Source organism: Panthera onca, chromosome B3 (genome assembly GCF_046562875.1).
Source record: "Panthera onca isolate mPanOnc1 chromosome B3, mPanOnc1 haplotype 2, whole genome shotgun sequence".
NCBI lineage: Eukaryota > Metazoa > Chordata > Mammalia > Carnivora > Felidae > Panthera > Panthera onca.
The window spans coordinates 35,904,460-36,116,099 of NC_138344.1; the positions used below are offsets into that span (position 1 = coordinate 35,904,460).

General features: G+C 48.2%; 3 protein-coding genes and 2 long non-coding RNA genes across 18 annotated transcripts; 2 read left to right on the forward strand and 3 right to left on the reverse strand.

Annotated features, from left to right (window-relative positions):
- Positions 1–50,513: 50,513 nt before the first annotated feature.
- On the reverse strand, positions 50,514–53,209 carry RPLP1 (ribosomal protein lateral stalk subunit P1). Its single transcript, XM_078448819.2, has 4 exons — positions 53,009–53,209; positions 52,262–52,336; positions 51,110–51,227; positions 50,514–50,632 (listed from the first exon to the last, which is right to left on the reverse strand). Exons 1-4 carry the CDS (start codon positions 53,078–53,080, stop codon positions 50,553–50,555), a joined length of 345 nt encoding a protein of 114 aa, XP_078304945.1. The 5' UTR covers positions 53,081–53,209; the 3' UTR covers positions 50,514–50,552.
- Positions 53,210–53,229: 20 nt separating this feature from the next.
- On the forward strand, positions 53,230–112,455 carry LOC132677369 (uncharacterized). Its single transcript, XR_014137795.1, has 4 exons — positions 53,230–53,734; positions 79,213–79,381; positions 105,299–105,389; positions 111,956–112,455. It is a non-coding gene; the product is annotated as an uncharacterized LOC132677369 (long non-coding RNA).
- Positions 78,907–106,128, reverse strand: KIF23 (kinesin family member 23). Of its 6 annotated transcripts, none has more exons than XM_078448808.2 (24): positions 106,021–106,128; positions 104,206–104,275; positions 103,057–103,185; positions 98,758–98,863; positions 98,371–98,507; positions 98,055–98,164; positions 97,450–97,620; positions 96,137–96,178; positions 95,325–95,437; positions 95,061–95,182; positions 93,695–93,797; positions 89,715–89,794; positions 89,510–89,629; positions 89,158–89,284; positions 88,662–88,820; positions 87,195–87,352; positions 86,365–86,538; positions 85,953–86,132; positions 85,349–85,660; positions 82,064–82,294; positions 81,099–81,181; positions 80,841–80,919; positions 80,143–80,213; positions 78,907–79,402 (listed from the first exon to the last, which is right to left on the reverse strand). In XM_078448808.2, exons 1-24 carry the CDS (start codon positions 106,029–106,031, stop codon positions 79,387–79,389), a joined length of 2,904 nt encoding a protein of 967 aa, XP_078304934.1. In that variant the 5' UTR covers positions 106,032–106,128; the 3' UTR covers positions 78,907–79,386. The 6 variants fall into 6 exon arrangements, with proteins under 6 accessions (XP_078304934.1, XP_078304933.1, XP_078304936.1 ...); XM_078448807.2 differs by having other exon boundaries at positions 80,835–80,919; XM_078448810.2 differs by lacking the exon at positions 96,137–96,178.
- A 2,439-nt stretch (positions 112,456–114,894) lies between the features above and the next one.
- On the reverse strand, positions 114,895–188,698 carry PAQR5 (progestin and adipoQ receptor family member 5). 9 transcript variants are annotated; one of them, XM_078448815.2, is made up of 9 exons: positions 185,619–185,761; positions 155,488–155,579; positions 151,757–151,901; positions 134,976–135,103; positions 132,613–132,818; positions 128,070–128,196; positions 120,894–120,990; positions 118,437–118,578; positions 114,895–115,148 (listed from the first exon to the last, which is right to left on the reverse strand). In XM_078448815.2, the coding sequence occupies exons 2-9, from the start codon at positions 155,541–155,543 to the stop codon at positions 114,907–114,909; spliced, it is 1,143 nt and encodes a 380-aa protein (XP_078304941.2). In that variant the 5' UTR covers positions 155,544–155,579; positions 185,619–185,761; the 3' UTR covers positions 114,895–114,906. The 9 variants fall into 9 exon arrangements, with proteins under 9 accessions (XP_078304941.2, XP_060474149.2, XP_078304939.2 ...); XM_060618166.3 differs by lacking the exons at positions 155,488–155,579; positions 185,619–185,761 and adding exons at positions 147,509–147,620; positions 175,763–175,844; XM_078448813.2 differs by lacking the exon at positions 185,619–185,761 and adding an exon at positions 173,033–173,164.
- LOC144616717 (uncharacterized) lies at positions 121,501–123,475 on the forward strand. The gene is made up of 2 exons (XR_013556353.2): positions 121,501–121,667; positions 122,276–123,475. It is a non-coding gene; the product is annotated as an uncharacterized LOC144616717 (long non-coding RNA).
- Positions 188,699–211,640: the final 22,942 nt, after the last annotated feature.

Here is a 211,640-nt window from a genome sequence, read left to right on the forward strand (position 1 = left end):
CCTGAGTTCGAGCCCCGCGTCAGGCTCTATGCTGACGGCTTGCCAACGCAGAGCCTGCTTCGGATCCTCTGTTCCCCTCTCTCTCTGCCCCTCCCCTGCCTGCGCTTTCTCAAAACTAAAATAATAAAATAAAATAGTAAGAATACTTAAACACAAAATTTATATACGATCCAACAAGTCAGCTCTTAGGTATACACCCAAGAGAAATGAAAACACAGTAACTTGTACACAAATGTTCATAGCAGCACTGTTCCTAACAGCTAGAAGGTGGAAACACCCCAAAGGTCCCTCAGCAGATGAATTTATAAACAAATTGCCGTGCAGCCATACGAAAGACTATGATTCCGCCACCAAAAGGAGTGAAGTATTGATGATTACACCTTGGATGAACCTCAGAAACGTCACAGCGAGTGAAAGAAGCCAGACGCGAAAAGGCACGTATTATATGATTCCTTTTACACGAAAGGCCCGGGACAGGCAAATCCATAGAGACAGAGAGCAGACTAGCGATCGCTGGGCCGGGGGAGGAAGCAACGGGGAGTGTGATTACTTACTGGGCAGAGGGTGTTCTGCGGGGGGTGGGAGGGGATAGACAAACGTCCAAGTACAGAGGTGGGAGGCGCACGACATTGTGAATGCACTAACTGCCACTGAGATGTACACGTTAAAACAGATAAGCGTGCGTGGAATTTCATCTCAATTTTTTAAATGGACCTAGAAATAGCTAGGCTAAGACAGAGACAGGGACCTGGAGAGAGGGATTGAGAGGGAAGAGCCGGAGCAGTCGGGGAAAAGCTGCAGGACATTACACGAAATTTATTAGTTCTGTTCGGTCAGTGGGTTATACCAGCTAAATTTAATATGGATCTCTATATAAAGAAAATGCCTTATTCTACATAATGAATATTTAATCATGCACGGGTCGGGCAATTTCACAGAAGTAATTAAAAGCAGTCTTTTGTTTATTGCCCAAAAATGATAGCGACCCGCTGACCGGAGCTACAGACACAGTGACATATTGAAAACGTTACCTACTGACATATGTTATTAAAGAGGAATTAAGGGTCGCTTTCTTCCTCTCCCCTTAGAAGCTAATCATTCCTAAGCCCTCCTGTCCGCTCGCATGCAGGGCGCCGCTCCAAGGGGAGGCCATCTCCCAGATGAGGCTGGAGGTCTAGGCCAGCACCCCCTTGATCTGCAACCTTCCCCCCGCAAATCCAGGAATTGAAACAGATGAGATGGATATTGAGACCCCGGAAAGGAAAAACGGCATGACGTGTGTTTTCTGTGGAAAGTTCTCCCCGCTGTCCTCCCACATCGGGCCAGCTGCAAATTCCTGACAACTCCACTCCTGTGACTCTAGTCGTGACGCTCTGTTTCCTCCTTTGTCACTATTACTTCCCCGTTCAGCTCCCCACTGCCCTGCAGTCCTGTTCCCCGGGTTCCAATCTACCGATGACTGACTCCTCCCGGATCTATGGATCAAGGCCCTGCTTCGCTCGTACGCCTTCCGCGGCTCCCACCGTCTATACTCCTTCTCCCCGTGGCATTCGAGGCATCCATTGCCTGCCACCAGCTGAGCATTCTGCACCAGCGTTCTTGCTTGCCCAGGGAAGACAACCATGGCTGGCTTAAGCCAGAAAGAACCTAATAGGAGGACATTGGGGATCTCACAGAATCGATGGGAGGCATAGGGAGGTTGGTCAACAAAGAACAGAGGTAGAGTCACGGATGCCAGGGGCGATCCAGCCGGGACGCCACTGCTGGCACTGCCCCAACGGGCCACTTGCCACCATCCAACGGCCCTACATCCTCTCAATGTCCCCACCTTCTCCCATCAGCCTCCAGACACCCAGTCCTAGGCCAGAGTGTCCAACAGACAGAGCCTGGTCTTCTTCTGTGGCCGTGTCACCACCATCCAGGAAGAAGGGAGTCTGGCCCACTCTGCTTCCACAGGGAGAGGCCAGGCCCTCGGTTTCCAGACACACTGCCTGCCTCACAGCTAAACCAACATTGCCTCCATGCCCTATGCCCTCCCGGTGCTCTCCCATCCCTCCAGCTCTGCTCTTACCTTCTCCCCCTTCACAATGTCTCCCCCTCACCTCTTCATAGCCAGTGGATCATCCTTCAAATTACCCAGTCAAATGCCACCTCCTCTGGGAAGCCTTCCTTGATTGCCCCTAACACCCCCCAATCTGGATATGATGCCGTCTGAGCCTCTCTCTGCCATGTATTAGAGCTTGTCATGCTCCTGGGTGGCCCTCCCCTATGAGACCATGTGTTTCTAGAAGGCAGGACTCATGACTTCTCTTATCCTCAGGGCCAAGCACAGAGCCAGCCTGGTGTGCACAAAGAAGGCTTAAATGGACAGAAACGGGTCTGTAGAAGGAAGGTCTGCCTTGGGCCATGCGCCTGCGTCTACCTTCTGGCCCCTCAGAGATCAACCCTAAATAGTAATGAAACTAGCTGGGTATCTTCCCTTTACACCCCTACCCAAGATTTTTGGCTTCCTTGGCCCATGAGCATCATTGGAGAGCCTCCTTACATTCAGATTCTTGCGCCCTGCCTTCAGAGATGCTGAGTCCCTCCCCTAGAACTTGGATGCAAATGGCCCACGAATCGCAGTTCAGAAACTCCACTGGATCGCCTTGACTCTGTCCACTTTCCAGGGCCCCTCCCCACCCGCATGCACCCCTGGCTGCATAGCTGCTCCCCAGTCTTCCACAAGGACGGACACAGAGCCAACTCCACAAACACGTAATCTGTGCTGTCACTTACAAGCTTGCACTTAAAATGACTCCGTGCTTGGTGAATGCTCACTGTCAGCGTCATGAAATCCTTTACAATTTTCAAACAGGGGTCCTGCTTGTTGCTTTCACGCTGGGCCCCGCAAATTAAGCAGCCGCTCTGAGGGGACAGTGTCAGATACACTCGCTTACACCTCCAAGAGGGGTGCTCTTGCCCCATCATGAAGAGAAAACAGGAAAAAGGCAATGTTGAAACTGAGTGCAAAGGAATTTGGGATGAGTCAGCTTCTGATCACCCTGAAATCACAGCCCATGGGTGACCACCCAAGACGAAGGCTGGGCCGGACAGCAGGGCTCTTCATGACACAGCAGTATAAATTGCCTCTATTCACTGGAATCAAATTCATAACACCATCAGTGTCTCTCCTGGCTCACCTAACAGCCTGTTCTAAATCAGCGAGTTATAGGGGTACCTGGGGGGCTCAGTTGGTTAAGCGTTTGACTCCTGATTTCGACTCAGGTCACGATCTCATGGTTTCTAAGTTCAAGCCCCACATCGGGCTCTGCACTGACCGCACAGAGCCCACTTGGGATCCTCTCTCTCCCTCTCTTTCAAAATAAATAAATAAACTTTAAAAATAAATGAATAAATAAATGAGTCACCTCACCCAAGATTTGTGCTACATCAGTGACAACAACACCACAACAGCCTCTGTGGGGGAATTTGTACTTGACCGTGAATTCTTTATATACATATTTTTTCTACTGATGTATAATTTACATGTAATAAAATGCACAGATTGTACATGTACAGTTTGAGGCATGTTGCCATCTGGATGAATTTTAACATATATTCACTTGTGTAACCACCACTCCAATCAAGATATAGAATATTCCGCTACTCTAGAAAGTTCTTTCCTGCCCTTCCTTCCTAGTCATCCCTCATCACCACCACTGGCCCCAGCGACCTTTGTTCTGATTCATGAACTATAGGTTCATCACGTTGGATCTGATATCGCGTAAAATGCTATCATTGAGTACATACTCTTTTCTGTTGGCTTCTTTCATTGAGCAAAATTTCGGTCAGACTCATGCTTGTTGTTGCTTGCATCGGTTCGTTCCTTTTTGTTCTAGATGGTATCCCATTGCATGGGTGTGTTCCAATTAGTCAGCCCTCCCTCCGGTCGATGGCAGTCGGGGTTGCTCCCAGTTGGGACCATTATGAATAAAGCTGCCATGAATATTTCTGTCCAAGCCTTTTGGTAAGCAAATGTTTTCTTTCCTCTTGGGTAAATACCTGGGAATGAAATTGCTGAGTCATGAGGTTTGTGTCTGTTTTACTTGATAAATAACGCCAACCTGTTTTCCAAAGTGGCGGCACGGTTTTATTCTCAGACCACAGCAAAGGATGTGAGTTTCAGTTCATCCGCGTGCCCTCCAACACTCGGGCTGCCGACCTTTTGATCATTCTTGCAATCATTTTTTCTATTTATTTATTTACTTACTTACTTACTGAGAGAGAGAGTGCACACGTGTGCATGTGAGCAGGGGAGGGGCAGAAAGAGAGGAAAAAAGAATCTCAGGCAGGCCCCATGCTCAGCGGAGAGCCAGAAGCAGGGCTCGATCCCAGGATCCTGGGATCATGACCTGAGCTGAAATTGGGTTGGGCACTCAACTGACTAAGCCACCAAGGCTCCCCTCTTTCAACCATTTTAATTGACATTTCTCTGGTTTGCAATGATGTTGCACACTTTTTCATGTGCTTAGTGGGCATTCATATATCTTCCTTTGTGAAATTTCTGTTCAGGTCCTTCACCCACTGGTTTTTAATAAGATTGTCTGTCATTTTATTATGGAGTTATAGGTGTTCTTTATATACTCTGGATATGGACTCCTTGTCAAATGTAGGCAAGTACGTAATTTGTCCCTGTCTGTCACTTGCCTTTTCATTTTCTTAATAATGTCTTTTGAAAAACGGAAGTGTTTAATTTTTATGGAGTCCAAAGTATCCATTTCTTTTCTGGTTAGTAATTTGGGGGGGCGGGGGGCTAAACTGTCTTTATCCCAAGGTTGTGAGTATCTTTTTCCCCACATTTTCCTCTAGAAGCACCATAGTTTTAGATGTTGCATTCAGGTCTATGATCCATCTTAAAATAAGTTTTGTAGGGGCGCCTGGGTGGCTCAGTCGATTAAGCAGCCGGCCGACTTCGGCTCAGGTCATGATCTCGCAGTTTGTGAGTTCGAGCCCCGCGTCGGGCTCTGTGCTGACAGCTCAGAGCCTGGAGCCTGTTTCAGATTCTGTGTCTCCCTCTCTCTGTGACCCTCCCCCGTTCATGCTCTGTCTCTCTCTGTCTCAAAAATAGATAAACGTTAAAAAAAAAAATTTTTTTGGGGGCGCCTGGGTGGCGCAGTCGGTTAAGCCTCCGACTTCAGCCAGGTCACGATCTCGCGGTCCGTGAGTTCGAGCCCCGCGTCAGGCTCTGGGCCGATGGCTCGGAGCCTGGAGCCTGTTTCCGATTCTGTGTCTCCCTCTCTCTCTGCCCCTCCCCCGTTCATGCTCTGTCTCTCTCTGTCCCAAAAAATAAATAAAAAACGTTGAAAAAAAAAAAATTTTTAAAAATAAAAAAAAAAAATAGATAAACGTTAAAAAAAAATTTTTTTTTTTAATTAAAAAAAAAAAATAAGTTTTGTATATGATATGAGCTAGGAGGTCAAGCTGTATTTTTCTCCCCTAAGATGTCCACTTACACCAGCATCATTTACGGAAAAGACTAATCCCTGACCTATTGAATTACCCTAGTGCCTCTAAAAATCAATGCATTATATATACACATGGGTCTATTTCTGGACTCTCTGTTCTGTTTGATGTATTTGGTCGGCCTCACACCAATGTTACACTGTTTCGATGCCTGTATGTTTATTTACTGTCAGCCTTTTGAGTCCCGCTCTCTCTGACACCTTTTCCCCTTCTCTTCCCACCAGTACACACTCCCCTGGCACATTCTGTTCAAGAGGCATTTTCCCCGGAAAGCCAAGGCGGTAAGAACTATTGGCTGTCCCCCAACACTCAATTCCTCCTGTTCCTAGAGAAGTAGAACCCCGTACCTGCAACTTCCAAAGTGTGTCCTTAACGGGAGACGGTGCAAATTTCTTCTTCTTTCTGCTGACTGGAATACAGAGATAATGACTGGAGCCGCCGGGTGGATTATAAAGCAATCGTAGAAATCAAGGCCAGGATAAAAAAAAAAAAAAAAAGGAAATCAAGGCCAGGAAAGCAAAACAACAAGATAGAAGGAGCTTGATTGAGCCTCTGGCACCAAGGAGTGCCAGCCCTGAACCACACGCTTGCATCTTTTCCGTGGGAGAAAAAATAAACTTCGTTCCTCTATAAGCCACTGATATTTTGAGTTTGGTCACTCACAGGAAAGCCTGCTTGTAATGGACACCGAAAGATACAATGTTTATCCAGAATGTGCGCATCAGGGGCGCCTGGGTGGCTCAGTTGGTTGGGCGCCTGATTCTTGATGTCAGCTCGGGGCATGACCTCACAATTCGTGGGACTGAACCCTGGGTTGGGCTCTGCGCTGACAGCGTGGAGCCTGCTTGGGAGTCTCTCCCCCTCTCCCTCTCTGCTCCTCCCCCGCTCACTCTCTCTCTCTCAAAATAAATAAACTTAAAAAAAAAGCACGTGTGTACTATGCTATGTCAGATTCACTATTTCATTTAAAGTCGTATTACAACCCCAGGAGGCAGAGATGATTATCCTCAAACAGATGGAGGAATTAAGGCTCAGAGAGGTTGAGTGACTTATCCATAGTCACACACCTAGTAAGAAATGGAGTTGGAATTCAAAACCAGAACTGACCAGATCGAACCCAGGCTCATTCCATGAGCCCCTCTTGTGTACTCAAGACCCCAGGCTACCTTTTCATCTGAACCAGCCAGAGTGCTCTCCCCCACCCTGCTTAGCCCATCACCTGCATTGTCAATTTCCCTATCCCATTTCCTCCAGGACCCAGAATATCAGCTCCCCGAGGCCAGGACCCATCTTAGGAGGCTTCCTTCCCCCAGCTGCAGCCACTAAGGATTTAATAAAGACTTGCTACATGATTGATGACTTAAAAACCTGTGAAGATGAAAGAAGGCTGGATCCAGGGCTGGCCGACCACACGAGCGCCCCTGGGGCACACTCACCTCGCTTGCACCTTGCCCACCCTCACGCTTTCTTTTTTGATGTGTCTCTTATTACATTGAGAGACCAAAAGAGAAACGCACAATTGCCTTACTCAACCAACATAAATGAGTACAGATTCCAAACTTCATTTCAAAGATCTTTATGGCGATATCACCTGCTGACCAATTAAATCTAACACGATACCTTGGAGCCAGAGTGGGTCAGGCAAGGGGGAAAAGCCAGGAGTCTGAGGACAGAATTGCTTTGAAGGTGAAAAGGAGGCTTACCCTGCCTGGGTGTCCCTGTTTTGGGTATAAATAGAAAGGCAGGAATGGTGCTCAGGCCCAAAATGGAAGGTGGAAATGAAATGTCTCCACCAGAGGCACTGTGATCAGTAGGGGGGTCTGTCTGACCTTCTGGAGATGGCTTCTAGGGCATGTGGGGCTTAGTCACCCAAGCTGCACAGGGAAAAACGGGATCTGTGACTGACACTGACATCCAAAGGTCAGGCTAGGATCAATAGCCTCCAGATCTCTCAATGCATTTGAGCTATGGTGGCTGGGATAGGACTTTGCTGGGCCTCAGTTTCCTCTTGTTCAAAGTTACCATTGAACATAAAAGATCAGATATAATTTTATCCCCAAAAAACCCATGTCTTTGGTGTTACGTATGGGCTCCACTGCAACACTAGACCCGGGAAAATCACTTTACAGCCCCGTGCCTTAGTTTCCTTCCCTGTAAAATGGGGGAATAACACCAGGTTGCAGGAGTATTTTAAGAATCAAAGGAAATCATGGGCAGAAAGCAGCTTCATTCCCTGGGCTTTCTGGTCTTAATCAGGTCCCATCTGTTTTTTCCCCCAAAGGAAGTTTCAAGGGCTTGTGTCCTGTATAACCAAAGAGGCTGAAGAGTATGGAACCGCGAAGCTCTGTGCAAACCCAGTAGTTTGTCCAGCCACGGCCAGATCTGCCATGTAACTGTGTAACAATTAGCACCCCCCAAGCTCCACGCCTGGAAGGCCACACCAGCCATGTCAGGAGCGAGTTGAGGGCCACGAGCTCTCTTCACGGGTTTGCTCCAATCCCAGAAGCTTGCGTCTTGGGCACTGGCGAGGCCCCATCTCTGCAGCTCCGGGCTCGGGGTGGGCCTGGGTCCCGTGCATCTTAGCGGAGGGTGGTACCCAGCTACCGGAGGCCTTCCTGAGTGAAACCCACCTTCGCACACCGGGGGGCGATGTTTTCTGTGTTCTTTCCATTTCCTTCCAGGTGACAGCACATCACAGGCCTTTGGGGCCAAGCAACACATTGGCAGTGTGTACATGCTTTACGATCAGCAAAGTACGTGGTCACTCACGACCTCCTCACGAACACCTGACCAACAGACCCACAGGGATAGCTAACCTGATTGTTCGCAGGTCGCAAGTGGGGCCCGGGGAAGGTGAGAAGCTTGTCCGAAGCTGAACAACTGGAAATAGCACAACTGTGGTTCTCTTTCACATACGCCCACATGCACACAGGCAGCTTTATTCCACTACCTCATCGTGTCCTCCAAGAAACGTCTCCAATGGGCCCAGGATCTTCTCCTGGATGGTAACACAAAGCTCAGCGCTCGTGATGTGCGAAGCATTCAGGAGATTTGGTCCCAGAATGGTCCGGGATAGTTTGTTTGTATGTCTGTGTGTGTGTGTGTGTGTGTGTGTGTGTGTGTGTGTGTGTGTTTTGAGGGGCAGGGGCGGCTGGGGACGCTGATATTTGTTAGACTGGCATTCAAATCTCAGCTCCTCAGTCAAGCTGTGGGGCCAAGAGAGCACAGGCTGCCATGAGGATTCATGCAAACAACGTGATAAGGGCGCACAGCAAGTGCCCAGTGGATGTCATTCCTTCCCCTACTCCCATTCCATCCTGAAGTGATCTGCCTCTCCTCAGTCCCTGGGACCCAGTTCAAGGCCTTGCAAGAGGCTTCCTTCTCAGACCACCCCCGTCTCCCTTGATCCCTTTCTCTCCAGAGTTGCGATTGCATGCCTGGTCTGCAGCGCATGGCCTGGGTGTTCCTTACTTCCCAAGTGTGTTTGGGAGATTCTGGGTCCTCCCTCTGGACCAGGTTCTGAGGGGACTCCAGGCCAAGTCCTAAGATCACTCCCCATGGCACCTGGGACTGCCTTTGTCCCCAAGGTGTTGACACATCCGAGCACCGGGGAGCACAGCAACCCAGGCACCTGGAGCCCAGGTAGAATCTACACTTTCATTTGTTCAGAGCCTTGGAGCCCAGGGGGCCTTCAGATGGGGAGCAGCGGGGCATCAAGGCGGCACTAGCTGGGGCACCGTGGACCATTCTGCCCACAACTCTCCTAGCAGCCGGGCCGAACAGATTGAGGTCTGTGAACAAAGAAAGATGCCAGCTACGTGAGACAGGAAGGGACTTGAATGTGTGACCAGAGTGCTCCGGGCAGAAGGGTTAGCACTCCCACACAGCAGGGCCTGCCCAAGCTCGGTTGTCCTCAGGGTGAATGTGAAAGGATCAACTCGGTTATCTCAAAGGCTCTTTCTGCACCAATCTGCTCTCATGACGGGTACCCCACACCCTGCCAGGGGCCAAGCACACTCGGGCTCCGTCCTGGTATGCCAGCCCTTCATCCCTGTGCCACAGACCCCCCCTATGCCCAAACCTGTCATTAACACCTGCCATGCCCCAGCCCCATCCACCTTCTGCCCCGCTGCAGAAATTCTGCAACAGCCCAAAATCCGGGAAACAAATCAGGTCACAAAAGAGGGGGACACCCTCCGTGTCACATTTTACAATTAATAAGGAGGCAGACTGCTTGAGAACAGGGGCTGTGGCTGTTGTCCTTTACCCCTGAATCCCTAGCATCAACCACAGGCCTGTCACATCACAGGTGCTCCATAAATATGTGTTGAATGAATGGGTCAATAGCAACCTTGGTCACTGAACCAAAACGCGCAAGGCTAGGCTGGGGAGGGGGAGAAGAACTTCTCAGGGCCCTTCCACTCAAACTTTTAACACCAAGTCTGCTCTGTCCCCAAACCTTTTTTTTTTTAATGCTTATTTATTTTTGAGACAGAGAGAGACAAAGCGCGAGTGGGAGAGGGACAGAAAGAGAGGGAGACACAGAATCTGAAGCAGGCTCCAGGCTCTGAGCTGTCAGCACAGACCTCGATGTGGGGCTCAAACCCACGAACTGCGAGATCGTGACCTGAGCCGAGGTTGGACGCTCAACTGACTGAGCCACCCAGGCGCCCCAACCCAAACCTCGAGATGAGTTTCAAACCTGTTGATGCCCCAGCCTGGCTCCCTCATACCCCCACAGGGGTCCGTGGCCTCAGACACAGAAGGATGCTGACCCAGTGCCCAAATTCAACCCCAAACAAGTGGTGAGACTCGGATGATTGCACGCACCGCATATTTTCTCAACTGTCTGGGGCTAAATATAAAACAATGAAGATGAAAGGAGGAGGGAAGGAGACTTACTGCAAAGAGAAATCAGAGGAACCAGCCATCCGCTTGTGTTTAGCAATAAGCAGGGTAATCACAAAGGAAATTAAAAGCGAGTTTCCATGAAGCAGAAGGAAGGGGAAAAAAAACCTATAATTGGTTCCCTCTGCTCTGAAGTCCCAGCCCCTGCCCTCCATCTGTACCCAGAGGTCAGGGGACTGATCTACCCAAACTCTTCCAGGCAGTCTTGAAATGCAAATGCATGCACACACACACACACACACACACACACACACACACACACAATCCGTCATGTGAGATTTAAAATGCACAAAGCTTGGGGCGCCTGGGTGGCTCAGTCGGTTAAGCATTCGACTTCGGCTGAGGTCATGATCTCACGGTTTGTGGGCTCGAGCCCCGCGTCATACTCAGTCTCTCAAAAATGAAAAAAACATTTAAAAAAAAATTTAAATGGGGCGCATGTGGACCCCAGAAGGCAGACAGAGCTTGAAGATGCCTCTCTGAGATGGGGTTCGGCCCATCAGCAACCAGCAACGTTTACTGAGTCTGAACCTGGTGGAATCAGATGGTCCGTATGTGAGGAGAAAGTGGGTCCGAGGGAGGGAAGGAGACAGGGAGGGAGGAGAAGAGGGAGAGAGGGGGCAACAGAGCTGCTGCTGGGGCTCCCGTGGGCTTCCGGCCTTTGTGAAGCCATCCTGTCTTTGTGCCCCCTCTGCTCCTCCGGTCAAGTCACTTTTTGCTTAAGCCGGTTTGACTAGACTTCTGTTCTTTGCAAGCAAAAGGGCCTCAGCCAATACCCATCCCTGGCTTACCAACTGCAGGGGAAGGAAGAGCGGGCTTGGGGGCCTCCTAGAGGCCACGTGGAGGTAGGGAGGCCACATGGAGCCCCCTGGGCTGTGCATCGGCTTTCCAGCTGTGTTCTTAGGAGCTGTATGGGGCCTGGAGAGGACCCCGGGGGCCAACCCAGTTTCTCTTCCAGCTTGGTTTGAACAAAGTGCCCATGGCTTGACTTCTTTTGAAACCTATCAGCACAGCCCGGCACAAAGCACCGGCCAGGAGGGGAGCCTAGATGCTTCCTCACGGTTCCACTCCCTCACTCATTCTACTTGAACGAACAGAGGGAAATCCCAGCCGCTTAGCCATGTTGCACATCTCCAGGATGGTGGGGCCAGAGCATGGACTGGGGAGGGCGTCCCTGTTAGGCCCTGGCTGATAGGCAGGGGGACAAAATTAGGAGACTTTGTACGTGGAAACCCAGGTGCGGCAGAAGCCTGCACATCACCCTCAGGACACAGAGGTGAAGGAAGATGAAAGTCCTTGCACGGAGACCCCTGCTGGATACCACAGGGGCCCTAACATCCCCGCAGAGGGGACACTGTGGGCACGCGAAGTCTGGCGATTCTCTGTCCAACAGGGAACTTTCAGAGACCTGCTAATTAAGTACCCCTTTCACAGGAGACTGGAAGTCCTAGGAAGAAAAGACTGGTCTACGGCCACCCAGCGAGCACCACGTCATCTGACTCCTGGGGATAATTTTCCCCTAAAGAATCAGCTGGGTCCTTCCCTGAGGCTAGGTCGCCAAGCCAAGTGTCCAGACTCAAGTCCCTTCCTGCAAAGGCTTGCAGGGCACTTTCAGCCCCTTTCCTCCAGTGTCGGGAATCCATGGTGCGATGCCCGAGCCTGGTCGAGGACTTGCCAGCCAGTCTGTCCCAGCGGGCATGGAACGGTAGAAAGAGCCCTAGAGGGGAGTGTCCGAAAGCTGTCTTGACTTGACTTCTCTATGTGGCCTCAGAGACGCCACTTAACTCCTGGTTCTCATCTGTCCTGCCAGCTTCTCCGTCCAGAAGGATCAAACATGATAGAGTCTGGGGCCAGGATGGCCACACAGCTGTCAGGGACAGGTGATGTTCCCGCTACCCCAGCAAAGCCTCCAGCATTGCCTGCCTGATGAGACATTCCTGACACCGCATGATATCTCTTAAGGAGAATATGTAAAGCAGGTACTTTGCACAGTACCTGGTTCAGAAGCTGTATATCAGCATTCACAGCACCCCGATCTCATTTTTATGGGGGGTGGGGGATCAGGAGCCCTCTTAAAGCTTCCCAAGGTGGGATCCCATGCTGCCATGGACCCATAACACATGGCTGTGGTACCTCCAGACTATTATCAAGACTTCAAAAAGTGTGATAGAAGATATTTCAGAGGTCAATTTGCTTTGCTTTGGACTAGAATGTTCTTTCAGCATACAAAGTAGTAACACCCATTTGCTCGTGGTAGCCAAAAGCTCTGTCTGGTAACAAGATGTTTCTGATTAATATAACAACGCATCCTAATTGTTATATGATAAAGGAGGTTCGCCTGACAGAAAGGCCTTTTTTCAAAAGTTACAAAGTACAAGCAATTTCACGTTTAGATGTTTCTGCTAAGAAATAATTATGAAGGAGCCAAGATGGAGGAACAGCGCGGGAGTTTTTTGTGCGTTTCGCATCCATGAAATACAGCCAGACCAACACTAAACCATCCTGCACGCCTAGAAAACTGATCTGAGGATTGACACAACAATCGGCACAACCTGAACCACAGAATTCAGCAGGCACACGGCGCGGAGAAGTGAACTGGGGGAGAGAGAAGCCGCGGAGGGCAGGGAGCCACTTTTGTGGGTGGAGAGAGGACAGAGACGGGGTGGGGGGGCGGGAGAATACGGGAAAAGCCCCCCCCCCCCAAAAGCAACTGGAGAGACAGTGGAAAAGTGGAAAGAGCCACAGGGATTGAACTAAAAAGGGAGAAAGGAGAGGGTTTAAATTCCATTAAGACTCTAAACAGGGGGAGCACAAAGTCTGCAACTCCACAGCTCCATACCTGGCGGTGCTCTGGTGGGAAGGGCGAATCCCCAGGGGCAGAGTGGGGTCCAGGAGGTTCTTGGGCCACACGGGGAGAATCGGTTCCACTGCTGGAAGGACATTTGGTAGAGACTGTTGAAGCCACCTGGTCCCAGCAGACCCCAGAGAACAGCCACATTCGCTGGTGCTGGAACAAGGTCGTTAAGGGTGAAGCCTGGTGCCAGATGTGTGTGGTGATTTCCCATAATCCCTGAAACGCTGCAGCTACACTATCTCGCGAACTTTTTCTGGGGCGGGCTGGCACCTGGCCGCAGTCTCAGGGCACCGGCAGCAGCAGGGTCCAGCAAGTGTTCCTGGGTGCAGCCAACATTCAGCCACTGCTCATTCCGCCATTGCTCAGTGAGACCCTCCCTCAGAGGGGCGGAACAGGTCAAAGCCGCAGTCCTTCGGAAGTAAGGGGCCGGGGAAAACAAGCACATCTGAGACAAAACTCAGGAGAGAGGTACTGCCTGGGGCCTGGTCACGGAGAGTGGAAAAGCGGGGAGTGGACGACAGCTGAAGACAGAGGATGGGTGCGCAATTGCTGACCGGGGAGAACAGACTGGGGGGCTGGGTGGTGCCATTTTCACCAGTCCCACGCATGCGCCTACGCACCGACGAGCGCCACAACACTCCACCCCCGTAGGCTTGCAGCGCCATCTAGTGGAGAGCGGAGCCATTACACTGAGCCCTGCCCAACTGGGCCAACCTCTCCAAGAATACAAGTCTCTCTGCCTGCTTAGTTTACAGACTACAAAGCACTTCATAGTTTGACTTCTAGGGGGAAACGAAGTAATTTCAGTCACACTTCAGTCTGTTTGCCAGTCCATCTATTCAATTTTCTTTCTTTTTTTTCTTTTTTCTCTTTTTCATTTCTTTTCTTTTTATTGAATACAGAAAGAAAAAAATCATTACTTTCAATTTTTATTAAAATATTTTGCTTTATTTTTTTTCTACTCTATTTTTTACTTTTGTGTAAATTGTTTCAAATTCTAATTTACTTCCATCATTTCATTTTAGTCTACTTCAGTGTATTCATCTTTTCAAATTTTAAAATGATTTCCCTTTTTTTCTTTTCTTTTCCCTTTTTTCTCTAATCTATCAACCCTTTTCAACACCCAGACCAAAACACACCTAGGATCTAGCATCACTTATTCAATTTGTGTGTGTGTGTGTGTTTAATTTTTTAATTTTAATATTTTTTATTTTAATTTTTTTATTTAAAATTTTTTACCTCATTAATTCCTTTTCGCCCTTCAAAATGACAAAACAAAGGAATTCACCCCAAAAGAAAGAGCAGGAAGAAATGGCAGCCAACAACTTAACCAACACAGATACAAGCAAGATGTCTGAACCAGAATTTAGAATCATGATAATAAGAATACTAGCTGGATTTGAAAATAGATTAGAATCCTTTTCTGCAGAGATAAAAGAAGTAAAATCTAGTCAGGATGAAATTAAAAATGCTATAACTGAGCTGCAATCTCAAATGGAGGCCATGGTGGCAAGGACGGATGAGGCAGAACAGAGAATCAGCAATATAGGAGACAAATTTATGCAGAATAATGAAGCAGAAAAAAAGAGGGAAATTAAGGCAAAAGAGCACGATTTAAGAGTTAGAGAAATCAGTGACTCATTAAAAAAGAACAACATCAGAATCATAGGGGTCCCAGAAGAGGAAGAGAGAGAAATAGGGGTAGAAGTGTCATGTGAGGAAATCATAGTGGAAAACTTCCTAACCTAGGGATAGACACAGACATCAAAATCCAGGAAGCACAGAGGACTCCCATTAGATTCAACAAAAACCAACCCTCAACAAGGCATATCATTGTCAAATTCACAAAATACTCTGGCAAGGAGAGAGTCATGAAAGCAGCAAGGGAAAAAAAGTCCTTAACCTACAAGGGAAGCCAGATCAGGTTTGCAGCAGACCTATCCACAGAAACTTGGCAAGCCAGAAAGAAGTGGCAGGATATATTCAATGTGCTGAATCAGAAACATATGCAGCCAAGAATTCTTTATCCAGCAAGGCTGTCATTCAAAACAGAAGGAGAGATAAAAAGTTTCCCAGAAAAACAAAAATTAAAGGAGTTTGTGACCACTAAACCAGCCCTGCAAGAAATTTTAAGGGGGGACTCTCTGAGGGGAGAAAAGATGAAAAAAACAAATAAATGAAGGGCAAAAGCAACAAAGACTAGAAAGGACCAGAGAACACCACCAGAAACTCCAACTCTACAAGCATCATAATGGCAGTAAGTTCATCTTTCAGTACTCACTCTAAACGTCAATGGACTCAATGCTCCAATCAAAAGACATAGGCTAACAGAATGGATAAGAAAACAAGACCCATCTATATGCTGTTTACAAGAGACCCACTTTAGACCTAAAGACACCTACAGATCGAAAATAAGGGGATGGAGAACCATCTATCATGCTAATGGTCAACAAAAGAAAGCTGGAGTAGCCATACTTATATCAGACAATCTAGACTTTAAAATAAAGACTGCATCAAGAGATGAAGAAAGGCATTATATCACAATTAAGGGGTCTATCCACCAGGAAGACCCAACAATTATAAACATTTATGCTCCAAATGTGGAGGCACCCAAATATATAGATACTCAACCTGTCTCCGGAGGCAAGGGAAATTAAAGCAAAAATGAACTATTGGGACCTCATCAAAATAAAAAGCTTCTGCACAGTGAAGGAAACAATCAGCAAAACTAAAAGGCAACCAACAAAATGGGAGAAGATATTTGCAAACGACATATCAGATAAAGGGTTAGTATCCAAAATCTATAAAGAACTTATCAAACTCAACACCCAAAAAACAAATAATCCAGTGAAGAAATGGGCAAAAGACATGAATAGACACTTCTCCAAAGAAGACATCCAGATGGCCAACCAACGCATGAAAAAAATGCTCAACATCACTCATCATCAGGGAAATACAAATCAATGAGATACCACCTCACACCTGTCAGAATGGCTAACATTAACAACTCAGGCAACAACAGATGTTGGCAAGGATGTGGAGAAAGAGGATCTCTTTTGTGCTGCTGGTGGGAATGCAAACTGGTGCAGCCACTCTGGAAAACAGTATGGAGGTTCCTCAAAAAATTAAAAATAGAACTACCCTACAACCCAGCAATTGCACTACTAGGTATTTATCCAAGGGATACAGGTATGTTGTTTCGAAGGGGCGCATGCACCCCAATGTTTATAGCAGCACTATCAACAATAACCAAAGTATGGAAAGAGCCCAAATGTCCGTCGATGGATGAATGGATAAAGATGTGGTATATACATACAATGGAGTATTACTCGGCAGTCAAAAAGAATGAAATCTTGCCATTTGCAACTACGTAGATGGAACTGGAGGCTATTATGCTAAGTGAAATTAGTCAGTCAAAAAGACAAATATGACTTCACTCATATGAGGACTTTAAGAGACAAAACAGATGAACATAAGGGAAGGGAAACAAAAATAAAAACAGGGAGGGGGACAAAACAGAAGAGACTCATAAATATGGAGAACAAACAGAGGGTTACTGGAGGGGTTGTGGGAGGGGGGATGGGCTAAGTGGGTAAGGGGCACTAAGGGATCTACTCCTGAAATCATTGTTGCACTATATGCTAACTAATTTGGATGTAAATTAAAAAAATAAAATTAAAATAAAAAGAAATAATTATGAATACATGCAATGATTTACAATGGATCTATTAATACATTGTGTACAAAAAATACATTTTTTAATTTTTTTCAATGTTTATTTATTTTGAGAGAGACAAACAGAGCATGAACAGAGGAGGGGCAGAGAAAAGGGGGACACAGAATCCGAAGCAGGCTCCAGGCTCTGAGCTGTCAGCACAGAGCCCGACGCAGGACTCAAACCCACACACCGTGAGATCATGACCTGAGTAAAGTCAGATGCTCAATCGACTGAGCCACCAGGCACCCCCCCAAAATCTTTTTAAGTCCAACAGTCAAAGTGGGGCTCCAGCTCACCTGATGTGGGACTCAAACTCACGAACTGTGAGATCATGACCCGAGCCAAAGTTAGACGCTTAATGACTGAGCTACTCATGTGCCCATAACAATGAGTCACTTTCGATGTCACTCTGGAGTAACTGTTTTCTAACATTGGTTAGTATAGCCTGTCTTCTTAATGTACAAAATTGGAATCATGGCACGTTATTGTTTTGTAAGCTTTTCCCTGGGGTCAACAATATGCAAATACTGTATCTCTCAATATTTCAAAATGTTCTTCTGCAAGGTGGATTCTTAGTGACTGCATATGACCCCATCGGATGAATGCACCATAATATTAGCCCCGCTTGGGGTGAGCTCTTCCCTCGCTTGCGGTGAGCTGGAGCCCCACTTTGGGTAAAACACGAGCCCCTCTTGAGCCCTGCTTCTCTCTCTCTCTCTCTCTCTCTCTCTGCCTCTCGCTCCCTTGCGAGAAAGAAAGAAAGAAAGAAAGAAAGAAAGAAAGAAAAGGAGGAGTTTGTTTTCTGCACTTTTCAAGTTTTCTACAAATAATATGTACAACTGGAGGGAAAGATAATAAATGCTATTTGGGGAATTTCTGCAAGAATAAAGCCTCTAAGAGGCTTTTATTGAAAGTTGAAAGTTCAAGAAGGAGACCCCAAGAACAGGCAGGAGTAGCAAGCACCCTCCCGGACTTGTAGCAACTGGCTTACAAAGCTCTCCTATCTCCCTCTGTCAAAATGTCAAGCTGACACGCCAAGTGTTGGTGAGGATGCGGATTCGTGGTCTCTCTTGGCCACTGCAGCGGGAATGTAAATTTGTACAACCACCGTGTAAAAACCTTTGACTTTGATCTCTGAGAGCTGAACGTCCACATGCCTGAAACTAACAGCCAACGCGTGTTCGTCAGTAGACATTGCAAAAGTAACAGTAACAGCCCCTTTCACAGTAGCAGAACCCGGGAAACACCCAGGGCTGTCCATCAATAGGATAACCTGTGGTGTATTCCCACAAGGCACAGTAGCCGTATCGATGTCATTGGCGTTTCAGTTCAAGAAGCTGGAGAAAGTTCTGGAGCTGGATACAAGTGATGATAATACGACGATATGGATGTACTTAATGCCACTGGAACGTGTGCTGAAAAGATGGTCAAAGTGCTACATTTTATGCTGTGTGTATTTTACCACAATAAAAAGCGAATTACAGTGAACTCAGTAGGCAGGGATGATAATATTAAGAAAGAAGTTTCCAAAGGTGACACACAACATGATGCCTCCTTTATAAAGTTAAAAACAACCAAAATTAAAAATACACTTTTTGAGAAGGGAAATAAATGCACTACAAGTGAATAATGAGAAAAACAAGAGACTATGAACACAGAATTCAGGATGATGGTCACGTGGACTGGGGAAGAGTCACCTCATGGCTTGATGTGTGCTATAATTCAGGTCCTGTGTTTTGTTGGGTGGCGGAGTCATAGGTGATTACATTACAAGAAAGAAAAAAAAGGACACCTAGGTGGCTCAGTCAGTTAAGCATCCAACTTCGGCTCAAGTCATGATCTCACGGTTCATGGGTTCGAGCCCCACGTCGCGCTCTGTGCTAACAGCTAGGAGCCTGGAACCTGTTTTGGCTTCTACGTCTCTCTCTCTCTCTCTCTCTCTCTCTCTCTCTCTCTCTCTCTGCCCCTCCCCTGCCCATGCTCTCTCTCCCTCTCTCTCAAAAATAAATAAACATTTAAAAAAATAAAATGGAAGGAAGGAGGGAAGGGAAGGAAGGAAGGGAAAGAAGGGAGGGAAGGGAAGGGAAGGGAAGGGAAGGGAAGGAAAGGCAAGGGAAGGGAAGGGAAGGCAAGGGAAGGGAAGGCAAGGGAAGGGAAGGCAAGGCAAGGCAAGGCGAGTTGGAGGAGAGAGGGATGGATGGAGGAGAAATAAAGGGGGAAAATAGGGGGTCGTGTATGTATCTATGGTGAAAGTATGTCATGAAGCAAGGATTTTAGTTAATCCAATTCTGGTCACCTGGGATCCTTTTAAAAGTGCTAAACTGGAAGCACCTGGGTGGCTCAGTTGGTTGAGTGTCTGACTTTGGCTCAGGTCAGGTCATGATCTCGTGATTTGTGCTGTTGAGCATCGGACTCTCTCTCTCTCTCTCTCTCTCTCTCACTTTCTCAAAAATTAAAAAAAAAAAAAAATTCTAAACTGAACAATAAAATTTTTTACCAATGGATAGACATGTCAAATACCATTTGTAAAAACCAAATGTATGATTAACACAACATTTAGGATAGTAGTCGCTCTGGGGTGCGGAGGGGGATATGCTTGAACTTCCCTCCCTGATCCTGGCACTTGACTTCTTCAACTCAGTCAAGAATACACGATTGTTCATTTTATTATTATTCCTAAAGCATACAGTTTATATACACTCTTTTGTATGTGTGATTTACTTCACAATTAAAAAGTAAAGAAGAAAGGGAGCATAAATTAATGAAATGGAAGACAAAGGAACAATAGAAAGAATGTCTAGTTCTCTAAAAACACTAATAAATAATCAAAGCTCTGGAAAGATTGATTTAAAAAATAGAGAAGGCACATGTACCCAGGATGCAAAAGAGGATATTCCTATAGATACAGTAGAGATTTTTAAACTCTTAAGAGAATACTCTGACCACGTCTATTCCAGTAAATTTTAAAATAGACAAAATAGGGTTGCCTGGGTGGCTCCGTCGGTTAGCGTCTCACTTGGGCTCAGGTCACGATCTCACGGTTCGTGGGTTCGAGCCCCGCGTCGGGCTCTGTGCTGACAGCTCAGAGCCTGGAGCCTGCTTCTCAGATTCTGGGTTTTCCTCTTTCTCTCTCTCTCTCTGCCCCTCCCCTGCTCACGCTCTGTCTCTTTCTCTCTCAAAAATAAATAACCATTAAAAACTTTAAAAAAAAAAAAAAAAGAAAAGACAAAATAAGGAAAGCTCTAGAAAAACGTGTAAATGTTGAAATGGGACTTTCTCCATCTCCTCTTCAGCTGAAGCTCCAGAAACTGAGAGCAAGACACAGTTGCCAAACACTTCCCGATTCCGAAACAAGATGCCAAACCACCTGGCCTGCACAGGGCAGGCTAAGGTTTTGTAAAACCAGTTCTGCCAGCACTGGCCTCCACCCAAGTCTGGCTGCTAAAAGAGTACAGATTGGAGAGGCCTAGAAGAAAGAAGGATGCCATCGGAGGGGACTGTGCAGGCAGGTGCTCCCTCTTCACCTCAAACCAAACGGGAGGGGCTTGAGGAGGACCACCCAGGGGGCTTGGGATGTTCACAGCCAGCTGCCTTGCAGCAGAGGGAGCATATGGGGGGGGGGGGGAAGGGGGGGCATGTCTTAGGGAATGGCACTCTACTGACAGTGGACAAGAAAGCACGCACTCACCAAAGGCAAGGGGGGAAGGGGATGAGGGAGAAAGGAGTCTAACATCTGGGGGACAGGACCAGACAGAGAGGGTCTGTCAGGGAGGACCAGATGGCCAGGAATCAAGACATCACCACACCACAGGCTTAACAAATGGAGGTCCCAGTGCAGTGGACGGGCCTCGGAGAAATCCACAACATTACAGGTAGAGAAAGAGCCAGCTGTAGGCTTCCACAACCCTAGAGAGCACCGACCCCCTCCTAGTGCATCTGTCTTTCAAGACCGTGCCCTGTCCCTTACAACCCCTGCCCCAGACAGTCCTGTGTATTGAATACGGTTACCTGTCTACCTGTCTATCTATCCATCCTGGCCACACGATGCTTATCCTGGAAATGCAAGGAAGATTTAATTTCAAAAAAGTGACCAATGTGATTCGTCACGTTAACAGGTAAAATGAAGAAAAACTGTATGAAAAAAAAGTTGATGACATTCAAACCTATGCCCATTTTTTTTTCCATTTTATTTATTTTAGCAAGAGAGAATGCAAGCCAGGGAGAGGGTCAGAGGGAGAGAGAGACAGAGAATCCCAAGCAGGCTCCATGCCTAGCATGGAGCCTGATGCAGGGCTCGATCTCACAACCCTGGGATCATGACTTGAGCCAAAATCAAGAGACACCCAACTGACTGAACCACCCGGTGCCCCTAAACCTATTTCTATTTTAATTCAAAGTTTCAACTTAAAAACAAACAAAAGCTCTAAGAGATTAGGGAGAGTAGGACCTTTCTTAATAAAGTGTATTCTTGAAAGATAAGCAGCAGACGTTCTCAGTGATAAAACATCAGATGTGTTTTCTTTAAAGAAAAAAATTTTTTAAATGTTGCAATATATTAAAATTTAAAACTTCTCTCTGACAACGGTTTTTAAAAATGGAATGGAAAAGACAAGTTACAGGTTGAAAAAAAGATACTTTAAACAACAAAGGATCAGTATCCATAATATATAAAGAACTTCAACAAATCAGTAAGAAAAAGACAACCCAATGGAATTGGGCAAAGCATATGAACAGACAATTCACAGAAGAAAACAGGGTGGTGAACAACCACATTAAAAAAGCTTAATCTCGGAGCACCTGGGTGGCTCAGTCGGTTAAGCGTCCGACTTCAGCTCAGGTCATGATCTCACAGTTCGTGGGTTCGAGCCCCACGTCGGGCTCTGTTCTGACAGCTCAGAGCCTGGAGCCCGTTTCAGATTCTGTGTCTCCTCTCTCTCTCTCTGCCCCTCCCATGTTCATGCTCTGTCTCTGTCTCAAAAATAAAAAATAAACAGTAAAAAAAAATTTTTTTAAAAAGCTTAATCTCACTAAATCTCAGGAAAACAAATGGAAACAACGAGGATTCCATTTCATGCTGATCAGATTGGCACAGTCTTGCAAGTCTGAAAATACTCATAAACAAAGGGAACTTCTTTGCTTTCTGAGAGGAGGGTGTGTGGTTGGTACAATCTCTTTGAGGAAGAATTCAAGTCTATCTAGTAGATTTGAAGATGGCCAAATCTCACAATAGGGCAAAACCAGTTCAGTTCGAAGGAACCCACTCTGAAAAGAGCGTCAGGTGCACAGGGAGACAGGTACAAAAATGTCCATTGCAGTCCTATTTGTGATAGGGAAAAAGTGGAAATAAAAAGAGTTGGGAGAACAGAGATCTAAAGCTGGGGTTTATTCAGCCAGCGAAATATCATACAGCAGTTCAAACGTACCAGATATATATATATGCTATCTCACATTTGTTTACTATGCTTTATATATCCCACCTCCTTGATGTATATAGTATTTATTCATTCCTTTCCATCTGCCTTGACAATTCCCTGCCATCGTGTTTGCCCAGATGAGGCAGTAGACACCTAAGTGGCCTTCCTTCTCCACACTGCCCCCCCCTCCCCCAGGAGCCATCCAGAAGCCAAAGGCATATTTCTGAGAGGCAGACCTGAAATTGTCACTTGACTGCTGACATGCTCGATTGACTGTGGCCTACAATCACTTCTGGGCCTTTTGGCTAAGATCGAGTGCAATGACTGTGGCCTATAAAACTCAAATGCCTTAGCTGAGCTCACCAAAGATTCAGATTTCATCCCGTCAATCCTTCCAATGCAGGCTCACCAGATTGTTCAGGGCTCATCAGACGTAGCAGTTTTTCAGCCGCCATGCCTTGGTCATAGGACTTGCTCCCTCTGTCTGGTGTGAGCTTTCTTTCACTCAGTCCCGTCTCACCCACATCGATCCACCTGGCAAAGTGGATCAGCGTGCCAGTGTCCATGCTCCAAGCCCTGCTCAAGAATCTCCGTGAAGAGTTTCCCAAGTGCCCCACACACCCACGATCCCCATTCCGCACTGCTTTGTCGTCTGTAAAAAAAATCCCTCTGGCCACCCCTCAGGCACAAGACCGGGTTCCCTCCTCTGTGGGAACCAAGACGAGTAATCTCCCACTCAGAGCCAAAGCCCACCCCTGAGCAACATCACTGATCTTCCTTCCAGCTTCCCATGTAGGCTGGTGCACATGGAAAGCCCTGGAAGGGTGTGAGGGGCCAGCCTCCGGCCTGGATGTCGGCCATGGCCGTTTCCCTATTTCCTTCCTCTGCATCCCTGCACCGAGTTCACATTCTGGGACCAGCACGGAAGCCTCGCCAGTTGAGCCCAAACATCCAGGGGCTCGCGGGGATCATCATGGGAGAACTTCATCAGGTGAGAACCCCACCTGACCCCACCCCAGGAGGATCCCGCCCCACCGATGCTCAAAGCCAAAGTCCCATGTCTTCCTCCACTTTACCATGCACGGGGCCCAGAGAACCAACCCAGAAGGAGGAGAAGGAGGCTGGGTTGCAGAGGAAGGAGGACAGCCGGGAGAGCAAGGTTGGATGCAGCCAGGGAGGAAGGAGGAGCGTCAAATACTACCGAATGTTCTCGTAGGCAGGTTTGTCTGAAAGACAGCGCAGGGCCCAGCCTCGGGGACAATGCGTGGGAAGTAGCATTGTCACCCCGCCCCTGCCCAAGTGGTGTCAGGGCTGTGGCCTTGTAAATCGTTCTACAAATCTTTACGATGACACCTTTTTATGGAAGGCTGAGCCTATGAAGTGGAAGTCTCTCTGCCCGGTTAGCACCCTGACGGGTTTGGGCGTGTGTATCTGCGGGGCCGGGGCAGCTGGGTGCCAGAACTGCGCTGCGAAACAGAAGGAAAGGCATTTGGGCATCCAGGGGACGGAGGGGGAGAGAAGCAGAAACGGAAAGGAGAGGGAGAAAGCGGTAAGCGTGGGAAGGTTGGGCGAGGAGGCAAGTCAGAGTTTAAAAATAGGAAAGACCGCCTGTCTTTCTGTGATTCTGAACCCGTGTGATTCTGAACCCCGGCCGGGTGACGCTCAGGGTGGCCCCTCCCTGGGTGGATGGGAGAGCCCACCACGTTCCCGGATCTTCTTGCGCGCGGCTCTCTCTCGGGAGCGGAAATGGAGCCATGGGGTCACGTGGGGTAAAAGAATGCGAGGGTCCCTGGATCTGCACCTTGAGAGCATGGGATCCCTCGGGGATCAGTGGCGTTCTTCGGAGAGGGGGAGGGGCTTCCAAAGAGGGATTTAAGGTGTTCTGATCTAGAACTTGAGCCCCTTCAGCTGACATCTGGATCACTCTTGTTAATTGCATGGCATCCAGTACACTTAAAACAAAACAAAACAAAACCTGCTCACCTTTTCAAAGTACACCCAAGCCCTCCAGCACAAATGGATTAAGCGTGCACGTCCCCCACAGTGCAGAGCGCGACTTGGGGCTCGATCTCCTAACCATGAGATCACGCCCCGAGCCAAAACCAAGAATCGGGCGCTCAACCTACTGAGCCACCGGGCGCCCCCTGCTTTTCTCACTTAAGTATTCTGGATATTTTTCAATAGCAACACGGTGTGGTATTTAACACCCCTTCATTACACCTGGCCACGGACCACAGTCAGTTACAGAGGCCACAGAGGTAACCCAGGAAAAAGTCCATTTACAGATGGGGCAGTGAAGGCCCAGAGAGGGAAAGCAACTTTCTCAAGACCACACAGCTAATGGGTGCAGAGCCAAGGTTTACTTTTTCCACCCTCAGGTTTCGGCTTTTTCCTCAGAGTATCGCAGCTGCTTGCGAGTTTAGGCTGGAGTCAATTTGGGTTTGAGGGTAATTCATTAAAACATGTCCTGGGAGTCAGAACAGGAGTCAAGGAGGCCTTGTTTTCTAGGTGACTCTCCCAGGGCTATGAGCTCCAAGCAAACACATGCCTGAATGTTTACCACCACATTTAAGACCCGAGTAGAAAAGTTATAAACGGGCTTTTTCTCTCTACAGATAAGAGAACCACAGGATGTCGGGTCTGCAAGAGACAGGCTAGTGAGATGTTTCTCTGCCCAGGCTTTCTACAGCCTAGGAATCTGAATTCTCTACCAGGTACCTTTGGAGCTCCATAGGCAGGGAAGACGTGTATCTTTATAACTTTTTCGATAACATGGTATGTATTTTTAAATTGTGCTTACTTCTTTCATCAGAGAAAAACAACAGTAGGCATTAAATGTTTTGCAAAATTCTAGTTTATGTTAACCCATCCAGAATCCACTTCTCGGGGCTCCTGGGTGGCTCAGTTGGTTAAACGTCCAACTCTTGACTTCCGCTCAGGTCATGATCTCATGGTTCATGGGCTCAAGCCTTACATCGGGCTCTGTGCTGACAGCTCAGAGCCTGGAGCCTGCTTCGGATTCTATGTCTCCCTCTCTCTCTGCCCCTCCCCTGCTTAAAAAAAAAAAAAGCCAAATTGCTATCAATAAGCTCCAGCCTATAGATCTGTGCTTGTATCAAAGCTCTCACGTTTTAAAAAAAAATTAATAAATAAACAAAAAGCTCATAGATACAGAGAACGGATTGGTGGTTACTAGAGGCAGGGCACAGGAGGCAGGGAGCAAAGTGGGTAAGGAGAGTCGAAGGTTCCAACTTCCTGCTAGAAAATAAATAAGTCCTGGGGATGTCACATGCAACATGGTGACCATAGTTAATAACACTGGATTGCATATTTGGAAGTTGCTAAGAGAGTAAATCTTAAAAGTTCTCATCATAAAAAAAAGAAATTCTATAATCATGTATGGTGACGGATGTTCACCAGACTTACTGTGATCATTTTGTAATATATACAAAGAGTAAATCACATTACACACCGGAAACTAATAGAATGTATGTCAGTTACACCTCAATTAAAAAAAAAAAAAGCTCTAATTTGAAAGACGAAATTAAAAGAGCTTCATTTAGGGGCACTGGGTGGCTCAGTCGGTTAAGCGTCCTCAGGATCTCATCGGTGGGTTCGAGCCCCACGTCAGGCTCTGTGGTGATGATGCAGAGCCTGCTTGGGATTCCCTCTCTCTCTTTTCCTCTCTCTCTGCCCCTCCCCCACATACACGCTCGCTCTCGCTCTCTCTCTCTCTCTCTCCAAAATAAATAAATAAACTTTCAAAAATAAAGTGCTTCATTTCGAGTGCAAACTGAGACTCAGTACAGTCAGGGGCACTGCATAACCCACACCATAAATTGAGGCAGCAACTGTATCTCATTACTCTTTGTCTCAATCATGTCGCAGTTGGGTGCACACACCCCCACACACCCACAAAACACTGGCAGTGTGTTGCTGGGTCCCGCGTGGATCACTCACCCCTGCCTCCCCAGCAGGAGCAGGTGCCCCCACAGCCCTGAATCCGTCCCACTAATCCGCACTGGCCACATTATCTTAGAATCCCTCCCTTCCCATCTGTCTCCTCAGCTATGCTCTGGGCTCCCTGAAGGCAAGGACGAGGCGGGCCCGTCTCTGGGTTCTGGGCTGGACCCCACCGCACACAGAGCAGGTGCTCTATAAATAAATATTTAGATGATTTTAAAGCCAAATCGCGTAGCATTGTGGCGTTGGAGTGAAGAGTGGAGAGAAAGACAGGAGAGAAGGGACCTGGGGAATGAAGCAAGACCCGTGCTCCTCTCCTCAGAGGCACTGTTTGTTATTTGTGGGGCATCTGTCTCTCCATCAGGGAATAAGAAACTTGACTTTGCAGGGTTGTGGGGAAGAAGAGCGACGATGAATGTGCACTGCCTGGCACATAGTAGGTGCTAAACAAAAGGCTGCCGTGGGGCGCCTGAGTGTCTCAGTGGCTTGAGCATCCAACTCTTGGATTTTGATTCAGGTCGTGATCTCCCCATCGTGAGGTCGAGCCCCACATCAGGCTCTGCTTGGGATTCCCTCTCTCTCTCTCTCTCTCTGCCCCTCTACCCCAACCCCGCTATGAGATGAAATGAAATGAAATGAAAAAACTTAAAAGTCTGCTTGTGACTAAAATGATGACCCCAGCACAAAGATGACATTTGACGTAGAGTTTGGGCCAAAGGCGAGTGTTCCGAGCAGGGCCAACAAAGGGTTACCAGACGGACATTAGCCAAAAGTTCAAGATCTTTTCCTAAAAGTCAGGGAGTGGAGAGACTTCACAGGCATTTAATGCTTTCATATGCCTTGACTGTAATCAATTGTCATGCCAACGTGGGCAGTGAGTGCTTTGTGCCCAGGTCTATAGGAGGGAAGGAGGAAACGTTGGTGTGGACAGCTCACCCAAGCTCTCAGGGGCGGGTACCGGGGGAATTGCTAGAACCTGGGGCAGGAAGTATTTCTGGGCTCCCAGTACTCTCCTTAGTCTCTTTAAAGCAAATCAAGTCCTGGAAGCAGCTCAGAACTCACCCTCTTTGGGGCCCAGTCCCCGTGCCTTTGTTTAACAGCAAACACGGCTCGTTCCATTCCAGGCTGGCCTCGTTCAAGCTGAGGAGGGCAGGGCGGTTGCTCGGCAAGCGGGCCTCCTCACCTCCCAAAGAACGTGACCCTGTCTCTCCTCCAGGCCTGGAACCTTGCTCACCCTGGGGTCACCTTGGAGTCCTTGACCCTTGGTGACCCCTCCCTCCCCGCGGCACATGGAATGAACAACTTTGAGGGGCTCCGATGTTGGAGAGAGGGACCTTGCCAAGAGCGACCCTGAAGCAGGAGAAAGGACATACCCGGGTGTGGACATCCCAGCTGCCTATTCACGGGCAGTGTGTGGCTGGGTCCAACGGCTTCACCCCACTGTGCCTCAGTTTCCTGCAAAATGGGGATAACGGCGTCCACCTCAATCCTCCCTGATTGCCACGAGAGTCTACAGGATGACAATGTGCAGAAAGTGCCTGGCCAATAGCGAGAGCTCAGTGAATGTCCGCGTCCTATTCTGTCCACCAGAGCAAGGGCCTTTGCCATTTCTGTGCGCCACCAGTATGAGCCTCGCCCTCTTCTGTGCGTTGGTCCGCTTTTCACACTCAACCTCACACAAGTAGAAAGCCGGCAGCGCGTGGAAAGCTTTTATTTCTTTGTTCAGTCAATAGTTCTTGAGCGTTCCCTGTGTACCAGGTACTGTTGTGAGTGCTGCCTTTACAGCAGTGAGCCAACCAGCCCTCACCCTCACGGAGAACATTCCAGTGGGGGAAACAGACCCCGAATAAGAGATAGAGTGTGATATCATTGCACATCGTCAAGAAAAAGAAGCCAAGGCATGGGGTAGACTAGAGACACGGGGTGCCTGTTGCATTTAGTGGGAACAGTAGAAGGGAACTCACCCCCAGAGTCACGAAGCTTAAGCTTCAAGGCTTTCTTCGTGGCCAAGTCCCTTCTTGTTCCCTTTTGAAATTCTTCCCTACTAGCTTTTGTATCCACACTCAGGGATTCTTTTTCCCTAAAGAGTACTCTCAAAAATTAAAGAAGCTCCAGGCCCCACAAAATCTGGTTCCGGGGGCGCCTGGGTGGCTCAGTCGGTTGGGCGGCCGACTTCAGCTCAGGTCATGATCTCACGGTCCGTGAGGGCTGTGAGTTCGAGCCCCACGTCGGGCTCTGTGCTGACCGCTCAGAGCCTGGAGCCTGTTTCAGATTCTGTGTCTCCCTCTCTCTGACCCTCCCCTGTTCATGCTCTGTCTCTCTCTGTCTCAAAAATAAATAAATGTTAAAAAAAAAAAAATTTTTTTTTTTTTAAAAATCTGGTTCCGGGCCTGGTGACCAGGAAGGGCCTCTCCAAGAAGGTGATATTTGAGCATAGACCTGAAGAAATAGAAAGTGACCGTTAAAATGAGCAAAACAAAATTCTTGGCCCCGCGGAAGCCCGCGATTCTAGAAGGCCCGGGTCTGTCTGCTTTGCGGAGTTGAAAGGCTGCATTTGAAATTCCATCTCAAGCCTGCTCTCCAACACAAGTGGAGCCTTGAGAGTTTCTGTCTCCCTGGACCCTCCCTCCCCGCAGACTGTTGGCCTAAGCCAGGCCTGAGTGTGAGTTAGAGACGGTGGGAGAGCCCAGGGCAAAAAGGAGGCCCGGGTCGGCCCTGGGCCCTGGGGAGCGGGAGGACCTGGAGGCTGGTAGGAGGAAGGAACCCTGACAGACAATGTCAAGTGCCGACGAGAAGCACCTGGAATCCTCGTGCACTTCTGGTGGGAATGCATCCGGGCGCAGCCACTCCAGAGAGAGAAGCAGTTTCTTACAAAGCTAAACACATACTTAACACAGGACTCAGCAATCGCCCTCCCTGGTATTTACTCTAAGGAAATGAAACCTTACGTTCAAACAAAAACCTGTACACGGATGTTCATAGGAGCTTTATTCATAATACCCCAAAACTGGAAAAAAGCCAACCGCAGCCCCCACGTCCGACAGCAGGGGAACGGGTGGACAGCGTGAGGTCTGTCCCTGCGGTGGATTACTCCTTGGCATTACAAAGACACAAAGGACGGATACACCCAACAGCGTGCATGAATCTCACAGGCATTACGCTAACTTCTGGAAGAAACCAGACACAACAGCGTTCATCTGTAGGATTCCGTGATGTGACATTCTTAAAAAAAATTTTTTTTAATGTTTTTTTAAATTTATGTTTGAGAGAGAGAGACCGAGTACGAGTGGGGGAAGGGCAGAGAGAGAGGGAGACACAGAATCGGAAGCAGGCTCCAGGCTCCGAGCTGTCAGCACAGAGCCCGACGCGGGGCTCGAACTCACAAACTTGAGATCATGACCTGAGCCGAAGTCGACCGCTTAACTGACTGAGCCACCCAGACGCCCCATATGACATTCTAGCTCTAGGAACTGAGGGCATATGACTACGAAGGGGCGGGAGAGAACTTTCTGGGGAGCCTGACATGAATCCTGATTGTGACGGATACACAGTCAAAACTCACTTAATTGCATATGAATTACTCATTACAATGGGCACATTTTATTATATATGTTACAGCCTCCTTAAGTTAGAGCCTAATAAAGTTGAAATGAAAGTTACATCACACCGTGTTGTCCAAGGGCAAGACCCTCCTTGAGCTCAGCCACCCCATCCCCCCCTTCATGTTACACATCAGGACACTGAGGCCCAGAATGCTTGGAAGGCTCACCCGAGGTCACCCAGCCAGCTTCACGATGACCAACCCCATCGACAGAGTGGGAGTGCAAACCCAGGTGCTTTGCTCTCAAAACCCAGTCCTCCCCTCCTCCCCACACACCCTGCTGGAGACCCTTCCAGAACCCCAGGGCCTGGAGCTGGAGGAAAGGACGGCGTGGGGCTCCTGGGACATTTCATCATGGGTGCAGCCACTGGGAGGCGCTTTCCTCCCTGGCAGGGTATACAGGTGGGGCAAGGGGGGCAGGTGGGGAGACAGCCCTGGCTTCACTCGGAAAGATCCGGTTTCCCCTGGATGCTTTTTCCAGCACGGCCTGCCAGGGGAGATTAAGATCACAGGGAGCAACATGATGCCGCTGAAGCGGGAGATTAGTGGGTTCCAGGGTATTTGTCTCCCTGAGAAAGGCGGTTTGTTTGGGATCTGACTCCAAGCCACGGGATGAAGCCATGCCAGGTCCTGCTGGAGCTGACAGGAGGAGAGAGATGGCCTCTCAGGCAGGGAGAGGGAGGGAGGCCAGACCTAACAAGACTGGGGCTTTCTGAATCCTGCAAGGACCATGGCGGGGCCTCTGGGGTCCCTCGTAAACCTCCATTTCAGCCGAGGCCGGGCTGCATTATAGACAGGGCCCTGGTTTGCTGAGAACCCCGCTGGCCTTCACCCCGCACAGCCAGCCGGGGATGGGAGGAACCCGGTTCGTTTGCTCCAGAGTGGACCCAGAGGGTAGGGGGCAGGAGGGGAGTGGCCAATAGCATGAAGGCTGGCAGAAGTTAAAACAAAGTAAAACGCACTGGTGTCTGGGTGGCTCAGTCGGTTAAGCGTCCGACTCTTAATCTTGGCTCAGGTCATGATCTCAGTTTGTGAGTTCGAGCCCCACGTCGGGCTCTGCGCTGACAGTGCAGAGGCTGCTTGGGATTCTCTCTCTCTCTCTCTCTCTCTCTCTCTGTCAAAAACGTACGACATGAAACCTTACTGAGGTCCTCACTGTCTGCAACCAAGACCCTTCAGTAAGGTTCCTGCTGCTGCCTGAGCCACTTTGGCCACGAAGACCAAAGGGAAAGACCTAGCCTGGGGTTTGGATGGGTTCCAGGGAAGAGATAAGGGAAACAGCTAAAAGGAAAAGTAGATGTCGCAGAGGCCAAAGTCTGGAGTCAAACTGGGTGGTGACGATTTGCAGGAATTTGCGTCTCAGAGGCTTTGGGTTCCCTGGGGACTGAAATGAGAATTTCCGGCTGTGTCATTCAGGTTTTCAGGGGGCTGGGGACTCTGGCTGCCATCTGAGTTACACATGTTCATGCCAGATACAGTTGGGGAGGGGGGGGGGAGGATGTGACATGTCTCCTGCCCTCAAAGGGCACTTGGTGTCATTCAGCAGGTAAGACCAGCTCCCAGCAAGCTCTGGGGGGTGCGGTCAGAGAGAGCACGATGGGGGCAGGGCGGGCCTAGAGCAAGAGCAAAGAAGAAGGAGGGACAGAGGGAGAGAGGGAGGTGGACTTTCCCCCCCCCCCAACCTGGAGACCCTAACGTGAGGAAGCCCTCTGAAGGAGACACATGCCCCGGGGATATGTGGAGAGGGCCCAGTAGGGAAACTGGCCTGAGCACAGAGGGGCGAAGGCACGGAGCACCAAGAGGATGGGGCAGTGGAAGCATGAAGGGGGACCCCTGGGGGAGCAGGTTGACCTAAGTGTCATCCCTCACCCTGCTGGCCATGGCAGGACCTTGGCTTGAGGCTTACAGTCTAGGAAAGGAAACACCTATTAAACAATCACACAAATAGATACAGCGTCTTAAATAATGATAGCGTTACAAAGATACCATGTAAATAACACTTTTTCCAAGCGATCTTTCCAAGCTAGCTTAGTCAGGGCAGGGACGTCTGGGATCAGAGCAGAACGCTGAGCCGAAGTATGTGGACGCGGGAGGCGGAGAGACGCGGAGCAGAAGGAACAGCCTGTGCGCACACCTCCTGGCAGGACAGAGGGGGGGGGGGCTCCTGGCGGGAATCGAATCGGAATCGAACGGAGTTCCTCCCTGCACCTCCCCCACTGCACTGCGCACTGGCAGGGGGCAGGCTCTGTGTGTGTGTGTGTGTGTGTGTGTGTGTGTGTGTGTGTTCCGGAAGTCACAGACTCCCCTGACTGCTAATTTGCTCCCCAGCTCATCCCTTTCGGCAACTTCTACTGCTCACCTCGGGGCACCATTTCAGATCACCTCAGTCGCATTTGTCAGCCCAGCTGGCCCCACGGTCCCCCTCCCCCGCTCCACACCAGCTGAGCTGTTTTGTGAAGGTGCATCCCTGCCTGCGTCCTCCTCCCTTTTTCCCTTCCACATCTTGTCCCAGCCCTTCCTGCCTAGGAGGCGAGATGCCCACAGGAACCCCCTTGGTACAACACTAATGCAGCACGACAGGAACACCCGGTGGGCAACCCTGGGCCAAAGGGGGAGAAGTTTCTTCGCCAGCACGCCGTTCTGAGACTCAGCTCATGGGACACGACGGAGGCAACGCCGCTTTGTATGCAACCACACGTGCACAGACTGGGCTTTGCAGACGGCTGGGTCTCAGACCCACCCCGGCCTCATCTCAGCCGCCACATCCCTGACTTGACCACGTTTTGAACACTCAGTCTGGTCGAATTCTATAAATAGCCGGTCAGCATGTTTACGGAGAGTGTGCTGACCTTTACTTTCCAATGGCAGGGACAATGTGATCCGTTGCTTACTCAGTGTTTGGACGTTGCTTGCTCAAAGGTTAAGGGAACGGTCCACCAAAGCCATCGAGCCACTCCAAGGCAGCTCGAGGGCCTGGTAGAGCCCAGAACCTCGACGCTTAGATGCTAAGAGCCTGGACTCCCAACCAAATCGTGCCACAGGGTACTACGTGACCCTACACAAGTCCCAGGCCTCTTTGTCTCTTCCCTGTGAACTAAGGAAGGATGGACATTCTCCAAGGTCCTTCGAGCTCAGGTCAGAGGATCATGTTCCCTCCAGGGCCCAGAGAAAATCAAGTTCAGGTTCTACACGACAGACCCCCAGCTCACATTCTCCCTGCAGATCACTTTTTATAGAACACACGTATCTTTTCCGGCCATGCTTTTTGACTGGGATTTACGGAGGGGTGGGGGGTGGGTCTCCAGAATGCGATGCAGCATGTTTCTTAACCAAACAGGCTATGGGAAAAGAATCAAGACACATTCCAAGTACAATTAGTAGAAGGTCCACATCAAAGTTGTGTTTTGAACGACCTGGAAGCAGCAGTGACGGAGGTGGATCCTCTCGTCTGTCAATGGCACTGAGAGAGACCAGATTCCTGATGCTGGGGCAACCGCTTGCTACTTACTGTCTGTATCAATTCTGGGGCGACCAGGAAGCAAAGCTTGAACATCTTGCACCCGCCATGATTGTTTCTGACCTATAGAAGCATTTTACTGTATTTTATAGTTAGATTCTAGGAAATTGGTTGGGATTGGGGATGACAGGTAAAAATAAAATCCCCCCCCCCACTTTAAAGAGATGGAAAGAACATAAACAAAAGGAAAGGAAAGGAGGAAAGATGTTCCCAGAAGCATTTGCACAGAACAGCTCATTTTGAGAGATAAATTACTGACATTGAGCAGGAGATATTGTGAGATCTTCCCAATTTGCATGGTAGTAGGTATTCCGGGGGAAACGCAGTGTATATTAAAGCCTTGCAAATATATTTGGTGTTTATTATGCAAATCGGAGGTTAGTGTTTAGCTCACATAATCATCTACATCAGTGTCTTGACAGACATTCTTTTTTTTTTTCCTTTTTTTTGTCTTGAGAGACCTTCTCAAGTCCTGCGGATTTGCAAAACCATTCTCCATTGTGAGCTGGCCCCGGGCATTGCAAAATGCCTATCAGCCCTGGGTCCTCACAGGCTCCTCAATGCCAGCAGCACCCCTGTCAACTGTGACTGCCAGAAATACACCCCCCCACCAACATTTTTTTTTAATTTTTATTTAACGTTTATTCATTTTTGAGAGACAGAGAGAGACAGAGCATGAACAGGGGAGGGGCAGAGACAGAGGGAGACACAGAATCTGAAACAGGCTCCAGGCTCCGAGCTGTCAGCACAGAGCCCAACGCGGGGCTTGAACTCACAAACTGCGAGATCCTGACCTGAGCCGAAGTCAGATGCTCAACCGACTGAGCCACCCAGGCGCCCCTTCCCCTCCCCCCCGCCCCCCGCAACATTTGAGTGTCCTCTGGGACTTTCCTACCTTCACGGTGAAATTATCTGAAAGGACACAGTCACCACATGCACTAGGGTGGGTGAGGAAAGGTGTTTGGGGATGGGCATCTATTATCCATCAAAGGTTTCAAGGACCCCACCATTCGCATACCATAACATTCACCCTTGTAAAGTATATAATATAATACAGTGGTTATTAGTATATTCGCGAAGTTGTGCAGACATCACCACTAATTCCAGAACGTCTTTGTCACTCCGAACAGAAGCCTTGTACCCATTAACAGTCACTCGCTCCCATTCGCCCCTCCCCCCAAGCCCTGGAAGGCACTAATCCCCCTTCCCCCTCTATGGAACTGCCTATTCTGGACATCCCATTTAAATGGAATCGTACCCCTTATGGCCTCTTGTGTCTGGCTTTTTCACTTAAAACAATGTTTTCAAGGTTCGCCTATATTGTAGCACGTGATTCCATTGAATGGCTGAATAATATCTCATTCTTTGGATATACCATGGATACTCACATACCATGGATCTCATACTATGGATATATCTACTGGTTGATTCATCAGTTGATGGGACAGTTGAATAATGGCTATTTCTGACTACTATGAATACTGCTGCTATGAATATTTGTGCATCATTTTTTGTGTGGACATATGTTTCCAATTTCCTTGGGTATATACCAAGTTGTGGCTGGGTCACATGATAACTCTATGCTTAAATTTTTCAGGAACTGTCTCAGTTTTTTGGTTTTTTTTAAGTGATTACACTCTTTTAAAATCCACCAGCAACATATGAGCGTTCCAGTTTCTCCACATCCTTCCCAACACCTATCATCAGTCTTTTTGATAATAGCTGCCCTAGTAAGTGGGAGGCTGTATCTCCTTGGGGGTTTTGTTTACATTTCCCCAGTGACGAATGATGTAAGACATCTTCCCATGTGCTTATTGGCGACTTGTATATGTTATTTGGGAAATGTCTGTTGAAGTCTTTGGCTCATTTGTAATTGGGTCACTTGCCTTTTTGTTGTTGAATTGTAAGAGCTCTTTACATATTCCAGACACAGGCCCCTTATCAGAAGTATGATTTGCAGATCTCTCTCCCAGTCTGTGGGTTGCCTTGGAGTTTTCTTGATGATGCCTTTTGAAGTGCCAGGGGTTTTAATTTTTGATGAAATCCAAAGTATCAGTTTTTCTTCAGTTGCTGTATGCCATAGGCCTTCGAACCAGCTACACCAGTAACCCCACCTGAGAGCAAGGCCCAAGAATGAAGGCTGCTATGATTTGAATGGGGGCAACGTCCTTCCCGCTTCAAAGCCTCTTGCCGAGATTCCATAAAGAGGGTTTAATTTCTCTAGATAAACTCTGTCCCTGCCCAAGTAAAATGTCCTCAGAAGGGGCAGCACCAACCCGAGCAGTCATTCACACCTTAGAGGAAACTACCCTACCGGCCCTTGGTCTAAGAGCAAACCTGGCTGGGGGTGTGGGGTGTGGGGACCCTGAACCCTGGGAGGGGCCACGTGGGTAAAGGGACACCAGAGGGCGAGCTGGACACTGAGGAAGGCCAAGGTCACCTCTTTGCAGAGGGAAGTCACCTCAAGCCGTGTCCTCCATGGGCCTTAGCTGGGAGCCTACCCATTTCCTACCTGAGGCCACACTTGGGTTCCACAGCAAAGGGCCCTGCTAAAATGTACACATGCCTGCAGGATGGGAACACATTCCCGGATGGCTGATGGCAGACTGAGAAAGACCCCACGCCTCTCTCCTACAGCCCCTCCAGTTGGAGAAATCGAGGCCCGCTGAGGGCCTCACCATCCCCCTGCTCCCCGCCGACCAACAGTGAGCACGTTGGCCTGAAGGAGATTCACAGGCCTCTGGCAACAAGCGGGGCCCGTGGGACACAAACAGTTTGCTCTGGCAGAAGAGGCACAGATAGGTCAATGTCCCAGAAGGTGAGCCCTTTGAAGGAGGGAAGCCAGAGCAGGGCAAGGACACCATGCCTGGGAGGGTAGGGGCCTCACCTCTTTGGGACTACCCCACCAATCAACAGGTCTTTTTTTTAGAAAGTTGTTTTTTTTTTTGTTTTTTTTTTTTAACGTTTATTTATTTCGAGAGAGAGAGAGAGAGAGAGCACGTGCAGGGAAGGGGCAGAGAGAGGGAGAGAGAGAGAATCCAATGCTGGCTCCACACTGTCAGCACCGAGCCCTGCGCAGGGCTCGACCTCACAAACCGTGAGATCATGACCTGAGCCGAAATCAAGAGTCCGATGCTTAACTGGCTGAGCCACCCAGGCGCCCCTACGTGTACATTTCTTAGCAGGGTACCTGGCACTCGAAGAAACACTCAAGGAAAGGCATCCGTTACTGTTATTAAGACCTATCGATTTGGGGTGCCTGGGTGGCTCAGTCGGTTAAGAGTCCGACTTCAGCTTAGGTAACGATCTCGCGGTCCGTGAGTTCGAGCCCCGCGTCGGGCTCTGGGCTGATGGCCCGGAGCCTGGAGCCTGCTTCCGATTCTGTGTCTCCCTCTCTCTCTGCCCCTCCCCCGTTCATGCTCTGGCTCTCTCTGTCTCAAAAATGGATAAACGTTAAAAAAAAAAATTAAAAAAAAAAAAACACCTATCGATTTGTGGCGCCGGGGTGGCTCGGTTAAGCAAGGCCGGCTCTTGATTTCAGCTCAGGTCAGGCTCTCCTGGTTCGTGGGATGGAGCCCCGCCTCAGGCTCCACACTGACAGCGAGTCATGAAGCTGTTGAATTTCTCTTCCATGAGGACACTGAGGTTGCAAGAGGTTAAGTGACTGGCCCGTGATCACGAGCTATGCAGGAGCTGAGCAGGCTTTCAAACCCAAGGGCACCAACTCCAAAGTCAGTGCTCCTAATGGCCATACTTCCTGGTTTCTGGAGGCCGCTGCGGTTCTCAGCTCTCTGGTGGATCCCGGCCTGAGGGGATGCGGGACTCCTGGCCTTAGCCCGCCTCATCAGGCTGAGTTTCTCTGTGGAGCCTTCAGAACCTGGATCTGTTTCCCAAGGGGAGCCGAGTTCTCCTCCGGTGTCACAGCGCCCCCTGCTGCTCGCCCACTCTCTTCCGCAAGATCATTTACTGCCAAAGGGCTGCCCGTGAACAGAGACTCTGGGGCTTCTCCAAATGGGAGCCCCACTCACTAACACCCTGTCCTCTTAAAGGTCCTCCTGGGGTCTGGAGCAAAAGCAGAGAGGAAAAAGTAAGCGTGTTTATTTCTGGGCGCTGAGGTCAGCCCAGGGGCCCCAAATCCCTGTATCTTGCCACTCTTCTGCAGGCAAGAGGAACTCTGGGACTTTATATCGCACACTGGAGGTCAACGACCCCACTCCAGCTCTTCACAGTCCTGGAGACGTGTGTAAACCGAGTCTCAGTTCCCTCACCTGCCAACAGGTGACAGAAGTGCCTACCTTCCTGTTGGGGTACGCCTAGGGTCCAGCGTTTGGCCAGTACCCCATACTGAGCTCCTTCCCTTCCTGGGCTTCTGTTTCCTCGTCTGCTGATGTTTCTTGGGCACCTGGCCTTCACCCTGCATTACCTCACTCACTCATCACAATAATACATGGGGTGGAATAAGGCAATCGAGGCTCAGAGGAGTCAAGCAAGTTGCCCAAAGTCACACAGCCTTCCAGTGCCAGATGCCCTATGTACTATGAAATGTGCAGAGTTTGCACAGGGCTGGGGAGATGTGGTAGAGAAAAGAATCAGAACAATCGGTAATTAGAAGAATAATGCCACAGTGGGAAGACTTCTGGGCTTGCATCCATCTTGGCCGACTTCCTGGAGGAGGTGGGGGCCGAGCCAAATCTCACAATATTACAGGGTCCAGCGGTCAGAATGACTGGTGGAAAAGGACCTGGCTGTCCTCCATCTGCCCATCTGGAAAGGAGGATTTCCCAACTTCACAGGAACTTTGAGAGAACAGGCATGAAGGGACTGTCACATTAATGAACACATTTACTGGGTGCCTATACTGGGTGTCTATACGGACCAGGCATAGTACTAAGTGCTTTATGTTTTTTTAACCCTCCAAGAGCCCTGGGGGGGGGGGGGGTAGGAACCATTAACATGGCCCCTTTACATTCAAAGAAATTGGGCTTTCAGAGACTGAGTGGCTTTCCCAAGGCCTCACAACAACTTAGAGGAGAAGGCAGGATTCGAACCCAGGCAGCCTGACTCAGAGCCCTGTGCCACACGCCTAAGCCACAGAGCTCCGCTTCCTGGGGAAGAAAGCCCTTAGCAGCCATCCTCATTTTCCTGCTGTCTCCGCATGGACTGTCTTCCTAGATATTCCTCCTGGTGACTTTGCTCTCTGCTGAGGCAAAACAAGAAGAAGAAAGCCTTCCCTTCTCCCCGTGTCCCGGCATCCAGAAGGTATCAGTTGGAGGACGCTCCCAGAATAAATGGCTCTTGCTTAGGGAAGGACAGATTATCTATGTCTCTGGCGCCCCCTCCTGCCCTAAAGGAGAACTTCACGGGACTGCAGCCATTGGGGAGCACGCCCCGTGCAGGCTGCAAAAGGGGGTCAGGAGCAGCGCTTCCCAAGCCATCTTTGAAGAAGGACCAGGTTTTATTTACTTATTTTTTTTTTACCTTCCAATCTGTCATGGACCGATACTTTTTGTAAACTGCAATAAAAAAATGAATCCGGGGGAAAAAATGAAATGCTGCTTAAACAACGCAGCGATGTCGAATTGCTCTAAAAAGTTTCCGAGTGTTGCTCTCAAATTCTCAGCAAGAATTTCCTGTGCCTGTCTTCAGGTAACAAGGGTCTGTGAGCCAGCATGGGTCCAGGGCTACAGTTCGAGTAGCACCCGTCCGCAGGGCCACTGACCCAAAGGCTGGCCCAAGATCAATGGCCAGAAAAGAGGAATCCATTCCCCGAGGCACTGCCTCAGCAGACAGCAAGGATTCCGGCGCCATTCTGAGACTCGGGGCCTGTGGCTCATTCGGGGGACAGCTCTGCACCTGCCGTTGGAAAAGAAGAAGAACTTAAGCCTGACGGAACCCCAGGGACAGTGCCCCAAAGACGGGTTCCAGAAGCCAGGCCCTGGGCTCTGCCGTCCCCATCTGTAAGACTAATGGGCAGGAAGGCGAGGACGCTTCCACGGAGGTCTCTGGAAACAACCCTATCCTCCAACAAGCTGGGAGGTTGGGGGACGTCTTAACCCGATGTGAGACCAGGGTGGCGGATGCCCTGGTTTCTAGTCCAAACTGGATGGCCATATCACCTCACCACTCTGAGCTTCCTCTTCCACAAATATTAAAAAAAAAAAGGGGGGGGGGATCGGATCGTCGCCGAGGTCCCTTCTAAATCTAACATGTTGTGTGTATCCTAGAAGATGTACTTATTGCCTGCACTCAGCGGGGGCGGGGGGAGGGGGCCGCAAAGTGAACGCACAGCCAGGAGGAGACCCCCAGACCCCGTGGAATGGAAACAGGCATTAGTTTTGCACTGCAGGCTGCTGCACCCACCCCCATCCCCCCCCCCTCCGTGTCACCCCCCGGGGCTTCTTGAGGACAAGGAGAATCCAGGGCCTGGGAGACCAGACAAGGCTTCTGGGCCAGGGCGCGCACAGGGGTACCTTAGAGGGCAGAGGTGTGACAGGTCAGCTGGGCAGAGGCATTTGCCGGAACTGAAGGAGCGCTTGGGGGAAGTGTAAACAGCTCTTTCCACGTTAGCGGCCACACACACGGCCGCACTCCTCTGGTCCCACCGTCTTGGGCGGGAGGGGGTGGGCAGGGGGGGCGGAGGGGGGGGTCTCCAGCCTCTAAGTAAAGCAACCCCGAGCCCTTGAATGAAAGCAAACAGCTGCGGAGCAAGGAGCGAGCTTCCCACCCATTCCCAGCCAAGGTGAACAGGCTGCGAGTTTGTTGACAGAGAAAAAAGTCATCAATTTTTCATTACCCAGTGAAGGCAACAGAATGTCTCAGGATGCCAACAGTTTCCAGGCAACAGAGACAAACCAAATACACAGTCCCCTCGTCTAAAAAGATGTTTCCTTCACAAGCAGTCGGCTCGGATGGGGCGCGGGAGACGGCGAGAGGCAAAGGCAGGTGAGATCGCTTGGCAGCCACAAGGACTGATCCAGACGCTGGTGGCTTGTGGCTGTCTACAGTGACCCTATTAGCAGATCTTGTCAGACTATGACTCAAGGCTGAGCCTGCCTTTTGGAAGAATTCAGGCACGAGGTGTCAGAGCAAGACCCAAGAGATCAGCTGGCGTAGTTGATTCATCCCTTTATGCGAAAGAAACATTTTTGAGCATTCTTAGGGCCTGTGCTCTGGCCGGGGGCCCGGTCTCGCTGCGGAGATGTGTATGTAGACCACTCGCTCTCACCTTACGGATGAGAAAACCGAGAGCCAGAGAGAGGCAATGGCTGCCCCGGGATCACACAACCAGCTAGAGGCCAAGCTGTACTTGAACCCCCAGCTGACGGTCTCTGCGGCTGTGCCGTGGTCCCCAGCGTGCCCAGGGCCGGGCACTCGGAAGGAGGCCCAAGGCGCTGGCACGGATACAGCCTCGTCCAGAACCAACACAGGAAGCTTTCTACACTTGATCTTAGCCAAAAGGCCGAGAAGCGATCAGGAAGCTTTCTAGAGACCTCTAGCAAAAGCCTTGAGGTATTGAATCTAAAAACTAAAAGGAGATCATCAGAACCTCTTATGGTGCGTGCATTACTGTTATTTTTAACTCTCAAGGTGATTCTAACCAAAACGGGAAGGATGGCCCTTTCTGGAGCACTTTGTCAGGCCTGTAGCTCCCAGGTGGCTCTCTGTGTTTGCGTTGACATTTCCCAGTGAATGTCAATGAAGACTCAAGAATAAGTCAACACGGGTCCTCACAATAAATGCCAAAGCTTGTTAGCAGAGTAAACCGTGTGCTTAGCCTGTCTTAAAAGAATCTTTGCTGAGTAAACAGAAGGAAGGCTTTCCTTGGGAGTAAACAGAGCAAGGAGCTGGGCGCGCCCGGAGGGCCGGGAGGTGAGTCCACAGGCCCAGGCTGTAGACACTTCTTCTCAGGGCGGGAGGTCATGGGGCTTGTCTATCGTCACACAGCCAGTTCAGGCAGAACAGGGCTCTCCACCCAACAGTCTCTGATCTCGCCAGGAGCCACATCTCTTGGTGGGGAGGCGGAAACCAAGACTCTGAAAGAAGAACCTAGGGATGGATCTCATTTCCTCTGAGGTGTCAGAGACCTAATGTCTTAACCTTCCCAGGACCGTTTTTATATTTCAACATGACCGAAGGAAATGAGGCTCTGACCGTTGGGACGTCAGACAGCCGTGCGAAAAAGGTTTGGGGTCCAAATAGGCTACCAACCTTCTGTCTCTAATTTAGTCAACACTGATTCGATATTACCCTTAGTGGCAGTGGACAAGGAAATGAACCTTAATAGCTTCTGATCTTTTGCCCACAACTTACCACTTCCTTGAGGGCCTTATTTACATGAGCTTCTCATTTTCCCAAGTAAAGGCTCATTACGGTCTGAAGTCTTTGACCCATAAACTTGTTCGTCTCAAAAACCCAAGTGCAGCCACTGACTTAAAACCATCTCTAAAATCTTTGGGCCATAAAAAAAAAAAAAAAAAAAAAAAAACCCTGAAATATTCCACTTTTCGTTTAATTTGTGGATTCTTGGTTCTTTCTTCAGAAGGATATGAGAGCACAGATCAAAGTACAAATATGCAGTGAATCATTAAAGGAGCCACGAAAAAAATTTTTTTTAATCAGTATCAAGAAAACATTACCCATCTGGGGGCAATTTCACTTGCTGAGATTAGACACCCAACTAACACCGTTTCTCAGCAGGGGAGGCAAGTGTAGTTAAGCCACGAGCTCTGGTTAGTGCAGAAGAGGCAGGGCTACCGATTCCTCAGAGGATACAAACTTTCTCTCGCCCCTAAATTTTAAAAGAATTTTCACACGAGACCTTATAACAACACAGCCTCCACAAGCCTTGTGGCAAAAACAGAAGTGGTTTTGATGCGGCTGTTTCTTCCAACAACCTTGGTGGGAAGCCAAGAGCACACCAGATAGCCCGGCCGCCTAGTAACGACCTTCTTGTTTTTAGACAAGAAGTGAACTTGAGCATGCTAAGAGGAAAAGTCAAATGTGCTAAGTAAATAACACAGGAGTCACCACCGTATTAAATAAAGTGCTCTTGTTTCTTCTCTTGGCTGAGTCACGGGCGGGCAGGCAAACATCCCTTTCCTTCCCAAGGTGTAGACCAACTCATTCAACCCCTGGGCCAACAGCTGGCCACCCCAGCCTGCCTGATTCACACACCCCCACCCAGCCCAGGTGAGCTCTGGTAAGCAAAGGCCAACTTACGTAAGGAGCCAATCCTACGATTGGCCACTGTGGGGCAGCACTGAGCCAGTATCCGGAAAACAACCTTCCATCAATTCCCTTTTGAAAGCGAAGGCGTCCAGCGTATCTGCAATAATTCTACCAATCTACTAAATCCGTTAATCCTGAAAATTCCATATTGGCTGTTTCCATAAATGTTTAAGGGTATAAAAACAGCCCCTCCAATAGTAGAAATGTTTTCTGTGATTCTCTTTTTAACTGTTTACGTGTCGATCCATCGCGTGGAACAGCAAAGAAATGCTAACATTTTTTGAACAGGAACTGTGCTGAGTGTTTTACTTGTACCGGATCATGTAATTCTACGAGAACTCTATGAGGTAGGTGTCATCATTTTCCCTCTCACGTAAATGCAGAAACTGAGGCAACCAGAGTTTAGACAATGAGCCTAAAGTCACACAGCCCTATTCGGTGGCAGAGTGGGATTTGAGTTAATCCAGGTAGGGTGACATAGAGCATTTAGCCCTACCCCCTTAAAGACCTGGGGTATTTAGCTACAAGAGGTATTTAAAGCACACTCCTCACGGAAGCAGACATTGTAATCCCCACCCCAGCCTCGGTCTAACGGCCAGCAAAGTTTTTCCTCATTTTCCTTATTTTGAGATAAAACTGTCTCACGATTGGTCAGACTTCTTCCCTCCAGACCTAGATAAGTTCGGTTTTTCTCTATCTTGAAGTCCCTTCATTGTGGCTCCCCAACCACCACCCTCCTTCTCAAAACAACAGCCCTGTGGCAGGAACAGGTCGTTACTCCTAAGTTACGAATGAATCCCATCCTTTTCCTGCTGGTTAACAGCAAGTGCTGGAATCTCTTGACACAAGTTTCACAAGAGAGGAGTTGCTTTAATGGACTAACTAACACCTACTAAAACTAATACATGGTTGTGGCTTTTAAAAATCCAAGCGACATGAGGGGCGCCTGGGCAGCTCAGTTGGTTGAGCATCCGACTTCAGCTCGGGTCATGATCTCATGGCTCGTGAGTTTGAGCCCCGCATCGGGCTGTGTGCTGACAGCTCAGAGCCTGGAGCCTGCTTCAGATTCTGTGCCCCCCCCCTCCTCTGCCCCTAACCCACTCACATTCTGTCTCTGCCTCTCTCAAAAATAAAATCAACGTTAAAAAAATAATAATAATCTAAGCGATATGGAATGGATAAACTGAAACGGAAAAATCTTACTCCTATCCTCTCCAACCCTTCTCCTCAGAGGTGATCATTTACCTTTTTACCTGTTTCTTTTTTTTTTTAAATTAATGTTTATTTCCTTTTGAGAGAAAGAAAACAGTTGCACAAAGGAGATGCAGAGAGAGAGAGAGAGAGAGAGAGAGAGAGAGACAGAGGATCCAAAGCAGGCTTTGCACTGACAGCACAGAGCCCGATTCGGGGCTTGAACTTACAAATCACAAGATCATGACTTGAACTGAAGTCAGACACTCAATGACTGAGCCTCAGGCACCCCCACCTTTTGCTTGTTTCTTTTGAACACTTCCAGAAATTTTCCTTACATATATAAACACATGCATGTGAATCTTTTAGGATCATGCTATGTATACTGGTCTTCAACTTTTTCTTTTTTTCAAGTTTATTTATTTGAGTGGGGCGGGGTGCAGAGAGAAAGTTAGAGAATCCCAAGCAGGCTCCGAGCTGTGAGTGTGGAGCCTGACGAGGCGCTTGATCCCATGACTGTGAGATCATGACCTGGGCAGAAATCAAGAATTTGATGCTTAACTGACTGAGCCACCCAGGCACGCCTTGCTTTTTTCACTTAACAAGCTATTCTGGGTATCTTTCAATAACAGCATTCCTGTTAATTGCCACATGAAAGCCTCCTCTCATGCAATTTTCTTCTCTTACAAAAATGCTTCATTGAAATTGCACATATATTTTTGGATGGATTTCTACAAGTGATATTCCTGGATAAAAGGCAAGAGCACTTTTAATTCTGAGACATAGAACCCAACCACAGTCCCTAAAAAGTCGTGATCATTTACACTCCAACCAACAGTCCATTTTCCACGTGTCGTCAACGTGGTTTATTATCCAACTGTTAAACCTTCCTTCAATATTTGAAAAGTTATTAATTCAGTCATTCTTTCACACAGTTTTTATTATGCACCTTGTACTTGTCAGGCACCGCGGGAGGAGCTGTGTTTGCCCTAAACCAGGCATTCCCAACGCTAATCAGACTCTTAAGGAGAGCTTGTGAAAATGCAGATTTCCACCCCCCCACCTCCCCCCCACCCCGCCTCCCCGGAGGTCTCGGTTCCCTGGCCTGCGGAAGGGCCCAGAAAGCTGGGTAAGTTGTTGCTCTCTGTTTCATTCGGATGTTGTGTTTTGTTCTGTTTTGTTTAACAGCTTCCCAGGTGACTCAGCGGGATGATAAGCAGCCAAGTGCAGAGCAAATCTTCTCACTTCTTTCTCTGGGCGAAAACGCTTTCTGGAAATGAAGATGCTGGGAACAGTCAGCACCCACTTCCCTAAAGTAGAACAGGGAAGTAACTGAGGTGATAATTAACTAGGGGTGTCCAAACGCAGAGACCTGTCGCGCCCCACGCCCCAAAAAGCCAGTCCTGGGGGTCATTACTCCCAGTTTACAAATATGCCCCATCCCATTCCTGCTGGTTAACGAAAGTGCTGCAATATCCCGACAGAGAGGTTTCACAACAGACTAGTTGCTTTAATTTACTAACGAGCGCCCCAGACAGCGACATCGCCACTAAACCAGGCTTAAAAGCTAGTGCCACCGGGACTAATATTAATGGGCATGCGCAAAAGGCTCGGAGGCTCCGCGCGTGCCCCCTGGCGGTCAATAGTCCTCGGTGCAATTGAAAAGTTCGGCTTCCCTCGGCCACACTCGGTCTTTAGCCCCGCCTCTCGTCCCGCCCTTGCTCCCAGCACCGACGTTGATTGGCGAGCGGCAGACTATAAAAGCTTGAAGGGAGGGCGGGGAGGAGTCTCAGGCACCTGCGCGGGTTGAGGATCTTGTGGGTGAAGCAGAGGGGAGCAGAGACGCCTTCATCCAGCCGCCTGCCCTCCTTTTCCAACCTCCTGCATCATTGCCTTCATCCTAGGCGACGTGGACGTGACAGGGAAGGTAACATGTCACTTTGTCCAGAAGGCATTTTGCGGGCTCTAGGGAACCACACCTTTGCGTCTGCTGCCCCACCGGCTGAGAATTCCCGGCTCAGCACTGGCTGGGGCCTCACCTGGGGGGACCTCCGGACGCCCCTGCCTTCTGTTGGCGGAGCCGGTCCCGTGGGTTTAGGATTAAGGAATGCATGAGGCCAGACCTGGTTGAGCGTCTCGGCCTTCAGAAGGTTCCCACCTTAGGGCCTGAATACCCTCACCTGTACCTGGTACCCTGGAAGGTGCGCCCAAGTGGGAATTGAATGAATGAATGAATGAATGAATGAATGAAACTTGCAATGGGGGGCAGGCCTGGTTTTGTGCCCTTGCACGGCCTGCTACACTGGAAAGAGCATTTGCTGGCCCAGAGCCTTGGATTCCAGCTCCGGCTGTCGCATTCGCTGCCGCTGAGCAAGTTCCTCCCACCCTCTGGGCCCCGACTTCCTCCCGTGTAAAAGGAAAGGGTGGGACAGTGTGATGAATGCATATTGAACACCAACGATGAGCCAGACGTTGTGATAAGTATGGGGGATACAGGTGAGCCACAGCCCTGCTCCCCAAGCTTACTGTATGGGGGAGGATGATACTGAACAACCTGTCATAAACACGTAATTACACATCTACTATTAAGAGACGGTAAGACAGAGAACTTTCAGAAGAGGATTTTATACAGCCTGGGTGGGCTTCCTAAGGCTTGACAGAATTAACTGGGGTAGGTAGTCACTGGCCCTGGCGAGAGCGGGGAATAGCAAATACAAAGATATAGAAGGTGAAACACACACTTTTTCCCCCTTTTAATTGGATGTGATAATAACCCTCAAAGTATACAAGCCAGAGGAGTGGAAGCTTTAGTGAGTTAAACTGAGTAGAAGTTGGGGGGTTCTTTGGAAGCCCATAACTATCTTGAGCAATCTTGTGAAAATAAGGGATGGCCCCTGACCCTGCGTCCTCATAGGAGTGTTCCGGAAGGTTGTTGAATCAGACCTGAACAGTCCAGGTTTCATGGTGCTGTGTAGAATCCGTGCTTTGACTTTGAGAGGCATCGGGCTGCTTCAGAAGAACGAAAACAACAACAACGCTCTCTTGAAAGCAGCCCACGTCTACCTCAAGCTGAATTATCCAGGCTGGTTTGCACGGATAAGAAGATGGAGAGGTGGCTTGTACAGCGACAGAAGAAAAAAAAAAAAATCAAGGGCTCATCACTGTACCTTATAAAAGCACATGTGTGGAGGGGACACTGTGTCGGAGTAGAAGAAATGCTGGAGACCACTGAGGTGGTGAGCCTGGCTTTGTCTTAACCTTAGCTGCGTGAACGTGGCAGGCACTCCTTATTCTCTGAGCCAACAGTCTGATAGATGAACAGGGCGAATGAAGTTCTCCTGCTGAGGTCAAGGTCAGAATGGGAAAACAGGTGAAAGTTATTTCTAAACTACAAAGCTCGACCCAGCCAAACCAGGAACCGCCTGGCTCGCGTTGCCCCCTCAGAATTTTACTGTAGATCCTCCCTCAAAGTATGGGGAGAAAGGATTTGGCAGCTTTTATTTGCATTTGTAGCGATATACCAAGTTGTTTTGTTGCAGACGTATTTTGAATTCTTTCATTTTAATTAGAGCGTTTCTCTTTTCCAAAAGGTGGTTTTAGAATTTCATGTGTGGTTCTCTCATCATTTTTAGAAGAAAGAAGAAAAAACAAAACAAAACAGGGTAAAACAGTTGACAGGAGGTTTGGATTTTTTTTTTATGCCATTGTGTAACACATCCAGTGACAATATGGATTTTTGTAAAAACTGTTGTTCTTAGATGGTTTGTCGGGAAGCAAGTCTGTTCCTAAAATTCTCTTACCCCTAATCCTGGCCCCCTTGCTAATCCCAGCCATGGACCTGGGTGTGCTTTCAGTGGTCACAGGAGAGATGTGAACAGAACCTGAGAAACAATGGAGCTTTTTTTTTTTTTTTTAACGGTTATTTATTTTTGAGACAGAGAGAGACAGAGCAAGAACGGAGAGAGGGAGACACAGAATCTGAAACAGGCTCCAGGCTCTTGAGCTGTCAGCACAGAGCCCGACGCGGGGCTCGAACTCACAGACCGCGAAATCACAAAGTCCGCCGCTTAACCGACTGAGTCACCCAGGCGCCCCAACAATGGAGCTTTTTAAACAAAGTAGCAAGTATGCTTGGTGAACAATCAGAAGTGGGAAACCAGTTATGAAAAACCAAAGCTGCTGCCTGATTACAAAGGACTGGCAGGAGGGGGTTTGAAGAGCGCAAGGCTTAGGCTTGCTGGACCTGGGGATTCTGAGACCCAGGGTTGCCAGCTGTGTTCTTTGTACCTTATGCAGAAGGGAAATAGTGTCAGCATATGGGCAAGCATTGATGGGCATGTTCCCTTTCTCTGTTCATTCCCCAATATAGACTAGAGACTGTTCCCATTTTGCCAAGAAGAAATTCAGGGTCAGGAGAACTAAAAGGGGAGTGGAATTGGGCCGACTTTTTAATTCAATATCAAGTGAATAAAAAGATAGCATTTCTACAGGCCTATGTGAGTCTCCTAGCTTGATCATCTTTGGGAAAGGTTTTAGCTCTATTTAGATTTTTACTACCTTAAAAGATTTCTTTTCGAAAGCTGGGTCCACCCATGAGGCCATGTTAACACTTGAGTCTTGGGGGTGCCTGGGTGGCTCAGTCGGTTAGGCATCCAGCTCTTGGTTTTGGCTCAGGCCGAGTCAGGCTCTGTGCTGACTGTGGAGCCCGCTTGGGATTCTCTGTCTCTCTCTCTCTCAAATAAATAAACGTTAAAAAAAAAAAAAAAAAAAAAAAAAAAAAACACTTGAATATTACTATAGTGAACATTTGTGATTGTACTGTTTGGTTCAGATAACTGAACTTGATGTTTATAATATCACGATTTACCACTTTTCTGTTCTAGGTGCTGTTTTCCTTTATCTTCTTAAGTGTTCTCTTTAACCCATTGAAAATATTTCCTTGGCTACACGAAGTGTCGGTATTCCCTCCTGACACCTGAGTGCTCACCAAAGGCAAGGAATTCCTATTCTCTCAGAACTCTCCAGAACCCAGTGAAGTAGACACTATCATTACAGATGAGGAAACTGATGCAGGAGGGGAGAAAGGAGTGACAGCCTGGGGAGCGATGCAAAGAGTAGGCTTTGCAGTCGGGGCCTGGTTTGAATCCTTCCACCCACTTACTAGCCTTTACCTCCCGCTAACCTCTGAGCGTCTTCCACTTGACCCATCTGTGACTCGGGGCTTTCCCTTGGGATTGTTGTGCAGAAAGCCATGACGTGATGACGTGCCTGAGATCAGTGCGGCCTTGGCTGTTGGCTGACAGATGAGGTTAGGGGGTAGAACTAGGCACCGAACGTAGACGTCGATCAGTTTTCATTTAAGCTCTATGCCCAAGGTGGGGTTTGAACTCATGACCCCCAAAACAAGAGTTGCACGCTCCACCTGAGCTGGCAGGAGCCCCACCATCATTTTTGTTTTACGACTTATTCCTCACTGGTCTGCAAATGACTCATTTCTAATACATGAAAACTCGCGAAAGTTGAATGACATCTATGTGCTACTGTTCTGAGGGTCCTAAAGTGAGCGTCCCTGCCTGATCTCTTGTAGATGTCCCAGCTTTTATTTTGGACCTTTAGGAAAAGGGTGGGGTGTTATACGCAGTTTGCTGGGATTTGTTTTCAACCCAACCTTATACCATTAAGGATTTCTCTATACCCATAGTTCATTTTCAAAGCTAACTTAGGATCATTTATTTTCTAGTTGATGGACCTTTTGAAGGAGTGTTGCCATTTTAAAGTACTGCTCTGATTCCCATTGCGTATTCTCTCTTAGGTGATACCTGGAAGCGGAGTTGTGGGTTGTAGGTGTTTTACAAGGCACACCAGCCATTTACCCAAGTGGTTGTAAGACTGACACACGTCGTCTCATACGATGGACTGAGGACAGTCAGGGATTTAAGTCCAGCTTTTCATCAACTCCTGATCTCATCAGGTGTTAAATGGAGACAAAAAAGGGCCATGATGTTCCATGTGCCTGGCACTTAATAGATGCTCTGAAGACAAAATCAGTTTCATAAACCCAAGTCTTCGGGTCCCCTGGTATTTTGAAGTGAACCAGTCTCCACACCAGTGTTCAGCCACCCTTGGAGGTCCCCCAAACCTGTTAGTCAAACACTGGTTTGAATTTTGGTTTTAGCCTCTTTGTGTAAATATGTGGGGACTCAAACCTGAATTCTTCCCACTCCTTCAGTACTACTGAACTAAACCCAAAGTTTTAATAATACTCTGGCTCAGCACAGCACAAATACTTGTAGCCAGGAATATATTTGGGATTTTCAAGAGGTCTTGATTACACCATCAGTGACTCTTCTTCCCATCAAGGGGACAAACCCTGTAATCATGAACTCACGCATGTGGCCCCGACAAGGCATCTGCTCTGATCTTGTCTTCTCCCACCTCCCCACACAGTTCTCGGTGCAACAATACTAGATGCATTTTTGGTACAGCATCCAGCTTGTGTGCTATTTCCCACCACGAGATGCTAGCCGGGGTAAACACCCAGCTGGTGTCATACCAGAAGGCTGATCATCCCGACAAAGCACATCCCCAAACGACTGGCAGAACCAACAGCAACAAAGAGTTCAGCTTTTTATTGAACAGATTGCAGAAGAGATTTAGTCAAAAAGACCAAAGCCCATGTCATCATCAGACTCCTCTGACTCTTCTTTCTTTGCTTCCACTTTCTTCTCCTCAGCTAAAAAACAAAAACAGTCGATCACACACCTCAATATTTTACACTCCAAAGACCCCCAGGCCCTTCAGCTTACATGGTCAAAAATACCCTAGACTTCCTCCCAACTATTCCCCTGGGTTTAGGATTTCTATACATCATCGATTCTTAGCAAACTAAAAAGTATCATAGGTGGGGCACCTGGGTGACTCAGTTGTGGTTGAGCCTCTGACTTCAGCTCAGGTCATGATCTCGTGGTCTGTGAGTTCGAGCCCCACATTGGGCTCTGTGCTGACACTCAGAGCCTGGAGCCTGCTTCAGATTCTGTGTCTCCCTCCCTCTGCGCCTCCCCTCCCACTCATGTTCTGTCTCTCTCTCTCTCTCTCTCAAAAATAAACATTAAAAAAAATTTTTTTTTTAAGTATTGTAGGCAAGATAGCTCTTCATCTCCACACTCCTCCCTCCCATACCACCCCCCCCCCCCCAAAAAAAGTTTTCTACCTGGGGCAGCAGTGGTGGAAGGAGCAGGACCGCCTGCTGGTGCAGCACCAGCTGCTGGAGCGGGTCCACCAGCTCCTACATTGCAGATGAGGCTCCCGATGTTGACGTTGGCCAGGGCCTGTAACACGGTACACATACAGGTGACACTCAGTTCTGTCCTTTTGTTATAGTACCTACCCCACAAAAGGTACCCCATTTCAACTTACAGCAATAATTTCCCAACACTATATTGCTCTTCCTTTCTCCTTTGCTGCAGTCTGACAGTGACATTTTGTCTGCCACTGAGATTCCCTAAGACTTACTTTAGATAGGGCCACGCATATTAAAAATTAGTCACAAAAAAATGACTCAAGCTTTGAATGTTACAGTTGCAATGCAGTACCTTAAGTAGCAAGATAGAATAACTGAATCCCTTCAATAGATGAGAAAACTGGTCCCAAAATGCTGGCTTAAGTTGTTGGCAAAAAACGCAAGCTTCCTTAAACACTCAAACCAGGCAGGATTCTTTCCATAGTTCCAGGTCTCCTCTCAACACTGATTTCAATTTTTCAGACTGCTAGTCCAGGGACTTTTTATTAAAGAGGAGTACCTTTCTTAAAAGCCTAATGCTTTCAATCCTTCAAAACTCTTTGGAGGACAGAACCTGAAGAGATAGAAGCTAACAGCCTCTTGCCAGAGATTAAGTAACATATACAATGGAAGGTAGCCAGTGCCAAGCTCCTGGGGATAGGAATCCTGTCTTCATCAGTCTTTTAATATCCTAACAAACAGTAAATGGTCAATGACAGGCCACCAAGCCCAATTTCCACGAAACCAGATCATGCTGGAAGGATTTGCTTGAAGCAGTGTGGGTGTAATTATCTCCTGAGTGACCCTTTTAAGCAATCATCTGGCTGGTATCTCGTGTAGTTTTTGGTCATGGTTTCAGAACAGAAGGAAAGAAAAACCAGACTGAGATCAAGAAAGAAAAGGCAAGACAAACTTTAGACACTAGATGTGGAACTATGAAGAAGTTGTCACTTCAAAAAGATCCAGTGGAATATGGCATCTTCCAGCATTTTTCATGTCCTATGAATACATGAGTTGTGGAAGGTAATCAGTTCACCTTCCACAAGTCTGCTTCTCGAAGTCACTTTGAGGCCATCACCTTACCTTTGCAAACAAGCCTGGCCAGAAAGGCTCAACATTTACACCCGCTGCTTTAATGAGGGCGTTGATCTTATCCTCCTAAAAAAAAAAGTAAAACAGAAAAATCCATCAGGAAGTGTAACTTTCCTAAATGTCTCCAAAATACTGCGATTGAAAGTAAATCACTCAAAACGTGTGTACAAAACCGTGCGTGACCACTTCAAATATTCCATCCGTATTTCATGTATGCTTCTCTAAACCCATCATGTCTAACACAAGTCTTACACTCTTAAGATTATCACGAGCAAAAGAAATGCATCCTGCTCCCGTGTGCCAGGCACCTGGCTGCCATTTCACAGGCCGGGACCTGCCTAAGTCACGCAGCTATTTTAAGTTTCGAGTCAGGCCGCGGGGTGGCCCAACAAGGCCTACTAAGAGGACCGCAGGAATTCAAGGCCATCCCACCAAACAGGGATAAAGTGCCCTCGGTGCGGGTGAGGATGCCCCCACGCCGAGAAAGCTTCGCTAAAGAAAGCTTCCCAAGGCCGGAGCGCGCAGCCCAAGTGAAATCCAGTCCCTCGGGGGCCAGCACGTGGCCAAGGTCCCCGGCGGCCGGGCACGCGGGCCCGCCCGCTACCGAGCGTCCGCCCCGCCGCCGGGGTGCTGAAGGCCGCGGCTCCGGCCGGAAGGGCTTGGCAGGGACGCCTGGCACGTAGAGGGGAAAAGGCTGCCCGCAAGCACACCCCGCCGCCGGCCCAGGCCCGCACTCACCGTGACCGTCACCTCGTCGTCGTGCAGGATGAGGGCCGAGTAGATGCAGGCGAGCTCCGAGACGGAGGCCATGATGCGGGCGAGTGCTGAGCGGACGCTGCCGAGCGCGGTGCTAGTCGCCGGGTGAAGTGAGAGGCTCACCCCAACGCGGCCTTAGCTTCCTCGGAAGAACCGAGCACCTTAGCGGCAGCTGAGGAAAGGGAGTCCCGCGCCTGCGCACGGTGTCTTATACTGGTCACGCGGACCAATCGGCGCCCGCGCCTGGCGGAAGAGGCGGAGCGAGAAGCTCCTGCGACGACCACCAGGGCGCCTGCGCACAAAGCGTGACTGGCTTGTTAGCGAGTTCAAAAAGTTGGTGGGTCCGCGCTTGTAGTGGCGTCTTCTCTTGGTTCAGCTGAAACGCAGGGCTCATGAACAGTAAAAATATTTTTAGGAAAAAGTTATCTAGGTAAATGGACGTCACTCCCACGTACTGTATCCCATGTAACAGTATTTAGGCATTTAATGACGTCGGCAGCCTCCCCCAGCTGGCTGTGACCACTTGGAGCGCAGGAGCTAAATTTCAGCCCGGAGGACTCGCTTGCTTAGCGCAGCGTCTCGGATAAAATAAGTGATTTAAGAGGAAGAGAGAAGCTTGTTAGGAGAGCAGTAGCATTTGAGCGCCTATGTCCCAGGGATTGAGCCACACTCTACAAGGATTCATTTAATCCCGACACAGCCTAAGAGGTAAGCAACTATTGTTTTAAGTACAGAAGATGTGTTAAGAATTTAGGGAAACTTTCCACTTCAATTTCTTTTTCTTTTTTTCTTTTCTTTTCTTTCTTTTTTTTTTTTTTTTTTTTTTATAACTCAGGCATCCTGTGTTAGGGTGGAAATTGTCTAAAACTTGCCCTTAAAATGTTCAAGACATCTTGATGCACCTGCTGCCTGTGTGGGTGCTGAATTGCCATCGTGTATCTTTTGAAGCTTAATAAAATTGGTATTGGATTCTATATTTAGTTTAAATTTTTTTTTGAGGTATAATTGACATAACATTTTTATTTCAGGTGTATACCATAATTGATGTTTGTATATGTTGCAAGATGGTAACAAGAAGTCTAGTTAATAGTTTAACATCCATCACCATACACAGTTACCACTCTTAAGGCCTACTCTTAGCAACTTTTAAGGAGGAAATAATATATTAATAACGATAGTCACCACGTTGTACATTACATCTAGTGACTTACAACTGAAGGTTTGTGACTTTTGACCCCTTTCACCCATTCCATCCCTCCCTCTGGCAACCATCAATCTGTTCTCTGGATATATGAGTTTGGTTTGTTTATTTTTGTTTGTTGTGGGATCCCACATATAAGTGAGATCATACAGTAGTCTTTCTCTGACTTATTTTACACAGTATAATGCCCTCAAGGCCCACCCATTTGTCTCAGATGGCAAGATGTTATACTTTTTTTTTACAGGTGAGTAATATTCCTCTGTGGGTGACATTTACTTTATCCGTTCACTTTGGTTGTTTCCATGTCTTGGCTATTGTAAATAATGCTGCTATGAACACGGGGATGAATATATCTTTTGGAATTAGTGTTTTTGTTATCTTCTGATAAGTACCCAAGAGTGGAATTGCTGGATCCTATGGTAGTAATACTTTTAATCTGGGGGTGGGGGGGGGCACCTCTATGCTGTTTTCCAAGGTGCTTGCACCAATTTATAGTCCCACCGATTGTGCACAGATGTTCCCTTTTCTTCACATCCTTATGACCACTTAGTATTCTTGTCTTCTTGATGATAGCCATTCTAACAGGTGTGAGGTGATATCTTACTGTGGTTTTTTTTTTTTGTTTTTTTTTTTAAATTTTTTTTTTCAACGTTTTTTTATTTATTTTTGGGACAGAGAGAGACAGAGCATGAACGGGGGAGGGGCAGAGAGAGAGGGAGACACAGAATCGGAAACAGGCTCCAGGCTCCGAGCCATCAGCCCAGAGCCTGACGCGGGGCTCGAACTCACGGACCGCGAGATTGTGACCTGGCTGAAGTCGGACGCTTAACCGACTGCGCCACCCAGGCGCCCCTATCTTACTGTGGTTTTAATTTGCATTTCCCCGATGATTGGTATTGTTGAGTATCTTTTCATGTGCTTTTTTGGCCATTGCATGCCTTTGAAAAATGTCTATTCAGATCTTTTGCCTATTGTTAATGGGATTTTTCTTTATACAGAGTTGTGTGAGTTCAATGTTTATTTGTTTTTGAGAAAGAGAGAACCAGAGTACGAGCGGGGCAGGGGCAGAGAGAGAGGGAGACACAGAATCCGAAGCAGGCTCCCGGCTCTGTGCTGTCAGCACAAAGCCCAACGCAGGGCTAGAACTCACCACGAGATCATGACTTGAGCTGAAGTTGGACGCTTAACCGACCGAGCCATCCAGGCATCACTATAAATTTTTCTCCTATTCAGTAGGTTGCCTTTTCAGTTTGTTGATGATTTCCTTTGCTATGCAGAAGTTTTTAGTTTGATGTAGTCCCACTTGTTTACTTTAGCTTTTTTGCCTTGGCTTTTGGAGTCAGATGCAAAAAAATCATTGCCAAGATCAGTGTCAGGTGGTTTACTGCCTATGTTTTCTTCTAGGAGTTTTATGTTGCAGGCAAGTCTTTAACCCATTTTGAATTAATTTTTGTGTAAAGTTTAAGCTAGTGGTCCATGTTCATTCTTTTGCATGTGGCTGTCCAGTTTTCCCAACACCATTCATTAAGGAGACTGTCCTTTCCTGAGTGTATATTCTTTTGTCATAAATTAATTGAGCATATATGAATGGCTTTATTTCTGTACCATTGACCTGTGTGCCTGTTTTAATGTCAACGTCTGTTTGGTAACTGTAGTTTTATGGTTTGAAATCAGGGAGCATGAAGTCTCCAGCTTTATTCTTTCTCAAGATTGCTTTGGCGATTCAGGGTCTGTTGTAGTTCCATACGAATTTGGGGATTGTTCTATCTCTGTGAAAAATGCCATTGGAATTTCAATGGAGATTGTTTTGAATCTGTAGATTGCTTTGAGTAGTATGCACGTTTTGATAATATGAATTTAACAGTTTAACAATTCTTCTGATTCATGACCACAAAATATCCTTCTTTTCTTTTTTTATTTTGAGAGAGAGAGAGAGAGAGAGAGAGAGACCGACCCAAGCAGGCTCCATGCTCAGCACGGAGCATGATGGGCTCGATCCATGACCCTGGGACCATGAACCAAGCTGAAATCAAGAACCAGGCACTCAATCTACTGAGCCACCCAAGTGCCCCCAAAATATCTATTTATTTGTGCCATCTTTCATTTCTTTTCATCAGGATCTTAACTTCTTTATTTTTGATGTTTTTTAAATTTTCGATACTTTGAATTGTCTAAAACGTGTACATATTGTTTTACTACATGATATGAAACCTAAATGTAATTCCTCCTATCAAAAATGATTATCTTTACATTTTCCATCAACTATTTCCCTCTCGGAATTCACGCAGTTTCCTAGAAAGGTGGTGTAGTCAATGTCATTATTTCATAATCATCCCTGACCAAACATCTCCATTGGAATCCCCCAGTTTAGGGGGCACCTGGGTGGCTCAGTTAAGCGTGCAACTTCGGCTCAGATCATGATTTCGCGGTTCCTGAATTCGAGCCCCATGTTGGGTTCAGTGCTGACAGCTCAGAGCCTGGAGCTTGCTTTGGATTCTGTGTCTCCCTCCCTCACTCTCAGCCCTTCCCTGCTTGTGATGCCTCTCTCTCTCAAAAATAAATATTAAAAAAAATTTTTTTTAAGGGAATCCCTCAGTTTAGGGACCCACTTGGATCACTCTTAGCCACAAATATGAACATATCTTAATATCCCAAACTTTTAAAAGAGCTTAAAAAATATCAAGCTTTCTGAAAATAAAAGTTATTATGAGTTTTCATCCAAATCTGAGAAGCACTTATAGTGGAATTGGGTGGAAAAGGAATACATTTTAAAGCTATTGAAAAATTCAAACAAAAAAGAAAAATTCAAACCTTTCCAAAGTCAGAATGGATCAGTCCAAAACACAGTCACACCCCACCCCTCCACCCTATCTCCAGTGTACTTCAAAAAAAAAAAAAAAACAAACAAAAAAAACAAAACACAACTGATCTGGTAAATATGATACATCAACACAAAGTAAAACAAATATCACTTTGTTGAACTATATTAATTAGAAACCTTTTAAATCAATATTTTGTATCCCCTAATTGTTTTATAATTGTAGCAGCAAAACCTGAATGTTAGAGTATATAAAAGGTAAATTATAAGTTCTTCTCACTTGTAAATGTAAACACAAAAATCCAAAATAAAATGTGAATGTCAATTATGTCAGTAAAGCTGGAAAAAAAATTAAGGATTAATGAACTGAGTGCAGTACTGTGTATGAAAATATGGTATATCATGACTAAACAGGATAGGTCAACATAAAATCTATTAAAAATAATTCATTAACGAGTTAAAAGAGGAAGATCTGTATGAAGTTCTTATAGATTCAAAAAAACCACTTGATAAAATTAAGTAACTATTCACCTTGACTCTTAGAAAATGGGAAGAGAAGGTAACTTCCTTAGTCTGATAAGGTATCTACTAAAAATCTATGGCAAACATCATACTTTTTTTTTGCTTTTTTTTTTTCCTTTGAGAGACTGAGAGAGAGAGCACAAGTGGGGGAGGAGCACAGAGAGGGAGACAGAGGTTCTGAAGCGGGCTCTGTGCTGACAGCAGAGAGCCTGACGCAGGGCTCAAACTCCTAAACTGTGAGATCATGACCTGAGCTGAAGTCGGATGCTCAACCAACTGAGCACCAAGATGCCCCACAAACATCATACCCAATGGTGAAACTTTAAAACCTACTCTTTAAAATCAGGCACAAATAAGGATATCTCCTTTCTCTACTTCTGCTTCAATTACTATTTTAGAGTTTAGCTATCTCCATAAGACAAGAAAGGAAAAGATTATTAAATTGGAGAGTTATAAACTCTCTTTATTCATAGGTAATATGATTATTTATCCATTTATTTATCCATAGGCAAAACAACGTAATAAGTAGTTCAGTAAGGTAGCTAGATTCAAGATTAATACACAAAAGATAGCAGCATTTCTGTGATCTGCCAAACTCAATTACAAAATGTAGTATTAAAAAAATACACCTTATGCAATAGCAACAAAAATCATTTTGTTTCTAGGAGTAAATCTAATAAGATATGCATGACCATTATTTAAAATTTTCTTAAGTTTATTTTGAGAGAGACGGAGTGAGAGCGGGGAAGGGGCAGATCGAGAGAGAGAGAGAGAGAGAGAGAGAGAGAGAGAGAATCCCAACTAGGCTCTGCACCCTCAGCACAGAGCCCAGTGCTGAGCTCAGTGTCACCAACCATGAGATCGTGACCTGAGCCAAAGTCAAGAGTCGGATGCCCACTGACTGAGCCACTCAGGCACCCCTTAAAAATTACAAAACTTTGGGGCGCCTGGGTGGCGCAGTCAGTTAAGCGTCCGACTTCAGCCAGGTCACGATCTCGCGGTCCGTGAGTTCGAGCCCCGCGTCAGGCTCTGGGCTGATGGCTCGGAGCCTGGAGCCTGTTTCCGATTCTGTGTCTCCCTCTCTCTCTGCCCCTCCCCCATTCATGCTCTGTCTCTCTCTGTCCCAAAAATAAATAAAAAACGTTGAAAAAAAAATTTAAAAAAAAAATTACAAAACTTTATGGAACATCAAAGGCAACCTAAATGGAGTGATATACCATATTCACAGATGGAAAGATTTTTAAATGGGTAATTCTCTCCAAATTGTATAATTTCAGTCAATATTCCATTAGGGGTTTTGGTGAAATTTGACAAGTTGACCTTAAATTTTCATGGAAGGATCAAGGACCAATAATAATGAAGACAGTTTTCTAAAATATAACAGATATTTATATTTTATATAAATATATATATTTATATATATTTATATAAAATATAAAATATGTTATGTGTTACTGACATAACAAATAGACAAATAGACCAATATAACAGAGAATCCAAAAATGCACTCTCATACGTATGGGACCCTGGTAAGTCAGAGGTACGGCTTTATAGATGGGGAGGGGGTGGACAGAGGGAAGAGTACCTTTTCAAAAAACATAGTACTGGGACAATTGGTTTTCTATCCACATGGAAATGGGGAAACAATTTTTTTAATTTTGTCCTTATCATACATAATATGAAAAGGAAAAGTCTAAAATTTTAGAGGAAAATGGGAGTTTATTATTATTAAGTGTATATGAAAGGTTTCTTAAGGCACAGAACATAAAGGAAAAGATTCATATATTTGATTGCATTAAAATTGAAAATAAGCCAAAGAAACCATAACCAAACGTCTGAAAAATTATCATACTTAAGAGCCTGAGGGAACATAATGACTAAATGTGATACGGTTTCCTAGATGGGATCCTGGAAAAGACAAAAGTCATTAGATAAAAACTAAAGAATTCTAAATAAAATATGGACTTTAGTTAATAACAGTATATCAGTATTGGTTTACTAATTGTAACAAATATATTGATATGTTAAAAGGAGAAACTGGCCTGAGGTATGTGGAACTCTCTATGCTCAAAATATTTTGATAAAACTAAAATAATTCTAAAAATTAACTTTATTTTTTATTTTTATTTTTTTAAATTTACATCCAAATTAGTTAGCATATAGTGCAACAGTGATTTCAGGAGTAGATTCCTTAATGCCCCTTGCCCATTTAGCCCATCCCCCCTCCCACAACCCTTCCAGTAACCCTCTGTTTGTTCTCCATAGTTAAGTCTCTTATGTTTTGTTCCCCTCCCTGCTTTTATATTTGCTTCCCTTCCCTTATGTTCATCTGTTTTGTCTCTTAAAGTCCTCATATGAGTGAAGTCATATATTTGTCTTTCTCTAATTTTGCTTAGCATGATACCCTCTAGTTCCATCCATGTAGTTGCAAATGGCAAGATTTCATTCTTTTTGATTGCCAAGTAATACTCCATCATATGTATGCACCACATCTTATTTATCTATTCATCCATTGATGGGCATTTGGGCTCTTTCCATACTTTGTCTATTGTCAATAGTGCTGCTATAAACACGGGGGTGCACATGTCCCTTCGAAACAGCACACCTGTATCCCTTGGATAAATGCCTAGTAGTGCAATTGCTGGGTCGTAGGGTAGTTCTATTTTTAGTTTTTTGAGGAACCTCCGTACTGTTTTCCAGAGTGGCTGCACCAGCTTGCATTCCCAAAAATTAACTTTATTTTTAAAAACACCTTGATGAGGCCCCAGTAGTTCATTTTTGCTTTTGTTTCCCTTGACTCTGGAGACATGACTGTTTAGAAGTTGCTGTGGCTGAGGTTAAAGAGGTTGCTGCCTGTTTTCTCCTCTAGGATTTTGATGGTTTCCTGTCTCACGTTAGGTCTCTTATCTATTTTGAATTTACTTTTGTGTATGGTGTAAGAGAGTTGTCCAGTTTCATCATATTGCATGTCACTGTCCAGTTTTCCTAACACCATTTGCTGAAGAGATTGTCTTTTTTCCATTAGATATTCTTCCCTGCTTTGTTGAAGATAAGTTGGCCACATATTTGTGGGTCCATTTCTGTGTTCTCTATTTTGTTCCATTGATCTATGTGTCTGTTTTTGTGACAGTACCACACTGTCTTGATGACTACAGCTTTGTAATACAGCTTGAAGTTCAGATTTATAATGCCTCCAGCTTTGGTTTTGTTTTGCAACATTACTTTGGCTAATCGGGGTCTTTTCTGGTTCCATACAAGTTTTAGAATTGTTTGTTCTAGCACTCTGAAAAATGCTGGTGTTATTTTGATATGGATTGCACTGAATGTGTAGATTGTTTTGGGTAGTATACACATTTTAACAATATTCTTCCAGTCCATGAACATGGAATGCTTTTTCATGTCTTTGTGTCCTCTTCAGTTTCTTTCATAAGCATTCTATAGTTTTCAGCGTACAGATTTTTTTTTTTACCTCTTTGGTTAGGTTTATTCCTGGGTATCTTAAGGTTTTTGTTACAGTTGTAAATGGGACTGATTCCTTGATTTCTCTTTCTGCTGCTTCATTATTGATGCATAGAAATGCAACAGATTTCTGTGTGTTGATTTTATATACTGTGACTTTGCTGAATTGATTTGAAGGGGCACATGCATCCCAATGTTTACGGTAGCACTATCAAGAATAGCCAGATTATGGAAAGAGCCTAAATGTCCATCAACTGATGAATGGATAAAGAAGATATGGTATATAGAAGACACACACACACACACACACACACACACACACACACACACACAGTGGACTATTACTTGGCGATCAAAAAGAATGAAATCTTGCCATATGCAACAACATGGATGGAACTAGAATGTATTATGCTAAATGAAATAAGTCAAACAGAGAAAGACAAATATTGTATGATTTCACTCATATGTGGAATTTAAGGAACAAAACAGAAGAACATAGGGTAAGGGAAGGAAAAGATAAGAATAGAGAGGGAGGCAAACCATAAGAGACTCTTAACTATAGAGAAAAAACTGAGGGTTGCTGGAAGGAAGGTGGGGGATGGATGGGCTAAATGGATGATGGGCATTAAGGAGGGCCCTTATGAGGAGCACTGGTTGTTGTACATAAGTGATGAATCACTAAATTATATTCCTGAAACCAATACTACACTATATGGTAACTAATTTGAATTCAAATAAAAATAAAATCACCATAACCAAAATGGAAAAAATGTCAGATTAGGAGAAGATATAAGGCCCAAAGTACCCAAAGGCTGTATTTAAAGTCATAGAAATCAGTAAGAAAGTACAAAACTTTCCTGTTTTGCAAAACATCAAAAATTATCAATTAAGGGGTACCTGGCTTAGTTGGTAGAGCATGCAACTCTTGATCTTGGGGTCCTGAGTTCAGACTCCACAGTGGGCATAGAACTTCAAACAAAATAAAATTTTCATCTAAAAGTATCTAGGGCTAAGGAATTTTTATTTAAACTTTAAAGATGAGACACAGTCATTAACAAACTGGTTAAGCGCTTTGATGCCAGGCTCAGGCTTGGGTTTAAATATGATCTCCACCATTTATGCTGTTGGGGTCCTTGAGCAAGTCATTAATCCTCTCGATCTGTTTCTTCACCTGTACAATATCGATAACACCTGGTCAGGATGTCAGCTACTGAGCACCCAGTTAACCAGTTAGTCTTCATAAAGGTTGAGAGCAAGACATCAGTTGCCCATACGTTCCCTTTATTATGAGTAGTTGTGGATTCAACATCATACTTTTACTTTAAACAAATTCTATCCCTCATCCCCCTATCATAGTACAAACATCCTGTTAAGATGTATTTTCAAAAGACTAAGCGGGGGGGGGCACCTGAGTGACTCAGTCGGTTAAGCGTCCACTCTTGGTTTCAGCTCAGGTCATGATTGCAGGGTTCATGAGTTGGAGCCCTGCCTCAGGCTCTGCGCTTGGCAGCATGGAGCCTGCTTGGGATTCTCTCTCTCCCTGTCTCTCAAAATAAATAAATAAACATAAAAGAAAAAAAAAAAAAAAAGGCTAAGCAGTATGCCAATTTAAAAAAATAAAAATAAGAAATGGAAAGGTTAAATCCAGTAACATCTACTGAAATACGATTAAACTTTAGTGCTCTGGAGCATTCTAGAAACACAGCTATGACATTGCACACCACTATTAGTGACAAATAAGTGGGTTTTGTGGGTTAATATTACACTTTCACTATTAATTTAAAAAAATAGATTAAACTAGCATTGTGGTAAAAAAAAACAAAAAAAATCAACCTCCAAAGAAATCCTAATTTAATCAGGGAAAAATGTATGTTTGCCTAGGTAAGAATGTCGATTTCACCATGTTTTTCAGTGTTACTTTTTCTAATTTATGTTGTCTCCAAGCCATGTTTTTTAGTTAAGTGTCTAGAAGAGCATATTTAATACGTGGATATTACAGTTGTCACACAAAAAAGACATTATCAATTTAATGTCAAATTACTTTATATTTGCTACTGCTGTTTCATTTTACAATTCCAAGAATTCTGTTCATTTTTTTCTATTGAAATGTATTTGACATGTAATATTATGTAAACTTAGAGCGTATAACACCATGTGTATAATTTGATGGATTTGTATATTGGAATATGATTACCATTTTGGCAATAATTAGCATCTCTGTCATATGACATAATTATCGTTTCTTTATAGTACTTAGAATAATTAAATTCTAGTGTCTTAGGGTGTCTGGTGTTTGTAATACAATATAATTGTCTGTAGTCAGTGTACTGTGTGTTAGATCCCTAGGACTTATTTACTACAGTGTTTTAAGTGTGTACCCTTCAGAGCGTCTGTCTTGTGTCCCCAGCCCCATCCGTTGATAGCCACCATTTTATTCTCTATTTTTACAAGTTTGGCTTTTTAAAATTCCACGTGTAAGTGATATCATACAGTATTTGCCTTTGGCTTGCCTCACTTAGTATAATGTGTTCAAGGTCCATCCATGTGGCAAATGGCAGGATGTCCTCCTTTCTCGTGGCTAATATTCCAGCGTGTGTCTGTATATACCACATTTTTTAATCCATTCCTCTACTGATGGGCACCTCAGCTGTGTCCTTATCTTGGCTGTTGTAAATAGTGCTGCAGCGAACATAGGGGTGCAGATGTCTTTTCAAGTTAGTGTTTGATTTTCTTCAGGTAAATACATAGAAGTCTGAATCCTATGGTAGTTCTAATTTTAATTTTTTGGGGAACCTCCATCTGTGTCCGTAGTGCCTGGACCACTTTCCATTCCTACCAACGGTGCACAAGGCTTCCCTTCTTTCCACATCCTTGCTAGCACTTATTATTCTTGTCTTCTTGACGATGGCTGTTCCAACAGCTGTGAGGCGATATCTCACTACTGTTTCTTTTGCATTTCCCTGATGATTAGTGATGTTGAGCATCTTTTCGTATACCTGGTGGCAATCTGTATGTCTTCTTTGGGAAAATGTCCATTTAGTTATTCTTCCCAGTTTTAAATCAGATTGTTTTTCTCTTTTTTTTTTTTTAATTTTTTTTTTTTTTTAACATTTATTTATTTTTGAGACAGAGACAGAACACGAACGGGGGAGGGGCAGAGAGAGAGGGAGACACAGAATCCGAAGCAGGCTCCAGGCTCTGAGCCATCAGCCCAGAGCCTGACGCGGGGCTCGAACTCACGGAGCGCGAGATCGTGACCTGAGCTGAAGTCGGACGCTCAACCGACTGAGCCACCCAGGCGCCCCTGTTTTTCTCTTATTGAGTTGTATGAATTCTCTATATATTTTGGATATTAACCCTTCATCTGATGTATGGTTTGCAAAAATTTTCTTCCATTTTTTGGGAAATGGTTGCCTTTTGTATTGTTATGTTGTTGTTGTTGTTCAAAAGTTTTTTTTACTTATTTTGAGAGAAAGATTGAGAGCAAGCAAAGGAGGGGCAGAGAGAAAGGGAGACAGAATCCCAAGCAGGCTCCACACTGTCAGTGCAGAGCCTGATGCAGGGCTCAAACTCATGAACCGTGAGATCATGACCTGAGCCAATATCAAGAGTTAGACGTTTAACTGACTCAGCCACCCAGACACCCACGTTATTCATGAAGTTTGATGTAATCCCTTCTGTTGATTTTTGCTTTTGTTGTTTGGTATCATATCCAAAAATCATTGCCAAAACCAGTCTCAGGGAGCTTCTTCCCTAGGAGGAGGTTTATAGTATCAGTTCTTAAGGTCAAGTCTGTAATCTATTTTGCATGAATTTTTGTGAGTGGTGTAAGATAGGTGTCCAGTTTCATTGTTCTGCATCTGTTTATCCAGTTTTCTCAACATTTGTTGAAGAGACTGTCTCTTCCCCATTTGGTGCTATTAGCCACCTTGTCAAATGTTAGTTTAAATGTATATTGTTAAATGTATAAGCAAAGGTTAATTTTGGGCTCTCCATTCTGTTTGTCAGTGTATCTGTTTTGTGCCAGTACCATACTGTTTTTAATACTATAGTTTGGTAGTATAGTTGAAATCAGGAAGTGCAATACCTCTAGTTTTGTTCATTAGCTATTTGGAGACTTTTGTGGTTCTGTACAAACTTTACAGTTGTTTTTTGTTTTGTTTTGTTTTGTTTTCTGTTTCTGTGAAGAATGCCATTAGTATTTGATGGGGATTCTGTGGAATCTGCAGATTGTTTTGAGTTGTAGAGACTTTTTAACAATATTAATTCTTCCAATACATGAACACGGGCTGTCTTTCCATTTGTTTGTGTCTTTTTAGATTTTTTTTTCAGAAGTCTTATAGTTTTTGTTGTACAAAACTTCTCACCTCCTAGGTTAAATTTATTCCTAAGTATTTTATTGTTTATGATGCTATTGTGAATAGGAAAGATTTCTTTTTTTGTGATCTTTATTATACTTTACTTTTTTTCTTTTTAAATTTTTTTTTAACGTTTATTTATTTTTGAGACAGAGAGAGACAGAGCGTGAACGGGGGAGGGTCAGAGAGAGGGAGACACAGAATCTGAAACAGGCTCCAGGCTCCGAGCTGTCAGCACAGAGCCCGACGCGGGGCTTGAACTCACGGACTGTGAGATCATGACCTGAGCCGAAGTCGGCTGCTCAACCGACTGAGCCACCCAGGCGCCCCTAAATTTTTATGTTTATTTTTGAGAGAGAGAGAAAGACACAGAGCACGAGCAGAGAAGGGTCAGAGAGAGGGGGGGCACACAGAATCCGAAGCAGGCTCCGGGCTCTGAGCTGTCAGCACAGAGCCTGACACGGGGCTTGAACTCACGAACCATGAGATCATGACCCGAGCCGAAGTCGCCCACTTAACCGACTGAGTCACCCAGGCGCCCTGATTATACTTTTCTTTTAAGACTTAATTGTTTTATTGAAACATAATTGACAATTAGTTTCAAGTGTACAACATATTGATTCCACAGTTCTGTGCATTACTCATTGTTCATCATGATTAAGTGTAATAACCACACATTATTACAGTATCATTGATGATATTCCCTTTGCTGCACTTTTCATTTCTATGGCTTACTTATCTTACAACTGGAAGTTTGTACTTCCAATCCTCTTTATTTTTCCATCCCTCTACTTGCCTCCCTTCTAACAATGACCAGTTTGTTCTCTGTACTTAAGAGTCTGTTTGTTTTGTTTTTTAGATTCCAAATAAAAGTGAAACCATGTGGTATTTGTCTTTCTCTGTCTGACTTATTTCACTTAGCATAATATCCTCTAGGTCCATCCAGGTTTTTGCAGATGGCACTATCTGATTCTTTTTTATGGCCAAGTAACATTCTGTGTGTGTGTGTGTGTGTGTGTGTGTGTGTGTGTGTGTGTGTGTGTATGCCACATCTTCTTTATTCATCCACTGATGGACACTTCAGTTGCTTCCATATCTTGGCTATTGTACGTAATGCGGTAAGGAACATAGAAGGGCATATATCTTTTGAATTAGTGTTTTCATTTTGGTGGGTAAATACCCAGTAGTGGAATTACTGGATCATTTGGTATTTCTGTTTTTAATTTCTTGAGGAACTGCCATATTGTTTTCCACAGTAGCTGCACCAATTTACGTTCTCACCAACAGTGCACAATGTTCTGTTTTCACCACAGAACCCTCACCAACGCTTGTTATTTCTTGTCTTTTGGGTACTGGACATTGTAACAGGTGTGAGGTGATGTATCATTGTGGTTTTGATTTGTATCTCCCTGATGATTAGTGATGTTGAATATCTTTTCATGTGTCTGTCGGTGATCTGTAGGTCTTCTTTAGAAAAATGTCTACTCAGGTGGTCTGCTCATTTTTAATTGGATTATTTGTATTTTTTTGGTGTTGAGCTGTATGAGTTCTTTACATATTAACCCCTTATTGGAGGTATCATTTGCAAATATCTTCTCCCATTCACTAGGGAGAAAACCTTGTTTTGTTGATGGGTTTCTTTCACTATGCAAAAGCTTTTTATTTTGATGTAGTCCCAAGAGTTTATTTTTCCTTTTGTTTCCCCTGCCTGAGAAAACAGATCCATATATATGGTGCTGAAGCCAAATTCCATGACATTACTCCTTATGTTTTCTTTTAGATTTTTATGGCTTCAGGTCTCACATTTAGGTCTTTAATCCATTCTGTTTATTTTTCTGTATGATGTAATAAAGTGGTCCAGTTTCATTCTTTTGCATATAGCTGTCCAGTTTTCCCAATACCATTTCTTGAAACAACCCTCTTTTCCTCATTTTATATTCTTGCCTCTTTTGTCATAGATAAAACGACTGTTTAAGTGTGGATTTATTTCTGGGCTCTCTGTCCTGTTCCACTGAACTATGTGTCTGTATTTATGTCAGTACTATATTGTTTTGATTACTACAGCTTTGTAGTATATCTTAAAATTTGGAATTGTGATACCTCCAGCTTTGTTCTTCTTTCTCAAGATTGCTTTGGCTATTTGAGGTCTTTTGTGATTCCATGCAAATTTTAGGATTATTTGTTTCGGTTCTGTGGAAAATGCTATTAGTGTTTTGATAGGGATAGCACTGAATCTGTAGATTGCTTTAGGTAGTATGGACATTTAACAACATTCATCCTTCTAATCCATGAACATGGTATATCTTTCCACTTGTGTCATCTTCAGTTTCTTCCATCAGTGTTTTATAGGTTTTGAAGGACAAGTTCTTCACCTCATTGATGAAGCTTTTTCCTAATAATTTATTGTTCAAGGTACTGTTTCCTCATTGATTTTCTGCCTGGATGATCTAGCCATTGATGTAAGTGGGGTGTCAAAGTCCCCTATTATTATTGTATTACTGTTAATTTCTCCCCTTGTGTCTATTAATTGTTCCTGTGTTGGGTGCATAGGATTGATCCTTTTATTATTATGTAGTGTTCTTTGTTGCTTGCTATAGTCATTGCTTTTCTTTTTTCTGTGAATATTTGAGATTTTTAAATTTTTTTATTAGAGAGCGTGAGCAGGGAGAAAGAGGTGGGGGGGAGGGAGGGAGGAAAGGAAGAGAGAGAGAGAGAGAGAATGAATGAGTGAATATCTCAAGCAGGCTCCACACTCAGCACAGAGCCCGACGTGGGGCTCAGTCCCACGACCCTGGGATCACAACCAACTGGGCGACCCAGGCGCCTCTATTATTTTTTCTTCTCAGATTTTTATTTAAATTGTACGTAGTTAACATAAAGTGCAATATTGGTTTCAGGAGTAGAATTAAGTGATTCATCACTTACATACAACACCCAGTGCTCATCATAACAAGTGCCCTCCTTAATACCTGTCACCCATCTAGTCCATACCCTGGCTATCTCCCTCCCTCAGTCCTCAGGTTGTTCTCTATCCTTAAGAGTCTCTGGTTTGTTTCATTCCCTCTTTTTCCCCCCTCCTGTATATTTATCTGTTTTGTTTCTTAAGTTCCACATATGGGTGAAATCATATGGTATTTGTCTTTCTCTGACTGACTTTGCTTAGCATAACACACTCTAGCTCCATCCAGGTTGTTGCAGATGGCAAGATTTCTTTCTTTTTGATGGCTGAGTTGTTCACACACTCTTCTGTGTGTGTGTGTGTGTGTGTGTGTGTGTGTGTGTGTGTGTATGCTACATCTTTATCCATTCATCAGTCGTTGGACATTAGGGCTGTCTCCATAGTTTGGCTATTGTTGATAATGCTGCTGTAAGCATTGAGGTGCATGAAACCCTTCAAATCTGTACCTTTGTATCCTTTGGATAAATACCTAGTAGTGTAATTGCTGGGTTGTAGGATGGTTCTATTTTTAACTTTTAGAGGAACCTCCATATTGTTTTCCAGAGTGGCTGCACCAGTTTGCATTCCCACCAGAGTGCAAGAGAGTTCCCCATTCTTAGCACCCTCACCAACACCTGTTGTTTCTTGTGTTGTTAATGTTAGCTATTCTGAGAGGCGTGAGGTGGTAACTCATTGTGGTTTTGATTTGTATTTCCCTGATGGTGAGTGATGTTGAGCATCTTTTCACGTGTCTGTTAGCCATCTGGATGTCTTCTTTGGAAAAGTGTGTATTCATGTCTTCTATCCACTTCTTAACTGGGTTATTTGTTTTTTGGGTGTTGAGTTTTATTAAGTTCTTTATAAGTTTTGGATACTAACCCTGTATCACATATGTCATTTGCAAATATCTTCTCCCATTCTGTAGGCTACCTTTTAGTTTTGTTGATTGTTTCCTTTGCTGTGCAGGTTTTCATCTTGATGAAGTCTCAGTAGTTCATTTTTGTTCTTGTTTCCCTTGCCTCTGGCGACATGTCTTGTAAAAAGTTGTCGCAGCCAAAGTCAGAGGAGTTACTGCCTGTGTTCTCTAAGAGATGGCTTGCTGTTTCACATTTAGGTCTTTCATCCATTTTGAATTTATTTTTGTGGATGGTGTAAGAAAGTGGTCCAGTTTCATTCTTCTGCATGTTGCTGTCCAGTTTCCCGAAGACCATTTGTTGAAGAGACCGTCTTTTTTTCCACTGGATATTTTTTCTGTTTTGTCAAAGATTAGTTGACCCTACAGGTGTGGGTCCATTTCTGGGTTTTGTGTTCTGTTCCATTGATCTACTTGTCTGTTTTTGTGCCAGTACCATACTGTTTTAATGAGTACAGCTTTATAAGAGCCTGAAATCTGGAATCATGATGCCTCCTGGTTTGTTTTTCTTTTTCAGGATTGCTTTGGCTATTTGGAGTCTTTTGTGTTTTCATACAAATTTTAGGATTATTTGTTCTAGCTCTGTGAAAAATGCTAGTGGTATTTTGATGGGGATTACATTAAATGTTTAGATTGCTTTGGGTAGTATAGACATTTTAATAATGTTTGTTCTTCTAATTCATGAGCATGGAATGCTTTTCCATTTATTGGTGTCCTCTTTAATTACTTTCATAAGTGTTATATAACTTTTAGGGTATAGATCTTTTACCTCTTTCATTAGATTTATTCCTGGGTATCCAATTGTTTTTGGTGCAATTACAAATGGGATCAATTCCTTGACTTCTTTTTCTGCTGTTTCATTATTGGTGTATAGAAATGCAACAGATTTCTGTACATTGATTTTATATCCTGCAACTGTGCTAAATTCCTGTATTAGTTCTAGCAATTTTTTGCTGGAGTCTTTCAGGCTTTCTACATAGAGTATCATGTCATCTGCAGATAGTGAAAGTTTGACTTCTTCCTTGCTGATTTGGATGCCTTTTAATTTCTTTTTGTTATGTGACTGCTGAGGCTAAGACTTCCAATACTATGTTAAATAGTAATGGTAAGAGTGGACATCCTTGTCTTGTTCTTGACCATGGGGGAAAGGCTCTCTGTTTTTCCTTATTGAGGATGATATTAACTGTGAGTCTTTCATATATGGCCTTTTAGGTGTTGGGGTATGTTCTATCTATCCCTGCTTTGTTAGCGTTTTTGTCAAGAATGGATACTGTATTTTGTCAGTTGCTTTTTCTGCATCTATTGCGAGGATCATATGGTTTTTAATCCTTTCACTTATTAATGTGGTGTATCACATTAATTGATTTTCAAATATGGAACCAACCCTGCAGCCCACGAATAAATCCTACTTGATTGTGGTGAATAATTCTTTTAATGTACTGTTGAATTCGATTTCATAGTATCTTAATGAGAATGTTTGTATCCGTGTTCATCGGGGATATTGGCCTGTAATTCTCCTTTTTAGTGGGGTCTTTGGTTTTGGAATCAAGGTGATGCTGACCTCATAGAATGAGTTTGGAAGTTTTCCTTCCATTTTTGTTTTGTGGGACAGTTTGAGAAGAATAGGTGTTAACTCTTATTTAAACGTCTGGTAGAATTCTCCTGGAAGCCATCTGGTCCTGGACTTTTGTTTGTTGGGAGATTTTTGATTACTGTTTGAATTTCTTTGTTGGTTATGGGTCTGTCCAAATTTTCTGTTTCTTCCTGTTTCAGTTTCATAGTTTGGAATTTATCCATTTCTTCAAGATTGCACAGTTTGTTGGCATATAATTTTTCATAATATTCTCTTATAATTGCCTGTATTTCTGTGGTGTTGGTTGTGATCTCTCTTCTTTCATTCATGATTTTATTTGGGTCCTTTCTCTTTTCCTTTGGATAGGTCTAGCTAGGGGCTTATCAATTTTATCCTTTCAAAGAACCAGCTCATAGTTTTGTTGATCTGTTCCACTGGGGTTTTTTTGTTTGTTTCTGTATCATTTATTTCTGCTCTAATCTCTGTTATTTCCCTTCTTCTGCTGGCTTTAGGCTTTATTTGCTGTTCCTTTTCTAGCTCCTTTAGGTGTAAGGTTGTATATTTGAGACCTTCCTTGCTTTTTGAGGTAGGCCTGTGTTGCAATATACTTCCCTCTTAGGACTGCCTTTGCTGTGTCCCAGAGGTTTTGGACTATTAAGTTTTCATTTTCATTTGCTTCCATGCACTTTTTTATTTCCTCATTAATTTCCTGGTTATTAGGATGTTCTTTAATCTCCAAGTATTTGTGGTCTTTCCAAATCTTCCCTTGGAGTTCACTTCAAGTTTCATAGCGTTGTGATCTGAAAATAAGCATGATATAATCTCAGTCTTTTTGTACTTGTTGAGGGCTGATTTGTGACCCAGTATGTGATCTGTTCTGGAGAATGCTCCATGTGCACTCAAAAAGAATGTGTATTCTGATGCTTTAGGATGCATTGTTCTGAATATATCTGTTAAGTCCCCATCTGGTCCAGTGTGTCATTCAAAGCCATTGTTTCCTTGTTGACTTTCTGCTTAGATGATCTGTCCATTTCTGTGAGTGTGTTGTTAACGTTCTGTGTTAGTACTGTATGAGTGTCTGTAATACTACGGTATTATTGTCAATGAGTTTCTTTATGTTTGTGATTGATTTATATATTTGGATGCTTTCAAGTTGGGGGCATAAATATTTACGATTGTTAGATCTTGATGGATAGACTCTTTAATTATGACGCAGTGCCCTTCTTTATCTCTTGTTTCAGTCTTTGGTTTAAAATCTAGTTTGTCTAACATAAGTATGGCTGCTCCAACTTTCTTTTGGCATCCATTAGCATGATAGATGGTTCTCCATCCCTTCACTTTCAATCTGCCTATGTCTTCAGGTCTAAAATGAGTCTCCTGTAGATAGCATATAGATGGGTCTTGTTTTGTTATCCATTCTGATACCCTATGTCTTGTCTTTTGATTGGAGCATTTAGTCCATTTACATTCAGGGTGATTATTGAAAGATACAAGGTTAGTGCCATTGTGTTACCTATAAAGTCGGTGTTTCTGGTAATGTTCTCTGTTCTAGTCTTTGTTCCTTTTGGGTTTTTTCCCCCACTCACAGAGTCCCCCTTAATATTTCTTGCAGGGCTGGTTTAGTAGTCATGAACTCCTTTAGTTTTTCTTTGTCTGAGAAACTCTTTATCTCTCTTATTCTGAATGACATCCTTGCTGGTAAAGTATTCTTGGCTGCGTATTGGGGTTCACCTTGTTAGGGACTCTCTTTTGCTTCCTGGACCTAGATGTTTGTTTCCTTCCCCAGAGCGGGGAAGTTTTCAGCTGTTGTTTCTTCAAATGAGTTTTCTGCCTTCACTCTCTCTCTTCTCCTTCTGGCAGTCTGTAATGTGAATGCTATTATACTTGACGATGTCACAGATGCCTTTTGTCAGGTCCAGTGAGCATCTTTATGACCATTATTTTGATTTTTTTATAAAGCATATTATGTGTATTTCATTTAGCTCTTCTTCTGTGGTTTGTCTTACTCTTCGGTATGTATTCCCCTGTCTCCTCATTTTGCCTAGCTGTTTTTTTTTTATGTATTGGTCAGTCAGCAATATCTCCTGGCTTGAAAATAGTGGCCTTGTGTAGAAGTGGTCCTGTGGTGCCCTGTAGTGCAGACACCCCTGGTCACCAGAACCAAAGAGGATACGTCTTTGTGGGCGTTGTGTGCCTTCTTGTTGGGGCTAAGCTGTGATCGCCCTCAGCCCCGCCAGTTGCACTTACCTGCTTTGCCTGCTGGGGGCATCCGGGGAGTTTACTCCCCCACTGTTGACAGGCGTCTGCAGCAGCAATGGGTTTCATTAGTGGACAGGGCCGGCAGTCGGTCCAGCTGTCTGGACTTAGCCTCTGCCACAGCTGTAGGGCTTGCTCCGTCCACAGTCAGCTAAGAGGCTCAGCTGCAGGAACTGTGGGCACGTTGGTGTGTGGGCTTATTTCCACCGTGCCTCAGGGCAGGAGTCACTCTGGAGTGACTCCTGTGAGGCAGGCAGTTGCATTTGGGCAGGTCTGCAGGAGAACGCCAGGGTGGGGCGTGCAATGCTGGCAAAGTAGGTTGGAGAGTTTAGCGCTGGCTCCTGCAAGTATCAGCTATCTAAGCTGAAGAAGAAGAGAAATGGTGGCCACCAGCACTTTTGTCCCTGGAGAACTCTCCTTCCTGCAGATCCCTGCCTCTTCAACACACCTTCTAAATTTAGTCAGTTTATCTCCTTCGTGTAAACCCCAGGGGCTTTTCAGACTGCTGGTTTTGTGCTGTGTCTCTAGCCGAGTTATTTAGTGTATTGGCACTTTAAGGGCTGTGACTGTTTCCTGTCACCTGTCTCCTGAATTTTAAAGCTCCTGGGAGGAAGGCCCATTGGTTTCCAAAATCAGAGGTCATAAGGACTCCTCTTCCCCATTCTGGGTCCCCAGTGCCAGGGGTGCCTGGTGTGGGATCCTCTTCTCCATGCTTGTGATGTCCCTCCTGTTTGTGTCTAGTTACACCAGGAGGCTGGTTCCCAGCCATGTCTCCACCCCCTGCACTTGTTTATGATTAGCTGTAGAAGGTCTGTTCTGTCAGTCTTCAGGTCATTTTCAGAATTGGTCATATAGATGTAGCTGTTGTTTCAGTGTGTCCGTGGGACAGGGTGAGCTCAGGATCCTCCCACTCTGCCACCTTCCCAAAATTCTCTCAGGAGGTTTATTTTTTTGTCCAGATGTTTCACACATAGTGTATAGAAATGAAACTGATTTTGGTATGTTAGTTTTGTATTCTGCAACGTTATTGAAATAATTGATTAGCTCCAACAGTTTTTTGGTTGAGTCTTGGGATTTTCAATATACAGAATCATATCATTTAAAAATAGTGACTGGGTGGCTCAGTCGGTTAAGGGTCCGACTTCGGCCCAGGTCATGATCTCGCCATCTTGAGTTTGAGCCCCACGTTGGGCTCTGTGCTGACAGCTCAGAGCCTGGAGCCTGTTTCAGGTTCTGTGTCTCCCCCTCCGCCCCTCCTCCACTCACGCTCTGTCTCTCTCCAAAATAAATAACAAAAAATAAAAAATAAATAAAAATAGTGACAGTTTTACTTCTTTCTTCTCAATTTGGATGGATTTTAGTTCTTTTTCTAGCCTAATTGCTAGGACTTCCAGTACTGCATTAGAAAACAGTGTTGAGAGTAGACATTCTAGGGGCGCCTGGGTGGCTCAGTTAAGTGTCTGACTTCGGCTCAGGTCATGATCTCACAGTTGGTGGGTTCGAGCCTTGCCTCCGGCTCTGTGCTGACCGCTCAGAGCCTGGAGCCCGCTTCAGATTCTGTGTTTCCCTCTCTCTCTGCCCCTCCCCTGCTTGTGCTCTGTCTCTGCCTCTCAAAAATAAGTAAAAATGTTTTTAAAAATTTTTAAAAATAAAAGAGTGTTGAGAGTAGAGATTCTAGTCTTGTTTCTGATCTGAGAGGAAAAGCTTTCATTATTTTTCTTTCTGTGTTGAGTGTGTTATCTATAGGTTTGATGTGTATAGCCCTTAGTATGTTCCTTCTATATCCCATGTACCAAGGGTTTTTATCATGAAAGCATGTTGTATTTTGTCAAATGGTTTTTCTGCATCTATTAAGATGATCACGTGATTTTTATCTTTCATTGTGTTAATGTGATAAACCACGCGTAGTGATTGGTGTGTATTGCATCAGAGATAAATCGCACTTCGTCGTGGTGTATAACTCTTTTTATGTGTTCTTGAATTCAGTTTGCTAATATTTTGTTGAGAATGTTTGCATTTATATTCATCAGGGATACCGATGTTCAGTTTTCTTGTGGTGTCCTTATCTCACTTCAGTATCTGGCCTTGTTGAATGAGTCTGGAAGTATCTCTGCCTCCTCAATTGTTTGCAAGAGTTTGAAAAAGATTGCTGTTAATTATTCTTTGAAGGTTTGGTAGAACTTGCCTGTGAAACCATCTGGTCCTGGAGTTTTCTATGTTGTGAAGTTTTGGTTACTGATTCAATCTCTTTGCCCATTATTCATCTTTTAAGATAGTCTATTTCTTTCTGACTCAGGGGTGGTGGGTTGTGTGTTTCTTGAAATTTATCCATTTCTTCTAGGGTAATTGACATAACAGTTGTTCATTGTAGTCTCTTCTGGTCCTATGTGTAGTACAGTTGTAATGTGTCCTTTTTCATTTCTTATTTGAATCTTTTTTTTTTTTTCTTATTCTGGCTAAAGGTCTGTCAGTTTTGTTTACCTTTTCAAAGAACCAGCTTTTAGTTTTGTTGATCCTTTCTGTTGTTTTTCTGGTCTCTGTTTTATTTATTTACACTCTGATATTTATGATTTCCTTCCTTCTGATAACTTTGAGTTCGTTTTTCCGAGTTCTTTGGGGGAAAAGTTTATTTGTGATTTTTCTGATTCCGTCACATATGTATTTATTGCTATAAACTTTCCTCTCAGATCTGCTTTTATTACATCCCATGAGATTTGATATGCTGTATTTCCATTTTCCCTTGTTCCAAGGTAATTTTTATTTCCCTTTTGATTTCTTCTTTGGCCAATTGGGTTGTTCAGAGCATGTTGTTAGTTTCACATATTTGTAAATCTTCCTTCCAGTCTCCTTTTGTCGATTGCTAGTTTCATACCATAGTGGTCAGAAAAGATAATTTAAGTGGTTTCAGTCTTCTTAAATTTGCTGAGACTTGTTTTGTGCCCCGTTATGTGGAAAACATTCCATGTGCACTCAAAAGGAATACGTGTTCTGCCCCTGTTGGATAGAATGTTCTGTATACATCTGTTATTTTTGTTTAAGAGTATAGTTGTTTTCTTTCCTTGTCAATTTTCTGTCTGGATGGTTTATTGCTGACAGTGGGGTACCAAAGTCCTCTAGTATGGTTGTCTATTTCTCCCTTTACATCTGTTAGTATTTGCTTAATAGATTGTGGTGACCCAGTGTTGGGTGTGTATATAGTTACTATTGTGAGATCTTCCTGATGTATTAACCCTTTTATCATCATAAAATGATCTTCTCTGTCTCTTTTTATTGTTTGTAGGCTACATATCTGTTTTGTCTGGTCTAAGTATAGCTAGCTATTCCTGCTTTCATTTGGTTTCCATTTGCATGGAATATCCTCTTCCATCCTTTCCCTCTGAGCCTCTGTGTATCTATAAAGTTGAAATGAGCAGGGCACCTGGGTGGCTCAGTCAGTTGAGCATCCAACTTCAGCTCAGGTCATGATCTCACAGTATGTGGGTTTGAGCCCTGCGTCAGGCTCTGTGTCTTCCTCCCCACTCATGCTGTCTCTTTCAAAATTAAATAAACATTTAAAAAAAATGTTTTTTAAGTTGAAATGAGCTTCCTATAGGCAGCATATGGTTCGGTCTTGTTTTTAATCAAGCTAGTGTGCCTTTGATTGATGGATTCAGTCCATTTCTACTGAGCGATTATTGATCTTAAGGACTTACTACTGCCATCTTCTATTTAGCCTTCTGGTTGTTTGGTATCTCCTGTTCCTTTTTCCCTTTCTTTTTACCTTCATAACATGGTGGCTTTCCATGGTGATTTGTTCAGTTTCCCTTTTTTTTTGTTTTGTTTTGTGACTCTATTCTAGATTTTTGCTTTGTGGTTACCTTGTGGCTTACATAAAACATCCAAGGAGTCCTTTTTATGCTGATAGCACCATATTTCCATATAAAGTTTCCACCTTTTTACTCCTCCCTTTATATTTTTGATGTCAGTTTACCTTTTTTGCTGTATATTCTTTGAGGAATTCTAGTGGTTGTAGTTTTTTTATTGCTTTTTTTGTTAAGCCTTTGTAATTAAGTGGTTAACCTATCATTCTAATACAGTTTTCCAATTCTGTTTTTTCACCTTTGACTAGAGTATAGTGCAATTTCATTTGCTTTTATGTCGCTAATTAGCGTCTTTCCATCTCAGCTTGGAGAATTCCTTCCAGCATTTCTTGAAAGACAGGTGTAATGGTGCTAAACTCTCTCAGTTTTTGTCAGGGAAAGCCTTTATTTCTCCTTCATATCTGAAGCATATCTGCCAGATAAAGTGTTCTGGGCGAGCAGCTTTTATTTTTCAGCATTTCGAATAGGTTATTCCATACCCTCCTGGTCTGTACGATGTGTGCTGTGAAATCTGATAGAGTAATGGAGGTTCCTTTGTAGGTTACCTTCATTTTTCCCTGGCTGCCTTTAAGACTTAACAGGTTCAATATAATGTCTAGGAGAGCATCTTATTGCATTGAGATAATAGAGTGTTCTGTTAGCTTTTTGGACTTGCCCAGTTCCTTCCCCAGGTTTGAGAAATTCTGTTACTATTTCTCTAAATATACTCTCTGCTCCCTTTTCCCTTTCTACTCCTCTTGGTGGACCAGTTATTCTTACATTTGTTTTTCTCATCATATATGATAGTTCTTGTAGGGTTTCTTCATTTTTAAAATCTTAGTTCTCCTGAGTCATTTCTAAATTTCTATCTTTCAGGTCAGTAATTCTTTCTTCCATCTGATCTGCCCTGTTCCCTAAGCTGTCTAATGCACTTCTTCATCTTACTCATTGAATTTGTCAGCTCCAGAAATTGTGTGGGACTTTCTAAAAATTTCAAACTCCTTTGTAAAAAAACATCTTCTGTTTAATAATTTTATTCCTAAATTGAAGCATATTCCCATTTTCTTGTAAGCTCATCAAATCTTTGTAACAACTATTTTGAATTATTTGTTAAATCATAACATTTTGCACCTTTGTGTTGCTGGAGAATTTTGTGTGTGTGCAGTACCATAGTATTGCATTTGAAATTGCACACACTTTTCTTTGTTGTTTATTTTGTTACAGTTGTAAGATTGGCAATTACAGACCTTTCTTTTGTTTCCCAGAAGGTGGTGCAATAGCTCAAGTTTTTGGTTTCTTCTTAACCTTAGCTGGTTCTGGGGCTGCACTCAGGAATGCATGTAAAAAAAAAGCCAATGTAGAAGCTTGTAGGAGGTGAGGGGAAGTATAGGCTTAGCACTGGATTTTGTGATTGCCTACAGACGGGTAGGGAGATCCTGGAATGAGGGTACTCCCAGAGGTCCATGTGCGAACCTCCTGCTGAAATCCCAAAGCAGACAGCAAGGAATGTTCCTTCGGTGTCCTTTGATATTTTTGTCTGTCTGTTCCCTTTTCCCTCTCCCCAGTCAGGGAGTTCCCTCTTCAAAGTTGTGTTGCTAGAGAGAAATGGGTCCTTGAGCAGGAGAAATTCCTCCCCCGCCCCGCCCCTTTGAAGCTGTTCCTTTGTGTGCTTTAAAACAGGTAGCACCAGGGTGCCTGGGTGACTCAGGCAGCTAACTGAGAGTCTGACTTGAGATTTTGGCTCAGGTCATGGTCTCATGGTTAGTAGGATTGAGCCCCGGGTCTGGCTGACAACTCAGAGCCTGTTTGGAATCCCCCCTCCCCACCTCTGTTCATGCAGTCTCTCTCAGAATGGATAAACATTAGAAACTTCTAGTGCTTGGGAGTATGTGGTAAATGTCCCACAACTTTGTTTCTGTTTCTCAGTTTTTTCAATTCTTTTGGCATATCTAAATGTCAGAAAGTGGATATATACATACAAAATTCAAAACAACTTCCTAAGATGGTTTTAGTATTGGCCAGTCACTGACATCTTTATTTTGAAAGTTTGAATTCCCAAATATGTCTAAAGTGCATTCTTGCAGCTAAGCTATAGCAGCATTTGTTTATAAACCCTTAAGAAGTATTCAGACAAGAGCTGGAAAAGTCACAATAAAAAAGTGTGATCTAAATATATTTTTCCTTAATCACCTAGGACAAAACACTTGTGTGAATTAGTTTATAAGTATACAAGAAATATACAAAATAATAGCATTATTAAAAAGTTCATATGGCAAGGCATATAATATAAAAAGTGTGCTGAATCCTAGATATCTTTGGAACCTTCGGGGGAATCTCTGATCTGCACCAGCGTCTGATGTATCTGAGGTCTGCGGTATTCAACAAAGCTGCAGTTCTACAGGATGACTCTGAAGACTGCTGGCTCTGCTTGGAGAAATCACCAACACAAATGAAAATGTCCTCTCGTTACTGAAACCGGTAGGTCAAGGTTTCTTGCGCCTAAAATGTGAAAACCAGCATTTAGTATTGAGTTTTGCGATCAGTGATACATCCATAGCAATTAGATCTCCTAGGAAGACTTTACAAGAACTCTTTTATCATGGGAAAGTTCAGATCCTGAGATAGCAAGTAACAGTTATAAACTGTGAGTCTCCAGTATTAAGTTTAAAAAGCAGGACTTCCCGCCTTTATCCTATTGTGGTACTTTTCCAACCTGCCTGAGGAATGAACACCTGTGTTAAAAATGGACACACAGACATGTATAGGTAGACATATGAAAAGAAAGGATTTTACTAACATGGAAAAAGAATGGGGTATGCATTTAACAGAAGGAAAAGTGTGATTCCTTCCCCTACCGTAAATTCGGCCACCCCGTTTTATTTTACTGAACACTTAACCACTATAAAGAGACCAAGAGGCATGTTCAGAAAGAATGAATTACAGAAATTGCTGTCATCCCTGACTAAAGCCTCCAGCCTCCCCTCCTTATGGGTGATCTCAGTTCAGCCTCCGAGAGCTTTATGAGCATTAGCAAAGTACGAATAAGAGTGAGCAATCTTCCATCACCTCCTGTTACTGCTCTTCCCAAGCCTTCTGAGGTTCTCCGCACCGACTGTGGCAGTCTGCCAAAGCACCCAGATATTCCAAGGGGTAAACAGAAACCACATAATATCCTCTTAAAGTGGACGGTAGGGAGAAGGGAGAAGCCACACAGAAAGGCCCAGTTAGTCAGGACTCACTTGGGTTGTGCGTGATGCTGATATCCGGGTCCCAGCTGAGATCCTGCTCTCATCTCCACAGCTACAGAACACTGATAGGAAAATTACAGAAGAGGAAAAGATCAGCTCCTCTGTGCAGTCTATAAAACAGTTCTGCTCAGATGGGTTCAGCCAAGGTGACAGACACCCCACATTGCTTTCTAGTGCAGCACAGACAGCTATGTTAAAATACCAGGTATCTGCAGTTTATTTGACTTAAGCCACAAAGATGGTGAGCTGGAAGTGTCCGTAGACATCATCTGGGTAATTTCCTCAGTTTAGGTGAGGAAGAAATGGCCTCCTAACACCACCTGCCCTTCCCATGCTCTTTCCAGGGGAGCCTCTCATCAGGAGTAACAGTTCCACAGGGAAGTTGTGCTTGTGTGAAGATTCCCACCAATTTGATGTGAATTCTTGTCACTCTGCTGTGACGCTCTCTGACCTGATTCTCGGGCCCTATTCCTCTACACTGAAAACAAGGATGCTGAACCAGAGAGCTCCAGTGAGAGCTGATCCAAACCAGCATGAGTCCCTTGGCAGGTTTGCTAGGAACAGAACTACAGGCTGCACTGGCAGTGTGAGATCCGACGTCAGCTGCTTCCAAGAGCCAGAAAAACAATAAGCAGGGGGGTTAAAAATAGGTTACCCCTTATTTTTATTAAGCAAATATTTACCCCTACCCTTGTTTCTACATCGGTCCATTCAGACTCCGTACCATCTGGTTGGGCAGGTGCTGCCGAGGAAGATCTTCGTTTTCGCCTACAGAAAAAAGGGGAAACAATATGCAACAATTATTTTGTGTCCAGGAACAGGAACAATGTTAAAAATAGGGAAATATCACTACACTCCTTCAGATAATGAATGATACATTTCATAGGATGTTGTGTTCTGCAAGAATAAGCAAGCTAAGAAAACAATAGCCCTTGATGGTCACTCACCCAGTTGGCGATTCTTGTTTTAAAGTCTCAATATCGGTAAACTGAACAGATTGTCCACCACCTCTTGTTTTGTAAACATCACCCTGAAGTCAAGAGAAAAGGTCACCATTACACTTTGATATCCCAAGTGATAAATGTTTCAAACTGAACTTGAGATTCTCCATAAACCAATAAAGTCCCATCCACAAAACCAGATGGTGTTTCTGACTGCTGGGTCTGTACTATTAAAATACTTCAGAAATTATCTCTCACTAAACAAAAGTCCAATGCAGTATAATCAGTAACATTCTTCAGAATATTCCTTTTTGTTCTATAAAAACCACACCAAGGATCAAGAAATCTACCAGAAATTTCTAAATGTTCAAAGACATTTATACTTTCCTCTGGGTATACCCCACCCCTCATTTCCAAATGACAGTACAGTCGTGTTTGTAACTCTGGTTATACTAAGAATCATCATCTGAATTAAATTTGATATGAAAAACGTTTTTTCCCATTTGCCTTTTACTCCCCAATTATTCATTGACTCTGCAATCAAAGGAAAATTTTTCTACAGGAAGGGAAGGGAAAGGGCTCTGGGTAGCTCAATAATAAGAAATTTTGCTAGGTCACATTTTAATGTGGGCTTTTTATCTAGAACTGACAAATGGTACAAGTTCTTTGGGCTTACTTTTAAAGTAGTGGTTATAACTATATTAATTACAGTATATAATAGGATCCTCTAACAGAGGATCCGGAGAATCTAAGCCTCATTCAGTACAGAGCAGCTGATTTAATTGTAGTTTAGCAGATTCATAGCCTGAGCAGTTTTCTAACGAACAAACACAAAGGTCAAAAAGGTCGTATCAACACCCATTTATCTTCGTTGACACCACCTGTGTGTCATCAAAGGAATAGAAGATTAAGTGGTTTTTTGTGAAGTTGACATTTTGTATGTTTTTCGTCCTGTGTAAATTTGTTTTTACCTTGATTAGTTTAGTTTCAATCTCCCCATCGGAGGCTAGTTCCTGGTGGGTCAGCATATACTTCTCACACTTAGCTAGTGCCTTTTCATTTGCAACAGATACTGTGATGGCATGAGGGACATGTGGCTGCATGACTGTTTCAGTTTGCACGTTAGAGGCAGGCTTATGATCTACCCATCTGTCTCCTGCAGAGCGTGATCGTCTGTGTCGGAGACGAATTGGTGGTGCGTTCTGATCAGGTTGAAAGAGGAATCAAGAAACAAGCATAACCCAGAATTAATTTAAGGGTATTATTAGAAGTGCAGCAGGTTTGGCTACATTAGCTGATGATCATATCAAAACAAACGCACAAACATTTTCAAAAGCTCAATATGTTACTCAAATGATTTAAATGTTCTCTTTGTATTTAAACACCAAACCCACAAACATCTCTTAAAACCATCTTGTATGTTCTACGTTCTGCCAGGGAGCTTCCGTTTCAACAAAACAAAATGGAAGGAAAAATTCTGATAATGCTACTAGGCTTTCCTGTGTAGGTGGTATATTCAAGACCATTCATTTTACATTCTTGATCAAAACTGTTACCTGTGCCTGTCGTTGTGAGCTAATCTGTTAGGTCCACAACTGTGTTAAAGGCTCCAAATAAGGTCAATAAAAGCCTTAAACATGTCACAGGCCTCTAAACAAAAGAGAAAACACTCCTCCTACAAAGACGGACAAAAAATGAAAGCTAATGGCCTGTATGTACAAAATGCTAAAGAACATAAGGTATAATAAGAATTCTATGTATAAAATGATCAAGAGAATGTAAAAGAACTACTTCTGAGTACTTTCTGAGACTTTAAAAGTTCAAATAGAACTTCATGAAAAGTTCAAACACAGTGATGGCTAAAACATACCAACTATTTTTCCTCAAACATTTCATGAAGGTTCTAAGAACCAAACTAAAAATACAGTATCAAATTAGTCTCCATCAATCACACAATAAAAAACTAGTTGCTTCCAGTCAACTATCATGTAAATTTGGGGAAGTTAAATTTAGCACATTCAGTCTAAGAAAAGGTATCTCACACACAGGACATAGTTCCAAAGATACCCACTGCTTCAAACATCTCCTTTTTGTATAACTAAAAGCAAATGAAACAGTCTGTTACAGGCCAAATCCTTCAAAGCTGGTCGCCTATGAAGATCCCAAGTTGAAAATGCCTGTCTGGGGCGCCTGGGTGACTCGGTTGACTTGATTTTGGCTCAGGTCATGATCTCACAGTTTGTGAGATCGAGCCCCATGTCGGGCTCTGCTCTGATAGCAGGAAGCCTGCTTGGGTTTCTCTCTCTCTCTCTCTCTCTCACTCTCCTCTCTCTACCCCTCCCTTCCTCTCTCTCACACGCACACGCAAATAAACATTAAAAAAAATAAAATGCCTGTCTGGAGAACTGCAGCGTTTCCCCTAATAAGCACAAGCAACAGCAGAAGCACTGGTGAGAAATGATGCTGCTACAGAACGTGGGCAGTCAGTTTGCCATGCAAGATGCCCAAGCCTCCAAGCAACTAGGAAACCTTCCATTCTTAAAGTGGCCTCAGGCTCTCTCCCAATCTGTTTCAGTTTGCACGTCGTTACCATTTAGCAAAGGTGATAGTTTTCCTGAACACATTTGGCAGTAAATACATTATGAAACAAGCTTCAGAAAGATAGTTCTTACAATCTACTGTCATTTGTCTACTCGAAGATATTTAAAATTTCTTCCTCAAATTTCACTTTAGTAGTGTAAATTCAGTCCACCTGACTTAATTTTTGGCCAATAAACCTAGATGTGTAGATACTAGCCTAAACTTTGCTGCACTTCTAAAGAGATTTGATTTCAAGTGAGAAGTTAAAGGATCGCTAGTAAATCCTCTTAAGTATCTCAGAGCCAAATTGGATAACACGTTAATGCTGACCAGGCATAAGCAGGCCTTGAATAGTGTTCAGTCTATAAACTTTCATGAAAAATAAAGGGGATTTATTAGACTTGATCAGAAACTCTATCACCATAATTTTCTCCCTAAAAAGGTTTAAAGCAAAATCTGCAAAGTAAAAAACTCCGACTTTAGAACACATCTGTGCAGGGTCTTGGTAAATACCTTGCAATTAATTCTTCACTATTCCTGAATAATCAGGAGTGCAGGTGATCTAAATGAAGCTTATCTGTACCTAAATTATACAAGAAAAGCTAAAGCAAATACTATTAACTTGTTAAAAGAAAAATTCTAAAAGCCATATTGAAATTTTACTAAATATAAATTCACAATATTAGCTTGGCCCATTTATTCAGATTCAAAGTAAAAAGTTTATCTTAATCCTTAAGAAAATTTAAACATGAATGACTTTAAACACCCTTGACTGAGGCCAAGCCCTTGTAAATTGAGATCAAGTTCTTCAGATTAAAAGCAACTACTGGACATGCAGACCTTCAGTCGTTACACAACAGACCTGGAGTATTCAAAAACACTGAGTGTCATGAAAATCAAAAAAAGATATAGAATAACCACTTGCAGGGCATTCACTTTGTTAGGCTCATGGATTAAAAATAGAGGATATTTATTCAATTAATGTGAACTTTGTTGGGTTTGGTAAAGACTGTTTATACAGGACAGTCCTTATTAGGGATGAAGCACCACAAAGTGTATGACTGACTTTCAAAAGTTTGAGGAAAACAAGATTGCATATCTGTATAGATAATCACTGGTAAATCCAGGTAAGGGGGAAGGAAGCCACTGTACCATTCTTTCAGCTTTTGAGTTTGAAATTTTTCAAAATAGAAAACATTTTGAGAAAACATTTTTAAAAACAAAAGGTCAAAAGTGGCAAAAAATTTGAGGAAAGGAAACCAAAAGGAAAAACCAATGGAAACCGCCCTCAGCACTCGCACCCCGGTCTGGAGTGCTTAGGAGCAAATGCGGAGGAAAACACGATTACTCCGGGCCAGCCCCGTTGACCTGTGTTCCTTGGCATGGCTGCTGTTACCACATACGTTACAGCTTTTTCAGATTGAAGAGCTAGGCCTCAATTTCAGGGTGATTTCTCCAAGTAATTAACAGAAAAATTAGACCTTATTTATACTGGAGCTCACCCGTCTTCCGTTGAGCTTTCTGAATCAAGTCACACACAAAAATAATAATAATAAAATAAAATAATTAAAAAACAAAAAAGCAAAAAACCAAAAGCAAAAAAAGCAACCACCACACAAAAGCCCCCAAGATGACGCTCTGTGGCTACGATACTTGAAGAGAATGCTGGCACTAACCCTGCAGCAGCGGTCCTCTTCTGTTTCTACCTCATTTCTGAATGTGGGAACCACCTCCCTGCCTTCGGTCCAGTACAGCCCTCGCCTTCTGTCTGACACGACACAAGTTTTACTTTGTCCTGGCTCCTGCTGCCTACGCCTTGCAACAGATGTGACATTGAGAGGTGTGTTGTACGGAGGAATTTTCTGCTCCCACTCCGAAATACAGGAAGCTACAGAAATGCTGCTGCAAGAGTTAGAGCGCCTATGGAGCTGCGGCTGGCTCAGGAGTTGTTGGCCGTTGGAAATCTGAGCGATATAGTTACTAGAAAGCTAAAAAAATGGAAGAGAAGTTAATGAGCGAGACAAACACCGAGAGAAACAGTTCACTGCTTTTCTATAATTTTAGCGCACGAAGACAACTCTAGACTTAGTTTTACTGAGTTAAAAAAATTTTTAGACCGCATGCGCTACATTGGCGTTGATGGCTAAATTTAGAGATATTTATGCAGAGAAGTTGGCGAAACACAGTAAGTAATATAAACGACAAGTGCTCATCATAGAAAGTCACCTAATCTGAACAGATTTTCTCCAGTGCGGGTTACTCCACAACCACATAACTTACAGGTACTGGTGACGGAGAGACGGCTCTCTGGGTCACTTTCTCCCGGTCCCGCTCCCGCGAAGGTCTCTCTGGCTTTTCAGCTTTGGGCTCGGTAACAATAGCCTTCAGTTGTTTCAGTTTTTCATCTTTGACCCAGAGTTTATTTTGCATCTCCAGCTGCTTGGCTGCCACCCGACGCTCCTAGGTTGGCGACAGCGACACACATCGAATTCAGTTACACCACACAGGCGCAGCGCGTCACCCGGACGCATCGTTTGCCAAGAACGACAGTCCTCCCGTCCCTCCCGCGCTCGCCAGGCCAGGTCACTGGTCAGGAGCTGGAAGGGAGGGCAGCGGCTGCTGGAGCCGCCGTCACCACCACGGACACCCTCCCCCGGGGACGCGAGTGCGGAACGCTGGGAGCGACACTCACGCATTCCTTCTCCCACTTCATTGTCGTTTCTGTCACCATGCCTTGCAGCCTGGCTTCCAGTCTGCGTTTGTCAGAAAACTGCCGCTGTAGCTTCTGGTTCTGAGCTTCGAGTTCCTGCTGCAGGGTGCGCTTGTCTTCCTCATAGATGGTCGTCGTTTTCTCTAAAATCTCAATCTGGGGAAGCAGGCCATTCTGTTCAGCGTGTGGCACATAAACACCGCACATAGCTGTGAAATAAGCTCGCAGAATTTGCTCATGTGGGCACAGTTGTGGGAGGAAAAATCAGGGAGAAAACAGTTTCCTTTAAACTCTCACCTGAATTCCTACCTCCATTCCTAGAAGCGAGAACTTTTAAACGAGTTTCTCACAGAAAAGATGTTTTAACCAACTTTGTGTGAAAATAAGTTTCCCCTGAGAGTAAGACCTGAATTCTCTTTTAGGCTGTTCTCAGACCAGAGAACACTGTGTTGGTTGAGATGGGCTTCTCTGGAATGAATGGGCACCCCCTAAATGACACTCAGTTAATGAGAGCAAACATGCTTCACCAGAAGTGAAAAAGCAAGCTACGAGCAGAGCCGAACTCTAGAGAGCCCTCTGGAAAACTCACCTGTTTGGTCCAAGAACATTCCCATCGATCACTAAAGTCTAACTCATAAAATTAAAGAGCATTATTACCCCTTGAATGCTTTTCATTCCCATTTCCTGTCTTTGGGGTGAGGCGAGGACGAGTAAGAACGCAGTGGTGAGAGGCTCTACAGCAGAACAGCTAAGGCAGAGAGAGCGGTGCTCAACGGCCAGCACGTACGCCCATAAATGATGCCGGCACAAACCTTGTATTCTAAAGTTTTGTTTTTCTTCTCCAGCCGTTCTATTTCCAACTTCTGTCCTGAGATCACCTTTTCTTTTTCATTTAGTTTTCCTTGAATGTAGTTTTCTTTATTTAAAACAGCATTGTCAAATTCTTGCAACAGGGCTTTGAAAGTAATAGCTGAAACAAAAGCATGCAGGCCAAGTTTACTCCAATTCCAAGATGACCGGTGGAATCAACTTTTACTAGTCGGTACTTTGTAAAATGTAGCTAGTCAGCAAATCATGAGGGTTAGTCCATAAAGAGTGTGAGGGGCACCTGGGTGGCTCAGTTGCTTTAAGCATCCAACTCTTGACTTCCACTCAAGTCATGATCCCAGGGTTGTGGGAACGAGCCCTGAGGCAGGTTCCACACTGAGCACGCAGCCTGCTTAAGACTCTCTCCCCTCCCCACCAGCCCCCCCTCTCTCCCTCTCTCTCTAAATTAAAAAAAAAAAAAAAAAAGAAAGAAAGAAATCTCTGAGAGAGACATTCCTAAAGGCTGTTTTTCACTGGAAAACACTGGGTCTTTCATTTTGCACTATGACATTCCCTTGTCAACCCTTATAGGTTAAGTCATTTGCTTCAAAACAAGTGCAAAAACTGGATTGAGGATCAGTTGTGGGACTTGACAAGTTACTTAATTTTTCTGAGCACATTTCCTCATTTCAAGACAGGGATATAAATATCACTCATCTCACACCTTTCTTATGAAGATTTAAATGAACCGACGATAAAAATTGTTGATCTGTTTCCGAGCACTTAACTACATACCAGGCTGTTCGCTGTTCTGCATGATTTTCATAAATCATCTCATCCCCACGACACCCTCCTAGATAAAACAACTAAAATCTCCATTGTGCAGACATGGAGAGTAAGAAATACATGATGAAGTAATTCGCCCAAAGACAGTTATTAAGATGTAATACATGTGGGGCGCCTGGGTGGCTTAGTCAGTTGAGCATCCGACTCTGGCTCAGGTCATGATCATGATCTCACGGTTCATGAGTTCAAGCCCCACATCAGGCTCTGAGCTGACAGCTCAGACCTGGAGCCTGCTTCAGATCCCACTCTCTCTTTGCCCCTCCCCCATTTGCGCGCGCGCGCTCTCTCTCTCTCGCTCTCTCTCACAAAAAATAAAACTAAAAAATTTTATATATAAAAAAAGATGTAATATATGTGAAGTGCCTTGCAAGTAACTAGTAAGAACTAAAAACAAAGTAGCTATCACTCCACTCTTTTGTGTCCATCAGTGTAAATTTTAAAAAGGGACCGTATACACACCCACCCACCTCTTTATTTTGTTTTATGATCTGTGGGAAGGTTCCGTGTCAGTCTAATTAACCAATGCCTTGAGTACTAAGATCCTTAAAGATCTGCCCCACCAGAGAACTCCGATTCACTGCATATTTCTGGAGTTGAAATGATCGCAGACCACTTTTGGCCCTTACATTGTTTGTGAAACTCCTCGATCATCATCTGCCGTAGGTGATGTCGTTTCTCTAATGCTTCAATCAGCCTGGGAAGAGTCTGCTCATCGTTGATATCCAAAAGTTCACAGGATGGCAAAGGTGGAAAACTCTGTAAAACTACTTCTGTAACCAGTGGTTCTGTGTTGAATTATAAAAAAATTACAAGAAGTTACACAGGAGCGAAAGAGCTTATTTAAACAAGTTTAACACTGTGATTAGAACCCCCAACCCCCGGTTCAATTAACCATGCACTTAGAGTTGTCACAATCATACTTCCTTTACAATGAATTACAAAAAAGGAAGAGTGGGGGGAAAAAGTTACAGTATGTGACAAAAGAAATCTCATTTATACTCTGGTTCAGAAATTCCCCCCCCCCTTCGTTCTTGGGAGGAAGGGAAGTAAACTGTTCTCTCATGTAAAATAGATCTGAAGAGAGACTGACCAACATGCACATGATGTAACACCGAATCATACCGTCTCCGACTGGACCTCCCCGAGCCTGGTTTCTGTATCTCCTTCCAGGAGTTAAACCACAGATTGCCCTGTCTATTGGTCTTGCCACTTCAACCTCTTGGGTCACTTCTGCAAATCTCATGACTTGCTAAGATACAAGACAGATGGGAGGTTTTTAAATTTTTTTTTTAAATAAACATATCCAAGCCTTTCTTCAGAAATTACTTAATGAAATAATAGATTGGTCATTAGTTCCGTAACTAATGGTTCTGTATCAATTTTAAAAATATTTAGAATGTCATTCTTCACATCCAAATAGTTGTTTTCTCCATAGAAACTCTGAGACTTTATAGGATAAATACGTTAAAATTACCAAGCTTTCTTCATAATCTTCAGCCTTTGGATTCACACACACGATCATGCGTACTTTACCTTCCCCATCAAAGTAGTTCTTGAACAGATGGGTTAACTTTGAATCTCGGTATGGAACCATCTGTAAATAAATTCAAATCCAAATATATAAGGCCAAACAGTGCATACAAACAAAGCTACAGAAATGATGAAAGGCTATTGCTTACTTTGTTAGTTCCATACATTTGATTTTCTCTCAAGACTTCCATACATGTTCTTAGTGTCATTAATGACTGGTTAATGTTTCCTGACAGAAAAATAGAGACAGAAGACATTTGAAAACAGTAAAGTAGCTAGAGTGTGGTCTGTTTGCCTATAAAATCCCTACTTCATAGAAATATATGGAGGGGTGCCTGGGTGGCTCAGTTGGCTGAGCATCCGAGTTCGGCTTAGGTCATGATCTCATGGTTCGGGGGTTCGAGCCCATCATCCACCTTTGTGCTGACAGAGCTCAGAGCCGGGAGCCTGCTTCAGATTCCCTGTCTCCCTCTCTCTGCACGCCCCCCCCCCCCCCAAAATAAACACTGGTGCACATGGGTGGCTCAGTTGGTTGAGCATCAGACTTCAGCTCAGGTCATGATCTCGCAGTCCCTGAGTTCGAGCCCCACATCAGGCTCTGTGCTGACAGCTCGGAGCCTGGAGTCTGCTTCAGATTGTGTCTCCCTGTCTCTCTCTGCCCCTCCCCCGCTCTCGCTCTCTCAAGAATAAACATTTTAGAAAAAAATAAAAATAAAAATAAAAAATAAACACTAAAAAAACCCCACAAATACTATAGGAAATTACAAATAACAGGTTATAGTGGCTAATTTAAAGATCACTCCCATATGGCCTGGCAGGAACATTCTATAATAGCGGTGTTTCGGGAGAGGTTAGATCCCATCCCTCAAGAATTCTAGTAAAAGGAATGCAACGTTACACTTCCTGGCCCATAAAGTTTCTTCCAAATCTTAAATTCTGTGAGAGAGTGTATTAGATGCAGATGTTTAATATCCTCTATTAACATATTCTCTACAGCATGACAATTTCAGGCTGTAGTTGGCTCCATCAGCACTGAAGTGTCCCCTGCACCCGGAGGGCCTCGTGTTTCTAACAGTCATGGGTCTTAGGGTCCAGCTAACTGCGTCCCTTCCACATCCAGACAAGGATTCCTTGGGCAGCATAATTGTTACTTCTGACCACTCTGTTTGGATTTCTGAGCCAAGGCGAGTCTGACGGATTAATTAAGCCTCCCATAATGCAGGAGATCCCATTTGCAGAGACTCCCCCTTCCCACATACGTAGCGATTTGTTTATTTTAGAACCTTGATTAGGGTCAGCTAACTCCCACCGTGCTCTCATCCTTGGCCACCTCTCAAAACAGAGCTCGTCTGTGCCTCCATAATGTCCCATGGTTCATGATTCCTCCTCCTTGACCCCAACTCCCAGTGTCCTTCCCGCTCCCGTTGTGTTCTCTGGAACCCAAATTCCTGTTACTAGACTTCCCCACCTCCTCACACCTCTCGCAGAGGGCTCCATCCGTCTCTCCCTAATTGCCAGGGGTTCTGAACCCGGGGTCCATGTTATCCATGGGCACATTTGGGGGAGTCTGCAAACTTGGGTGGGAAATAAATTACACCTTTATTTTGTACTGACTTCTGAAATTTAGCAGTTCCTTTCAATTACGAGCATAGGCCAAAAAGCAGTATTAGTGATACCTGTGATTTTTATCAGTAGAAATCACAGGTAATTTTATAGCACATTACAGTTTATTGCTGATCTCAAGATATTTATGTTCATTACTGCTTTGAAATTATGTAGTTTTAAGACCTCCTGGTGGATCTTTAATTTAGGCATTAATAGGAAGCATGTAAATTACTGTAATGACAAATGCTTTAAGAATACTGTTAAAAACACATTTTAATCTAATCGGTTTCCTTTGTGATCCTATGTATTTTATATTATTCATTCAGAAATCTTCTGTGAAGCGTCCATGGGCTTCACCCTGCAGCCACGGCGCAAAGCCCTGCAGCGCTTTAACTACAGACGGGCAGTGCCGCTTCCCCCCCGCAGCCTAAGTAAAAGTTGCTTGTTTTCTAAAGCCTGACATTTTATAAGGACGGTGAGCAGAGGGAGGCCAGCAAGATTTGTCCTAGTCCCTAGCTGCCATGCCTTCAGTGTTCCCCCTACACGCCCGGGTCATTTCTGACAAGCTGCCAGAGGCCCCACCTCCCTCAGCACATTGTTCTCTCTTTAGCACGGGAGCCGCGCAGCTATGACGGGCCCTGAAACCTTATCATTCAGAACCGCACCACCTCTTGAAACCTGGGCCCCAACCACCATCTCCCGTTCTTCTCATGCTCACGGCCTAATTTTAGTCACACCTGTTCCTCATCCTACTAACTCTGGTAGTCCTTTCTGGCTTTTTCCCCAAAGCATCAGAACCCTCCAGTTTCTACTTTCTTGCGTTGAGACAAACCTTTTCCCATCAAGGTTAATCCTTTGTCATACCCTGGATCCCAGATTCTCTATCTACACGTACATAATGTGGATTTTTTTGTCACCTCACCTGGCTACCACCTTCTCTCTCCTTCCAGGCTCTTTAAATCATTTACCTCAAGTGTTTGTTCCTCCAGGCTCTGCCCTCAGCCTGTTCCCTTCTGTCCTCCAAGAGTAAGCTCATCTCCCCTATTGCTTCCGTCATATTGGCAAAACCTAAAGCTGTAAACCTCCAGTCAGCTCTCCTTCCAAATGTGTGCACCTCTACATCCAGTTACTAGGCACTTCACCGGAATAAGCTACCCGTGTCCAACACAAACTCGAACCGCCCACACCTGCACCTCAGACTGCTTTCTCCTCAGTCAAGATCTTGGATCTGCCCTTGCCTCTCCCTGCCTCTCCACATCCAGGTGGCCTTCCTAACTAGCTCACTTTTGTCCAACCCTTGCCTCTGGGTCACATGATTGCTTGTGTGAATTACTGCAAAAGGCTCCCGACTGCTGTTCTTACCTCTGGACCTGCCTCGGTACATTAATTCTCTACATAGGAAAACAATCTTTCTAAAACACTAATTCCTCATTGACTTTAAGGACCCTGTATAACAGCAGAAAGACACAAGCTTTGAGAATTCACCCGGGCTCCAGTGTTGGGAAAATTCATCTCTCCCAGCCCACTTCCTCATCTGAAAAATGGGTATGATACAGTCCTGAAAAGTCAGAATCAAGAAATCAAACCCATGCGTAGTAGATACTATGATACACACTAGTCCTTTAATAATAGGTAACCACCATTATTCCTTCAGGACAAAATTCAGACTTTTTAGTATGACAGACAAGGGTCCTCGTGACCTCGCCTTGCTCTGCCACCCCAGTTGTCATAGGTCATCAGCCCACACCATTTCAGTGACCTTGACTCTGCCGTTTCCCCCCCAAACTTGCCCTCACACACACACCCAGATTGGATGAGTGTTCAGATACCAGCACACAGTAGGTACTCCATAAATGCTATTATATGTAAAACGTAACATGAATAGCTACACTAATGAGAGACTAAAAACACCAACAACAAAACACAGATTCCCTTTCAATTTGTTTTTGTGTTCAAAGATTTTTCCCATCTCCAGAAGCCAATTTTCACCAGAATGAATGTTGGATTAACTGTTAAATCACTTAAGTTTAAGGGCCTAGTACTTATATTACTGGCAATAGATACAATATGAATGTAACTTGTTTTATATTCATTTTAATCACTTTTTTTCGTTCATTTTTTTTTTTTAAGATTATTTATTTACCTTGAGAGAGAGAGCGCAAGTGAGCGAACCAGGTGGGGAGGGGCAGAGAGGCACAGAAACCCAAGCAGGCTCCACACTGTCAGCACACAAACCGATGTGGGGCTCAATCTCACGAACCATAGGATCACAACCTGAGCCGAGATCAAGAGTTGGATGCTTGACCCACTGAGCCACCCCAGCGCCCCGCTTATCTTCATTCTTAAAACAAGTCAGTGTATGGTCATATATTGATACCAAACCGGCATAACTAAAGAAACAGCACTGACCCCTAACTTTAGCCTCTAAACTATCAAATCACCGCCTATCAATAAGCAGATGACAGACTGACACTGCAAGTTCTGGAAAGTCGTAGCAATCACAGGAGTACTATGCTCTGCTCACCAGCTTCCCGTAATCTGTTCCCTTCTGCCTTCGTCCGATTAGTTCTTTCACTTCCAGCAAGATCTACCAGGGACAACTGGCTTATCGTGATTTGTTCCTTTTCCTGAAAGGAAGATCATAACGCCAATAACACAAGATACAACTGGTTTATGGTGTTCTTTAATTACATTCCTGTCAACGAATTATTAAGTCTTACGAATATAACATTTGCACAATACAAATGGTAGGGCCAAAGGATACATGTTCTGGGGGAAGAGTCCGCTAAAAGCATATGGGCTAAATGAATACACTGGTGAAGGGGACAAGGACTTGCCCATCGTCTGGTGTCTGCATTATACCATGAGCTTCACGAAAGCAGGGACTGCCTCTCAACCAGTGTTGTTCCCTCCGGCATCTCACCTAGCACCTAGCATGCAGCAGGAGCTCAGTCCGCATCTGCTAAGTCTAGAAAAGACCTATCCTAATTTTTCTATAACCGGATATTTGACAATTTTATAATCAAACACTTTCATAATACTGTAATTGTAGAATAAGAAATGAAAAGAGGTACATAACTGATATTACTAGATGTGATTCAAAGGAAAACAAGTGTATTTGAAGGCTTGACTTACAAGCATTTTCTAACTAACATTTACGAGTGCTGTCAGTCAGTTCTTAGGCACTGGCCTAAGAACTCTACATGCACTCCCTGCTCTAATCCTCACAACACTATAAAGAGTTTATAACCAGTCAGACAGCTAGTAAATTAACAGGAATCAAAATTCGAATCCTGGTGGTCTGCAATACCCTGCTGTAGTCATGCCATGAGGAGACCTTCTCAGTTTCAAATGGAATTACACTTTAATAGCTTAAAGTTATTAAATGATTTCTACTCAGGCCCAAATGCTTTTACTAATTGATGTAAGCCTTGTAGCATGACAGGCCCAATAGTAACGAGTGATCAGCAGACGGGCGCACTACTGGCCTATCAGCCAAAAGAAGAACAATTTAGAATTGTCATCTCCTGAACCATACCTACCCTGGGAAGTTAACTGCTGACATTTCGAAACCATTAACTGAATTCCCACATACAAAATGAGTCTTCAGAGATAAAATAATGATCCGTACCTACTTCTTACTTTATCTCCTCTATTAAAGAGATTTATAAAGATTTGTAAACCTTTTTCACAGCAGAATCCCAGGTTCTCAGATTCAATAGCCAGTTTCCCAAAACTACACTCTAGTGCAACAATTTTTAAACGTCATCACCTACCTATAATAATTCTAGAGCAGTCTTCATTGCGGCGAAACTTTCCTGTTTTAACTCTAGTTCCAAAAACTAAAGCTTCAGTTAAAACAAGAAAAACTCCACACGCTACACATTTACCTGTAAGACATTGTCTCCATCTGCATCCAAGGGAGCCTGCACTAATTTAATGTTGAACACGCTATGGGAACGGCTGGACTCACGATTCAAATGTGTGTTAGCAATACGTCTCTTTTTCTGGCCTGTGATGACAGAGACATCACTGATTAAACCTGAATTCGATCACTATAGTACTAAAAATTTAACTGCTGTTAAATTATAGTAGCAACTCTCAGGAGTATACTTATTGTTTCAGATTTTCTGAATGTTAGCGTGATTTCTAACCTCTCCAGAAAACTTCAAAAGCCTCCTCAGTAGATTTCACTTCTACTTCTGTACATCCTGCAACGTACATGTTATGGTTCTTATCTTCACGAAGCAATTTGGATTGTGGTGGTCTATGAGAAAGAAGAAAACATTAGTCTCCTAAATTATGGGATACTAATATCTCAGTTTAAGACTAGGACTAAAATGCCAGGTGACATGACATCGATTCTTATAAGGGAATAAGCCTAGGCAAGAGCTCCGAAAAACATTGAACTTGAGTAAGTGTAAGGATGTATAGTCAAGATTAGTTACATAACAGGAGAACAGGAACCTACACTGTTTTAGAAGCTTTGCTATAATTTGTTCTAGTAAAGCACACAAAACACTTCCTAAACGAGTAGAGATCAAAATAGTAAGACGGCAACATCACATGCACAGGTTAAGCATCAGAATCTAGCGGGCATTTCCCTAATTGTAAAAGAGCCGGTCCCGACATCAGAGTCCGCAGAAGACAGATTCAGGAAGAGTTTGGTTTATACCAGGAGTGGCAGTCCTTTCAGAGTGGCTGCTCGAGTTCCGGTCTGTACGGTAGGATAAGGATAGGAAGGGCGCCACCTGCTCGGCCTGCCTCATGCACGGTGGGGGCACAAGCGAGTGCCGGCCACCACTGCTCAGTGAATGGCAGGCTGCTGGGAAGCAGGGAGGGGCTTAGAGGCAGCAGGCAGCCCAGTGCCAAGGACACACCAGCTCCGTGCAGACTCGCCACAGATGCCAGCCGCTAGTACAACCACACCCTTCTCCTTAACAAAAGAGTCAGCATGGTCACATACACAAACTCTGTGCTCCTCATGGGCGTGCTGCAGCTGTTCCACCTACCGAAGGAAGAGGGTGTGAGCTACGTGACAGTCACAGGATCGGCTCCTCAAAACCCTCCACTTGTAATGTTTCTTCATCATATGTAAAAACACTTCAAAGTTAACCAGCTTGGAAGAGCAGGCTAAACACCACCCTCACAAATTAAATCCGAATTCAGGGCCAAATACGCACCCGGTGGGTTCATTCAAGGAGTTACCAGAATGGTTGTTAAAAGGCGTGCAAGGCACATTTGTCAGCCTTCCTTTCGTAAAACTAAATAAAACCAAGCTAGGCTTCTTTGAAAATGATCGCATTTAGAACCCACCAACAAAGAACCTTGGCACGTGAGCAAAAAGGCAAGGGATCGGGAGCAACGAATGACATCACAAAAGTTTAGGAAAATGGGTAAACGTGACCGATACTCTGAAACAAATGGGAAAGTAAGTAATCTGTACATTGTTTAATGTAATTTATTAAACTCTTTCAGTCTGATGGTTTTCTAAATATCCAGCTGTTTCTCCAATAATGTTCAATTAGACACACACACACACACACAGGTCTACATACTATTTATGTTCTGAGAGGCTCTAACAAAGACAGCATTGAAGATAAACATTTAGCTTGAGAACAAAACCATCAACTCAAGAGCAAGATACTAATGTTAAATGAGACTCCAGAGTCTGCTCTGGCACAGGCGCGGATTGGGATGCCAGGCTGGAGTTGTTCTTCAGTCTGAGCAGGCCAAGACCCAAGGAAATCTAAGGAGTTGTCTTTTAACTCTGGCAGAGTGACGATACAGATCACTTCCTATGTATGAATCAGTGATAGAAGACCTGTATTAGTTGTATAGACAATAGCTTTGGGCTCCTCCCTGCAGAGGTCACCGACCACAGATGGTTAATGTGGCTACAGACTCCCGACACTAAGTATTCGGTTCTTGAAAGGTGACCGCAGGTAACCCTCACCCTTAGGACACTTCCTTATGTGATCATGATCCTTCTCAAGATAATAGCCCCGAGGCCAAGAGTTTTCAAAAGTAATGTCTAAGGTGAGTATTCAGGTCTCTCTTCTCCTTAGACACCTTAACCCCCTGGTGCCCTGACACAGCTGCAGATCCAGTCAAGAATAAAACTACGCACCGAACGCCAACCGTACGATACACAAGTTACCTTTCATTTTGAAAACAAAAGCACGATTACCATTTATCACTGAGGAAACTAAAGCTCACTGAGGTCGAGTGGCTTCCCCAAGGTTAAGCAGCTAAGATGGGACTCTCTCCACTACTTACTTAGGCTTTATGGGATCAAACGGCACCTCTTCCAACAGATCATATATGTAATTGTTGTATATTTCAATATACGAGACAAATACACCATAGACACTGTCTTCATCGACCTCTTCTGCTTTGCAAAATTCTTGTACATTTATCATATCTGCAAACTCTGGGTCTACTTGTCGTCTGAAAAAAGAAAAGGGCCAAAAAATCTGCTTACTCATTGTGAGTCAGAATCAAAAGTAAAGATCCCAAGAGGAGACTGAGAGAGAGAACGTAAGCGGCCTGTCACCGCAAACAGCAGTGCGTAAAGCAGTCTGTCCATGCTCCTGGTCAGCCGACAGCACCGCCGTGTCCTCCCGCATACACACGGCACCGGCTTTTATACCCTCTCCACCAAGAGCGGCACCTTCTCTAAACAGTAATTCAAGAACACTGTGCTCAAAACCAAAGAGGACATCTGAGCAAATAAACTTAATTAAGAACATTCCTCAACTTTGATCTCACTGCAGTCGACCGTCAGACCAACCACCCTTCACTTTCACCATCCCGGGTGCCTGAGGAAACCACCAGACAGGGTTCCCCTCGGGCCAGTGTCACATACAAATGTAATTACTTACTTGCCAGAGGGGGTCTTTGGATTGGGCATGGCTTCCCTTTTCTGCCGTTCTAACAAGGCGTCAACTTCACACTGTATATCCATGCTATTCCTGTCATTAGATTTAAAAACCTGAAGTGGAGGGTAAAATCAGACCATGATTTTTAGATTTGACTTAAATAGTAAGAGACCTAGTTCAGAAATAAGAAACATTTACTATGTAAGGTTTCAGAATGTACCCAGTTTATTAGGAGTTCTCCCTTAACACTATATCCACAGGTATCTCCGTCTCTATGCCCTCAGGTGAACTAGTCACAACACAAAAGAATTACACTTACATATCGTTTAGCTTGAAATGTGCCTATACTGTTAAAGATCATGTCCAAACAACGAGGAAGCAGACCTCCTTCCCCTGGAGAACCAGTCATTGTGTGAGTTTTTCCACTTCCTGTCACACCATATGTAAAAAGGAGACCTACAATGTAGCAAGTCACATCGAGTTATATATTAAGTCCTCCGCTCTTTTTCCTTCTTTCATAGCATTAAAAAACACGTAAAATTAACCAGCTCAAAAAAACAGGGTTTATACCACCCTTAATGTTTTATACCACATTTAACAAATTAAATGTGAGTTCAAGACCAACCATAATCAAATACATAAGTATCAAAAGAGTTTTATGAGGCAGACAGAAAGGAAAACGCAGTGAAAACTCCAGTACCCATACCATTTTTGCCATGAATGAGGTCATCTACCAAGGGATTAGCCACAACATCAAAGAGCTCCTTCTGGGTGGTATGAGTGCCAAATACTTGTTTAAATGAATACTGCGTCTGTGGAGAAGGGAGAAATAAAAAGCATATGAATGGCATTTCACTCTAAGCTAGAAATACATCTGTTTTAGTGTATTCAGATGTTGCTTTAAGGTGTAGACACAAAGAAAAACCATGAAGTCTTTAAATTTGGAACCCTTAAAAAAGGCATGATGTACCTCAATCACACCACTTATAAATGATAAAGATTTACAGTTACAACTACTGAAGAGAATGTAGAAGTCTTAAGCCCACTAACACATCACAGACCACGGCAGATTTTAGACGACAAAGAGCAAAAATGACCATGACTCAGTTACGAACTTGTGAAAATCATCGGGCATTATTACTCCATACACTAGTTTGCTCTTTTAAAATGACACAGCAGTCAGGGCGCCTGGGTGGCTCAGTCGGTTAAGCGGCCAACTTCAGCTCAGGTCATGATCTCACCATTCACCGGTTCGAGCCCCACATCGGACTCTATGCCTGCAGCCTGCTTCAGATAGTGTGTCTCTCTGCCCCTCCCCTGCTCACACACACTCTCTCTCTCTCTCTCTCTCAAAAATAAATTTAAAAACATTAAGAAAAAAATTTTTAAATGGCACAGCAGCATAAAACCAAGTGTCTTATTGTACTGTTTTAAAACCAGAAATGAACTATAAATTAAATTTCCTGAGTTCTTCTATGAAATTTTAAATAAATCGTGACCTTGAAAAAATCAACACTTCAATTATCAAATCTCTATCAAAATAGGATTATTATAAAGTTATAATCATAGTACCAAAAATATTACCAAACTCCTACCTGGAAAATTAGGTTGGGGAATATAAGTATATTTTAATGTCAATTAAATTGTCCTAACTGGGCAGGGGCTGGAGTTCTATTATTTCCATTTTTGTTATTTTTTAGTTTTTTTGTATTACAGACCTTGCGGTTTTGTCTGTGACCTTCTTGCAGGTTTTACTTCATGAACGTCAGTGCTAGGTTATTTGTTGTATGAGCGTTTGCTGGAATTTATTACGGAGTATAGCATTGTCAAGTGGGACCCCTTTCCTGTTTCATACCCTTTTCCTTAAATTCAGCCTGCACAGATATCACTATCACAACCCTTACGTTTTTTAAAGTAGCAGTTTCGTCCCCCCAAGAGGAGACACGTACCGATTAGTACTCAAATATATAATAAGACAGCAGCTGGCCCTGAGCAGTGGCCAGGCACTGCCTTCGCATGGCAGTGACTCGTCTCACTCTCACCTGTGATTACATACTGTGAATTATGTTCATTTTACAGCTCGTTATAGATCACACACACAGCCTACTTCAGCTAGGCTAACTCTTCACTTTGCAGAAGTTTTTATTCTAATCCTGTAGATCAGCTGTAGAGTTCATAAGAGGTATAAAGAATCAGACCAGGAAGGACACACCTCAGGTAGTACCAGCAGGTTAGTTAGATGACCTCCAAGTCCCTGTGAACAAACCCCTCCTTTCCAGCAAAGAAAAGCAAGGCCCAGGGCAGGCACCTGCCCAAGCCTACAGCGCTGACTGGTTGCAGCTGTTTTCAGTCCAGCACCCTTTCCAATTTTCGGCCTTGCCTTCTGTCACAGGCAATGAGAGCTACTAATCCCCACCAAACTTTTTGTCTACTTATACATGCTTGAAAGTAAGTCCAATTAAAGAAGTGAAGTTCTTCATAGTAAGTCAACTCTCAACTATCTGACATCTTCGAAAACCCAGTCCTCCATGAAGCCTTTCCAGACCATTCGTGCTTCATCCATATTCACTGAATGGGGCACAGGACAGAGAAGGTGCATATCCTTGAAGCTTACACGATAGCAGGGGAAAGAGACAAAAAACAAACCTCTAGATGCGGTAAGTGCTACCAAGGAAGCACATAAAGGGCAGAGCGGGAGAGAAGGGGCTAAGGTGTAAGGGTGCTACTTCCGATAAGGTCGTCTGGACAGTCTCTCTGAAGCGGCGATTTTTAAGCTGAAATCCAAAGATGAGGAGCCATCCTTGCTAAGAGCCAAGAGAAAGAAAAGTCCAGGCGAAGAGAACAAGCCTGAAGCAGGATCTGGGCTTATCCAAGGAACTCAGAGGATCGGATGAGTACTAAGAGAGGAGGGTGGAGAAACAGGAGGCAAATTAAGCAGGGTTTTGCCCATTTAAAGACATTCTGCCTTGAAAGATTTTTTTTTTTTTTTTTTAATTTTTTTTTCAACGTTTTTAATTTATTTTTGGGACAGAGAGAGACAGAGCATGAATGGGGGAGGGGCAGAGAGAGAGAGAGACACAGAATCGGAAACAGGCTCCAGGCTCCAAGCCATCAGCCCAGAGCCTGACGCGGGGCTCGAACTCACGGACCGCGAGATCGTGACCTGGCTGAAGTCGGACGCTTAACCGACTGCGCCACCCAGGCGCCCCGTGCCTTGAAAGATTTTAAACAGGAAAAAGGTCAGATCGGATTTATGCTTTAAAAGATCTCTCTGGCGGCTTTTAGAAAATGGACTGGAGAATAAGATTCAGAGTGGAAGCGAGCAGTCCAGTTAGATTTCAGAGTAGGGTCAGCAAACCAATGGACCTCTGAGAACTGCTTGTTTCCTATCTAGGAGGAGATAATTCCAGAAATGGAGAGTAAGTTTAGAAACTTCTGTAGCCACCTGACACGGCTGCAGCATCCCCGCACGTGATCAGGAGGCTCATCTCGTTGAACAGATTGTAAGCTCAGCTCTCAGTGGTCTCACTCAGATGGCAAAGCTGCACAAAAGGATGTCACGATGCACTGAAGATTTTAAAAAGCTGTTCCTTCAGCACCAATCATTTGAGAAGTCCTAGTCTTGGTGATTCATAACAGGGCTGAGACAAGGGTGGTGGCAGTGGAGATAGAAACAAAAGGACACTTTCACATTGGAGAAGGGATAGAATCTACTGATACATGAGATACAAGGGGAAGAGACAGCGGTACCATTTATTTGGGAGAGAAGACAAGGGAGGAAGTGATTTAGAGGGGACGTGTAAAATTTCAGGTGCCTCCGTGACATCCAGACAGTGGACGTTTGACTTTAGAGCTGAGGACAGGTTTCAACTGGAGATCAACTCCAGAATTATTGTCACATAACCAACATTTAAAGCCATGAGAAGGGGTAGAGGAGAGAGTCCTGGGTGAGGGCACCTCAGTATTGAGAGGTTGGAAAAGGAAGAGGAACCTGCAGAGAGTGGCCAGCGAGAGCCGAGAACACAGAGACTTGGACGGGGAGACGGCAGAGGGCTTCAGGAAGGAGGGGACTGCTGAGAAATACGTTATGAGGACAGGAGGCGTCCGTCAAAATGTTAGCGGCCCAGAGACCACTGGTGGGCTTCTGACGGTTTCACAAGAGCAGCGTGCACACGAGTGAGACAGCTCGACAGTAGAGACAACGGCCCAAATAAACGTTTTCTTCTGCATTCCCACAGTCCCTCTCTTTCAGCACACCTGTCTGTCTCCTCTCGATACGAAGGTTACCTGTTTTCTATCCGTGCCCCCAGTTAAGTTGTAAGCTCCGTAAAGGCAAAGATTGTGTCTTACCCATAAAATCTTCTGCCCTGCAGCTTTAGTGCAAGATGTTTGAACTGCATTCAACTCACTTTGCTCAAGATTTTACTAAAAATAACACTTCTCAAGAGGTCGAAACAAAAACACAATGCCTATTGCTATTTTATTTTTAAATGTTTATTTTATTTATTTTGAGAGAGAGAGAGAGCACGAGCAGGGGAGGAGCAGAGAATCCCAAGCAGGGTCTGAACTATCAGCATGGAACCTGATGCAGGGCTTGAACCCATAAACTGTGAGATCATGACCTGAGCCAAAACCAAAAGTCAGACGCTTAACCACTGAGCTATCCAGGTGCCCCCCGCCATTGCTACTTTAATCTGCTTATGAAATTGAATATGTGTGTGTGTATAGCCACCTAGCACAATCATTCTGCATTAAACGATCCCTGACGTGCTCTAAAAAACAATATCCAGTACAAGAAATTACATTATAAAGGCAATCCTCTACCTCAATGATACCAAACGTATGCCTAGCCACACTTTATATATGGTGGTTATAGGGAAGTAAACAAGTTTTTCAAAAAAGTAGAAACGTGAATTTTGTTAAATGGAAAAAAATGAAAAAGCCCTGCAGGAAAAATCGAGTAAATCATATCAAGTAAAAATAGCTTGGGTCCAATGGCAATTACCTCCTTATAGTCTCCATTTCGGTTGAGTCTGTAACCCTCAGGAGTATGAAGTTGAACGGTCGTATTATTGATCACTTCTATGCAACACTCTTGATCAGGAAGGCTCAGTGGGCGCACCCTACAGTATACCTGAAAATACAGGAAGGGACTTTAAGAACAAAGGTTGACTTTTTACCTGACTTTTCATTTAAGCTTCCCATTTGTTCGTTCAACATTTGGTCTCTCGATATTAGAGATTCATATAAACTTAGAGCCATGAAAACCAAAACTTGCTACCAGAAATGGTCAGATGCACATAGATATATTAGACATTAGAGAGATTTTTAAATGCACCTACAGTTGAAGTAAATTTGGATAACAAAAGCATCAAAGTCACACAGCTTCTCTTCACTGTTGTACAGGCACAAATTTAATAAAGTTATACTATTACTAATTTAAAAAATCTCTAAAATCAACATTACACAATGAGAATTTGAAAAGCTGTTAGAATTGTTTGAAACTGAATGTCAAGCAAAACTTGACAGCTTAACACTCAGTAAATATACAAATAAAGTATAAAGTGCCACATCCTAAACACATCTTCTCAATCAGTGATAGGGTTGAGGAAAAACTATTCAGCTTGCAAAAAGCATCTAGTTCCCTCAACTTAGAACAAGAGACACATTCCTGTGCCAGTGAAGGACAGACAGAAAATATCCCAGAGCAAATCAAACTACTATTTTTTGCATTTGAATTTAAAAGCAAGGTCCCAGGTCTGAAACTAGTGAAGTATGTGCAATTTTGAGAAGTTTACTAGACTGAATTTAGCTATTCTACAGCAGAGTCTTTATGAAGCATGCCATCAATTACTATTTAATGGTGGTGAAATGGGGAGGACGCTCACTGGAGCAGAAATTCCTACCTCCAGCCGAGAGTAGGAAGAATTCTCTGGGACAGCTGAAGAACATTTTTCATCATTTAATTGTTCAAATCATAATTAGTTACAGGAGTTATGCAATTGACAACCAAAGATTTCATTTTGCTGGACTAAAGAATCCTACACGGAGACAAAATCTCAAAGCTGAGATCTCCATCCCTTCCAAGCACACACAGAAGACAGAAAAGGACTGAAGAAAAAAACACACAAACAAATTCACAGAGAGACCTTACCCCAACTGGGTCTTTAAGACTCGTTTGGGATCCTTTCTTCACTAGAAGTTTCCTGGGCGTCTTAGTCCTCCTGGTCATGGGTTAAAAAAAAATTCTGTTCAAACTAACGTACAAAAACCTCACCTATAATTCATAGGGAGACAACCTTCCTAGAGCTTATAAAGTTATCCCTTAGCAGTTCCAAAACCTCACCCCCCAAAAAACTAAGAATATGCTGCATTAGAAGAATGTGACACACATAATGCAGAAGTAAAACTGGGTTTAGGAGACATTTTTGGTTCTAGATGTGCCTACTTACTGTTTGAATAGTTCTATATTTTAAGTAGTTTGCATATTTTCTTGAACAATTTTACAGAAGCATGACAAAGTTGAAAAATCTACAGATAATTGACCACACTCATCTTGAAGGCACTTATCTATGCGCACAAGCACACACAGCGCTCTGACGGCCCTTGCCAAGGCAGACTGACAAGCTATTGACTTCACCTAATTATAAAAATGCAGATGGAGGGGCACCTGGGTGGCTCAGGTCATGATCTCACAGCTTGCGGGTTCTACCCCACGTTGGGCTCTGTGCTGACAGCTCAGAGCCTGGAGCCTGCTTCAGATTCTGTGTCTCCCTCTCTCTCTGCTCCTGCCCAACTCGTGCCCTCTCTCTCAAAAATTAACATTAAAAAAATTTTTAAATAAAAATGCAGATGGACGGATCCATTTTTTCATCAAGATCAAGGTCTATACTTGTAAGGAACAACTGTTTATTGAGTTCTCCACGCTATCATCCTTTGTCCCCAAACAAAATTTAGTCTCCAAACTGCAATTTCTCTTGCTATCTTAGAAACAAAGGAAAAAGATATTTTGACTTCAGTTCACCAATTTCTCCAGCATGCCCCTTTCCTCCACCAACCCCCACATTTATCTGTCGTGTAGATGAACACTTAACATCAAAATTAAGTGAAATTACTGGCATGGGCTACGGATTATTAAAATATTTTCTCAACATGTTCCAAGATGAAACAAGCAAATTAGTGTTTTAAGTACAAACTATTACGGTAGGTTTACTTAAACTCAACTTTTTTTTTTTTTTTTTTTTAAGATAAAGATTTTGACTTTGGCCTCAAGAGAACAAGCTGCTTTTTGCAAATGACAGCCCTCCCCTCCGCGCAGGGATTGCTGTACCCAGAGCGGTAAGTGCTCGGGGCAGCGCAGCAACGCCGGCCGACTGCAGGCGGGAGGAATGTGGGCGTGGGCGCCCGTGGGCGGAGCGGGGCTGTCAGCGGCCCCAGACCGCGGCCGAAGAAACTGGTCTCCGTCTCAAGGCCACCGGCTAGGCTCAGAAAAGCACGCCGCGCTCCCGGGTGCCAGGGCCCTCCAAAGACCGAGGCCTCCTGGCGCCCTCAACCCCGGGCACAGCCCGCGCGCGGGGACCCCCGGCCCGCACTACCGCGGCAGAGTGCAACCCGGACGAGCGGGCGGACAGGAGGGAAAGAGCTGGGGGGCGGCGGTCCCGGAACCAGGTGGATGGCAGCCCGGCTAACGGGGACTCGGGTCGCGGCACAGACCTCCCCGCTCCCCCCGTGGGCCGACCTTTCCTACCCCCGGGAGGCCGGGGCGGGACGCCGGGCTCCGGGCGGCAGAGGGCGGGGTGGAGGCTGGAGGGCGCGCCGCGGCCGAGTCTCCGCGCCCGGACTCCCCCTAAGCGGCCCACGCGGGGGCTCCCACTTTGGGGGGCAGCGGCCCGGGCCGCGCAGGGCTCCGTGCGGACCGCGCGGCCGGCTGCGACGGGAAACGCCGGCCCCGGCCCGGCCCGGTACTCACGCTGGCTTCATGGCAGCGGGCTCCGTGCTGCCCGGAGGCGCGCGCGGGACGCCGGGCTCGATCTGGCGGGCTGGCGAGGGCGGCAGGCCGCAGGGACGGGCCACGGGAAGCGGGACTCCACGACTCAGGCGCGGCGCTCCGAGAAGCCGGTCGACGCCGCCGCGAGCCCAGGTGAGCTCGCGCCCGGCGCATTTCAAACAGGCCAATCAGCGCCCGCCCGCGCGGAAGGGGCGGGGCCTCAGAGGAAGTGACTGCTCTGCCGGAAGTGGCGCTCGTCTCCTAGGCGACCGCGGGAGTGAGGCTCGAGTTGTCTGCGTCTCCGGGCTGCGCTCAGATGTAATGAAGTCCATCCCCTTCCATTTTCCCATGAGGAAACTGAGGGCTTATTTTACTACAGTACAAGAAGTCCAACGGAAGGGCCAGTCCAGCGTGCATTCAGAGGTCAGCGGGGTTCCCGCACAGGAGTGTCCTATTGTGCGGTGCCCTGCACAGCCAGACTCCGCGTCTGGCTTCCATATCACCACATCATGTTGGCGTCCTCTCCCCCCTTCACGTTTCCTGGGTTCTCCCTCCCTGGTTCCTCCAGTTCTATCTTATATATACATTCTCTTATCAAATTATTTTCTCTTTTATCACATTCTTAACAATGTTTGATCCTGAGCATTGCTAAAAAGAAAACCACTGGCCCAAGATGGAGTCCCTTATGCTATGCCAGGTCACCAAACCGGGGCTTAATATCTAACCTAAGTGTAGTTTCTACCCCTCCCATAAACGTACTCTGAACCGGTCAGTCAGGAACTTTCTGGTCCGCACCAATGAGGTAATCTGTCGCAGGGGACCTCTCCGTCTCCCCTCTCCCCCTGCCCCCTACCAAAGGAAGATGAGATGACCTTCCAAATAAGACCCCTGCCCTCCCCGCTTAGGAATGGTGACCTGGCCTGAAATAATCCTGACTTTTCTTTTACCAGTAACTTCCTTACCCTACCCTCCTTCCTATGAAAGCCTTACATTTTGTATGGCTCCTGGGAACATCTCTCTGCTTGCTAGATGGGATACTGCCCCATTCATGAATCGCTTAATAAAACCAACTTGATCTTTGAGATTCCTCGGGTGAATTTTTAACAGCCTATAGAGATGAATAAAGTTTGGTCCTCACTCTTGAGGAGCAATGTCCATCCACTCTTTTCTAAGATGAACTAATTCTATCCCATTTCGACATTTGTCGCTAACCTCATGACTGTCAAATCTGCATCTACATCTGTGCTCTCATGGGACTCTAGTCCCAGCTCCTCAACCAGACACCAGTTAAATGGACAAAATTTAACATCCTTGGCCCATATTATGTGACATAAAGATGGTTTTTCCTAATGCTTTTATTGCTTTGTTTGTTGTTAGAGGACAGGTTGGGACCTGTATTATTTAGGAATTAGGCGTGGCCATTTGACTACTTCTTAGTTACCCTGCAATCTGGCCTTGGCCTCAGTCTCTCCATTAGAACTCTTCTCACTGAGACCACCACCTCCTTGATGCTAAATCTCATTGACCCTTCCATGCCCTTCTCTTGGCCTCTCAACAGCACCGAAAATATTTCTCATTCCTCTCGTACTATGTCTTCATTTTCCTCTCCGAGCTCTCTAAGTGCCCCTCTTTCGCGGAACTCATTTGTGAGTTCCTTTTTTGGGTGTGCTTAAATGTCGTAGCTTAGGGTTTTGACCTGGTCACCACTAGCTGAGGACTCTCCTCAGGCACTCCCAACCACTCCTGCGGCTTCACACACGTTTGTTCTTCTGAGCTCCAGACATTCTCCGCTTGGGTGTCCCACAGGCACCTCATACCTAAGACGCCCTAATCTCTTACCCCGAACCTGCTCCCCTTCAGTGGATGGGTGATACACCATCTACCCAGCCACCCAAGCCAGAGTCCCAGGTACCATCTTGGACTTTTGCCTCTCCTTCTGTTCCAACATCCACTCACCACATCTTGACAGTTCTACCTACCAAAGAGCCTTCACACCTCTCAAACGCTGCTCTCTATCCCCTTGGCTACTCCTATCATTTGTCTGGATGACTGCAACAGTACCCTAACAGGCTTTCCTGCTGCTGCCTTCCAAATCTGCAGCCCGTTCACCTCTAAACCACAGATCTAGTCATGTCACTCCCCTGTGTAATGCTTGTCACACTGCAGGAGCTTCCCAGCGCCGGACACCCTCACAGGGCCCTGAGGCTCTTCCTCTCCAAGCCCATCCCTTATCATGACCCCCTGCACACACTCCCTCTGCTGACAAGCTCTCCTCCCCGCCTTATTATGCCTCCTTATTCTCGGTTCTCAGCAGACCTTCTGCCAACGACTTGCCCCCGGATGCTAGATCCCTACTGTGTACCCCAGTCTCCTCCACCCTGCCAGCAAGCTGTTGGTTTGCTCCAGAGCGCCCAGCCCGGTGTGCTCACTGTTCCTCTACTAGCTTATCCCCACAGGCTCACTAGGTGGCACTGTTGCACCCTTAGTGCCGCGCCATGGAGGCCCCCTTGCAACTGTCTGGGAGGAATGGATGAATCCATCCCAGGGGAGGACCCAGTTCCATCAAGCCCCACCCCAGCTTTTCTTCGGGCCACTTTCTTCTTTCTCCCTCGCCTCTATCCGTACTAAAGCTCTCTAGCTTGTTTGCTTTAAAATATAAAATAGGATAAAAACCGTCACCTCACACCTGACACGTTCTTCTCTCTCCCCTGCCTTCCTCTCCCCTCTCCCCTCCTCCCCTCCAACGGGCTCCCCATAGGCAGTAAAAGATTTGCATTTTCCCCTAGAATCAGAGATCCAGACCAGGGGGAAGGGTAAGAGATGGGGAGGGAGTAGACCCCGGAGGCTTCTACCAAAGTCAGGGTTATGGAGGTACATTCTATATCCAGCAAAATCCACCCTTCTTGGTTGTACCGTGTGCATGGATTTAACAAACACACCATCCTGTAACCACCGCCACCATCACTGCAAAACTTTCTTTGTGCTGCATTTTGGTAGTCCATCACCTTCCTCTACCCCCAGCCCTCGGCAAGCGCTTTTCTGACTTCCTCCCTTAGAGTCTTATCTGTTCCAGAATGCCTCTTCTTTAGCTGGGCAAAATGCTCTGGAGATTCAACGCTTTTGAGTTGCACGTATCGATACCTGTTTCCTTTTTACTGCTAAGTAGTAATCCCCTGTAGGAATGCATGACAGCTCATCCATCCGCTATCCCGTTGGACGTTCAGGTCGTTTTCACCTTTAGGCAATTATGAATGAAACTGGTATAATTATTTGCATAAAGGTCTTTATGCAGATAGGGAGCTTCATTTCTCTTGGGTGGGATTGCTGGTCTGATGGTAAGTATAACTTTATAAGACCCTGCCAAACTGGACTGGAGGGTCCTATGCAAATCACTGGAGAGAGGCTGACCCTACACGGATGGAAACCAATATAATTAACCCAAACACCCACACGAACAGCTGTGGGAACCTTGTAACAGCCAGTGACCGGAAAGGGCTGAGGTCTAGCGTGTTTGAGGAAAAGTGGTAAAAATGAGGACAGGATGACTGTGATATACCCAAACACTCCATGCGAGGAGCTGTCTCCCTGACCCTCCCTGCTGTTCACACTCAAGAGCTTAGGCTGCATCATCTCATATCCACAGGCCACGTGACTCTCCCCAGGCCATTTGAAAATGAATGGATGTTAATGTTTTACATACTCAAAAGACAATAAAATCAGCAAACTGGGGGGGGGGGGGTGTTGTAGAATTGATACAAAAAGAAACAAATGATCTGAACCATATTTCAAATGAGTAACATACACATAAAGGGGCCATAACTAAGCCAAGTAATTTAGACTATTGAGACTATATGCCCTCAGGCTCCAGACAAAAAGAACTTGAAACATATATTGGATTCTAATTAGCAAGCCTTTTTGCCGACGTGGGTTAGTAATTTTGAAATGACATTCTGTACGTTCTAAGATTGAGCAAATAATATATTGTGGATAATGGGAGCCAAGTTTCTCTCTGTTAGAGATGAGAGTTATATACATATCAAAAGGGGGAAGGATGAAAAGTACCTGGGAATTGTTTTTTAAGATTTTATTTTTAACTAATATCTACACCCAGCGTGGGGCTTGAAACTACCATCCCGAGATGGATAGTCACATGCTCTACCAACTAAGCCAGCCAGATACCCCAGTACCTGGGGATTCTTCATACTACTCAATGTTTTTCCAAATCTGAAAAAAAAAAAAAAAAAAAAAAAAAAGAATGGTTGGACTAGTGTTTTCTTAAACTGCCTTATATTAAAAAGCACTTGGGGGGCACCTGGGTGGTTCAGTTGGTTAGCTTCCAACTTCAGCTCAGGTTATGATCTCACAGTTCATGAGTTCGAGCCCCGTGTCAGGCTCTGTGCTGACAGCTCAGAGCCTGGAACCTGCTTTGGAGTCTCTCTTTCTCTCTCTCTCTCTCTCTGCCCCTCCCCCACTCACACTGTCTCTTTCAATAAATAAACATTAAAACATTTTTTTTTAATTACTTGGGGCTTTTGATAAAAATGTAAAACTCTAAGACTACTTTTCCCTCCCAAGGTATGCCGCATCTGTCCATTTGGGCCTGACAATGTGCATTTTGCATCATCAAACACATTTAAAAATTTATTTATTTATTTATTTATTTTGAGAGAGTGAGCGAGCAAGTGCAAATGGGGAGGAGCAGAGAGAGAGAGAGAGAGAGAGAGAGAGAGAGAGAATCCCAAGCAAGCTCCACCCTGTCAGGGTAGAGCCCAACTCAGGGCTGAAACTCAAGAACCATGAGATCGTGACAGGCAAAATCAAGAGTCGGAGGCTTAGCCAACTGATCCACCCAGGTGCCCCCATCATCAAACACATTTTTGAAACGCTGGATTAAATTATCTTTGAGGTCCGTTGTTCCATGCTCTACAGGAGGCATGAATTAAGCCAATTTTAGAAATTTGTTGCCCAGAGTGAAGAGAATGGGGGTAACGACTCTCTGTTTGCCTGAAATATATTTATTACAGAGTTGAAGCATTCATACAAGTACCAAGAGCCCAGAGGAAAGCCCCTTGGACAATCTCCTGGGAAGAACATGCAGGAGAAATCCCAGAATTCTTTGAAAGCCAAGTGATCCACATACATTGTCTAGAGTTACACATTTCAGGAATAAGTGGCTTGATTTCCATCCTTCCGATAGGACCAAGTGCCTACTGGTCTGGGGGCCTTCGCCCATACACCATCTGACCTGAAACACCTACCCCACCACACACTGGTAGGGCTGGCCCCTTCCTGCCCACCAAGGCTCTCCTCAAACGTCAACTCCTCAGAATGGCCATCCAATCTCACCTGCCCTATCCCACCCATCTCTATATCTTCACCAGGCTTCTCTTCTCTATAGCACTTACCGTTACCTGAATTCATCTATCTTTCCCTACTGACAGTCACAAGATTCACTCCATGCAGGAGTGTTCATTCCCTATACACCAGGCACAGAATAAACATTCATTGAATGATTTAGCAATGTACACATGTACAGGAATCGATTTCTTAAATTTTTTAAGTTTGTTAATTTATTTTGAGAGAGAGAGAGAGACAGCGAGTGCACAAGCAGGGGAGGGGCAGAGAGACAGAAAGAGAGAGAGAGAGAGAGAGAGAGAGAGAGAGAGAGAGAATCCCAAGCAGGCTCCACACCATCAGCGCAGAGCCCGATGCAGGGCTTGAACTCCCAAATCGTGAGATCATGACCTGAGCCGAGATCAAGAATCAGACGCTCAGCCGACTGCACTCCCCAGGCGCCCCAGGAATCAATTGCTTATGATGAGCAAACATGTTTACAGTGTGGTAGGTGAACCATAACCAAATCAAGTGGGAAACAGGCCTTTATTATAATAAAGTTTATTTTTTTCCTCCCATACAGTTTAAGAAAACCAGACATCAGTGTAAGTTGGGGGAACAGCTGTGTTCAGAAATGGGTCTTTGCCTTTTCATCCACAATGGATTGTTGACCAGAAAATCAGAGGCCGGCGTTCAACTAATATGTTATCAAGAGTTGTTATACAGTGTGAATAGGTGTTTCATATAGCACCACGGCCAAACAAATTAGGGACACAGCAGAGCCAAATGAAGTTGTCTCTCCAAACACATCTGATCACACTGATCCACTGCCCCTTGCCTTCCTTAGAACTTCTCACGTGAGCTGAGTTCCACAACAAACACTTTAAGACGGCAGCAGGTCAGACAGGTCACTTTGTACTCAAATGGTTTCCTAAAACCTCCCACTTCTCACTCCAATCGGTGACAGATTCGTTGCTCTCTAGAAACCGAGCAATGGAAAGCAAAGCTATGATGAGCGAAGGACAATGCGGTTAGCTAAACGGCCTCATTCGAATACATTCAAGTTTCATCACCACCGTGGCATCTGGGAAATGTGGGGGGCAGTGTTTCTCATGCAGGGGGAGGAAGAAGAGGGTCATCCCATTAGGAGTCTGTCACCCCCCACAAAATCCTCTTTGAGATCGTGCGGTGGCGAGCATTGCTCCCAAGGGGAGTATGGCACATTTCCAAGGTGTATGGAGACAATAAAAACCTGAGGGCCGCCACATGAAAAGACACCTTCCCAGTGAGCTCTCCATCCCACCCGCTGCCAACCTTTTTGCCTTTCCTTTTTGACTTTGGCTTAAGCAAATCCACATTACACTTAATACCTAATGGTAATTAATATTTTTGAACCCATTGTCTGTATCTAGAAGCTTCCAAATCAGCACATTGCAAACTGTCATCCGATTTTAATTTGTAACACTGTCCAAAAGTATAGAGTGGGACTGAGTTTGCCAAACGTATAAAAACATTATGAAACACTGGTCTTCTTTTGTTGATGTAACATTTTCTTTCCCATCGTTAAGGATGACGAAAAAGTCACATCACCCAAAATTAAATAATCTGAAGGTCCTTCAAATCAATCACCTATAACTTTCAACTATTTCTGAACTAAACAAACATTTTCCTCTCCCTAAACAAAAGAGATGTTAAAGAGCTTCATGTCTTTGGCACCTGCTAGAATAGGGTATTTAAACTCTGTGCCTTTTGCAGCATAAAATTGAAGTTACAGCAAGATGAAACGGGTGCCCACAGACCCTGCTAGAGTAAAATTCCACTAGGAGTGTCAGATTATCGCCCCAAATCAAATTTTGTCATGCAGCAGGCAATTAATGTACCAAAAATTTACCAGCCCATATAATTTTATCAGTCTACCTTTCCCCAGAGGAAGTAAATAAACAGTAAAACTAATGAAATCATATTTCTTGACCACTGTCAGCCAATATAAATTTTTACTTGTCCTCAGAGGGTTGGACGATGAGCTATTCGTGAGGCCATTCAAGTTTCTGGGCCAGTTACCACAGACGCAGTATTCTAAGTTTTGAGGGTGTTCCTGAGTCAGCAAAGAGGATCCTGCTTTGTGATGGACAGCCCCTCAAGTCATTAGTAAGTACAGATCAGGGGTTGATGGGCGTCTGCTACAGTTTTGCATCAGCATTTCTGAACTCTCTGAAAACAGCACGAAATACTGAACTTTAACTCCTAAGGCAACAGATGAGAAAATGCTCAGTGTGCTACTCTTGTGCAGAGTAGACAGCAGGGGATACATCCTTAGGTGGTGAGTTGCTGAAAATTAGGTCAACTGCAACAAAGCTGAGAGGCCCAGTGCCTTCTGGAACTCATGACGCCAGCATTTTTCCCATTTGGCCTGTGGCCCTTCTGCATTAGGATCACCTGGGGACTTCCTCAGATTCAGGGCAAATCTCCTCCAAAAGACCTACATCTTAAACTACTAACACAGAATCCCCTGACTTGGCCTGGGAATCCGCACTGGTCGCCAACTCACCAAATGTGTCTGATTCGCAGCAAAGCTTGAGGATCACTGTAGTTGACCAACCCTTTACAAGGTCTTTGACATCCTCTGCCCAGGAACACTAAATTTTGCAGCACCTTTGAAATGCTGAAGCAATATTAAATGGATAGCACCCCCAAATAGAGCCATGCCATTGGTTTACACAGTGACAGATGAGCACAGCCAACTGGAATTAACTCAGCCAGCTCCCATGCCTCACATATTTGACCTGCACTGCATAATGCTTTGCAGCATCGAATTGGCAACGAGAAAACAGAACAAAACAGAACACAGACACCCAGCCATGTGGCCTTTAGAGAAAATCCAAATCCACGTGACATGGGAATTGGCACTTTAAGGCATAACAGACTTGTGGGAAAGAGGACTCTTCTATTCATTCATTCATTTCCTTCACTAGGGGGGAAAGGAAGAAACACCCTCCCCAAAACAGGTCTCTTCATCCTGAAGTGTCTCCCTAGTCCCCAGGGCTCCCACAGACCCAGCTTCCTCTTACTCCGCCCCCTCCACACCCCCCGCTGATCTTTCTGGCACATTCTCCTCCCACCGTGGAGGTCTTGGCAGGAGCTGTGCCATGTGGGACTCAACAAATGAAGCAGCGTCCGTTTTCAAAGGGTAACACTACAAGAGTAGTAAAGCTTCATCCGGCCATTTAATAGGAAGGCTTCAAACTGCCTTATTTTAAATAAATTTAAGACTTAATGAACTATTAAGGATTCGCCTGAACAAGGACTTACTTGAACCCATCTTCCCCTTTTAAAATCACAATTATAGAATAAGTGCACATTGAGAGACTTTTCCCCAGTTAAACACCTTATTGACATGAACGCACTCAAAAATGCCAAGACATCAACCACCGTGAATATTTTAGACCTTGGTGAACAGGTACCACGAGGCACTTATGGTGCTTAGGAGGTTGTAGCTTAATGTTGACATCTGGCATGAAAAGCTTATGGTCTGAATCATGTTTCTTTTTTATGTAATTCTGGCTCAGGAATCCGATACAGAGCAGCTGAGAAATAAATTATGTTGCTGAGGCTGAAGATGAGGCACAGAAGTACAGCTCCAGCTATCTGAGGGAAAGACAGGGGCCTGGAGTTGGCCAGGAGCCATTCCCTCCTCAGAGTCTTGTCCAGAACAATGGCTTCCATCTGCAGGTGTGTGGCCAGGATCACACACACGTGGAACAGCTGGTGACTGTGACCTACGGCGAACACAGAAAAGGTTGCCAGGATCAGCAACAAAAAACAAACAGGGGCCCCTGGGTGGCGCAGTTGGTTAAGCTTCCAACTCTTGATTTTGGCTCAGGTCATGATCTCACAGTTTGTGAGTTCGCGCCCCGCACTGGGTTCTGCGCTGACAGGGCAGAGCCTGCTGGGGATTCTCTCTCTCTCCCTCTCTCTCTGCCCCTCCTGTATATCTCACTCTCTCTCTCTCAAAATAAATAAACTTTTTTTTTTTTTAAAGGAATAGACTGCTGATACTGTTCCATGGTGTAAAGGCTAAAAACATTATGCTGGGTAAAGAAGCTAGACACAAGGGACCACATATTGTCAGAATCCATTTATATCAAGTGTCCAGGAAAGGCAAATCCACAGACGCAAAGGTTAGTGGTTTCTTCAGGCGGGGGGTAGGAATCAGGATTAATAAGACATGGGCAGGAGGGATCTTACCAGGGTGATGATCATGTTCTAAAACCCATTTGCGATGATGGGGATTCAACTTGGGGGGTTAACTAAAAATATCACTGAATTGTATCCTTGAAATCAGGGAATCATGTGATACGTAAAATATGCCTCAATACATTTATTTGTTTGTTTTTTAAATGTTTGTTCATTTATTTTTGAGACAGCATAAGCAGGGGAAGGGCAGAGAGAGAGGAAGACAGAGAATCCCAAGCAGGTTCCGCACTGACAGCACAGAGCCCCACAAGGGGACTGAAACCGCGAACCATGAAATCATGACCTGAGCCGAAACCAAGATTCTGATGCTCAACCAACTGAGCCACCCAGGCGCCCCAACATTTTTTTTAATGCAGTGTGAGAAAAATTAAAAGGCCCGAGTACATTTTTTCAACTTCCACCAGTCCTGTTTTTCACATGAAGTCTGGCATCGTGTTCTCCCAAAGTTCACCTCCTCAGAACCAGCACTCATCAGCTCCAATTCTGAGGCCAACGGAGAAGCCAACCAGACTTTCTATTGGCCAGTTACAAGGTAGCCCTCTCCTTACTGCTGGTTAATCCCAGATATGAGCAGGGGCTCTTCCTCCCTGATGACCTTCAGGACCTTGGCTCACCAGCTATGTGTCCACAGAGGGGAGGACCCAGCAGAGGGGGGTGGTAGTGGGCGGGAACATGCTGAGTTGGTAGTGATGAGAAAAAGAGTCCATTGCCCAGGGCCGAGGACTGTTTGCAGGACAACCCTCAGAAATCAGAAGATGAGAAGAGAACAAAGACAGCATGTGTCATGGGCTAAGTTGTGTCTCCCTTCCCCCAGTTCCAAATGTTGAAGTCCCAATGCCCAGTACCTCAGAATGTGACCATATCTGGAGACAGGATCTTTTATTAAGTTTCTATATTTATTTTGAGAGAGAGAGGGAGAGAGGCAGAGGGAGGGGCAGAGAGAGAGAGAGGGAGAGAGAGAAAATCCCAAGCAGGCTCCGTGCCGTTGACAGCAGTGAGCCTGATGTGGGGCTTGAACTCACAAACCACAAGATCATGACCTGACACTCAACCGACCGAGCCACCCAGGTGCCCTGTGACTGGTACGCTTCTAAGAGGAGGAAGTTAGGACCTGGGCATGAATGTACACAGAGGAAAGACCACGTGAGGAGAGACAGAGAAGACGGCCGTCTGCAAGCCAGGGAGAGAGCCAGGAGAGAGACGGACCCAGCCCCCACCTTGGTCTCAGCCTCCAAAATTATGAGAAAATGCATTTCTGTTGTTTAAGCCACTCAGTCTGTGATTCTTTGTTATGGCAGTCCTAGCAAACAGATACAACACAAGAGATAAGGATTCTCTTTCATTAAAAGAGAGAGAAAGAGAGACATATTCCCGCAATCTGGCTGGACAGGAATATGGAGGAACTTCCTACGGGCAGGGCCAGCACTAACCAGTTAGCACTCTGCCCCACATCGGAGAGGGAATCCCACATCTGGCAGACCCCATTATTGTGGGACGGATCATTTTCCAAACCCGTTGTTAATTAACAGTTGTCATTAACATTTGTCTGTCATTAACAGTTGTCTGGCAAATGTCTGGCCAATGGAGGGGTGTCTCTGGGTTCTGTTCCCCTAGGCCCAAGAGAGTGGGATTAAAAGTGAATAAATGAAATGTTATTAAGACACCAGGGAGTTGGTAAAACAAGGCCAGGGCTATTTTTTTCCTGCAGTCCCCGGACTTCATTTACAACCACCGATACTTTGTCTAGGTGGGGCTCGGGAGGTGGACAGGGCTCCTGTAGACAAGTTCCAACTCCGTGGCCCTCTCGTCTCCCCCGCCCCCTCACCTTTTTGTTTGAAATTTACCCTCCAAGCATCTTGGTCCTTGGCATCCCTTCTGATAGGACAGAATTGAAATAAAGGAGATGAAGCTCTTTTCAGAGCCAATAAAGCAAATCTGGCCACACGTCTTAGGTGGGAGGAGATGAAAAAAATCATTGGAGAAATGGGCTTGGGGAGAACCAGGGTCCCTGCCCACCATTTAAGGATAAGGGCTGACCCTTGAACCCCCATGACAGCGTATCTAGGGAGCTCTCATCTCAAGGAGTCCTCAGCCTCACCAGAAGTGGCCCAAGGGTCCCTCCTCCAGCCAGTGCCCGACCCATTTCCCTAGACAGAGAGGAAAGGCGCTCTCCCAGCAGGTGGAAGTCCTCTGGCTCTGACAGCTCCTCTCCAGCACATGACTTCTTTAATGGCGGTGAGCTCAGGTTCCCCTGGAGAGTCACCCAGTCTCTGAGTGAGGCGCCCCGAGCTTCTGGTTTGGGATGTCCGGGGGCCTGAGAATCTGAGAATTCCCAGATAATGCTAAATGCTGATGCTCCAGGGGCCACACCTGAGAACCAAGACTCCTGGCCCCACTGCAGCCGCCTGAACGAGACGAAGACACGCTCCCCTCCTTGGCACAGCCCCTGCCATCTGTCAGCCTCGGGGCCATCTGCACTCGGTCTGTCTTGTTCCTCTCCAGGGCTGCCCTCGATGTCCATTTAATCCTGGGATTTCATCTTCGGGGTAATAACGGGACTCCCTAGGCCCCGTAGCCCATAGGAATGCCTTAGAATCCTAGATGCACCTGTTCTCCATGCTCCCATCCTACCTGGCCATTTGCTGGCTACGTACATCCTGGCCTCCATTGCCTTACAGTTTCACTTCCCTTGGCCAGCTCCTAGAGAAGCCCCTGGGGAATTGCGTCTCTCCATGCCCCTGCTTCCCCTTCGAGACCGCATGCACTGGCGTCCTGGTGGCAGGGAGACAATGGGGCCGCCGCGCACTCACCGATGTAGTCGAAGCGTCCAGGCGCCAGGCGCTCTGGCAGGTGTGCGGAGTAGAAGAAAGAGGCCAGGAGGGTCATGGCCGTGTGCTTCTGGTGGTACAAGGCGGCTTCATTCTGCGCACCGTCCCCCGAAAGCAGGAACAGCTGCAGGGATTCAGAGGAACATCAGGTCTCGAGAGGAGGCCCCCTTCCTTCTCATCACCTGAAGCCATCTCTGCACACGCGTGCGGGCACCACGGGCCAAGGCCCTCACCTCCTTGGTCTGTGACTTGGAAGGGGAACTCTCAGGGACCGTGGGAGCAGAATTCCTATTCCTTTTTTTTTAATATTAAAAAAAATTTTTTTAGGTTTATTTAGAGAGAGAGAGAGTGCAGGGGAGGGGCAGAGAGAAAGGGAGAGAGAGAATCCCAAGCAGGCTCCGCACTGTTAGCACAGGGCCCAGTGTGGGGCTCAAAGTCACAAACTGCGAGATTATGACCTGGGCCGAAATCAAGAGTCGGACACTTAACCGACTGTGGCACCTAGGTGCCCCTTAATATTTTTTTTTAATGTTTATTCATTTTTGTGTGAGAGAGAGACAGAGCGCAAATAGGGGAGGGGCAGAGAGAGAAAGAGACCCAGAATCCGAAGCAGGCTCCCAGGCTCTGAGCTGTCAGCACAGAGCCCGAACCGGGGCTCGAACTCACAAACCATGAGATTATGACCTGAGCCGAAGTCAGATGCTTAACCAACTGAGCCACCCAGGCTCCCCCATAATTCTGACTGTGATCTTTTGAGAGACCCAAGGCAACTGTATTTTATTTTATTTTTTCTCCCCGCAGGGCAGCTGTATTTTAATCCTCCAAATGCCCATAAAGCCTTTTGGGTTATTTAATTACCAAAGAAAAGGAAAGAAATCAAGGAAGGAAGAGAAAGGAAAAGAAAAATCCTACTAGATCTATTTGCTACTCTTTTGTCTGGGGGTAAAATGTAAGTATAGTAAAAAGTGGTCTAGTCACCCTTGAACTCACTTCTCACCAGCGCATCCCCTGATTTCAAGCTCCTAATTAAGGCTTTAAAGCCTAGAAATCCCTGGAAGGCCTTTCTGAGTCATCAAAACGTGTTAATTACAGCCATTATCCTGTTTGAGAGCTAAGTATAGTTTTTGTATTATCATTATAATGACAGCAGCCATCACTTACCTAGGGCACTAAGCCAGCCTTTTATTTGCACAATTTCATCACAGCCTCAACAACTACCAAAACATCCCACTTTGCGGATGAGGAAGCTGGGCCAGAGGGTGACTTGCAAACCACTAATCAGCAGTGAAGTCAGGCTGTGGATCCAGGCAGGCTGATTCCAGAACCGGTGCTCAACCTCCCCGCTCGCGATCAGACCTCCCTGCCCCTCCTCCGCCCCCTGTCTGACTCAGCTGGTGCTCCTAATAACGCAGACCTGTGCTATGCGATTTGGTGGCATGTGGGAACGGCTTGCTCTCTGCTCTGGTTTCCTATGGGTGTTCTGTGTCATCGAGGAAGGAGTCAGGGGAATGGGCCGCACCCACGCCTCTGGGTCTCCCCCCACCCCAGGCTCACACAGGTGGCACCGGCTGTGGCCCTCCCCTTTGGTCCCTGACTTGCGCATCAAACTTCAAGCTGCCCCTGGGAGGGAAACTCCACTCACTGGGTGCAGGCCCTCTGCCGGGCATTGCTGAGCCCTCCGATCTGCTGATTTGATTAAGCCCCTCTACCCCTCTGTGCGGGAGAGGATGTCAGCCTCATTAACAGATGAGGAAACTGAGGCTCAGAGAGATCAGGTGCATTCCCTAAGGTCACAGAGCCAGTGCGCGCTGGGATTTGAACTCAGGTCCATCCGATTTGTGAGTGCCTCTCCCCTTTCTTGTGTCCCTCCTACACCCCCTTCCTTCATGTTCTCCAATTCCCATCTATCTTGCGACCTTCACTTATCCTTTTTCCTTCGCTGCTAGTATGTTAGTTGATGATAATACAGAATAAATGCATTTAGTGGCCACTTGCCACGAGCCAGCGATCTCATGTAATCTTCCCCACAGTCTGATGAAAGCAGGTGTTATTACCATGCCCACTTTACAGAGGGGGACATCAAGGCACAGAGATGGTACATAACTGGCCCAAAGTCTTACAGCGAGTACGTATTAGAGATTTGCCTCCAGAGCCTGCTTTCCTGGTCACCGCACTAAACCCCAGGCTGCCTCCCCTTCCCAGCCCTCCACGACTGCGTCTGAGCCCCCAGTCAGTGCTGGCCATTGATGCATCCCCTGTGGTTTGCCAGGGCCTTCATTCTCCTGCTGTGTCCTAACTACTAAGGGAGCCCCTGGGTCGTGCCTCCCACGTCCGTCCCTCACAGTGACCAGCATGGCGCTCTGAGCCCCAGGAGCTCAGGAAACAATAGATTCCCTGGTGTTGCCAACAGGCAGAGGAAAGACGGAGCCGGGCCCTTACCCTGTAGAAGATGGGAAGGGAGTCCCAGGTGTAGGGATAAGCAAAGGCAAGGACGCGAAGCATCTTGCAGAGCCCGGGCTTCTGGATTTCAAGAAACCTAAAGCGGGGAAGGAAAGGGGGAAGACGTTGGACCGAAAACGGTTTCCGTGAATGACACACGTGCACGCACATGACAAATTACTGAGGGCAGGTCGTCCGCAGAAGAGAAGTCTTTTTGTGCAACCTCCTCCGGAGGCCAGTGGCTCCCCGCACCCCCCCCCCCCCCCCCCGATGGGCCTCTTCCACTTCTCCCAGCCCGACGGGAGTGACTCTGCCTTCGAGGAGAAAGGGTCTCAGGGGAAACCATCTCCTGGGGCGCATCGTTAGAGGCAACGGTGTCCAAAGAAGCCAGGGAGGAGGTATTGGGCTGGGAAGGCCCTCTGGGAGGCAAGTTGTCGAACTGCCAAAGGGCCTTTTAGAAGTCCAGCAGCAACCAGGGTGGGCAGACGTGGGGGGCGTGGGGCGCCCCCAGCCCGGGCTCCGGGGGCGAGCACGGCTGTGAAGGAGCCGATGTCAGCTGCCCCGGGTGCGTGCTGTGCCAAAGCCCTTGGTTCGGTGAAGTCTTTAATGACTTTGAGAGACTTCCGGAATACTTGGTACCACACACAGGGACGCTGGCCTGGGGAAACCGAGTAAACGTGGCCTTTCCCCCTCGTTCAGCAACACCCCGACCCGCCTCCAGTCCCAAGAGGAAGCCCACGTTAAAATGAGCGATGCTGACGGTGGCAAAGACAGGTAGGTCCTCCCGGACAGAACACGATGGGGCCTCTGCTGGCTCGGGGCCGGCAGCGCAGGGTGTGGGGACTCTGGCAGCACAAATGGCAGGCTGGACGCTGGGAGGACGTGAGAGGAGCGAGGAGAATGTCCACACAAAACCAGAGCCCTGAACTGGGGCTCAGGCGAGGGAGGGCTCACGCCCCGGGCCAGGGGGCTGTCGAGGCAGGGTAGCAGGGCAGGACCCCGCTTGGGTACCACTGGGTATCAGTGGGGGTGGGGTGGGGGTGGGGTGGGCGGGGCCCTCCCTCAGTGCCCCCAGGGCTGCAGGGCGAGGCCGGAGGTCCCCACAAAGGTGGGGTGCAGAGTCAGGGCGCCAGGGCTGGTGGGGTGGCCGTCCTGGTGCAGCCAGTAAGGCAGTGGAGGCATTTGGCCCCTCTCAGCCCTTCCTGACGGTCCTGCCCCTCGTCACGCTCTCTGGCGAGAATGGAGTCTGCTCCCCACCCCTGGTCCCCAGACCCCCCAGTCCCAGCCCACAAGCCTGCCCTTTCCTCCACCAAACACAATCTGCCTCTCTGCTCAGCCCGCGCCCATCTCCCCACTCAGCCAGGTTCTTCCTGTCGCCACAGGCTGGTGCCATCACCTGTCACCTGCTGTCCCCCTGGCCGCTGTGTCGTGTCTAGCCCTCAGGAATGCCAAGCATGAGGATCCCTGCTCCAGAATAAGAGGCAGAGAAGCCCCACAGCCTCCAGCGATAGGCTCCGACTGCTCTCAAGCCCACGGCAGCATGTGTCCCCTTTCCTGACCCTGTCCTACATCAGACAAGCGCATGGCGGGCGCTGGGTAGAGAAGGAAGACAAGCTCCAGGAAAAGGAGGGAAAGAAACAAGGGACAGCAACTTACGTCCCCCCGCAAACAGGAACCCCAGCCTTGGGAGTAAACCACCGACCCTGGGAGAGGGGAAGAGACACCGTGCCATGATTTCACACGCAGTTTCTGACCTGGACACCCGGGGTTCGAATCCTGCCTCTGCCCTTCATGATCATGTGACCCCGGCAGGTGAGGTAACCTCTGCGCCCCTCTGAATCCTCGTGTGTGACACAGGGCCGACAACCCTACCCCCTCACGGGCTTGTTGCAAGCATCTGATGAGATGATACTTACGAGGGAGCTTATTCACATCACAGAGGAACACTCACGACACGGAAGCTTTTACTAAAATGTGTGTCATGGGATTCATTCTCTCCCCGTCCCCATCTTATAGCTACGCCGTAAGGAAAATGGGCACAGGCAGGTTCTGGGTGATTTGCCTAGAGTCAGAGGAGCTGGTAAGAGGCAAAGCTAGGACTGAAACCCTGGGCCGTCTGGCTTCCACGTTTCACACCGCCGCCCCTCCGGCAGGCTGAGCAGGCCTCAGACCGCAACCCAGCCTTCATCCTAGCCTGTACCCTCTGCCCCAGGGAGCAGCTGGGACACACGCCCACTGCCCCAACAGCCAGAGTCCATCTCAATAGCATTCACGGTCTCCTGGCAAACCCGACCGCACGCCCGCTCCCTCCTGCCCCGTGCACGGCACGGCCTATCCTTCCTGAGTTAGGAGAGGCTCGCCATTAAACGCTCTTTATGGCTCACCATAAAGCACGCTCTTTCTGTGACCACTTACACAGGAGGAAAGCTGGCTGTGGCCGGCGAGGGCCATCCCCCAAACCATGGATTTCCCGTGACTTGAGACAACATTTCGCCCGGCCTGACAAAGTGCTTTCCCGGGGGCAAACGAACCAGCCTCTCCAGCTGCAAAGCCGAGTCTACAGGGAGAAAAAAGGAGAAAAAGCAGAGCAGAAGAGAGACAGCAACAGAGAATAAAAGGCAGAAGGGCCAGCAGCCACAGACAGGGGCCTCCCACTACTAAGGTGCAGTTCCATATTTAGCCACAGGGTGTCGCTCCATCCAGAGATTCCCGGAAGGAGGGGTGGGAGCCACAGAATCCTCAGGAAAGCACCGGATGCCCCACCTGGTCTCCAAAGCCCCACCTGGTCAGACAGTCCCTACACCACAGAGTTGAGAGGCCAGTTTACAGGGAGTCAGGCCTCGGCTGCCTAGAACCAGGTTGGCAGGCAACACTGGATTTTTTTGGCAGAAGCCTTTATCAGGAGAGGGTCGGTAGGATACCAGTCTGTTCTAAAACCTGATAAATCTTGTTGCAACAAAGCCAGCAGGATTTGCAAGCAAGTTCTGGAACGGGTGCCTGAAACGGGTGAGCTTTTGGCAACGTTCTATTGCAGAGGCCGTGTGCGTGTATGTGTGTGCGCTGTGGTTACAGCTGTTCTGTTGTGGGAGCGACATCACAGGAATGTGGACGTTTCCACATGCTGGGCCCTGGCCCCGGTAGCACTGTCATCTGGCTGAGCCCTCCGACTTCCAGAGGTATCTGAGAACCACTCACTGCTGAGCCTCCTGCCTCCAGCTCTGACCTCCAAACCCTCTCCTGGGCCTTCTCTGTGCTTGGCTGCCACAGTACCAAAGCCACAGGATGGCTCTCACGGTGCAGCTCACTTTCCGTCCGGGATGAAAAGTCACCCCTCTCCCTCACAGCACTGCCCATAGGGCATTCCACTGAGCAAGTATCTGTCCAAAAAGCCGACTGCTGGGTGCCTTGGATGCGTGGATAGAAAGTACCTACAGGGACTTGTAACATACAGCAAACTCTGTGGGACCAACGTGCCTTAAGGGAGTGAGGACACCTTTCTGGGCTTCTGGGTGGTCAGCAGGATGAGCAAGCGAGGTCTCCGTCACCCCACTTTGCTCCAAGAGCCACATAGAGATCACGCATTCTCCCATCTCCTTTCTCAAGTGCTACCGAGGAAGAAAGCAGTTTTCTGGAATATTCATTTGAACAAGAGGCCATGATCATAGGGACCAGAAACCCAGTCAGGGGAGCCCCCAGTTCTCTACGTGGAGATTTACCTTAAAGACATGCACTGTGATGGAATGAATGCCACTTAGACCATGATACTCCGGTAAGGACGGAAATAACTAAAAACTACTCGCGAGGTTCACGGTCTATTTCCTGCCCAGGGAAGACGACGGTGGTTCTCTGCCACTCCTGGCCACGCCATGGACTGATGGCGCAGGAGGCCAAGGTCGGGTGGGCTTGGGGGAGGGGGAAGGCAAGGAGAGAAATCTTGGAAAAGACTCTGAAGCTCCGGCATTGTAGAACATCCAAACCAGACAGGACCCAGAAACATCCTCTCAGATGCCCTTGCTTGTATGGACACTGGAGCCAGAGGCCACATGGAAAGTCTGTGAAATCGGGGCCTCCGGGGGGCCCTGGCCCTCCTCTCCACCTGCTTCTCCTGAAGTTAATAGGGGCTGAGTCACCCCCCGCCCTGGGCACAAGTCCTCTTTCTTGTTCCTCAGACACTGAAGACCAAGAAGGAAATGAAAACATGAAAGGAAAGAGGACCAGGTGAGAAGGGAGCCCAAAGGGCCCTCAGATGCCTCATCCCACCCTGTCTGTGGGCCCCCTTCTCTGTTTCTCTTCCAGCACCACCTTCCTCCTATCCCCACGGCAGCAGCTGCTACCACACCAGGAAGCCCCTCAGCTCCAAAGTGGAGTCCATGGAACTGGCCTCCTACAGAGATCACTGTCCTTCACGAGCACAGGGCCAGTCCTCAGAAGGACACGTGAGGCACCTCAGATCCTGGCAGCTGCTGAGACCCTCTCCAGCCACTCTCCTCCTTCCAGCTGTGCAGGCAACTTCCGGCGACTCCTTGCTGCCTCCCAGTACTATCCTCTCTGGCCCCCTCACCCTACCCAGGCCGTTCGCTCTGTCCAAGAGGCCCATCCCCCATCTCCAGCTAATACTCAGTCCTAGTACCATTTTGCAGAACTTTGTGTATCCAAGCAGGTGTCATCTTATATTCTCATTGTTTATGTTGCCTTCTGTAATGCTATACTCTAAATTCCATTTCCTCTGGCCGTTAGAGGAAATGATGAGTCCGCCTGGCCTTTGCGGGGGTCTGCAGTCTGCTTCAACCACTGCACTGGGTGCTCTCTGAGGGTAAGGGCTGTGCCTTTCTCCTCCTGGTATTCCCAGATCTTAACATGATGCCTGGAGTAGGGCAGGCATTTAAGGAATGTTGGGTGGTTGGTTGGCTGGCCGGCTGGCTGGCTGGATGAATGGGTGAATGGATGGATGGATAGATGCATGGACGGATGGACAAGTAGGGGGTAGATGGGTAGTGGATGGATGGGTGAATGGATGGATAGATGCATGGATGGACGGACAAGTAGGAGGTAGATGGGTAGCGGATGGATGGTTGAGTGAGTGGATGGGTGGATGGATGGATGGATGGTTGGGTAGGTGGATGGGTGAATGGGTGGGCAGATGGATGGGTAGGTGGTGGTTGGGTAGGGGGAATGGTGGATAGGAAGGTGGATGGATGGATGCATGGATGGATGAATGGATAGACGGATAGATGGAATAGCGACAGATGTGCCCCAGAAGTAAACAGAGATAATCCATTTCATTGACAAGGGAGAAGCCTCCAAGCACAAGCATCAAGAGATTCCTAGCCAGCCTGCCCTGCCAAATGAGTTTGTCGAAAGGTAACAGGTATGCCACATCCAGAAGACCCATTTGTTATAAACAACCCGGGTGGATCCCTGGTTAGAAGGAAACAATCTACCCTGGTGGCTTATAGGTGATTCAGAAAGCTTAAAAAAAGGTGGGGGGGGGGGGGAGCAAATGTTTTGAGAATTTGCACTGGGAGTTCCTAGGAAAGCAGTCCTGGATCATGAACTCTGGGACAATTTGTTTGACACTCATGGAAACTTCCTTGCACCCTTGCGGCCCACAGTGCTCACCTCCCTCCAATCCTAACTACACAGCCCAGCAGGAGCTAACCAGACAGGGCTGTGACTCATCCAAGGACCAGAGCTAGGTCTGTGTGTGTGTGCATCCCCGGTCCCATGCCTCGAGGTCATGCTTCGCGTCTCGTGGGCGGTGGCTGGCATCCTTGTTACTTTTCTGTGAGTGTTAAGCCTTGTCTCACCCGAGGCAGGGACCCACCCACTCCTCTCTGTCACCCATGCAACCGTCACAGCGCCAGTCTGGCACAGAGGCTGCACTCCAGAAAGAGGCTTCTGCGTCCCTGGCAACGGAGTCCTCGAGGAAGTGGGGAGGAGGCGAGGATAAGCCCGTGACATCGGATTCGGTTTCTTACCCCCACGGGCAGACCCGATCTCCTCACAGCTTTAGGAGGCTTCTGCACTTCCAGGAGGGAAGAGACTTTATCCCCCACTCCCACCCCCAGGCTTCTGTCATGGGATGAGCAGCCCTAATGTTGAGACGGAGCCTAGAAATGAGACTCCCTCTGACTCAAAGCAACTCCAGGCTTCCCACCCGTCTCAGGACAGGCAAGTAGAAGGCAGGTTGGGGCAAGTGGGTCTGCATGCTCTTTAAGAATCTATCCTTCCATTTCTACAGAAAACCAGCCTGTCAAGTTTGGGAAAACGGGCCTACCTTCTGTGCCACGAAACCCCAGTGTCACCCAAGGAAAGGTGTAGCCACAATCATCGCAGAGAAGCGCCCCTCCCTCCGCCCCCGTCCCTCTCCTCCTGGGGAGGGGCGAGCGGATGGCTACAATTCTCTGAGCTGGTCCAATGGGGAGACCCCAACCGGTGCCCCGGAATCGAGACCGGGGGACGGAAGATGGGGTGCAACCTGCCAGCCTCCCACGAGAGCCCCCGCCGCCCCCCCACCCAGCACCCCGGCGGCATCCAGACATGGCTAACACCCCAACACCACCATCTGAGAGGTGTCCCAAATAATTTAAGCAAGAGGAAATTGAGGCGGTTCCTTTTCACAAAGGGCTGCATAAACCAGAGCTTTTAGCCACAAAACAGTGTCTCATGTATTCACACTCCAGTGAGCTTTCTTGAGTGAAAGGGAGAAACTAGAGAGAATCAGAGCCAGTGATCTGGGTGTGGCTCACAGCCATAGGGTTTCTCCAGGGACGCCGGGGACACTTGGGTGCCATCTGACAGCTTGACAGCTGGCACATATGTCTAGAGACGGGCCCGCTCAGTCACTGTTCGCAGACGGCCCACTGATGGGGCACCGCCTCTGGGCCAGCTGTTCCCACCACATTGCCTGTAACCCTTACCTCCATCTCACAAGGAGAGTAGTTGGGTTGGCCCCATTTTACAGATGAGCAAACTGAGGTTCAAGGAGGAGACGCAGCCTGCCCCGCAATAGGGCCAGCATGAAGCCAAGTGTGGAGTCCCCTTGAACACCCAGGCTTCGTGCCCACGAAGCGGGTCCTGCCAGCCGCGGGACGTCCGTGTGGACCCGAGCCCCCAGGCTTCCGAGAGCCCTTCCACTGAGCCTCCCCCGCCCTCTGAGGTGCAGCGGCCGGGTACCTGGAGTAGCAGGAGAGGCCGGTGCTGATGATGGTGTTCAGCACGGCCAGGGGCACGTAGTAGTCATGGAAGGTGGTGTTCACCATCACGTTGGGGATCGAATAGGCAGAGTAAGCGATGGCTGAGCCTGGGGAAGAAAAACCAGCTTTGGGCGGGAAGCCAGGATGCAGCACAGTCTGGACTCCTCGGGAAGACCAACCCCAGCATCTGGCTGAGCCCTCATTATCCCCAGGGACCATGAGCGTCCTGCCGCCATACCTTGCCTGCGCCACCGCCCCTCCCAGAGCGTCCTCCCTCTCCTCCCTGCCTACCCCAATCCTACCCTGAGAACTTACTATGAGCCCAGCACGCCCCCCCCCCCACCCGGGGCTTTACACACGTTGACTCTCAGAACATTTACAGTCACCCTGTCACATAAATCCTGCACTCATCCTCATGTACAGATGATGAGACGGAGGCACAGAGAGGTCTAGCAACCCACCTGGGGGGCACCCAGCTAGAAAGCGGCAAAGCCAAGCTTCAGCCTGAGGCAGCTCAGTGAAAGCCCCCACTGTTAACCACATGCCGTGGCCCACGAGGACCCCTCCACGTGCTCAGATTTGCTCTGAGTGTGCACATCTCACCTGCCGATGACGCGGGGTGCCCCCGTGGGAAGGTGGATGTGGCAGGGAGGGAGGGCCCTTGCCGAGGCGAGGCATATCGCGCCAGTGCGCTGGGGGACTGGCCAGCTCACGGGCGGGTATGAGAGGCTAGGCTTGGTGTTCCGTTGCCTTAGGTCTGGGAGTCTGTGACAGAGGGGTTACCAGGGGCCCTTGAGAGACCTGTCTGCTGCAGCTTTTACTTGAAAGAACAGGGGAGATCGCTGTCCTTTTCAAAGGGGCCAGGTGTGTCCATGGGCCTGGCCCAGAAGCCCTCTCCAGCCACCCTTACCAGGTCTCCTCTGGGAGGGGAGAAGACAGTCACGGACCTGTCAGCCCAGGGCCTCAGGGGTCAGCGCTAAGCTCACCTGTTACTCCAAAGATCTAGAGAACGGTGAAATCCCGGCTCAAGGCTGAAGCAGGCCTGGGCCACACAGGTTCACCTCTGCCTCTGACCCCATTTAACAGATGGGAGTCTGATAAAGCCAAGGGGTGTTCCCACTCGGGGAAAAGAGCCGAGATGGGATTTCAGCTGGGAACTGACTCCCGGGGCACAAACTCTTCCTCAGCCTGATACACCCGGGGGCTCCATCTGGACCAGGATGCACTTGCTTGGCAGGGGGCCAAGGTGCACACAAGCTCCGTGGGTGGGACAAGAGCAGGGGAACCTCAGACCCTGCCCCCAACCGCGGGGGGGAAACGAAATGACTTCCAATAAGAAATACACGTTTGGTCTCCTCCACTGTTCCTGGCACAGAGCTCCTAAAACCCCTGGAATGTCCTAAGCGAGGACCGCCACAAAGGTGTCTCTCGTTCTGTTAATGAGATGACTTTGGAAAGCCCCTTCGGGATGGGGCCTGGATTTCTGGAGACCAACCCTGTCACCAGAGGGTTGGAAGCCTCAGTCCCGCACCCCCGACGCCCGGGAGGGGAGAGGGGCTGGAGGTGAAATCAACGGTAACTAATGAAGTCTCCATAAAAAACCAAAGGGAGAGGTTCGGCGAGCTTCCGGGTGGGTGAACACGTGGAGATTCAGGGAGAGGGGTGTGCTCGGTGGGCGTAGAAGCTCCAGGCCCCTCCCCAGGCCCTACCCTGGGCGTCTCTTCTATCCGGCCGTCCCTGAGTTACAGTCTTTTATAACAGACCAGTAATCCAGTGCGTAAAGTGTTTCTCTGAGTTCTGTGAGCCGGGGTCACTGAAGCCTTGGGTCTATAGCCAGTCTGTCAAAGGCACAGGTAACAACCTGGGCTTGAGACAGGTGTCTGAAGGGGGTGGGGGGAAGGGGTGGTCAGTCTTATGGGACTGAGCCCTTAACCTGTGGGAACAGTATCAGAAATGAGTTGAACTATAGGGCGCCCAGCTGGTATCTGAGAATTGCTTGGTGCCGTGGGGAACCGCACCCCTCCACGCATACACGCATTGTAAATGGTGCTCAGACCCCTTTAGGGGGCTTTCCAGGGAGCAGGAGTAGAGGCAGCTTTGGATTCCAGGCTAAGGAAAGGAAACATCCTCTTTGAGGCAATAGGAAGGTTTCCGAGCGAGGGATTGAGATGGCCAAAACCTAGTGAAATTGCACAGGATGACCTAGAGAGAGGAACAGCTGGAAACCAGGGAGGAAGTGGGAGCAAATGCCATCCGGGGGGGGTGGGTACTGAGGGTTTCCACACGGGCAGGAGAGGCGGCTGCAGACAAAGGGGCAGGGAGGCTGAGGTGGAATCCGTAGGTTCTCTCCACGGACTAGACCTCCCTTCTGTGTTCCCTGAACCGCTCCCCATCAGGCACTGGGCCACAGGCTGGAAAGCCAAATGCAAAGGAACAATGTCCCATCCTCAGGGAGCCATTCTGAGCAAGGAGCAGCAATGAAGACATCACTGACCAGGCTGGGGCCCAGAGCCACATGGAGGGGCTCCCGGTCCGGGGGCTTGGAGGGGGCTGTGGGTAGGGGCCACTGAGGCTGCCGGGGCCAAGCCTTGAAGGCCCTGCAGGGAGGGAAAGAGGAAGTTCTCTGGTAAGGTCCTGTGTGGGGGCACCAGACACCCAGGAACTCTTACAAAGACAGAAAGCCAGTGACGGAAAGGGAGGCAGTTCGGGGGGGGGGGGGGGGGCGGCTGACCCCTGGGGCTTGGGTTCTAACCCTGGCTCTGCCATTGGCAAGCTGTGCGACCTGAGTAACTCACTTCACGGTGCCTCATTATTCTTACCTACAGGGTGGGTACAGCGATGGCCCCCATCCCCGGGGACCGACGTCAGGGTTAAGGACAGAATCGTGGTAATGGCTACCTTCCGATGCTTGCTCAGTGCCAGGCACTGTGGGGGGTGCTCCCCTTGGCTAAACTCGTCTCACCTTCATCCCACCCTATGAGGGAGATAGGATGCCCATTTTGTGGCCCAGAGGACTGAGGCTTAGTGAGGTTCAGAAACGTGCCCGCGAGCATATAATGATTAAGAGGCGGGGGCGGCTGGGCCACAAACTCCGCCTTGTGCTGCCCCCCCTCGTGACGTGTGTCAGGGGCTCAGCACACAGCCTGCTGTGTCGTGGTTTCTCCAAAATGCCTGCTCTTATCATGGGTCTGGGGCGGGTGATCAAGGGCTCCGGAAGCCTCTAGACTAAGGAGTGTGAACTTCCTCCGGGGTCACTGGGAATCCTGAAAGGTCTTAAGTGGGCGGGGTGCCATATTGGAAGGTGTTAGAGAAGGCTCCCAGGAAGGAAGCTGGCTGGAGTTGGGGAGAAGCAGGAAGTGGAGGGGAGGCTGTTGTCATGGTGCAGGGGGAGAGGCAGGCAGGGGGGTGTGAGTGAAGCCCACGCCGGGGAGCGATTTGAAGAACGTGGGGTAGAGACTCACTGAACGGCGTGGACAGGATAGTGGAGTTGCACGGGCAGGAGCCTGAGAGGGAGGGGACTCGAGGGCTGTGTACGGATTCGGACTTGGAAGACCGGGTGGGGGTGCGACCACCAGCCAGGTGAGTCACTGCAGGAGGGGAGCAGGTGTGCCCAGGGGGTGTTGCGGGGTGGGGGGGGGGGGGATGAGGGCCGGACACGGTGTGGACCTCAGGTGGGCGGTAAACCAGAGATGGCTTTGGGAGTGCCCGGTCCAGAGGTGTTGGGGGATGGCGTGGGCACGAGGGAGATCACCCTAAAACGGGACCCCGCAGCAGCAGAGGCCCAAGGACTGATGGGGAGCTTGCCCGCTGACGGCAGAGCAGAGGAGGGGAGCCAGCAAAGGAGGGTGAGAACATGGAGAGGCCGAAGGAGAACGGGGGAGTGATGGGATGGGGGCCAGAGAAAGGGGAGTGGTTTGGGGCGCACGGCGGGGCTTCCCCCCCCCCCCCCCGACCCCGCATCAGAGGCTGGGAGAGCTCTCGGAAGAGCGGCCCATGAGGCCGCGGGGACCCGGCAGCCGGGAGGAGGCGGCGCCCTGGCCTAGGACAGCAGATTGCTTAGCTTGCCCAGATCTTGCAGGCCGACTGTTAAAACACGGCCAGCTCCACAAGCGTGCAATTAAACAAGCACGTTCGCAGAAGTAACGACTTCCAGTTAGTGCGTCTACCTAGAGTCTCTGCACAGACAAACTTACTGCCTGATGGTACACGACCGTGTGTCTCTCCCCGCCCGCGTTCAGGGACGTCTGGCTCCAAGTTAGCCGCGATGGGAGTCGTTTACGCCGCACGAGTCGGCCAACACCACAGAGCAGGGCCCTTGTCCCCAGACGATCGGTCGTTAGCATTTGCCAGCACACCCTTGGCCCGGCTGCTTACCGGACACTCACTGGGAACCCGGATGGGGCCCTGGTGTCCCCGTGACTCTTCCGCAAGCCCGGCAACGCCTTCCGGTGGCCCCAGCTCCCAGAGGAAGGGGCGAGGAGCTCGGCCCCGGGCAGGGGAGGAGAGCGCGGGCCCCCACGTACCCAGGCTGAAGAGGTTGACGGCACCGTAGTCCAGGAAGTAGCAGATGTGCCGGGCGTTCTTGGACATGGAGTTGAAGGTATGCGCACAGCTGGACGCAAGCGGGTACACGCAGCTGGTGCCCATGTACACAAACAGAGGCCAGGAGTAGCTGTCATTCCAGATGTCTGTCACGTACAAGGCGGTCACAAACCTCCACGTGAAGAACCTGGAACACAGCGCGGCCCACTCGACCTCTGCGGCGTGGGGGGGGGGCTCCCCTCGCACCCCCCACCCCTCCCCGGACTCTCCGTTGCCCTGGGACAACTGAACCCCGTGTGTTCTCACCTCGGTGAAACACCAGGCGGGACGGAGGGTGAGTGGGATCCTTTTGGGGTTGGAAGTGGGCAGGAGGGGCAAGAGGAGAGCATTTAGGTTCGTCTAGTCCGGTCTTCGCCCAGCCTTGTAACCACAGAATCTCTCTTACAGCATCTTGCCTGAGTCCTTCATTGAGCTGACACCTGTCTCCCCTGAATCTCTCCATTGGGTCAGCCCTGGTTCCCCCTCAACGGGACCGCAGGAGAACAGCCTATCCCATACCCGAGGCAGTCTTCGTAACCCTCCCCCACCTCTTTGCACGTCACATTAAATAACCTCATGACACTCAGCCACTCCCCATAGGAGTGGTCGGCCTTGTCACCATCCCTGTGGTTTGTCTATGTCCCTTTGCAGGAAGGCTCTTCAAAGAGAAGCATCCTCCCGGGGTGGTGGTGGAGGGCGGGGGGGGGGGGGTGCTTGAAAGTCTAGAAGATGCCAGGACTTTTTTCTCCCTCCTCTCCATGCTATTCCCTCACTGCCACTGCAGCCCCCATTCTGAGTGGCCTCGTCCCATGCTGAGGCTCAGCTGAGCCTGGGTCTCTGGGCCCCACCTGTACACAGAGACACGGCACAGCTCTGCCTCCCGTCTGCCTCACCCGCGACCCGGGCAAGGGGGGCCCTGCCTGCAGAGTTGCCCTCCGCCACAAACCACTCCTTCTAGAAAGCCGGCCCCTCTGCCCACTGGCTCTCCCACAGAGGGAGACAACAAAGCATCTTCTGGCTACACTGGCCATCTTTCTCCTCCTGTCCCAGCAAACACAGGCCTTCAGCCATGTGCTGGTCTCAAAACCTGTCTTATCACCTCAAGATGACTCCCCGGCCCCACTTGCCCAGGGCGTCTCTCAAACCCTCCCCGCTCCGCGTCACTCAGTGGTGACCGCCTCTCGGGGGGCCTGGCAGTGGCAGGATGTCGTACACAGCGGGGGGCCTCAGCCAGAGTGGCTCAGCTTTAGGACCGCCAAGAAGTCGCCCCACAGGGATCTGAGCACCGGAGCTTAAGACGCACAAACAAGGATGGTCAGGCCAGCGCCCCTGGCGGCACAAACTTTAAAAAGCTGAAATCACCCGTGGTCCCTCCACGCAGCCCGAGAGGTTTGTGGCCAGATGGGGATTGGAGGGAAGAAAGCCAGGGCCGAGCAGGAGCAGGGAAAGCCTGGGGGCTGGGGGTGCTCACATCACCGGGGGGGGGGGGGGGAGGGCTCTGAGAGGACCCACAAGAAGCAGGTGACCCGGCACCTCCAGGGAGAACAGGGGGCGGGGGAAGAGACCACCACCATCCCCATCTGCAAATTCTAATTTATTAGCATTTAAAGTATTTTTTTTTAATGTTTTAAGTGTTTATTTTTTGAGAGAGAGACAGAGGGTGAGCAAGGGAGGGGCAGAGAGAGAGGGAGACACAGAATTCGAAGCGGGCTCCAGGCTCCGAGCTGTCAGCACAGAGCCTGATGCGGGGCTCGAACTCACGGACCGCGAAATCATGACCTGAGCTGAAGTCGGATGCTTAACCGACTGAGCCACCCAGGCGCCCCTAATGTTTTAAATGTTTATTTATTTTTTGAGAGAGAGATAGAGGGTGAGTGAGGGAGGGGCAGAGAGAGAGGGAGACACAGAATCCGAAGCGGGCTCCAGGCTCCAAGCTGTCGGCACAGAGCCCGACGGCGGGGCTCGAACCCACGAACCACGAGATCATGACCTGAGCCGAAGTCGGCCGCTCAACCGACTGAGCCACCCGGGCGCCCCTGGAGCTCGTGACATTTTAACCAGGCGCTGGAGCAGGGGAAGACTGGGGAGCCACCAGGAGCCCCCTGAATCCTACCAGGGTCCGTGTGCTAAAGCTCGCCCAGCTCTAGGCCCCAGCAACTCCCAGCTCCACGCCCATGTGCCATGGGGGCGTCCCCCAACATCCCAGCATGGAATCTCAGCCTTCCCAACCCACCCTGGGCTTTAACGAAGCCCCAGTCCCCGGGGCTCCCGAATGAGACGGCCGGTCAAGGGGGCTGGAAGGTACCAGAAGGGCAGCAAGTGAGTCCAGATGTTGAGGGTCTCATTGGTCATTTGGAAAAGGCTGAGAACGCAGGCCGTGGCGGAACTCTGCGGATGCCGGTAGCCAAAGAGGATGCCCTGCTCATGGAACACCTGCAGGGGGCGGAGAGAGAGGGGCACCGAGGTGAGGTGAGAGGGCGGCGAGAAAGTCTCAGGAGGGGCAGCTTTGGTAGCACCTAGTGTCCTCTCGGGCTGCGCGCTTGAACCCTGAAGCCTGGACCACTCGACCCCAAGTCCTTGAGCTGTCAAGCTGCTTCCCTCTCCCCGCTCCTCTCCTCCTTCCCGTAAGTTCTAAAATCCTTCCAGATTTCCAGAAGCCCGCAGCGGCTGGAGGAGAGACGTTAAGACCCGGACTCCCTTTGGGAGCCCAGCCCGTCTCTGCATTCCCAGGCACACTTACTCTTGTCATGAATATTGGCTGGTTTTGCACCCTCTGCCTGGGGCCTACAGCCCGGTCTTTGGGTGCCTTCCCGGTCGGAGGACGTATATGCTGTCTGCCTGAGCCGACATGCCCTGGATGTCAGGGGCTGGTGGGAAGATCTCTGCAGAAGATCCCCGCTCAGTGCCAGGATATATTCACCAAGGCGCTTCATAAAGGCCTTTTGATGATGAAGACGGTGATGGCATTAGCCTGGGACGCGGGCAGAGGGGAGGCTGCCACAGCTGGGCCTGCGCAAGCCCCCCCCCCCCCGATTGTGCCGCACCTGGCAAGTCTCTTGGTCACCACCCCCCAGGGGAGAGAGTTGGGCTGGTCAGCTCACATATGGGGGTCAACCCGCCCGGAGAGCTCCATTAGAGCCATTAAAAAGGGTAACTGTACGGGGCGCCTGGGTGGCTCAGTCGGTTGAGCGTCCGACTTCAGCTCAGGTCATGATCTCGCAGTTCATGAGTTCGAGCCCCGCGTCGGGCTCTGTGCTGACAGCTCGGAGCCTGGAGCCCGCTTCGGATTCTGTGTCTCCCTCTCTCTCTGCCCCTCCCTCGCTCACGCTCGCTCACTCACTCCCCCTCAAAAATGAACACTAAAAAAAAAATTTTTTTTAAGTACAAAATAGGTAACATGTACTATATCTCGAGGTTCTGAGTCAAGTGGAGAAAGTCAGGGGTTATTAGGATAAAGAGTCAAACCTGGGCCCCATGACCTTGAGCCAGCCACGCCTCTCAGGGCTTCAGCGTCCTCACCTATAAAACAGGGAGTACATTCCCTTCCTAGTTCAGTTCTGGGTTAAACTGGTCAACCAGGGGGAGGGGGACCCGTGAAGTTGGTTCATGGTCCAGTGGAAAAATACTATTTGAATTAGGTTTGGGTTTTAGCTGATTAAAGCGATTTGTTCCGGTTTCTGATTCACCGTTCAATTCTGCTGACGTCCCCGGTTTGCAGTGGACAGGCATCAGTCCCGGGCAGCAGAAATCCTGGCTCGCAGCTACGCACCCCCCCCACACCCCCCCCGCCCAGGGCTGCTGACAAGGAGGCAGGTGGGCCCATGGACTTCAGCTCTGTACCCGTGAGAGGAGGGTGGCCGTGCCCGATGGGCATACGACAGCCCTGCAGCGGAAACTGGGGGTCTATTGTCTGTCTCACATTACAGTCTTCCCTTAAAAAAAAATTTTTTTAGAGGGCGCCTGGGTGGCTCAGTCGGTTAAGTATCTGACTTTGGCTCAGATTCATGATCTCACAGTTCGTGAGTTCGAGCCCCGTGTCGGGCTCCGTGCAGACAGCTCGGATCCTGGAGCCTGCTTCGGATTCTGTTGTCTCCCTCTCTCTCTGCCCCTCCCCTGCTCCTGCTCTGCCTCGTCCTCTCAAATATAACATAAAACATAAAAAAAATTTTTTTCAAGTTTTTTTTTTTTTTTTTGAAGGCATTGGCCTCTTATGAAAATGTAAAAATTCCAGAAAGGAGCCATTGTTATTGATGATTCACTCCTTCACATGAATGAGTTTAGCAGATCTGTGCAGGAGGAGATCTCATGACGAGGGGCTCGCAGAGCGCTGGGCATGTGGGGGGCGGGGTGGTGGCACACAGGGCGGGGTTGGAGGACAGTCTGGACACAGGGCCCACAGGTGGGCAGTGGACGGACAGGAGGGGAGGGGGAGACCACCTACATCTTGCCCTGGGTGATTCCGGACGTGACTACTGTTCTCTCTTTGGATCAGAAGACGCTGACATAGTCCAAAGCCAGAGGGGAACAGACGGGCTGGGAAATTCACACTCTGGACAACCGGACCACACTTAGGAATCTTGCCCCAGACCTGGCGGGGTTACTTTACCACCAACGCCAGGATTGGGCCTATATTTAAAGAATCTCCTCTGACCTGCTATCCTGACCCCAGATAGGGATGGGAGGCCCACTAACCATGCTCTAGGGGCAGGATTTATTTTTTTTTTAATTGTTTTAAATGCTTATTCTTGAGAGAGAGACAGAGACAGAGCGTGAGCGGGGGAGGGGCAGAGAGAGAGGGAGACACAGAATCCGAAGCGGGCTCCAGGCTCCGAGCTGTCAGCACAGAGCCCGACGCGGGGCCCGAACCCACGAACTGTGGGACCATGACCTGAACTGAAGTCAGATGCTTAATCCACTGAGCCACCCAGGCGCCCCTATAGGGGCAGGATTTAAAGCAGCCCCTCCAAAAAAAAAGAATAAAGACTGGATAAAAGAGAAGGAGTCCCTCAGCCCTAGAACAGCGATGTTCTGACCTGCCCCTACCCTCCTCAACTTGAACCTCAGTTTATTAGGCCAAAATGCTAGACGCACTCTTGCCCCGAGGCCCTCTGAACACGGGAAAGGAGCGGCATTCTCTCCATCTTCCCGCCCTGGCCTCAGCAAAGTGCTCTGCACAGAGTAGATCTTAAAAGAAGACACGCGACATAAATCTAAACAACCAATGGGACATTTGAAAACAATTTTGTATTCACACCCAGTCTAACCCCACAAGGCAAATTGCAATCATTGCCTTAGTGCTCCAGAGCTGGGTCTCATTTCCAAACAGCCCTAGGTTAGCAGGTGCTGGCTAATTTGCACGGCAGGATTGATTTGTAGGAATCCACCCCGCATCCCTAGTTGTGGGCTAGGCAATTTCATGTGAAATGAAATCAAATTGTGTGTGCAACCTATTATTTAGAAGTGAGAGCCCCCAGGTACCCGGGGTGGAAGGACAAATCAGCGGGTTTTCCTCTTAGTGCCTGCCAAGGCTTGGCTTCCCGGAAAGACCCTGTGCACCTGCCAGTTGAGCCCGAAATTCCACTGTGACGATTTTAAACCCTTGGTTTTTCTAGCTATTAAACTGCAAATCACCTGGGGAAAATAATCGAACATTCCGGCTAGCGGTAAATAAGGGTGGATTCTGACAGCCGGCCAAGAGGGCCAGGCGCTGTCGGTGCGGCAACCTACATTTCCCGTCCAAATCTCAGGGAGTCCTCATGACCTTGGGAGGGAGAGCCTTTCATTGTCCCCATTTCACAGAAAAGGAAACTAAGGCCCGGGGAGCTTAAGACATTTTCCCAAGCTCCCAGGAGTAGGGGGAGCAAATCTGAAAGCTGCATGCAGACCTCAGACTTCCCTTCCTTGGCCTCTTACACCTTCATTGCTGCTGCGCAGAAGGACTCTTGTAGGAGACGAAGCGCTCATCTTTAGGCCTGTGTTGGGATTTGGACTGTCAGGTGCTTCTCTGAGCCTGTTTCTTCTTCTTCAGGGTTATAGGCTGTATCGTGTCCCCCACAAAACTCACATGTGGAGGCCCTAACCCCCCAGTAACTCAGATGTGACCGTATTTGGAGACAGGATTTTTTTATTTTGAGAGAGAGACTGAGCGTGAGCAGGGGAGGGGCAGAGAGAGAGGGAGACACAGAATCCGCAGCAGGCTCCAGGCTCCGAGCTGTCAGCACGGAGCCCGACGCGGGGCTCGAACCCACGAGACCGTGAGATCATGGCCTGAGCCAAAACCAAGAGTCGGACACTCAACCGACTGAGCCACCCAGTCGCCGCTGGAGACAGGGATGATTCAAATGAGGCTATTAGGGTGGTCCTGGTCCAATCTGACTGGCGTCCCTCAGAAGAAGAGGAGACGGTAGGGGCGTGTGCAGAGGAACCACCACGTGAAGGGGCACCTGCAAGCCAAGGAGAGAGGCCCCAAGAGAACCAGCCCCGCCAGCACCTTGACCTTGGACTTCCAGCCTCCAGAACTGTGAACTTCTGTTTGTCCAGCCAGTCTGTGGCACTTTGCCACGGCAGCCCGAGCTGGCCAAGACCGGCAGGGACACCGGGTGACAGTGTCCCTAAGTCAGCGCCCCTCAAACGCTCTTGTGCAGGTGTCGGCAGATCGCCTGGGGTTCTTACGGCGAATTCGGTGGGACTGGGGGAGAACGTGCACTTCTCGCAAGGTCCCGGGGCATGCCGCTGGTGACGCTGCCTCTGGTCACAGCCCGTCCCCCGCCTCCGCATCCGACGGTCACCTTCCTGCCCAGAATCCAATTCATTGCAAAAGGGGGACAAGGTGCGCCTGAACACAGGGGCATTAAAAGCCAGAGCGGGAGAGAGAGACCAGTGAGGAGTTCAGTGAGGTGTTTGTGGGCGGAAGGCACGGAGATTATGGAGAAGGAAAAGGGAAGGCCGCTAGCTGATGCATCAGTTATAACCTGCCATTTAGTGAGCGCCTGCAGGACTGAGCTGGACGCTAAGCCACTGGCTCGTGCAGGACGGGCCGTGCTGAGCCCTGGCAAGAGACAGCACTTAGGATCTCAATTAAAATACCATAAAACCGCTTATACACAAGTCACATGCAATTACGAGAACCACAAATACATTGAAGTGACAGCCAACCGTTGTTGGCATTAAGCGATTACAATTACAGGTGAATGTAATTTAGGACACTGGGGTCGCGTTTTTAAAAACAGAAGTGTCCAGTGGTCAGTCCAGTCGAAGGATGCTTTTTGTAAATGCACCACAATAGTCATAGACAATGAAGCCGGGGCGCCTGGGTGGCTCAGATGGTTAAGCATCCGACTCTTGATTTTGGCTCAGGTCATGATCTCATGGTCATGGGATCGAGCCCCGTGTTGGGCTCTGTGCTGACAGCGTGGAGCCTGCTTGGGATTCTCTCTCTCTGCCCCCCTCCCTCTCTCTCTCTCTCTCTCTCTCAAAATCAATAAACATTATATTAAAAAAAAAAGAAAATGAAGCTAAATTTCTTTTGGCTGAACACAAAAGATGTATAAAAAATCAACAAATTACCTATCACCATCTAGGACAGAGGCTCCCAAGGACATTAGTGATTTAACGGACAGGAACGTGAAAAAGGACACATACGATGTCTTAAAAAAATAAATATTGCTCAATGCAGGTTGGGCGTACCGGGGTGAAAGGTCCCCTTGAATGGCCAGCACCATACATAGCACTGACCTACGGAAGAAGCAAGGAAGTTGAGACAATGGAACATTCCACTGGTTTCACATTTGTTGTAAAAAGTAAGTCTTTGATTTAAGAACTAGGAAAACAATTTTCAATTTTGGGCACTGACTGAAAAACCTGCCATGGGCTTGGTGTGGTAACATGACTGGAAAGTCTACGGCAGGCAGAATAATGCGCCCCCGCCCCCCGCCCGAAGATGTCCACACCCTAATCCCAGAAACCGTGACTACGTAAGGTGACACGGCAAAAGGGAAATTAAGGTCACAGATGGAATTAAAGTTGCAAATCAGCTAGCTTTAAAATAGGGAGATTGCCTGGATTATCCAGGTGAGTCCCGTGTGATCACAGGGTCCTTAAAGGAAGGAAGGAGGAGGCGGCAGAAGAAAGGGAGATGTGGCCGTGGAAGAATGGTCAGAGATGCTACCTGCCTGCTCTGAAGGTGCAGGAAGGGGCCAGGAGCCAAGGACACACGTGGTCTCCAGAAGCTGGAACAGGCAAGGAAACAGACTCTCCCCTAGAGCCTCTACCAACACCATGAGTTTAGCCTAGTGAGACCCATGTCAGACTTCTAACCTCCACAACTGTAAGACAATAAATTCATCCTCTTTTTGAAAGCCACCCAATCTGTGGTAATATGTTGTGGCAACAAGAGGAAACGAACATAAGGTCAGAATTTGACCAAAACTCCAAAAGCAATCCTAGAGCTGGAAATAAATGGCCACCCACGGTCTCAGTTTCTTCCGAGGGGGACTGAGGACTTCCTTTGGAACAGTTCAAAGATGATGAGTGGCGTTCTCTGAATCTTCTCCAGCATGGGACATCTTGCGGAAACACTCATCAAAGGTGACCATAAACTACTCTCATTCACACAATGAGAATGCCAAATAAATGCCATTAAACTCCTAGATTTAATCTAGGCAAGATGCAAGGTGATGGAAAGAAATCAATGAAACAGAGGGTCCTCAAATACAGAGCAAGCCCCATCTTTGGGACGAAATGGCATTAATGCGAGTCTGAGCTCTTCACAGGTATTCATTATGGGATGTTGTTAGCAAAAGCCTACAAAAATATTGGGGTTTGGGGCGCCTGGGTGGCTCAGTCGGTTAAGTGTCCGACTCTTGATCTCAACTCAGGTCTTGATTTCAGGGTGGTGAGTTCAAGGCCCACGTTGGGCTCTACACTGGGTGTGAGGCCTACTTCAAAAGACAAAAAAAATCGGGGCGCCTGGGTGGCTCAGTCGGTTAAGCAGCCGACTTCGGCTCAGGTCATGATCTCGTGGTCTGTGAGTTCGAGCCCCGCGTCGGGCTCTGTGCTGACAGCTTGGAGCCTGGAGCCTGCTTCTGTTTCTGTGTCTTCCTCTCTCTCTGGCCCTCCCCCGTTTGCGCTCTGTCTCTCTCTGCCTTTCAAAAATGAATAAATGTTAAAAAAATTAAAAAAGAAAATCAAGGTTTGGCTATTTCACTTCTAACGGGACTCAAAGTACATATTTATTATCATAGATACGTAGAGGATTTTCCTAAGCCAAAGGAGCCACATGTGAAATATGTAACAAAAATGACATTTAAACACAACAAAACTCAAAAAAAGAAACAAAACTCAAAAAAAGAAACAAAACGTCCGTGGACAATGAAAGAGAAGATTCGCATACAAATGAGCAGGAAATTAACTTCCATGCAGATTACTTTTCTGAACATTATACAGTATAATTTTGACTAAGCAAAATATTGCTATTTGAAGTTTTCTTTGTAACTTCTTTCTTGAAAAAAAAATCAAATTTAAGTACTGTATGGGTCTATATATTGTTTTAAAAGAGAGTAAAGAGAGCCGTATAAAAATGGTAGTGTATATTAAATTTAAATATTTAATAATTTTTCTTCTTAACTTTAATTATTATCTGCAATTTCATTATGCTTGAACTTGATATGTAAAATTTATAGTTCACTTCTGATTCTAAAAAGGCTTTAAGAATGCATACATATGCATATATATGCAATATATATATGTACATATATTTTTTTTCTTTTTTTTTTTTTTAAGTAGGCTTCATACCCAGTGCAGAGCCCAACGCAGGACTTAAACCCATGACCCTGAGATCACGACCTGAGCTGAGATCAAGAGTCTGACATTTAACTGACTGAGCCACCCAGGCACCCCAAGAACATTTTTTGATAATTCCAGTTACTATACTTGAGCAGAACTGAGCAGAAACTCACCAGAATTTTCTCCCACATGAAATTAATTAAAAAAAAAAAAAAAAAAACAAAGACTCAGTGACTCAAGAACAATGGTGTAATTTGGAATCATTGTTAACAGAGCACTAATTATATGATAATGTTGATTATAGCAAGATAACCCATAATTTTGCCGAAATAAAGGCAAAAAATAAATCTTATGGACTAAACGTACTAATTTATAAATTGCATATGGTTTTTAAACATTTTTTTTAATGTTTATTTTTGAGAGAGAGAGAGACAGAGCGTGAGGTCGGGAGGGGCAGAGAGAGAGGGAGACACAGAATTGGAAGCAGGCTCCAGGCTCTGAGCCATCAGCACAGAGCCTGACGAGGGGTTCGAATTTATGAACCGCGAAATCATGACCTGAGCCGAAGTCAGATGCTTAACCGGCTTGTATTACCAAATTGTACATGTTTTTATTTTATTACTCATCCAAACATCACTAATGCATCAACGTAACATCCAGATATGTACAACAATAATTAAGTTTAGTTGTCTTTGATATTTTGCTTTCACTGTACAAAAATTAGAGCTTTACATATACTCTTTTGGGATTATGACGGGATATTTGTCAAGAGAGAACAGAACCATTCTGCCTAACTGTTTGCCAGCTCCATATGTAACTTTCACATTCAGACATGCGGTCTGTGGTCGCTATGGTTCTCCTGATTCAGACCCAGCGCACGTTAGGAGCACAGCCTGTTTTATCGGATCATCACGAGGAGACTGTAAGATACAGACCGTCAACCCCGTTTTACAGAGGAGGAAACTGAAGTTCAACGAGAGGAGTTTCCAAGGCCATAATTCATAGCAGAAGCAAGAGGCAATCGCTAGTCTGTTCGCTCGCAAAGCCCATCACACTTCGCTGCATCCGCCCTAGTGAAACCAGCGATTGCTATAGTCGGTGGAAATGCTAAGTGTTATCAAAGTTTTCAGAAGCAAGAGGTCACTGGGCCCAGAGTAAGGGAGGAAGAACCTGGAAGAATGGTTGGAGACCCTCTGGTTTGGGACGAACGATGGTCAGTTAGATGTCACGAAAGATCCTTCTGACTAGAACAATTAAAGTGCTGGATGAAGTCTGCATCGAAAGCCGGATAAGCGTATCAGCAAAATGGCACAAAAGAAAGAGCATCGCAAAGCCCCCAGGAGCCCCGTGCGGTAAGCTGCCTTCAGCATCAGAGTTTCTGCCGCCAGACCCTGCAAATAAGAGATGAACCCTAAGGCCCATCAAAGGCAGACTTGCCAGGAAGGCTAGGACTCTAAAGGCAAGGGAATGTGAAATAAACCCCACCAGGCAGAAAGAAATAATAAGGAAGCTGTCTCCCTGAAACAATCTCTCCCCAGAATTGAGAACGACCAGCTAGATTGCATACAGCCTTCTGATCCAAATCCACACTGACCTCTATGGTCCAAGAAATCTCAAGTGGAGAAATTAAAGTGGTTACAAATAAATAGAGGTGGAAGCTGTGCGGCTCCCTCCCATCCGTAACAAAAGCAAATTCAAATCCTCTCTGGGGAGTTTCTGCTTCAATGCAAGCACGCACAAGCAAACGACACTAGGTGTCACACATGGCAAGAACTATAGATGCTAGACAGCTCAAGGAGCAGATATTGAAATATAAAATAAGTATGTTCAATATGTTTAAAGGAATGACTTAATAATATGAACGAAAAACAAACAGACTGGGAAAGGACCCAAGATAACATTTGGAGGTTAAGAAACATTGAAGTAAAAAGTCATTGAAGGGATAAATAGCAGACTAGATCTAGCCGAAGAGAAAATTAGTCAACTGAAAACAGATTCCAAGAAAGCAGTCCAGAGAGATTAAGGGGTAGAAACTATGAAAAACTGGGGTGCCTGAGTGGTTCAGTTAGTTAAGTGTCCAACTTCAGCTGAGGTCATGATCGTGCTGTCCCAAGTTCAAGCCCCGCATCGGGCTCTGACAGCTGACAGCTCAGAGCCCGGAACCTGCTTCAGATTCTGTGTCTCCTTCTCTCCCTGCCCCTCCCCCACCCTCTCCCTCCCTCCCTCTCTTTCTCTCTCTCTCTCAAAAAGTGAATAAACATTAAATTTTTTTTAAAAACCAAATAAGAGACACGGTATATTTCTCCAAAGGAGAAAAATACAACGGTTTTGTTGTGATCTATGAAGACAAACTGATAAGCTTCCAGAATGTTTTTGATGTTGCCGGTCCTGAGATCCAAGAAGTTAGGTATGGCAGAGACAGCTGGCCAAATATTCCGTGTGTTTTCTGACCTTTCGCAGCCTTTTTGGCAGTTAGGTCGGGGCCATGAGACTATCTCTGGTTAATGTTACATCTACCCAGAGTGCCTGGTGGTGGACACTATGATGCACTTAGGAGGGAATCCTTCCCTCCTTCAGAGCTGAGCCACTTGTCCCTTTATGGGAACTGCTATTGGCCAAAGGCCACCCCAGTGACCACGTTATACTCCCTGCCCAGAGGCAGCACGCATCCACTGATGATGATACGAAATCCTAGCCTCCTTTTCTCATTTGGGACAAGTCTGAAGGACCAACCCCATTCCAGAACATTCTGTGTGATCAACTGAGGCCTGGCCCTTCCTGCCTAGCCCAACGTTTCATATTACCATAGCTACAGTAACCATTAAATGAATCAATATAGAGCATATTAACTGTGAAACAAGTGGAGGAGAAAATCAAAAGTCAAAAGGAAGGAAGAAATAAGGATGTAAAACTCAATGCAAAGAAAGCAAGAAAGGAAATAGAGACAATAACTAGAAACCACATAAGATGATCAAAATGAATGGAAATACATCAATAATCCTTATAAATATAAACAGACTAAACTATCCAGTGAAATGACAAATATTATCAAACTTGGTAAAATCCAACTATGTGCCATTTACACAAGATACAGTTAAAATATAAGGGCAGAGAGGGATTAAAAGTCAAAGGAAGGAAAGAAATAAACCAGACAAATAACAAAAACAACAAAGCTGGGTCGTTATTTGACTATGAGAGATTCTAAGACAGAAAACAGAACTAGACAGAAACAGCATCACTACAAAATAATAAGAAATTTACTTCACTAGGAAGATATTATATAAATTTGGATGTACCTAAAAAACATAGGCTCAAAATCTATAAAGCAAAAATTGACTGGGGATGCGTAGGTGGTCAGCTAGTTAAGCGTCCAACTCTTGATTTCGGCTCAGGTCTTCATCTCAGGGTCATGAGTTCGAGTCCTGCCTTGGGCTCCACACTGGGTGTGAACCCTACTTAAAAAAAAAAACAAAAACAAATGACTTGTCCACAGGAGTAATTCACAAATCTGCCACCACGGTGGAAGATTTTAACATATCTCAACTATGACTAGATCAAGCAGAACAAAATTAGTAATAATATAAAAATATTGGATATTACAGGACATATATGCAATACTGCCCCCAACAACTGAAGATTATGCACTATTTTCAAGTACATTTAGAAGATTTATGAAAATTGATCACGTGCCAGGCCATAATGTATTCTGAACAAATTTCAAAAATGGGAATGATACAGAGGACATTCTCAGGCCACAATCAATTAAATTAAATCGATAACAAAAACTCCCAACTTTTGGGAATTAAAAAAAAAATACATATAGACTTCTAAGCAATTACACATTACATAAGAAATCAAAACAGAAATTAGATATGAATTCAAACAGGGGCACCTGAGCGGCTCAGTCGGTTGAGGGTTCGACTTCAGCTCAGGTTGTGATCTCACGGTTCGTGAGTTCGAGCGCCACATCGGGGGCTGTCAGCCCGTCAGTGCAGACAGAGCCTGCTTTGGACTTTCTGTCCCCCTTTCTCTGACCTTACCCTTGCTTGCTCTCGCTCAAAAATAAATAAACATTAAAAAAAATCTTGGGGTGCCTGGGTGGCTCAGTCGGTTAAGCGTCCGACTTCGGCTCAGGTCACGATCTCGCGGTCCGCGGGTTCGAGCCCCGCGTCGGGCTCTGGGCTGATGGCTCAGAGCCTGGAGCCTGCTTCCGATTCTGTGTTTCCCTCTCTCTCTGCCCCTCCCCCGTTCATGCTGTGTCTCTCTCTGTCTGAAAAATAAATAAACGTTAAAAAAAAAAAAATTAAAAAAAAAATTTAAAAAAAAATCTTAAAAAAAAAAGAGGAAAGGAATTCAAACAGCATATGTGGGCTGCAGTTAAAGCCATACTTAAAGGAGATAATACGTACTCAGTTGTTTACATTAGAAGGCAGAGTGATTCACTTAAAAAGTTAGAGCAGGCACAACAAAAGGAACCCAAAACGGAAAGAAAATCGTAACAAATAACGGACATTAGAGATATAAAATACATAACAGAGCGGCTCCGCTGAGCCACCAATCCACCTTTTTTCAGGTAGAATTTAATATTCTCAATTATTTTTTTTTATTTAAAAATTTTTTAATGTTTTTATTTATTTTTGAGACAGAGAGAGGCAGAGCATGAGCAGGGGAGGGGCAGAGAGAGAGGGAGACACAGAATCTGAAGCAGGCTCCAGGCTCTGCGCTGTCAGCACAGAGCCCGACGCGGGGCTCGAACTCACAGACTGTGAGATCATGACCTGAGCCGAAGCCAGACGCTTAACCGACTGAGCCACCCAGGTGCCCCAATATTCTCAATTATTGAAAACCAGAAAGAAAAGAGACAAACTGACCAGATTCATTCAGAGGAGGAAAAAAAAAAAAAAAGAAACAAAACCACAACTGTGTCAAAAAACACAGAAAAGGCATTTCATGAGATCCAATATCCTTTCATGACAAGAAGACGCTCAACAAAATAGGGATAAAACTTCTTCAACCCAGCAAAGGCCACCTATGAGAAACTCACAGCTCACATACCTCGTGGTAGGAAATGAAATACTTTCCCCTTACAATCGGGAGCAAGACAAGGACGTTTGCTCTCATCACTTCTATGCAGTGTCAATCATAGTGGAGGTTCTAGCTAGGTCAACTGGACAAGGAAAAGGAAAAAAAGGCATCTAAATAGGAAAGGAAGATGCAAAACTATATTTGCAGATGATATAATCTTACATATAGGAAATCCGAAAGGATCCACTAAAAAATTATTAGAACTAATACATGAGTTCAGCGAGGCTGAAGGATCTATCGATATACCAAACTCAGTTTTATTTTTATATACTAGCAACGAACAATCTGAAAGAGAATTTAAGGGAATAATTCCATGTGCAACAATATCAAAAACGATAAAATGCCTTGGAATAAAGTTAACAAATTCTGGTTTTGTTTTTATGATTTTTTTAATGTTTATTTATTTTTGAGAGAGAGGGAGGGAGCGTGTGGAAGCGGGGGGGAGGGGTAGAAAGAGGGGGAGGCAAAATCCCAAGCAGCCTCAGTGCTGCCAGCACAGGGCTCAACGTGGGGCTCGAACCCACGAACCGTGAGATCATGACCTGAGCCGAAACCAAGAGTTGGACGTGTAACTGACTGAGCCACCCAGGTGCCCCTAATAAATACTTTTACTGGTGTGAGACCTGTACACTGAAAACTACAAAATATCACCGAAAGAAATTAAAAACCTAAATATAATGCAAAGACATCCCATGTTCATGGATTAAAAGACTTACTATTGTTAAGATGGTAATGCTCCCCAAATTAATCCATAGATTCAATGCAATCCCTAAAATAAATCCCAGCTGCCTGTTTGTTTTGCAGAAATGAGATGTTCCACTTCTGGGTGTATACCCCAAAAAATTGAAAGCAAGATCTCAAAGGGATATTTCCACACCTCGGTTCATAGCAGCATTTCTCACAACAGCTACAACACAGAAGTCATCTGGTATCCACTGATGGAAGAATGAATAAGCAAAATGTGGTGTGTCGATACAATGGAATATGATCCGGCCTTAAAAATGAAGGAAATTCACAGGGGCGCCTGGGTGGCTCGGTCGGTTAAGCGTCCGACTTCGGCTCAGGTCATGATCTCACGGTCCGTGAGTTCGAGCCCTGCGTCGGGCTCTGTGCTGACCGCTCAGAGCCTGGAGCCTGTTTCAGATTCTGTGTCTCCTTCTCTCTCTGCCCCTCCCCCGTTCATGCTCTGTCTCTCTGTCTCAAAAATAAATAAACGTTAAAAAAAAAAATTTAAAAAAAAAAGAAAGACCTGAGCTGAGATCAAGAGCTGGACACTTAACTGACTGAGCCACCCAGGTGCCCCAAAAGCATTCCTTTTATTTTTTTTTTTTATTTTTTTTTCCAACGTTTTTTTTATTTATTTTTGGGACAGAGAGAGACAGAGCATGAACGGGGGAGGGGCAGAGAGAGAGGGAGACACAGAATCGGAAACAGGCTCCAGGCTCCGAGCCATCAGCCCAGAGCCTGACGCGGGGCTCGAACTCACGGACGGCGAGATCATGACCTGGCTGAAGTCGGACGCTTAACCGACTGCGCCACCCAGGCACCCAAGCATTCCTTTTAATTCAAGTCAAGAACAATATATAAGGATCCCTGCAGTCATTAACAACTCCCTAAAGTACCCAGACCTGTTTTTAGGCACAAAGGAGGCTAGAAATTCTGAGTCACATACCCAAATCCCACCTTCTGAGGAAAGGGACAAGCTGTCCTTTCCTGTGAGCGATCTCTCGGCCAGGAATGTGCCGGAATTATAGCCCTGACGATGCCGGGAGGGGGTGCTCTGGCCCCCTCTGATGGGTGAGGCTCAGAGAGGGTAGGGAAGTCGCCCAGGCCACACAGCTCATTGATATACAAAGGGAGAGGCTATCCGGGGCCTCCGTATGAAACAGGTGATGGCAGCAACATTACTGACTGTTCACCATGTGCTGGGCTCCTCTAATCCTCCCCGTGACCCCAGGAAGCAGACACTCTCATCACCCTGCTTTACAGGTGCAGAAACTGAGGTAGGGAAATGAAACATCTTGTCCAAGGTCACTCCACAGACTGAGCATCAGAACCCACGGAGCCCCCCGAAAGTAAGCTCGGTGTTTGTACCACGTCTGTGTTAAATGTTCATGCACGTCACGCATTTTTCTCAATCTGGTTGCATCTGTCTTAATAAGCAAAAACTGCTTGTTCCCTACTCCCAGCAAATCCTCAAATAAACTGACCTTCTAGGGGAACCTGGGTGGCTCAGTCGGTTAAGCATCGACTCTTGATTTTGGCTCAGGTCACGATCTCACGGTCCGTGACTTCGAGCCCCGCGTCGGGCTCTGTGCCGACAGCTCGGAGCCTGGAGCCCGCTTCGGGTTCTGTGTCTCCCTCTCTCTCTGCCCCTCCCCTGCTCATGCTCTGTCTCTCTCTGTCTCAAAAATAAACAAAAACATTGGAAAAAAAAAAAAAGGATACTGTCACCTCCACTGTCCGAATCCCACATCGCTCCCCAAAGCCCCCACTGAGACTTTCACTTCTCCTTCATGTCTTTCCTGGGCACATACTCTGAACCCAACCTTGACCAAAACACCCAGGGGGACATCTCAGCAGAACCCATAATCCCTCCTCCCAGAGTCCCCACACCTGCCCGGTGGTTTCCCGTATCCAGGCCTCTGCCCACACCGGTCCCTCCACCTGGTATGCTTTCCCCGCCTCCCACATCCTACCTACCCTCAAGCTCATCTTAAAGATCATGCGGCCTTCCCTGAGCCTTTCCTCTCCCACGACGGAAGGGACCAACCCTCCTCCGGGTCTTTTGGGACACACCCCGACCCACTTTGCAACAGAAGCACTCCTGCATATTTTTAAGTCCTCAGGGGCGGGATTCGTACCCGATTGTTCTGAGTCCCCCCACAGAGCAACACCTTGCACGCAGCAGGCAGGCAAGAAACATTTCAAGAGTGAATGAATCAAAGAATCACCCCGTGCTCCCACTAACCACAGCCACTAGTGCTCTGTGGGCAGAACTGAGTGGTGAATCACAGAGGAGGAGACACAGCCTCGGCAGCACAGAGGGGGCGCCCTGATTGGCAGCGTCCTGCGAGGCCAGCCTCATTTTTCATTTGTCCGTCCTCTGCCTCGTGTCCGATCGTGCCACCCCTGTGCCACCTTGCTGCAGTCACCTAGTTTCACGGGCTTTCGGGACAAAGTCTGGCCGTGGGTCTGCTCCTAATCTTCCACGCCTGGTGCTGAGCCACGGCAAGCTGGTGCGCCCCTCCTGCCCTGGAAAGAAAACATCATCTGGTCGCACCCTGAGCTCAGTGTCAACTTTCCTTCCTTTTTGACCGAAAATGAGCAAGTGTTATCTCAGGGTGGGACGTTTCATCTGGAGGATGTCACAGACAGAAGGGACACCTCCTTTCCACTCAGCTTGCCGTGGCTCACAAGCGGTGGCCTCGCCTAAGGCCTATTACAAATGCAGGTTATCGTATCGACGTGTACCAGGTTTTTCGGGGTGGCCCCGTGTGAGTTCCCGGCCCCGGGAGCCCACGACAGGAGGGGGTAAGGCCCTCTTGACAACCCTCCTCACCCCCCCCCGCCCCCCCCCCTCCCGGCCAGGCCTGGCCTGAGCCTCCCACAAGTGATAAGGACAACGGCAAGGCCACACGCGAGGTGACTCCACCCCTGGCCTGCTCTCAAGCACCCAAGGGAGGGTCCCCAAGACACCTTCTACCCGGTCAGGTGCCACTGGCTTCTTCTCTTCAGCTAGAAAGTGTAATCTCAATAATGACTTCCCGATACAATACAGATGTCACAGGGAGGGGGTTACAACCCAGACAGTTTCAGGACCACTTCTGTTTCCAGGTGCCATGGAGGTGGGGAAACAGGAAGCTCTACTTCCCCGAGGGAGTCGGGGAGGGCCTTCTTGAAGAGAACGGGCCGGGGGCAGCCGGTTGAACCCCCGACTCTCGATTTCAGCTCAGGTCCTGATCTCAAGGGTTCATGAGATCGAGCCCCACATCAGGCTCTGCACTCGGGATTCTCCGCCTCCCTCTCTCTCTCCGCCCCGCCCCTGCTTGCTCTCACCCTCAGGATAAATAGATCAACCTAAACAAAAATGTTTTAATGAAAATAAAAAGAGAATAGGCCTACACAGAACAGGCTGGCTGAAGACAGAGTAGTCACTCTGGTGCAGACACCATGCCCTGGCCTCCGCCTGGAACTCCCCGGAACCAGAGCACATACCTGGGGCACCTGGTCGATGCGAAACAGCCGGGGGAGCTTCAGGCTCAGCATCTTGAGGCTGTGACAACTGCTCTCTGTCACCTGCTCAAAGTTCTGACATGGCCCGGGGTGCCTCTGGCCAGCAGCCGGTGCCCAGGATGCTCCCCTGAAAGAGGCCAGCGTGAAGAAATCCGGTCAGCCCCCGCCTAACTCCAGCTGGACCAAGACCGTCAGGCTTTGAACCACGGAACAAAAACTCGCCTGTCATGGCAAAATCATCAGGCTTCCTTAAAACCAGCCGCAAAAATATCAGACCACTGAGTCATTTATCCCAAGAGCGCTGGGGGGAGGTCATTAAATCATAATATGGGCAATCATAACATTGTAGAGCTGGAAGGGCCGTGGAGGCCACCCGGTCCCCTTGTGTTGCACATCAGGGTCAGAGGGGTGGGGTGACTTTCCCAAGGCTGCACAGCGAGGGGAGAGCTGGAAAGGCTGACTCTCCACTGCGTCGGGTGCTGCCCTTGGACGGACAGTGTGATCTCAAGTCTGGGTCCCCCCAGTGGGCAGAGGAAGGCAGGAGTCAGGCCCCGGGTCACCCAAAGAGAAGCAGCTCTTCCAGAAGGCTCCCGGGAGCGTGGCTGCCCCATGACACATAAAAGAACCAGACAGGCCAATCGGAGGCACTTGTGGGAGACAGAGCAAGTCCCAGTAACAAGGCCGTTTAAAGGCAGGATGAAGGCTGCTTAACAGCTGCGAGTAAGAGGAATCCAGGCCTAAGAAACAGAAGCATCCAAGCTGGGCTTAGCCAAGAAAGGGCGGCGCTAGGAGTTTAGTTAACGCCTCTCCTGCCCCCATTATCACCGGGTGGAAATCTGCCACCTCCTTAAAGCTCCCCCAGAGGAATTCTGTCCTTCCCCCTGAAGGTCCAGAGACCTTTCCTGCACCTCCCTCGTGTGGCACCAACCTCGTCTGCCTGCAAGCAAAGCCACCTGCCCAGGTGTCTGGGGAGGACCCTCCCGGGATGGTTGGCAACTCAGCAGGTACTGCCAGGTCGTCCTGGGCCTTCAGCAAATGTTTCTTTCACACCATTTGTCCCAGCAGTGCCGCTCGCGCTCGGGACGGAAGTGTATTTTGGTTTCTGTAGCTTATACTTTTGTTCCCTACTGTGTAGTCCTTTACGTTCTATGTGTTCTTATCTGGGACTATGGTGCAACATACAATGTATGTTTCATCGTCATAAAGTTGTTTCTTTTTCAAAAACACTGATGTAAGGGGCGCCTGGGTGGCTCAGTCTGTTAAGCACCCACCTTCAGCTCAGGTCATGATCTCACAGTTCGTGAGTTCAAGCCCCGCGTCGGGCTCTGTGCTGACAGCTCAGAGCCTGGAGCCTGCTTTGGTTTCTGTGTCTCCCTCTCTTTGTCCCTCCCCGACTCGTGCTCTGTCTCTCAAGAATAAACATTAGGGGCATCTGGGTGGCTCAGTCGGTTGAGCGTCTGACTTCGGCTCAGGTCATGATCTCGCGGTCCGTGAGTTCGAGCCCCACGTCGGGCTCTGTACCGACAGCTCAGAGCATGGAGTCTGTTTCAGATTCTGTGTCTCCCTCTCTCTCTGCCCCTTCCCCACTCATGCTCTGTCTCTCTCTCTCTCTCTCTCTCTCTATCAAAAATAAATATTAAAAAAAATTTAAAAAAAGAATAAACATTAAAAAAATTTTTAAAAAAGAAAGTAATGCCATTCTGCTCCATGTTTCAATATGAGTGAAACTTGAAAACATCACACCAAAGTAAATAAGCCACTCACAAAAAGACAGATATTGTACAGTTCCCCTCATGCAAGGCACCTAGAGTGAGCCAACTCACACAGACAAAATGTAGATTAGAGGCCTTGTGGGGGGAGGAATGGGGTATTGTTTAATGGGTACTGAGTTTCCATTTGGGATGACAGAAAGTTCTGGAAACAGGTAGTGGTGATGGTTGCACAACATTCTGAATGTAATGTCACTGAAATATGCACTTAAAAATGGACAGAACGGTCAGTTTCATGTTGTGCATAGTTTACCACAGTAAAAACTTATGTAATGTTTCCACATTACTGAATAATAAAGAAAATGCTTTTTTGAGAAAATAATTTCTTTTTTTTTTTTTTAATTTTTTTTTTCAACTTTTTTTTTTTTTTTTTTTTTTTTTATTTATTTTTGGGACAGAGAGAGACAGAGCATGAACGGGGGAGGGGCAGAGAGAGAGGGAGACACAGAATCGGAAACAGGCTCCAGGCTCCGAGCCATTAGCCCAGAGCCTGACACGGGGCTCGAACTCACGGACCGCGAGATCGTGACCTGGCTGAAGTCGGACGCTTAACCGACTGCGCCACCCAGGCGCCCCTAATTTTTTTTTTTTTTTAACGTTTATTTATTTTTGAGACAGAGAGAGACAGAGCATGAACAGGGGAGGGGCAGAGAGAGAGGGAGACACAGAATCCGAAACAGGCCCCAGGCTCTGAGCTGTCAGCACAGAGCCCGACGCGGGGCTCGAACTCACGGACCGTGAGATCATGACCTGAGCCGAAGTCGGACGCTTAACCGACCAAGCCACCCAGGCACCCTGAGAAAATAATTTCTTAAAGCACATGTACACATGTACATTTTACCCAGGTTTAAAAAATAAAAGTTAATGCTTTTTAAGTGTATTTATTTTATTTTTTTATGTTTATTTATTTCGAGAGAGAGAGAGATAGCACGAGTGGGGGCGGGGCAGAGAGAGAGGGGGACACAGAATCCGAAGCGGGCTCCAGGCTCTGAGCTGTCAGCACAGAGCCCGACACGGGGCTCGAACCCACAGACCACGAGACCATGACGGGAGCTGAAGTCAGACGCTCAACTGACTAAGCCACCAGTTGCCCCAGTTTATTTGTTTTGAGAAAGAGAGAGAGTGCAAGGTGGGGGGGGGGGGGGCGGGGCGAGGGCAATCCCAAGCTGTCAGCGCAGAGACTGACCCGGGACTCAATCCCACAAACGGTGAGATCATGACCTGAGCCGAAATCAAGAGTCAGGACGTGTAACTGACGGAGCCACCCGATCTCCCCCCAGATTAGTACTTTGCAAACAACACCAATGTGAGCAGGCCACGGTTCTCTCGGTTTTGCAGGCCTAAATCAACAAGACTCCCCCACTCCCGGAAGCACCATGAATTCACCCAGTGGCAGGACACGAACGGAAGGTCCGGTACTGGGGGGACCCCAAGCACACCAGGAAAGCCTCCACAGACCTGCCCATCTCGGTCCTCCGGTTCTCCCTAGAGTAGCCTCAGTGTCACGGGCAAGAAAAGGAAAAGAAACGGTCCCTTCCCGCCCAGCACACACCATCCAGGTAGGATGACCAGACTAAACTTCCAACATCGGCAATAATCATAGTGCCGGAATCACCGATTTCTTCCTTCAGTCACCGCTTACTGCGCGTTTATCACGCGGCAAGTAAGGGGAAGGCTAAATGCCTAGGTGCTTGTTCTCTGTCGGCTGCTACAGCTTGAAGGAAAAGCTGAGACCTTAGGGAACATAAAAATCGTATAGGTTTGTGACACGCAGAGTAGAGGAGTGTAGGCATCCTCTGTACGTTCTCTTCTTTTACAACACAGGGGAACAAAAAGATTAGTAAGAGAGTCACCGTCCCCAAGAAATGTGTAAAGAGAGAGCTGAGACGGATAAGCACCCAACTGGCTGGCAAAAGTCGCCCTGAGAAGGAGGGAAACTCTTACCCACTCTGCACCAAGCCCGGGCTGTTCCCCTGCCCCATCTCATTTATCCTCACCATGACCGTCTCAGGAGGCGAGGCAGAGTGGATAAGGGCCTGGGTGGAAAGGAAATAAGGAAAATAAGCTAGTCACCAAAGGCCACTTGCGTTCAAAGGCTCATTCGCCATTTCCTGTGCAACCCTGGGCAAGGAACTTAACTCCTGTGCCTCGGTTTCCCTATCTGTAAAATGGAAGTAACAGTAGCACTTTCTTCATGGGGGTGTCATTATAATTAAAAAAGAGAACTAAGGCACCTGGGTGGCTTAGTCCATTAAGCATCTGACTCTTCTTTAAAAAATTTTTTTTTAATGTTTATTTATTTTTGAGACAGAGAGAGACAGAGCATGAATGGGGGAGGGTCAGAGAGAGAGGGAGACACAGAATCTGAAACAGGCTCCAGGCTCGGAGCTGTCAGCACAGAGCCGGACGTGGGGCTCGAACTCACGGGCCGTGAGATCATGACCTGAGCTGAAGTCGGACGCTTAACTGACTGAGCCACCCAGGAGCCTCTAAGCATCTGACTCTTGATCTTAGCTCAGGTCTTGATTTCAGGGCCGTGAGTTCAAGCCCCACGTTGGGCTCTGCACAGGGCGTGAAGCCTACTTAAAAAGAGAGAGAGGCAGAGAGAGAGAGAGAGAGAGAGAGAGAGAACCTGTGTAAAGGGCCCTGCCATAAAGCATGGGTCCAAGAAACACTTGCTATTTTTTTAAGTTTATTTGAGAGACACAGAGAGAACAAGAGAGAAAGCAAGTGCACGAGCAGGGGAGGGGCAGAGAGAGAGAGAGAGAGAGAGAGAGAGAATCCTAAGCAGGCTCCAAGCTGTCAGCACGGAGCCCAACTCGGGACTTGAACTCATGAAACGTGAGATCACGATCTGAGCCGAAATCAAGAGTCAGACGCTTAATCGACTGAGCCACCTAGGCACCCCAAACACTTGCTATTATTATTAATTTTCAGGTTGGAAAATTCATTTTGTATTTTATAGGCAGGAAAACGGAAGCATAGAATAGCTATGGGGCTTTCCCAAGATCACACAGCTGGCGGCTGGTAGAACTCAGATTTGAATCAAGGTTATTCAAAGCACTAGGACTTAATTTCCCTTTGCTACTGAGAGACGATGGAAAATACAGAGTGTTTATGATGATGCTGATGACCTAGAGGCTGGACGATGGCCATTCCTGTCTGTTGATCAGGTTGAGACAATCTCTCAGCTAAGACTTGACCTTGCTCTTTCAAAAGCGGGAGATTTCTCACGTCATGTTTTTCTGGCAAGGAAATAAGAACTCTTCCGGTACAACATTGCCATGTGGCACCTGAAACGTAAACTTTTATGCTTGTCGAAATGGCGAAACATCCCTGGATGGTCACGGGAAGTCCTAAAGCATGGCCGATGCTTCAAATGTTGTGGCCGTTGTTAATTACTGCAGATACAATTGAACAGAAAATGAACTCACTGGTCTCTGGGGCCACTTTCCGTCATAAGCCAAGCTCCCAGTTTCACCAACACCATAAAAACCAGAACGTAGGGGCGCTTGGGTGGCTCCGTGAGTTGAGCGTCTGACTCTTGACTTCGGCTCAGGTCATGATCTCACAGTTCCTGGATGGAGCCTCGTGTCCGTGCTCAGCATGGAGCCCGATTACGATTCTCTGTCTCCCTCTGCCCCTCTCCCCCACTCACACTCGCTCTAAAAAACTTTTTTAAATTAAAAAAATTAATATATTGGAAGGGACTCTAATACACCTGACCACATTAATAAATTAATGTTAGAGACCGATTGTGTACTAGTTCATTGATACCCCAGAAGTTACGCGTTTTTTGGACCCTCTTAGAGGGAAAACAGTCCGACTTATATTCAGCCATCTTACACGTAGACATATCTGGGAGGTTACGGGTTTGCTGGCTGAGTCCTCAAGGCCTGTGTAGCATGCACAGTATGTAGCATAAAGTTTCCAGGGGGGAAGGACCTTCAGGAATATGGACGGAGCACTAGCCTGATAGAGATGAGGCAGTCAGGTTCAAATTTCACCTCGCATTAATTTTGTTTGCTCTTGACCTGCGCGGACTAGCCTGAAATCTGATGGTGATCTCGTTATGATTTGCCTTTTTAAAACAAACAGAACAAACAAAAAACAACCAGGGGCACCTGGGTGGCTCAGTCGGTTAAACGTCCGACTTCATTCAGCTCAGGTCATGATCTCACGGTCTGTAAGTTCGAGCCCCGCGTCGGGCTCTGTTCTGACGGCTCGGAGCCCGGAGCCCGCTTCGGATTCTGTGTCTCCCTCTCTCTCTGCCCCTCCCCCGCTCACACTCTGTCTCTCTCTCTCAAAAATAAAATAAAAACATACAACTATTTTTAAAAAGCAACCATTTTTTTAGGGCTGTTTCAGAAAAAGTCGGCAGATCTTTGAGAGTGTGTTATAGCCCATCCCCCCCTTTTTTAGTTGTTTTAAAACCTATCTTTTAGCTGTGGAACCCTCACGCAAATGAAATCTCATATAGAACACCAATATACTGTTGACATATCGGCAAAACTTGACATTGTGCCTCGATTTCAGCACGATCCGAAGCCTTTTGGTTTTCTTCAATCTTGGTTTTAGGTCTCTGAAGAAAGAGACAACGAACCAAGCTGCTGTTTGAAATACTGGAAATTATATTATTATTTTTTTAAATGTTGATTTAGTTTGAGAGAGACAGAGAGAGAGTGGGGAGGGAGGGTCAGAGAGAGAGGGAGAGAGGATCCCAAGCAGGCTCCACACCATCAGTGCAGAGCCCCACTTGGGGCTCGTCTCTGGAACCTCGAGATCATGACCTGAGCCGAAGTCAAGAGTCAGACGCTCCACTGACTGAACCGCCCAGGCGCCCCCCAACGTAATAATTTTAAAATACTGCTTTTCCACTCACATTTCACAGAAGTACGCACATTCAAAGTCTTCATATGCATCTTCAACGACAGTAGCCTCGTAACTACAGCCACTTTTTGGAATGACTAACACAGCTGACATGCAAAACCTTCTCATTTCCCTCTGGGTGACTGGAAGTCTGTGCTCCGAGAAGCTGCGTTTCATGCCGCTGCTATAAGACGTATCCTAAATCCGAAGTATTCATTTGCTGGTATTATGCTGCCTGTGATTTGCTTTCAAACGCTTCGCACAGACAGCGTGATACGGAAATGTTAGTTTTAACCCACACCCCTGGGGTGGCGATTAATTAGCATCTTGAAACACTCACACTTCAGAGGCCACACCTTTGGTGCAACTGGGGCTTTTTCCGATCCACCTAAGAGGGTTTGCGACTTAGCGTTAAGGGGTGCTGTTTAATTGGAGAAACGAATGGAATAGAGACCTGGGAGCTGATGAGAGGCACTGCCCAGGTGCCCCCCCTCTTGCACGAGCAAAGACAGCGACAGGTGAGCCCAGTAGGGAGGATTTGGGGGCCAAAAACCGGCAAGAAGTCCGGCTGACGCAAGCCCCTAGACACATTTGCACGAACTTCGCTCACACGTTCAGAAAAGGTGCGCAGAAGCGTTCCTAAAAGGGCAGATTGTTGGGACTTCACCTGCCTGCAGAAAAAGGCCATCCTACTGCTTTGCACCTGCTGAAAAATACGCGGATGGCGGCAGATCTCAGCCACAGACTCTCACTGAGCCAGGCCACCTGGCCATGAGGTTGGGGGGGATCCCCTGGCTCTCAGGTACTTCTAAATACTGATAGAGCCCAAGACCGTATCTCAACACACTCAGACGCTCTCCGCTGGCAGTCACACGACTGTTTTGGGTACTAGTAAGACGGGGGAAAAAATGCTGCCAATCACAATCAGGGGATGACGTCACTGATTGGAAAGGATTCCCGATTTCAGAGCTTGTAAAGAAAACAAGGGGCGCCTGGGTGGCTCAATCGGTTGAGCAACGGAGTTCAGATCAGGCCGTGATCTCAGGATTCATGAGCTCAAGCCCTGTATGGGTCTCTCTTCGGTCAGTGTGGAGCCCACTCTCCCCCACTCTCTCTCTTGCAAAAATAAACATTTACAACAATACGTAGGAATTGATGAAATACAGAAATTATAAATGAGCAATTGGATTGGCTAAGTTTGCAGTGGCTACTCTCTCCATCTTCCTACTCTGCTCTTTAAAGGGATCATTAAAGTCTCCTTTATGACAAGGGGCACCTGGTCGGTTAAGCTCGGTCGGTCGGTTAAGCGTCAGACTCTCGGTTTCAGCTCAGGTCATGAGCTCACGGTTTCATGAGTTCAAGCCCCACGTCAGGCTCTGCAGTGATAGTGCGGAGCCTGCTGGGGATTCTCTCTCTCTCTCTGCCCCTACCCTGCTCATGCTGTCTCCGTCTCCCTCAAAAATAAATAGACTTTAAAAAAAAATTAAAGTCTCCTTTATAACAAAACCAGTTCTTACAAGTGGGAGACCATGTACCTGGGAATAAATCTCAATCTGTATTACATTGTTTTTCTTCTGCCTCTCTTTCTCTGTCTCTTTGATTGTGTGTGTCAGGTGCCTTCTGGAAGGATCCCAAACAAGCATGGATGGGGAGAGTTTCAGGTTACAGTGTCTTTCCCAAACAGCCCATACAGCCAGGCCATTGTTCAAAACTAAGGGAATGCAGTGGCCCCGAATATGAAAAGCTCTGGATGGACCCAACTGTTATGCCACTTCCTCTTTTCTGAAAAAAAAATTATGCTGGAAAACAAAAAACTCATAGTTGGGCATATGTAGCAAAAACAAAGAAGGCTGTTTGGTGGGGAATTTTTCCCATGCTTGCTTTAGAAAACTAGAAACATGAGATCAGGAAGCTCCTGAGAGGTCTCTAATCCAAGTTGCCACTGGATGCATGAATTTCATCAATGGGATTTTGGACAAGAGGTCCCAAACTTGACCCAAAGAAGCAACGTTAACAGAAGGAGTTCAGGTTTCATGAGAAGCCAGTGGGGGAACCTGGAGACAGGACAGGCGTTTTTACCTTTAAAAATGCATGTGAAAATTAGCTTTTTTCGGTGTGCATCAAAGGCTGCTGTCAACAGAGTGAAAAACAGAATGGGAGAAAATATAGAAGCCACATATCTGATGAGATTAATATCCAGAATGCATAAAGAACTCCTACAAGTCAGTAACAACAAAAATAACCCAAGTCAAAAATGGGCAAAGGACTTGAGTAGACATTTCTCAAAAAAAAAAAAAAAAAATACACACACACGCACACACACACACACACACATATACATGGCCAATAAGCACATGAAAAGTTCAGCATCACTAGTCCTTAGGGAAATGTAAATCAAAACTACAGTACGATACCATTTCATACCACTAGTGTGACCATGACCAAAAACAACGAGTGTTGACAAGGATGTAGAGAAGCTAGAACCTGGGCACATTGCTGGCGGGGAATGGAAAGACAGGGCAACCACTATGGAAAACAATATGGCGGCTCCTCAGAAAATTAACCAGAGAATTACTAGATGATCCAGAAATCCCACTGTTGGGCATATACCCAAAGGAGTTAAAAGCAGGCACCAAACAGATAGCTGTACCCCCCTGTTCCGGACAGCAGGATTCATGATACCCGAAAGGTGGAAGGAACCCGAGCGTCCGTCAGCAAATGAACGAACCCAGTGTGGCACACGCGTGCAACAGGATTAGTACTCAGCCTTAAAAAGGAATAAAATTCTGGCCCATGCCACCACGTGGAGGAACCCTGAAAAACACTATGCTAAGTGAATAAGCTAGATTAAAAAAGGGCAAATACCATACGATTCCACTTAGACACGGTACCTAGAAGAGGCAAATTTATAGAGGCAGAAGATAAAATCGAGGTTGCCAGGAGCTGGAGAGAGAAGTAAATGGGAAGTTGTTGTTTAATGGGTACAGAGTTTCTGTTTGGGATGTTGAGAACGTTCTGGAAATGGATAGTGACGATGCGTGCACAACACCGTGAATATAAATAATGTTACTGAACTTTACGCTTAAAAATGGTTAAAATGGTAAATTTTATGTCATGCATCTTTTACCTCAATGAAAAAAGTATCTATAAGAGAACATGTGTGGGGGCACCCGGGTGGCTCAGTTGGTTGGGTGTCCGCCTTCTTCTCAGGTCATGATCTCACAGTTCATGGGTTCGAGCCCCACGTCGGACTCTGTGCTGACAGCTCAGAGCCCGGAGCCTGCTTCGGATTCTGCGTCTCCCTCTGTCCCTGCCCCTCCCCTGCTCACGCTCTGCCTCTCTCTCAAAAATAAATAAAACATTAAAAAAAAAAAAAACCTTTTTTAAATAGATAAAAGAAAACGTGAGAATCACTTAACTATGTTTGTATTAATATAACATTTTATTTTCTCCAAATCTTCCAGAAAAATATAAATCACAAATATACACACTTTGGCTTAGCCCATTCAGGCTGCTCTAACAAAATCCCACAGAGTAGAGGGTTTATAAACCACAGACACTTATCGCCCACAGTTCTGGAGGCCGGAAGTCCAAGATCAGTGTGCCAGCCAGCATTTGGGGGTCATGGTGAAGGCCCTCTTCTGGGTGCAGAGTTCTTGCTGCGTCCTCACACGGGGGGAGGGGCAAGGAAGCCATCTCAGGCCGCTTTCATAAGGCCACTAATCGCATTCGTGATGGCTCCAAGCCTCCTTCCCTTCCCTCCGGAGACTTCCGCTCGCTCCTACTAAGGATTCGAGCATCCAGACAGTTTGCCCTCAACTCTCCTCCTTGCTGAGACACCTCCTCTCCCCTCCCTGCAGCCACTGAAACTTGAGATTTGCCCAGGTCTCTGTCACTTGCCAACTGCACCCAAAGCCCGTTCCCTGGAAGCCCCGGACCCAGCACACATCCAAGCACGGAGCCAATTCCAAAGCACTCAAGGCCTGTCGTTGAGGATGCAGGCTTCTAGGCTTTCAGACTTCTCTGAGTGCCTCAAGGACTTCATCGTCTGATAGGAGAGAAGTGTGACAGCACACTGTCCCTGTCCAGGGATAGGCAGCTCCAGAGCTCAGAGAGGCAAGAGCTGCCTGCAGGGTGGGGAGGAGAAAATGAACAGGAGGCGTGTCGTGGGAGGAAAGTGTGGAAAGTAGAGGGTCTGGGCTTCCAAAGTGTTTCAAAAACAAGAAGCATGGAAAAAAAAAAAAAAAAAACTGGCATGATCCTGCCATGGTGGATACATCAACATTATATCTTCCGGAAGCACACAGAATGTACCAGAGTGAACCCTGATGTAACTACGGGCATTAGTTAATGACGTATCAGTGTTGGTTCATCAGTTGTAACAAATGTACCACACCAACGCAAGCTATTCATAATAGGGGAAAGGGGTAGGACAGAAGGGGGCATCGGGAACGCTTTCTACCTCCTACATAATTTTTCCAAAAACCTAACACTGCTGTAAAAAAGAATCGGGTCTATCAAGAAAAACAAACATAGGCCAACATTAAAAAAAATCAAGGGATGTCATATAGAAACCTGGACTCCAGTTTCTCTTGGCAAATCTGAAGGTCAAGTTCACCCATGGCTACAACTGGCTGTTCCTTTCCTCTGGGTAAATGGAGGTAAGCACTGTCAGGCTCAGAGCAGCCGTCTCACCCCTGCCAGGCCCGGCCGGAGATGTGCAGTTTGGGTTCTGGGGATCAAGGTCAGGTGTCTGATCACAGCGAGCCCGGGTCTCAAAGCGGCATCTCCTAAGGGCTGGGAAATCGTGACACCCATGAAGGAGGGGAGTAAGACCAGGACAGGTTTCAGACTTGCACAGATTTGCAGTTTTAAAAATTTTTAAGTTTTTTTTAATGTTTATTTGTTTTTGAGAGGGAGAGAGGGAGAGCAGGGGAGGGGCAGAGAGAGAGGGAGGGAGACACAGAATCTGAGGCAGGCTCCAGGCTCTGAGCTGTCAGCACAGAGTATGACGTGGGCCTCAAACTCACCAACCGCAAGACCATGACCTGAGCTGAAGTCAGATGCCTAACCGACTGAGCCACCCAGGTGCCCCTGTAGTTTTAAAAGTACGTGACCATGTCCTGGAGGAGAAATCAAGGCTACAGATAGATTTAGGAGGCAGAGAGAAGTGACCTTCAAAGGTCCCCTCGAGGGAGAAGAACAGACAGAAGACCCAAGGGATGAGAAAAAGTCAGGCACTGATAAAGCAAAGCTGACACAGTTGGGAGGGCAGGAGCCATGATCCAGAAGATTCTCCCAGTACCTCGGTTTCTCTGGCAGGGCAAGGCAAGACCTGTGAAAGAAAGGGGCGAGCCGGTCTGGAGGAGGGCCAAGGCTGGGGGCCAGTGCTGCGGGGCAATGTGGGGGAACCAGCCAGGTGAGAGGCGGGGCAGCCCGGAGCAGCGGCTGGTAGACAGCGTGTTCATCCAAGACGCCGGGTTAAAATCATCCCTGTGTTCTCCCTGGGGACAGCTGCCCAGGGCAGGGGGCAGAAATGGAGAGTGGACAGGAAGACGCTCGGTCCTTGACTCATTCATTCAGCACCCATTACTGAACACCCACTATGTGTCCGAGGCTACCGTAGGAAACGGGGGTGGACCCTCCCATCCCTTAGCTCACATACTCAGTGCAGGAGATCAGCACTGACAAGTGACACAAACACAGCAGATGCTTCTGGGAAACACGGCTTCCCAGGGAAGCCACACCAGGGAGTCAGGAAAGACTTCCTGAAGACACGAGGTCTGAGCCAAGTCTCGAAGAATCGACAGGAGCGCCGCCGCCACGGAGGACAGAGACCGCTCTACACTGCGGGTGCAGGGGCGCCTGGGTGGCTCGGTCCCACTTCGGTTTGGGAGTTCGAGCCCTGCGTCGGGCTCTGTGCTGACCGCTCAGAGCCTGGAGCCTGCTTCGGATTCTTTGTCTCCCTCTCTCTCTGCTCCTCCCCCTCTTGCACTCTGTCTCTCTCTCTCTCAAAAAAAAAAAAAAAAATAAAGAAAATAAATATTAAAACAATTAAGTAAATACACTGAGGGTGCAGCAGGGGCCCAGGCGGAGTGCAGATGCGGGGAGCTGTCCACAGTTCAGCATGGAGGTGGTGGGGGGTACCAGGTGGGAAGGGCCCAGGACGGAGCCCGCAGAAGAGCCCAGAGGAAGGCTCAGCGCGCGCCATCTGAATGCCGGTGGAATGAACGCACCAGGTGGTGGGGAGTCGGGACTGGGGGTCTCAGGGATGGTGGCCGGGGAGAGGCTGGTATGGTCCTGAGCGGTGGATGCAGGACAATTCCAAATCCCGGCTCCATCGTTCACCGTGTGCCCCTTGGCGATCACCTAACCTCTGCCACTTGAATTTTCTTATCAGCTAAATGAGGATAATACAAGTATCAATGGCTCTTGCAGGGATGAAAAACCATGGTATCTACCCGATAACAGGCACTCAATAAAAAGTGGCTCTTATCACCACGGCGCCCTAGACCATCTCGGCTCTGCATGAACACTCATGCCCCTTCTGCCCTGGGGGTATAATTTTGCTTGAAAAATAGACTGTTTCCTTTTCGGCTCTGACCCACCTCCCCGGCTGGAGGTGGAGCTCATGGGCACTCCACGAGCCACGGGGGAGGGGTTGCCATGGCGACCTCCCAGCGTGGCTTTAGGACCCGGTGAATGAACCAAACCTTTCCTTTATTCCAGCGATCCCGGCTCTTCCAGCTAGTTACTGCTAGGCCATTACCGCACATCTGAAGAAGCTGAATGATATTCTTTAGCACATTGTGAAAAAACGGGAAACCATCCAAATGGCTGGCAACACAGAGCTGGCTGGGTAAGTTATGGTACACCCATGCAAACCGGCACTGTGCGGCGATTAAAAATGTTACAGATCTGTGTGGTTACTGACAGGAAACGGTGTCGCGACATGCTGTTAAATGCGAAAAAAGAAAAAAACCAAACCCGGGTTATGGGGCAGCATAAATCTTGGAACACCAACCGTATAAAACCGTGTTACCGTTAACTGCTTGGATTTATGGACAGAAAAGTGTTTGCAAGGATGTTCCCCGAAGTGTGTTCACAGCGGTTCCCTCTAGACGGTAGTGGTGAGCCCTAGGTATCTGCGTTACTCTCTTCCTCCTCCTTTTCTAGAACACTAGCGTTTGCCCACAATGAGCATGTGGATTATTACGTGGTTGTTTTTTTCATTAAAGCAACAACGCTATTAACAGGAAATAGGTGAATGAGTTAGTCCTCCAGCCCTTGGCGAGTCTTGAGAAATTAGCCATGTGAGCCAATCCATGGGTTGCAAAGACCAGCCTTTCCCCACACACACCCGCCAAGAAGCTCGTACCTGAGCCTTCCTCCATGTGCCCTGTCCTGCCTGCTGACCCAGGGGCAACCCTGGTCCTGAAGTGCCCCATTCAGGGTAACTGGGGCACCTAAAGCCTAAAGCCTTCCCATTTTGGAAGAGCCACCAGATTTCCCCCAGGCGAAGCTAAAGGGGGCTCCCTCTGTCATGACCACGGTGAGGGTGGAAGTAGGCAGGAGTGCCCTGCACTGGGAGCACCGAGAGGAGGTCATCAGTCAACGGACACGGAGTGAGTACTTTCTGTGTGCCAGGCCCCGTGCCCGCCCTGGAGATCCACGGAGTTCCAGACGGACACAGGCCTGCCCCCACCACCGCATGCAGGACTCCTGGTCTAGCGGATGGAGGGCTCCAGGAAGGGCCTGGAAATCCAAATAACTCTTCGTGGTTCCTCCAAGGCTCTGCTCTCCTGACTCATGGTCCAAACTTGATGCTCCTACAGACCAAGGCATGGGGTCTCCTCTGAAAGGGCCCAGAAGATTCCGCTCCTTAGCATAACCTCAAGGCCTCCACAGCCACCCCCCACCACAGCCCCAGCCTCAGCTACCGCCCGCCTCGCCACACGCCCCACACCCCATCACACCCATCTCTCTTCTCTGTCCTTGAACGCTCCATGCTTTTGCACTTCCTGTTTACTGGGAGTGGGGCACCTCCTCTCCCACTTTCTCTTCTTGATGGAATTCTACCCATTCTTCAAGGCTAAACTCAAGGATCACTTGCAAAAGTCTCTATCATCCCACGTGCAAGCTTCACAGTGAAATGCCAGTACCCTGGCCCCCCTCAGTCAAGACTGCCTGGTTCGAGTCTGCCTGGTTCACGGCTATGTCCACGATGCCCTGCCCGGGACTGGGCACGGTATTACTACTGATTGAATGCATCAATTTGGTTGCTGAACCACCAAATGATTTCTGCTGCCCACTGCCCTCTGAACCCCAAAGGCAGGGTCTGACCCATCCATGTAGAACCTTCTGCCTGGTGGTTGCCATGCTCTGTTCATAAATCCTGTACGTCAGTGCCAAAAGGGTGTTATTTTTGCTTGCTCCCCGATTTTTTTATTTCAGCATTTTTGACATCTGAAATCTCAAGCCAGTTGTAAAAAAAAAAAAAAATGTATGAGACAACTGGGGGACTCTGAATGCCGGGTATTTTATGATGGTGAGAAACGATCAATTCCTAGGGTGCGATAATAGAACCACGGCTGGGTGTCTTACAGGGCCCTTCTCCTTCCGAGAGGTATAGTGAAGGGATTACAGGTGAAATGAGATAATGTCTTAGACCGGCTTCGACAGACTCCAGCTGGGGGCAGGGGGTGGCGAGTAAGGGTAGAGGTGAAGGAAGATTGGCCATGAGCTGGTCACTGTTGAGGCCAGTCGTGGGAGTCCGTCATACTTAACGTCTCGATTTGTGTACGTGTTTTAAAAAGGAGACAAGCACAATGTAAAAAAAAAAAAAAAAGGACAAAAGACCCTGAGATGTGACAGAGGTCTCAAGTCCTGCTCGGGCATTGCCTGGCAGGAGACAATGTGAAACTCTGTAGCAAGAATAATTACTACTCTATTTGGAGACTCTCCGAACATTTGGAACATCAACATGACAGTTGTGAAACTGACACCAGAAACGTTGCCTCAGAATCTCCATCAGAACAAGATGAAACCAAAGAAATGGAGGATAAACTGGAAATGCTTTAAAAACAAAAACAAGGGCTCCTTATGAATAAACGACTGCAGGCCCTGAGAAAAAGCCAGAAGGCCTTGTCAGCGGAAAATACTCGGAGATATCTCACAAATATATCTTCTCACCATTCCCCGGCTAGGGTTAGAGCCAGGAACAGCTTTTGCTAGAAAATCTTACAGAGAAAAACATATTCGAGACACAGCGATACCACCAGCGTGCTTTTTAAAGATTCTGCTTTAAAAGGGGGAATCAGATAATATTGCAACTTCCAACTTTTCACCATTGGATGTGGTACTTTTGAAGCGTGTGGCTTTTAACGTGTTGGATGCTTCATCTGTGTTCAGCTCTCAACGTAGACTAGACCTATGACATCCGTCTTTATAAATTTTACAGTTACTTGATGTTCTAAGATGTTAATACAGTTTTGTCCTTTTTAATTATTGAATATTTGATTTAAATTTTTAAATGCCTTCTTATGAGCTTTGTGAGATACATGTAATATATTAAAACATTTCCATATTCTGGGACACACAGAGCAAGAGGGCCTTGGCTCTTTTACTCCAGGGTAAACTCTTCCCACGGGTAGTCGGAGCTAGACCTACGGGTGCTGGGCATGTAGCCCGGTGGTCCTCAACTCAGAACCACCTAGAAAGTTTTTACTTTTTTTTTTTTAATGTTTATTTATTTGGGGAGAGAGACAGAGGAGGGGGGCAAGGGGCAGAGGGAGGGAGGAGAGAATCTCAAGCAGGCTCCTCGCTATCAGCGTAGAGCCCACAGAGCCTGACGCGGAGCTCGATCCCATGAACCGAGCGGAGATCCTGACCTGAGCTGAGTGAGATTAAGAGTCAGAGCCTTGGGGCGCCTGGGTGGCTCAGTCGGTTAAGCCTCCAACTTTGCTCAGGTCACGATCTCGCAGTCCGTGAGTTCGAGCCCCGCGTCGGGCTCTGTGCTGACAGTTCGGAGCCTGGAGCCTGTTTCAGATTCTGTGTCTCCCTCTCTCTGACCCTCCCCCGTTCATGCTCTGTCTCTCTCTGTCTCAAAAATAAATAAACGTTAAAAAAAAAATTAAAAAAAAAAAAAAAGAGTCAGAGCCTTGACCAACTAAGCCACCCCCAGGCGGCCCTCCACCTAGAAAGCTTTAAAACATACGGCTTCCCCCCAGCCCACCACAGCTCAGTTAGGATAAGCTCTCCAAAAGTCAGGTTGGGAAGGTGAAGCCCGGTGACGACAGGCACAGCCAGAGACGAGAGAGCTGAGATTCTGACCCACCCAGAGCTGGCCTACCTACCACTGAGCTCTGCGGAGCGAGCACCAGGGCGTCCATATCTCGCAGCTCACGGCCTCCATCCGGGGTGCGCGCGTGGGCAGGTTCCTCCCCCCCGGGCTGGGAAAGGGTGAGTCCCTGCCAGGTTGACGGAAGGTGAATGCAGGCCCTGACTGTTGGGGGACCCCTTCACCCCAACGGGGAAGTGTGGGGCTGCTGGAGAACGCACGATCCGATCTCTACCGCCCTCCCAAGCCTCTAACCTGATGAGAAACTTAAAGTCTGAGATAAGGCTGTCAGCCTGCAAGGGAGCCCAGACCACAGGAGGAAGGAGAGGAGGGAGACCGGCAAGGACGGGGCACACAGCGCCTTCCCACATCCTGGGGAAGCAGGTGTGGAAAACCGAAGGAGGTCATGCAGCCCCTAAGGTCAGAACCAAGACCCCCAGGGGGGTTCTCCTGGGAGGCGGGCTTCGGCTCAAGCCACAGAGGCACTGTCCCCCAGTGAGGAAGGCCCGCTCCGTGGGCACTGAGCCCCCCACCTCGGAAGTGTCCAGATGAGGTCTGAGGCACCTACCCTGGGGAGGAGGGTGAAGTCAGGGGTCCGGACAGGGGCCTGGCAAACCTCTTTCACATTAAGTCCCAAACTCAGCCGTGCATCCAAATAACCCAGGGGTTGTTGCTGGAAACACAGAACAGACTAGGCTGAGCCCATCTCGGGCTTTTGGAGTCAGAATCCTCGGGTGGGGGGGGGGGGGCAGCCCGGAGACCCGCCGGGGTATTAAGCTCCAGTGCCGACTCCCAGGCACGGCCCCATCCTGGGACAACTGTCCACCTCCACGCGGCCTAGATCCAGTCGGGAGACAAAACACTCAGAGCCCAAAGTGAGCAGAAGTACGGGGAGCTGGGGACCAGTGTCCACAGGAGAAGGTGGAAAGTGTGCGGGTGGAAAGTGCGTGCTCAGTGAGCAGGTGCCCATGACTCAGCCCCTGCTGGGCAGAGTAGGAGAAATTACGGCTGCCCTCGAAGAGACCCCTTCTTTCTGAGGACACGTTTCATAATATTTTGAGGGATCGATATAGGAAGGAAGGAGACAGACTTCTCTGAGGGGCCACCCGCCTCCCGGATACACCCCCCTGGGGATTCACAGCTACCTCGAAGGCCACACATCCACACTCGAATCGTCATCTGACCACCCCCCACGCCTCTCTGTGCGCACGGCTCCCTCCGCAGGCAGATGGCCTGGAAAATTCTATCTCCCCTTCAGCGTCCACCTGAGCCCCTCAGACGCCAGGCCCTCACCTCCCATCTGCCCTGGGCCTCCTCTGCCAGTCCTGCTGCACGGGTGCTCCGGGGACAGCAGTCCAGGAGGGAGCGCTACCCAGCACTACCCAGGGAACACAGCCCCCGGGTGCCAGGCAAATGGTCAGGGGCAGCAAGGAGACAGGGAAGTGTGACCTGGCAGACGGAAGAGCGTCGCAGGGACTGGGCAGGGCGATGGGGAGGTGGCTGGCGCGTGCCCAAACCCTCAGCTGAGACCAGACGACGCTGAGGGTCAGAGAAGGACAGAGGGCCCAGCCAGGAAAGGGTATGGCTTCTACGTGGCCCCATAGCCACTGAGGAGCTCAGATAGGCAGGAGCCTCGGTCACACGCAGTCGTTCCCATCGGTGATGTGGGAGTCAGACGCACCTGGCTTTGAGCCCCGGAGCCTCTCCGGGCCTCACTCTCCTCCTCTGTAAAATGGGGATGATGTTGATTCGAAGTCCCTCGGTCTATTCCAAGCCCTTATGGGCAGTGTATGCTCCACTGGGCTTTGACCCTATGCTCCTGGGGGCGGGGGCACTTTCACAACCCCCAGAGTGACTACCTCTCCGGCCCGGTTCGGGCTTGGTGCACAGCAGGGGTTCAGTGGTGCCCCCGAATTTATGCCGACCCGACGGAGGACGTTCCTCCTCCGGCCTGCCGTGGGCTACAAGGTAGATTGCAAAGCTGACCTTCCTTCCTCCTCACTGGAACGTTATTTTTCCTGCTAACCCCACATCCTAGCCAATACATTTCACAATATTTGAATACGGTGGATTCAGAGCCCCACGGGCTGACCTGTGCCACAGGTCCTTATTCTAGCATTGTTAAGCACAGGCTTTTTTCAAGGGCCGAGGCAAAATGCATTCGTCAAAAGCCCCTGAAAATGGGAATAAGAGGTCCTTCCAGATCAGCCCCCACAACCGTGCAGTCAGCGCTCGGGACGGTGGAAACGGCAACCCCCCACCTTCTCTGGACTTCCGCTGCTGGACCGCCTCTGAGGCCCCAGCTGGCCTGCACCCCTGCCCTCAGGTCTGCCCAGAACCCAACTGGGCCACTAGAGTCCGCAGCGAGGAACCGGAGAGCTGGTGACGGTGGGAAGGGGGGGATTCTGGCTGCGTCTGTCCCTGACCCCGGCCATCCCTCCCTGCTCCCAAAAGCCCCTGCAGCCACTGGTTGGTGTTGAAAATGATTCGCTTTCCCCGGGGGGAGTGAGGTGGGGGGGGGGGGACACCAGGCCTCTACGTGAACAGTGAGAAGAAAACGATCATTTTCGTGCTTCAGACACGTCTCCCCTGCACATGTCCCCACGGCGTCCCACAGAGCACCGTGAAGCAGCAAGCCCCGTCGAAAGGTCTCTCTTGCTTCTTGGCCCAGGGATGTCACACTGGGCTGCATCTGTGTGAGGAGGTAGAAAAGCGGTCGCCTCAACACCGTGAATTTCACCATTACAGATTCATTTGTTTGGACTTTGAAGGAAGGGCCGAAGGTACATTCCAGGACACCGGGGAGAGGGGGAGGTGGCACCGGGATTAGCTGAGATTATGGGAGGAAATTTCCGTCCCCTCACTTTCCACACAGAGGCCCAGATCCTCCTCCCGGAGCAAAGTGAGTCCGCTTCCACAGGCACCGGGCAGCAGCTGGCGCTCATGGGGGAGAAATCAGGGCAGAGAACCCGCGCGCGTTAGGGCCCATCTCAAACGGTTTCCGGGAAGACGCCAAGGGCAAGGAGTCCAAACACCTGGTGCACGTCTGACTGAGCTGTCCCTGGGAGGCCCAAGGGACCCTGCACACGCCGCGTGTCCTGCCTGTGCCTCAGTTTCCTCATCCCAGCATGAGAAAACGGGAGGCAGCCTACCTGCCTGCAGCAGCAGGTGCCTGGTTTGCGGTGCTGAAGGCACAAAGCGCTTTTGCTCACCCGCTGCAGGGACAATGTCACCCACAGAGGCCTGTCCTCCTCACGCCCTGGAGCCCAAACAAAGCCGGCTGTAATGGAACGAGGCCCACCTTATCAGGAGGGGTGCTTTTCCTTTGAAAGTCAAATCTGAGGCCTTGGGACAATGAAGCGTGGGTGTTCCCACACAGCACACCCAGGCAGGCGGGGTGGAGGCCCATCTGGCCCAGCCTGGCCCAAGAGCCCCCCCAACCCATCCCCGCTGCTCCCCCCACCCCCCGCCCTGGGGAATTCACTTCCTCAGACCCCTCTTCTGCTCTTTTCAGAGTCTTAAGAAAACCCTGAGGACGGCAAGCAAAGGCATCCAAAGGGCAAAATTTCTCTAGAAGAGATGCCCGGTGTGAAACCCGGACCCAGAGACGTCGGCCGCTTACCCAGGATCACACAGCACGGTGGTCCTAGGGTAAGTCCCGAAGCCCCCAGGCTTGCTGAGCAACATTCCAATGCTCAAGCATCAGCTGGACTCAGGGAACTTGTCCAGGAGGACAGGGATTAAGCCAAGCCTGACTGCAGGGAGGAGGGAGGAGGGGGGAGGGCAGCAGGGCTCTCACTTTCTCCCTCCCACATCCTCTCCCCAGCTTCATGGTTAAGCCAAATGTTTCATCCTCCTTCACACAATTTCCTTCTTTCTTTTCTCTTTTTTTTTTATCACTGCCATTTTTTTTTTGGTTTGTAAACCATCGGTCAGGTTCTAGAGAGGATGTGTCCCCAAAACATCCGAGAAACGAACTACTAACATCCCACATTTCAGCTGCAGCTCCCCACCCCTACTTTCAAAAGGATCTCCCCGCCCCCCACAAGGCATCAGGGAGCCCCGATCTGGGGACACACTTGCTCCCTGCCCTGGGGGCATCCCAAGGACACTTCAGCCTCACGGAAGGGCAAGGTCACTGAGCCCATCCCCGCCCATCTAGCTTGAGGGCGCCCCAGGGCTCCCCTGCAAGCAGCGGGGACCCAGCACCGCCCCCACCGCTGTTGACAGAGCCCGTGGGGACTCTGCTGCCTCCCGTCCCCTCCCATCCCAGCGGCTCACCTGTTGCCCCCAGGGAAGCCATCACCATCCTCCTGCCATCCTCCTGCCCCTCGACCTCCCCCATGGACAGCTGGCCCGCGGACTGCGAGAACCAGGGGCCTCCTCCCCAGACCTCCTTTCCCCTCCTTTCCTCTCCACACCTTTTCCACACCCACTGTCTGCTTGAGCTCTTCCTCTTTCAAGAAGTCTGCTCTGCCAACCACAGCCCAGCTGGCTTCCCTTTATCCTCCGCGCTGGCGCTGGTGGCTGGGCCTGCACAGCATGTTGGTGAATCATTACACGGTGTCGTTCCTGGGGAGGCAAAGCAAACACGGCAGCATTCTAAGACCCACGGCACACGGCCCAGTTCAGAGTTCATAAGAGCTAGATAAGCACTCGGTGAATACGACATTATTTCCCCACAAATTCCACTCTCAAAAAGGTAAATAATTCCCTGGGCGACAATAAAGAAATCGCAAGGTAGCATGAGTAATCGCCGGCTGTGTGCGTGTGTTTGTGTGTGAACTCCAGACTCGCTCACCCGGAGCGCACAGGCCCGGGACCTAGGCCCACGTGATCGGAACAGACAACCCCCCCCCCCCCGCCACCCTCCCCGAAAAGACTCCGCGTGGTGTGCCGCAGCGTGGATCGGCGAGGGCCCCCCCAGCTCCAGCACAGCAATGTCATCGCCAAACGTTCCACCATTAACACCCCGCTCGCCATGGTTCGAAGGCTATTTGGTCTTTAAGAATGCTTCTCCCAATTCAGATGCCACTCTGCGGCTCAAAACCCGCTGGCATCTGAGCCCGAGGGAGGCTCTGGAAGAGAGGAGGGGGGTGTTCACGGGGGAGACAGAAAACACCACGCTGGTGGAGGCTCTCTTGAGACAGGAGGGGAAACAGGGCCGCTGTGTAAGCAGCTGAAGGGTGGGAGCAGGGTGCCCGTGTGGGGCTGGTGGTTGCAAGCTGGGGGAGTGAAGGCGGGGAGGTGAATTCATCCATGGATGGGTGGTGTTAACGTGCCATCAAAAAGGTAAGGGGGCGCCTGGCTGGCTCAGTCGGTTGGGCGTCCGACTTCGGCTCAGGTCACGATCTCACGGTTCGTGAGTTCGAGCCCCGAGTCGGGCTCTGTGCTGACAGCTCGGAGCCTGGAGCCTGCTGCGGATGCTGTGTCTCCCTCTCTCTCTCTCTGCCCCTCCCCTGCTTACACTCTGTCTCTCTGTCTCTTAAAAATAAATAAACGTTAAAAAAAAAAAAAAAGGGTAAGGTGCAGGGAGGCCGCTGTCTTCCTGGGAGTTGGGTTGGTCCTGATGTGGGGTTAGACCACCTGTCACTGTTTAGACTCACCATCAGAAGCAGCCCCACCCTGAGCCCCCACAGGGAGCTCACACAAAGTCAAAGTAGTCTTGGGAATTTAAAAAAAAAACCCACTTTCAACAAGTATCCCCAGGACCCACCCTGCATCTTGGACCCTATCACGTACCTCTTCTCCCCCTTAGACCTGCCCCCCTCTCCTATCTTCTTCAGCCTCACTTTGGACCTCTGCCCACCCTCCTCCACCTCCACGGCCCTGTGCCTCCTAATCTGTACCCCTGCCATCCCCACCGCAGAGGCCTCTCCTCATCTCCAGGCCACTTCCTCCAGGAAGCCTCCCCCTCCCCCCGGACAGCCTGCTTATTTAACCACCCACACTGTGACAGTTTTGGAGCCTCACTGGGACCGGCAGTCGACAAACCCTCATACTCTGTCCCTGTCCAGGGCCACTGTTGTCTCAACTGAACGCATAGGGTTTTAACGTATGGAAGTGACCGAGGGACACGCGGAGAAGCTAATGCCCTTGAAAGAAGATTTTTATTACTTACATTTCCCGAGAGGGAGCGTGTTACACCTCCCAGGGCCACATGGAAAAGCACCCGTGTTGGTCAGGGGGCAGAAAGGAATGAGGGGAAGACACAGGCCACTGCCTTTATTAGGGTTTCCATGGGGAAGGCAAGGCAGGGCAGGATGACTAGCTTAGGGTTGGCTAGTTTGAACAGCTCAGGCGGGCTCTGGGGCACAGGGGCTGTCCCCAGTTGTCTGGTCCCTGGCCCCGGGTGGTTCAGGGCAGGGGACGTTATGTGGCGTGTAAGAGTGAGATAAGGAAGACTCCAGATCACAGGCAAGATATAAACAACTGGGACCGTTAGTCTAAGAAAGCACATGATGCATCCACTTGCCTCCCGGCATCTAGCTGAGTTTCCAGTGTTTTTTAATCAACTGCTCTCTGGCTAACACCATCACTCTCCTGCCCAGCTAGCTTTCTGATTCCTCGTCAACACAACCCCATCCCTGGACTAACTGCAGACTCCTCCCTCCCTCTGCCCGTTACACAACAGAGAGGACTTTCCCACCCGGGAACTCACCCCAATGCTTCCTCAGGGACCTCCCCACCAGGGACCCACCACTCAGTTGACTCTCTCCCTCGGCATGCATAATTGTTAAAAACATAAATAAAATAAAAAGCAGCGACAGCCAAAAACTTCTTGATCAACTGTGGGGGAAACACTTGTAATTGATCTTCCAGACAAAACACTAGTTTCCTTCATATATAAAGATCGCCTCCAATTCAATAAGAAAAAGACCAACCACCTGAGAGAAAGGAGGCAAAATATATGAAAGGACAGTTCACGGTAAAGAAAACACAAGTGGCTCTCAGGTCGGTGAACACAGCCAAGAATTGCAAATTAAAACTCTATTGAGAAACTATTTTTACCTTCCACGTTGGCAAATGTCAGCAAGTTTGGTAACACTTCACGTAAGAGGGCATGGGACCAGAGCACCCTCATCCACCGCTGGAGTGTATCTTTCTAAACTTTTATGGAGAGCGGTCTGCTGATATCTTTCAAAATCCAAACACACACCCTTCCGGCCCTTCAATTCCTCTCCTGAGGCTTTATCCCACATGAACCGCCTACACTGCAAAATGACTAGATGACAAGGCAATTCAGTGGGACGTTGTTTGTGACACCCCAAAACCAGGAGATTCATCAAATAAATGTGCGACATCCATGCAGTGGCACATTCTACAGCCTTGAACACTCGAGGGACCAATCTGGAAGCATCCCAAGAGAGCTAAGTGGGGAAACAACAAATGAAGGGCACCCGTGGGCCACCCTTTGGGGGAGAATGAATCGATACACGTTTTTACTGATTCGTCCCAGAACCGTCTCTGGAAGGGTACGTAGGAAGCTGGTGAAGCTGCTTCCAGGAAGGGGAGTGCGCTAGGAGGCCAAGGGAGACGGGAGACAGAGACTTTTCACGGGAAGTCTCTGCAATTTACAATTTTTTCGGCACCACGTACGTTTACTTTCTAAGAAAAAAAGGCGGGGCGGGGGAAGGGTGGGCAACAAGCGGATGAAATAAACAGAACAAAACCTTCCCTGACCCGCCTCCCTTTCTGGCTTCCTCTCACCTCCACAGAGGTGTCTGTACCTCTGTTTCTCCAGACACGCCGGCTGCCTCTGTTCCCTCCTGCCCCGCTGCCTCAGCCAGACCTGCCCCAGGGCACCGGGCTCCTTGATTTCTGGTCTCCGACTCCAGTGGTCACTCCGGCCCCACCGACCTCACAGCGGCCTCGCTCTCCTCCCCGACTCTCCCCCGCACCAGGCACCACGGTTTTTTTTCTGCTCCCTCTCTGGGAGCTCCTCCCCAGTCTCTACATGGTGGAGCTCGCTTCCAGGTCCGTTCGCTCTCCCTGGGCTGCCTCGTCCACCCCAGGGCTTCACTCATCATAGGTATGCATGTAACTCCCAGACGTGTACCTCTGGCCAGACCTCTCTTCTGAGCTCAGGGCCCCACCTGGAAGCCTCCCAGGGGGCTCCAACCCAAAATGCCCAAACGTCACTCGCCAGCCTCCAACAGTTCCATCCCGCGCATCCGGGAGGCTCCCTGGCCTGTGCTCCCTCCCAAGCACCCCAAGGGTCTGGCCCCTCTCCCCACCTCCACCATGCCTCCCCTGGTTGGTCTCCCTTCACGCTCTTCCCCACGTCAGGGCCTGAGCACACACTGTCACCTAAGCCCGGAGTACTCTCCCCCGCTCCCCACGTATGTTTCATCTTGATTAATTCTTACATATCTTCTAGAGGGTGGATTAACATCATTCCTGCAAGAAGCGTCTCCCGGCCTCCGGACCGACGGATGTCAACTGAAGGTGATTTCTGTCCCACCAGGGGACATCGGGCGGTGTCTGGGAGACATTTTTGGGTGTCACAAATGGGCCGGGAGTGTGTGTGGCTACTGGCACCCAATGGGCAGAGGCCAGGGATGCTCCTGAACGTCCCACAAGGCACGAGACAGCCCCCCCACGACGCGGGATGACCTGGCCCAGAATGGCAGTAGCTTTGAGGTGAGAGACCCTGACCTGGACTAAATCATGGACCCGTGACACCCTTTCAGTACACGCTCTACTTCCACTGGGGATCGCCCACCCCGAATGTGATTCCATGCGTAACTGTGCAAAGATATTGGCCGAGTTCCATTTCCTAAGCTTTGGAGGATGCATAAGTGAATTACACTTACCGGCTCACGGTATGTGATACGTAACCGGCTCACGTTTATCTATCCCCCACCCCCAGGACCCAGCCCCAAGCGCAGAGACTGATGGTGTGGATTGGTATGACGCACTCAGGGCGGGGCGGACCCGGACCAGGCAGGGGTGGCGTCCTGGCCTCCGGCTCTTCTGGGCCCTCTGTGCCACCCCAAGGTCGCCCCTTCCGTGTGGTCCCACCGCTCTGCACCCCACTCCGACCCTCGTCCCCACCCCAGGGGTCCTAAGAGACCGTTCCAGGCCATCGGGCCCCAGCTTGCCCCTTGGTCATCTTGCCAAACAGGCCACTCCCCTGTCAGCTGACCCAGGCAGGAGCGGGCACCTTGGTTCACCCAGCCGCCGAAGCAGGTCCACCCTTAGACCTGCTCCCTCCATGCACACCAGCCACCCGGCTTCAGCGGTACCCAGTTTTGACCCACCTGGCCCTCGCCTTAAGCGTCTTTCCCTCCCAGTCCGCCCATGACACGACCCGCACGGACATCCTTCTGGCTGGTATCACTTCCCGATTAAAACCCCCTTCAGCGCCTCTTATGGCCCGTAGCCAGGAGCCCAAGTTCGCCAGCCTGGTCCACCTACCTTTCGCGGTCCACGACCCTCTCCACGGCCCCCTCGCCAGCCACACCCGGCTTCAGCAAGCACACGCACCACTGTGCTTCACGGCACGGGTTGGCCCTTCCTTCCCCTGCCCTGCGCTCCCCCGCCTCTCCTCTACCTGGATGCTTGGATATCCCGTGTTCACCGTTAACATCCACTTCTGACCTCTTCCTCACCAGTACGGCGACGCCTCAAAAGGTTAACCGCAGAATTTCCATCGGACCCGGCAATTCTGCTGCTGGGAATATATACAGAAGAACTGGGAGCGGGGACCCAAACGGATTATCTGCACACCCACGTTCATGGCTATACTACTGGCAATGGCCAAAAGGCAGCAGCAACCCAAATGTCCACCAACAGGTGAATGGAGGAAGAAAATGTGGTATATACTTAACGGTGGAATGCTATTCAGCCTTTATTTTTTTTAATTATCTTTAATGTTTACTTATTTTTGAGAGAGAGAGAGAGAGAGAGAGGGAGAGAGACAGAGCACGAACAGGGGAGGGGCAGAGAGAGAGGGAGACACAGAAGCTGAAGCAGGTTCCGGGCTCTGAGCTGTCAGCACAGAGCCCGACGTGGGGCTCGAACCCGCAAACCGTGGGATCGCGACCAGAGCCGAAGTCTGGCGCTTAACCTACTGAGCCACCCAGGCGCCCTGCTATTTGGCCTTTATAGGGAAGGAAATTCTGATGCACCTAATGAACTTTAAAACATGATGCTAAGTGAAGAACCCAGATGGGGGGCTCACATGGCGTGTGATCCTGCTTACACGTGGGACCTAGAACGGTCCGATTCACAGAGGCAGAAAGAACAGTGGCAACCAGGGGCTGCGGGATGGCGGGGACGGGGAGTTAGTGTTTAACGGGTTTAGACTTTCAGTTAATATTCAGTGGGTACAGAGTTTATAGGGCACACCTGTGGCTCTGCAATTAAGTACTGAATCTTTGTCCTCTCGGACCGATGGTGGGGGTTCCTGAGGTTAAGCCCCATGTCCGGCTCCCTGCTGACAGCGGGAGACTGGGATTCTCTCTTTCCCTCTCTCTCTCTCCACCCCTCCCCCCCACTCTCACTCCCTTTCTCTCTCTCAAACTAAATAAGCTGTTAAATAAAAATAGTAATAACATTGTTGTGCACACTTGAAAGCTGTCAAGAGCAGCTCATAAAAGTCAACCTTGGGGGCATCGCGGTTTGTGAGTTCGAGCCCCGTGTCGGGCTCTGTGCCGACAGCTCGGAGCCTGGAGCCCGCTTCGGATTCTGTGTCTCCTCTCTCTCTCTCTCGAAAATATTAAACATTAAGGAAAAAAAATATTTTAAGTCAACTTTGTATGGGGACAGATGGTGATCCCCTCGCAGTGTATGCTAATATCAAATCATTATGTTGTAAACCTGAAATCAACATGTTAAACATCAGTTACACCTCAGTAAAAAAAATTAAAGGAAAAGAATGAATAACCCAAACGAATCATCTGGGTTAATGCTTTCCCAAATCTCACAGCCTGCTGTACCCAGAACAATGACTTACTTCCAGGATTCACTGACAAACCCCTTCCACCCCTGGAGGAGACACATTTTCGCCCTTCCATCAGGCAATGAGGTCAGAAGGGGCTTCTGTGGACAAAGTTAATAAACAGCTAACTTGGGAGGAATAAACAAAATAAAGCCAGGGCTGGGTCAGTGCAGGCGTGTGTGGCCCTTGTGTCTGACACCACTGGGTTGCATCCCGGCCCCCCACCCCCACCCCCCGGCTGCCCACTGGCTGGGCTGATTCACTTCCTGTGTCCTCTCAGGGGCAGGCAGCCAGAGAGGGGACAGGGGACTGTGGACCAGAAGCTGAACCCTTAGGGCACGCAGAGACTATTAGTCACTGGCTGGAGGGCTTCCGACCTTAGTGCTCATGGGGACCACAGGCCTGCCCCCTCCCATCACCTTCTTATGTAAGCCAAGGTCTGGAAGGCAGAGTGAACTTGGCCTTGGGGCTCAGCAAGAGGCAGTGGCCCAGAGCCTCCCTTTTCCTCATAGCTCACGTCGCACCCTACAAGCCCTTGGAGCCCCCATCCCCAGGCCCCCCGTTCATGCACTGTCCATATTTATAAAATAGGGGCTGGAAAAGAGAAATGTGTCCCTAGTCATCAAGGTGTCTTCAACCAGAGACCCCCTGGGGTTCTCCACCGGAGAGGATTTTGCCTCCGGGACATTTAGCAACATCTGGAGACATCGTTGGTTGCCAAGAAGGAAGTGACAGGTGGCCCCGGCACCTGGCATCCGAGGGGTAGAAGCCAAGGTTGCTGCTAAGCATCCCGCGACGCACAGGGCGGCCCCCACCCCCACAACAAAGACCTGTCCTGCTCCCAGACATCACTAGCGCTGAGGTGAGAAACCCTGATCTAAGCCAAGCTGTTTTTTACCGATGAGGCCCACCCAGGAAGGGACAGGGCCAAAGTCACACCGTGATATAGTATCAGAATTAGCACCCATGGTTCCCCACCAGCCACAGCAGCCTTGAGCTCCCAAGAGTGCAGTGACCAACTCAAAGATTGGTAGTGGGCTGGCAGAGTGGCCCGATTTAGGACCACGCGACCTAGAAGCCCAGGGTGGCTGGGCTCTGGGCCTTTGACAGGCTCCCAATCACTTCTACCGCGGTCAGCCTGGCCAGGGGGCTCCCGAATAACTGAAGGGGAAAAAACGTCTCATGGGCGATGGTGTGCTCAGGCAAAACGCGGGCTTGAGGCCTAGGCAAAATTCACCACTCACACCCCGCAGAGCACACTGGGGGTGGTCAGGGCCACAAGTGAGGCCAATCCTGTGAAACAAACCCTGCCTTAGAGGACACGGCAAGGGCAGGAGTTACAGCTTGGGTCACTGCTCTGGGACACGCTGCCTTTTCTCCCAGACACTAAAAACGGCTGTGTCTCTTGCACCTGTTGGCCCCTCGCTGCCACCTGCATAATTTCAAAATAATGTCTAGAGTCACCCTGTCCTTTTCCCCAAGCAACCAGCCCCAGGTCTCCAGGTACCGGGGTGCAGGCCAAGGCCTCAGAGCTGACTGTGCAACCCCATCGTTGAAGAAGGGCTGACTCATGCTATGTCACAATAGGCGAACTTTTCCATTCACTGTTGCTGGAAGCCACCGAACTTGTAGTGATGGGGGCGATAAAGAGAAGGCCAGGGGTCAGGAATGCATAAGCTATGTCTCGGGTCAGGGTCTCGCCTGCTCCAGGGGAAGGGAGCCCGTAGGGAGCAGTTGGGGAGCAAGGAGGGGGGGACCACAGTGGCCCGGGACACAGGAGGAGTCACCATTATGGATTCACTTCTTCAGGCAAAGCATTTTCTTTGTCCGCCCTCCCCCCCATCTCCCGGTCCCCTTCCTCCCCAATTTTTTCCAAACAGCTGATAAACTCGTAAACACGTACATTCCTAGAGGCACAACTTCTGGGTGTCTCCCCCAACACCAAGGCATAGGGGCATTCCCGCTCTGCATCTGGCAAACCACAATGAGAACGGAAAAGGATCTGGGGGTCAAGAGCAGGGCTCGGGGGAAACAGCCAAAGCTCCCCAAGGCGGGTGCTGGCCACCCTCGCGTCCAGGCTCTCTGTCCCATCTGTGTGGCCTGCTGGGTCGTACAGAGGCAGCACGGCCGAAAGGCTACGGCCGTCCAGGGTACCTCTGGCCCCCCTCTCCCTCTGCCCAAGTGTTATCTTGGGCAAAGTTACACCACCGCTCTGGGCCTCAGTCTCCACATCTGTCAAATGCAGACGACCCGGGTTTCAACGTCACGGAGTTATTGTAAAGATTAACCGATTCGTGCAGAGAGGTTAGAACACGGCCTGGCAAACAGCTAACAATTACTGAATGCTTATGACTGGTATTAAAATGCAACAATCACCCCTCCAAGCCATCGGGGAAGAAGGCAGGAGCCATATTTCCTGTGAGTGTGAAGAGGAAATGCCTCCAGGGACCTCACCTCCCACCTATGGCCCTACTAGCTTCCTCCAGAAGTCATCTTTGTCCCATCTCTTCTCCTCCAATTGACTCCACAGGGGCCCAGAGTTTTGCCTTGAGACACAGATAAAATTCCTTTGCTGAAGATGGCAGCTGAAAGAACGATGGGGCGGGGCCAAAGCCGCTTGGTGTGTGTGTGTGTAGGTGTGTTCCATATTTTCTATTGCATAGAAAGTTCCGGCTTCTACTCTAGATAATTCTTGGACCTCCACTCCACCCCCACCCTCGAGCTTCTCCATCCTGCTTGTCCCTGCACTGGGGTAGTTCTTGGGTCCTCCAAGGAAACCACTCTGATCAGATTCCTAAGTGAGGTCTCAGAGCCCCAAGCCTTCCCCAGGGCCTTGGGCAGAATAATGTCCTCACTCTTCCCAGCCCACACATCTGGTCACACCTTCTCAGACTGGTTTGTTAACCTTGGCCCATGATCTGAAGCTCCATCCTTCCCCCCAGGGCTGCCTGGGGACCTGGCTCTGGTCCTCCTCCTTGGTTCTCCAGTGTCCCAGGGAATTTTAAAAGACTGCCTGGAAAGGCCACTGTTTTCACCACTAACTGAGGAACTTCCCACCTCTGGAGAGCAGCACTGGGAGTTTTCTTTGGGGGATGGGAGTCTAAAGGGGAGCACTCCTCCCTGGCTCTCTCAGTTCGCGGGGTGGCCATGCGTTCTGCCTGGGAGCTGCCTCTCTGGGTGACCTGAAGCTTCTTGCCAAGGCAGCTCTCAAGCACCGCGAGCAACCAGGTGCAGGGGGCAGAGACCCAGCTTTGAACGAACTTGAGTTCCATCAAGAAGAACTCCAGCTCTGCCTCCAACAGGTCACTCTGGGCCTCAGTCTCCCCGTGAGGAGAGGAGGGGTGGGCTGAATGTGTTCATTTATTCAACACATATTTAACTAAGCACCCATTACACACAAGCCACGGCGCCGATCCCCGGCGGCAGAGCCGTGACTAAAACCGACAGAAAGCCCTGCCTTCACGGCCCTGATATTCTAACCGGGAAGACAGATGATAAACGAGATAGAAAAGGAAACGAGACAGGATGTTTGCTGATAGGGAAAATACAGCACGGAGTGGGTAGAAGGGATACGGCCTCTAAGGCCATTCCAGCTGAGAAACTCCGGGTCTCAACCTCTTCCCCTATTGGGTTCTGGTTAAGACCCAGGAACTGGCAGAGGCCTCCTCCAGGGAAGAGAACTGACCAACTCTGGCTGTGCGGGCCTGTCCTGAGGGCAAAGGGGACACCTGGGCCGGCTGAGGAGTCCAGGGCTATAGGGCTCCTGGCAGGGCCTCAAAAGTCTTCAGGGCCCTGCCAGGGAAAGGCCTACACCCCCTGCCATGCTTCCCCACTTGACCGTGGCCTAGAATGAGCCAGACACTGACCACCTCCTCCTCTAGGGGCTCTCAGACCCCTCCGGTCCCTCCTCCTGCAGCCTCCCCTGTATGGTAGAATGTTCTCTCTGCTTACATAAGGATGGGGGGAAGGATTTAAAAAAATCCAATTTTAGCACCTTCTCTTCCTGTAGAGACTGTTTTTGATCGGTGGCTACTTCCTGTGAACCTACTGTATGCTCAGGATAAGACCAGCTCTCTGAGGGAGACCAAAGATGTGTGATCGCTTCCCAGATGTATTCACAGGCCACGTGGGGAGCTCAGGCTAACACACATACACAGGAGGAAATCACCATCATCTCTTACAGTTTGCTTGGAAGCTTACAGAGCCCTCTGGACCGCTCACTCATAAAACCACGCAGACTCTACTGTCCCCGTGTTACAAATGAGGAGACTGAGGCATGCACCATCTCTGCTCTCCATCCATGGTTGCCCCATGAATGGGTAAGGAGAAGGAGGAGGCAAAGGGTCAAGTTTCCAACGAGATTTCCTGGAAGGCTGGGTAGGACTCCAGTGCAAATGGGACAGAGGCCTCGGTCTCCGAGGGCAGGGCGAAGCCAGGCACATAACTTACCTCCCTTGGGCCTGACAAGTGGATCCAGGGTAAAGGCAAAGCCTACCTGTCTGGAAAAGCACAGGGGATTATGGATGCGCTCGCTGGTTTATAAAGCATCAAACCGCCCCAAGTGGGTGTCAAGGACCCTCGGTGGCAGGAGGCACCTTTCCAGTCCAAAGGAAAGAATCTCTGCCCTTCGAGGTTGATTCAGTCCGTTCCTGTTGGGCAGCCTCCGGGAGCCACGAAACTATGGCTACGGCAGTGAACAAAACAGGTGCCTGCCTCCCGCAGTCCTGGAGCTTAGCAAGGAGCTGGCTCTCTCTTGAGGAGCCGCCTGACCGGATTTTACTTCTTCTTGGAGGTGCCCTTTCCTGGCCTACCCCTTCCAGAAGAACCTCCAAGGAAGAGGGGAGGAGGGGGAGAAGAAAGGAACCCCTGCTGAGTCAGAGGCAAAGAGCACCAACCACCTGGCTCTAGGAGACTGGTTTGAAGCTCAGATCTACCATATTTCGCCCCCCCCCCAAATGACTTAGCCTGTTTGAGACTCCTCCTCCCCCCCCCCAACCCCCCACCCCAACCTTGCTAATGGGATAAGACCTACTACCTCGCTGGTTTATTGTAGGGGGGGAAATGAAATCAGCGACGCGTCCATGCTAGTGATGTTAGCTCTTACTCTGATCCACGGACCTCCCTCATCTGTTCTCTCGGGTTCTGCGTGGAAAGGGGCATCTTTCACCCCCGTCCTCACACTGAGCTGGGCGTCCTCGCCGCCTTGGCTGCACGAAGCCCATTCTGCTCAGGTCCGCAAGGGTCACAGAGCTCTAGACCTAGCTAGGCCCCTGCCGGGCTGGTGGGGGAGGGGGGGGTTGGGGACGCCACCCTCCCTCCTGCTCTCAACTCCTCCGACTGGGGCTTGGGGAGTGCTTGGGGGGAGCCAAGGATGCCCAGCCGGGCGGCGGCCTGCCGGAAGACAGGACAGAAGCCGGGATGCCCTGGTGGCTGGGCACCCACCGCAACAGGGCCCAGCCGCCCCCCACCCCGGGCAAGGGACGCCCCCTCACCCGCACCCCGCCTGGCGCGGCCGGCTCTCCCGTCGTGGGTCTGGCCCCCGGGCGGCGGGAAGCGCGAATGTAAACATCCCTCCAGAATTCGCCAACTCCGCAGTCCCCATCCGAGGACTCTGCTCAGGGGCTCGGGGACGGGCGGGGAGGGGCGCAAACGCCCAGGGGACTGAGAGATGGGACGCGCGAGAGGGCCGGCGTCCCCAGGTGTCCGCGGAGACCCGGCGCGCCCGCCCCAGCTCCGCTCGGGCTCCCCGCGCGGGGACGTGCGGGGCCGCGGATGCCTGTCGCCGCCGCCCGGGGCGCGGCGGTCCCGGCGCAAACTTTCCTTCCGAGAGCGGCCCTCGGCGACCTCGGCGGGCCGCGGGCAGCGCGGGGGCGACGGCGGGGTGCGCGTGGACCCCAGGCGCGGGGTCCCGCCCTCGGTTACCTGGGTTCCGAGGGGCGCCGGCGTCCCGCGAAGGGGGCGCAGGGACGCGGCACCGGCAGGCCGGACACCGGGACGCTCCTCCGGGGCCGCTGTGGCCCCCAGACACGCGGGCGCTGCACCTGGCCCGGCCGGTCGGCGCGCCTACCCCGTGGGTCCCGCCCCCGGTCCCCTCCCGCCCGGGGCGGGGCGCGCAGGCCCCGGGGAGGAGCCGAGGGCAGGGGGGAGGGCAGGGGGCACCGCGGGGGCACCCCTCTCCGCGCGGCCCGCACAGAACCACGTGCCACCGACGCCGGACTCGGTGACCTCCCGAGCGGCGCCCACCGCTCGCCCCGCCTGAGATGCCACCGAAGCCGTGCGCCAGGTGGAGTCGCGTGTAGGCCCCCGTCGCCCGCCGGACCCCTCTGCACGCTCCACCGCGCGCACCCCCACTCCCGGGGGCCGAGGGCTGGGAGCCTGCCCTTCAGAAGAATGCACGGGGTGGAGCACAGAGAAGGAAAAAAACAACCGGGTACCCGCAGCCCCACCCCACCATGATCTCTCCCCACCCCTGGCTGTTCTTGGCCTTGGCCAAGCTCCACCGGCTCTCTCCGGAATGCCCCTGCCCAAGGGAGCTTTGCCACCCTCTCCCGTTCCCCAGGACTCCATTTCCCAGGCCTGGAAGGGGCTGGGCCTGGACTTCTGCCACTCAGTGGACACAGCAGAAAGAGTCACAGGGGGACACAGGGGACAAAGAAGAAACAGCCACCCAGACTGTGTGGCTACTCCCAGGTGCTGAAGGAACAAGTTGTAGGTTGTTCCTGCCTGCCCCCCCTCCCCCAACTCTCCTAGAGGAATTCTGGAAAATGCACCCTTTGGACAAAGCTTCCAGAATGAAATGGGGGGCGGGGTCGACCTTCCTTGCCTGCCCAGGTTGTCTGAGCTCTTTTTTCTGCCTGCCTTGCCTTGTTTGTTACATGTGCAGACACAGTGGAAGGAGCACAGGACCAGGAGTCCAGAGGCCTCCATTTAGCTCTGTGGCCTTGGGAGGGTCTCTAGCTCTTCCTGAGCCTCAGTTTCCCCATTTGCCGTGAGTTAATGATCTCTCAGGCCCTTTTTATGGATCCTCAATGGTACTATTGGGCATCTTGCTTAGGTTGGCCTGCAGCTGTGCATCACATAAAGAAGTGTGTGCACGTGCGTGTGTCTCGCTTGTCCTTTCAGATGTAAGTTCTTGGAGGGAAGGGACAAGGCCATACAAACAGGAAGCCGTGCTGTGCAAACCAGAGCTTGACAGGAGTGGGGGGCATGGAGTGGATCCCAGTCCCAGCTTATGCTGAACTCAGAGTGGCCTTGTAATCCCTGCTTTGCCTTCACGAGGGTTTGGGGGACTGAGATTTGAGACGTGGAGCCCTTTGCGGGGGAGGCAAGGCCCCGGGCGGTGTCCTTTCTGATGTCATCTTTATTTTTTAATGTTTATTTATTTTTGAGAGAGACAGAGCACAAGCAGGGGAGGGGCAGAGAGAGAGGGAGACACAGAATCGGAAGCAGGCTCCAGGCTCTGAGCAAGCTGTCAGCACAGAGCCTGACGTGGGGCCCGAACCCACGATCTGTGAGATCATGACCTGAGCTGAAATCGGACGCTTAACCCACTCAGCCACCCAGGTGCCCCATAACATCATCTTTAGATGCCCGGGACAGTGATGGGCTTTGGAGGCAGAATAGGGCGTGAGGTGTTTAAAGCCAAATGCTGGCCTGGCCCCCAGCCTGCAGAAGCTGTTGGCACGCACAAGGCAGGCACACAGCCCACCGCTGAGCAGAGACAGCCAGTGCCCCACCGGACTCCTGCCCACCGCAGGCCTTTTTGTGTGCACCTTGGGGACTGAAGAGGGACGACTAAGTGGCTCCCGGAACCTAAAGGAGTGTGGTCAGTGGATCTTGGCCAAACACCTGGTCACCAGGGGCCACAGCCCCCACCTCTGCTGCTGGGAGACGAAAGCCTAGCTGAGTGGTTAAACAGGAACCCTCTGGAGAGGGCTGTGGAGCAAGGAGAGGCTGCTGGGGAGAAGGGGGGAGCAGAGGAGAGGGTGCTGGAGTCCCAGGGAGGGTCTGGAAAGCTGGGCTGGGATCGGTCGACCTTGGGGGATTTTGAGGCCACACCGGTTGGGAGATAGGGGCACGGGGCGTTTCTGGAGAGACCCGGACCGCAAATTACCCAACGAGGCAGCCGATGATATGTCAGGAGAGGCAGCGAGGTGACATGGAAAGAGCACCAGGAGTCAGGCAGCCTGGATGCAAACGGCCTTGAGCAGCTGTTTCTTTATCTGCGAGCGGGGATCGGAATCCTGTTCCTCGTAGGGTTAGCGTGGTGACCACAGAATGCATTTGGAAGTGCTTTGGGCGCAGGAGTGCTGCGTGAATTAAATATTCAGGCTTTGCAGTTTCTTCTCAAGGGCCTCAGCGAACATTTGTGGGACCGGCCCAGCAGGGGGACAGGCACTACGTGTCCTCGTGGCCATGGGAGGTGGACCACGGAAGGGTGTGGGGGGATGTCTGCAGTGGTCCGAGGGACCGAGGAGGGGTGGGGGAAATGGAGAGCATCGCTCAGAAATGTCAGTTCTCTTTGGGGACACCTTTATAACACAATGCAAATATCCTTTTTGGGCAGAGCCACCCCCCCATCCATATGACGCAGAATCAACCATTTCTCCCTCTTGCCCTCGCTGCCCCCTGGGCGTGCAGGGTGCCAGGTGTCGGAAGTACTTTTCCCAGCCAGGAGCCCACTCCTCAGGGGGCTCACCAGCTCCTCCCGGGTGGCCCCAGACGGTCTGTCCCCTTTGTCCAGAGGGCTTTATCTGACAGCAAGAACTGTGCACCCCAAACATAGCAGGACTCGGGAGCCTCATGCATCCTTAGCTCTCTTGCACCCAACGCTCAGCCCTCAAGTTCTCTCCCTCCTCTTACCTCCCCTGCGATGGAGTCTTCAGGCCAGGCTTCCTGCTCCACTTTGCGGATGAGAAAACGGAGGCCGGGAGAGGGGCCAGCGCTTGCCCGACAGTGCCTCTGACGAGGCTCTTCCCTTGCTGCATCGGGGCTGGAAGTATTAGCCTCATTTCACAGGAGAAGAAGTCGCCGCTCAGGGGGAGTACATGGTTGACAGAAAGGCCTTCTCTCACTATCCTGGGGGCTAGAAGTCTCCAATCGCTACGTCAGCAGGGCCACGCCCTTCGAAATTTCCATAGGAGAGTGAGTCCTGGTCTCTTCCAGCTTCTGTGGGCTCCGGGCGTGCTTGGCTTGCGGGGGCGTGACTCCAATCACGCTCCCTTCTCCTCCGTGTCTCTCTGGGTCCTCTCCTGTTTGTATGAGGACTCCAGTCCCTGGGTCCAGGACGATCTCGTCTAAAGATCCTTAATTACAACTACAAAGGCCCTTGTTCCCAAATACCTTCACAGTCCCAGGGACTGGAGGTTAGGGCATGGCATTATCTTTTTAGGGGACACCATTCAGCCCAGTTCGGTGTTTTTCCTCCTAAGGGTAGCACCTCGTGGTCTCCCAGTGTCGTACCTCATCTCAGCTGCCTGGGAGAGGCCTCCCTCAGCCTCCTCCCCCACCTGGCTGTTTAAGGAGGAGACAGGCTAAGGCCACTTGGGGGCCTTGCTGGGGCAGTGAGTTGGGGGACTCCCCTTCCTCTGACTTCCTGTCCCAGCACCTCCCAGTCTGACCATGGCTGTTTCAGTAGCACCCTTTGTGTCCTTTTCTCTAACACCTTTCCATCATGGGGTACTTATGGGAAAGACTCCCTTCAAGGGGGATGTTCTCCCTGCCTTCCATGCCCCAGCCCCTCTGCTGATGCCCAGGGCCTGACAGCCCTTTACCGGGGAGCTACGAGAAACGACAAAGGTTTGCATTCCCCGCAGAAATCACAGACCCCCAGAGGAGCCCCCCCCGCCCTGGGGGGGGGGCACAGTCTCTCCCCAGGTGTGGATCCAGTCCTTAGAGGGGAGTTGAGGGAGGTAAAGCATGAGAAGCCCCCGAAGGGTGTGTGTGGAGTGGGAAGACGCTGAGAGGGGAGGAGGATGACCCCCTCCCGCCCCCTTGTCTGGGACTCACCTCGGCCAGGGCTGAGCCACAGGGGCAGGCTTAGGGCCCAGACACCCGCCTCCCACCTCCCGAGGGAAATACCACGAGGGCCTGTGCCCGGTGGGTTTTTCTCCACCAAGAACCAGAGAATCTGGAAAGGCCTTCAGGGTCATTTGACCTAAGGGGTAAAGGTGCTCAGGGAGGAGCAGAGATGCCATGAAGGGGACCAGCAGGCTGATGGTGTCTCGCGTGCCAGCTTCCTAGGCCAAGGCAGGTCCGTACAGCAGCCCACAGTCCTCTAGGCAAGGGGCTTGGGCAGCCCCTGTTTGCAAGGGGAGGGCTACAGGACTGGTCTTGAGCCCACAGTAGCAGAGAGGTGCACGGGGTCGATTGGGTGGAGGGTTTCTAACGGGTGGCTTGGGGGAGGGCACACATGGACGTTATGAAGGAGATTTAGCTCCCGCCCCACCCCCTGGCGAACTCCATCATAACCCCACCACAACCTCTGTTTTCTCCTGTCAGCCTCGGAGGGCCTCTGTCCCTGCAGCCAAAAATGCCCTAGCGTGAAAATATAATATCTAGTCCAGCGGTTCTCAATCCCGGCTGGACGTCAGCACGAGCCACCGATTCAATCCAAATCTCTGGAGGTGGGGCCTGGGTCTTTTCCAAAGTTCCCCAGGTGATTCTGGCGGGCAGCCAGCGTGGGGATCCCGAGGTAGTCCGACGCCCTGGGCTGTCTGGCTCTTGGTCTGTGTCCTCATCATCCCGCCCCCAGTGCCGGGTGGGACCCAGGTCACAGCAAATATACATACAAATACGGGAGCCCGCCCCTACGGTTCCAGCACCTATGATGGTGGCCTACGTGCCCCAACAGCCATTGTAGCAACACTTCCTGCCTGGATTCTGGGCCATCCATTGCACGTGGCTCAGCGCTTCCCTGGGTTTCTCCTGCTCCTGTCCCCCTGAGCCCCACGCACCGGGTGTGGACGGCGCAGACCGGGCGTGGACATGCTGGAGGTGAGTCAAGCTCTCCGGGCGGGGGAGGAGGGGGGTAGGGAGGGGGACGAGGGGTGCTGCCTCTGGTTCTCTTCTCTCAGCCAGAGGCTGCTCCCTCTCCTCCAGGCCTTTAAGGACTGCCCTCCCCCACCGCAGCAAACGTTGACTGCCCTGTGAACCCAGAGACTCCCTCCCGGACCCCCAGCTCTCTCTCCACCCCCAGGTACCAGCTGTCGGCAAGCTCCCCGCAAAAACCGGACTCCCGCTCTCTCTCCAGAGCCAAAGGCACACGCATCACCTTTAACACAGCAGTCCCACCCCTGAGAGCGTATCCTAAGGGAATAATCCTGAAGAAATGAAAAAGCTCTTTGAACAAAGTTTCGGCATTGTATCCAAAAGCAGGGAGCTGGAAGCAACCTAAGTGTCCAGTTCCAGGGTGCCTGGGAAGCAACAGCACACCCACCGTAAAAGCTAATTGTGAGGACGGTTGCAACATCGGAGATGGCTAATGATACAGTGTTGAGTGCAAAATTGCACTGGGCAGGAGCCCAGCTGTGAAAAGTTGCATATGTGCATGTACAAGGGCTGGAGGGGAACTGGGGGTGGGGCGGCGGGGGGGGGGGGGGGGGGGAACCTCCAGTGCCCACTTTTTAAAAGGCCGGCAATTGTGGGTGATTCTTTTTCTGATTTCCGATATTGTTGTAATTTTGTTTGTGCAATAAATAGCTGAATGAATATAAAATAATAGTAATTATTATTAGTCTCTAGGGGAAGGCTCTTGAATACACCTATTCAAGCTCAGGTGTAAATGAGCACAGGTCCCCGTGCGGGCTGCTTGGGTGGAACATTTGCATTTGAAAGAAGCTAAAGTTTCCGACGAACCCTGGCATTCAGGTCCGGGTCGCAGAGCTATTTTATAGGCAGGTGAAGGCCTTGAAGTCCCCAGCCGTAGATGAGCCCCCCTTCTCCACACATTTCTTAGCTCAATGTGCCCACTTTGTGGGGCCACAGGGGAAGGGACAGCACACAGGTAACTCAGCCTCTGAGCCTCGCCCTACACTGCACATTATTTTATTCAATAATAAGGATATCTGTGGCATCAGACAGCGACACTCTGACTGGGCAGGGAAGGTGCCAGGGGTTCACAGCCAGGAAAAGGCAGGGGCTGAGATCTGAACCCTGGTGGGGTTTAGCTAAGGGGAAGGGGGCTTCTCCCCTCTGGCCTTGGGTCTTTCCTTGGAGATGAAAAGGTGACAGGTGCTATCCAGAGCCTCTCAGTGACAGCCTGGATGCACAAGGACAGTTCTAGTCATAGGAGTGGGACAGGGTGCTGACGGACCCCAGGGAGAAAGAAGGGCAGGCTGGCGCTGGGTCTGAGGCTTTCTTAAAAATCTGGGTGTGGACCTTTTGAAGTTGTGTGCTCAGGAAAGGCGCAGGAAGCTTGCTGTGTTCTCTGTCCCCACCCAGCTCCGGAGCTGTCAGAGGTGGGAGGGGGAAGTGATCCCCTGCTGATCTCCTGGGGCCTGGCTGGCTAGGCAGGGCAGCTCCAGAGAGCCAGTGAGCCCTGTGATATATACCCAGTCTGCTCACGGGCGTGGAAGTCCAGATTTACACAAACAAGCAGGAGAGCTTCTTTCTGACCAGAGGATTGAAGGCGACAGTCCCCACCAGTGTTTACCAAGTTCTTACTACTACTGGTGTAAGCTCTATAGACCCCGTATCTCATTTAATGCTCACTGAACCCCATACCATTGTCCCTGTTTCAGAGTTGGGAAAGTGGAGGCAGTGACTTGGATGAGGTCACGCAGCAGGGACTCGGGACTGGCGCAAAGTTTGTGCTCTCAACCGCGGTGCCATTCTGCCTTAATAACCAGAGGCTACATTTTGATTTCTGAAACTTCAATATATATACGACTTCTCCTGGAACACGTCTGCTCTGAAGTTCACCACAACGTCCATCCTAACAGCTAACGTTCAAAATAGGACTCCTATTCGCATCAGCCAGCTGCTCCCCAGGCTTTCACAGGTCCAAGCCTTTGAGAAACAGTCCGCTTATGGGAAATACGGAGCACCTGCGATCAGTTTCATGCATTAGAATACAGGGACCATAGCCATCTATTAGCCATCCTAGCAACAGTAAGATACTAAACGAGCAAACGACTTGCCTGAATGGCTCCGTGACCTAGACGCCGAACTTGTATCGCACAGCCATCAGGCCTGCTAGGATTTCTTCCTCCTCAAAAATCGTTGTGCAACTCTTTTCCGGGATGGTTTCTGACCCGTTTTCTAGAAAGTCCCTTTGGCTCCAGCCCGTGTCGTACCTAGCCAACACGGTCTGCTTTGCCTTTTAAAGATCCAAGTGCAATGTCTTTCTTCCGATGCCCAGGTCTGGAAGAGCCAAGGGGATGGTCCTGGCCTCTGACGAAAGCAGCCGGGGCTGAGAATGTGCCGAGGCCCCCGGCGACATCTTTGTCACTCTGAGCCATAGTTGGGTTTGCGAATACTCCCGAAATCCCTGCTAAATATTTCAGCATGGGGAGGAAGCTGCTAAAGAGAGGGAGAAGATTATTGAGGGCTGTGTAAATATTTAATTTAGCTCCAAGCTGGTAACCTCAATTACAGCACACTAATGCCTTTAGCCTAATATTCCTGAATCTGAGGACAAAGAGCCCTTTCTCAGGCACACGTCAAACCCCTTCACCAGCAGGGCAACCCCACCCTCATTGACCACACCAGGGCTGGAAACCTCATGCCTTCTCTTCAGTTCCCACGACAACCTGGTGAAGCTGGTGGTATCATCCCACATTGCACAGGAAGTAACCGAGGAGGCACAGAGTGTGTACGTAAGTGGCAAATGGCTGAGTCGGGACTCGAGCCCAGAATGTATGTACTCTTGGTGACCCTGGCCACCAAACCTACCAGCAGGCGTCCCACATTCCCTTCACGGCCCACCTTTGGATTGCTGGCCCACCGGTCCTAATGTTCGCTGAGTGGCGTCCCTGGCTCCGTCCTGGGTGGTGGAGCCTCACTTCTGAGTCTCACCTGCCCAATGCACTTGTAGCCAAGAAGCAATGTGCTCAAGACTATGGACAGGTCTCATCATCTAGGAACCAGGTCAGATGCTCACAGGACGCGGCAGAAGGAGGTTTCCTCTGGACTCCGATTTCTTTCTTCATTCACTCATTCACATTCTTACTACAGATCCTTGCTGAGCACGTGCCGTGGGACGGATGCTGTGGCAGGCTGCATAACGGTCCGTCAGAGGCGCTCCCAGATCCTGTGACTATGGTAACTTATGTGGTGAAAAGAATTTTGCAGATGTGATGAAGTTAAGGATCTTGAGATGCGCGGATCGTCCTGGATTTTTAGAGTGGGTCCCTCGTAATCACAAAGGTTCTTATAAGCGGAAGGCAGGAGGGTCAGCGGTCAAAGTGTGACAATGGTAGCGGAGGTCGGAGAGACGCAGAGGTGAGCGGAGGAAGACGGGCAGCCTCTATAAGCAGGAAAAGGCAAAGAAATGGATTCTCCCCCGGAGTGTCCGGAAGGAACATAGCCATACCAACACCTTGATTTTACCCCCAGTAAAACTGATTTTGAACGTCTGCTCTCCAGAACCATAAGATAATAAATTTGGGATGTTTTAAGCCACTGCGTTTGCAGTCATTTGTTATGGCTCCAACAGGAAACTAATACAGATACCAAGATAAATGAGGTGTGGTCCCTAACATTGAGGAGCCCTTTATGGGACCATGAAGAATCCCCTGGAGGGCTTGTCAAACACAAATGCTGGGCCCCGCCCACAGAGTTTCTGCTACAGTGGGTCTGGGCGGGGGCTGAGAATTTGCTTTCTAACAAGCTCCCAGGAGATGCTGAGGCCATAGGCTGAGGACCACACTTTGAGAATCGCTTGCCTAGAGGCGCGGTTCTGGAGTTTTACTGTGCATTCAGCCGTCCCGGGGGATCTTGCAACATGCAGTTTCTGAAGATAAATGCGTTCATTTATTTGTTGCCATGTGTATTGCCTGCACCCTCGGCTAGAATGTCAGGTATGGGAAAACAGCTCCTTTGCGGCCGCTGCCAGAGCAGTGCCTCGCAATGGACATGCAATAAACATCTGGTGACTGGCTGGGTGGATGAGCAAGGCTTTGGAGCTTGCTGGCACCGTTTTAGGTCAGACACGGTGATGTGGGTGTCCTGGGTGCCCTTGCCGATGGCACGGAGTGAATGAAACCCCATATGGACAGAATAAAGATTAGGAGGCAAAAGGGGGTGGAAGGGTCCCCAGGGGCCCTCCATCATAGGAGAGGGGCAGCATGAGTATCCCTGAGGGAGGAGGAGCAGCTGGGGGGGGGGGGAGCGGGGAGAGCCAGGACACGGCCAGGAAGGAGGGTATTCCCAAGAGGGAAGGGAAGTCAGCAGCTCCTACAGCAACCAGCCAAGAGGGGCTTCCGGATAAGGCTCCAGGGAGGGAGAACTCAAGCACAAAACTCCCACTGTTAGGAACTGGGGTGGCATCTTCTGTGTGAAGGGAGGGCTTAGGGGCTCAGATAGGCATCCATTTTTTTCTCTCTTGACTTATTAGACAATTTATAAAAGCAAGATGTGTATGCTGGGAAATATTTTGGAGAATTCTGAGAAGTATACAGAAAAAAACGGAAATCTCCAGTAACTGCCATACCAGAAATGAGCCTTATTTATGTTTTTATGTATTTGTTTTTATTTAATACGTGTATGTCACACACACACTATTTTCCTTCAAATTGGGATAGTACTGTTTGTATCTTTAAATCCTGTTTCTTTTACTTAATACAGTGTCCCATAAATATTTTTTATGTTATTTTGAAGAGCAAAATAGAATTTCTGAAGGAGGATAATACGCTTCCTCACAAATGCACCATAATTTAGCTCTACCCTTATTTTTTTAGTCTTGTTTCATTTGGTTTTAATTTCCATCACCCTAAGACTAATGATGTTCGGCATCTTTTATGTGTTTATTTTCCATCCTTATCTCTTCTTTAGTGAAATAGCTACTGAGATGTTTTGCCTATTTTTTAACCGGGTTACTTCTTTTCTTATTGTGCAGTCCTTTACATATTCTGAATATAAGTCCTTTTTCAGGGATAGGATTTGTATTTTTCTCCCAGTCTGTGTTTACATTGTCCATCTTTGGCAGAGCAAAAGTTTTGAATTGTGATAAAGTCTACTTTGTTATAAATTTTTTTCTTTTAGATTGTTTTTGATATCTGAACACTCTTCACTTAACCCAAAGTCACAAATGCATTCTCTCGTGTCTTCTAGAAGTTCACAGGTTTGCATTTTACATTTAGGACTATGATCCATTTTGGAATGAGGGTTTTTGTTGTTGTTGTTTTTGTTGTTTGTTTGTTTTTTAATAAGATGTGGGGTGTGTGAGGTCTTTTTCTTCTTCTTCTTTTTTTTTTTTTTTTCCTTTTCGGTCTTGCAAATAGATGCCCAGTTATCCCAGTCATTCATACACTTGTCCAAAGGATGTGAGTGTGCACCCTGGCTTTGCACATCCCCGCTTACACATAGAAGACACAGGAATTCGCCATCGCTCTACACTCCTTGCCCACAAGGAGAGACAGCGCCTGGCACGAAGTGCCGGGGTCTTGCGATCAGACCTCCACCGTCTCCAGCCCGCCCCTTGCTCTGTGGAACAAGTCACACCATCTCCCTAAGTCTCCGTTTGAAAACCGGCAGCAGCAGTCCTGACCTCAGCGGGTTGTTGTGAGGGCTGTGGTGTTAATCTGGTAGCAAAATTCTGGACACACGGTTACAAACCGCGAAGAGCTTTCCCGAGGCAAGGAGATGGGTGTGAGCGCGAGCTGCGGCTGGAGAGATCGGGTTCGCAGGAATGGGACGGGAACAACCCACGCATTTGCAGGGAGCTGTATCTCTGGAAGCCCTAGGAAGCAGCTACAAAGGCTGGGGTTGCCGGTTCTCTGCAGTGAGAAAGGCTTCCTTGGCAGATGGAGCGATTGAGGTTAGGCATTGGAAAGAACTTTCCCTCTGCCGGAGGAAGAGGTAAAAAGGGATAACTGAGTAAATAGGGGAGGGGCGGCTTTCCTGATTGCGCATGTGCAGACCTTCTTCTTTCCCGCGGGCCCCGCACGGGCCTGAGCAGCCTCTGTCCGGTGCGGTTCTCCCGGCGATGCGTGCGGACGGGCTTGCTCGGGAAGGGCCCTGGCTGCCCTGCAGGTGGCGCCCTCGTGCCGGCGCAGGGGGCGGCGCGGCCTCGGTCCTGCTCTGCCTCCGCGGTGACCGCGGCCAGGGTCTGGTCCCCACCCTGGGCCCCGCACAACCTCAGGCTAGGGTTGCAGGACCCCCGAGCCTGAGGCCTGAAGGAGCCAGAGCTAGCTTCGCGCATCAGTGTGAAGACGAGAACGCCCACCTGCCCACAACAGTTCAGATCCCTGCCCGATGGGTACTCAGCTGTGTGGTGAGTCAGAAAAACCTGAATCGGGTCCCGGTTGTGGCCCTCACTGCCTGAGGCCATCAGGACAAGTCCTTGGTTCCTCTGTTTCCCTAATGAGTACTCCCTCCCACCGCATAGGACCGCCAGAACACGTAATGAACACCTAATACATGTGAGCAATTATTGTTATTCAGCAAACACGATGTGTCAAAGACTCAGGAAAGGCTACATTGCCAGCTGGGTGGACTGGGTTGAATGCCAGAACCACAGCGGTTTTTATTTTTATAAAATATTTAACAAGGTTTAGTTACGATTTCAAAACATTAAGAATTCCAAATCAAGTAATTTTGGTTTCAAGTTTTGATATTCATTACCTAGCATTTGCATTTGGCCTCTAAAGTTTAACAGTTAACTTTTGAATATTTTCGGGAAAAAAAAAAGATTATTTTTCACATACATTTTTTGAAGTTAATTTTTACAACTGATGTAATTTATATTCCTATGATGAAAGTACATTCAAATTGTATACCCTGGATGTAATTCATTTCGCCTCGAATCCCTTGGATCATCCAGACTGAGTGCAAATAGAAATCACAGGAGAGGGCACAATCATGATAGTAGGGTGCAGGCAAAAAAAGGAAAAAAGAAAATGAAAAACCTTGAAGGAGACCATCTGCTTAAAATTTTTTAAATTCCCAATAGCAAAGTGAGCATATTTCACTTGTACCCCCCCAAAAGCATTTATATGATTACTAGAGACGGGAAAGAGGCATAGACAGTAATCCATGGTCAGTCTTCAATAAAGACAAGGGAACAGCAATAGGAAACATCCGTAGGATGTTCCTAAAAGAATAAAATTATGTGCCCTATGTTCAGCCAAACGTAATGTTTTATTCGGGGTGGGGTGAGGCAATAATGGCGTAAAATATACAGAAAACAAAATAATAAAGCCTAGGTTTAGTAGAAATGACTTCAATTTGTTTTTCCTATTTCACCCCTCCCCCCCACTCTTGCAAACACCAGTTTGTTTTCTGTTATTTAAGAGTCTGGTATTGTAGTTATCTCTTTTTTTCCTTGTTGAAATGACTTCAAATTTTAATGTCCAAATAGCCAACCACGCAGGATGGATTTGTAAAAAGTGAAACAAATAATTACCTAGGAGATAGACAATGACTTTATTAGTTTGGGGGATAAGAAACGGGAGAAGAAATTGAACATAACAAATATTTTTAAGTGACTATTACTCAGATCGATTACACTGTATCAGGGTCAAAAGCCACAATGAATGACTAATGTTTATTGTCCACATTTTGAACTACAGAAAAAGAAAACAGAGTCACGGAGCATTTCACTGGTTTTATGCCTTTTACAGAAAGTAAAGGTTTTGATTAATATGATGAACTGAATAAACAGTTTTCAGTTACAGGCAATGAACTGTCAAGGGTAAACCTATGATGATGTCAGCAACACAACTGTAAAAAAAAGGAAAGAGGGGCGCCTGGGTGGCGCAGTCGGTTAAGCGTCCGACTTCAGCCAGGTCACGATCTCGCGGTCCGTGAGTTCGAGCCCCGCGTCAGGCTCTGGGCTAATGGCTCGGAGCCTGGAGCCTGTTTCCGATTCTGTGTCTCCCTCTCTCTCTGCCCCTCCCCCGTTCATGCTCTGTCTCTCTCTGTCCCAAAAATAAATAAAAAATGTTGAAAAAAAAAAAATTAAAAAAAAAAAAAGGAAAGAAGTGTATAAGCCAGAATTTTGACTAAAAAGGCAGAAGCATTCTCTGTGCTGTGCACAGCTCGTGGCTTCAATTCATAGCAGGAGGCGTGGCTTCACTTATGTCCATGCAATGGCATTCTTTGGACAATTCAACGATCCTATGTGATATTTTCTGAGCCACTAACAATGTTAGCCAAAGGTTATTTTCAAAAACAAACATCTAAATTGGCTGTGTCATTTTTTACTTTTGATATTTGAGAGAGAGAGAGAGAGAAAATCCTAAGCAGTCTCCATTCTAGGCATGGACCCAGACACCGGGCTCTATCCCATGACCCTGGGATCATGACCTGAGTTGAAATCAAGAGTTGGACGTTCAACCAACTGAGCCACCCAGGCGCCTCGGCCATGTCATTTTTTAAGGGACTGAAAATATTTTCAACGTTTAGAGAAAACATTTTCTTTTTTTAATACACAGAAGGAGCCTTCATAGAAAATATGCAATAAAAGTGATATTCCAGTAAAATATAAGAAAATTAAAAAACAGAAGGAAAATGCTCATATGACTATAAATAAGAAGATTCATATTCAAATAGTCCAGTTTATATCTCTATAAACTATATTCAGGTCACTCTACATTAAGGCAGAGTCTCAATTGAAGAGATTTGAACAAATGAGTCAAATACTAGTGTTTTGGGTTTTCTTTATAATATGCCAGTATTGAGAAATGTAAAAGAATTTAAGAAATGTTGAGGCACCTGGGCAGCTCAGTCGGTTAAGCGTCCGACTTCAGCTTAGGTCATGATCCCATGGAGCGTGAGTTCGAGGCCCGCATTGGGCTCTCTGCCCTCAGCCCAGAGCTCACTTTGAATCTTCTGTCTCCCCCTCTCTGCTCCTCCCCCGCTCAAGTGGGCACCCGTGTGTGCATGCGTGGTCTCTCTCTCTCTCAAAAATAAATAAACGTTAAAAAAGAACAAAAAGAAGCTTGAAGTGTCTCCATGTAGAATTTAAAGGAAAATTGTCTAAGAATTCAAGAAAGATTGTCTCATGTGGCATTTCGGTCAATAGAACAAAATTTGGTTATTCACTATGTCACAGCATAATTAGTAATTTTGTTGAAATAAAGGGAGATAACTTACAAAATCAATCGGTGCGTAACATGGTGTTTTTATTCTACTATCCTTTCAAACATCACTAGCCCACCAACAGAACCCTGATATACCCAGCCACGATTAAATGCAATCCTCCTTGATATTTGACTAATTTTCAGCCATATTAAAAACCAGTTTTCAGTCCCTTGAAAACACACTGTTCAATTCTGTCACTATTAAGGTATATTTGTTAAGGTAGGAGGAGAAAATATTTTCCTTTTATGGACTGTGAGCCTGATTAGTAACTTAAATATTGAGACATATAGTAGGTGGGCCTCCATCGGTGTTCTTTCAGGCCCCAGAAGTGTCAGGAACCAGGCTGAACCTTCACCAACGATAGTGTTACGCAGATGCCTCACTCCCCTTCTTCTGAGAGGCTCTGAGGCATAATGGGGAAACCACTGAGTATGAAACATGAGGACCCACGTCACTTGCCTTATTTCCTTCATCATCCATGGAGCAAAGGTGATACGCCTGCCTCCCAGCACTGTTCAGAAATCATGTGATATGGTATATGTGGGAGTGTTTCACGACACAGGGAGGACTGTCCAGATGGAACTATTCTTGCCATGCCCCAGGACCCCTGGGGTCATGCCTTACCTTCTTCCTAAGGAACACTGGCTTGCCCCAACACTTGACTCAATGGCAGGTCTAGGCCGTCATATTTTATACGATGGGCTTCCTCTTGCCCCAGTAGTCAACCTATGATGTGGGGCAGGAGTAGACAAAGAGAAGCTGGCACAGTAGAACATTTTGAACCGCCTATTGATTTCCCTGCCCTCCCCAGGACATCCTTAGGATTGTTGCCAAACTTCTCTTCTCCAATCTGCTTCTTGTTCACCATCCTGCCTGTCCAGCTCCTAAATGTAGTCACAATTTATGTGTGTGTGTGTGTGTGTGTGTGTGTGTGTGTGTGTGTATGGGATTTAAGCTTAGAAGTAGTTATAAATTCTTTTTTTTTTTAAATAGGCTTCATGCCCAGCATGGAGCCTAATGCAGGGCTCAAACTCACAACCCTGAGATCAAGACCCGAGCTGAGATCAAGAGTCAGACGATTAACTGACTGATCCACCCAGGCACCCCAGAAGTAGTTCTACATTCTGAAGTTTTTTATCCAATGCATAGAAAAACTAAGATAGCTAAATTCAATAATTTGTAATCTACTAGAACTCATGAAAGAATCCAATGTTCTTGACAAAACTCGGAACAAAATTGGACCCTGGAAAACGGACTTGGTAGAAATAAAGTTCACAAAAGGAGAAACTCACCACCACAGAAGCTGTCATCAGTGAAATGTAATATTGACAAAAATTTGATCTATGGACCAAATTTCTGATATAAAACTTAAGTGCAAAAGAATTGGTCCCAGTGAAAATAGTTTCAATCAACTCAAAATGAAAAAAGTGAAAAAATTGGAAATAGCTTAACGGAGCTTTAAGGAAAATTGATCAAGGAATTAAATTGACTTCTTGGGGTCTATTCCGGAAAACCCTTTCCCAAGGAAAATTCATCAAAGTCAGCAGCCTTCCTAGTTACATGTTTGAATTCAGAATGTCTCCCATGGATTTTCTGGAATTTTCCTTAAGAAGCAAAGGAGAGCTGGCCTGTGGGGAAAGTTGCGCCTGTGAGGTCACAGCGTGGAGAGACCAGGAAGTGTGATGGGCAGTGCCTCAGTGGGCAGGCACCTCTCTTCGTAAAAATACATTAAAAATTATATAGACTGCATTGGCATAGAGGAAAGGGCATAATCTAGACTAGATTCATTATTTTATATTCATTATTATTATATTCTTTTTTTCTTTTGATTTTAAAAGAAATTAAAATATTTTCACTAAAAAGTCCCCGAGGCACTGTGGCTGATGGATAAGTTGGCCTGGTAGGAGCCCAGGTCAAGCAGGAGAGTGTGGATGAACCTGGGGTGGGGCGGGACAAAGAGAAGAGACCGGGCTTTGTCTGAATCTTCTTAATGGAAGGCGCCAGAGTCTCCCAGAGGCTCCCAGCCTCGCCTTCCCGGCGAGCGGTCCGCTTTTGCCACACCCTGGGTTTCCATTCAGTCTCTTCACAGTGAATGAATGTTCCACCTCAAGGCCTGGCTGCATTTCTGTTCTTCTAACCTAAACAGCCCAACTGAACAGACAATTCTAATGTTCCCCCCCACTCCCGCCCCCCGAACTCATGAAGCCTGTCTCAGCAAACTCACGTCCTGGCGGTCGGGCCTTAGTTGAGTCGTCTGCATGGAGGAGGCCAGCCGTGCTCAAGGTGGCCTCCTGACCCAGCTGTGCACTACTGGGGCCCAGGCTGACTCTTTCTCTTTAGGCCCACCCTCCAGGCACGGGGTACCTCCTGCATGCCAGACCCTAGGTCACAGGCCCTGTGGGCAAAGCATTAACCAGAACACAGAGCGGCCCTCAATAAGCTCATTCAGGGTCAGCTCAGGACAGGGTTTCTCAACCTTGGCACTATTAACAGCTGAGCCAGGTAATTTTTGTTTGTGTCCTACGTTCAGCAACATCCCTGTATCCCATCTCCAAATCATGGCCTTCAAAATGTTTCCAGACATTGCCAGATTGTCCCCGGTTGACAACTGAGTCAGAGGGCTCAGGGAGCACAGTGTAGCTCATCGTGGGCTCCTCCAGAACACCCACAGGAACTAAAGGGCGGAGGCATGTGGGTCTGGCTGTCAAGGACGCTTCATGGCGAAGGTGCTGTTTAACTTGGGCCTCGAGCGAGCAGCCCCCTGGAAGAACTGGGAGCAACCCAAAAGAAAAGCAGTGAGAGAATTCTTATCAAGGAAGATGGAGGGGAACTGGCATATGCACCAGTAGGAATGACTGGGTTACGGAATAGGTAGATCTCGTTATTGGTTGGAGACAGGGGGCAGATGTAAATACCTCGACAATCCTAAGACCTGGTAATAATTTAATTGTTGAAATGATTTTACTTTTCATTATTTAAATTTTTATTTTAGAGAGAGAGAAAGAGAGCACAAGGTGGAGAGAGGGGCAGAGGAAAGAGAGAGAGAATCGTAAGCAGGTTCTATGCTCAGCACAGAGCCTGACTCGGGGCTCCATCACACGACCCTGCCTGCCATCATGACCTGAGCCAAAATCAAGAGTCGGACGCCCAACTGACTGAGCCACACCAGGCGCCCCTGATTTTTGAAATGATTTTAAATGCTTCATTTTAGCCACAGTCCCCACCACTCCTTATCACCCACTGACCCAACTATTCATTTGCAATGATTTTACCTGCCAGGTTTCTCAAGGCTTGTGAGTTTATATTTTAAAACATAAGCAATAAAGTGATTTTTCACCTGGGGTTCATGGACCCTCTCCAGATCTTTGGTTGAAATTCAGGGCATCTGGAGGCTCAACAACTGTAGGCAGGGACGATGAGACCCTGAATGCATCTATACTTTTCTGGGCACTATATTTTCTGGTGAAAGAGTCCTTGGCTTTCATAGGTTTCTCCAAAGGCTCCCCCGTCTCCTCAGAAAGAAGTCTGGCAAGGTGGGGCAGGGGTCTCTGCAGGTCCCTGGAGAAAGGAGAGACAGAGCCAGGGCTGAGTTCTATTCACCTTTCCCTCGCAGGCCATTTTAATTCAGTTAGTAATTTAAAATACTAATGCGCTGTGGGGTCTGCTATAGCACAGGCAGATGCTGTGGCTGTCACCGGAGGGCTGGGTGCGCTGATCTGAGGAGGGGGTGCAAAGTGAGCAACTTTGTGAGCCAGAGCGAAAGCCTCCCGTCGGTGATTTCTTCCACCCAGGAAGAGGCTGCTTTGGAGGACACAGAGCCAGAAAGGGAGACCGGAGTTGTGGCAGGTGGCAACCAGCCAGGGAGGACCCTGCTCGAGGGTGGTGTGGCCCACAGCAGGCCTCTCTCACCCTCCTCCACCCCTGGTCCCAGGGCCCACTGGCTGTGTTACCTCCCAGCAAACCACTCCAAACAAAGGATCTGATCACTCCATTCACACCAAGGAGGAGACAATGAAAACAGCTTACTAATATTTTAACTGGCAGCATAGTTCAGCCCAAGGGCTGAGTCTCTGATTTCAGCGATAGCTTGTTGGGACGAGGCAAGGGGACAGGATAACTCTGGGAAGGGGTCTGTGGGGGTGTGGCCTGGGGGAAGGGGTAGGGGTCCTGTCCTCAGATTAAAATCCCGTTTCTTCAACTGAGAATCGGAATTGTTTGACACCCTAGGACAGCTAGGGCATTTTTTCTTGGTGGTTCCAGCATGGGTGAAGACGCATTTCCATTGACAGCGGCTGAGTGTGCTTTTCCTCATTTCTCTCGGTTTTCTGTTAACTGTATTTCCCTCCAGCTTTTGCCCAAAGGATCTGCTGGGCCCACCAGGCCTGAGAGGAGCTCTGGATTTCCCACGGGGGTGGGCAGGCTGGCAGTGTGTATGTGTGTGTGTGCTCACGCGCACACGCACACTCACACACACAGGTCTGGGGCTCACTCTGACCCTGGCCCACCTTCCCTGCTGAGCACCCACCAGAGAACTTCCTGCCAAGAGCTCTGGAGACCTGGTCTGTTTTAGGGGATGGGGAAAATGAGAAGGCTTAGGGAGGTCACTGTCTGACCAGGGTTTAGTCCCTAGTCCGATCCCCAGTCTCCCTGCGGAGAGCAACATGAAGAGGAATAAAACAGGGCCCTGAGCACCTTAGGAACCAGGAGAAGGGTGCTCGAAAATAACAAGCGCCCTGCTGATGGCTGGACCTAAATGGGAGGCAATCACATTTCCCTTTCTTCCTCCCACCGTCTCCAAGCCTTACCATTCCTTGAGCCCTGCGCTTTGCTTGCCAGCAGGCAAGAGCTCGTTCTCTCACCAGCTAGTTCTCCACCTTGGCTGCACAGTCTAACGGGCTGGGTACTCGGCCACAGCCAAGAGCAGAGCAGATCAGAAGCCCCAGGGGAGGGCCCAGGCAGCAGTGTTGTGTATGACTCCCCATCAGTGAACTAGGGGGCGCTTCTTACACTTTAATATGCACACCGATTGCCTGGGGGTATTGGTGAAATGGTAAAACCCTGACTCTGATTCAGTAGGTTTGTGTGGAGCCCAAGATTCTTCATTTCCAGCAAGCTCCTAGGTCATCACCCAGGAGCTACGCTGATGCCAGAGGTCATAAGGAACTCTATCAGAGTGTTGTAAGGAGAGAGCTAATTCCCAACCCCCCTGAATTCTTTGAAGCTTGCATTTATTCATTCATTCATTCATTCATTCATTCAACCACCCATGCACCATTTATTGAGCTCACAGGGCTGGGCTCTGTGCTAGGTGCTAGGAATAAGGTAGTGACTGACCAGAGTTAAGCTCCTGCTGTCAAGGAGGTTGCATCCCAGTGGGGGGCAGGGGGGCGGGGCACAGGTGAACCAACATGCGAGCAAGTCCATTCCTGCTGGTGAGAATGGCTACGCACATATAAAGTGGGGGGCTGTGACAGGGGCGTCCGGGAGGCTAGCTTCGCTGGGTGCTCAGAGAAGGCTTCAGGAAGGATCTGAGATTGGAGCTGGTGACTGAATGAGAAGCCGGCCCCTGAAAAACTGGGAAACAGTTCCGGCAGGAAGAACGACAGTGCCAATGCCCGAGGCTGGATCGGGCGGTCCAAGAAGCCTCTGCGTGGAGCGCAGTGACAGGGGAGAGGCTAGGACTGGGCGTGAGGTGGGTGCAGGGGCAGGGGCAGCTCCTGGTGAACCTCCCAAGGCTGCGGAGGAATCCAGATTCTGGTTTGGGGCAATGGGAAGCCATTGGAGAGTTTCGAGCACCTGATTTTTGTTCTAAGACAATGTCTCTGCTGGCTATGCGGACACAGGATTACAGCGAGGCAGGAGTGAAATCCCACTGGTGAATAAATTGGCCTCGTAGTGACACACACACACACACACACACACACACACACACACACACACAATCCTTTTATCTCCTCATACCCTCACACACCCCTGGAAAAGACACTGTTCTTTGGCCTGGGAGGGGACCTGGTCTGCAGAAGACCCCTGTGAGCACATTTAGACCTCTCATCTCAGCCAATGACCCTTCTGTCACCCACACCTAGGAGCCGCCCCTCACCCCCACCCAATCCTGTCCCATTACCCCCTACCCGCCACACTGCCTGTCAATTCTTAGTTCAACCACATCTCACAATCCAACCACCTCAGTCCTGGCCACCCCCCTATCCCACCCAGGCTCCTGCAATGACCCCCTTATTCCACTGCCCACTTCCCCGCCTGCCCCTGTGACCCTGGGTCCACACAGCCGGCGGAGTCACTGAAGTGTGGGAGAGGCCCAGTGAGCAGTGGGCCAGTGTGAGGACTGCAATTAAATGAAAGGCTGGGGGGCCACTCAGCGGTGAAAGACTCAGCTTGGATTTTCCTTGGGAAGGAAATAAAACTATGGTTTCTAAAATTTATGAAGACATTGGCACCTTGAGAGAGAGAGAATGTTTTTTCCCCTTTAAAATTTAATTTGCTTTAAATAAAAACCCAGCTTGGGGCACCTGGATGGCTCAGTTGGTTAAGCGTCCGACTTCAGCTTAGGTCATGATCTCACGGTTCGTGGGTTCAATCCCCGCATCGGGCTCTGTGCTGACAGCTCAGGACCTGGAGCCTGCTTCGGATTCTGTGTCTCCCTCTCTCTCTGCCCTTTGCTGTTCATGCTTTCTCTCTCTCAAAAATAAACATTTAAAAAATTTTTAAATGAAAACCCAGCTTTAAACAAGGTGGCCAGGCAACAGGTAGGCAGACCTTTGGATGGTTCTCTGGGTCACTTTATTCTATCTGGTAAGAGCTTGCATGTGATGAGACAGGGGACTGATAACCAAAGAGAAACAGAAACCAACAGAGAAGGGCCCCCCACCCTCATGCCAAGCCCAGGGCCAAAGGAGACAAGGCAAGGCCCCGCCCTGGCTCACGCCAGGCCGTGCCGACCCCGGGAGCCCCCTTCTAGACTCCCACCCAGGCTGTGGGCACAGCACACGATGAGGAGACGAAGTGGGGGCTTCAGTCCAGCTCTGGTGTCAGCACACCGACCCCAGGACGCTACCACACACCGAGCCCCTGCTCCCGCGCTGGAAGGAGACCCCACTCGGCTGGTCCCCCAGGACCACTCTGAGGCTCGACTCAAACAATGAAAGGACTCTAAAAGGTGTGAATGTAGGCAGGTCCTTTAGAATCTCATTAATTCAAACTCTGATTTGGAATTTGTTGTATTTTAAACATGTTTTGATTCGTTTTCACGGCAAAGAGTAAAAACTATGTACCTGCTGAATCTGTTACTTGGCGGACGTGTGAGGGGCAGGGACTTCTTCCTCATCATTGCATCCCTGCAGCCGGCGGGGTGCCTGGGAGCTTCACTGTGACTCCTTCCAGATGTCTTCGTGCAGCTGCGCGTGCGCACGCGCACGCGCACACACACACACACACACACACACACACACACACTCGATTACATCCTACTCTATAACAGATACAGCTTTTGCAAGTCCATTAGGGAAAACAGTCAATGGCAGGAAGGTGTTGCAGAGAGGCCACAGAGGGGACCGTCATGCCGGGTCACCCCAAATCTAATGTAAACAGACAGTCTGGGGATGCCGAGGAAAGGGGGGCACATACCAAGGAGACTTGATGGCGAGAGAACCTCCTGTTTCTGGACTCTTCTAACCATGTCGTGGAGCACGTATCAATTTCAGCAGAGCGGACAGAGCCTGCGGATGAAATGGGCTAATTCTCTCACCTGTGGGGGAGCGCCGGGGCTCTCTCGTCCCCGGGAGGCCTGCAGCTCGGGTTGAGCACACTGTGTGGGGTGCGGTCGGGAGCGAGTGGAGATGGTGATGGCCTGAGGACCTCGAGGACGGCGCTTCCGAACATGGAACCTGGCTTCCGGACCTTGGTGTGTCAGAGAACCGAATGACCTCTGGCAAGCGGCTTTGCTTCACGTTTGTTTTCTCCACTGTACAGCTCGCAGGATACCACCTCCCAAGATCGTCAAAAGAATTCTAAAGAATGTATACGGGGTCCTTCCGCAAAAGCCTGACTGAGGACACTTGGCCACTTTAGCTGTTAGTGTTGCCACTATCGCTTGGTCTTTGATTCTGGAAAAGGAGGGCTACCCAAGGCCTTCCAGAGCGAAGAGCATTCCAGGGTGTGACTCAGGGCAGGAATGGGATCTTCTCATCCTGTCTTCTGGCAGGGAGCACGGGCTTGGCGGGAAGGTGGTCAACAAGCGTTTCAGGGAAAGGCACTGCGTGACCTTGACCAAGTTATATACAGTGTTCCATTTTCTCATCTCCTGCCAGAGATGAGCCAGGCTTTCACTCATGGCTGTGAGAGTCTGGGAAGCACCTGCAACAGTGTTTGTCCCCAGTCCCTAAGCAAAGATGGCCAAGAAAGACCAATCAGAACCATAGTTTGTTGTACCCGGACAGTAAGAACTCAGATTTATTCAAGCACATAAGCAGTTGCCCAGGTAGTATCTACTGGTGGGCGTTTCCAGATGGAGATAGTATCTCTCTCTGTTGGCTGCAGGAGTTGAGAAGATACACTCTCCTCCTGATTAACTTGCCATACCATTGACAGGACCGGAGAATCAGTTTGGGGCCTCCCACCCCATATTCAACTGAATTACAGAGATTTCATTTCACCGGTGTTAAAAAGGAAAGATGAAGTTAACAGGCGTTAAATTAAAATCATGCACGTTTGCCAAGACACCCCCACCCCCACCGCGCCCCAGGGATTTCTTTCCTTCCTCTAGTCCCCAAAGAGAGGAACGCTCTTTACTAGATTTTCTAAACTGGAGTGGGGCGGCCCTTCTCATCTCAGTGCTTTCACGGGGTGCAGATGAGAACAGAGGAGAACCCCAGGAAGGTACGAGCTCTTCCAGGGGGTGGGCTTGGGGTTGCCCCCTAATATCCTATCTAAACTGTGCGTTTGCCGTCAGGCTGCTCGCTTTCTGATCCTTCACAGGTGTTCTTTCTCCCCCTTTGGCTGTTCTCTTTGCCTCTGCGCCTCTCTGCTTTGCTTTGCAGCCCTGTCATTTCAAGAAATCCTTCTACTCCTGGAAAAAGATTAGCAAAATTACACAGTGTTGCTGCTACTTAACATTCAGGAAATGCAGCACGCGCGCGCGCACACACACGCTACCCATCATGCTTACCAGATGGCAAATGTAGCTCTTTTCACCACAAAGTGAGCAGCGTTCAAATTCATCACCAATACAACATTTAAATTCACATCCATTTTCAATTTGACATCTTTAATGGGTTGGTATAATGAAAAGCAATATTTTATCCCAATATTGCTAACTATTTGTAAGTTACAATAATGCAGACTCCAGAGTAAAAAAAAATTGTCATTAAACAAATCTTACGACTTGCAATTTCGATACACTCTGGATCTATTTATCTATTTTTGATCCCTCCGAGTTCTGTATTCAGAGAGGCTAACAGGAATGGCACTGGGTAGGAAGAATAAAAATCTAGTAGCTAATGCTGGGGTCTGTATATATATATATATATATATATATATATATATATATATACACACACACATATATTTTAATTTTTTTAATGTTTATTTATATTTGAGAGAGAGACAGACACAAATGGGGGAGGCACAGAGAGAGAGGGAGACACAGAATCCGAAGGAGGCTCCAGGCTCTGAGCTGTCAGCAGCACAGAGCCTGATACGGGGCTCGAACTCATGAACCGTGAGATCATGACCTGAGCTGAAGTCAGATGCTTAACCGACTGAGCCACCCAGGCGTCCCTGGTCTGTACATTTTTTTAAATGCCACTGCTTAAGTTTAGTGGGGACAGTTTACTAGTTTATAAAAAACTTTAAGATTGATTAGTCTTATTAGACTGTATTACCAAATAGCTGAGGTCCATGGGGTAGAGCAAGTTCCTTATGCTAACAGTGGCCAAGCCCACGAGCCCTGTCTCTGGAGTCTCAAGTGTAGATGTCTGCCCACCTACTGTTCCCCAAAGATCTCAGAGTTTTGGGTTTTAAGCTGGTTATCAACTAACTAAATGGCACCCCTGGCTAGTTCAGTTCCTCTACACTGAAGAGTAAAGAGTAGCAAGGGGAGCCTGGGTGGCTCAGTCAGTTAAGCGTCTGACTTCAGCTCAGATCATGATCTCACGGTTCGTAGGTTTGAGCCCCGCATCAGGCTGTTGACAGCTGGGAGCCTGGATCCTGGTTCAGATTCTGTGTCTGCCTCTCTCTCTCTGCCCCTCCTCTGCTTGCACTCTCTCTCTCTCTCTCTCTCTCTCTCTCTCTCTCTCTCTCAAAAATAAACATTAAAATTAAAGAGTGAAGAGTGGTTTTTATGAGCTGATTGTGTCCCCCTCTCCCCACCAAATCCACGCTGAACGCCTAGGACTTCAGATTGTGACTGCGTTTGGAGATAAGACCTTTAAAAAAGGTAATTAGGGCCGCCTGGGTGGCTTGGTTGGTTAAGCGTCCGACTTCGGCTCAGGTCATGATCTCACAGCCCGTGAGTTCGAGCCCCGCGTCGGGCTCTGTGCTGACCGCTCAGAGCCTGCAGCCTGTTTCGGATTCTGTGTCTCCCTCTGTCTCTGCCCCTCCCCTGTTCATGCTCTCTCTCTGTCTCAAAAATAAATAAACGTTGAAAAAAAAATTTCTTTTTTAAAAATAAAAAAGGTAATTAAGGTAAAGAGGTCATATGAATGGGGCCCTAATTCACTACGACTGGTGTCCTTATAAGAATAGGACACAGACAACACACAGGGGAGTGACCAGGTAGGGGCACAGCAAGGCAGCCATCTACAAGCCAAGGAAAGAGGCCTCAGAAGAAACCAAACCTATTGACACCTTAATTTTGAACTTTTAGCCTCCAGAGTTGAGAAAAGAAATTTCTGTTGCCTAAGCCACTAAGTCTGTGGCATTTTGTTATGGCAAACCTAGCAACCACAGTGGTCCGGATTGGGGGGAAATGTATGTAATGTAGAGTTTACATTATACATTTCTCTGTAATGCAGACACTATGTTATTAACTAGGGCTTGTTATTCTAGGTAACAGAGGTCAAATCTGGCCAACCTAAGCAAGCACACATTAGGAATGCATCCTGAGGAGACAGCGGTATCTCACGGAACTGGAGAAATGCAGCGGGCCCCAGGAACGCACTGCATCCAGGGCCCAAAGCACTGACAAGATTCTGTTCTCATCTCTGCGTTTCACGATGTATCTACTTCGGTTTTCTAATCCATCCCAATTTCAGATTCCTGGGGCAGACATTCATGGGCCCAGCTTGAGGGACTCACCCCTGGTCTCACAGTCCTGGCTCGAGGCAGCAGGGTCACGTGGCACAGTGGCTGGCAGGGTCCCGTGGAGAAGGAGGCATTCTCAGGTCACACGAGCTCCTCAGACTGTGGAATAAGTCCTCTGGGGCTTGGAGGGTCTGTTCCCGCTCAAGGGCAATGGGGGAGGCGAACAGGTTTAGTGTGCTAAAGCAGAATGGCCAACGGGTTAACAGTTTGGCTCTAAATAGCAAATCAAAGCAAGAGCAGCCTGAGCCCTCATCCAGACCAAGAACTGCTTGCAACCCGTGGCTGTCTCCCAACTGAGGATGAGAGAGAGAAAAAAGAGATGCCAAGGATGTTGAGTCGTAGCCTGTGCACCCGTCAGCTAGAAAAGTTGCTTGGGGATCCACC

Excerpts from the sequence above, each read along its gene's own strand:
- RPLP1 (XM_078448819.2), bottom strand. The coding sequence starts at position 53,080 with ATGGCCTCCGTCTCGGAGCTCGCCTGCATCTACTCGGCCCTCATCCTG. Across the intron at positions 52,337-53,008 it reads ACGACGAGGTGACGGTCACG|GAGGATAAGATCAACGCCCT; the intron begins GTGAGTGCGGGC and ends TTTTTTTTTTAG. Across the intron at positions 50,633-51,109 it reads TTCCACCACTGCTGCCCCAG|CTGAGGAGAAGAAAGTGGAA; the intron begins GTAGAAAACTTT and ends TTTGTTTTTTAG.
- KIF23 (XM_078448807.2), bottom strand. Across the intron at positions 103,186-104,205 it reads GTCTTAAAGACCCAGTTGGG|GTATACTGTAGGGTGCGCCC; the intron begins GTAAGGTCTCTC and ends CTGTATTTTCAG. Across the intron at positions 87,353-88,661 it reads CGAGGAGTTTCACAAACAAT|CTATTACTTTCAAAGCCCTG; the intron begins GTAAGGGCCAAA and ends CTTTTGTTTCAG.
- PAQR5 (XM_060618157.3), bottom strand. The coding sequence starts at position 188,683 with ATGCAGCAAGGGAAGAGCCTCGTCAGAGGCACTGTCGGGCAAGCGCTG. Across the intron at positions 151,902-188,558 it reads AAGACTCCATCGCAGGGGAG|GGGAGCATCCTGGGCACCGG; the intron begins GTAAGAGGAGGG and ends GGCCTCTTTCAG. Across the intron at positions 120,991-128,069 it reads GGCCTCTCCTGCTACTCCAG|GTTTCTTGAAATCCAGAAGC; the intron begins GTACCCGGCCGC and ends TCCCCGCTTTAG.